The sequence below is a fragment of the Aricia agestis genome, chromosome Z, assembly GCF_905147365.1.
Source record: "Aricia agestis chromosome Z, ilAriAges1.1, whole genome shotgun sequence".
Classification (NCBI taxonomy): Eukaryota; Metazoa; Arthropoda; class Insecta; order Lepidoptera; family Lycaenidae; genus Aricia; species Aricia agestis.
In genome coordinates, this window is record NC_056428.1 from 34872615 (window position 1) to 35134764 (window position 262150).

Sequence of the window (262150 nt, forward strand, 5' to 3'; positions counted from 1 at the left end):
CCTTAATAGTATGTCAGTAGCTTAACACTCATAAACTATTGCTAAGTAGTCCGAATTCAAGTCATATATTTTGAGCGTTCTGCAAGCTTTTACCAAGTCCAAAGTTATTTACATAATATAAAATATTATGTTCAGTTAAACACTTTGCTATTCCGGATTTCGATGAAACGAGAGTATTTTGCACCGCTTTTTAATAGTACCTACAAACGTTAGCTTGTACCGATATTTTATGCTTGACTAACCATTTAGTAATCTGTGCCTAAACCTTAAGCTTACGAGTATTCAAGTGAAATTCAACGTATTCGTATTGTATGCAATCAAGCCATGATTGTATGTTGTAAGAGAAAGTGGGAAGTGGTTAAACTAATGACTAGTTTTTTTTTTTTTTTTTTATTATAAAATAAGGGGACAAACGAGCAAACGGGTCACCTGATGGAAAGCAACTTCCGTCGCCCATGGACACTCGCAGCATCAGAAGAGCTGCAAGTGCGTTGCCGGCCTTTTAAGAGGGAATAGGGTAATAGGGGAGGGTAGGGAAGGGAAGGGAATAGGGTAGGGGTTAGGGGATTGGGCCTCCAGTAAACTCACTCACTCGGCGAAACACAGCGCAAGCGCTGTTTCACGCCGGTTTTCTGTGAGAACGTGGTATTTATCCGGTCAAGCCGGCCCATTCGTGCTGAAGCATGGCTCTCCCACGTATAATTCTTATTCTTCATTAGTGCCCTTTTTGAAATTCGACATAACCTCAACCAATTCCGTACTCAATTTTTATTTGTTTGAAGTCGATACCAGCCCAGAACTGATCAAATACTTGACATAAAACTTGGCCGGTACCGACTTCAAAAGAATAAAAATTGAGTACGGAATTGGTTGAGGTTAAGTCGAATTTCGGAAAAGGCACTAATGAAGAACAAGAATTATTTCTTACTTTTTAGATCATATTTTTAAGAATACTGTTTTTACCTTGGAAGTCGGTTTCAATTTTTTGTTAAAAAATAATAATTTTACTCTTTTTAGTTATCTACAAGATAAGGAGAGATATCTAAAAGATACGCATAAAGATGCGTAAATAACCATTACGAATGTTACTTATTCCCATTAAGAGGATTCCACACCGCCGTTTTTCCATACAAACGCTGTCCCCTGTTTCCTCCCTGGATAATGCCGGTAGAGTTATGATTTTTTTCCCGAATATCTATGGTCACTATTAGCATGTCCCTATGTTTTCTTTTTTTTCATAATTTAATTATTAAAAAAGATAAGAACGTCCAAAAACCCAAAAAAATGGCCAGATTTTCCTCTGCGTTCAAACACCCAGAAAACAAAACTGGCTACAATATACAAAAAAAATAAAACATAGGAACACAGCTCAAGCCTTGCTTTAATTCTTAATGAAAAAATTACATAAATCGGTTAAGTTTTGGAGAAGGAATCAGCGGACAACGAATCGAAGTTTTACTGTTCTTTTATTACAACTTTTGTCGTGTTGTCTCTATCGCGCTCTGCGGTGGGAGACTTGAGATTGGTGAGACAGCAATACATTTTCAAATACCTATTTTCAATTTCTCTCGCCCCTGGTGTATCCTCTTAAGTTACTGTATGCGAAACTGTGGTAAACGCTTGCAGTTATCTAAGCGATGCTGCAATTTCCAAACTTTTACCTTTAAAATATGTTCAGGAGTTCTGTTCAGTGGCTTCGGATCAAGAGATACCTTCGTATGAAATTTCAGTTATTTTTTACTCTGCTTAAGTTACTAGAAACAATATCTTTAGCACCATTTGTGTTTTAATAAATTTCAAGGATTCACCTTGATTGCTCATAGATCCCATTATCAGATCACCACTTTCGTAATGTTTATATGATGTTTATATTTTGGAAATCGGTCCACAAACAGCGAAATAATCATTAAATCATCTGCTTCGATGCAAAATATCATGAAAAGTACAAATAAATGTGACTTAATGTGATGATGCATGGCATAATTATAGTTGTGATGATGATGATTATTCAAATTGATATATTGGCTTATGCTTTCAGTTGTTTAAACAACGCCAAAATCCCAGAATCTGTATCTATAAGGATTCAAATGTTCTTTTGGGTACCTTCGGAACCAGGGTATAACCTGGTGCGAAATCTTAATTTTTGGTAGCATATGCCTCGAATACTTCAGAAAAAAACTAAAATCACTTTATAAATTATGTTTCCATACAAATTTCAAGGAGTCCCCTCAATTTCTCATAGATTCCATCATCAGATCACCACTTTTGTGAACATGGTACCAAATTCGAGTTAAACCCTACATAACACAAATACAATTTTGAAAATCGGACTACAAACGGCTGAGTAATCGTTGAACATACATAAAAAAAAGGTACATACAGCCGAACGTATTACCTCCTCCTTTTTGGAAGTAGGTCAAAAAACAGACGGACGAGAGTCAATAAATTCTTTGAAGGCGGTTCGGACTGCTACATCACTTGAATTTTTTTCCTTGTAGGATGTTATCCAAATTCCGAAAAAAAATGGTGATCTGTTCGAGCAAGGTCCGGGGAGTACGGTGGATGTCACACACATTCCAATTGCAGCTCCTCCAGTTTTGCGGCCGTCTATTGTGCAGTGTGTGGTCTAGCGTTGTCCTAAAGTAGGGTTGTTGAGGAAGTGATTATGAGGAAGAGGAACAGGAATAGTCACGCGCAAATTTAGAGGATGCGGATGAGGAAGCGGAAGAGGAAGTACGTCCATATAGTACAGCGTTTCCCATGTGGGCGATTACGCCCCCTTGTGGGCGCTGAAGGTCTAAAGGGGGGCAGCGTGGGACTCAGAAAAAATGGCGGCGTTTTGTAGAGGCTGGGGGGGCTAATATTATTACCGACAAATTTGTGGCAAAAGCCCCTTAATTTAAATTAGGAAAAGAAAGTAGGTGAAACAATGGGGGCACTAAAACATATTTTGTTCTAAAAGTGGGCAGTGGACAAAAAAGTCTAGGAACCCCTGATATAGCACTACACTTCGGTCTCATTTCGATTTTCGATAAAAGAAATCAAATTATTAGATTATTCGTACTGCGTGCGTAGCTGCGTAGTGCGTACACGCGTAAACAAAACAACGCTTGTTATATTATGTCAATAAAATTAAAACAAACAAGCAAGGAACAGCGCGGGTGGCGAGAGGGTAGGTCTCGTTCGCCCGTTCGGTCCGGCGCGGCATCGCGCTCTGGCGTGTGCGTTGCCATGATTGGATACGCGACGCGCATGCGCAGTGAAATTCCTCATAAATTTTGAGGAAGCGATAGCGGAAGAGGATTTTTGTATTTTTATTTATGAGGATGCGGTAACGGTTGAGGAACCCAAATTATTGCGGAACTTCCTCATTATGAGGAAGAGGAAGAGGAATCCTCAACAACCCTATCCTAAAGCAGCAGTGGCTTAGAGCGATTGTCAGCCTTGATTGTTTAGCAGCTAGTTCTTCCATTATAGTATGCAGTTGCTGACAATAGATACCTATCTGCCGTAACCGTTTGGTCAGATTTTAGAAAGCTGTAGTGAACGACACCGGCACTAGTCCACCAAACACTCACAAGTAACTTTTTTTGAGTCAATTTTCGCTTAGGGCAGGATTTGGCTGTTTCTCCAGGGGACAGCCATTGCGACGACCGCTTATCGTAAAGGATCCATTTTTCATCACAAGTAATGATCCGATTTAAAATCCCTTCATTATTGTGTCGATTGAGCAATGTAACGCAGCAGTCGACGCGTGTTTTCTGGTTTGCTTCACTCAATTCATTAGGTACCCACCTTTCAATTTTTTTATCTTCCCAATTTTGCTTCAAATGGATTAAAGCAGTTTTATCTGAAGTGGTTTGCGATGGATCCGCTTCTACAATAGACTTTAATTCTTCATTATTCATTTTGGTCTCGGGTCGTCCACGGGGCTTGTTCTAAGGTCGAAATTTCCAGAACGAAAACGTTGGAACCAAAACCGTACCGTGTTTTCTTTTGCGACACCAGCGCCATATGCATTGTAAATTCTTCGAGCTGTTTCTGCAGCACTCGTGCCACGATAGAACTCATATTCGTAAATAAAGCGATATTTCAATTTTTCCATTGTGCGATATGAACGACTTCAAAGAAAAAATAATCAAGAAAAAACAAATGCATGACTATTTTGGAAACTCAAATATGTATCAAATAAATGAACATAATATAAATTTGAATTTGGAATTGTTAACCAAAGAGGAGATAATATTTGAGATCAAAGTGGCCTGTACATTGTACAACAAACCCCCAATTTCATATTATGTAGGACCTAATACTAGACTAGTAGTGCTTCTTCTGCGAGTGTCCATTGGCGACGACATTAATTTGTTTTCCATCAGATTACCTGTTTCCGCGCTTGCCCCCTAATGTTATTAAAAAAGCCACGATTTTGGAATGCTAGTTCCTCTAAACGCCAGCAGAACATAATATTAAGTCTATGGGTTCTACTGCCTAAGAAAGTTTGGGTATTTTTCTTCCAACTGCTTAATTTTGCGGAGACTTCAACCACTCAATTTTTAAGCCAGTTTAAATACATTGATTCTAAAAAGCATAGTATTTTTTTTCATCCCCCCTAACAGTGTCAGGACTCGTTGTTTTCATTTTTTATAATTTTTTGTTTTCTGTTTTCTTATAAATGCATAGTTTATTAAAGTAAACACTATAAGGTAACCTATTTATTTTAATTTTATCATCAATTTACGAGTATTATTATTTATTGAAGCCCGTACATATTAAAAATAACAATGAAAAAAATTATTATAACTAATATTATGTAACATCTGCCTTTACTCTCTTTATTTAGTTCGCTCTTTATAATAAACTAGCTATTACTAGCTAACTAACTATTATTATATATTATTTAAATATTATTAATAATAATAACTCGTAACATTATATTTTACACATCTATCATGCTTCTATTTGTTGAGAAAATCGATTTTAGCTTATTCTTGAATGCTTTAGGAATGGTAAATAAATTTGATGCAATAAGAATTAAAGAGGTAAGATGACAGATGTTACATAAAATGATCATTATGGCTGCCATACACGCTATAACGGTCTATCGGAGAGGTCCACATTGCAGGTATGCCTGCTCAGGTAGACCGGATTGTCTACCCTTCTGGGTAGAAACGTCGTAAAAGCCAAATGGCCATTTTACAGTACGGCCAAAAAACAAAAATCGTAATTTTGTTTCACGCATATTTTTTATTCTTTGAAGTTATAATAAACCACTATAGCTCATTAAGCTTAGATTTTCGGGTAGTTTATTAAATAGAAACTCTTGCCTGTGCAGTTTTTTGGACCTGCGACGGCGCCCGGCGCAAAATCGAAAATCAATTCTTTCAACTTTCAAGTGACACCTACGCAGGCATAACTGCACAGGTGACCTCTCCGGTAGACCGTAGCGTGTATGGCTTACATAAGTCAATTGTTTTTGTTCAACCGAAGTCTGCATACTTTACAAATTTAAATAAACGAGTTGCATCATATTATATTATTTATATTATGTAAGATAAAGAAACATATTAAGTATTTTATTTTAAATTTTTCGTTAAACATCTCATTTCTACTCTAAAGTCTAATTCTCCCAGTATGCATTGAGTCTAAGCACTCTACTTACTTAATTATTACAGAAAAAATAATAATGAAACAGAAATGGCTTACAGATATTTCCTGGTAATTAAAAATTAACTTTATTACGATATGATATTTATGAAAATATGTTAATTTGGCACGACTGGGCCAGACCGAGCAGAGAAATGCCACGGCGCGACGGCCCAAAAAACTGGCGTGAAATATTAATTATTATTGTGTTACGCCAAGCATGAAAAGATAATATGAGAAATTATACGTGTCACTTCATCAGGTGATCCATTTACTTCTTTCCTGGTTCATTTCATATTATAAAAAACTAAGTGGGTTAATTTTAAAAGTCAATAGGATCGACAGGACGCTGGCTGGTATTACCGCTTCTCTTATCGCCGTTTCTATTCAATTACTATTAATTCTGCGATTTTAATACTAGACATACGAGTATATAACTTATTAAATATTCCACCTACTTAAATTTTAACATTGTAGAATAAAAATAGATAAAATATTTATTTATTCCTATAAAGACTTCATTTGGGGTTTATAATTTTTGCTTCGTGAAATGTAAAGGATATGAATTTCGGATTATTGGTCAATTTTTGAAACAGGTCCCTCATTAAATATGATCTGTATAATATTTTTATATAAATTTTTAATAGATAATAGCCGGTTTACATTACTCCAATCGAGTGCTGGATTGCAAATGGAATAAATATAGAAACGAGGACAGCAAAATGTACTAGAAAGCACGTAATTACATTCCAGTAGCAATCCAGCGTTACATTGGATTACTGGACTGAAATAATGTAAGACTGCCATAATAATTTCATCGAATACAGTGTCATTTTTACCGACCTTAAATAAATTGTTATATATATATAGAGCTTTGCTCGAAGTAAATACTGATAGTTAAAGAACGCCACGCTGCACTGTACCCTAATTCATGCAACTACAGTCTAATTTCTGTCCGAATCATTATCAATCAGTAAAATAGTATTCTCACATACGTTAAACAAATGCGAAATGCGATTTTTGGAGTATGACGGTTTTTGTTATATTTTGTTTCATGCTATCGGGACTGCTACGGAACTACATTTACGTTAGATACGAAATACAAAAAATAGGGTACATGGCGAAAGCGACACCTAAAATTTGTGAAAAATCTCTCCTCTTGATATTCACCGACAATCTCGCAGATATTCGTTGATTTCGAACCTGCTACCTAACCCTGCGGTTTGGCCCCACGAAGTAAGTTATAGAAAAGTTTCAAAAATGTGTATTTACAAAGATAAAAAAATAAGGTAAACTCATAAACGTAACGTTGTATTTCAACCAGAAAGCTCTACGTTTCGGGACTCTAATGTTTTTTACGCCTCTGTCCATAAGAAAACGAAGATTCTCGAAAACTATTAGCAAATTGGTTTCGTTGTAGTGATACTGTCACTACCTATGATAGGCATAATAAATGTTATAATATAAAATTACATAACTTAGAGTTGATTTTATGCCATATTGTGGCATAAAATCAACTCTAAGTTATGCGAGTTTCGTTCCCCGGGTAGGTACATATTTATGAGTAAAATATAAAGATAATTTGTGTTCAACGAGTGCTTTTAAAGCGCCTATAATATTTTAATTGCAAGTTATTTACATGCTCCACTTAAAGTAGATATCGGAATCACTACTAAATAATTGTAATTAATTAATAACATGAAACAGTTTTTAGCTTCAGCAAGCACCTAAACGTAATCAACTAGTGTTTAAAACTAAATTTTATGAAAGCTCAAACACAACGGCAATTATTTTCTTTTTAAGAAATGTAACTGTATCTTATATTTATTAGTACTACCAATCTTCCTACGCTACGGAAAAAAACCTTCCGTTTTAAATATTTCAATCCCGGGGTAAGCGAGTTCTTGTTTATATTTCGTTCCATAAAGAGCTACTGAATATAACTGCTTTGTCTTTTCTTTGTTGCATTACACCTTAAAACATTTACCTACTAATAAATGTATTAACATAACTTATAAGTTATGCGATCTGGAGTTTTCCAGCGTATCGGACAAAGATACGTCCTCTACGCTGGAAAACTCACAGTAAGTATGCTATAATAAACATCGATAATGACACTGAGGATATAGACACCAAGTAAAGCTTAAAAGTTTTTAAATGCTTGGCAAGACTTTGTATCTGGATACCTATTTTACCTACGTATGATCAATTTCAATTTTAGCACGCCTCTACAAATAGTGGTATAGAAAATATTCGTTTTTAACATCCATAACGGTAGTTTAGTGATATAAATTCCACACTGTAAATGGTTAAATACTCGAACTTCCAAGAATTATTATATCACTTATAATTAAGCTAAGTATTACGCTCTGGCGTAAACAGACGCAACGCATTTCCTTGAGCAATTGACACCTTTTTAAATAGTAAGAGAATCAATAGTAATTTTCGAATTCGAAACATTCGTATATAAGGGCTTGTCCGCACTGCGAATATTAACCGCGTGGTTTTTTCCGGTATCCGCACAGCTGATGATTAATATGGATGAATTCGCAATAATAAATATCTCGCGGTAAAAATTCGCAGTACGGACAAGTTCTAAATATACATTATACACGCTTATACTTAGTATATTCTACACTTTTAAATGAAGAGCCGGATGCAATGTCTTCTTCTCAACAGATAATATAATAAAATGTTCCCAACTACTTGCAGCAGCAGAACAGCCACGCCCAACGTGGTCGGTCCTCGTCTCATTCGCGCCTATCCTCCCCACGGCTGGGCCCAGCCTGCTCGTCGTCATCGGCGTCCTTGTTTCTGTGCAGAACAATTACAATGAATATCTCGAACAAAAATGAAGCGAACGCGAGCGTACGAATAATCATTTACAGGAATTACAGGTACTATCGCTCCGGCGCAGTCACTTCTAAATACTTAACTCCCCTTTTAATTCGGATTACGGTTAAATATTTCAAAGCGGAATGCTTATATACGAAAATGAATGACACAGAATGGACAAAAGATTACGCGCAGCTTATGAAAAAAAAAACAAACAAATATATAGAGAAGACTGAAAGAAACAAAAATGACAGGAGATATTTTAAACGATACACGTTACGTTCTGTTTGGACTTTGGATCGCATTGATGATATTGTACAGTTCGGCGCGTGAAGGCATTAGTGAGTGTTGCTGACTAGTGGCACGCGCTACCGGGTAGGACATGACCCGTCGTGATGACTACTGTGAACTACGCCTTACTTCATAAACATAAAACGCCATCCCCTTCGCTGTCATCCATCTAGTTTAGAGTGCCAGCCCCCCGACTTGAAGAATGAGCTGATGAATATTTAACAAATAAATTATTGTGTCTTCGACTGTTATCTATTCTAAGTAATCATAACATAATACATTAAGTTCTGAATAAGGTAGTAAAATACTAAAAAATAACAGATAAATGAAAATTGAATGATTTATCAGTTTCTAAATAAAAAATGAATTTCTGTGTATTGAGAACATAGTTAATATTAGTTATAAAAATTGCTGGTAACGAGGAGTTAATGAAAAATACCTGCTGCTCATTAGTTTCGTCTTCTTCTCGCTCTTTTCTGAACCTGCTTTGGGGCTGGGTGATATATCGATCTGCGAAAGATAAAAAGTGTACTTTCTTCTGCTAAAGAAATCGACGAATGAATAGGTACGGGTTTTTATGAAGCACTAAATATACTATCTGAGAAATTGATACATAGGCAGGTATATTTTGTTCAGATTACGTCAAGCCCAGCTCCGACAAATCGCGAACAACAGTGACTTGACATAATCCGGCCAAATACCGTAGGCCACCATCTGCTTGATGGTACAATGTCTTTTTACTATCCACTACTTTCAAAATGTATGAAAATACTAGGTGTTATATAGAAAACGAATATTGCATGAGGAACCCAAAACATGAGCTGTGCAAAAACACTAACATAAACAATGGAAACTAAAATCGACAGCTCTCTTCCTAATTAGCTGTTGTTATGATTCGTATTGTTTTATTTTTGTGTTTTCATATAGTAGGTATGAAGGCTCAGTTCTCACTGCATCACAAGGCGTCGCGACGTGTTTCTAATAAGTATAAGCCATTCAAATTCGGGACATGCAAACTAACACCGTGAGTGGCAAATCTGTCAATTCAATCTAATCTTGTAATAAAATAAAGTTCAGTTTTGAATAGCTCATTTAAAAATGCATATTATTATCATCACATCGTTACATTACGTTGCAATGTGTAATAACCCTTGGATTAACTTACTTTTTAATGTGACTTGAATATATATTTTTTTTAATGGCCCCTCACTTGGGACCTCTTGTTTCCCCTTCAAGAAGAAGGGACAATCATTTGCTGTTATTACATTTTTACATTTTTCATTATTTATTCTTATTTACTAACAGTTTTTTACTTACATCTTTAATCTACTTCTATTTCATCATTTACTTTCCTTTTAATACATTTTACATCAATTTCTGAACTTGTAATTTTTTCAATATCTACCTACTATATTTTACATTTTTATTCATTTCCATATTTTTATATACTTCTTTACAATTCTCCCTCCTTATATTGACTTGAATATTCAGGAAGTTTCTTTCATAATATGTTGAAACTTAAGGCGGATTGAGAGTAAGTACTATTTCAAGGTCTCGTTCCTACATGAATGAAGATTAATGTCTTTTTCTTTTTCACTTTGAATGCTAGAACTGGACCTCGATTCTACGATTTTAGGACAACGTTAAATCAGCTTCGTTTCCTGTTCGATCCAGTCTGTTTCCTCCACTAAATAGAATCTCATGTAATGCCAAACCAACGTATAAAACGTATATTTGACGTAAATGAGAATACTATTTTGCTGCTCAATAAAACGGTGAGAATCATACAACAAACGATGGTTGTCGCTTAAAATGTTGGAGTCGGGGTCCCGTTTTTACCTTCCCATGACTAGAAGAAGTGGAAGCGGTTTCCACCTGGACTTGTGACTGACTGTTGACGTGGCCCATCTTCGTCAACGGAGGGTTCTTGAACGAATACGAGAAGGCTAGTCCACGCTTTAATGACGCCCTAAAAAATTAACTTATTTATTTGAGATGTTAATTACGAACTGTGTATATCTGAATATATCAGAGTTCTACGTGAAGAGGCCCTAATTTCTAAATGCAATTTAGAAATTAGGGCCTCTTTTCAATAAAATCACCTTTATTGTATAAATTATAGCAAAAGTGGTCTTTTCAGCCTTTTGATTACCTCGTTGGACTAGGTGGTGGGTAGCTACTCCCTCTATGATCTGGTGTCAGATACTGGTGCTGCTGCGCCACGACCAGGCGATTCCGCTGCAGTAGTTCCTGGTGTGATTGGTACAGCTTCTCCGACGCGGACGCCACCGTTGGACTAAACATAAAATTATAATTAATAAAATCCATGGACGTTTCACACCACGTCAGTCCAGCCCCGTGTCTACCTTACCTGTGATACGAGTACCAGACAACGGAAATATATTTAATACTTTTATATTACAATTAATATATTTAAGATTTTTATTATATTTGGTACATATATTCAATACACATCCACGACCTCGGAACATTGAAAACGTTTTGTTCCTTCGGCGGGATTCGAACCCGCAAGCCACCAGACGCAAAGCCATTGAGCCACAGAGGTCGTTAATAAATAATTAGGATACGTGAATATAATATATAATATTAGCTACGAGTAAAAGCCGAGCTTTGTGTGGGCTCGCGTCGCCACACCTTGACTGACGATAATAATGAACACATCTACATTATACATATTTAAAAAAACCTTGACTGACTGTATCTTCAGTACATATAAGTAAAAATTACTATGTTAAAGCACAAATCACATCTACATATAAGTAAAAATTACTATGTTAAAGCACAAATCAATAGGCGTGATAGTTTTTCCGTAAAATGTACCACAAAATGTACAGGTGCCTTACGCCCGAAACTGATATCGATTTCGATTTTCGATTTCAACGGTTTTTTGACATTTTTAGACATATTTTAGATGGGAGTAAGGCACCAGGTTGTGAGATATACTAGAGCGCGCTTAGCTCGCCCTGACTATAAAAAAATAAAAGTTCATCTATAGGTGTTACTATTGATAACTATATAGTCCAGGTTCCCTAGAACAATGTTTTTGGATTACTCTCAAGCTACGAATAATAAAAAATAAGGAAACGTAACTCCCTAGTACATAAACACACAAAAACACAAAAATAGTTAAATACTTTAAGAGTAACATTGTCCTACATATAGAACAATCCATATTTAAGACCATCAAACCGAAATATTAAAACCTTTCTATCTCTGTTAGCTACCACTTACTAGATTTTTCGCAAAGGAAATTGTTGTTCGTCTTATCAAAATGAAGCTACGCACGAAAAATTTGCTTGATAATAATAAAAAAAATATTCTAGGGAACCGGTACTAATCAAAGAATTCTATTTAAACTTAAATAGAAGTCTTTGGTGCTAATAGTCTAAAGTCATCTGATGAAACTAGCGAGAACGGGGATGGAGATTTGTGTATAATCTATACAAATACCTAGATAGTATCAAATACTATCAGATATATTTAAGCTTATTCAGATGGCGGATTTACGTAATTTGGTCGAGTTACGTCAAGCACAGTCAACTTAATATTATGACCTGTATTCACAATAATTAGTGATAAGTGCAGGTTATTAAAGCAGATGATTAGTAATTAGGAAAGAAGACAGCGACTGATTAGTGCAAGTCCTTTATTTTCTCCTAAATACTAATCACCTGCACCAGACATCCGCACTAATCAAAGTGGATACAGGCCCTTATATCTAACATTCACTTGTCATAAACTTACCAAATAACGTGCAATGATTGTACCATCGAAGATTTGTTGGATTGCTTTAGAGGCAGTTAACGGATCTATGTCATTTTGTCGGATTATGTCAACATAATGTAATGCAACCACAACTAAACACGTATCCGTAAACTGCCTGTGAGATTTCCCTGGTTGTATATCGCACAGACTAAACATATTTCATAATAAATATATATACAAAAGACACAAGTTCATCTATAAATCCTTAACAAGCCTCAATCTAGATAGCGAAACGGAATTTCGTTGAGCTACGAATAATGAGCACTCGGTCCGCGGTTACGACTCGAGCATATTTAATCTTCGCACACAAGCTTTCCGTCTTATAGAGCAGAACTTAAACCGTCTCCGAGTCACATATTCAAACGACCCAAGATAAACGTTGTTAACTGGAATGTATCATAAGTTCAAAGTAAACACGCCCCAAGAACGTCAAACGAAATAGTATTTCTAATTTAAGCTACGCGCACAAGATGCCAGGCCGCATCGGGGCGGAGCGCAAAAAAAGCTAGAATCGAAAACTGAAGTGGGTAACTAACATTTTACAACATAAAAGTAATTCCTAATGTTTTCCCTTATAATTTCAACAAACCTTGTAACCAGGGTTGCCACCTTTATTTTTTTGCAAATAAAGTTTTAGGTGAGAAAAAAAAAACGGTACACAGTATAAAAATAAAGTACAATTCATAAAATTATCTGTATAACTAAAAATGAATTCTGTACTTTGTTACTTTCTTTAAAACTCGAGAGATAGGTGATACGAGGTTCATCGGGTCATCTAGTTTGAAATAAAGTATTTTTGCGAACTTTATTATTTTCGTAAAGTACTAAGTACAATTGCCTGAAAAATACAATACTTTATAATAAAGTACATGTGGCAACCCTACTTGTAACCTACCTACTTCATCATCTAGCTAATATAATATCTAGCAATACATAGAATCCGGTTTTAATTTATTTTTTAGTATTTATAACGCGCGCAAATTCTGGCTGTATACAAAATCTGTCATTGCACTGCGGCCCAATACGCTGCGTCACCAAAGTGCTAGCTCAGTCATGTCACAATGTGGGCGAAGCTTTGAAAGCGCGAATATGAATTTAATTTCTCAAGGTAACCTGAGGTTTTTTACACGGTAGCTGTTTCTGGCCTATGTGTTAATTAACGTTTAAGGGCTGATTTAAACCGCAACGCAACGCGTAGATGCATTTCTAAATTTGTATGGATTTGACAGATTTTAATTGCGTCAGACGTCTTGCGAATCTGTCAAATCCATACTAATTTAGAAATGAATCTACGCGTCGCGTTGCGGTCTGAATCAACCCTAAAGGTCGCGCGTGGCCTACGACTGTCATCGGCCGCGCGCGTCTTTCGCAGGCCTCGGAAGCCTTGCCATACATTTTCATACACTGACTATTGTCGCGAGCGGCCGACGACAGTCGTAGGCGATGCACGGAATTGTACCTTTAAACGCGATTTTTTTACCACATTTATCAACGATAACTTTCTTTTATCTACAATACATTATTTAACCTCAATACTAAAAAATCTACAGTATACAGAAATTGTATTCCGGGTGTCGAAACACAGACATAGAAAGCGATTTTTACAACGAACCAAATAAAGGTACACAACTACACAATCTCACTACTGCATTAATTGTATGTTCATTGTTCAGTATACACATTACACAGTGTATAATATTAATAGAGGCAGCACCAGCACACAAAAAAATTTATTCGCCGTTTGACAACGTTTCTGTCAATATTCTGATATGACGTGTATGACATGTAGGATTTTGGTCGGATTATTTACTGTATGTGTTAGTAGCGCCCTCTGCTCAAACCTTCCCTATAGCTTTGTCCACACTGTGCCTTTTCTGTTCGTCAAGGGCATGCGTTATAGCGCAATCGCCGCAACGGACAGACGGACAGCGAACGTGAGGCATATCCGCAACGCATGCCATCTGACCGTATCCAAAAAACAATAATCGGCGAGTCGGACTCGCGCACGAAGGGTTCCGTGCCGTAAACCGTTATACAGCAAAAATTGGCCAAAAATTGTGTTTTTTATATGGGAGCCCGCTTAAATTTTAATGTTATTTCAATATTATTATCTACGAATAATAAAAACTAAGGAATCTTAACTCCCATACTATTACCGTTTTAAATTTGGTTCCTTTTGATCTGTCATGTAACGTCAGCCTAGTACCGCTCAAGGTCACTTAATTATTGCAAATGTATTGAAAGTGTACCTAAGGTACACTTTTTTGACAAGTATTGTGGAGCATGTTTTTTGACGGAGTTACTTTTTCTCAGTTTTTATTATTCGTAGATTATTATTAATTATTAAAGTACATATATATTTTAGGCCTTTGTGAAAATTTCAAGTGTCTACCTATTGCCATTACACATGATATAATGGCACTTGAAATCGAACAAAAAAGGCCAACAAAATCACGTTTGTTGTACGGGAGCCCCCTTAAATATTAATTTGTAGTAGTAGTAGTTTTTCTAGCTATAGTGGTTCTTGAGTTACAGCCTGGCGACAGACAGACAGACGGACAGACAACGATGTCTTAGTAATAGGGTCACGTTTTTACCCTTTGGGTACGGAACCCTAAAAATGATAATAGGGAACATGCATGATTTTTTTATGACTAATTAGTCCTTTATATCTTTATAAAGGAGAATAAAACATAAATAGGCTTCAAAATATGCAAATTATTCTTTAAATTGAAATTTAAAACATTGATTAAATTTGTACCGTTCAAACGCCGGCATTTAGCGCGCCATGTTCATGACGTCAGATGTCATGTCCCGTGTTTGTTTCCTTTAGTGATATTTTAGTTATTTCGTACTTAGTCAAAAGTAAATTTTGCAATATAAGATCTGAAACAAACAAGTAGCTACTTACGTAACTACTCAACGTAAATTGTTAATGTTAATTGGAATATCTAATATATAAAATTCTCGTGTCACTCCAAAACGGCTAAACCGATTTTGATAAAATTTTGTATACTTTTACATTCGTTAGGCCTGAGAATAGGTTTTTATCCACTTTTTTAATTGATACTAGGAACAATTTAAGTATATGGCAAAATAACATTTACCGGGTCAGCTATTAAAATCGTAAAATCAAGATTTGATGCAAAATATTCTAACATCATAAATGCATCTATTTTCGGTAGATAGTCCGATTGTGCTTTGATAAAACCTAATATACTCATTTATAAAACCTAATATACTCATATAAATTCACTATAAATATAGATTCACTAGAAATCACCAGTTTTAAACTATTTTTCTTACAAATACTATAACCACAGTATGAATATCGACGCTGATATGTAACATCTGACGTCACATTTTGTTTCGACCAATGGTGGCGAGTTTAGTAAGTTTGAATTTCCCTCCATTAATTTTCATTTTTTAAACAACATTGTATGGGTTTAAATGATAACTAATTAAAAAAAAATAACCTTTTGATTATAATGTGACGTTGATAAAGATTACAGAAATATATATTTGAGATGATTTTTTTTGCATATTCCCTATTAGGGTTGATTCGAACCGCAACGCGACGCGTAGATGCATTTCTAAATTAGTATGGATTTGACAGATTCGCAAGACGTCTGACGCAATTGAAATCTGTCAAATCCATACAAATTTAAAAATGCATCTACGCGTCGCGTTGCGGTCTGAATCAACCCTTACTTTGCGTTAGTTGACGTATTCAATTATTGAATGCGCCAAAACGAAAGTTGAATAAAAGAAGATGACGAAAATTGAAGACGAAAGCGCATAGTGTGGACACTGGACATAGCTCATTAGGGCTATAATTAGTAGCGACTATAGTTTGTGCGTTTTATCATGATATGGGTGACACATTATAATTGACAATAGTAGGGAAGGTACCTAACAAAAATTAATTGATAGTTTAAAAATATCGAATCACTTCGTAAAGGAATTGCAATCGAAGTTATCGATTTCGTACTGACATTTCAGTGGTGCCGGCGATTTAAGATGGCCGCCCTTTTTTATCGATTTGATTTCGATTCAACAGAGTCAATCTCTATTGACATAAGTTCCGTTTCATGCATATGACATTTTTCAAATGTTTTCGTAACAAGAATTTTATACTCCTATTTCACAGTTAATATTTATAATTTTTATGAATAAGTTAGCATTTAGCATCTTTTCATTTTTATAATATTGAATGTACTGTCACTTCTTGGTGGAAATTCATCTTCAATTAAATAATTATACACTTTCCTTGCACTTATTCCACTTTAATTAATAAAGTGGAATTATTTAATTGACATTTCATTTTTATTCATTTACGATAATAGGAAACATTTGTTTTTGTAGATGGAATATAATTTATTACATTTTGATTTTTTTTTGTTTTCTTGTAAAAAAAACCCGTAGCAAGGAACATGAAAACTGTCACCCATATCATCTTAGAACGCACAAACTATAATGTGCTACGGTACGAGCTGGCGTAGCAAGTAGCTACGAAAATTGTGCTACGGCGTAGCCGCTACGGCGTAGCCGCTACGGCGTAGCCGCTACGGCGTAACTCGTAGCAGCTGTAGTAATCAAATCATGCACGAGTCACGACATTGTCAACCAAATACGTTTAGAATTTTGCTGGTGGTTATTAGTTATGCATAACTAGCTATTTGACCGAGCTTTGCTCGGTATTCGATAAAACACCAATAAAATGTCATTTTTTTAAAATGATTCCTAGCTAGGTCGATTTATCGCCCCCGAAACCCCCTATATACTTTGGAATCTCGGACTCGGCTTAAACGAGCAATTCTTGTATATATACAAGAATTGCTCGTTTAAAGATATAAAATATAATATTATTTTACGTAGTTTACATCCTCTTAGTCAACGTTTTTATTAATATTTATAGAAATTATAAATTATAATTTTTTATTCAATGTTCCTTATTATTTTTACTTGTTAATAATTATAATAGTGCTAAGTTCTTTTTCCTTAATCCGCTATACAATTTTACACTAAAATTCACATTTTATTGATAATTTTTTATACACCTTGCTATTTTATGAAATTTGCTAGCTTGTAACATGTTCGGACGATTTCTATAGAATTTTCCTTTTTACACGTATTTTATTAACCGACTTAAAAAAAGGAGGAGGTTTCTCAATTCGACCGTACATATGTTTTTATGTTTGTTCGTAGATAGCTTTGCCGTTCTTTCTTTGTCGGAAAGAGGATACTTCACAGGTGGTCCCAATATGATATGGAAATACTGTTTGAAGTCGGTTTGTTTGTAATAATAATTACTTTATACTTGTTTCTACGGTACAGTGATGTGATGAGCTACAGTACTACGTCACAATAGACAGAACGAACCAGTAAGCTAAAGTGTTCTCGAAATTTATATTCTTGAATTTTGACGTAATATTATATCATATGGGCCGCGTCGCGCGCCGTGTGGACTGGCTTTTAGGGTCAATTCAGACCGCAACGTGACGAGGCGAGGCGCGACGCGACGCGACCTAAATTTGTATGGATTTGACAGATGTCGTCAGCGTGAGACGTCTTGCGAATCTGCCAAATCCATACTAATTTAGAAATGCATCTACGCGTCGCGTTGCGGTCTGAATCAACCCTAAGGGTCAATTCAGACCTGACGCAATTGAAACCTGTCAAATCCATACAAATTTAGAAATGCATCTACGCGTCGCGTTGCGGTCTGAATTGACCCTAACTCTGCGTTGCTCAGCCGTTGGCATGCTTACAGCGGTACCCGCGGCGATTTACCGGTTTGTTTAAAGTCGGCCTACTGGTTCGTTATGTGTATTGTGGTACATGCGTCCGCTACGTGACACTACACTGCGGTGTAGTTATGTCTATTGTGCTGCGGTGTACCTCGCGCCGCGCTCGCTGCACGTCTCCCGTCCCCTCGGCACTACGCACAGCCATTGTGATCTAGCAAGTTTATAATAATCATCATTTTCGGTCAAGGAAGTAATATTTTGTGTTTTTTGAATTCAAAATAGGTGTATTCAACCTTAACGCTAAGTATACGTAATTCAACGATATGCGAGAAGTACGGCCGCGTACTATATGTATACACGACTATTTTAATATTTTTTATTACTTGTTACTCTCTTTATAACACTATTATTTATATATTGACATTGCTCATATTATTGCTGGACAACATAATAATTATTAATTAAGAAAGTGTTTTATTGTGTCTGTAATCATAGTGTTTGCCAGATGTGAACTCTACTTTTATTGTAAATATATATCTTCCATAAATGTTATCTTCTATCCAAACGACGAGACATACCGAGCGCGAGTTGCGAGGAATAAATAAGGATTTAGCGCTCTTACAAAATACATTTTTTTTTATAAATTTTATAAGAGTGCCAAAATTCTTAAAATTCCTCATTCGACTGCCCGCTCTTCAGCTCCCGATCCCTCAGAGCTCAGACACGCAGTATAGCACAGGTACACGTCACAATAGCTTCCAAGGGTCATAGTGACGTCTTCGCTACAATGACCTGCCTTCGGGACAAAATAAATAAATAAATAGCATATACATACCTGGATGTAGACCTGGGTGTTGAAGGTTCTATGGTGAGGTCTGGCAGGCTGTGCACCAGGGTGACCACGTTGTTCTGCGTCTGTACTTGAAGCGTCTTCTGGGACTCCGACGACTTGTCCGGACTCTTCGAAGCCTGAGACTGAACGATATCAATAAATTAATAAACGGTAAATACCCTATTATTTGCACAAGACTTCGGTTGCATTTACGTAATAATCTGTGGTGCATTCATACAGTATCCATTTTGAAACAAAAATCCATGAGATAGGCCTTTCGCTACAAATTATTATGTATTAAATGAGATATACAATTAGGTATTACACGAAATTTAAGACGTGCGTATACATATTTGTCTGGAAATAAAGAAACATTTTATAGTTTTAAGCTTGTGACTTAATACCACAAACTAATAACGGATAAGAGTACAATACAAATTGAGATATATCGGAAGCGGATCCTCGCTGATCGACAAAAAACATTTACGTCTGATTTTCTTTTATGTTATCGAAGAAAATGGTTTTCTCGGGAATATATTTTTATGTCTGGATCTCATTTTGTGTGCTGGTAAATAACACAATACATAATTTGATGAGGTTACGATAGCTATCGGGATATAATTATTATATTGATTCTTATTCTTGAATGATAAGACTCGAACTGTATGTACTTGGCTCATTTAAAAAGATCTGAGTTAAAGTAAACTTTGTCGGTTTGTTTTATAAATTAAGGCGCTCTTGAGATAGTTTGGGTAATTGCTAATTGCTTATCAATAGTTTTTATTGTTCGTAGCTTATCAAAATATCTTGTCATCTCCTTTATAAATAAAGATGTCAGTGGATGAAGCAAGTAACTAAAAATTTGAAAAGAGGCTTTAGGACCGGAAAAAATATTTAAAATCCAAAGAAAGTAGATAGGCTGATGACGAAGTAAATAAGTTACAAGGTTTGTTCAAATTATAAGGGAAAAAATAAGAACCTAATTGCTCTTATGTTATAAAATGTTAGTTATCAACTTCCTCCACTCACGTCTTCAATTAATATATAGGTTGCGAATCATAACCCTTCTTTTTGGCTTCGCTTTAGTCGGATTGAATACATCGTCTTACAACGTTGCAAAAATGAAAAAAAATCAAAATCAAAATTTTTATTTCTAAATATTGTAACAAAGTTAACACTTTTGGAATACTTGAGACATTTGTCTATAGCTTTGTCCACACTGTGCCTTTTTCCGTTCATCAAAGGCATGCGTTATACGCAGTCAACAGCGAACGTGAGGCATGCTCGCGACGCATGCCCTCTGACCGTATCCAAAACTTCAAAAATGACAACATTGGCGTTGCGTTGCGAAAGCTGATGACAAAAATTTAAGTGAAGTGTGGACCATAAAGTTAATATACCGCTAGGTATATAAACTTTATGGTGTGGACATAGCTAATGACTCAACTTCTCTGATAGTACTATCAGAGAAATGTATTCATGAGCAGGTAGATGACCTACGTGTTTTGGTTACTTTACGTCAAATTCAGTCGATTACAACAGCTAACATTAAGCCAAATGACGTAGATCCACCATCTGCTATGAATCAATTTCTAAGATACAACTGCATTCTCAATGTCTTAGCAGTTTATAATAGCAATCTACTACATGAGGCCTACCACCAATATAGAATTCTTTCCCTATCACCGGAACCGGCGTAAGAAACTCGCACGGGGCCACCTTTTACCAAAAAGATGGAAAATAATAATGATAGTTTAAACTAATTTGCACTAGCTATGTAAAAATGTGGTACATTTATATAGAAGCGACCTATGGTCTGTCAGTTTATTTTTCCCAAGGTGTGCTATCATTGAGAAAAACAGTTACCTTATAATAAGCCTTAGCACACAAACGTTCTTTAACAACTTTTGTAAATTAATTAATTGATTGATTAATTAATTTATTAATTGCTTGATTGCAATGTGAATTGAGTCAAATAAGTAAACTTACCACCTCCTGCTGCGTGGAGACGGCCGTGTCCGACTCACTCTCGCTGACGACGTTCACCGTGATCGACGTTACTGTGGACAAATCGGGCCCTTTAGCCAAGACGTTTTCTTTACCGCTTCTTTATAGAATCGCCGATCAAATCGTATAGAATTGACATAAGCGTTCGACAATATGAAGTTGACGGTAGACTCGTCTAATGTTAATTACATACATTTTGATGGGCAATTTGATGCGATGCGATAAAAAAAACGTCTTGGCTAGAGACTCAGACATTACGACGTGTTCAGACCGGAGATATTGTATACAGGGTATAAAAAAGCTAGATTTATATGAGTCCGCCCGAACGCGCGGTTTGGCGTCTACACAGTACACCGCGAGATTACAAGCAAATGTAAGTATGTAAATGACAGCGCGCCGCGCCGCTATTTAAATAAATCGTACATATTAAGACGCTCCCCCTACGGAGATGCCGTAATATACAGTTTTTAAAACCTTATTAACTCATAATTTGAAAGCTACAAAATTATAATAAAAAACTTGAGAGGTGTCAAGGGAAACCCGAATGGAACGAAGTTATTTCTCATGTTAAAAAAACCTATATACATATACACTCAACAAATTATTTAAAAAAACGCCATCTATTGACGCCCAGGAATACTAACAACGCGTCGCTGTTTATTTAAAAAAAACGCCATCTAGTTGACGAACAAAAATAGTTACTATCAACGCCCTCTGACCCAAACATGCCGGTACTAAAAAAATGTCGAGGTCAAATCAAGGTCAAATATCGTTCTGTCTAGCCTTCAGATTTACGCCGAACGCTTGATAAGGAACTTCGTTCCAAAAATATAGCAATAATCTTCAGTATATGAACTTGCCTTTCATAGTTATAATTTTCCTATTTTTGTTTTTTTATACTCATGATATCAGCTTCCAAAGTAATACCAATTTATTTGAATAAAGTTAAAACCGAATCTACTCATAAACGATTATTATTAAGTAGATCTAATCCAGTCTACTGCGCCCAGTGCGCGCCCAGTTTTCAGCATAACCTTAGTGATTTATTATCTGTACGGCAATAAACCTCCTGTCACGAGTGAATTTATCGGTGGATGTACGTACTGCCAGTAATTAATTTATACCCAAATTGTGTGCTGCAAATAAAATTATTAGATAGCAAATTATTTTTCAGTTTTTACAAAAGGGCCTGTTTCACCACTTTCTGATTTTCTGAGGCTTTTCACAACTTTTTTGACAGATTCTCCATACTTGATCTGTCAAGTTAATTGGTTGATAGCCTAGATTCGGCACTTATCTGGAAGTGGTGAAACAGCTCGATTTGGCGGCTACACCCCTATTATATTTGCTAGTGTATGTAGTGGCCAGAATGCTCGTTCATGCAGATGCATATGTCGCAGCCACCTGGTTTAAATAGCTGTTCAATCAAATAGCTAGCCCTTTGACTGAACAAAGCCATTCAATCACACGTCTAGCTTTTTAATTGAATATTCGCTGTACTACGGACGTTAAAACGACTCTGTTCAAAGCGTTCTGTCAGTCGTTTTATTCGGGTGGCCTGTGGCTGACATATCTGCGCCGAACCTACAGCGTCCTGCGCGTCCAATACAACAATATCTTCAGAATGCTGCTTGGGCTGCCATGGCGCTGCAGTGCGTCAAAAATGTTTGCTGAGTCTGGCGTTGACGGCTTTCACGCAGTGATGCGCAAAAAGGTAGCGTCGTCATTGCATAGACTTCGTAGCAGTGAAAACAGCATTCTGAAGGTCATTGCCTCTAAATTAGACTGTCCCATTCAAAAATACTGGATGGAGATAGGGATAGGCTTGATGTCGTAAATATTATACAGACTCTACTAACACTACTAACATATTTATATAAGATAATTGTTACTAACTATCTCTAACAAATCTATGGACAAATTAGTCTGAAATAAAGTTTTATTTATTTATTTATTTATTTATTTAAAGTCGCTCAAAACGTTCAACACTACAGCTGATTCAAAAGCCGCCGTTTGATTGAATTAGTTTAGAGCTCACCACTGCGGCGCTAGGTGCGTTTTTTTATGTATATGGCGTCAAAGTAACGGGTTATTTGTGGTTGTATTAATATATTTTTCGTAAATATACGTTACAAGTATTATTAAAGAGACAGAAATTATGGGGACATACGAGTGAATCAAAATTTAAATAAATATTAAAGGAGAAATTACGGAATTATGAAATGCATCACCAAGGTATTTATTGCAATTGTGTTCAATTACGCTATTTTAAAGTATCCTGTGATAAAAAGTATCCTATTTCCTTTCCTTTCTTGATATCTCTAAACCAAATTTCAGCAAAATTAGTTCAGCGGTTTGGGCGTGAAGAGGTAAAAAACAGACAAACACACTTTCGCATTTATATAATACTAAATGACGCCCGCAAATCCGTTGCGCCAAAATTAGTTTATCGCACGGGGACCGTACATTTTTCCGGAATGAAAAGTATCCTATGTCCTTTCTCAGGACTTAAAGTATCTCCATGCCAAATTTCAGCAAAATCGGTTCAGCGGTTTGGGCGTGAAGAGGTAACAGACAGACACACTTTCGCATTAATATAATATTAGTATGGATTAGTATGGACGATACCAGGAACTCCGTTGCGCATAAATTCGTTTACCGCGTGGGAACCGAACATTATATTTCGGGATAAAATGTACCCTATGTCCTTTCCTGGGACTCAAAGTATCTTCATACCAAATTTCAGCAAAATCAGTTCAGTGGTTTAGGCATGAGGAGGTAGCAGACAGACTCACATCGCAATTATAATATTAGTATAGTATGGATTATCCAAGTCCATACTAATATTATAAATGCGTAAGTGTGTTTGTCTGTCTGTCCGTCTGTCTGTCTGTCTGTCTATCTGTCTGTCTGTCTGTCTGTCTGTTACCTCTTCACGCCCAAACTGCTGAACCGATTTGGCTGAAATTTGGCATGGAGGTACTTTGAGTCCCGGGAAAGGACATAGGATACTTTTTGTCCCAGAAAAATTCACGGTCCCCGCGCGATAAACGAGTTTTGGCGCAACGGAGTTGCGGGCGTCATCAAGTACTACATAATGTGCACAACTCGGTTCGCTAATAGGTAAAGTCTTTGAGTCTTTAAAGACTAAAGTTAAATACATAACTTTATTAAAAATCAATTGATAAAGTTAAGGGCAACAATTTATGACTCTAATAAAACACTAAGTGGAGGTTATAAATAGTGCATCCACTGCGCCAATTAATTTAGCTGAAAATGAACAGAGCGCTTTAATCGAATCGGTTGGCTTTCAAAGCTTAATATAATTTTAGCTGAGAGTTGGCCCTCGGATATAAGCCTTATTGGACAGCCCCGGTTACGGTTGAAACTTCGCCTTGCTCTGTAAATACTTTGATTTATACGATTTCCTTATATAAACCGTTTATGATCTACAATAAAAATCGGCTAAGTGCGAGTTGGACTCGCGCACGAAGGGTTCCGTACCAATATAGACAGAATAGGCTAAAATTATGTTTTCGGTATGGGACCCACCCTTAAATATTTATTTTATTTTTTTATTTTATTATTTTAAAAGTTTACATTTATATATGAGGATTTTGTGAAAATTTCAAGCGCCTACCTCTTGCCATTGTTGATATTGAGCAAAAAATTACAAAAAAATCACGTTTGTTGTATGGGAGGCTCCCTAACATATTTAAATTATTTTGTTTTTAGTATTAGTTGTAATAGCGGCAACAGATATACACAATCTATGAAAATTTCAGAAGTCTAGCTACAGCGGTTCTTGGGATACAGCCTGGAGACAGGCAGACAGACGGACAGAAATTGAAGTGTTAGTAATAGGATCCCGTTTTTACCCTTTCGGTACGGGAGCACTTAAAATGAATTTCAGTTTTATTAGTCCCGCTAAAACTCGAAAACGGCTGTACCAATTTGCAAAAATTTAGTTTTGAATTATTTTGGAAGTCCAGGAAAGGTTTACATTATGGTGGGAAAATTTTGGTGTTATTAGTGATCAGAATCTGGTTTACTAATAAAGAGAGAGATTTTGCAATTATTTCTCTCAAATCAATTCAGTACTTAACCCTTTAACCGCCGAGCTTAAAATCAATTGTCGTGCCTCCAGCGCCGGCACCATATATCGAAAAATTTATACCTACAACAAATAGTGATGTGCAATACTTATCTATTTCGATGTGGATAATTTATTTCTTAATTTATAATTTATATAAAGTATAAACTGATATCTAGTATTTGAATCCATAATGTTGTTAGTAAATATACAACGCTGGCAAAAACATTAGATAAAAACAGCTTGAATAGTGAAGTGACATAATTCCCGATATTTGTTATTACACTTCAAATAATATTAATTTCATAGTTTCCACAGATTAAACAATTGAGTTGTTTAAATATATAACCTACTACAAATATAGATTTTCAATAGTAGATCGATATCCCATCCCCTTTACACGCATACAATTTCATCTAAATGTCGTAGCAGACAGACAGATAGGAAAGCGTTACTTTGTAATTTATTGTTACTTATTTCTAATTTAAGTATCCACTACAATCACATTTATCGATAGCATCATCATAAGCACAACACTAGTGGAAAATTCTAGAAGGCGGCACTCGCTTATGACGTCAGAAGCGGTCGTCTTTTTCCGACCGTGGCGCAGGGTGTGCTGACAACATTCGTTTCTAAACATGCAGGCTAGGGATGGAAATCGTCAGTTTAATCACTGAAATTTTTATACTATATTTATAATAAATTGAGTAAAACAAACACGTTTATTTGTTCAGTAACCATTGCTTTATTTGTTTTATAATAAACTAGATGATGCCCGCAACTTCGTTGCACCAAAACTCGTTTGTCGCGCAGAAACCGTACATTTTTTCGGAACAAAAAGTATCCTATGTCCTTTCCCGAGACTCTTAGTATCTCCATGCCAAATTTCAGCAAAATCGGTTCAGCGGTTTGGGCATGAAGAGGTAACAGATAGACAGACAGACAGACACACTTTCGCATTTATAATATTAGTATGGAAGTATGGATTAGGTAGTAAAAACAGAAATGTTTTAATTTATGTGGATTTTTGTATTAACTGTAAATCATTGCTTATGTCCCGTCCCTACTGTCGGATTTTTCCGACTCGGGCGTTAGACATCAATACACTTTTCTAAGAATATTTTCGGTAATTTATTTAACTTTAGACATTATTTTTAGGTCTTCTAATTAAGAAACTAAAATGTAATCAATTGTAAATGATTACTTCGTTAACTTTTTACCAAGTATTAACATTATTTTAATATTATACAGTGCTATCAAACAAAAAAGGCAGATTAACCGAGTAGTGGTACTGGTCGTAAATATCCGACCTTGGCGAAATGGGCACGAAAATATTTGTCGGATTATTCCGACCTTGGCGGCTAAAGGGTTAAATGAATAGCCAGAATTGTCAAACTGACGAATGTTAAATTAGTACGAATTACTATAACTACTATTTTGCATTTTATAAAAGAAATATAATATTATGTTATGATTCTCCGAAGAGACCCCGCAGATGTTACAGTTTTAATTCAAGGATCTCGATTCTCGTGGCAGTCGGTTGACATTATCACAGATTTCAATTGCGTCAGACGTCTTGCGAATCTGTCAAATCCATACTAATTTAGAAATGCATCTACGCGTCGCGTTGCGGTCTGAATCAACCCAGTCTCAAAGCAACAGCTGTCTATCAGGTGACACTTTATAACTTCGTCGATCAATGCAATGTTTAGCCTGCCAAGCGACTTTTCTAACGTATCAGACAACAACGTTTTTTTTTACTTCTTATTGCCTGTTAAGCAGTTGTAATGACAGATATATTGTGAATTATAATTGTGATTCAGCAATGTGTTACTTTATATATTGCGCTTGTAACCCTCCTGCGAGAGGTGGACGTTCGCATACCGCCGCCTAGACTGGCTACAAATAAACTCTATTAACCGTGTCAAGATTCCAGCCAAAGCACCTAAAGTCCTAAACAGTGTAGATCTTAGTAAAGTGGATACTTAGGCTACGTTTCCACTGGAGCTGAGCTAAGCTGCGTTGCCAGCAATGTGTTTATAAGAACACGCTTCCTTTGCCTGAAACATTCAGCGCAATGATTTTATTGATTCTTGTAAAACACATTCCTCGCAACGCAGCTTAGCTTAGCTCATCTCCGGTGGAAACGCAGCCTTACAACCCCGTAAGTTACGGGTGTAGTAATAGGTAAATGATTATAATCATTTACCTGTAAGTTACGGGTGTAGTACAGGTAAATGATTATATTCATTTACCTGTAAGTTACAGGTGTAGTACAGGTAAATGATTATAATCATTTACCTGTAAGTTAGTTGAAATTCCAGACAATATTTCTACGAACACATATATATTGTTCCTCCCACGCCGAATTCGATGGATGACCTATTTATCCCACTGGGCTCGTAACCCGTGGATGGATGGACCGACATGACCGCCAACAGATAGGGCTCACTTCCGACTTTCTACATACCCGTCCGCTGGATTATACTTTAAGACTATCAAATGAACAGAGTTTTTTAGGGTTCCGTACCCAAAGGGTAAAAACAGGACCCTATTACTGAGACTTCGATGTCTGTCCGTCTGTCTCCAGGCTGTAACTCAAGAACCGCTATAGCTAGAATTCTGAAATTTTCACAAATCGTGTATATCTGTTGCTGCTATAAGAACAAATACTAAAAACAAAATAAAATTAACATTCAAGGGGGGTTCCCATACAACAAACGTGATTTTTTGGCCTTTTTTGCTCTATATCAATAATGGCAACAGGTAGGTACTTGATTTTTACTCAAAGTCCTTAATTATATGTGTAATTTAATATTTTATAATAATATTAAAATAAAATAAAAAATTAAAAACCCCCATATAAAAACATAATTTTTGGCCTTATTTTGTTCTATAATGGTACGGAACCCTACGTTCGCGAGTCCGACTCGCACTTGGCCAATTATTTTAATAAATTTTTTGGGGGGAACAGACTTCTCAACAACATTTCTAAGAAAATTCTAAATATTTGGTGTTCCAAAGTATGGGCATCGAACCTACGAGTAGGAGTCTGAGTCGAGAGTGCTGTAAAGCTATTAAAAGTGTTAAAGTGCAAATAATACAATACAATACAAAATTATGAAGTCTAGTATCATTATTAGCGAAGATTCTATTCCGACTCCTTATAGCTAAGTATAACGCCGCTGTTTTAATGCTATTACAATACCTCTCGTAAGATCTTGAAATGTTATACAATACTCTCAGATAATATAATGAGCAGTTGTTGCGAGCGCAATAAAATATTATTTCTGATTTGTTTTCTTTAATGCTATTTATTTTTCCTTCGGAATGAATTCTAGGAAGGAGATGAAAACATCCTATGTGTCCGTTCAATAACTTCTATAATAATTTAGGACAAGTTAACTCTAATATATATTTATTAATTGTTTATTAAAAAAAGGAAACCTGCGGTACACGTATTAGAAAATTACAATATTTCCTACTACTATCTTCAGAAATTATTTAATTCGATCTATAATTAAATAAAATGTCACGAATGTCCGTTGTAGTAAGAAGAATACTTCGTCTCTCTCACTAATTAAATCGACTAATGACTTTCAGTTAAGAGAAAATACATTAACAAAATAATTGTTCTTAGTTTCTTTTCTATTTTTGTGTTTGTAGAATTCTAACAATAGCTTATTATGTATTTGCTGTTTCTTGATAATAAAAATAAGCGAAGATGAAATAATTCTTTATTTGGGTCGACGGGGAGACAAATAATCGGTGTCTCTAAATAACTAGAGCATAAGTTTTTTATACATCCGATCAGAACTCTTATATAATATTATATAATATATATAATATACCGTCTGAAGTAGACGTACAACTATTTCTTTGATATAATTCACGCGTTAAATCCGAATTCCATCATCTCACTTCTTTCTGTGATCGGGGACAGGTCATTTCACAAGTCAGACGTGTATTATGAATCTCAAAAACGGTCTCTACAGCATCGGCTTGGACCAGTGATCGGACAAGTATGTAAGAAATATATAATACGAATTCCAAAACATTAAAATTTCACAGCCAAATGAAATACAGGTCTAGAATATATATCCGTAATTTCGTGGGTTCATATCAGAAACCACTAAAACTATCCATCGATCATTTCTTCTACTGTGCTCCGCGATTATGGCTACAGATACTATATACGAAAAAAAAAAACTGATTAGGTAGGATTGTCTGACTCGTCTGACTGGAAAGACGATGCACATTGTGTCGAATGGGCATGAAAAAGTCAACCATAATATGACCTCTCACCGATAGTGCGTCATCCGTTCCACTGGGTTACAAGGAAGAAAGAAGTGTGTAGATTCTGCGCACCACGGAAAAGTAAAAAATTATGTTCCGTGCTGCGCACACATTTAGATACTATATAAAATTACTCCTGAGGGCTGATTCACGATTTACGTTCGACTCGGATTCGGAATTTTTATTACCCGCCTGTCAGGACGGGTTATGTTATTAGCGCGTGTCAATTGTATGTACTTTACTATGTAATATTATTTATTACCTTGCATCTCCAGAACCGCTAAATCTAATGGAGTGAGGTAAAAAAAAATCTACCAAGCATAATATCGAGTGGGGTATCTAAATAAAGGATTTTAAACACTGATTCTAAATATGTATAATATAACTTACAGTTTTAATATGAAATGGAACGATAAACTTAAAAAACAAAAAACATTGATAACTACTACAATTAAAAATCTACTGAAAATACTGAAACAAGATGATAATTCAATGATAAGGTATTAAAAAAAACAATGATTAGGTATTTAAAACCAGAAACATCAATTGAAACAGTACCAAACCTATAATGTACCTACGTATTACACTTATAATTTACAAATATCAGCACGGTAGTCTTTCAATTTTTTATTAGATTGATTGTGGAAATGATTAGATGACTAAAAACTAAAAAGTCGCCAATAAAGTAAAATATAAAATCAATAATCGGCCAAGTGCGAGTCAGACTCGCGTACGAAGGGTTCCGTATAGTTATATAGAAAAAAATTGTGTTTTTTGTATTAATTATTATTTCATTATTTATTTTATTTTAATTTTATTATTTAATATTAAAGTACACATATAATTATTGAGGATTTTGTGAAAATTTCAAGTGCCGGTATGTTGCCATTATGGATTACCAGCCAAAAAGACTAAAAAATAACGTTTGTTGTATGGGAGCCCCCCTTAAATATTAACTTTATTTTATTTTTAGTATTTGTTGTTATAGCGGCATCAGAAATTCATAATCTGTGAAAATTTCAGAAGTCTAGCTATAGCGGTTCTTGAGTTACAGCCTGGAGACAGACAGACGGACAGACAGACGGACAGACAGACGGATAAACAGACGGACAGACATTGAAGTCTCAGTAATAGGGTCCCGTTTTACCCTTTGGGTACAGAACCCTAAAAATCAAAAAACCCGACTGCAAAAGAATGTTAACAAAAGAGATCGAAACAAGACCTAATGCTGCCTGAGGCATCGAATCCATGTTTTAATTGATACGAACCTTGCTTGCGAGTTTCATGCCAAGAATCAAGATGAATAGAAGGCTACATAGAAAAATGTAGAAGAAGAAGATTATAAAATGCAGTCGGGGGAATATTTTATGAAATATCCGAATCCGAGTCGAATTGCGTGTCGTGATTAGTGAATCAGGGGGTTGGGTAGCTAGCCTGTTTTATTAGAGAAACAGGCTACGGTCCCCGGGATCGGTGTGGAAGTTTATACTCACTGTTTGTTGTGCCGTGTGGTGGTAATATGGTGTGTTCACAGGAAATCCCTGGCTTGTAGAGACGACTGGGACCAGCGTGCGGCTCGTCGTGCGAAGCCGCGCTAAATAACACGTATGATTAGGATTAGGAATAAAAAAATACTTCTTATATCTATCTGCTATCAAATTTACGTATCGACGAATCGACGTTATTTAGTCAGGTGATTTGAGACAATATTAGTCGTGACCTCAGAACGGGTCGTGACCATAAAGTTAATATACCTAGCGGAATAGAGAAACAAAGGCCTGAGCAAGAGAGATGCCACTATCAGTAACACTGCGACAGCAGCACTCTTTTTCGACGTCCAGTCGGCATGTGCCGCACGTTGACAATTTAATCTCATAGAAATCATGTTCAATCATGCTTGTGTAAGTGTATACGTACACATATTTTTACACGCAGATGAAACCAATTTCGGTTACGTTTGACAGCTCGAGATTGTTGCTCTATTCCGCTACGCATATTAACTTTATGGTCGTGACTCATGACTAAAGATCAAAATCAAAAGAGATCAAAATCAAAACGCTATTAAAAATGTAACGCTACTTAAAAAACCGTTCGATACTTTCAATTACTGTGATATTGGTGTAGCATTTGGCCGGTTGTGGTTACCTGGTGGACTGTTGGAAACTGGACAAGCGTGAGTTGCGAGAACTGGCTGTGGACGTCCGGTGTATGAGGTGTCGCAGACCAGCTCTACCCGGCTTCCCGCTACAACCTACATTGTAAAATCGGTCTTATAAAATCATGAAATTGATATTAAAATATTTATTTAATTTCCCAGTTTTCATAACATAATATCAGATATATAACACACTTGGGTATCGTTTGAAAATACTTATCCGGAAAATTGCAGACTTCTAAACGTCTCAAGTATATTGTGGGTTGTGATCAATTTTGATAAATAGTAAAGTATACGTATATAATTTGATATCTAATAATTTTGCTACCGAATTCAATCCTACTAATATTATAAAGGCGAAAGTTTGTTTGGATGTATAGATGTATAGATGTATGGATGTGTAGATGTGTGGATGTGCGGATGTGTGGATGTGTGGATGTATGGTTGTTTGTTACTCTTTCACGCAAAAACTACTGAACGGATTTTAATGAAACTTTACAATAATATAGCTTATACATCAGAATAACACATAGGCTACAATTTTAACCGACTTTCAAAATGGGGGAGGTGTTATGTTCGTTTTCTTATGTTCAACGATTACTCCGCCGTTTATTAACCGATTTTCAAATTTTTTCTTTTGGTATATAGGGTAATCATCCTAATTTGGTATTATATTCACTAAAGTGTTGATCTGATGAAGGATCCATAAGTGATCGAGGGAACTCCTCAAAATTTATAGGGAAACATGTGGTAACATCTGTTTCGTAAGAAGTATTCTAAGCAGATGCTACCAACAAGTAAGATTTTGCACCGAGGTGTACCTGGTATACCGTGGTTCGGAAGGTGCTGGGAGAACTCCTGATTCTTTATAGATACAAGTTTGGGAGTTTCGGCGTTGTTTTAAAAACGGAAAGCATATGCTACTATGCAAATTACATTCATCATCATCATCACTACCATAATCACGCTGTTATTGGTACTTTTCATTCATGTCTTTTAGATCGAGACTCGAGTTTGTCAAGCGATAATTTAAAAAAAATCTATACCTATAGATTGCTTGAACCTATAGATTTTAATGTTTGCTTGAACGCGTACTGTAGTTCCTGAGATTACTCAGGAACTACAGGTCCGATTTAAAAACTTATTTCAGTGTTAGATAGCTCATTTACTCACGCTAAGACTAATACGGCCGAAGAAACTCAGAAAATGTGGGAAAAACGGGGGAAATATTAGAAATTACGAACTACTGGAGCAATTTTTATGGCAATATTAAGCACAGATATAGAGTAGACCAAGTGAAGGTAGTAGGGACATAAGCTGTTTTTTATGGGAAAATGTACGGTTTCTGTAAAATTCCTAATTTACGCGGGCGAAGTCTGGAAGAAGGACATCTAGTCTACTGTAAGTTGGAACACACGGATGCTTTTCCACCGTCGCTGTGTATCGGGGAATTTGTTTTATAATAATATCAATAGTATAGCTTCATTTGCCTGACTTTCGTCAGATTTTCGCCAAGCGAGGTGGTAATTGGACTAATTGGTATGCTCGGTCAGGCCGAAGCCCACGCGATTAATTTCAGCTGTCGCATATATAGCGACGCGCTTAGAAAACTTCCATAGTGCGATGTGGCGGTAATCCGGTAGTTGACCGTATGTTCAAAATTTTAAAATAATTATTTAATTTTATAGATTTATTGATAAAAACTCTAAAACAATACAAATAACGAAAAAATAATTATTGATGTGTTTTATTTTACATTGAAAAAAATTGGATTTATTAACTGTAAGCAGTAAGTCACGTGATTGGAAACGCCAATCTGAAGCAGTGACGTCATCGTTCAGTGTCAAACAAAATTGACAGTCGTTAGGTTAAGAGCTTACTCACTTTTGCTCTGTCAACGCTTGTTTTGTTTCATGAACGATTGTTTCGTGAATCGTGATCACGTGACCATAATGCCGCGTTTTTGTGACATATTCTAAATTCAGTATTTAAAATAATTTTTAATTTTTAACACAACAACTGAAGCGCTTAAAACTATTTTTAAAAAGTTGTCAACTTTGATTTTGGTACCCTCAATATACCCTCAATAAATATTGAGGGTACCAAAATCAAAATCAATCAAAATTTTACGGAGTGAAAGATAAAACTAGATATAATAATCGTCATATAAATACACTTTGGAGAAAACGATGATTCTTACCTTCAAAAGAGTCTGTAGTGATGGACTGAGTGATGTCATATTCAGTGGAAGTACCAATACTCCTATGCAACATCACAGCGACCCGCTCCCTCGCTTCGGTCTCCGCGATGGAGTCTTCCGGAGTACCCTGCTCGTGTGGAAACTTACTCGGATGAGAATTATTACGCGCACCAAATAATTCACAACCTTTTAAACGGGACTTGCATTTTAAGGTGAAATCCCCAAATATTTATTTAATATTTAATAATTTACTGTGCACAAGAAAAACTTACAATATTACAATGTACACATAAGGCTACACAAAGGCCTAATCTCTTTCAGGATCTATGGATAGAGTTAGGAAATATTGTTTTTGTTTGATCAAGGTTTGAGTCCAAGATAGTGGAAAGTAGAAGAGAGCAATTTGAAAGGGCCTTGGCCTGTAGACAAGTGGCAAAGCGCTAACGCTAACGCTAGCGCTACAAAATGTATGCGATTTGACATGAGTCATCGCTTCGCTAGCGAATACTAATGTCAAATCCATACATTTTGTAGCGCTAGCGCTAGCGTTAGCGTTAGCGTTTTGCCACTTGTCTACAGGGGCTGTTCGGAAAAGACAGGTATTCGGTATAATTATTGTGAACTTTGTTCTTTAAGTAATTTGCATCAATCTACAGGGTTACCGAGGGTTAGGGCCAGTTTCACCACTTCCTGATAAGGTGCCGATAAGGTGCCGAAAAGGCTAATCACAACTTTTTTGACAGATTCTCCATACTTGATCAGTCAAGTTAATTGGTGGATAGCCTATTCGTCACTTATCAGGAAGTGGTGAAACAGGCCCTAAGAGTTGCTTTATACAGAGTAACCGTACCGTTATCGAAAAATTAACTTTAAACTGTTTACTACTTTCTGTCCAATTATAACTCGCCAGTCGTGCATACAAAAGCACTTATTAATTATTACAATATTAATTATGTGTTACATTATAATCAAGTAAACTATTTCGCATGCTGTACGAGTATAATGTGTGTTACTTAATATCGCTTACAGGACAAGCATCATCTATTCTAAATACCTATATAAAAATGTACACCTGATGTTAAAATTACTTCATACCTTATTATAATATATATTATTAGGTATGTGGTCTTCTTACGTTGGGTCATGAGTCATGACTCATGACCCATGACAGACTTAAGCAATTACATTAGGCCTATGATCGGGGTTAGTTGTGCGAGCTATATACAGCTAAGCATGGTTGCCCATCACACCTAACGTGAAGTGGGGCCTTTGAGAAAGTGTCACGAAAAAAATCGTAACATGTTTTTACCTCAATTTATAAGCTACAGGCTAGCTGCGTGGGTCACTCCCATTTTAGTGGCAAATCAGTCGTGACGCAGTTTTATTTTTGTTGTTTAGTGCAGAGTGAGTAAGAGTACACTTGCGGAAGTTCTATGAAGCAAACTACTGGGTAGATAGGCATGTGCAGTATCCGAGCCTTTAGCTTAGTTACCATCCCTAATTACGACGATTCAGTCCGAAAAATGGTTATTGACATACGCATCGCAGAACCTTACTAAGCGATGCTTATACTAAATAACATTTATTTTCATTTTGAAATTCTTTGACGTCATTTAAGTTAGGGCAACTTGGCTAACATCTCTAGACACTCAGTCAAATTGTCTTAGATAGTTCCGATGGCGAGGATAAGAATCAATAATGTATGATGTTTAACATAACATAACGTAAACGCCATGTCACATGACGTAAGTGACATGGCGCTTACGATGCCTTACGTGAAATACCATGCATTTTGATTCCTGACTTAGCCGTCGAAATTATCAAAAGCGATTTGACTATGTTCGCTAGTCTACTCTTTCTAGGTCTACACTAAATAAAAATAATGTAAATAAAGAAAAATAAATACCCTGCTGAAAATGCTGTAATCTGACGAATCCATTTCCATTTCGCTGAGGTCACGGTGAGGGTTCCTCGCGAACCAAACACTCAAATCATAAGACATTTTCGCCTCCCTTACTTTTAGTTCCCACGTCTAAAACAAGAGGCTCGTGAAATTTCTAGATGTTCATAAATAAATAAATAGCAATAACTTTGTATAAATATACATTACAAATACATATTATGCCAATTATATTAGTAAAAAAAAAAAAAAAATACGTGTGGCACTCGAGAACTGCCGCGGTAAAGCTATTAGCATAGCATTTTTTATGAACTAAGATAACGGGAATACAAATTAGTATTCGTGTACAGTCACGAGCGCGAGTTAATCTGTGACATAGCTGAAGTGCGCGAAATAATAATGTTTGTACTTACTCGAAGCGTTTGTAAGGGATTCGGGTCTTTGGCTGTCTCTGACAGGACGAAACTCGTGTAAGATGACCCCACGTCGTCCACTACGACGTACACTAGCCCGGACAGATCTTTATTAGTCTTGCTTATGTACTTTGGGAATTGTATCATACGATCGATCATATACTTAGGTCTACAAAATAAAATATAAAATAAAAATAATTCGCCTTGCACGTAATCCACGCACGAGAAACGGAAAAAATAATACCTTATTAATTTGTAGGGATAGTTTCCTTTCGTCATTTTCTTACAAACTAATAACATATCTGTCAATAAAAACACGTGAACTTCGATCTGCAAAAAAATAATATACTTAAGTGTCAAAAAAAAATATCTGGGGGCACGGTAGTGCCCCCGCCAAGGCGAGCCAATACATATTACAAAAATATATATTTCGCCAATTGTCCTGAATACCTGTAAATAAATTCGCAATGCATAAAATATATCTTGTGCATTTGCTACTAGATAATTATACGATAGACATAAAGACCAATTTTTTTTCATTTTAACTTGGAATATCATAAATATTTTTTTAATTAAAATATAAAACATATTATACACACAACACGCATTTTTGATTTTTAAATTAAATATTTTTTAAATTATTATTGATCTATATGTCTTTTTGAACAATAATATAAAAAAATAAAAACAAATTTTGGATGCATCCAATAGGAGATTTCCTAAATATAGCTCAGTTTTTTATTACATATTATTATGTTTTAAGTAAATGACTATAGTGTGTTTAAATAGTGATCCGATATTAATATATTTAGCTATGAAAAAATATTAAAAATTGAAAAGTTTTTTAATGTTACTTTCTTAAAATAAAAAAAGTGTTTTGACTACGAGTGTACGTGAGAATTGTAGCGAATGGTGGCTTGCCTCTTTAACGTTGTCCTTAAATCTCATGTCCCCCTGAAACACGACACATCGACTTTGGGATCCCACGCAGCCAACCATGGGGGATCTTAGATTCAGTTGCGAGAACATGCGAAAGTATCTATCCAAGTCCTCGTCCTTGAAATCCTAGAATAATTATGGTCATAATTGAATAAATAATGAGGTTTCAGTTAGCCCTTTTTTAACCGAATTATTGCCAGGTTTCTGAGGTGGATTTTTGGTAATTTATTTATTCAATAAAGCCCGGTGCTGATTTTCTGAAATATTTTTAATAGGTGTTTATTATTGACTAGCGTTTTAATTGGCTACCGTCGAAACGTTAACCGATCAACAACGCTATCGAAAAGATTATAACTCTTTGTTAAAAATCATTGTAACCGGGTATAAAACTTACGTTGGTCTCGTCAATTCACCTCATAAAACCAGACTATGTTTAAACACTACGAAAAAATGTTCGTCGGCACAGCTTAATAATGAAAAAAAACATCTTAGAAAATTAAAAAGTCTTCTCTAAATCTTTTTCACTTTTACGTGTAATTTTACATTTTACCTTAACGATCCATGGAGATTAGACTATGGTCGTTCGAACCGGACGGGTTTGGAATTCAAATCAGAGGGCAAAAATGTAAAGATTGTTAAATTTGTTTATAATATGTAGATTTTAGAATATTTTGGAAATCAAAAAATGAGTTTCGTGTATCCATTTTAATTCATAACTTCGAACGTTTACAAATTAAAGATTTTTTTTCAAACGGTGTATAAAAATCTGCTAAAACATCAGCTCAGTTTCGAAGTATCTCAAAGAAGCGCCCATGAATAGTGAACATGTCGCAGTCATCTGGTTCAATCTGCGATTCGATTGAATGACTAGCGCATTCATTAGCCGCGTTCTGACCAAGCGAGCAGCCTCGCGAGGCAGTTGCTCGGTCGGTCAGGACGTGCCTCGCCCGAGGGAAACACATGCGTTGCCTCGCCCGAGCGTGCCTCGGCTCATCGGCGAGCATCGACAAAAACCGACAATGCTTGGCCCGAGCCAAGCATTGTCGGTTTTTGTCGATGCTCAAAGGCGCCTCGGTACGTTTGCCGCGCTCAGTAGGCACATTCTGACCGACCGAGCAACTGCCTCGCGAGGCTGCCGCGCGAGGCTGCTCGCTTGGTCAGTACGCGGCTATTGAATGACACCATTCAATTGAATGACTCGGCCGAACGTCGATTAAACGAATAATCGACTTTTAGTCAAAACGTTAAACGTCACAGTCAACGACGTGACGAGTTGTTCTTTAGTCATTCAATTGAATGGTGTCATTCAATGAATGCGCTAGTCATTCAATCGAATCGCATATTAAACCAGATGACTGCGACACACACAACATAATATTATCTCATAAGTCGTAACACAAAATTATCAGTTGTATTCATATCTTTTACAATAAATTACAATATTCGTTTTCTTTATAATCCCTAAAATAATAAGGGAAGAACGAGACAAGAAATGATGATACATGAAATAAGATAAAATATACTTACTACTTCGTAACTTTCAATCGAATTTGCAACTTCCTCCAATTTCTCGAGCTCCTCGCGTTGACGCACCGAACGGTTCAAATCCAGTACGTAGTTCTTCGTAAATGTTTCCTGCGAAGTAAATTATAAGTTGAGAAAAGACAAATGAAGGGAGAGAAGCAATTACGTTTTATTTTGAAACATCAATGTCTCTCAACAGGTGTTGAGACGGCCACTGAACTCGGAAATCGGTGAAATGGTCCAGCGTTGATTTTACTTGGCTTCTCGAAGGCGGATGTTATATCTTTTATTTATTAATTTTATTATAATTACTTTTTGCATTTTTTTAGTTTTTAGTAAAATTATATTTGAAAAGTGATTACGGTAATGTTATTGTAATCTTACAACAAAGACAAGTTCTGGAAATATGATAGTTTTAGGAAAGGTCATGGTAGGCCCCTGCAAGCGTCATAAACTGTCGACTGCTGCCGACGCGTGCTGCCGACACGTGCCGTTCGTCTGTAAAAAGCCTTAATCTTTGTGCAGTCATAGTGCTCAATAGCTATGTCCACACTATGCGCTTTCATCTTCAATTTTCGTCATCTTCTTTCATTCAACTTTCGTTTTGGCGCACTCAATAATTGTATGCGTCAACGAACGCAACGCCAACATTGTAATTTTTTCTTCAGTTGCAGTGTCTGTCAGATTATTGTAACATTTTACGGGGTGGAATATGTGCGACTTATTTGGTCATAAGAAATTCCAGAAAAAAAGAACCAAGCGAAAGTTTTGGATATGGTCAGAGCGCTTCCGTTGCTGGCATGCCTCACGTGCGCCGTTGACTGCGCTATAATGCATGCCCTTGATGAACAAAACAAAAGCACGGTGTGGCCATATAGTCCGGTTAACGAATTACTCAAACGAGGGAATAGAGTGTGTGAGCGGGAACCTAAGCGATTTCTGCTGGAACTTATTCAGGGTAATTAGGGACAAAACATACTAAAAGTCCTGACGTCTAGGAGGTGAGTCCCGGAGGGAGGGGGTGGGGGGGTGGGGGGGTGACAAAAGGTCAATTTTTGGGTTTTCACCAATAACTAAAAAATTATGCGTTGTAGCAAAAAATATACTATGATGAAATTAAAGCTTATTAAATTCTCTTTAATTTAGATTCTATACATTTTTTCCAAATTCTCATCCGTTTTCGAACTACACGCTCAGGAAAAGTGAAAATTAAAAAAGGCTTTATTTTTAAATATTCCTTTCTATTTCTATTTGAATAATAGCTTTATCGCTTCTATGCTTCATTCGGTGAGGGAGAAGGCCTCACTCACTGAACCCTACATCCCTCATCCCCTTATCCAGGGGGTAGGATGTGATGAAGGGATTGGTCCCTACCAGACCAATCCCTTCATCACACCCCTTAAAGCGGCAACGCACCTGTAGCACCCCTGTTGCAGACGTCGCATAGGCAATATGGTAACCAGTTTCCATCAGGTAGTCCATACTCTTGTTTGCCAGCTTAGTTATATCAATAAAAAACACCATGAATCATCGGGAATGAGCTGATCCCTCGAGAGTGAGGGTGGAAAAATGAAGGCCTCTTGACGCCAGGAACAATATACGACTTTTTCATCTGAGGCTTTACTAAAAACAACATTTTGTTACTACAAACAGAATTAGAAATGAATACGTGTACATATTTAAAATAAAGCTTTTTTTTAATTTTCACTTTTCCTGAGCGTGTAGTTCTAAAACTGTATAAAATTTAAATTACTTATAGAGAATTTAATAAGCTGAATACTTTTTGCTATAACGCATCGTTTTTTAGTTATTGGCGAAAAAACAAAAATTAAGACCTTTGTCGCCCCCCCCCCCTCCAGCTCACCTCCTAGACGTCAGGACTTTTAGTATGTTTTGCCCCTAACCACCCTGAAAACTTTCCTGCAGAAATCGCTTAGGTTCCCTGCCGCTCACGCATTCTACAACTACTTTATTGACTGTGCTAATAGATAATGAAGATTTTTTCAAACTTTGCTATTGCTAAACAAAAGTTCAACATATAACCTCCTTCTTTTTGGAAGTTGGTTAAAAAGATTACCAAAATAAGCTCAGGTGTACGGCTTTGTGATTGCGTCACACTTGCGCGTCGATCTGTCTCTGTCAGTACTTGATTACTGTTTGTGGGTTAAGAAATCACTTTCGTGATAAGTGATAACAGATTCTATTAACAATCTATTTTATATAGGCAACATTTTGACTTTATTTTATCCTTCTACAATTCGATTACGAGGAAATAATCAAAGCTTTTACAATTTACGGTAAAAGATAAGTACTAGATAAGTAAAATAATAGTATTTCTATATATATATATATATATATATATATATATATATATATATATATTACACATAATAAAATATATAAATATATTACTATATATATTTTATAAATATATGAGGATATTTTTTTTTCTTTGTTTAAGTTTAGCACTTTAACATTATTTTCTGCCACCATATTTTGGTTGCTTGGAAGAAACCGCTGAAAGCGGTAAGGCCGCCTATTTGCTATGTTCCTTGCCTAATGTTATTTTTTATTGTTTATAATGCAAATAAAGAATTTATAAATAAATTATAAATAAATATTTCAATGTATGAATATATACTTAAATTCAGTGCAAGCGCAGCGAACATCAAATAATTTTCCATTCCATTACAAATGCTCCACGTATTTCAATCTAAAAATTGTTAATGTTATATTTTGTACACCAGCTATTTCAGCGGTGAATTTTTTCTTTACCCGGAGCTATTTGGATTAAATCTCAAATTGGAATCCGTATTCGTTTGACGGACTTAATTATTGTGTTATAATATTGATATCTACTTGATTTAGCTCTTATATTTCACGTGTATTAATATCGTTGGTTTAAGGTACATTAAGATAAATTAGTAGTTAGTTTGGTAGATTGACGTAGGAGGTGGTATCGTCGTGCCATAGTCTTGTTTTGAAATTATGTTTGCATGTTAATAAAAAATCAAATAGCACTTTTGTAAAATAATCTGGCATTTTAGACACAAACTTGAGACTAGAGTATGTACTCACCATAGCCAATAGCGAGGTACGTTCTGGCTCTGTGTCAGTGTGTGTGATGATTCTCCGCAGTATCAGGCTGTATTTAGTTAGGCGTTGCATGGGCTTCACCAAGAAGTCTGCTAGTTGAAGCCTGCAACGACAAGATGAGTCAACTATACACACTACTAAAATTTGAATAATGGAACCCAGGCTTATACTGTAAAGGTGAAGCCAAATGAGCGTAATTTTGTGAGTCGCGAGTCGCAGAATTTCTGCCGCGTAAATATCTTTTCATACAAATCATGACTCACAAAATTATGCTCGTGTGAATCAAATAGGACTTTTGTGTGAAACTGAATGCAGCAGAATTTCTGCCAGCCGAAATTCTGCGACTCACAACTCACAAATTACGCTCGTTTGGCTTCACCCTAAATAGCAAAGCGTATCTGTATGTTTTTTTTACCTTTTCACGCTTTTCGCTACAACTGCTGAATCTATGACGACGAATTTAGTAAGCCTCGAGAAAAGACATAATTCTTATAACAAAAAATATAATCGATCTAGATGTTTTAGATCTAGGGTAGATCGTAACTAAATTTTTTTGGTAAACTTAGATTTTGATGCAGAAAGTATAGTGATGCAAATATATTTTTTCTGGTGTAAAACCCGTAAATGTCTTGACCATTTTAGTACATGTTGATGGCAAAAAACTAAAACAACATTACCTGCCGCACTCAATGGAACATTAATTATTACATAAATGTTATAAATTCAAAACTTTGTCTTTAAGTTGTCTGTCAAACTCATAATTAAATTGAAGGTTAATCATAATAATTAAATGTGTCTGAGTGTGTCAGTTAGATTTATTTGGAGTCATTTTGTATAAATAGGATAGCGAGCTGTTAAATCTTTGGTGATCATTTTACATTAAGATGCTAGTATAATGTTGGTGATCATTTACTATTTTTGGTTATACAATGATTTATTTGGAGTCATTTTACATAAATAGGATAGCGAGATGTTAAATCTTTGGTTATCATTTACATTAAAATGGTGGTCTGTATTTTGGTGATCGTTTACTATTTTTGTCTGTGAAATGTTACTATTTCTGGTGATCAGTTAATTATAAGCCGTTAACTATTTCACTTATTAATCTAATTCTATCAAAATTTCTAAGTTACGAGCTTACACATCTAGACTTAGATACACATACGATTCCCGAAATTAACGAAATTAGACGCGACGAACTTGCGGGCTACAATGGTTATTCAATATTTATATTATATTGAGTCTCTTTGGAGCATAAATCAAAATCTTATCGGAAATATTTTATTCCCAGGGTGTCGGGAGAGAGTTATAAGAATTTAAGCGTGCGATTCATTTTTCATATCTAAATAGGTTTGAATACATTTTTTAGAACCTAGTTCGACTTGCTTCCTTTTTACGCATTAGTCAGGTTTTTGAGTCAGGGTAAAATTCATCATAGATTATCATGTTATCTTTTTTATGAATTTATGAAAGAGATACGCACGATATTTTGAACGATGCATGCACCGAACGGGTGCATGAGGGCCTGATAAGTGTGCTTTCGCAATACGTCCGTATTCCGATCCGAGTCGAGACTTCGAGTGTACGAATCGAATTCGGATCAGACGCGAAAGCGCTCCAATGCCTTGTTCACACCGAGTTGAGTGAAAAGTCAGTGGCGACTGGCGAGACAGTGCTCTCGGCCTATTTGATTGTCTCACCACTCTACTCGATAGTTGTAATCAAGCCCTAGACAGATGTGTCCTCACCGGTTGCAGAGCTTGTGCGAGTGACACCAGTTCAGATACATGGTGAACTCCGGGTCGGTGCTGATGCTGCGCAGGTACTCCACGGTCTTGCTCTGGTCTTTGACATACCGGTCGTACGGCGACAGGATCTCCCGGAACCTGCAGAACCCGGGGGCCATCAGCTCTGTGTTGAACCTGTGGGCAAAAAAAGCATCCCGTTTGAGCCAGTCTGTGTGATGACAAAAGAAATAACGTCATTATCGTTTTCGCCTCGACTCTGATGTTATATCGCAGATGACAGAACACAGATGAGTGTAGAATCAGGCACCGACCAAGCGGGCGCGGTCTAAGCGTGAAGATTTAGGTAACAAATAGACAACACCTTAGAATTTGCAATCCACGCTAATGTTAATAAATGCGAAAGTGTGTTTGTCTGTCTGTTACCTCTTCACGCCCAGACCGATGAACCGATTTTGCTGCAATTTTTTATGGAGATACTACGTGGAAAAAGTCCTGGTTCCCGCGTGATAAACGAATTATAGCGCAACGGAGTTGTGGGCATTATCTATACTTTGTGCGTTTTATGCACGCAAACCGCGTGACACATTATAATTGACAGTAGTAGGGAAGTTACCTAACAAAAATTAATCGATAATTTAAAAATATAGAATCACTTCGTAAAGGAATTGCAATCGAAATTATCGATTTCGTACTGACATTTCAGTGGTACCGGCGATTTAAGATGGCCTTTTTATCGATTTGATTTCGATTCAGCAGAGTCAATCTCTATTGACATAAGTTCCGTTTCATGCATCTGACATTTTTCAAATGTTTCCGTAACAATAATTTTATACTCCTATTTCACAGTTAATATTTATAATTTTATATTAATAAGTTAGCATTTAGCAACTTTTCATTTTTATTCATTTACAATTATAGGAAACATTTGTTTTGTAGATGGAATAGAATTTATTACATTTTGTTTTTTTTTGTTTTCTTGTAAAAAAAAACCCGTAGCAAGCAATATGAAAACTGTCACCCATATCATCTTAAAACGCACAAACTATAGTATCAGTATAAATCAAAGTGGTACTTTGGCAGTTAAACATATCCCGCTATTGGGCTCCTATTTTTTTTCTGTGCAAATACTTATGAACGATAATAATTATTAGAACTGTCTGTAATGCGAGGTACTTAAAGTATCAATAATTGGAAGTTGCACACTCCAGATCATTGAATAGTTACTTCGTTATTTTCTGAGTACCTATGGGGCTTAATATCACTTTTACTGCGAGTCTACCACACACGTCTGCACCCAACAACCCTTCCTATCCCATCCACATTTCATCCATCACATATTTTATCCCTTCAGACACGTTACCGAACCTTTTTTTTTCAATTTAACAGATCTCTTGAAACTTTTTCACTTCTAACTGGGAAAGTTTAGTTTGACGAATGGGTAGGTATGAATGTTTATAATGTTATCGCGTATGACTATTTCATTTTAAATAGTAGCTATGCATTCTTCAAAGGGTTCTAAAATGGGGTTGTAATGTTCTGCTGTGGTTTTATTTACAGCCGTACCATACATAATATGTTTAAATTCTGTCTTTATATTATGAATAGTACATTTCGATAATGTCAAATTCTATCAGAAGAAAAGCAATAAACAAAGAGAACAGAAGCAACTCGCCCGAACCACATTTTGCGCGAAAATTCGTTTATTGCGGGAATCGTACATTTTCCGGGATAAAAAGTAGCTCGACTTGGCGGGGGCACTGCCGTGCCCCCAGATTCTATGTGCTTTCCCGGGACACAAAGTACTCCATTCCAAATTTTTTTTTAATGAAATAACGGGCAAACAGGCAAACGGGGCACCTGATGGAAAGCAACTTCCGTCGCCCATAGAAACTCGCAGCATCAGGAGAGCTGCAGGTGCGTTGCCGGCCTTTAAAGAGGGAATAGGGTAATAGGGGAGGGTAGGGATAGGAAGGGAAGGGAATAGGGGAGGGAGGGAAGGGAATGGGATAGGGGATTGGGCCACCGGTAAACTCACTCACTCGGCGAAACACAGCACAAGCGCTGTTTCACGCTGGTTTTCTGTGAGAACGTGGTATTTCTCCGGTCGAGCCGGCCCATTCGTGCCGAAGCATGGCTCTCCCACGTATAAATCATGGCAATCCCCATGACAAAACCTTGTCATGAAGAGGCAACAGAGGCAACAGCCAGATATACATACACACTTTGGCATATTATGACGTTGAACTAAGACGGATCAATGATGAATTCGCAGTAAATCCTCCCGTGAAAACGAAATGAAGTTCGAATTTGAATAAGCCTCCTCTGTACCCTATCCGTAATACTATAAGAGTTAAAACGAGGCCAAAAAATACACTGAAAAATTTGCATGGCTTTGCTCTATCATAACGCTCTATTCTTTGCTTTCTGTCTTTATTTACTTCATACTTTTAGCCCATATTCAGGGGTATAATATAATAAGTAAGTCTATGTACCGATGCACTATCAATTGGCTTTAATGCTAAGTACTCACATACGGTTTTACTCGATCGAGCAATCAGGGTAAAACCAAGCTTGGGCTTTCGTCCACATAATATATTATACAGCATTAATCTATTCAGTAACGCGCCCCGTTCAGTATTCACCAAACTGTTCGAACCAAAAGATGTCTGTTCAACTAAGGAGCCGGTGGCCACATTAAGCAAGTCTTACAATTCAACACATTCTTGAGTAAAGCTCGACGGCTCGCATCGAGTAAGTTCGAAGGAAATTAGATCTAGTTAATTCCATCGAGCCGGCTCGATGCGAGCCTTCGAGCTGTAAATTTTGCGTAAATTACACAATAATGTTTATTCGATTTGGAGTAAAACTATCGAGTTATACCGATAGTGAGTACTGACCGATAGGATAATTACGTTATTCGTTCGGGTAATGTTGAGTCAAAGTTGATCTGGGCAAGTGATAATCTAACCACGTTGAGTAGGTCCACCATCTATCAATAAAATTCTATAAAGGTAATTACGGTTGTAATATAGAATGTTTGTAACAACAATATCCTCCAAAAACATAAATGTAAAAATGGAGAGCCAAGTTCCATACAAACATTATTCTTGTCTATGGACTTCGCCGTAAAAAGGATGGAGATGTATAAAATGAGTGTCAAGTTCTATGGAAAATTTAAATATGTATGTGTAGGAACCAAATAACATTATGAACAAATAATATAGTCTATTTCTTCTCTACATAGGGGACTCATATTATACACCTTAAAGTATTCCGTTATAATAGTTTTTATTATTCGTAGGTTATAACATTGTTTATACACCCTGTGAAGTTTATTATTATCATTAGCCTTTTTGCTGGTATTTTTGTCATAATATCAAAGTTGGAGTGTCTTGTTCTAGCTTGGTAATCAGCGTGTCCTGTGACACATAGGCCTCCTCCAGCCTTTTCCATTATTTTCTGTTCCTAGCCACTCTCATCCACGTTACTCCTGCTATCTTTGTTATGTCATTGGGCCACCGTCTAATTGGTCTTCCTCTTTTTCGCTTTCCGTCTCTGGGTTACCATTCTGATACTCTTTTTGTCCATTTTTCTATCCTCTCCCTTGTCATGTGTCCTGTCCATCGCCATTTCAGCTGTCCTATCTTCTTTATTAAGTCTTCTACTTTTGTTGTATGTGACATCGAAAATCACTAAAACATCGAAAAAGAGCAACATAAATTAGTTGCTGTTGCTCTTTTTCGATGTTTTAGTGTGACTCCTACCATACTCCTTTCCATTGACCTCTGACATGTTCTGAGTTTGAGGAGACGTTCTTGTGTCAATGCCCATGTTTGGCAGCCGTAGGTAAGGCATGGCAGAACACATGAGTTGAACACTTTTCTTTTGGCTTTCATTGGAAAGTGCTCGCTTTTGAGTACTTCCTTCAGGGACTGTAAAGTTTACGGTACTATAATACGAGCAATACACAATCTAGATGATTGCCAGTCGTGTTAGTTTTCCGTCCCACTGGGTTAGGAGAGTAAAGGAATGGAGAGTGCTCTTGTGTATTGCGCATATTGCGCACACACTTGGGCACTATTAAATTACTCCTGCGTAACTGGCCTGGTTTCACTGAAACCGGCCACCGTCACCGAATCCGATGTAAGTTTTTTTTTAATTAGCGCGTTTAAATAATCTCTTTAAAATAATTTACCGCCGTTTATTCCACATTTTCCTCCATTTCTTCGCTCCTATTAGACTAGCTATTCCTGAGATTAGCGCGTTCAAACAAACAAACAAACTCTTCCGCTTTACCAATATTAGTAATACACAACGCATATACTTACGGCTTAGCCTGTGCCACGGAATCCTTGATCATCGGCAGAAAAGCCGTCTGCCAGAAGGTCAAACTCGCATTGAGCACATCAGGCATGTTTGAAAAGAGTCGCTCTGTTTCCACGTTCAACATTTTGCCGCTGTCTTGAAGAGAATGCGCCGCCGCGATGAATACCTGAGTGCAAAAAAAGGTGTGATAAGGTTAGTAACACTAATTTCAGTTTCGTACAGTTCATATTGTTCATTTTATGTACGTGCCAGCCTGGGCGAGATTTCACCACAGATATAAAGGGGCGCCTCGACTTATCTATAGGCAAGTCGATACTTAGCAGACTTATAAAAAATAACACATAGCTGTTATGAGGTTGAAATGTACAGGGGGCGACTAACCCTAAAGTGTCAATTTTATAATTCATTTTTATACTTGAAAATAAGCTCTGTATTGTTTCATTTTCTAAAATTTGATACTACATTATATTTCCGAGAATTGGAACTGAGCAAAAACACGATATCTTAAAATTTTCTCGATTGAAAAAAATCACAAAGATGCATCTAATTTTCACGAATTTTTCATTTACTGCCATAACCGTGCATTGAACTAAGTTAATATTTTAACACATTGTATAAAATTCTATCATTGAGAGATCGACCTAGCGGATTTTTAAAATGTTGTATATTTATCGAGTTATTGAGAAAAAACTAATTTGGCGATGAATCCGTGTCGTCCTTTTTCACCTGGCATATGAAAGATGGCCGTGAGTGTGAAGAGAGAAGGACGATGTTTGATTTTTTGGGTTAGTTGCCCTCTTAACGGTTACGTCTCTATTTTATTCTGCAGAAAATCAGGCAGACTCTGACATTATCATCATCTCTATCTAAAACAATAAAATTCTCGTGTCACAGTGTTTGTGCGCGAACTCCTCCAAAAAGGGCTGAACCGATTTTAATGAAATTTTGTATGTACATTCGTAAGGCCTAAGAATAGGTTTTTATCTACTTTTAATATTGACTAGAGATGCCCAGCCCAATGGTCGAAATTCGACCCTAGTTTCAACGACATTAGGACTACTACATATGTTTTGTACAAAAATATTGACTTAATCATATTTTTTTCAACTCTTGTCTCTGGGACTCCGCTGATCTTAGACTGGCTGTATAAGCATTGTCTAATAGTATCTTAGAATCAATAAAAAAAACCATAATTGAAAACTAACCGGAGCGGACCGAACCGGAGAAATACCACGTTCTCACAGAAAACCGGCGTGAAACAGCGCTTGCGCTGTGTTTCGCCGAGTGAGTGAGTTTACCGGAGGCCCAATCCCCTACCCTACCCATCCCTACCCTCCCCTATCCCCTTCTCTTCCCTTCTCTACCCTCCCCTATTCCCTTACCTTCCTTACCCTCCCCTATTACCCTGTTTCCTCTTAAAATGCCGGCAACGCACTTGCAGCTCTTCTGATGCTGCGAGTGTCCATGGGCGACGGAAGCTGCTTTCCATCAGGTGACCCGTTTGCTCGTTTGCCCCATTATTTAATAAAAAAAAACTATAGCTGTGCAAAATTTCATTCACCTACGTTTTCCCATTTTTTGTCAAAAGGGATACAAAGTTTTTGTCTCACGTATTAATCTGGGGGCACGGCAGTGCCCCAGCCAAGCTTGTTAGCAAAGGCACGGCCGTACCACAATAGACATAACTACCATACTATTCTCGAAGCGGTTCGCGGCTATTTCACACCCCCTTTATCTTCGATGTTAACAAAGCTAGGGATTTAGAATTTCGGTCACTATGAGCAAGTATTAAAACTAGCTTAGCCTCCAAATTACAGGAAATTTCGAAAAATATTTTAATAGTTACGGATAGTCAAAGTTTTGTCACTCACTGACTGACAGATCATCAAAATTCTAAGGTACTTCTAGCAGACTTAGAACTTTGAAATTTGGTACCCGGATAGATCTTTATTCACAATGAAAGGAAAAATTATGAAAACGGCCAAGTGCGAGTCGGACTGGCGTACATAGGGTTCCGTACTGTTAATTTGTATGGGAGCCCACCGTAAATAATAAGTTTATTTAATTGTTATTGTTAATCAGTAAAGCTAAAGTATAGTTGAGTATTTTCTGAAATTTTCAAAAACCTTACTGTTACCATTATGGATATAGAGCAAAAAACGGGAAAAAATCGTGTTTGTTGTATGAGGCCCGCTATTAATAATTTATTTTATTTTAATTGGACTATTAGCTTTTATAACGACACCAGAGATACATATTTTGTGAAAATTGCAACTAATATAGCTATTTGAAATAAGGTGTGCTCCTTTCCTGCGAGGAACGTCGAGACGCGTACATCAGTGCTGCTATGTATTCAACGGTAATGCTAAAAATGACCACCTTCATGTATTAAAGATTAAGAGTCAATTATGTATGAATATAATAATCGAATCAGAACTCAGAATTATTTACGTTACGTTGTCCACCTATAGAACAAACGAAGCCTCAAAGAAAAATATAAAGGAGATAGGGAATGAGTGCTAAGCTAAGTACAGAAAAGTTATAACGTGACCTGAAAAGAAAAATAAACCTTCAAAAAAGAAATGATATCCCACCAAAAACATTTAAAAATGTAAAAGGAGCCAAGCATAATATTGCATAGCTTTAATACTTCTGTCGTAAAAAGTTTTCAGATCAATTCAAGCCAAGCCTTCAACTTATTTTGTAATTTAAATCAACATTCAGTAAATGTATCAATAGATTTCTTTATTTTATAATTATTATAAAGGCTTGGCAATGAGCACAAGAGAAACAAATTATTATAAAACTGCATAATATTTGGAGGATTTCAAGTATGAAATCGTGTAAGTATACACAGACGGCAAGCGTAAAGTGTTTTAGTATGTAACGACGCATGTAGCCGATGGTACCCAAAAAATCCAATTAGTCGCTGATTATTTCCCTAGAGCTTGGCAATGGCCAAGCCACTATAATAATTATAAAATAAAGAAATCTATTGATACAGTTACTGAATGTTGATTTAAATTACAAAATGAGTTGTAGGCTTGGCTTGAATGTGATCTGAAAACTTTTTACGACAGAAGTATTAAATCTATGCAATATTATGCTTGGCTCTTTTTACATTTTTAAATGTTTTGGTGGGATATATACATACTAGAAATAATTTATATGGCAAAGCAACGTTTGCCGGGTCAGCTAGTCTCTTTATATTATTCCAAACCTATGACCGATATAATACAGTCACAGCAGTTTTTATTAAACCTATTATCATATTCATACATTAATCTGCATAAAAATAGCTAGCACGATATTTCCATTTGCAGTAACTTTGTAGTTTCAGATTAACGACTGTTACAATATATCATTCCTCAACAACTGGCGCCTGTAACTGTTAGGCTCAACTCACACTGGGGATCACGTTTCTTGCCAAAGCATATTCATTATTCAACTCTATGTCTCTATTGTTATATATTATATATTTAAAAGTAGTTTCTGCTATAAAAATATGGAAGCGTCAATAAGCGAATCGAAAAGCGAGCTCTCAAATTTCCGTAGCAGAAATTATTTTGTTCTTAAATAATAGAACATTAAGTCTATGAATAGAACAATAGAGAGGAATATGCTGTTGGAATAAAACGTGATGCGTCGCGACGCTTCTCTCTGCCCCAGTGTGAGTTGAGCCAGGGTCAATTCAGACCGCAACGCGACCATAAAGTTAATTTACCTAGCGGAATAGAGCAACAATCTCAAGCTGTCAAACGAAACTAAAATTGGTTTCATCTGTGTGTAAAAATATGTGTACGTATACACTTACACTAGCATGATTGAACATGATTTCTATGAGATTAAATTGTCATCGTGCGGCACGTGCCGACTGGACGTCAAAAAAAGAGTGCAGCTGCTGTCTTGTATCACACGTCTCTTTTTACCACGCAGTGTTACTGATAGTGACATCTCGCTTGCTCAGGCCTTCGTTTCCCTATTCCGCTAGGTATATTAACATTATTAACTTTATGAACGCGACGAGGCGAGGCGAGGCGCGGCGCGGCATAAAGTATGGATTTGACAGATTTCAATTGCGTGAGACGTCTTGCGAATCTGTCAAATCCATATTAATTTAGAAATGCATCTACGCGTCGCGAAGTCTGCAACTGATTTGCCTTGAGCTACTGTACTAATTTAAGTTAGGGGTGCTCGTAGCATACTGTTTTTATTTCACAAAAAACTATCTGTTACGTTTTTGGTATTAGTTGGCTATGTTTAATTTATGTGCCTGGTTTTAATGCTGCCACGGACTTGTGGTAACTGGTAAATGTCTTATATTTTTTCTCTTTATTAAAGGCTTATACTATTTTTTCTCTGTTTTGTCCGAAATTTTATCGCTACGCAAGAACCGTACATTTTTCCGAAAAAAAAAAACTATTTTGTGTCATTTTTAGGTTTCCGTAGTCAACAAAGAACCGTTATAGTTTCGGTCTGTCCGTCCGTCTGTCTGTCTGTCTGTCTGCCTGTCCGCGGGTTTGCTCAGAGACTATAGGACCTTCAAAGCTGTAATTTGGCACGAATGCACATATTAATGCTGCCGACAAAATGGTACATAAAATTCTTAAAAATATATTTTTATTTTTTATGGTACCCTACACATGAAACGGGGATGAATTATTTTTTTCGCGTCCACCCCATCGTGTAGGGTGTCATTGAATAGGTTTTTTAAAAATATTATAAGTACTCGTATTCATAGATCATTTTCAGATTAAAGGATCCGTTTGTTAAATATTAGGTTTTAAAGTGGAAAAAATCGTTAGAGTGTCCCCCCCTTCTACCAGCTGGTTAGTTAAATGGTTGCTTCTGGAAATGTGAAAAAATTCACGGGCGTAGGAAATATGCTGAATTTAAAAAGAAAACTATCACGGCTAAGAAGAATTCATAAGTCGTAAGAGCAATAGTCGATCAAATAAAAAATATATATTCGGCGAAGTATAAAGGAACTTTTCGTTCATATTCATTTGAAAGTAACTGATATGATGTTGTTAGTTATAGTGTAAAACACGTTATAAATGTACATTCATTGACCATACAAACATTTAAAAAACTAGCGGTACTACGGAACCCTATATTGCGCGTGGCCCGACACGTGGTATATCCATACCAAATATCTAATCCGGTTTATCTATTTAAGAGGTAACGGACAGACTGACACACTTCGTATTTAAAAAAATATGTAAGGATTGCTAGTGGAACCTTATAAAAATAGTATTGAATAAATACTGTGAGATAGAGTGTATCGGTTCATCCTAGGAAGAAAATGAAAAGCGGGTCAGACGAAAACGGGTGTCTGCCAACTCAAAGTCAGCTGGTGGATTTATAACCTTATCCTCTTTAGACCTGTACTTACTATTTAAATGTTTACTATTGTACAGTTAATAATGCACTAGATTTATGTCTCTTGTGGCCTTACTCGAATACATTTCCGGCGCGTTCAGTTTCGCCACTACAATCGCAATCTATGTCAAAATCTTTAATAAATTAAAGAAAAATAATCATTAAATATCTATAAGTGCAGTCGTAAATATCAATTAACCAGTCTTTATTATTTACTAACTAAATAACTAGAACTTATAGGTTATGGATGAATAGTGTCCGAAATAAATGGTTATCATTATTATTATTATTCTTTTTGGAGTAAAAATAGTACGAGATAAACTAGCAATATTTGAAATTGAATTATTTTTGATTTAATTGAAATAATTTAGCCAAACACAAAATTTCATCAATATTTCAATAATTTATGTCGCCGATCCCGACGTCGAAACCGCAATCATATTAAAGAGCAGATTGGGAGTTTGGACTTCTAATAATATAAAGTGGATTATCATTTGCCAAATAAGATTGTAATTTATGATTCCCCCGTCAATATTTGTGTTTATCAGACAATACAGATTACAGGTAATAGCTATCAGTATGTGGGGACTGGGGTGGCTTAACTCCCTGGCGCCAGCCAGCCGCAAAATACATTACCTGAAGATTTGAGGGAAAACATGGCCCGGTCGCCCGGTCTACACAAGAATAAACAAAACTGCTTTAAGATTTTTGTTATTAAATTTACAAATGCTAACTCATTAGAAATTTCTCATTAGAAAGCATTCAAAAATTACATTTTAATGTTGTAAACTGGCCATTGTAGGCACTAGGTAATTGCATGTTTTCAACATGTGACACTTGTGACTTTAGGGGAGGAGGCCAGGCCCCCTCATTGTTTATTTACAAACCAACTAGCAACATACTAGTTATAGCCACGATTAAACTATCATGGTCTTAACCAGACCAGTCGCTTAGACCCTTTCGAAAAAAAACTGCTTTAAGATTTTTTGTTATTGAATTTACGAATGCTTGCTCATCATTATAAATTTCTTATTGGAAGGCATTCGAATTCAACAACAAAAATCTTACAGCAGTTTGGTTGTAAACAGGCCATTGTTGGCAATGACCTGATTACAACAAATGCTATAAGATTTATGTTTTGGTAAAAATTTTCGAAAAATACATAGGTTTGGAATAATGTAAACACTATAATTACTAGTATAGGATTTTACATTATTACAAACCTTTGATCTGATTCTGCGTTTTTTTGCAAAGTTGCATTCCAGTGTATTCTAGTGCCGGTTTCCATTATTCCAGAAGCAATATAGCCCTAGACATGATTGGAATACTGAAAATCCGCTATATTCGAAAATACTGGAAAGAAACTGATGGAAGCTTTCAATTAGTCACGGCGAGGATTTTGCAGCTGTTCCACGTAATGCGTATTGCGTGTACGTACTATGTTCACGTTCTGATGGATCGACAGTTTTGTTTGGTTCCCGTTTCTGTCCCAATTTCCTTTTGTTCATCAACAGCTTTATTGGCTATGAGTTTTAATTTTAGAATAGAATTATTAAATCCGCCTGGCGGTTACATTTTACTTCATAAACGTAATAAACAATGAGTGAAACAGTTGTTTTCCATGCTTTACTTTACTTACTAATATTAAATCCGCCTGGCGGTTACATTTTACTTCATAAACGTAATCGCAATGAGTGAAACAGTTGTTTTCCATGCTTTACTTTACTTACTAATATTATAATTTATACGTGGGAGAGCCATGCTTCGGCACGAATGGGCCGGCTCGACCGGAGAAATACCACGTTCTCACAGAAAACCGGCGTGAAACAGCGCTTGCGCTGTGTTTCGCCGAGTGAGTGAGTTTACCGGAGGCCCAATTCCCTTCCCTATCCTCCCCTATTCCCTTTCCCTTCCCATCCCTACCCTCCCCTATTACCCTATTCCCTCTTAAAAGGCCGGCAACGCACCTGCAGCTCTTCTGATGGTGCGAGTGTCCATGGGCGACGGAAGTTGCTTTCCATCAGGTGACCCGTTTGCTCGTTTGCCCCCTTATTTCATAAAAAAAAACAAGCTTCCCAAAATACGTCTCTAGTTAAAATTATATATAAAAATCAGATTACTTGGGGGGTTAAAAAAAGTTATTTTCAAGTATTGAAATGTCATTGGATCTGATAGATAAATTAACAATACCGTGATATTAACTATACGGCATACCCCAAAGAGGCTTACAGATAAACCACTGATATTTTAAAGGTAACAGGCTAATCGCTGCTGTTACATTTTAAAATTTCAAAAAATAAAGTTTCAGATTAAAAAAAAAGTTTTAGTCCTTAATGTCTAAACTCTTGTAGTAAATTAGCAATCTACTACAAGATTTTAGACAACAAGGACAAGTTAATTTAAAATTACATATGAAAGCAATTTTTTTCGTATTTTCTTTTTATAACTTTAAAATGGCTATTGTTCCTAAGCTTATACTATTTTTTTTCTCCATTTTACCTAATCTACAAAACCTAGTCTTCACGGCGCTCGAGTAACTACACGAATAGCACACTGGCCTCTCCTACTACAAAATACGCTTACCTATAGTCTATACCCGAAACTGTCAAGAAAATAACCATCGTTATAGTTTGTTTCAGCGCGGCAGCGTGTCAAGAGTTTGCGAAAGCTCGCAACTAAAAAATCTTTGTTCCAGTTTCGTTCATGAACAAAGCTTCCGGTAAGGTGCGGAAAGCTCAAAAGCTGATTAGAGTTATTAACTAACAATAGACCTGAATATTGTTTGTATACTAGGTCATGGTTTGTTATTTCCTAGTGTTCAGAATTATTATTCGGTTATTAAATACTTAACTGGGAAATACTTAAAAGGATTTTAGCCTGTTGCTCGTGATCTCGCGGTGTAGCGGCCAAACCGCTCGTTATCGCGGACCAGCTTTAATCGCATTCAGTGAGCTCATATCATGAGATAATAAATAAATTAAATTAAGAAATTTAAAAAAACCCCCACCAAACAACTTTAAAAAGTAATGAAATCATATAATATATTACTGACTTTAAGTTTAAATAATTCCTAAGTGTAAAGTGATATTTTAGTCCATAATTGTTGTCACGGTGTGTCGGGGGACCGCTAACAGTGTCTTTTGCATTTTGTATCGCCATGTCACTGATTGTCTCGATTCGGTTCGCTGTGAACTGACCCTTAAACTATAATGTTATGTGAAATCAAACATCTACATATTTAGCGGTCCCCCGACACACCTTGACAACAATTATTATGGACTAAAATATCACTTTACACTTAGGAATTATTTAAACTTAAAGTCAGTAAAATATTTCATTATTTTTAAAATGTTTGGCGGGGGTTTTTTTAAATTTCTAAATTTAATTTTTAACCCCCGACAAAAAGAGGGGTGTTATAAGTTTGACGTGTCTGTCTGTCGGTCTGTCTGTCTGTCTGTCTGTCTGTCTGTCTGTCTGTGGCATCGTAGCACCCAAACGGGTGGACCGATTTTGATCTAGTTTGTTTTTGTTTGAAAGCTGACTTAATTGAGAGTGTTCTTAGCTATAGTTCATCATCATCAGCCTGCTCCGTGCTGAAAAATCGCGGTTCATCTGGTTCGTGAAGGGCCGATTAGCAACTTGCAGTCGTTTGGGTGGTATTGCATTCTAGTTCATAAATGTCACGCATTTATGAATATTTACACAGTAATGGAAAGTTGACCTGGTGCTGCAGCATCACCTGGTAATCAATAGGATACCCAACTCCTCACCAACTTAGAGCAATGGTTTCGTGTTTGGGCTCATTTTAATTGCGACAACTAGTAAGACGTAGATAACCAGTAAATTTTTGCATGCTGCTGCTGCAGCATCACCTGGATTCTATAGGAGCCGAGCTCCATATGAACCCAAAGTGGAGGTTTCATGTTTGGACTCATATTGACGGCCTCATCCAAAAGGACATTCCTAGATGGTATTCATTGGGATATAATATTATGATCCTGTTCTATCAATAGAACATAATTATTCTGCACTATAGCCAACACAAGTTTAAAAAGCATGAAATAAAATTAAATTAAGAAATTAAAAAAAACCCCCGCCAAACAACTTTAAAAAGTAACGAAATAATATATTTTACTGACTTTAAGTTTAAATAATTCCTAAGTGTAAAGTGATATTTTAGTCCATAATTGTTGTCAAGGTGTGTCGGGGGACCGCTAATGTAGATGTTTGATTTCACAACATTATAGTTTAAGGATCAGTTTTCAGCGAACCAAATCGAGACAATCAGTGACATGGCGATACAAAATGCGAAAGACACTGTTGGCGGTCCCCCGACACACCGTGACAACAATTATGGACTAAAATATTACTTTACACTTAGGAATTATTTAAACTTAAAGTCAGTAATATATTATATGATTTCATTACTTTTTAAAGTTGTTTGGCGGGGGTTTTTTTTTTAATTTCTTAATTTAATTTTATTTCATGCTTTTTAAACTTGTGTTGGCTATAGTGCAGAATAATTATGTTCTATTGATGACACTTTGGGTTCATAATATGGAGCTCGGCTCCTATAGAATCCAGGTGATGCTGCAGCAGCAGCATGCAAAAATTTATTAGTTATCTACGTCTTACTAGTTGTCGCAATTAAAATGAGCCCAAACACGAAACCATTGCTCTAAGTTGGTGAGGAGTTGGGTATCCTATTGATTACCAAGGTGATGCTGCAGCACCAGGTCAACTTTCCATTAATGTGTCAATATTCATAAATGTCACGAACTAGAATGCAATAAAGCCCACCAAACGACTGCAAGTTGCTAATCGGCCCTTCACGAACCAGATGAACCGCGATTTTTCAGCACGGAGCAGGCTGGTGATGATGAACTATAGCTAAGAACACTCTCATTTAAGTCAGCTTCCAAACAAAAAAACTAGATCAAAATCGGTCCACTCGTTTGGATGCTACGATGCCACAGACAGACAGACAGACAGACAGACAGACAGACAGACCGACAGACAGACACGTCAAACTTATAACACCCCTCTTTTTTGTCGGGGGTTAATAAAACTTTATTTAATGACTGCCTTCTACAGAGATGTGAAGTGTAACTTTAATAAAAGTGTAACCTGATGAAGAGATCCATAAGTAATCGAGGGAACTTCTCACAATTTATATGGAAATATGTGATGATTTCGGTTTCGTGAGCAGTATTCTAAGCATATGCTACCAACAAGTAAGATTTAGCACCTACCTTGGGGTATATGGGCTTATAGATACAAGTTTGGGAGTTTCGACGTCTTCTTCATCATCACTACCATAAACCATTATAGAACCATGTATAGTTCCGTTTTGATCACTTAAACCGCGGGTAACACCGCGGGGCACAGCTAGTTTCTAAATAATTGTACATTAATGTAGTTAGCAACGTAATCATGGTGTAATTTTTTAAGCCAAATCGAAGAGGAAGTTTCAACTGTTTAAGTCAATAATGTAGCAAGACAGCGAGTTATGTCTTATATTCTAATTTGGGAACAAATTAATCTTGAGATAAAAGGATGTACATTGTACAATGTACTCGTAAGGGCATGAAAAAGGGATCAGCGAGTCACATTGGGTTTAATATACCTTATTAGGTAAAAGTATGGCTCGGGTCAAAATTAAACGAGCAAAGAGGTACTTGCGGCATTAATAGAACCTTATATTTTCAAGAAAATAATTATTAAACTTCACCCGCCCAACCTTTATATCTTAATTTAAGGAGCTTTAAGCGTATTTTATTATTATGTTGTATTGCCAATGATTACGATATAATGTAGATTATATCATATTATTAATACGCGAACGAAAAACTTTGTAACCCTTTTTACGAAAAATGGGGAAACGTAGGTGCATGAAATTTTGCACACTTATAGTTTATATAGTGAAGGAGTGCATCGAGCTAATATTATTTTGAAATTATGCTTTTATCATACATTTTTTTAACAAATAAAACATTACACACACTACAACACACACACTAAGGAGATGACAGATTTTCGAGTGACAAGCCTATACATACGAATTATACTCTTTTATATTTTATGGTTGAAGTCTGTTGACAACAAGTTGACAAATTGAAAATAGATTATAGCTTTTTTATTGAATCTTAGATACTATTAGACAATGCTTCCACGGCCAGTCTGAGATCAGCCGAGTCCCAGAGACAAGAGTTGAAAAAAATATATGATAAAGTCAATCTTTTTTACAAAATATAGACCGTAGTAGTCTTAATGTTGTTAAAACTAAGGTCGAATTTCGACCATTGGGCGATCTCTAGTTTTAATTAATGACGCCCGCTAATCTGTTGCGCCATATTCTTTTATCGCGCGGGAATCGTAAATTTTTTCTGAATAAAAAGTATCCTAGTCCTTTCCCGGGACTCAAAGTATTTCTATCTTTTAGCAAAATAAGTTCAGCGGTTTGGGCGTGAAGAGGTAACAGACAGACATACTTTCATATTGATAATATTAGTATGGATTTAGTTATAAAATTGAATTAACAAAACTATTTCGATCAACTGAAATAACATGAACTAATCCGTATAGTAAGTTTATCATGGCTTATTTCTGTGGGGAGGTGGGGCCCCCATCGTGCTACACATCACTGGTAGTGTTGTAGCGAGGCATGCGGTAATCAGCACTCTATCGCGTTGATGGACGTTTAAACGAGAGATAACTCGCCTCGCCTCGCCCTTGATAACTCTGCCTGCTTTGCCTTGGGGGAAAACGGCTTTACCGTTTTATTTTAGGCGTAAATGTTCTATTTTTAGTCGCAATGGACCAAGGTAGACGAAATCTTTTTAGTCAGCAAAAGGACAGACAGGGATTTGGCAGTCTATGAATTGCTTATTTATTTTTTGGAAAATTAACAACTTATTACGCTAAAAATACGATTTGCTTTAAAATACTTTGATAAGCCTAATAAAAATAATTGTATAACTAAAAGGAATATAGTTGTGATATTTTTATATTTAGTAAGAACTTAAGAAGGTATTGTATGCAGCCAATTATAGCATCATCGTTGCTTTAAGTTGTTGAACTTTCTTCTAATTTCACAATACATTTTATATGCGAGGTCTCTACGAAACGTTCTAAATTGTACCAGACTCTCCGTAAAAAAGTAAAAAAAAGTTTTTACGCTGATAAGCTTTAGAGTCTGCATGTCTCGTACAATTTGAATACACGTTTAAACGTACACGCGTCCTCATAAAAAGGAATCGCGTACCTTTATGTGTCCCTTCCTGTGAACCTGGCACAACAGAGCCCATTCTCCCCGCGACATCTTTTGTTAATGACGAGAACTATTAAAACATCATTCGCTTTTTAAACTGTTTAATGAGATATATACTCGTATTATATTACGGCAATGTTTTATGCGCTTTTTAAACTGTTTAGTAGGATATGATTACTGCAATGTTTTATTCGCTTTTTAAACTGTTTAATAGGATATTATGCACTGCCTATTTAACACTGCAATGTTTTCACGCTAGAGGCAGCACCACTCACTAGTATAGTCTGTATAGATATTTAAAAAAAAAGTTTTTTTTTCTACGTTTGACAACGTTTCTGACAATATTCAGATATGACGTGTGCAACATGTCGGATTTTAGTCGGATTATTAAGGCCCGGTACACTTGGGCGTTTTGAAGCGCGCGCTTTGCTAACGCGCGTTTCGAGAACCCCGGATTTATTGAAGCGTACACATGCAAGCGCGCGTTACTTTCGCGCTTGCATGTGTACGCTTCAATAGAAACGCGCGTTAGCAAAGCACGCGCTTCAAAACGCCGAATGTGTACCAGCTCTAAGTATATGTGCTAGCAGCGCCCTCTGCTCGGATATTTGTGTAATATTCTCTATTATTACAATTTCAATTCACTATCCTGCACGCTATTCCTTTGATAGGGTTTATAGATGTTAAGATTAATAAACTTAATGTAATGAAGATTTTGACTTAAATTATATTTTTATCACAACACAATACATTATTTTTGTCAAACTCTTAATTAAATTAAAGTCATTAAACGCGTGCGGCTGTGTGTCATAGCGTTTGCGATATCATAAGTCAAATTCTATCGCTATCGTCTTTTGTAGGGGGTTGTACCACGTACCCTTAGACTTAGGCTGCGTTTCCACCAGAGATGTGTTGCGAGGAATGTGTTTTTGAGAACCAATAGAATTGCTTCATTGATGTGAGCTTGCTATGACATCGCTCAGCGCAGCGATGCTATTGGATCTTAAAAACACATTCCTCGCAACACATATCTGGTGGGAACGCAGCCTTATGATGATGAATATGGAGAAATAATATATTACCGCTCCCTTATGGTGATTCGGATAATGTTCCATCACGACTCATGGCCGAGCTATTAAATTCATATTAAAACTTTTTCTCGAGCCACATTTAGTACGGGCTGGTCCCAGCGCGGCGGTTCGACTATGTTTCGCACTTACTATTAATAGTTGGGGAGAGGAAGAGGGGATTTCGGGACTAGCTCGAGCGTGTCAGATTAAGCTTGTATAGGCTTCCGACATGTGTCTAGTCATCATGGTATAGAAATCATATTTCTCACTTGGCGGGCTAATATTTTTTTTTAAATATTGAAATGTCACCGGATTTGTCAGATTAAGATAGGGGATATTAAGTATACCCCGAAGAAGCTTCCATATAAAGCACTGACGATTCAAAGGTTAGGTAAGCCTGTAGGGACATAAAAAAAATAAAGCTTCATATTTTCCTAACTAAGCTTCGCAGGTATTTTATTTTGCACTAAACTAAACGATGTAGTCCTTGTTGTCTAAAATATAATAATAACTGACCGAAATAAGCTATTTTCTGAATATATTTTCTTTTTCAAAACTTTAAAATGGCTGCAGTTTCTGAACCCACTGCTACAATAAAAAACGCTCTTATTATTTTTTTATCACTTTTACCTAATATAAAAAACCTACTAGGTCTCCGTGACGATCGAGTGACTACAAAATTAGCACCTTCCCCTCCCATACTATAATATAATATTAGACTATACGTTCATACTATATTTATACTGCATGACTGATGAAACATTTGCGATACATATGGAGTGTATTCGGTACTCGATTCTCATTATAATTATGTAATATAATTAGGCACTTAATTTTTTACCAAATTTCCCTTCAAATAAATGAATCATGGACCCTGAGTGAATTACGCGGCTATATTACCTACGCGGCAAGTAGGAATTCTATGCGGCCGGCGCGGCGCGGCGGCGCGGCGTGTGCAATCAATCAAGGACACACCGCGCGCGGTGTCCATGCGTTGGTAAAATAATTATATTTTAACTTTAAGCTACATTTACTCAGTAATCAATTGATATTATATTTTTTTTTTTCATCTAATATAATATCCAAATATCATGTCGTCGAGTATTGAAAATGTCTCACCAGTCATATTGTATGTAATATCAATGATATTATTATAATAGAAAAAATAATCGGCCAAGTGCAAGTCAGACTCGCGCACGGAGGGTTCCGTGCCATTATAGAGCAAAATTAGACCAGAAATTGTGTTTTTTTGTATGGGAGCCTTGATTTTTATTTTTTATTTTTGTGTTAAAATTAAATATTAAAGTACACAAATAACTAAGGACTTTGAAAAAATTCAAGTACCTACCTGTTGCCATTTTTGATATAGAGCAAAAAAGGCCAAAAAATCACGTTTGTTGTATGGGTTAAATATTAATTTTATTCTATTTTTAGTATTTATTGCTATAACGGCAACAGATATACAGAATCTGTGTAAATTTCAGAATTCTAGCTATAGCGGTTCTTGAGTTACAGCCTGGAGACAGTCGGACAGACAACGAAGTCTCAGTAATAGGGTCCCGTTCTTACCCTTTGGGTACGGGACCCTAAAAATAACTTGTGTGTGGTGGATTCGAGATACGTAACAGCTGTCGAATCAAAAATTCGTAAGACTGGCGTAGAAGAAGAAGTAACATCTCTCTAAAGAGTCTAAACTGCAGTCTAAACTGCACGCCGAAAATGTATTCCTGCTGCTCTATCATTTCCATTTCTACCGGCACTCCCAGAATGCAAAAAGCTGTATTTCAGCTTGAAGTGATTTTGGAAATATCTGATTACGTACATTGTTATTAACGTAGAGCTTGTCTAACTTAAAAAAAAATATATATATCCACAGCCGAATATATAACCTTCTCGTTTTTTGGAAGTCGGTTAAAAATGACGCGCTACTACTTAACTAGTAAATAAATGGAAAATTTTATACGTACAGGAGAGGGGCGCGTCATTTTAAGTAGGAAAACTTCTACCTAACCAGCCTCCGCTGACTTTTTGTCGGTGAATAGTTTAATCGAATGTTTAATCAGTATTAAAGATGTATAGAGGTGCGTACAACAAACAATTTAGTATCGGCTGATAATAATGTACTTAAGGCACAGAATATATATTAGTAGTACCAACTTAAGGTTGGCATTATATGCGTCCGCTCGAACGCGAAATCGGTATACACGTTTGCTAGTGATCTCGCGGCACAATAAAATCTCGGCGTGTTTTAGAGGCTGGTACCGCCGAGATTTTGTTGTGTGCCGTACGTGGCGACGCATTGATACTATGGCGCACACATACAAGCCGCGCGCGGTGCCTTCGTATGGAGATAACTTACTTCCTCTCCTTTACTATGCTCGCGGTGTAGCGGCCAAGCCGCTCGTTCGCGCGGCACATAAAATAAATCCAGCCTAGAATGAAATTTGGTCAATCTATCGGCCGACTAAGACTCTGTAGTCTGCGAAGTAAGTAGGTAAAAAAGCTTACCTCAACAACTGACATAAGATGTCTGATGTAGTCCGCCTCTGTGTTGATCAGCTCTTTAATCACAGACTGCTGCGCCTCCTCTTCGGGTGTTAGACCTGTTGTATGAAACACAATTTTGTTTTATCCATAATAATTAATAATATTATATAATATATTACGTAGTATTTTTTAGTGGTGTCAAAATTTTGCTAAATTAGTCGTTTAGTGTGTATTGTCATAACGCACAACTAGAAATCATTATTTATTTATTTAAATGCGAAAGTGTGTCTGCATTACCTCTTCACGCCCAAGCCACTGAACTGATTTTGATTAAATTTGAAATTGAGATACTTTTAGTCCTGGGAAAGGTCAAAAAAGCTTTTTATCCTGAAAAAATGTACGGTTCCAGCGCTATAAACTAATTTTGGTGCAACGGAGTTGCGGGCGTCTACTAGTCTTAAGTATAAGTATATAAAATTCTCGTGTCACAATGTTAGGCCGCGTACTCCTCCGAAACGGCTTTACTGATTTTAACCAAATTTTATATGCATATTCAGTGGGTCTGAGAATCGGCTACTGGGTACTTTTTATGCTTTGTTCAAACCTACGCGACCACGCGACTGCGAAGCGGGAGCGTCAATACAAAACACACATTTGACAACTTGACGCAACTTGACGCTCCCGCTTCGCAGTCGCGTGGTCGCGTAGGTTTGGCCTAAGCCTTATATTGATAAGTGCATTTGTTGAATAAATAATAGTAAATTACAACTCGAGACTGACGGCGACCATTGTTTGAGCGACGGGATAGCGATTGACGTTGCTTATTTAGTCACTTATAATACGGGCGAAATAGGTACTTTTTTTATGAAATAAGGGGGCAAACGAGCATTCGGGTCACCTGATGGAAAGCAACTTTCGTCGCTCATGGACACTAGCAGCATCAGAAGAGCTGCAGGTGCGTAATAGGGGAGGGTAAGGAAGGAAATAGGGGAGGGTAGGGAATAGGGAAGGGTAGGGAAAGAAACAGGAGAGGGTAGGGAAGGGAAAAGGGTAGGGGATTGGGCTTGACTTTTAAATATTATGGCAAAGCAACGTTTGCCGGGACAGCAAGTTTAATATAAAGTTATTTGGCTTGCCTCGTGGCTTGGATAATAGCTAGGTATCCAGAGTTGATCCTTGAACATCAATCCCTAATTACTGGAGTTAAAGCAACAAGTTAATACTGTCAATCAAGTGGTTAACCTCTTCTCAACTCTAACCACCATTAACGTAATCCTATTATTAGCAATGAATTTAATACTTATGTTTCAAACTTTTTCTTATTTTATATTACGTACAAAACACTGTTAATATTTCATAATCATGCATTTAAAACTTTGTCGTTTCTTGAAAATTGATTTTAGCCTGCCAGCTTTTCAGTAAGTCAACGGCATCTGCCTTCTTTTTCCCCGAACGGATGTATTCTATACAATTGTATCACTAGATTCGATCTCCCGGAAATCAAAACATTTACCATTACATTTTACATTTTGTAATCACGAAATATCTATTGATACCGAGATAATTAAATATATAAATCAGATTTAACGTAAATTATTATATATAAACTGAATATATTCTACAAGGAGTTTAGTAAGTTGAGTATGGGCGGATACAATGTTACACCTTGAAATATCACGTAGGTACTTAAGTACTTAGCTGCGCAATAAGGAAAATATACAATTGTGCAACAATTTGATCAAAATTAACTACTTGTAAATAAATTGAAAGAGCCAATCTAAGATCTCAAAAAGACTCTTTAAATTTTCCCTCTGCAAAAAAAAAAGAAAATCGGCGGGCAGATGCTATTTCCTCTTAATTAACCCTTTGCTTTGGCTCTATAAATAGAATGCTATAAAAGAAAAATTTTACCAGATTAAACATTTTTTTCAAACGGATTTCATTTCGAAATCCGTTTGAAAAAAATGTTTAATAAATTTTAAATTAGTCGAGTGAGCCACGAGAGTTGATGGGTTACGTAGGTAATAAAATATGGTTGGTATATTAAATAAAAAATGTATGCAGTTTTAAACCGTAGCTTAGATAAAAAATCTATACTGCTCCTAAAATATTTAAAATTTATTTTAGTACTACAGAAGTTAAAAATAAATTACGATTTTAATCAAAATAACCTTATAATGTAGGAAAGCTGAGAAAGCCATAAAAAGTCTATATTTAAAATCTACAACTTGGTACAAATAATATTAAAAACAAAATACACATAGGTACTTCGGTTTCAAACATTAATAAAAATGTACTATGGTCGGTTTTCTTTTCTTAATAACAGCCATTGTTTGTTACTTTGCACAATGCACATTTTATAGCCACGAAACTCAGTCTATTTTGGGAATATTAATATCAGTTAATATGTTAACATAAACCACCCAGGGGACTTTCTACGCGGAGTCAAGCAGTCAAAACTTAAACTTTGAAACTTTACCCACGCTTTATACATTTTAAAGCAAGAGCCAATCCGGCTCCCTCATACCTAATTATGCCTTTACATTTTAGCCCAGGTTTACTATATGCAAGCCACCTGCAGGCTTAAGTCTATACTTTATGAAATACAAACGTGTATGTAGTGGGGCTAATTCGTCCATGGTTTCCTATGATTGACGGTAATTGTGCCTGGTTTTCCAACATGGCCCAACGTGACGCGTGCTGGCTGCTAATGTAAGTAATAATAGTATTTTAAAAAGATAAAACCGAATTCACAATTGAACGTAATTAAGAATTAAAATTCCCTATCTCAAAAACTACTCACCCGATTTTGATGAAAATTACAGTTTTCTCTGAGTTGAACAATACCAAGTACATCAAAATAGAATCACTTAAATCGAACTTGTAGTTTAGAAGATATGCTAACACAAACATAAAAACATACATACATACACTTTTGGGTACATTCATTGTTCAGACGCTGATACTTATATTAACCTTCATTTTCATATAGAATGTTAATATATACCTATATTAACATTCTATATAAAAATGAAAGTTCTCGAAATACTACATACCTACATACGGTTCGAATTGACAACCTTCTTTTTTGAAGTCAGTTAAAATAGGTTATTTGAAGGTAAGTAATCAATTTGGTACCTACTCCAAAGTAACGTAACAGAAAGTTACGTTAAATATATCAATATTATATTTTTTTTAACAAAAGACATCCAAGTAGATGTTATAGTCATATATTTTAAATGTCTCGATTAACGTAAATATAATTAATTAAAATAAAAAGAGTTATCATTTTCCTCACAATAATAAAAAAACATCTATAAAACGATACATTTTTATTATTTTCGGTCAAAAAATTGCCAAATTGTATGTTAGGATTTTTCGTATCATTGTGCGCTTTTATAATTTTGGACGTGGCGAAAATATCGTGGACATCCGCTGTAAAACGATAACATAGGGAAGTAAAATGTATGGAAATATACAATGTGTCCCGACACCGGTGTCCGATTCTTTAATGCCATGATCTATGGCATATTTTATCGACAAATTGGCTCTCAAATTTTTTCTCTCTCACACGGTTGTAAGATGGCAGCCGTTTTAGTTTTTTTCGGGCTTTCACACTAATCTGACCAGCACTTCTCATGTAAATATCCTATGAAGATAAAAAATATCTCATTTCATAGCTTAATTTGTGGACTACGCTTACACATGCAATATGTTATAAATTTCGTGGAATTAAATATAGAAAAATCAAAAATTAAGAAAAAAAAACAGTATTTTTTAATTAGTGGCTTTTTGTGAAAAATCTAGCGCATCAAGCTGATTATTTTTTGTTTTACGCAGATAGAAGAGGTTTTCACCTTTAATAAATTTTTTACTTCAATGCTCTAAGTCAGATAGTTTAGAAGTTTTAACAATTTTCTTATGAAGTATAGGACAGATTAGTATGAAGCCCGTTGAATTTTTTTTTTCAATTTGGATAAAAAAAAAATTTTGAAAGGCAACTTGTCACTAAAGTATGCCATGAGTTCAATTATTTTTTCTCCAACTTTTGAAAAAAAAAATGTTTCTTTGAATTCATACTAATCTGACGTATACTTCATAAGAAAATCGTTGTAACTTCTAAACTATTTGACTTAGAGCATCTATTGCTTGTGCAAGCGTAGTCCATAAGTTTAGCTATCAAATGAGACCTTTTTTATCTTCATTGGATATTTACATGAGAAGTACTGGTCAGATTAGTGTGAAAGCCCGAGAAAAACTAAAATGACTGCCATTTTACAACCGTGAGAGAGAGAAAAAATTTGAGAGCCAATTTGTCGATAAAATATTCCACAGATCATGACATCAAAGGATCGGACACCGGTGTCGGGACACATTTTATGAAGACGCTTTTAAGTTTCCGTCGACAACAACTTTTTAACGTGCACGTTAGAGGACATCACGACGTCTACACTCTTCTGAACCGCACAAAACGTCCGCGTTACGTAAAATACAAAAGGGCATTTAACGTATCCACAACATTTTATCGTGGAAGTCGGCTTCCACGATAAGTGATAACGTGACGCCCAGAATTATAAAAGCGCACATTAATGTAAGTCGCACCCAATAATCTGCTGACATAATTTATCACCAAACTTACCAACTCCCGTCGCATCTACTTCTAATGTTCATGTTTCCCAACTGTTGTTAACTTAACTTTATCAACTACATTAGCTACAATAATATTATATAGATTCTGTAATCGATAGGGAAATTAATTTAAGGGAATCGTAATATTCCTTAAACATATTTAGTTAAATAAGTTTTAATACTAAAATATTAATATAACTCTCATGTTTTGTGATCTTTCTTTTCAAATTTATTCGGGAATTTTAATATGGCATTACAGCCTAGTCCTAGAAATAAATAGTTAATGGCTCGGGCCTACCATGTGCGATAAAGACGATGTGTTCCTGTACCGGCAGAGAGCATCAGTATAATATATTATGCATTAGTATCGTACAACTGCATAATATATTATATGATATACCTACTAATGATCCACTCCGGTTCCGCCCATGGTACATACATAACCTATAGCCAGGGCTCGGAACCGGTATTTTTTTAACCAGGTTAAAACGCTCTTTAACCAGGTTTTTGGATAAGTGTTCGTTCGGAGCGAAATAGAGATGCGAGCGGTATTGCTTCTGAAATTAACTTGGTTAATTTCTCGCGGAAAGTAACTAGTGCAGTGATATCTTCTATCCCTTTCTAGTGCACCATCTATAGCCAATAGACCATAACTTGTTTATGTGTGGATAATGGGTGATGGTCGTGGTGTGTGTGAGTGGGCGGGGCGAACATAACCGCGAACGGTTCTAACCGGTATTTTGAGCAGTGGGCAATTTCATTTTGCTTAGAACAAAACCAGAAATAATTTCGGTCCGATCAGAGCGGAATCGAAATGAAAACGCTCTTTTGGAAATGTATGGCGGTTCTAACTAAAAGTTCTAAAAGATTAACCAGGTTTCTGAGCCCTGCCTATAGCACTCGGGGATATCTTAGCTATACATTGGTAAAAAAGTTTTTGAAATCGATCCAGTAGTTTCTGAGATTATCGCGTTCAAACAAACAAACTCTTCAGCTTTATAATATTATAGTGTAGACTGTAGATGTTGAAAGTAAAATTGGTGCCTGAGCAACGGCACCCTTGAAAACCACTCTTGTGCCAACGCTGTACTTTTTTTTAAGAGTACTAGAAATTCATATACTAATTTCTAGTACTTCTTAAATAAAAGTCTCAGAACAGTTTACACTCTGCTCACTGAACGGTAAGTACAACAAAAACTGACAGTTCCAGGCGTCTACGGATAAAGTTTTAAGTTAAACCAACTTCAAACATTACCGTAAAATTATCGTCTCCGACTACGTCCTGCGTCACGCCGCGCGCCGAATTGCGTGTTCGTTATCGCCATTATTAAAACATTCTGTGTTCGGAGTGAACATTACTCCTTATTTCGTGAAATAAATCCAAGATAACATCTATTGTGTAACGAAATGTATGCTCTTGTCGATATACCGTACGTTATGATTTTAAAGAAGTATATCGAATGATATTAATAAAATATCTCTTATAATAGACAAATTTTGACGGTTATTTACAATTTTCCGTATTAATATTCCGTATTATATAATAATATTATAATATGGTCGCTGTTAAGCATTAGTGTCCTAACCCACAATTTTTTTTTGTTGCAGTCTTGTTCTATATCATCTAAAGAACATAACTGCAGTCATAACTCAACGCGTAAATTTTACTAATTAGTTTGTGGGCTAGCACACGAATACTTAACAGCGTCCAATTATAATATGTCAGGGTCTTTTTAAAAGCTAGGCGGTATGTTATAAAAATATAATCCATATCTTAACATCTATACATACATAAATTATAAATAAAATTGGAGTGTCTGTTTGTTATACTGAAAGAACCGTTTTTTTTACTATCTACATGCATATATGCATAATAATATTATAACGTACATGCACCAACACAACATTTTTAAATTTTTTGTCTGTATATCTGTCTGTTTGTTCTGGCTAATCTCTGAAATGGCTGGATCTTTAACTGACTTTCAAAAAGGAGGAAATATTTTACTTTTTTATATTTGTTCGCGGATAACTTCGCCGTTTGTATTATTAAATTAAAGTTATTTTTTACATTTTTTTTATTTTAATACCTTAAGTACGCTAAAACATTATATTATCACTCACGTTTTAGAACCAAAAAGTAAAACCATGTAGATTTTTGTAAAACCAATTATTATTACATCCTAGATTAATTAATTTCAGTAATTTCAGTCACAGTGTCGTGAGCCTATTTATAATATTTTTCAGGTTTTTTTTTTAAATAAAATCTTTCTTTCGATATTAGCAAACACGACAAAAAAGAATTAGCGAAATTGGTTTGGTTGTTCTCAAGATCAGCGCTTAGCGAAATTTGAAAGGTAATAGGGATGATGACAAGGTCAAAGATTAGCGAATTTTGTTAATAAAATAAAGAAATCACGGTAAAAAATAGGTGTTCCCAAAATTTCAGCTTGATAGATAGCATTTGTATTTTTTTTGTTATGCGCCTTCAAAGTTCGATATTCAAGTCGATTTTTTTTCCCTTAAATTTCTTAATATTTTTATACAATTCGATAACTTATGCAATTAAAAGCATATCTTGGTGAATTTTTAAGCTATCAGAGTCATTCTTTCAACGATGTTTCTATTTTTGAAGTGTTTTTCAATTACCGATAAGAAAAAAAATAGTCATCATGCCTATTCTACGACAATAATTATTTAGCAAAGGCTTTTTAGTAGCGGACTATTACTAGATAGAAGCTCGATTGAGCTGAGTTCCAATAGCTATGTCCACATTATGCAATTTCATCTTCAATTTTCGTCATCATCTTTTTATTCAACTTTCAAAAAAGGCACAGTGTGGACAAAGCTAAACACACCCACATATTTTGTTCAACCGCATAAATGGACGTAGGCGCTTTCAAAATAATTTCACTTATATACGTTTTAAAGTTTAGTACGAGTTCAGCCATGTAAATACTTAAATAACCAACACAATATTATAAATTATAATATCTCAAATGGAAAATGTTGTCGGGATTAACATCAAAAAGTTTAATTTAATTATTGTTTGTTAAAATGTTATTTAGTTAGTATTTAATGTGAGTTTCGAATACTCTGTATTTCCACTACAGTTTGTGGCCTGTGGCCAGCGTGAATATGATTTCAACTAAATCCCATTTGCATTCTAAAGGTAGCTTTCCGATCCTTACCACAAGCGTCTATCTTCTGTCTGTCTGTCTGCTACGATTTTGTTGAAATTTGGTATGGAGGTAATTTGAGTCCCGGGAAAAGCCATAGGATACTATTTATTCCGGTAAAATTTACGGTTTCCGCGCGCTAAACGAAATTGTGAGCAGACGAATATGCGGTCGACATGTTGTAATAAATTATTATAATATAATCTATCAGAAAAATATAATATCAGATATTGATAATCTTATCAACGAACAAAATTAATGCATTTCTACTAACGTGCACTCTTACCCAGCGATAATTAATTGTTCGCACAAATTAATCCCGAAAATTCCAAATATATCAAATCTGGATTAAATATGCTTCGTAATCGTAATTAATTTTGCGCTCAAACGATTTCCTGGGAGGATTTTCGGTAGTTCAATATATATAATCGGATCATAAACTTGGTCCACGAATTTGCATTACACTGTGCCTAATGTTCATATTGGGCATACGCGATATTATTTTTACTAGAGATCGCCCAATGGTCGAAATTCGACCTTAATTTCAACGACATACGGCACCTATATTTTGTAAAAAATATTGACTTTATACATATTTTTTTCAACTCAAGAGTTGAAAAAAATATGTATAAAGAGCTCAGCTGGGTCCCAGAGACTTGTCTCTGGGACCCAGCTGATCTCAGACTGGCCGTGTAAGCATTGTCTTCTATCTAAGGTAAGGTAAGGTATCTAAGATTCAATAAAAAAAAAACTATAATCCATTTTCAATTTGTCACCTTGTTGTCAATGTTATCAACAGACTTCAACCATAAGTAAAAGAGTTATAATTCGTATGTATAGGCTTGTCAATCAAAAATCTGTCATTTTACTAGTGTGTGTAATGTTTTATTTGTTAAAAAAATGTATGATAAAAGCATAATTTCAAAATAATATTAGCTCGGTGCACTCCTTCACCATATAAACTATAACTGTGCAAAATTTCATTGACCTACGTTTTCCCATTTTTCGTCAAAAGGGATACAAAGTTTTTGGCTCACGTATTAATATATAGATATAGATAGATGCTAATTCTTAATAACAAATTCGGACGATTTAATACTTAATCTCCGAGGCTATATACGACTTTATAATAAAATACCACCTTTCTAAATTGTATACTAACGCTAAGCAAAATTGTGGGTGCAGAAACTGCAGATGTTTAAAGTCGTGTTCGTCACTGTACGTAATACGGATTTCAAAGATGGGTAGATTTCGCCTAAAGGCAGATATTTTAAAATCCCTGTCACCAATTATTGGTGTCAATCAACAATTTAGCTGAGTACAAATGGAATCGGAAATTGTTTTTATTAATTTACCAAAATTGTACACCCTTCATTTCGAAAGTATCATGCCTTATCTGCATCTGGTGTGTCTCCTGAGGGCCCATTTAATTTGTATTAAAGTTTCAAAACAGACGCCTCAAAATTTAAGTCAGCTTAATTTTATCTCAGGAATGAGCTTACTAAATGTTGGCACTTTATTATTCCCTTAGTGCACTTCAAGTGTCATTAAGGGCTAATCTTCAAGTGTAATGGACTTTCAAATTATCAGAACAATGATCCACTTTTCAATAAACTTGGTTAATTAATTATTAAACTTAATTATTTTGGCAACATACAGCAACGATGGCTGTATTAACTTTTGCTAATCTTATATCTTTAAACGAGCAATTCTTGTATATAATATATAATTGGAATCTCGGAATCGGCTCCAACGATTTTCATGAAATTTAGTATATAGGGGTTTTCGGGGGCGATAAAGTGATCTAGCTAGGAATCATTTTTAGAAAATGACATTTTATTCGTGTTTTATCTATTACCGAATTACTAAATTAAAATGACAGTTAATTTTAATGCTTGTCTTGGTGTATATTTAGTATTCACGTTAAATAATTTCTAAACCTAAGGGCCTGTTTCACCACTTCCTGATAAGTGATGATAAGCTATCCACCAATTAACTTGACAGATCAAGCATGGAGAATCTGTCAAAAAAGTTGTGAATAGCCTATTCGGCACTTTATCAGAAAGTGGTGATACAGGCCCTTATAATAATATTATTGTCAGCATAACTATAATACATAATATTATAAAAATCGTCTAAGGGGCTAAGTATATTAATGGAATAATATTTGAACGCGTTAAAAGCCTGTTATGGACGTCATTAATTTATCTATACGTATCTTTCTTTGTCTGGACTTTGAATTGTGAACATTAGGAATCTCCAATAAAAGGGTACACGAACTTTCCTCAAGGCTCTCAAGTACTATTCCCATTCTTAATGGTATAGATTAGTTTAATTTATTATGTTCCAACGGAATCGAACGAAATCTAGGTCATTAGTCACCGTTACGATTTCAAAATTACTCTCTGAATACATTTTACAAGATTTTTTTGTATCTTTACACCACACCTGACTCCGAGCGAGTTTTCGTAGAACTTTTTTACAGACAACGGAAATACATTTTTAAGTATCTACATTTATAAATGCTAACGATGATTGACTAGTAGTATTTTAATTGGATCTAGGCATGGACGTATAAAAAAATCGGCCAAGTGCGAGTCGGACTCGCACACGAAGGGTTCCGTACCGATTTAGAGCAAAAATAGGCCGATTGCGTTTTTGTGTGGAAGCCACCCTTCATTTTTTATTTTATGTTATATATATATATATATATATATATATATATATATATATATATATATATATAACATAAAATAAAAAATGAAGGGTGGCTTCCATATATATATAAAATTGGAATCTCGGAATCGGCTCCAACGATTTTCATGAAATTTAGTATATAGGATAGGGGGTTTCGGGGGCGATAAATCGATCTAGCTAGGAATCATTTTTATTTGTCATTGTCATCGAATACCGAGCAAAGCTCGGTCAAATAGCTATAGTATATTTATACGTGAGACAAAAAATTTGTATCCCTTTTGACGAAAAATGGGGAAACATAGGTGAATGAAATTTTGCACAGTTATAGTTTATATGGTGAAGGAGTGCATCGAGCTAATATTATTTAAAAATTATGCTTTTATGATACTTTTTTTTAACAAATAAAACATTACACACACTACAACACACACACTTAGGCAAAATTACAGATTTTTGAGTGACACAAGCCTTAGATTTCTACATACGAATTTTACTCTTTTATTTATGGTTGATTGGTTGAAGTCTGTTGACAACAAGGTGACAAATTGAAAATGGATTATATTTTTTTATTGAATTTTAGATATCATTATTGATATCGAGCAATAATAGCCAAATAAATCACGTTTGTTGTATGGGAACCCCCCTTAAATGTTAATATTATTTTGTTTTCAGTATTTGTTGTTATGGCGGCAACAGATATAAACAATCTCAACTCTCTAGCTATTACCGTTCTTGAGTTACAGCCTAGTGACATACAGACGGTCAGACGGACAGACAACGAAGTCCTAATAATAGGGTCCCGTTTTTACCCTTTGCGTACGGAACCCTAAAAACTCTCTACCGGGGGTGGTAATACCATCATTATATTAGGCCACCCCCGACAGTCACATTAACTCTAATGTGAAAATCACTCAATTTCAGATAATTTAAACTTTTTAAAGAGAAAAACAATGCAGTATCAGGAGGCCACATAAGTGAAACAGGTACACTGTTTTGTGAATAAAGGACACAGCTCAGTCATTAACTGTATGATATTTATATGGCTCTATAATTGGCTACATAATGCGACTAGTATATAACGCTAAGGGAAGGCTCTCTATTTTGTGCAGTGTCATCCGATTGTGAGTAAAAGCCTTAATTAACGGATGTACGCACGAAATTGACTTGCAATTTTTGAAGCAGAAAGTCGGCCTAAATAAGGCCAGTGTGAAATGCAAATTTCCCGAGTCTAGCCCGATTTGTCGCTCGATATATCGCCGAAAATGTCTCGTAACTCGTTGGCTATGATGGACTAATGTAAGCTATTACGAACGAGTAGGATATATTTATATGATTGCCCATAATCGACTTTATTTTGTACTAATGATGACGATCATAATCATGGTTCAAATTTGATTTTGTCCAAGTCCAAGATGGAGAGGGGCTCTTAAGGTGGCGTGATTACATTTAGTTGAAAGTGGGTGTATTTCAGTCGTACCATGTGCGTACAAGCAATGGTTCTTGGTCACGGTTGGTATTATAGTACCCGTGGTTTCCAAAGCGGTTCCGAGGTTTACGCTAACGCTTGAACCTTACAAGAAATGCTCGCGCCCATCCAATTCCTTTCCAAGTGCGTTAATAAAATCCTCGCTGCTGCGGCTCCGTTCTGTCTGCGCCGACCCATGATAGCCGGCCGATAGTTTGACCAAATTGGAGTTTGAGTTCATTATCGGCCGATACAAATAGTAAATTCGCACCTGATTCTGATAAACCGTTCGCCTAAACTATCGACCGACTAAAAGTATGAAGAGACTGTTGAAAGTTTGCAGTCTGCGGGGGGTCTAAAAACTGCCCTAAAAAAACTAATGGTTCTTAGCCGGCAGGGCTTAGAATCGTTGCGGTGTAACGGATATTATTGGTATTTGTAATAAAATTAAAACTTTGAATTCCGTCTAAACTTTCTTAGTTAAAAAAAGGTAGTATGATTTCGGATACTCGTTGAAACGAGTCTCCTCTGGTTTCGAGTGGTTTGTTTTGTTTATTCACGAACATTAAAACTCCTATTTCCTTTCTCAGCTCTCTAAGTACCTGCATACCAAGTTTTATCAAAAACGGTTTACCGGTTTAAGCAAGAATAAGTAACAGAAAGACACGACTTCGCATTATAATATTAGGATGGGTGGATTTGGAAGTATGGAAGTATCATGGATATCTCTCTGGACTTTCTTTTTCTTGGCAGAACCCCTTTTAAGAAGTGAAATTTTTGACGGACACCCATAAAAAAGAATGTTTTGTCTTCTAATTAATTGTGTTCATGCTGGTGTTTGATGACATTTCTAAAAACAATTTATGTGTCGCTCACGGAACCCCAAGGTCTTTACGGAGCCCCAAAGCTTCGCGGAGCACACTTTGAGAATTGCTGCCGTGGACAAAAATTGTAATCGAGCCTTGGGATGTAATCGCTTATGGATCAAGAAGGTGCGGTTTCTTTTAGCGAATCTCTAAAAATAGAACCAATAAATTATGACCGAAGACGAATGCTCAAAGGCGAGGTATTTATTACTGTGATTAATAAGAACAGACGATTTATGAAAGTATCATTAATTTCGTGTAATATTCTAATGTTTTTAGGAAAGCAATTTTAATGATTTGTATCTGAGAATATATTTAGCATAACGACACCTGTATTTCCATTTGAACGCCTTTGATGCAAATATTATAGACGAAAAGGATTTAAAAGTGAAGCTAACGTATAAATTATTAATTATTAGTATTATTAATTGATACCTAATAATAATTAATTGATACCTAATAAATTGATACCTAAGATAACAATAATATTTTGTATAAGTGTGTGCATTTGCACGTTAGTACTTACCTACATTTGTATTTGAATATTACGTTTGAAATGTACCATCAGAGAAGTAGATTCATAGGCAGATAGCGGACCTGCATAATTTGGTCGCGTTATGTCAAACCTACATATAAAGCGGGCTCCACACTCGCGGCGTGAAAGCCCGCGAAGGCCGCGAACCGCGAGTGGAGGGTTTCGCGTATTCGCGTTCGTGCTTCGCTGGAGCCCGCATTACAGCTAACATCGAATTGACTTAATTCTACTAAATGACGTTGGTCTGACTCTGTGGACTGGCTATGAATCAATTTATTCGATGGTACATTTTAATTTTCTTGAGGTAATTAAACACCTCGTCCTGAGCCGGGTTACATAATTGTTGTAGTTAAACGCTATTTAAAAAGAGCACATTTTAGTACTTACCGTTCCAGTCAAATATGTCGTCGATGTAGGTGGGCGTCTCGGCCCACATAAGATAGGCGAAGACTTCATCCGACGCCGGCGACATCGCATAACCCTGCAGCTGTGGGATCCCATTTGCGCTGAAGTCCGCCAGCTGGTTCGCCAGCTCATAGTGCGCCTGCAACATTGACGAACAATTAATACCAGTACTGTGGAATGTTGCGTATTCGTCAGTCGCCACTATATACGTATGTGAGATATTTTTTTTTCCCACAATTTCAAATTATCCCACATTGTATATGTAGTGATTCGATTGAATGACTAGTGCATTCATTGAATGGCACCATTCAATTGAATGACTAAAGGACGCTCATGTTACGCTCCAAGACCAAACCGCTCAGTGAGCGTAAAAATACCTCAAGACGCGTTGTAGTCACAGTTGTGTTTATGATATTAGATACAAATCCTGGTAGTCAAGAGGCGGGGTAGAGTGACGCCAGTGGGGTTGTTTTTGATATTGCAGTATATAAGGCGGGTTGTCTGATGGAAGGGGCTCACTCTCTCTCTCTTGTCACTCTGCCTCCTGTCAATGTGAATTGGCTCTGAGTACTTCGAACAAAGATCGTTATAGGATAAGTATTTAATTGGTTTTACCAGTATCTCAGAGATTCCATAATATTTTATCATTTAACCAGTTGGCTAAGCGTCATCTAGCTGTAGTATTGAACGTTGCAGTCAAAAAGTCGGCTACACGACGTATAGCCGTGTGATTGAATAGCGTTGTTCAGTCAAAGGGCTAGCTGTTTAATTGAATGGTTTTTTTAAGCAGTCGACTGCGACATTAATATTGAGATTAATTCGTAAACCAACAAATCACAAGTAAAGGGCCTATCAGACAGAGAGCGGTCACGCGTTAAAGCGTTCTGCGTTCGCATTCTACGTTCGAGCGGTTAGTCACACGCCCCCGTCCACACAGGATAAATTCAAACCCATCAATTCAGGCCCCGGGGATGCGTAAACGCATTCCCCCAACGCAAAAAAAAAATCTAAACGCCCCGTGTCAGTATATTATTTATGTATCGTAATACAACACAAAGAGCGCACAACTGACCGCTTGAACGCTTAACCGCGTGACCGCTCTCTGTTTCTGTCTCCCTAAACCTAAGTAGACTAATCGGAATATTGTGTTAGAGCTACAAGCAAGCGCCCTCGGCTATAAGCGTTATAAAAAGATTAAAATCCCATTTACATTCTATCCGGAAGATTTTACACCTGTGGAATCTTATTAGAAACACGTTTTTTTTACTTTACAGGCTTTGGGGTTTAACTATAGTAATTTATTTTTAAACTACAAGAAGCTGTAATAGATAGGAGTAACTGTACTTTGCGAAAAAACTGCTCAATATAATATTGTAGTTAGATGAAATAGTAGTTAGATCCTGATTTTCCACTAACTGCATGCATTTAATTTTAACACATTGTCAATATACCACACAAAATATAATTTCTTTGTAATAAAATAATTAATTACGAGTGTAATTAACATTTAATAACGTTGAAAATGGAGATATTAATATACGAATTCAAATATATCCTTAATGAGTTGTTACCATACGTCATAATTGGTATTCGATACTCGGTCCAGTGGACTTACAAAGTAGGTATTGCATTAATAAAGGCTTTCTCAATCGGGGAAACGTCGCGTTGCATACGTAATAAAATATTCACGATCCTCGATATAACGACTCTATATTTTGTGACCAAATTCATTCATTTATTTTATAGATAGACTAGACGACGGCCGCGACTCCCTTGCGCCAAATTTCGTTTATCGCGCATAGTAGGAAGACCGTGGGAGCTCGACCTTCACTGATCTGATAACCAGATGAGAAGTATTTTTTATCAAATATAATTTATGAACAAATATGCCTATAATTACTTGCCTATCTAAAAAAAAGTGATCATGGCTATTTTTAATTAAATTAACTTTAATCGATTTTTTTCATCACTTTCATTCTTTTGATAACCAAATAAATTTTATTTCCCTATTAGTTTTTAACACACATAATATGCCTCAGCAGGCTTGCCTACTCATTTATGTGTAAGTATAGCTACCTGGCAAGCCGATGTGAACAGGTAAGTCAATATAAGTAAGGTGACTCCATCGTTCTGCTAACTTATCGAAAGTTATATCAAGTTTTAGATTATTTTATTACAAAATCAGTCATATAGACATACCTGCAAAAAATCATACTTAAAGTACTGTTGCCTAGCTAAAAAATAGCCATGAGCACTTTTAAATAGGCAAGTAATTATAGGCATTTTTGTCTATCTATATATATAAAACTCAAAGGTGACTGATTGACATGGTGATCTATCAACGCACAGCCTAAACCACGGGACCGATCGGGCTGAAATTTGGCATACAGGTAGATGTTATGACGTAGGTAATCCTTTAATGCCATAATCTATGACATATTTTATCGACAAATTGGCCCTCAAATTTTATCTCTCTTTCACGGTTGTAAAATGGCAGCCATTTTAGTTTTTCTCGGGCTTTCACACTAATCTGACCAGTACTTCTCATGTAAATATCCTATGAAGATAGAAAAAGGTCTCATTTGATAGTTAAGCTTGTGGACTACGCTTACACAGGCAATATGTTATAAATTTCGTGGAATTAAACATAGAAAAACCAAAGTTTAAGAAAAAAAAAATGTGTATTCTTTAATTAATGGCTTTTTGTGGAAAATCTAGCAGATTAAACTTGTTTTAAAAAGATAGAGGAGGTTTTTATCTTAAATAAATTCTTTACTTAAATGCTCTAAGTCAGATAGTTTAGAAGTTATAACGATTTTCCTATGAAGGAAGGTCAGACTAGTATGAAGCCAGAGAATTTTTTTTTTTTCTAAAGTTAGTTTTTTTTTTCAAATATTTGAAAGCCAATTTGTCACTAAAATATGCCATAAATCATGAGTTCGATTTTTTTTTCTCCAACTTCTGAAAAAAAATTCTCTGACCAATACTTCATAGGAAAATCGTTAAGTATAACTTCTAAACTATCTGACTTAACGGCGGTTCCCAATATTTGATCTATCTCTGGTTTGGCCCTACTAGAGATAGGAATAACTCACATTAGACATTAAAGACATATATATTATGTCAATTGTGAGCTATTCCTATCTCTAGTAGGACAAAACCAGAGATAGATCAAATATTGGGAACGGCCGTTAGAGCATTTAAGTAAAGATTTTATTTAAGATAAAAACCTCCTCTACCTTTTTAAAACAAAAAAAGAACCAGTTTAATGTGCTAGATTTTTCACAAAAAGCCATTAATTAAAAAAAGACAAAAAAATGTATGAAACTTTGGTTTTTCTATATTTCATTCCACGAAATTTATAACATATTGCCTGTGTAAGCGTAGTCCATAAGTTTAGCTATCAAATGACACCTTTTTTGTCTTCATAGGGTATTTACATGAGAAGTACTGGTCGTATTAGTGTGAAAGCCCGAGAAAAACTAAAATGGCTGCCATTTTACAACCGTGAGAGAGAGAAAAGATTTGAGGGCCAATTCGTCGATAAAATATGCCATAGATCATGACATTAATGGATCGGACACCGGTGTCGGGACACATTGTATAATAATACTTCTTAACGCGAGCGAAGCCGCGAGCAAAAGCTCGTCATTTATATTTGATAAAAAAATGTCTCATCTGGTTATCAGATCGGTGAAGGTCGATCTCCCACCGGCTCTTAGACCAGCAGTAACCATACATTTTTTCGTGATAAAAAGTTTCCTATGTCCTTTCCCAGTACTGATGTCTCGATACCCAGGAAAATCGGTTCAGGGTTTGGGCGTGAAGGGGTAACAAACAGACAAGACTATGACGTTTATAATATTAGTAAGTATTTAATCCGTCTACAATTATAGTCACAAGTCAAGTTCTCATAAAATCGGACATTCGGTATATCTTTCATAATATAATATTATGTATTGTTGCTCAGAACAAACATTTGCATGGAGTTATTGCTACTCATGCCCTACTTTTGTGAAATCAAGTTATTGAACAGCAATATGTGTAGCAATATGTAACTAGATTATCTTTCTTCAACATAGCAAGATCGTATAATACGACGACATTTTATATTAAATTAAATAATTATTATTCTGTCCATTGCTGAAAAGTGAAAACTACATTAATAGTAGAGGAGCCTAAGAGGGGATATCCCGACATGCTCGAGCGTGTAAGATTAAGCTTGACATAATATTGTGTCTAGAGTTATCATAGCATAGAAATCAGATTTTTAACGTGGTGGGTTAAAAAAAAGTTATTTTCGAATATTGAGAACTCATATCTGTCAGATCAAGATATGGGTCGTTTAGTATACCCGGCTAGAGGTGAAAACTCCGGAATGTTTCTGGATTTTAAGAAGTTTTCAAGAAGTTTGCTCGATAACTTCCTGAAAACTTCCAAATTTGGAAGTTTTGAAAACTGACATTTATCTTATAAAGACATTTGTGACGTTTATTTTTAAATGCAAACAACACTAAAATTATGTACTTTTATAAATATAAAAACGCTCTTATTATTTTTATCACTTTCACCTAATGTAAAAAACCTGCTAGGTCTCCATGACGCTCGAGTAACTACAGGAGTAGCACTCTCGGCTCCTATAAAATTAATAATAGTACTCTGGAGCGGACAGAGGGATCAAATCCAAATTAATTTGTATGAAACTTTTGACAGCTCTCCTACATTTGATATTTCATAACTAGCTAGCTAACTAGCTGTCTATACTCTAATAGGATGTCACGCTCACCCTTAAATATAAACTTCATTTTTGACTACATTTTGACCGACTTCCAGAAAGGAGGAGGTAATACGTTCGGCTGTATATTATCTTTTTTTTGTATGTTCAACGATTACTCAGCAGTTTGTGGTCCGATTTTCAAAATTCTTTTTGTGTTATATAGGATTTAAATCGAATTTAGTACCATGTTCACAAAAGTGGTGATCTGATGATGGGATCTATGAGGAATCGAGGGGACTCCTTGAAATTTGTATGGAAACATAATATTATAGTGATTTCGATTTATTCTGAAGTGTTCGGGGCATATGCTACCAAAAAGTAAGATTTCGCATCAGGTTATATCCTGGTTCCGAAGGTACCCAACAGAACTTTTGAATCCTTATAGATACAGGTTCGGGGATTTTGGCTTTGTTTAAACAACTAAAAGCAATTTTTTTTTATTAAATAAGGGGGCAAACGAGCAAACGGGTCACCTGATGGTAAGCAACTACCGTCGCCCATGGACACTCGCAACATCAGAAGAGCTGCAGGTGCGTTGCCGGCCTTTTAAGAGGGAATACGCTCTTTTCTTGATGGTTTGCAGGTCGTATCGGTCCGGAAATACTGCTGGTGACAGTTCATTCCAGAGTTTTACAGTGCGCGGCAGAAAGTTAGGTACGCGAAAAACGCACTGTGGAAGACTGCCACTCATCAAGGTGATGAGGATGGTATGTTTTTCGCGTGGGACGATAGCGAAAAGTTGCAGGTGGTATGATTCCGAACAATTCCTCAGAGCACTCCCCGTGATACAACCGATAGAGGATGCAGAGTGAAGCTACATCTCGGCGTAATTCCAGGGGGTCCAAGCTGTTTGAAACACTATGGCAGTCAACAATTCGAGCAGCCCTTCGTTGGATACGATCCAGAGGGAGCAGTTGGTATTTTGGCGCCCCTGCCCAGAGATGAGAACAATATTCCATATGAGGCCGAACCTGCGCCTTGTAGAGTTGTAGGCGTTGGTCCGGGCTGAAGTACTGTTTCGCTCTGTTAAGAACGCCAAGCTTCTTCGAGGCTAATTTGGCCTTACCCTCAAGATGATATCGGAACTGGAATTCGCTCGATATGTTGACGCCAGGTATCTCAATGCTAGGGGAGATGGTTAAAGATGTACCCTCGAAACGAGGATAAACGACAATTGGTGACTTTTTAGTGGTGAACGCGCAGACTTGTGTCTTGGTGTAAATATATCAATTTGATTAAATATCATCATCATGCCATGCATCATCACATTATGATACATTTATTGGTACTGTTCATGATATTTTGCATCGAAGCAGATGATTTTGATGATTATTTCGCTGTTTGTGGACTGATTTTCAAAAATCTTATGTTGTTGTGTACAACAACATAAGATTTTTTGAAAATAGATATAATCTAGAATCTTACCTCGATTGCTATACTTATAAATAGGATAGAATCTTGAATCTTACCTCGATTGCTCATAGATGATGGGATCTATGAGCAATCGAGGTAAATCCTTGAAATTTATTAAAACACAAATGGTGGTTAAGGTGTTGGTTCTAGTAACTTAAACATATGTTACAAATAAGTGAAATTTCATAAAAAGGTGTCTCTTGATCCGAAGGCACTGAACAGAACCTTTAAACCTGAACCTTTTGGAAATTGCAGCATCGCTAAGGTAACTGCAAGCATTTACCACAATTTCGCTTACAGTAACAGAATGTGAATAGTTAACATTCGTAGTGGTTATTTACGCATAAAGCCTTATCTTGTAGATAACTAAAAAGAGTAAAATTATTATTTTTTAACAAAAAAATTGTCATGTATCTTAGTTCTGGGCTGGTATCGACTTAAAACGAATGAAAATTGAGTACAGAATTAGTTGAGGTTAAGTCGAATTTCGAAATAGGCACTAATGAAGAATAAGAATTATTTCATACCTTTTAGATCATATTTTTAAGAATATTATTCTTTTTATTTTGGGATTCGGTTTAAAAATTTTGTTAAAAAATAATAATAACCAACTTAAAAAAAGAGAAAGCATCATGTTAGTATATTGTTTTTCTTTAATAAACCATTTTGCTCTTTCTATAAAGCGCCGAAAAAATTTATTACCTATAATTATAATAAGTTGACAAAATTTGTTCCAGAATTGGCTTATTTCGTGGCTTGGTGGAAATCTGATCACAGTTTGACGTATGATGATAAATGGATATACTGTCCTGAATAACTAAAAGCGTACCTGGGTAATTATTTTAACAAAATTCGGTTATCCTAAAATGACAAAAAATATTAAAATTATTTGATACTACCATTTGTAATACCGCTTCGACGCATGGAATCAATGAATATTTAAATATTTTGGCTGTTAATTTAGTGAATTTAGAGGATCCTATTTATTGTAATATTTGCATGCCATTAAAACGGCAAAACATGTACTGTTTTCGCAAACTTGTAACATCTTCTTATCATGTTTTGTGCAAATAAAGATATTGAATTGAATTGAATTGAATTGAATTGAATTGAATTGGAATTCTGAGAATGACATAATTTCAGAAAGAATTAATTATGTGCGTCCTTATGTGTGTCCAACATCTTGTTTTATATGGCGCAAGGCGTCTTAAACTAACACAAAAAATTAAAACTATTTCTTGTGATGTCATTGGCGCATCGAGTGGCATCGATATAATTTATTTATTTAATGTACCATCGAGGAAGTTGATTCCTATGCAATTGACAGACCAACGTTATTTGGTCGAATATGTCAATTCAATGTTAATTGTGATCTGTCAGCTGGGTTTGACGTAACGAAACCAAACTACTTAGGTCCCCGATTTGTATAGGAATCAACTTCTCTGATAGTACAATCGGCTACGTATGAAAAAAACTATTTATTATTCGTATATACGGTGAAAATAGCGCTGGCTTAAAAACTCTGCATTAAAATGATTCCCAGTATTTGAATTCCATACAGAATTTATGAACGATCTCCGGCGTTATCGAGTGGTCACCAGAATTAATTCTAATTTTCAGAAGTAGCAGCGGTTACAGAATACTGTGGCCCAGAACAAAAATTATATTATTTTACAATTAAGACCAATATTATTGTAGTGCATAATATTATATTTAATTATTTCAAAAATATTATATTTAATTATTTCAAATCGTTTGGTCAGCGCACTTACGCACAAGCGCACAATCGACTTGATTTAGAGATAGGTAAAGTAATTTTATTAAGTCACTCAGGAGTCAGGAACACACCAGCTTTCTATCGGTATTAAAATTTACTTCTTTTTAGGGTCCGTAGTCAACAAGACGCAAGACCCTTATAGTTTCGGTTTGTACTCTGTCCGTCCGTTTGTCCGTCGGTCCGCGGTTCTGCTCAGAGACTATAAGGCCTACAAAAGCCGTCGGCATGAATGCACATATTATTGATGCCGACAAAATGGTATATAAAATCTGTAAAAAAATTTTATAGGGTACCTCCTCTACACATCAAGCGGGGATGGTTTTTTTTTCGCGTCCACCCCACCGTGTGGGCTGTCGGTGGATACGTTTTTTTAAATATACGAGTATATATATCATTTTCCGATTTAGGGATCCATTTGTGTAATGTAATATGAAGTTTTGAAGTGGAAAAATCGTTAGAGACCAGTGTCCCCCCCCCCCTTCTACCACCTAAACCAGAAGCAACCTTCTGGAAATGTTATAAAAAATAAAGTTTAACGTAAGCTACATACAGAGTCTATTAGTAGTAGTACTATAATATAGTAGACCCTACATATGTAGGTGGCACCTGTACGTTAAAGTTCATTTTTTGCGAGTAGAGTTTCAAGTTTCAAGTATCTACAATCTACATTAAGCTCCAAATCTTTTGGGACTAAGGTTTTCAAGTTTCAAGTGACGTAGTGCTGCGTAATTTTTTGCGAGTAGAGTTTTCATGTTTCAAGTAACTTAGATGCCTGTAGCTCTACATTAAGCTCCAAAAAATCTTTTATGATTAAAGTTTTCAACTTTCATGTGACTAGATCTCTGTAGCTCTATTAAATTAAAAAAATGTGAGTAGTGTTTCTAGTTCCAAGCAACTAGGTGCTTGTAATTCTATGTTGAAGTTGTAATCTTTCGCCTTACTTAAATATATCTTATTAGTCGTGACCTACATAACATTCTTTGGGTAATATTGACCTTATAGCATGACCTTTGTATGGCATTTACATCAATAAGCAGACGTCACAGAGTCACTATAGTTTTATGAGGGTTATAACTTGTAAGAAAAACGGGTAACTAATCTTTATACGGTTGTTAAATTAACCGCAAATTTTTTTATCTTACAGTATCCATACTGTTTTATTTGATGCAGAACTACAACGTGGCAACGTTCTTCTCAAGAACAAAATAACTATAAGGCTGGCCGATTCGATTCGATTTCCTAATGTGGAATTGCGATAGGTAATTCCTTGCGACTAGCGCAAACAAAAATAAAGGGTAGAACTATAGAAGATCCTGTACCTTCTGATTGGAAATATTGATAAAATTATTCAAATTTTAAACGCTTTGAATACGTGACGTGACAAGGTACCAATACTACTAAACTTGAACATTATTTTACTAATACACACTAGGATGTAAAGAAACCAATTATAACATAGCCCATTTTGGCACTTTTTCACCCGCGTCCACAAAAACTCATGAAACTCGGTTATTAGTAACTAAATATCGTGACTTTATATGTAACCTTACCGGTACCTAGTTTCCACCGACACAAATATTCTCAGAATACACTAGATCAATCGACTAATGTCAATCACAAGGCATAATAATCATCGAACAGCTAAACTCAATTTCGGCCACTTTCCTAATAAATTATTATTGGGGCCAATAAGCTTCACTTCAGTTTGGTAACTAATTCAGACGCGTCAATATTCAATAACCGCACTCAACCGTGGCCTTAAGCTGAACCACCTAAACCCTCAGCGTCATTATTATTAATGACTAAATAATATACTCGTATCAACACTAATACAATATTTATCTGTTTTTATAAATTAACTTAAAATTAATTACATGATTATATAATATAATAATATTTTAATAAATATAAACATTATACTAGATAATATTATTATTATCTAGTATATTATAGTATATAAAATATAGGTATTCCTAATGTCGAATTTCGACCATTGGGCGGTCTCTAGTAAAAACAATTATGTGATGATAAATGAAACCAAATTTTTTTTGACAATATTACTTGGATTTATAGTTTTTAAAGTATTATTTTTTTTAAACTTTTATGGCGTGATCTTGTTAAGTATGTTTGTATAATATACTAGATATCCCGCGCGGCTTCGCCCGCGATAGTTAGGAATTTTACAGAAACCGTACATTTTCCCATAAAAAATAGCTATACGTAAATATTTTCTTCGTAGCTATACGTAAATTCACGTAAATATTGGCATAAAAATTGCTCCAGTAGTTCGTGAGATAAACCCTTTCTAATATTTCTCCCGTTTTTCCCACATTTTCCTGAGTTTCTTCGGTCGTATTAGGTTAGCGTTATAATATATAGCCTTATCCGATACCGACCTGTAGTTCCTGAGATTAGCGCGTTCAAGCAAACATACTTTTCAGGTTTATAATATTAAAGTATAGATTTTTTATTATTATCGCTTGAAAAATTCGAGTCTCGATCTAAAAGACTATGAAAAGTACCAATGACAGGGTCATAATCGGCTCATAATCATGGGACGATGCATGGTATAATATGGTAGTGATGATGATAATGATGAATGTAATTTTGAAATTTTGAAATTTGCATAGTAGCATAAATGCTTTCCGTTCTTAAAACAACGCCGAAACTCCCAAACTTGTATCTATAAAGAATCAGGAGTTGTCTCAGCACCTTCCGAACCACGGTATACCAGGTATACCTCGGTGCAAAATCTTACTTGTTGGTAGCATATGCTTAGAATACTTTTCACGAAACCGAAGTCACCACATGTTTTCCTATAAATTTTGTCTTTCAGTGCTGCTACTTGAAAGTAGCAGCACTGAAAGACCAAATTTTTTTGGTGAACTCTCTACAAGGAGTACACACCCTGAAGTATTATCACTTATTTTTGTTACACCCTGTATAAACTCTAAACCATTCGAAGACTGCTAAATCGACGGAAAGGTAAATAGATACCTAAGTCCCAGGAAAGGACATAAATGTTTATTGCGGAAATATATACACTTTTCTTGCAATGAACAAAGGGGTTTGGGTAATATTGGCGTCATTTTCAAATTTCGCGGCCACTCACCAAACCAGCATATTACGAAAGAACATATCAAGGGGAGTAAACTTTATTATGGGGGCATATAGCTAAACTATATCGGAGCCGAGATATTAGGTATTTTAAGTTCGTATTTTCTACTAAAAGTAAATTCAATCATTACATGAATACTCAGGAAAATAAAACAAAATGGCATTATTTATTAGCTTAAAGCCTTCCTCGATATATGGGCTATCCAACACAAAAATATTTTTTCAAATCGAATAAGTGGTTTCTGAGATTAGCACTTTCATACACACAAACACTTCAGCTTCATAATATTAGTATACAGGGTATAACAAAACTAAGTGATAATACTTTAGGGTGTGTACTGTGTATGAGTCTCGTGTATAGAGTTTAGTGTAAAAGTAGTAGCGCTGAAAGAGAATATATTTTTTCACACTTGTATGGGGAAACTCTTTACGCCAGCCTGCCTAGCATACGCCAACGAGATATCTCACTCTACATGTTTTCCCGATGTTTGATGGTTTGTCTCTTCATCTCTATTGACCCTAGTATGACAAACATTTTTTCTCCCGCAGATCTATCATCGAAATAACACTTTGACATTTTGAGACGAGTAGTTTTTAATTATCTCGAGAGTGAGATATCTCGTTGGCGTATGCTGGGCAGACAGGGCGCTTGCCCATGCAAATCACAAAAAAAATTTCTTTCAGCGCTGCTCTTTCACAGTGAACTCTATACAAGGGACACATAATATAATATACTCTAACTAAAGTTTTTTTCGTTTTTTTTATACAATAAGGGGGCAAATGAGCAAACGGGTCACCTGATGGAAAGCAACTACCGTCGCCCATGGACACTCGCAACATCAGAAGAGCTGCAGGTGCTTTGCTGGCCTTTTAAGAGGGAATACGCTCTCTTCTTGAAGGTTTACAGGTCATATAGGTCCGTAAAAATTGCTGGTGACAGTTCGTTCCAGAGTTTTACAGTACGCGGCAGAAAGTTACGCGAGAAACGCACCGTGGGAGACTGCCACTCATCAAGGTGATGAGGGTGGTATATTTTTCGCGATGGCGAAAAGTTGCAGGTGGTATGATTCCGAACAATTCCTCAGAGCACTCCCCGTGATACAACCGATAGAGGATGCAGAGTGAAGCTACATCTCGGCGTAATTCCAAGGGGTCCAAGCTGATTGAAACACTATGGCAGTCAACAATTCGAGCGGCCCTTCGTTGGATACGATCCAGAGGGAGCAGTTGGTATTTAGGCGCCCCTGCCCAGAGATGAGAACAATATTCCATATGAGGCCGAACCTGCGCCTTGTAAAGTTGTAGGCGTTGGTCCAGACTGAAGTACTGTCTCGCTCTGTTAAGAACACCAAGCTTCTTCGAGGCTAACTTGGCCTTATTCTCTAGATGATATCGGAACTGGACTTTGCTCGATAATCGATATGCTAACGCCAAGTATTTCAATGCTAGAGGAGATGGTTAAAGATGTGCCCTCAAAACGAGGATATACGATCATAGGCGACTTTTTAGCGGTGAATGCGCAGACTTGTGTCTTGGCGGGGTTGAATTGGACTAAGTTACGTCTGCCTCATTCAGAGACTTCAATGAATTCTCTATTTTAGATACAAGTTCGTTTCGACTCTCAATGACATTTATCCGAGAAATATTGGGGGAGCCGGTATATACAGCATCACCTGTACTATCATCTGCAAAGCAATGAATGCCGTTGGTCTTTAACATGTCATTGATATGCAGTATGAATAAGGTAGGCGATAGCACACAGCTCTGAGGGACACCAGCATCAACAGACTGAGTTTCCGAGCATTCGCCGTCAACTACGACCTTTATGCTTCTATCTGCTAAGAAACTTGTGACCCACTTGTATAATTTCTCGGGCAGCCTGTATGATGGAATTTTTGAAAGAAGCGCTTTATGCCAAACCCGATCAAAGGCCTTCGCAATGTCCAAACTAACAGCCAATGCTTCTCCCTTCGACTCAATTACCTGAGCCCAACGATGAGTTAGGTACGCCAAGAGATCACCATTATCACTTAGTTTTGTTACAACCCGTAGATATCTAAGACACAAGTACAATTCATTTCATCATTTATTTTTATTTTAGTTATTCGTACATTTTAGAAGAATGACTTAACCAACATACAACTACGCGCCGTCATTTAATGAGTTTTTTAACTATTTATTTTTCTTTTGCAAAAAAATGCAAATCCATTTTTCTCCAATTTCTTAAAGAGGGCCGTTTTGTTTTTTTATATTTTTTGTGTAAGTAAATAGTTAATATTCTATAAAACATTCCTTCAGCTCCACGTGTATGAGCCGGGAAGTATATTAAAAGCTAGACTAAAAATTCTGCCAAAAGGTGGCGTCCGGCGTCATAACTCATACTGAACTATGGCTAAAATTCGCTAAATAGTGGAAAAAATCGACATTATAATATAATGGGAACAATACCCTAGAGTCATTTTACCTACGGGCTACAACTCATTAATACACAAGAACAATAATTGTAATTGCCTAATATTGCATCCGGCACTTTGAAAACCACTGTTTAGTGAAATAATATAGTCTCAAGTCTGGCTACATTTTAGTCGGACGAGAGTTAAACCCAGTGTGAAAATATGTAGGTATGAAAAATTATTCATATATTTGACGCGGACGAAGTCGTGGGCAATAGCTAGTGCGAAATATATAACCACCAGATTAATATACCCTTTCTATACCTGTTTGTTAAGGATAGCTCCATAAAGTAACGTTAATTACTTTTGATTTTGTAAACATAAGGCGCAAAAATAAATATACTGAAATAATCGTAGCTCAGCTCCGATATTACTTAGAACAATTTTTATTACTAATATATGTTTCTCTAATGTAGTGCTACAAAATGGTATTGGTTTAATCCCTGGCCGCTGGAAAAAAAATGACGCCACAGGTCCATACAAAGTTACTCAATGCCCTTTTCCCGCTAATTTGCAGGCAACAAGTTATAGTATCTTTTGATTCTTGGGACCTCGTGCGCTATTTACACTTTTTATTTTATGATTTACGAAGTTTTTTTTATAATAATATTTATGAACATCGCGGCAAGCGACCGCGACTAACAAAAATTTAAATAAAATGTCACTTTATGACATAGTGCTCCCAAAGTGATAAATGCGCATAGAAATTTTCGTAATTTTTCGGCAACGATCGTATTTCCCGAGCGTCGGAAGACGTCGCTGCAAGCGCTGTTTTAAACTTAACTTTAAGTAAAACAACGCTTTGCAGCGACGTAGAGGCGTATAGCCTAGGTTATAAAGTGGCACTTCGTTTGAATTTTTGTCGGTCGCGGTCGCTTGCAACAAAGATCGAAAAGCCTCCTTTATGTGTAACATAAGCAGTAAATAAGTTGAACGGTGTTTCACCGGGTACGGGTAATTGCAAGAGGGGCTTAGGTAACACATGCCAAACATTTATTACCACATTACGTCTTATATTGTGTAGCATTTTATCGGAAAATCGCAGTAATATTGTGTTTATGTGCTATAATAAAACTTAAACTAGATTTTTGGCTTTTGTTTGATAGAATATTAATTTTAAAAAAGTTCGGCGCCACGATCTTAATCAATTTGAATGTGTGTCTACAAAAAAGCCGCCAAGTGCGAGTGCGACTCTCGCACGAAGGGCCCGAACCATTTATTGACATTTTCAACTACTCAATAAATGTCATAACTATACCTCTGTCTTGGATGAGCCGCCATATTGGATGTAGTATGACATTACATTCGTTTCTGCAAAATTTCAGCTCAATCGGTTAAATATATCTACTACAAAATTGAGTTCCAAGATTTCACCCGAACATACATACGTCATACAGAGCAAGTTAAATAAAAGCTTTTAATAATAAAAATCCCGTTGTATTGGAGCCCCCCTTAAATATTAATTTTATTTTGTTTTTAGTATTTTTTGTTATAGCCGCAACAGAAGACAGTTCTCGAGATACGACATGGAGACAGACAGATAGATGGACAGGCGAAGAGACATCGAAGTCTCAGTAATAGGGTTCCCGTTTTTACCCTTTGGGTATGGAACACTAAAAAGATAATCGCTTGTTCAAAACACCTTAAAAACTGGACTGGATAGATGCTTCGAAAATCAGACTACAACAAACAAAACAACGTAATTATTAATCGAATAATAAATAAGCCACAATACTATTCAACCTTGAGATTGAGAATTCAATTGTTGAGCATAAGCAGGAGCCAATTGTTCGAGGTTTAAATCAAAGGTTAATTGCGGTTTGAATAAGGCTTCCTAATGGAGCCAATATTTTATTACCTACCAACAAAGTTTATTGTTAAATATCGCCTTCAAGAAAAAAAAACTTTCCTTTGAAGTATGAAGCCACTGCCGCATGTAAAGTATAGTAGAGGCTTGTTTCTAAGGTTCGATTTAATAATATTATGCGTCCCCGAAAACTAGTGGTTTTGGCTTTGGCCACTACACCACGAAACCACTAGAAGTTGTATGTAAATGACAGCACCACCGCGCCGCTATTTAGATAATTGCTAGCCGTCCCGTTTCTTTGTCATATAAAGTATTTCGGCCGTATTATTTTATTGAAGTGACTAAATAAGTATGTCACCATGGCATTGTCCATTGCTATCCCGTCGCACAAACAATGGTCGCCGTCAGTCTCGAGTTGTTTATAATTTACTATTATTTATTCAACAATTAATGCACTTATCAATATAAAAGTACCCAGTAGCACAGAATATATATTAGTAGTACCAACCAGTAGCCGATTCTCAGACCCACTGAATATGCATATAAAATTTGGTAAAAATAAGTAAAGCCGTTACGGAGGATTACACTATCTAACATTGTGACACGAGAATTTTATATATTAGAAGAGATTACACTATAATAAATCTAGATCTCGCGGTCCAAAACGGACGCATTATATATGAATCTAGCCTAAAACGCTCGATAAAATTCTAGACTTGTATGTAAAGGTCAATTTAGACCACAACGCCACGCGTACATACAGAGCCCTGCGGGGCTAAAATGGTCACATATACCAATTCCTCTTAATCAATTCAGCAAATGAATTGTCAAAACTGACAAACTGACAAATGTCAAATCAGTACAAAAATACAGAAATGAATTGCAAGCAGAGTTGCATTTTGCAATTTTAGAAAAATTAATCATAATATTATGATTCATATCATAATTCTTCAAAGCGACCATTTTAGCCCCGCTGAGCTTTTGACGCAGCCTTGCTATTTTTTTAACACTTTTTATTTATTGCTCCCCACGTTGTTTACCTCAGTTTTAATATCGAAAAAAACAGAAAATGCTTTAGTATTTAGGGTTTGATACCCAAAGGATAAAAACGGGACCAGCTATTATTGTGTCTGTCTCCAGGCTATATTTCAAGAACGGTGACAGCTAGAGAGTTGAATTTTTTACAGTTTATGTATGTATTTCTGTAATTGCCGCTATAACAACAAATTCTAAAAAGAACCAAATATTTACGGGGGGGCTTTTATACAAAAAAACTCAATTTTTTGGCTATCTTAGCTTTGTAATGGTACGGCATCCTTCATGCGCGAGTCCGACCCGAACATGGCCGATTTTTTTCTACACATTTTTAGTATCAAAATAACGTCGGGAATCGGATTCGGTGCAATGATAGATACACTACGTAAGTACTAGCGAGCGTTACCGACCAGCCATAAAACCGCGGTCCTCGGCCGTCGATCATCCGTTTTAGGGTTGATTCAGACCGAAACGTGACGCGTAGATGCATTTCTAAATTTGTATGGATTTGACAGATTTCAATTACGTCAGACGTCTTGCGAATCTGTCAAATCCATACTAATTTAGAAATGCATCTACGCTTCGCGTTGCGGTCTGAATCAACCGTTAGGCATTAGACTTTGAGGTGGTCTGGCAGTGAGAAGCAAATGTCATAGTGTCCGGCAGTGGAAAACGAGATTCCTACAGCTATCCCGACAGAAATAAGATAAAAAAGAGCTTTATACTTTATCGATGGTTATTGGTTAGCTATCCCTATTCCCTTCAGAACTGCAACTCCCAAGGCAACCGCAACCGAACCTCCAAAGTTGCTGGTAGTTCTTACCTCTATAAAGTCACATACAGGTAAACTTTCAGCTTTTCTAAAATTACGAAAGTTTGGCTGTTGCTGGCTCTTGGGTTAAAAAAAAAAACAATATTAAAGTGAAAAATTATTTACTTAAAGGTTGAGGTTTATTTCGCGGAATACTGCTAAAAATAATAACAAACTAAATTTTGAAAAATTATTGGCCAATCACCACTACGACGAATGGTACAATTTCTTACGAAGTCATGAATAATGCACGCTCTAATGACGCCGAGCTTCCTGAATTTAAGCTACATTCTACTTTATACTTTCGCCCAAGACAGTTTACAAATTACTGACTTACACTGAAAGACGTCCACGCTAAAAGTAAGGTATTATTCAGAAAAGTGTTGCCTGAAGGTGGACACAATATAAATTACAACACACTATGCGGTTCATGGAATTCCTTCTTATTAAGTTTCAACAATATTATTAGGGTCTTATAGTTTCGGAGTAAATTGGCTGTGACATACGGACGGACGGAGTCCGACGGACAGAAATGACGAATCTATCCGACAATGATGCTAATTCGGTTTTTATAAAACTACAAATTATACTTTGTAGTTATAGTTAAAAATGATTTGTAGTTGTAATAAAGTTACAACAATAGGGAACATAAAAATATAATATTTATGAAAAGTTTGCTAATAATTATAATTAATATTTTATACCATATTGTTTTTTTACAAAAATTACGAATTAAAAGTTACTTGAAACGGAACGGATTTCAAAACACCAATCAGCATTCAGTGACGTCACACATGCTATCCCCGCGTTCCATTTAGCGATAAAAACGATCAAAATGCCTCCATTTTGGGCGTTTTGATCGTTTTTATGTTAAAAAGGATCAAAACTACCAAAATGGAAAAAAAAATTTAACGCTAAATGGAACGCGGGGCATGACAACTTTTTGAGAGGTATAGGTCAGTTAAAGCTGGCTGGCATACAGCGTGATGTTACAAGTCAGTCACGTGTGATCGGCGTGCGCCCAGCGCACAGTGTTTTACAAATCACCAAAATCGGACATGACTAAGTTAATGCAATGAGTCGATGGCGTCTTATATTTCAAATGCAAGAGTAGAACTCCCGTGTGCGCATTTTACTTCGTTTTTGAGAAAATCAATTTTTAAAATAGTCATTTTTTGACTCCCTGAAAACGAAGTTATTTTATTTAAATTAATTACGAGGGTTTGTAAACTTGCTATCCAGTTTATTAGATTGATCATTAAGAGACACAAATTTTGTACTTTATTTCATTCCTACAATTCAAGTAGTTCCTGAGATTTTAATGTTTTCAAATATTTAGACTTTATTTTTTTTCTGCTTTCCTATATGATTTCCGCACCTTCTTATTTTTTGTGAATCGCGTCTCATACCAGAGATTTACGAATTTCTAAAAATTTTTCGCGCCTTAAAAAATTTAAGAGCAAAGTTTCATCAAAAATTCTTTATTTTTTATAATTAGTCAAATAATAAAACATAAAATATTTCGTAACTAGACGAAAAATTACAATTTTTGGATAAAAGATAGATACGGCAATGCGTGAGAAATTAGAAAAAGATACGACACAGGTTTTTTAACGCTCCAGTTTGATTTGAATGAGTTACGACATTTCTGTCGCCTAAAATACAACATTCCCAAGGATACGACAATTTCGCTGCGGGAAATGTTGTGTACTTTTATAGATACGACAATTTATTTTATACTTATTTCATAGGTATGAAAAAGTTATTACATTTTAAACACATAATTTTAATCTTAAACCTATACTTACAACCAACGAATATACATGAGTTATGTGTACAGAGATAAGTAACGCCATTTCATCTCCCTCCCGCCCCTCTATGATACCTTCGCCGGCGCTCCCTATACGCCGTTCTTAACACCTTTTAGTTGATGCGCGAGCGTCGATTTGAGAAAACGAGTTTGTTGCTGTATTCTTAACACTATTGTATCAATGCACGTTTATTCGTGTCATAAATGAAGCTTAATCAAGTGTAGTGAAAGCAGAGTGGGCCTTTTTTTGATGGGCAGGGCAACCCATCATGGGTCCCCGGGTTGGGCATGTGCCTCAGTTAAGCTGAAGCACCCCGGGGGTATGTTGGATTATTACCCACTAAAACCACCTGCGGTTTGTCTTCAGCCGTATACGGAGGGATGTCCTGGATATGTCTAGCACAGGACTCCCTCCACGACCGGACTTCCTCCAAAATAAGGGAATGCTTTGGAAAACTGAAGCATTCCCCTCGGCGCCGGGACTAGCTAAGCCGGTCAGGTTCCCGTCCTGACCCGGAGCCCCGGATTAGACAGAAGTTTGGAGGTTCACGTAACGACGCCTCCGTACTCCCATCCTACGCCAGCGGAGCGGAACGGAAAATGGATCATCCTCTCGCACGCAAGGACGGTTTCGCAGAAAGGGACCACCGCCTGCCAGGCCTCATTGCTCTCGAGCATGCAGCGAACCATGCTCGAGAGCGAGAGGTCTCGCCCAAGCACCGCCAAAAATCATGGTGCTGCACGGCCCAACAAACGCACACCTCGAGGGTGTATTGGGCCGTGTCCTCCGCAGCACCGCACTCATGGCAGGCTGGCATTGGCTCTTTCCTGGCGACATTACACAAGTACGCACCGAAACATCCGTGTCCAGTGAGTATCTGTGCAAGGCGGAAGGTGAGGAGTTTTCTCTTGCGGCGCCGCAAGAACTGGATGCAGAGCCTGAGCAGTACGTTAACCATATTGGGCCTGCGCCAGGCCCTCACCCCACCTCCTCAACAGCCACTGCTATCCTAGCTTTCGGACCCACCGGAGCTCCTCCCAATGTAGGTCTTCGCCCCGTGACCTCTCTGAAACGAGGAGGTGCAACTCGGTAGAGACCGTCGCAACAAGCTCCCACGCCGGGTTTTCCACCAGGGCAGTGGTTGCCACCCAGGACCCTCACCGCAAAGACCCGCTGCGCTCTTCGCAGCTGGGCCTCTCATATATTGTTACGAGCGGTGAGGGAATCTGCCCAAATTGGGGCACCGTACAGGGCTATACTCCGACAGACTCCGGAGTATAGCCGCTTGCAGGCTTTGCTGGGCCCTCCTATATTAGGCAGAGGCCGGGCCAGCGCTGACGCCGCCCTCACGACCTTCGGTCCCAACTGTTGGAAATGTGGGCCGAAGGTCCACCTCCCGTCTAGGATGAGTCTAAGACATTTAAGCGTCGGAATCATCCTGACCTCCATCTCTCCGGTAAGGAGTCGTGCTCCGGGTGGGGGACCTCTCCTCTCGGGTCCGCGAAAGAGTAGGGTTTCGGGCTTGCTTAGGCGTACCCGAAGCCCAAGCCACTCTATGCGGCTGACAATGAGGGATGCTCCCACCTCAGCCAGCCGCGCAGCCACCTCGAAGGTCTTCTCTCGGAATAAGACATAGGTGTGGTCGCAGTAACAGACGAGCACCATGCCCGAGAGAAGAGCACGCCGCAGGACCCAGTCGAAGCAAGAAACATCCAGACGCGAACCTTGTGGGACACCGCACTCAACCTTCCTCCTCTCTAAGGACCCCAATCCGTCCTCGTAGAAAGCAGAGTGGGCCGGCTTATATTGTGTTGAAAAAGTGTACTCCAGAGTTGGTTCCGGTATTAACACGTCCTTTTCGTTTCTCCTACACTTCTGGCATTGTCCCGGCTTCTTGCAAGACAGGTTTGGTGTACCCGATCCCCAAAATAGGTGACCGCTCATATCCTCCCAACTCGTTATAACCTCCGTCTTCTCGCAGATTATGGAATCCATTATCAATAGCCAGCTCTTTCGATACTTGGGTGGCTTGGGATTACTAAGCGACAAACAGTACGGGTTCCGGAAGGGTCGCTCGGCTGGTGATCTCTTGGCGTACCTAACTCATCGTTGGGCTCAGGTGATTGAGTCGAAGGGCAGGCATTGGCTGTTAGTTTGGACATTACAAAGGCCTTTGATTGGGTTTGGCAAAAAGCGCTGCTATCAAAGCTTCCATAATATAGGCTCCCCGAGAATTTATGCAAATGGGTCACAATTTTCTTAGCAGATCAATGACATGTTACAGATCAACGGCATTTATTGCAAATGATAGTACAGTTGATTTCCTATATACCAGCTCACCCCTTATTTTTCTAAATGTCATTGAGAGTCGAAACGAACTTATGTCTGAAATAGAGAGTTCACAGGAGAAAGTCTCTAAATAGGATCGACGTTACTTATTCCAATTCAACCCCGCCAAGATAAAAGTTTACGCGTTCACCACTAGAAAGTCACCAATAGTCATATATCTCCTCGTTTTCAAGGTACCTCTTTAAAAATCTCCCCCAGCATTGAAATACTTGGCGTAAACATATCGAGCGAAGTCCAGTTCCGGTGTCATCTAGAGGGTAAAGCCAAGTTAGCCTCGAAAAAGCTTGGTGTTTTTAACAGAGCGAGACGGTATTCCAGTCCGGGCTAACGTCTACAACTTTACAAGGCGCAGGTTCGGCCTTATATGGAATACTCTTCTCATCTCTGAACAGGGGCGCCAAATACCAACTACTCCCTTTGGATCGTATCCAACGAAGAGCCGCTAGAATTATTGACTGCCATAGTATTTCAAACAGGCCTGACCCGTTGGAATTACGCCGAGGTGTAGATGTGTCGCAGCCGACTGGTTTAAATAGCCGTTCAATCAAACAGCTAGCCCTTTGACTGAACAACGCCATTCAATCACACGGCTATACGTCGTTTAGCCGACTTGTTGACTACAACGTTCAACACTACAGCTAGACGACGCTTACCCAACTGGTTTAATGGCAAATGAACTACGGCGACCATTAGCTTAATATGTAATTTGGGAGAATAGGAAATTTTTTTGTATTTTATTGAAAGATTATTCGCGGATTATGTTTAAGGGGTGATCAAAAGTTTAATTCAATAAGTAAAAATAAAAAATTCTGAGGCGTGTTTTGTGACGGTCGCCGGCTGCTGCCGCAGCACAGTAACAGTTCTAACCTATCCTACTTTTGGACTTTCTGGATTGTGTTTGTTTTTGTTTTGGCGGGGGGCTGCGCCCCCCGAACCCCCGTTTTTTTTTGCCGACGGTCGCCGGCTGCTGCCGCAGCACGTTCGCTACGCTCGCTTGGCTCCCTCTGCGTTGTGGTCTAAGTTCTAACCTAACCTAACCAACTTTTGGACTTTCTGGATTGTGTTTGTTTTTGTTTTGACGGGGGGCTGTGCCCCCCGAACCACCCTTTCGGCGGTGGGGGGGCTGCGTCCATCCATTTCATATTCCCGTATTTTCTCCTCGAATATTTGTTGAAATTTTGATTCACTCGTATGTGCCTCCACAATTTTTGTCTCTTTAATAACACTTGTAACTTTTATTAACTACTTTATTTCCAAAAAAACAACCACAAACACCAACAAACGCCTGCTAGTTGACGCCATATTGTAAATAAAACGCACCTAGCGCCGCAGCGGTGCGCGCTGAACTACTTCAATTAGACGGCGGCTTTTGAATCAGCTGTAGTGTTGAACGTTTTGAGCGACTAAAATATTCAATATAAAAGCTAGACGTGTGATTGAATGGCGTTGTTCAGTCAAAGGACTAGCTGTTTGATTGAACGGCTATTTAAGCCAGTCGGCTGCGACAGATGCACTCTCATTTCTCTATTGGCTGTCTCCCTATCACAAGGAGTGCTCCTGCAACTTTTCGCCATCATTCTTCACGGTGGAAGACTGTCACTTATCACCTCAATGAGTGGCAGTTTTCCACCGTGCGTTTTTCACGTAATTTTCTGCTGCACACATGTAAAATTCCCTGTTTATTTTCTTATATTATAAACAAATAACAAAAAATAATAGTATTATTTCTTATAATATGTTATAATGACATTCTTTTAAAACAAACATTTCATTCACTTTAAGATACAGCATTCCATTTTAACAACGTCTGTCGCCGATTTTGCACTTAAACCAAAACGTAAACAAGATACGGCGAAATGAAATGTTACTTTTGAGATACGACAGATCCGTCGCTCAAAGAAAATTGCTTTTTTAAGTTGTCTATACATTTCCTCTCAAAGATACAACATTTCTGCTGCATAAAATAGAAAAATATTTTGTCGTAACTTGTTAAAAATCAATGAAATATCAACTTTAGAACAATTTGAACAAACTCATCGTATAGGCCTTAGATTAATATAAATACGTTCCAATTTTTAACGTTCTATGTTGATAAATATATAAGTTATTAATTTTTTTAAAAGTTTTTTGGCTCTACTGTAAAGTTGGGTTTTTCGAGATACGCCACTTCTGCTTTCACCCGTCGATATAGTGCATAAGATGTGTGAGTACTGTGAACGACGTGCCAGCTTTAGTTAACTGACCTATGCGATCAGGCAGGGCCATTGTCAATAATTGTCAAACAGTAGTGACGTCATACAGACTATAAATTCCAGTGTTTTATTTTTTTTTATATACTTACTTGTGGTCTATTCTACTTGGAGTACTTTAAAATAAACACAAAAATAAAAATATGGCATCTTCCCTATTATAACATAAGCCTTCTTATTGGTTATTTGCCCCATTTGGCAAAGTTTTAAACGTATGTAAAATACAGTACTATAAGGGTGGGTTGCACCAACTTACTTTAACTATAACTATAACTTTAACTATAACTACAATGCAAAATGTCAAATCTGTGGTTAACGTCAAAAATGGACGCCATATATTTTAACCATAGCCATAGAGCTCGACAAGGCTTTAAATGAACGTGGCGAAAAATGAAACTAACGCTGTCATCATACAAAAACGCCATTTTTGACAGTTATTTACCAGCAGTGCGGAGAGCCCCCGCCCACGTTCATTTAAGGCCTTGTTGGACCAGCCACTGACATCTGTCAAATTCTGTGGCCAAAGTCAAGGTTAAAGTTAAGTTAGCTTTAACTATTACCATAACTTTGATCATAACTGTAACTATACCCACGCCTCTGGTGCAACCAACCCTTAATATACATAATATAATATGTTATTGGTACCAACCGATCCACCCATGAATTTCAGTAATGACTTTTCAGCTAGGTAGGCACCACTAATTACTATAAATTGAAGTTAATAATTATTTTGCTCAAAGCGAACTCTTTAATTGCTCAAACAACATAATATTTCACGTTAATAGCCGAGCGAATTAATTATTTCGATGCTATCTGTCTTGTAATATGAAAATAATCAACGGGTTTACAAAGTAACAAGTAAAAACACGCTACAACTGTAAAAAGTTACTACTTCTTTATTAATAACGTTGTAAGATATATTACAAAGTTTGTTCGTTGAATTCTTTTTTGGTACTTAATTATTAAGTCCAACTTTATGAAAATTGGCAGTTTCGAATAAATAATTTGATAGCCATTGTAGACCTGGATCCCAGAAAGATAAGACATAACTTACTTTCTGATGGATGAAACCATAGGTTCTTAGTAGTGCCTCGTGTACTTAGAATACCTGCGAATTTGTGTAGCTCTACGTGTGACACCTGGTCAGGTACCAGGTACCAAAGTGGACTAAAAATTAGTCTTACTTTACTTATTATGTTATACATATAAGACACTTTTTACTTTTCAGTGACCAAAACTTTTATCAAGCGCTTTAAAAATAACCGTTGCAAATTTTTTTTGAAGGCGTATTTTTATTTTATAAATTAATGAAATACCTTAGAAAACAATCTTGCAAGAATTTATTTTCTACTAGCCGTTGCCCGCGACTTCGTCCACGTCAGCATAGTATAATAACAAAGATTGATAATAATTTTCCCCTTTCATGGTTCCTTACCCAAAGGGTAAAAACAGGACCCGATCACTAAGATATTTCGGCCAGTTCGTCTGTCTGCCTGTCCATTTATTAATTACTGATAATGCGCGCAACTTTATTGCGCAAAAAAAAAACTGGGATAAAATGCATTCTATGTCCTTTCCTGAGGCTCAAAGTTAGCAACAAAGTTATTTTTAAAGCGCTTGATAAAAGTTTTGGTCACTGAAAAGTGTCTTACACTACATGATTCTAGTTCAGAATAATATTCTACAAATTATATTTAAATATAAAACACTAGCTGTTGCCCGCGACTCCGTCCGCGTGGACTTCAGCTTATAGCGTGCGGTAGTTCCCGTCATAGAGTAACTTATAATATTATATAGTAGGTACCGCGCGGCGCGCCTTGACGACGCCCAATTATTCGCAACGTGCAGCAGAAATCGTAATATTTTAATTTCGCCATAACATTAAAACCAAACGTCCAATTTTAATCATTCACAGACCAAATATTATCTACACTAACTGTACTTAGTAATGAAATAATTTATTTTGATAAGAATTAATGCCACGAGTAAAATAAAGGCATTTAAATGTAGTCCAAAATATTTCAAATATTTTTAATAAAAAATGGTTATTGTGCCTCACTCAACATAGATAGGTATAGTGTGTCGCGGACTTTTTTGTAGATATTTAAAAGATCTACAATTACTTTGAACATTTTATGGTTCTATCTTTTATAGTTTCGGCAGCGTCCGCAAAATAAGTAACATTTCTGGTTCCCAAATATCTTACGGAACCCTATTTTAGCCTATGTTCAGCAGAATTAATGTAGGATTCCAATGGTAAAAGAATCTTTCAAATCGGTCCAGTAGCTTCGGAGCCTATTCAAGACAAACAAACAATCAAATCTTTCCTCTATATAATAGTAATGTAGACTAGATGATGGCCGGAACTTCGTTGCGCCAAAATTAGTTTATCGCGCGGGAACCGTACATTTTTTTCGGGATAAAAAGTATCCTATGTCCTTTCCCAGGACTCAAAGTATCTCTGTACCAAATTTCGGCTCAATCGGTTCAGCCGTTTAGGCGTGAAGAAGTAAGAGACAGACAGATAGACAGACAGACATACTTTGGCATTTATAATATTAGTATGGATAACATTCACTTCACATTGAAGTTTTGTGACTTGATTCGCCGTATGAACATTGAGCAGTATTGAGTTTCATTTAAAGTTAACACGTTGAAAAATTATTGTGAATTTCCACCTTGAAAATAATTCCGACCAGCAACGCCCAGCTAATTCAGTTCCACTCCTAATAACTTTATGGTCGTCGTAAAAAAGATATAAACTTGGTGTGGAGTTAAGAAAGTAATTATTTATACTGCCTGGAAAAATGACGCCGTGTCGAGGGATCAATTCAATTTTTTCAGCGATTGTCTAGATACTAAAATCAAAACACTGAGATTTTTAGTTAGTCGCCAGTTCACGCAAAAAATACGGCCATGTCCCAATTGCATGAACCAACCGTCTTCTATCAAATCCCTATGGCTGGACAATTTATTTTATTAGGACAAAACCTTTTGGTACATTAACATAACAAGTTTGAGCTAACTTGTACCTTTCAATAATATTATTTCTAAGAAAGTAGTTTTATTAGCATAGTCGATTCTTTTTTCCAGCTTGTCAACTAAATACTTGATGTTCAGGTACATACAGGATCCATTTTCATCTAAATCGTGACACACAAACACTCCTTAAGGCTAGGTTATTCCAAATTCACGTTTCTAGAATGAGTAATTTTTAAAGAAAGCGTCATTAAAAAAAGCTGAAAAATATATACACAATATATAGATACATCTTTTAACTAGTGACTTTTATGGATAGAAACACAATACAGATAATTTTACTCGATAAAAAAATTCCTAAACAACCTCGATTTTAAAAACATTTTGAGTTTTATAGGACTTACAGGGACTCAATCAAAAATAATTTGTATAGTTCGATTACTATTAAAATTTTACAGGGAAATGTACGGATACATCATGTTTAGTTATACTATTTTTATCTAAGTTTTTTCTCCTATTTCGCCCTATCATGGACGCGGCGAGCGTCGTAACCGCCACTGTACAAGGCGCGCTGATATGAATGTTATTTTAATGTCATTTACGTCGATATTCGCACTGACAGACATCGACCTACTAATTTAGGAATAACCTCCCCTTAAACATTTCCACAACGGCTGCAATTATCCTAATAAAAAAACTGCCGATTCATATAAAAGTACCTTAATATAAAGCAGTACCTAGATGTTTCAATCACCAAGCATTAGCAATCAAGACACAAATAATTTTACATCACAAAATAACAGCCGGGCTAAAATGGTCACATTTAGCAATTCCTCTCAACCAATTCAGCAAATGAATTGTCAAAACCGTCAAACTGACAAATGTCAAATCGAGTTGCATTTTGAGATTTTAGAAAAATGAATCATATTATGATTCATATCATGATTCTTCAAAGCGACCTTTTTAGCCCCGCTGTACTTACTACAATTCTTACATAATTCGGCGATTCAACAAATCAAACTAGCTAAGCGTGTAAATTCGGAAGGCGTACTAAATTATTATTTACGAAGGAAAAAGGGTAATAAAGCTCGAAGGAAGGATGTTGCGGTCGGTTCGGCGGAGTTAACGAGAAACGCGGACGTCGGGATACATCTCACGTTAATCTTAATAATCCCCCGTAATTCCAAATATAACAAGAACAAACGTTTCAGTATGGGATCTCACACGGGGCTTGTTATTAGATCGACTTATGAATTGCATCAAATGCAAAATTCATACTAATTTTGCGCGAAACTGTGTCTCTCTGTGCGTGCATATTTCACGCATAAGCAGCTTTACCGCGATTAGTAAAATGCGAAAAATTATCAGATAGAGTTTCCATCCCGGAAAAATTTACGGTTCCCGCGCGATTATTCAGGTGACGAATATAAAAAAAATGCGGGTAAAATATTATTGTAGTTTATGATACTTTACCCCGTTGATACAGTGCAACAAATTTCTTCTAACATTTAATATAGGTAAATTTCTCGCGGAATATTTTGTGATATTGTTGTGCTCGTTCGAACAGGGGATAGGCGACAAAGTGTGACCCTACTTGACGGACTCAACTGTCAACAAGGGAATTTTCATCCCACGTTGCCACATTTTGTCTTGGCGGTAAGTAGTTGAATATGCCTTCCATAGCCGATTCGGTATTGAACCTTTGCGATATTTCGTTGCGTATTTTTGTACCCACTCAAATTCAACTCACAAGTGTTTGTGCTGTAAAGTGTTTGATATGTTATTATGAATATACCTCATTATATTTTTCTAAACGTTATTGCTAGTAAGTATACAACTTTTTAGCAAAACAATATTCTATTGCGTTGTTAAGTGATTCATAAAATATTCTAAACATCTTAAAAAGTTGAGTTTCATTTTTTATACAAAAAAAACTCGTGGGTCGTGTCACTGAAAGTTACGTTGATGATAAATTTTATACGAGTGAGCGTGAGGAGCTACTGAAGTATAAAACGTAAAGGTACCGAGTTATAATTACGAGTAATAACATATTATGGAACTTTTGAATAAAACGTCTAATACTTCCTAAAACTACTAAGTATGCGTACCTACAATAATATTGTATAGTGTAAAATGTAAATGATTTGTGCTAAATTAATAGGAGGCTAGATTTGCAGAGGCTATTGCAGAGGCTATCCGCTATATTTATCTTGGATAAGTTATAACTGTGCTATGTTTGTGTTTCACTAAAATATATCCGCCCACTGACGACTGATATCGAGACTAAAACAAAAGAAAATTAAATCAATTAAGTAAAAAATACATGCGACAACAAAAAGTTTATAGCTTTTTTGCATATTTTATCTACGTTCATGCATATGTTACGTTATGCATGCGCTACACCATACATATGATACGTCATGCATATACGACACTTATGGACTTACAGGATCCACCTTGGACCCTCTCGGAGAGTGGGAGCCAGGCATCGCTGGGCTTTCGCTTCGAGCTCGCTCACGCCGTAAGGACTTAATTTTGGATGCTTTACTATACGGCAGGGTGAGAAGTAAGCTCCTGAGGAGCTTTTACGTCGGTTCAGACCTGTGTGGAAAATAATTTGTTAGGAGGTGTTACAAAAAATCATACATCGAAATAATATTAAGTAAAACCTTGTACTAGTCAAATGCTTATAAATTACAATCAACGCGACGCTCAAATTATAAGCATACTTTGTTTTATCAGTAGGAAAAAACATAATATCGTAACTAGTGCTATGTACTATGTAGACAGTAGACACGCAGAGGCAAGGCCGAGATTAGTCTCGTCGCGGCGCCGCCACCGTGGAACGTCATGACACCGCCACCGTGACACGGCACGACGCCCCGCCGCAGCACGGTGCCGCGAACGGCACGGCGCCAACATCATGGCGTGACACGGTGACGGCGCCGGGCGCTGCTCCTCGTTTGATGGGGACGCGGCCTGAACAATGAGAATAACTCCCCACAACTCCCACGCGGATGAAGTCGCTGGCAAAAGCTAGTCATAATTTATTATATACAAGTTATTTATTTCCTAAGAAAACATAATTACAAATACTTATTATATTTAATTAATGATAAGTACATTAAATAATCAGCCAAGTGCGAGTCGGACTCGCGCACGAAGGGTTCCGTACCGTTATAGAGCAAAAATAGGCCAAACATTTTTGGCCAATTTTTGGAGCCCCCTTCAAATTTTAATTTTATTTGAATATTATAATTAAATATTGTTAAAGTACCCACTACACATAATATAATAAAGGACTTGGTGAAAAATTCAAGTGCCTACCTGTTTTCATTATTGATATAGAGCAAAAAGGCCGAAAAAATCACGTTTGTTGTATGGGAGCACCCCTTAAATATTTATTTTATTTCGTCACATACTTGAAATACAGCCTGGAGACGGACAGACGGACAGACATCGAAGTCTCAGTAATAGGGTCCCGTTTTTACCCTTTGGGTACGGAACTCTAAAAAAGTTACTATAACGAGATTGAAGGAAAAACATTCAAAAAATAACTCGTGATATTTTTCATCATTATGCAAATATACAATATTATGAAAGAGCCCAAGGGTGACGTCACTTTACTACCAAAGGGCCGAGCCTTGGGCTATGAACCCAATACCCTGAAAGGGTGCAACTGTGTATCGATTGCGTTTATGAACCGCTAATATTGAATCTAATGGACGTTCCACATTTCAGCAACATCGTTTCAACTGTCGCCGGAGGAATTTAATTAATTTTAACAATTAACAAACAGATTTTGATACACGGGATTTTAATGTTAATTAAAATTTACTGTTTTAGTTAATATTTAAAAATCAGCAACCATTATGATGATTTCTAAGATTTGAAACCATTTTCCATAAGCTATAATTATAATATAATATAGTACTTATTATATTATATATAATATAGTTCTAAATAGAGTGTATTAGACTTTTATTGAATAGGGGAGTAATTCCATTAAAAGTATTCTGAAATTATCCCATTTCAGGACATACTCGTGAGAAAAGCCCTACTTTGACAATAATAATTACTGTGGACCGACTTTTCCGAAGTATATTTTACTATTTAAATACTTCTATAACTAGGGGCCATACATAAAGTATGTCACATCTAAAGGAAGGGGGAGGGGGACGGGGGGGGAGGACATGGTGTGATAAGGGGGGAGTAGTCTTATTTTTTGTGTCATCACATTTTGATTTTTAGATGTAAAATTGTAAATTTGTGACGTTATACTAGGGAGACTCACAAATGTGACCACTTGTAACAAAGGGGGGGGGGGGTATAATAATCATGAAAATCGTGTGACGTACTTTATTAATGGTCCCCTACTGCAAAGTAAGCAAATAAATAGTTAACACAAAATATTCAAAGAATGGAACGCAACGCTGAGAGAGGCTTACTTTAATATTAACGTTTTTCCCTTTTCTGTCGACTTGGGCAGAGCTTGTTGTGGCCTAAATGAATAAAAGGTATTTCAGACCTCAAGTGCTCATACCACTTTCTAAAACCTACGTTTTATAAAATTTTCAGCGTTCCTCGTCCATACAAATGTTTTTTTTATTTGCTTACATCTGCTTAAATTGTTTTCAGTTTGCATTGTTTTATATAACTTTGGTACGGAACTTATATTGTTATCTTTCCATTAAATTTGATTAACGCTAGAACATTTAAACATTCAGTGAGATGTATTAAACATTAATAAAATTTTATCCAGATTGAATGGTTTTCATTCTATCGCGTATCGTTGCCAATAAAGCGCGCTTAATGAAATGAGATCTCAATAAATTAAAATCAAAAAACTTTTTGAAAAAAAGGTTTTATTTAAACATTCTACTACGAAGCAAATAAATTTCTCCTTAAACTTTTTAACTATAAAGTTATAACCTCATCTTGCATGAAAATAAAAGCTTGTCGCGCGATTTGTAAGTAAACTGTTACCAATTAAACTGAGCAAATTGATATTAGGGATAATTTTTATTACTCAATAAAATTACATACTGACAGATTGTTAAACCTCGCGACAAGCTTTTATTATCTTGCAAATTATATCGTATCATGTCGTGTGACGTGTCATGTCTGTAGTGTATTGATAATTAAAGATGGACGCGTCTACTAGGGAGGTAGTTGGAAATAGTTGGAGTGGTCGCCCGACTACAGCGACGATCACTTCTCCATCAGCAGCCGCCAGAGTAGTAGTGTTCAGTTATACAGTAATTTCCTCACCCAGCCATTGTACATACTGTACAGTGGGGTGGAGCGAAAAATGTTTTTTTTTTTTTTATATATATTCGTTTCGGCATACCTATAAAAAGTTGCTGATACTGTTCACAAATATACGTACAAAATTTTATTTAGATCATAATAAATTTAGAGGTGCCCCCAACGTCATGAACTTTAGAGAAATTCGAAAAACTTTGTCAAAAACCACCAACTTCTAATATTGCCAAATTAACGCTGAATTATATTACGTGTATTCCGTTATGTTCGTAACTGTTTAAGCTTGAATATTGCTCAGATTGATGGGGAGATTGAGGCAGGAGAGGTGATTTCATTGCACTTTTCGATCGTTGTCTGAACGCCATAAAGTGCGCGCTAATATTGTAATTCTGCTTGTGAGAAACAGTGATTTTAAGCACTACCCACAAGAAAATAAACTCCTGTAAGTAATATTTTGAAATTCCTGTTTACTTATTGTTGATAAAATACAATTTTCGATATAATTTATACCTAGTATTTATCTTTATTACAGTCATAATATGTCGTCAAAACACGAAAAGAGACATGTTATCCCGTATTTGGTTTATCGGAGAAGTTACCAGTTTCTCAACTACCAACTCATATTATTTCTGTTATAAAAATTACATAATCATTAATTAATATGAACCAAAGCTGGACAAAACAACAAAAGAGCCGACAGTTCATAATGTATCCCAAAGACTGGCTACGGAAATTTTACGTATCTGGCGAAAAGCGTCGCTTCCCAAAAAAGAAGCATATTAGGTATTTACTTGATTAAAGAACTGCAAGAAAAATGATGATAGGCCGTTTAGATATAAATGCGACGAAAAATATGAAGAAAATAAAAATATAAGACAAAGAATGACTTCGTAACAAAGAGATAGGATCCTAACCAGACGTCTTTTTCTCGTTCTTTGCATGATGACTTAACAACCGAAAGAACGAGTTCCAGCGATTGTAGCTTCTTCTTATAGCTTCTACAAGCTAATGAATCGCCAAAATAAGAAGCTGCTCAGCCACACCAGAAAAAGAAATTCAATTTTCCATCATTAGCTCTCGTATGCGATTGTACCTGAGTCTCTGACAGAGCAGCTGCTATTATAGCTTTATCTGTGTTAAAAGATGTTTATTGTTGGTATTATTATATCAAAGGATTCTAGTGCTGTCATTGATCGTTAAAAATGCGATGAGAAATAATGAAAAACAGATCAGCACACACGATGCAGATCGCAAATATAAAAGTACTTATACGCAGAATTTATTTTGGTGGCAGAAAAGGTGGCTGTGATGGTACAGTTGTGAATATACTTTTCAAAGGAGATGTTACTCATTGTATGGAAAAAGTAATTAACAAACTATTATAGTAGTTTTTTGTTTGAAATGCCTAAATGTGAAATAAAAAAACAATTTAATACCAAACAATCCCCTTTTTTCTGATGATTATTCCTTGATAATATATCATAAATATTTAAATTTTCTCGATAAAAACATTGATACCACTAACCAGAGCCTGTAGTCAAGACCTTTTCTTTATCGATTCTTTATAGAATCGTCGATCAAAATGTATAGAATTGACATTAGACGAGTCGAACGTCAACGTCATATTCGCGAATTTTTAAGTCAATTCCATACATTTTGATCGGCGATTCTATAGAAAAGCGATAAAGAAAAGGTCTTGGCTAAGACATCAGGCATTTAATTAACGTATTACAATGTAGTTTTTTTACAAGGAACAGCAAATATAGAAAAATACTATTTGTCAAAACTAAACCAATGTTTTCAAAAAATTCGTATTTTTCGAATTTTCAATTGGGTTGGGGCACCTCATAACATCAAGACAAGTAAACTATATTTTGTATACAGAATTTTCTCATCAAAGAGCAACTTTCTATTGCTATGTCATTAAAAAAAAAAATCTTCATACATTATCGCTCCACCCTACTGTACAGTGTACACCAAATACACCGGCACACTCGCCGCAGCTGTAGTTGACGACAGCACAATGTCATTACACAACATAACATGTCATGACATGACAGGACACAACATGACATGACACGACACGACATGACATGACACGACATGACATGACACGACATGACACGACACGAGATGACATGACATGACACGACATGACACGACATGACATGACACGACATGACACAACACGACACAACACGACACGACACGACTTGACTTGACTTCCAATGAGCTCTTTCATTTCATACCCAAATCCCATATTGCAGAAGTTCATTGAAAATAACTATTCCCCTATCTTGGATGAGCCGCCATATTGGATTTAGAGTGATGTCACATACCATATCGTGCATTGTCATCCAAACTAAAAGTGTATAGAAAATTTCAGCTCAATCGGTTAAGTATATGATCTACTTCAAAATTTAGTTCCAAAATTCCTCCCGAACTAACATACCTACTTACATAGGTACATACGGAGCAAGTTAAATAAAAGCTTTTAAAATACATGAAACGCATTTTGGCGACTCGCTGCATTAATATTGTATTTTTGTAGATACTATTAAAACTAGCTGGAAAGTATAATTAAATATTAGACTATAATAATAACATTAACGTACTCAATAAGGTACGTCTATCATGAATGGAAAATATTGTTCGTGCCGCGATTGGAAATTACATCCGAGCAGCGCAGGCTCTTTGGAAATTTATGGACGATGGAAGCTGCAGCCGCTACTGAAGCTTACAGAAGCTTTTGTAAGCTTTCTGAGCTGGATGGTTGAAAGGACGAGGTACTCAATTAATTAAATTAGGGTTACCTTGAGGTTTTCAGACTTACACTTGAATGATAAGTTCATTTTTGAAGGTATTTTAAAAAAATATTGTTACATACACGCCCTTACTAAAATCGTCTCTGTAAAAACTATAGTTAAATAATTTTTTTCAATAAATGTATTTACTTAATTAAATATTATATCAATTAAATGAACTACATATTAATTACTAAATTTTTAGAATATAGCTGATATATATACAATGTGTCCCAACACCATTTTCGTGGAATAAAAAGTTTATGTTATTTTGTGTATTTTTTATAAAAAAATGCAATAATATATTTTTTACTTTTTGTGAAAAATCTTGCGTATTAGAGGAGGTTTTTAGGTTGAATAAATAGACTAGACTTCTTTGCTCTCAATCAGATAGTTTAAAAGTTATAACGATTTGCTTATGACCTTCGAAACACCATTTTTCATAAAAAAGTCATAATTCCATCATATAACATAATATAAAGGAATCAGTTTGTTATGCAGCTAGATTTTTCAGAAAAAGAAATTAAAAAAATATATATCTCAAAAAAACCTGAAGGACTTCTTTTTCGGGTACAGACAACAGAAATATATTTAATACTTTTATACTATACTTACATAATATATTTAAGATTTTTATATGATATACATATTTAATACATGTCCATGACCCAGGAACTTTGAAAAACTTAATGTTCCGTAGGCGGTATTCGAACCCGCGACCTTGCACTCATACAATGGTATACTTATTACCTAAGTGCAAGTTTGGACGTGAATGCGATAGCAAAATATGCAAGCGAGGAGATCGGAAGGTAGTTAAGGGTGGGGATGTAAGCGTGGGAGTAAGTGGGCTACCCAGTATCCACCCATTAATATCCCTTCCAGGTGAAGGTAGGAGGGAAAATCAGTGTGGGGGCCAGGGAGACAGAGAGGGGATGCAAGCGCAATTGCTGGTGTAAATGTAGGTGCATGTTGGACTGGGGAGGGGGGAATTTTCCCACCCCCCTGGTGGGGAAAGGGGTGAAAAGGTGTTTATGGCAGTATGAGTTACACAGGTAGGTGCGGGCGTAGAAGTTAGTAGCGTAGGCGAAATTTGTGGATAGCATGAAAGTTTTTAATAATACTCGTAATAATAATAAAAATCTTTATTGAAAGCCAAACACATTTCCTTATTCTATTAGCCCGCCTGCGTAGCGGTTTCTCAGCGGGTAAGTATGGTTAGTGGTAGGTATGAAATCTGGTGCAAGTGAAAATAAGCTACCTTTAGCACATAAAGATGAACGCTAAGCTTTATTGACTAACAATGTTTATATTTTATACTATCGCAGATAGAGTAATATACGTTTAAATCACTTTCATAAGTTTAAATTTTTTTAAGTAAGTATTTAAAAAATATATATTTTTATTGCTATTTCAATAGGCTATAAAAAACTGTTCAAAATGTTATTGTATATTCGCGTTGAACATTAAAATTATGATATAGTCAAATTTAAAATTTCCCTAGTACTTATTTAAAAAAAATGTAAGTATTTTTATGTACTGCTCAAAACTTTTCATCATTTTATTGAATATTGGCGTTGAATATTTAAATAATAATATAATAAAGTTATTTTTAATTCCCACTTTAAAAAATTGTACTATACAACTATTTCTTAAAGAAAACTTACCTTAGAATCCAGCGGCACCGGTCACCATACCGAACCGACCGAATAAAAGTTAACAAATTCTCAAAATTACATTAATTTTTAAAATAAATATACTCCAAAAGTTCCAAAGTTCAAATTATAACAAATTAAATCAATGACGCTGAAAAATTACAGTCAAACTAATCGTAACGGGAAGGAAAGTAAGCGGGAAAGCCTTCCGCTTGAAGCGAGCCCGAGCGAAGCCTTCAGTTCACTGACGGTGAGGGATGTTTCGCCCCCCCTTATATACCCCTGGAGTAATTAGTGCGCAGAGTTACCTGCGCAGCCAACCTCCATCTCTCACCCGCCTCTTTTATATTTGCATCTCATCTTCCGTCTCACTCGTAAATATTTTTGATCATACAAAGAAAAATATTATCTTACCTTAGAGAGAAGTATTTTATGTGTTTTAGATAATATTTCATGATCTGGTTTTCATCCATAACGGTGATTTTAAAGATAAATCTCGGAGAACATTTTATCGCACACTGTAGTTTGCCGCCGCCGTCGGAAAAGTATTGGCCTAGCCGCGCTGCGAATTCAAAAGTAATGTCATGATAGGTCAACTTAAAAAAAAATGGATGCAAAACTATTTTGTTGCCAAGTGTATATTTTATATTAAACTAAAATTTGGAAAAACGTTTTCGAGATCTAGAGACTAATATTTTATTTATTTAATGATTATTTTTAAAATAAAGCTTTAATAAAGTTTATTTTATTTTATAAATTTTAGGCAGTGCAATTTTTAGCAGTTAAATGGTGAGTGGGTTAAAAAACTTTTTTGTAATTTAGCGATAAATAATTAGTTGTCATTTGATGGTGGAATAACGTATATCTTATATATAAAATTCCCGTATCACATTGTTTGTAGTAGTCACCGTACTCCTCCGAAACGGCTTTACTGATGTTTACCAAATTTTACATGCATAATGCATATTCAGTGGGTCTGAGAATCGGCTACTGGGTAGCTACTTTTTATATTGTTAAGTGCATTTGTTGAATAAATAATAGTAAATTATCACAACTCGAGACTGACAGCGACCATTGTTTGTGCGACGGGATAGCGATGGACGTTGCCATGGTGACATACTTATTTAGTCACTTAAATAGAATAATACGTGCGAAATATCAAGTTTTAAAGTGGAAAAAATCGTGAGAGTCCAGTGTCCCCCCTTCCACTAGTTAAAATTGTTTTAGCTCAGGTTTCAGGCTCAGGTTTAGCTGTTTAGCTCAGGTTGCTTCTGGAATTGTGGAAAAATTCGTAGGAGATGTTATGCTGTTATTACCCTATTACCTCTTAAAAGGCCGGCAACGCACCTGCAGCTCTTCTGATGCTGCGAATGTCCATGGGCGACGGAAGTTGCTTTCCATCAGGTGACCCGTTTGCTCGTTTGCCCCATTATTTCATTAAAAAAAATACTAATACTATATTCATGCGAAAGTATGTCTGTCTATCTGTCTGTTACCTCTGCACCTCCAAACCGCTGAACCGATTTTGCTGAAATTTAGTATGGATATACTTTGAGTTCCGGGAAAGGACATAGGATACTTTTTGTCTCGGAAAAATGTACGGTTCCCACACAATAAACTTTAATGATTTGAGCGTGAACTATTCAATCGATTTTGATGAAATTTGGTAAGGAGATACTTTGAGTCTTGGGAAATGACAAGGAATACTTTTCTTCCCGGAAAAATATACGGTTTCCCACACAATCAACATTTTTGATTTGCACGTAAACTCTTCAATCGATTTTGATGAAATTTGGTATACAGATACATTTAGTCCCGAGGAAGGACATAAAATAGTTTTTATCCTGGAATAATGTACGGTTCCCACGCAATAAACTTTTATGATTTGCACGTTAGTTATATTCATTTGATTGTAATAAAATTTTACATGCAAATTACCTTAAGACGGCGACTAACTCCAAAAATCGAACATCGTCCTTCTCTCTTCATACTCACGCCCGTCTTTCATATGCCAGGTGAAAAAGAACGACGCTGATTCATCGCCAAATTAGTTTTTTCTCAATAACTCGATAAATATACAAAATTTTAAAAATCCGCTAGGTCGATCTCTCAATAATAGAATTTTATACAATGTGTTAAAATATTAACTTAGTTCAATGCACGGTTATGGCAATAAATGAAAAATTCGATGCATCTTTGTGATTTTTTCTATCGAGAAAATTTTAAGATATCGTGTTTTTGCTCAGATCGAATTCTCACAAATATAATGTAGTATCTTATTTTAGAAAATGAAACAATTCGGGGCGTATTTTCAAGTACAAAAATGAATTATAAAATCGACACTTTAGGGTTAGTCGCCCCTTTAAGTTTCAAGAAATGACACTACGATAGTTTTTATCCTGGAAAGATGTACGATCGCTTTAGCGATTTTGGTGAAGTTTTTTGTGCAGATACCTTGACACCCGACAAAGGGCGTGCAAAAGTGTTCCAGGAAAAATGTACGGTTCCCGAGCAACAAACTTTTTTGATTTGAGCTTAAACCGCTTTAGGGATTTTGATTGAATTGGGTACGCAGACAAAATTGAGTCCCAGGAAAGGATAAAGGATAGTTTTTATTCCTGAAAAATATGCGGTTTCCGCGCTATAAACTGTCATGGTTTGGGTATAAACCGCTTTAGCGATTTGAATGTAGTTTCTACTATCCGTAAGTCCTGTTTGTCTAGCTATCGGTCTATTTACCTGTTTGACCGTTAAAATTGACCCGTTGCATTGTAGGCCCGTCAGTAAGTTCTTCAATCTGTGTCCATCGTCTCTGTATAGCTTTGTCCACACTGTGCCTTTTTCTGTTCGTCAAGGGCATGCGTTATAGCGCAGTCAACAGCGAACGTGAGGCATGCCCGCGACGCATGCCCTCTGGCCGTATCCAAAAAACAAAAATTACAATGTTTGCGTTGCGTTAGTTGACGTATTCAATTATTGAATGCGCCAAAACGAAAGTTGAATGAAAGAAGATGACGAAAATTGAAGACGAAAGCGCTTAGTGTGGACATAGCTAGTGCGACATAAATGGCCTATGTAAGTATGTGCTCCTACATACTTTGATTTATCGCCAAACGTCACCAAAATCGTAAAGATGGATGAATACATTTTCAGACGTTTGTTTCGAAGTCTCTTTAACTAACGACGAAGATAAAGTGTATAATTCTACTAGCCATTTGACCGAGCTTCGCTCGGTATTCGATAATACACGAATAAAATGACATTTTCTGGAAATGATTTCTAGCTAGATCGATTTATCGATTATATTAAAAACGGATTTTTAATCGGTTAGTCCTGCTATAACGTGAGAACGGCTGAACGGATTGGGCTAATTTTAGTCTTATTTAATATTTGTAGAAGGTTTGTAAGGTTAGATTAGAAATATTGATTTACTTTCCTCCTAAAATCCTTAAAATAATAAAAGCTAAGTTTGAAAATACATATATATTTTTTTCTACTTCCCAAAACTTTGAGATCGATCCGGCGGCAGAAGATGCTATCTGATTGCCACTGTTTTTCTCCTTACAATAGTGCCCCCCCTCCCCCCCTACACTGAACAGTCACAATATAATAACTGCAAAATAAATTAAAAAATAGGCCAAGTACGAGTCGGACTCGCACTCGAATGGTTCCGTACCGATACAGAGTAAAAATAGGCCAAAAAAGTGTGGAGAGCCCCCCCTAAATATTTATTTTATTTTAATTTTGTTATAAATATAAGAGAACATAATATATAAAATTATAAACAAAAAAACTTAAAAAAAAAGCTTTTATTTAAATAGTCTAAACATAAGAAAATAAGATTCTCCTTAAAATTTTTAACTATTAAGTTATAATCCTCAATATATTACACAATTTGCATGATAATAGAAGCTTGTCGCGCGATTTGTAAATAAACTAGTACCAATTTATATATAACTACATAACTGAGTAAATTAATATTATATTTTTATTTTAATAAATTTATCAAGTACTGATAGATTGTTAGGTCTCGCTTTTATTATCATGCAAATTGTATAATATATTGAGGATTATAACTTAATAGTTAACATTTTTAAGGAGAATCTTATTTTCTTATTTTTAGACTAAGTATTTAAAAAAAAGCTTTTTTTTAAAAAGTTTTTTGTTTATAATTTATTTTTGGTTTTTTAGTTATCTCTGGCTAGATTTCTGCATGACTAAAAAGTAAAATTTCATTTTAAAAAAGTGACCGGATTCAACCGGGCATTTTATGAAACCCAGCTGTCAGTCACGTCAATTCACGTCACGTCACGTAAAGTCACGACACGTAACGTCATGTCACGTGACGTCATGTAAAGTCACGACACGACACGTAACGTCACATCACGTCACGTCACGACACTTCACGTCACGTCACGACAAGACACGACATGTCACGCACGTAGGGTTGCCAGGTCGCTAAACCATAAAGCCGGACAAAGCAGTCAGCTTAGCCGGACATATTGGTAAAAAAGTCGGAAACTTTCAGTGTGTAACCTAAATTCTCTATAAAGGCTAAAGCAATACGTTTGGCAGCGCGTGTACATATTTTCAGTTTTATTTAAACCATTTAATATCTAATAGATTCAACATCTTATTAAATGTGAAACCGTCTAAAATTAGTAGCATTTTCATATAAAATTATAGATTCAGAGCTCTACAAAGCCGGACTCACTCTAATTTTGGCCGGACACGCAACCAAAAAGCCTGACTCTGTCCGGCTTTATCCGGACGCCTGGCAACCCTACACGCACGACACGACATGACTTTAATATTATTTTTCAATTTACTCTCAATGAGCCTTTTTATTTGATACCTATATTGCGGCAGTGCATTAAAAATAACTATTCCCGTATCTTGGATGAGCCGCCATATTGGATGACGTTACATTCGTTTTCGAGTTACTCTCAAAAAGCCCTTTTATTTAATATCCATATTGTAGGACTGCATAGAAAATATTTATTTATTTATTTATTCTCTTTATGTACAAAATTAAGACATATTTATAAAAGTGACAATATAACATTGGCGTACTTATCTCTTTAAGAGATCTCTTCCAGCAAACCATAAACAGAAGTGGATATAAAATGGTGTGAAAACAGGGTAATGTACACTAAAGACACAACATTTAAACTAGTACAATTTAAAGACATAATACTAAAACTTAAATAAACATACATAAACAATAGTTACATACAATATAAATGAATGTAATTTTAACTTAGTTAAAATTAGCTTTTACTAATTAATAGTTAAAATTAACTTAGTTAGAATAATTATTTCGCCATCTTGGATGGTCGGCCATATTGGATTTAGCGTGATGTCACATATTATATCGTGCATGGTCATCCAAACTAAACGCGTATGCAAAATTTCAGCTCAATCGGTTAAATATATCTACCTTAAAATTAAGTTCCAAAATTCCACCGTAACATACATACTTACATACAAAGCAAGTTAAATAAACGCTTTTAAAATGAGAATTTTGTGAAAATGTCCAGTGACTACGTCTTGTTTTCATTATTGATATCGAGCAACTAAGGCCAAAAAATCACGTTTGTTTTATGGGAAAATAATAAAATATTAATATTGTTTTATTTTTAGTATAGTTGTTATAGCAGCAACAGATATAAACAATCTGTGAAAATTTCAGGAGCTATAGAGTATAGCGGTTCTTGAGATACAGCCCAGAGACAGACAGACACGCGGACAGACTGACGGACAAACAACGAACTCTTAGCAATAGGGTCCCATTTTTTCCCTTTGGGTACGGAGCCCTTATATTATTATGTTATAACAATGGAAATATGGGCAACCGATTAAAAGAAGTAAACGTTCCAAAAACTTTGTGACGCAAATGCGAGGTCTTAGTGGAAAAAGTACACGTGTACAGTTTATTTAAATTTATTTATCTTTGTTAAGACCCTTATTCCAAAGACATACAGATCACTCTCCTATAAACTTTGTGGTAATAACAACAGAATGAGAATAAACAGAAATCTCTACCCTTAATTCTAATAATTCCTCCAATTTCTATTCATTCCTTTCAGATAACATCTAATTATTTCATACGATATGAGCTTGGCATGTATGTCAAAACATATTAGCTTTATTTGGGTTGTTTTGATCTAGTTTACCTCCATTAAGTTTTGTTAAGAAACACGTGTAGGATAATTTACCACTTAAAGTCTGAAAAACATAATTATAAGGGTTTTATGTGAATTTATAGTTAAGAATAACACACATTTTTGAAATATAAGCAACAAATTCAAAATAATTTCTACTGAAACCATAATCAGTATTTTATGATCATCTTTCTGGTAATAATTTTTACTCGATAGCAAAATGAATAAAGTGATTATAATATTAAAAATCACCTTTAACTCTTCACTTCGATTTATTAACTTTTGATTAAAATTAAATTATGTGCACTGTACCAAGGCAAAGGGAGGACCACTTAATCAGTAATCAGTAATCATTTAAACTCGTTTACACCCGTAATCTCACCTATCGGAGCAATTTCTATCCGCTCGATAAGAATAGTGTTTCTAATTATTGCCTGGGACACTATCGCAACGGAAGTGACAGAAATTACGGTCAAACAGTTGAATACTATACGACCTACAAACCTTCAAGAAGAGAGCGTATTCCCTCTTAAAAGGCCGACAACAAGCTCTTCTTATGTTGCGTATGTCCATGGGCGACGGTAGTTGCATTCCATCAGGTGACCCGTTTGCTCGTTTGCTCCCTTATTTTTTAAGGGAGCAAACGAGCAAACGGCAAACCATGGCAACGTCCATCGCTATTCCGTCGCACAACCAATGGTCACCGTCAGTCTCAAGTTGTTATAATTTGCTATTATTTATTCAACAAATGTACTTATCAATATAAGAAGTAGATGTTGTCCGATTCTCAAACCCTAGCCGATATGCTCGCTAAGATTCACGAAAATCGGTCGAGCCGTTTCAGAGGAGTCCAATTACGCACACCGTGACACGAGAATTTTAAATATAAGATAACACTGAGCGGGTGTACATTATACTGATCCAGTGCTCCAATTCAGCGCTGGATTGCTAATGGACTAATGTGAACTGGCACCGGAATGCATTCCAGTTCATTCCATGTGTGCATTCCCGGATTGGAAGAATGTAAGCCGGCCATTATTGATAGATAAACTTTATCCTACTAATATTATAAAGGCGAAAGTTTGTTTGGATGTATAGATGTATGGATGTGTGGATGTAAGGATGTTTGTTACTCTTTCACGCAAAAACTACTGAACGGATTTTAATGAAACTTTACAATATTATAGCTTATACATCAGAATAACACATAGGCTACAATTTTAACTGACTTTCAAAATGGGGGAGGTGTTATGTTCGTTTTCTTATGTTCAACGATTACTCCGCCGTTTGTTAACCGATTTTCAAAATTTTTCTTTTGGTATATAGGGTATCATCCCAATTTGGTATTATATTCACAAAAATGGTGATCTGCTGAAGGATCCATAAGTAATCGAGGGAACTCCTCAAAATTTATAGGGAAACATGTGGTGACTTCGGTTTCGTGAAAAGTATTCTAAGCATATGCTGCCAACGAGTAAGATTTTGCACCGAGGTATACCTGGTATACCGTGGTTCGGAAGGTGCTGAGAGAACTCCTGATTCTTTATAGATACAAGTTTGGGAGTTTCGGCGTTGTTTTAAGAACGGAAAGCATATGCTACTATGCAAATTACATTCATCATCATCATCACTACCATATTATACCATGCAACGCCCCATGATTATGAGCCTGTTATTGGTACTTTTCATAGTCTTTTATTTAGATCGAGACTCGAGTTTGTCAAGCGATAATTTTAAAAAATCTATACTTATAATATTATAAACCTGAGTATGTTTGCTTGAACGCGCTTATCTCAGGAACTACAGATCCGATTTAAAAACGTATTTCTAATTTCAGTGTTACATAGCTCATTTATCGAGTAAGGCTAAGGCTATAATATTATTATCACGCTACGACTAATACGACCGAAGAAACTCAGGAAAATGTGGGTAAAACGGGGGAAATATTAGAAAGGGTTTATCTCACGAACTACTGGAGCAATTTTTATGGCAATATTTGGCACATAATATGTACATATAATATATAGAGTAGACCACGTGAAGAGAGTATAGCTATTTTTCATGGGAAAATGTACGGTTTCTGTAAAATTCCTAATTTACGCGGGCGAAGCCCCGCGGGACATCTAGTCATTTATAATATTAGAGCCTAGAGGACTGCAGTGGTCTATATCTATACTAATTTTTTTTTAAATACGATATTGTGTCTGTCTGTTACCTCTCCAGGCCCAAGCCGCTAAATTCATTTTGCTGTGTATAGAGATACTTTGAGTCCCAGAAAAAGGAATAGGATACTTATCACCGCGAATTATGGCGCAACGGAGTTGCGGACGTCATCTGATGTTTGTTAATTACTTTTGTACATAATATTGCTATGTATATGTATGTTACGCTCAAAGATTGAAATCGCTCATTAGGGGAAATAATAGCGCACATCGCGTTATGGTCACAGTGAAACAGACACAACGCGAAATTCGTGCTATGGTCCTAATAAAAACGGCCACGACGCGTTGTGTCAATCACAGAACGTTTTGGGGCAATGATGTTGTGGGTGTCATCTAGTATAATATTATGATAACAAAGACGTTTTAAAAATGTTTATAAGGACCTCTACCAAAATGTTCTAGGCTCACTGTCGGAAAGTAATGTGCGTTGTTATCAAATACTAATATTCCATAAGCGTCATGGCTTTTCATCATGGCACAACGCGTCGAGAGCGAATAAGCATGTCAGCCACTACATGAATTTCGCTGTTTCGTCGTTCTGTGATTGCCACAACTCGTCGTGGCCGTTTTTAGAGCCACAACACGAATTTCGCGTTGTGGCTATTTTACTGTGACCACAACGGCAACGCGATGTGAGCTATTTTTCCGCTCAATGAGCGTTTTCGGTCTCCGAGCGCAACATAATATAAAAACCTGCAGAATATTATCATGTTTTACTGAAATTTCAAGCTACACATCATCCTGAACACATGGAAGCAATCAAACGATAATGCAGCGTATTGGGGCAAGATTTGGCAGTATTGTTCGCGTGCGGCACGCAATGCCTACATAACCGAACTACGACGTGACGTCACTGAATCGGCTTTTGTGGCCAGGTGAAAATCAACACATTCTATGTGAGCACATAACTCATCACTCGCTTATAAAATGAAATAGGAATAGTGCAATGTTTTCACGCTAGAGGCAACACTCTTTTCTGCTAATTTCATTTTCAGATGCTTCGTTTCTTATTCGATCCGTTTCCTACCTAACTTCTGTTAAGCAGATTCTGGCTATAAGTTTATTTTATATTTTATAAAATATTTATCCATGGAGATACTTTTTTAGATCTATCACAATCACCAGTTTCTCATAATATTTACCTATGCCTTCTATTTATAGGATAATCTATTATCACATTTTCGTATGAAAATAGAATTTGACCAACCTCATATACAAAGTGTCCCCCGACACCGGTGTCCGATACTTTAATGTCATGATCTATGGCATATTTTATCGACAAATTGGCTCTCAAATTTTTTCTCTCTATCACGGTTGTAAAATGGCAGCCATTTTAGTTTTTCTCGGGCGTTCACAATAATCTGACCAGTACTTCTCATGTAAATATCCTTTGAAGACAAAAAGGTGTCATTTGATAGCTAAACTTGTGGACTACGCTTACACAGGCAATACGTTATAAATTTCGTGGAATCAAACATAGAAAAACCAAAGTTTAAGAAAAAAAATTGTGCATTTTTTAATGAATGGCTTTTTGTGTAAAATCTAGCACATTAAACTGGTTATTTTTTATTTAAAAAAAATAGAGGAGGTTTTCATCTTAAATAAAGTCTTTACTTCAATGCTCTAAGTCAGATAGTTTAGATTTTCTTATGAAGGTCAGATTAGTATGGAGACAGAGGAAATTTATTTTTTTCAAAAGTTAGAGAAAAAAAACATTTGAAAGCCACTTTGTTACTTAAATATGCCATAAATCATAAATCATAAAAAAATCTCTGACTTCATACTACTCTGACCTATACTTCATAGGAAAATCGTTATAACTTCTAAACTATCTGACTGAGCATAGAAATAAGGAATTTATGTAAGATGAAAACCTCTTATATCTTAAAAAAAAAACAGTTTAATGCGCTAGATTTTTCACAAAATGCCATTAATTAAAAAATACACAATTTTTTTTCTTAAACTCTGGTTTTTCTATGTTTAATTCCACGAAAGTTATAACGTATTGCCTGTGTAAGCGTAGTCCACAAGTTTAGCTATCAAATGACACCTTTTTTGTCTTCAAAGGATATTTACATGAGAAGTACTGGTCAGATTAGTGTGAACGCCCGAGAAAAACTAAAATGGCTGCCATTTTACAACCGTGATAGAGAGAAAAAATTTGAGAGCCAATTTGTCGATAAAATATGCCACAGATCATGACATTAAAGTATCGGACACCGGTGTCGGGACACATTGTATATATTTTAACTTAATCATGTACTTGGGAAAAGGGCACAGAATGAAATATGATTGTGTAACGTGCAGCATAAAGCAATTATGCACATACACAATTCTGTTGTGTGTGTGCATCATTGGAATAATTATTGTTTATTGCATATCATCAAATATATCAATAAATTAATTACTAGATAACGCTCCCCTCACCGTTTCACCAAAAATCGTTTACCGCGCGGGAACAGTACATTTTTCCGGGAAGAAAAGTGTCTCATGTAATTTCCCGGCACTCAAAATATCTCCATAGCAAATTCCAACAAACTCGGTTCAGATATTCGAGCGTCAAAACGTAACAGATAGACAGACAGACACACTTTCACATTTATTATATTATTATTATGGATAATAATCTATATTATAACCTCAATATTGCTAAATAGTAAATACTGCTTAAGCTGAGGTCAATATTCACTTATCATAATATCTTCGAAGTTTAAAAACTAAAAACATAATACGTAACATCTCGAAAAACTTATATTTATATAAGTTTTTCTTAAGGGCGTCAAAAGTAGCTGCAAACGGTTCGTGTAATATTACACACGGTGCTGCTCGCTCTGTTATGCCGGAACTTGGCTTGACACGCTACCGCGTGTCTAGATTGAAATGGAGTGCTCTTTGGAATTAAAATCAGGTATATTAAAATTTGCTGCAGTGAATAGAATATTACAAACCAATCTAAATTTCTGGCGTACCAACTATTATGTAGTATTAATAATAATTTTATATTAAAATCTGTATCACAATATCATGTCCGTCTGGCCTTGTGATTACTGCTTTAGGTACCCGAGGACTTTTGTTAAAAGAGTTTATACTTGACCTACATTTAGGATTTTTAATCCATACTAATATTTTAAAATATTAAAAATGCGAAAATGTGTTTGTCTGTCAGCCTGTCTGTTACCTCTTCCCGCCCAAACCGTTGAACCAATTTTGCTGGGTATGGAGATTCTTTGAGTCCCGGGAAAGGACATAGAATACTTTTTATCCTGAAAATATGTACGGTTCCCGCGTGATAAATGAATTTTGGCGCAAAAGAGTAACGGGCGTCATCTAGTTCAGAATAATTAACGACGAATCCAAGATGCAAGAATTCCACAGACTCTTTGTTCTGGTAGTAATTGAAATCAAACTCGTTCCGTTTTGGGCACCACATGCTCATTACTCAACCACTCAGCCACAATCGTCGTCGATGTAAATTGTATGGAGACACTTCAAATTTTACCACGTTCATAAAATATATTTTCATACAAGCTAAGCCCGGGCAGTAACTTGACCTTTCTGAAAAATCATACATCGATTGTATGGCCTCTATTCATACAATCTCATCTCGAAAAATCCTTTCACGTATTAATAAAAGTAGTGAATATACTCGAATATTATCAGTAAGAGGAATTATAGTTTTGCCTGAAGTAGGGACATTTAAGGGCATCACAGACCTGTTATTGCTCATCGGCTTGAAGCCGCCGGTCCCGAATTTTAATAAGTGCGTCGACCGTAATCGCGCACATCTGAATGGCGACGCTACGAAGTAGAAAAAAAAAAATAGTAATTTTTCACCTTATAGTTTTCAATGTGTTTTAATACGACCGCACTCAGAGTGTTTATGATTTTATTACTGTGATTTAATGAAGATTTTGACATAAACGTCATCAATTTTCTGAGAAACTCATCATTAAATTAAAATTACTAGAGATCGCTCAATGGTCGAAATTCGACATTAAATTTAATTATCTTCTTCTTTTGGCTCCCCGAGTATTGACAATTTCAGATTAAGTAAAAAAAATCGGCCAAGTGCGAGTTGGACCCGCGCACGAAGGGTTCCGTACTACAATAGAGCAAGAATAGGCTGAAAATTGTGTTTTTTGTATGGGAGCCCCCTTTAATTAATTCATTTATATAAATTTTATTGAGTATCTGTCGAATATTTCGAGTGCCTATGTATTGCCTTTATTGATTTCGAGAAAAAAATAGCAAAAAAATAAAGTATGTTGTATAGGAGCCCCCTTAAATATTTAATTTAGTTTGTTTTTAGTATAATTGTTATAGCAGCAACAGATATACACAATCTGTGAAAATTTCAGAAATCTAGCTATAGCGGTTCTTGAGTTACAGCCTGAAGACCTACAGACAGACAGACAGACAGACGGACAGACGGACAGACATCGAAGTCTTAGTAAAAGGGTCCCGTTTTTACCCCTTGGGTACGGAACCCTAAAAACAACAATCCATTTTTAATTTGACAATAGGGTTCAACCATAAACAAAGAAGTAAGTATACTTCGTGTCTAAAGGCTTGTCAGTCAAAACATGGTAGTGTGCGCATTGTAGTATGTGTAATGTTTTATTTATTAATGTATGATGCAAGCATAATCTTAAAAGAATATTAGCTCGATGCACTCCTTTTCCATATGAACTACAACTGTGCGAAATTTCATGCTTCTACGTTTCCCCATTTTTCGTAAAAAGGGTTACAAAGTTTTTCGCTCGCGTATTAATACTTATAAATAATATATAAAGATGTAATAATATTAGATGTCTCTGAGTTCAACCATAAGAGAAATAAAGGTTTAAAATTCGTCATATTAACACCACGACTAACCGCACAGCTCTATCGGGATTCGGGCCCCATCACGTGGAAACTGTACTTTTTGGTTTCTTTTTTACACTTTTTCGAAACGTAAACTAGGTAAGTATATATCCTTTCCGGTTCCTCAAAGTATCTAGAACCCCCTTTAAAGTTGGTTTAGCCATTTATGCTCGAAGAGGTAATATACAGACAGACTCGCTTTTATTTTTCATCGCATTTATTCCGTAATGTTATGAAGTATGTTATTGGAGCGCCTGTGATCGCAATAAGGAAATATTTTTAAGAATTCTCTTGAAGCAAGTATTGTCTGTGAATTTTCTTTAATCGTATAAAGCAATAACAGATTAGTTGGCGGAGAATACTAGAGATTAAATGGTACGAAGCGGCCGTTATTGGAAAACTTTTCTTAAGGTACCATCCCGAATCCCGATCAACGTGGCATGTGACCGCGACCGACAAAAAATCAAATAAATACCACTTTATGACACAGGCAATAGGTTTCCGTTTACTCCACGCCATTACAAAGCAGCGGTGGCATGGACTGTTAGAGCAATGTCTGTAGAAAACGAAACCTATAGCCCATGTCATAATAGTACGGGAGCCGTAGAACAATTTTTTTTATTACTATCAAGCTTATTTTTTCAAAATGAAGCTACTCACAAAAAATTTGGTTGATAGTAATAAAAAAAAATGTTCTTGAGCTCTCGTACTATAAAGTGGCATTCGATTTAAATCTTTTTCGGCCGCGGTCGCTTGCGAGAAAGATCGGAATGTCACCTTTTTTACTCCTAAAACAATAATGCTCTTTCTGTTGAGGACTTAGTTCGAACATTCCTCATCACTACTATACTGACCAGACGATTAACGATTTTCTTTATCACTGTACTTTTAAGTATCAATGATTGTTAATTCGTTTGAAACTGGATTATTTAAGTAATTTTATATGCAAGTTAAACGATGTTGTTTAAAGTTTCCTTTAATTCCACAAAAACAATCGTATCTCTATTTTCTATAACACATTTTGAATGTTAATGAAAAACGTATTAGTGGATAAAGTGGATAACTAAGATTTTACTGGGGCAATTACTATTTTTTCCTTATAATTTGGACAAACCTTGTAAGTTACCTATAACGTGCTCGGTGAAACATGGCGGTAGCGGTCATTGACTCCCCGTCAAAAGCTTGTCATTTTCTATATAAACCGCGATTGACAATGAAGTGTCAGATGTTGTCAATCGCGGCTTTGTATAGAAAATGACAAGTTTTTGACAAGGAGTCAATGACCGCTACCGCCATGTTTCACCGAGTACAGTATAGTTCATATTATTCTGGCTATACATAAAATCCGCTTTTTTGATTTCAAATCATTTTTCCGGCCCTAAAGTCTCAATTTGTACAAAAAAACTAACAAATTGTTATTTACCGACTTTATCCACTCAAATCATAAATTTTAATATCACACAATCCGAGCGTTACGAGTGCATCAGAAATGTAGTTTGGGAATGTAACGGATATTCAGCTGTAAAGCACATAAAAGTATTCGACGAATTTTCGTTCACGGTTCGCTCGCCGGGGCGACGGAGAGTAATCGGGGGAGCTTTCAATACATACATTTCACCCAGCACCGATATACCTAGATTGATTCGCCTATAAACTTTGCACATTCTACCGGGAATAATAAAATAATGGTATCACACTTATAAAATGCGATTTTTGTATGTTACCACTTAAACTACAGAAAGGATTTCATCTTTGGCATGGTAGGATATAGTATTCTACAGGGTGTAACAAAACAACTTGATAATATAGGGTGTGTACGAGTCACCTGTATATTAGAGTTAATTGTAAAACTTTTTTACAGCCTGTATAGACATTCTACCTCATACAATTTATTTACTAGTCAAGCGATAATTTATTTTGTAGAAAGATAAGGAAATGAAGAGGTTTGCAGTTGAAATCAAACTTAATTTCCCTGTAGAGGCGAAGCTGTAGCACCTCTACGCATTTTCGTAGACCCGCTACGGCCTACGAGTTAGCGCTCTTACAAACAAACGGCTCTTGTCGACGGCACGCGTCGACTGCCGTCTACTGCCTTCGACAAATATCGACGGCTGCCGTTGACGTGTGCCGTTGACGTGTGCCGTCGACGCGTGCCGTTCGTCTGTAAGAAGCCTAGAGCGCTTACAGACGAACGGCACTGCCTTAAGGTGCCCATACACGGTACAATTTGTCGTTTCGATCGATCGTCAAGAAAATCGTCCAATCGATCTTTTGAACGTAAAATCGTTTGCGATATTGCTACACACGTACAATTTGTCGTTCGATTGTAACATCGAGGAGATAAATCGTTACGATAATTGTCTCGTGTATGGCCACCTTTACGGTGCGCAGCTTGAGCATTAATACTTCTCGAGCCGAAAAATACAGTGAAAATAAAATTATAACCCAAGCTTGGAGTACATTATGCCAAATTCATTAATGGCCGGTTTACAATATTCCAATCCAGTGATTGAAACCAGATAACGTAAGCGAGCACTGGAATGCACTGAATTGCATTCCATACCTGCTAGTAATAACAATTTCGACGAATTTGACTTAATAAAGGCGTTGGATTATTTTTAATTTCACATAGGCATTTTTCAGCTTGAAAAGAACAAAATTAATATAGCACCCATTGCTATATTAAATTTTGTTCTTTTTAAGCTGAAAAATACCTAAATAATGTAATTCGTAACGGATAATGGAACCTGTCGTTTTATTACAATACCAATATTTATTTAATAAAAACAATTAGACTATATATATTGCTCGTTTAAAGATATAAGATTAGAGATACTCACACAGGAGGCGGTGATTGCGTCAGAATGGTGGTGGTGGTGGTGGGAATATCGTGGACGTCCGAGGTAAAACGATAACATAGAGAAGTAAAATGTTTGAAAATATAATATGCAGACGCTTTTAAATTTACGACTATTCTGAACCGCACAAAACATCCGCGGTGCGTAAAAGGGCATTTAACGCTCCCAACATTTTATTGTGGAAGTCGGCGTCCGCGATAACGTGATGTCCGAAATTAAAAAAGCGCACAATTGCTCCTGTGTGACTAGGGAATGCAATCCCGCAGGATAATTTCAATCCCGGTATTTGCGGGACTGAACCATCACAATCCCGCTGGATCCCGGTATTTGCGGGATCCCGCAGGGTGGACTTAAACTTTTAAAATAAATCGTTATAATGACTTTACTTGATAAAACTCCTTTTATTCTTAGAAACATAAATAAAACAAACATTGTCGGACACTTTTTAACCGACTTTCAAAAAGGAGGAGGAGGTTATACGTTCGTCTGTTTATATTTTTTTTTTGTATGTTCAACCATAACTTCGCCGATCTTCATGATTATTTTGTTGTTGTACAGGGTTGAATCCAAGGTTGGTACCATGTTCACAAAAATGGTAACCTGATGATGGGGTCCATGAGGAATCGAAGGGACTCCTTGAAATTTGTATGGAAACATATAGTGATTTTGATTTTTTATGAAGTGTTTCAGGCATATACTACCAAAAAGTAGGATTTTGCACCAGGATGTACCCTGGTTCCGAAGGTACCCAACAGAACTTTTGAATCCTTATAGATACAAGTTCGAGGATTTTGGCTTTATTTATACTACTCCAAGCAAAAGCTAATGAATTCCACATTATTTCTGCTGAACACAGGCTAAATTTTATTTTGGAAAAAATTGGGTTTCGTAAGATATTTGGGTTTTTCGGACGCTAGGTGTAAAATCAACCAGAAAAGTTACTTATTTTGCGGATGCTGCCGAAACTATAAAAGATAGAACCATAAAATGTTCTAAGTAATTGTAGATCTTACAAATATCTACAAAAAAGTCTGCGACACACTATACTTATCTATGTCGAGTAAGGCACAATAACCATTTTTTTATTTACAAATCTTGAATTATTTTTGGACTACATTTAAACGCTTTTTTTTTACTTATGCTATTAATCCTTATGAAAATAAATTATTTCATCACTAAGTACAGTTTATGTACATAACATTTGGTCTTTGAATGATTAAAATTTGACGTTTATTTTTGAAATTATGGCGAAATTAAAATATAACGACAGTGGGCGTCAGTCGTCACCAACGGGGGTGCGCGTGCGGGAGGAAGACAATCTGTGCAGTGTGCACTCTATGCATCCCTTCGGATAATGACTGCGTCCGCGTCGTCGATGTCAGTGTTGGAGTCTGTGAATTGACCTGGGAATTATTTTGCTGACCGAGTCTTTTCTAGGTAGGCTTTTTGCAGCCGTAACCGACATCCACCCGGGCGGAGCCGCGGGCGACCGCTAGTAATAATATGTACAACTCTTAAGACAACAAGCTATAAGTAATATAGCCTTGTGGTCACATAGGTAATTAAAAAGGGTAAAATTATTATTTTTTAACAAAAAATTAAAATCGACTTCCAAGGTAAAAAAAAAAGTAATATTCTTAAAAATAATTTAAAAATAATCAAATAATTCTTATTCGTTATTATAGTGTCGTCTTCAGACTTCGCCACCACCAGCGATTTTGAGGCCGTTTTTTTTACAGTCGCGTTATAATCTGTAAACATCAGAACTAGTATTGTTATGATGGCGCATGACTGTTTCTGGCTAAAAAAAAAACAATGTTCAAAGTATGTCGACGGAGCCAAGGGGCTCCTATTTCTGGGTGTCTACGTTCCAACCTAACCTAACCTACTTTTGGATTTTCCGGATTGTGTTAGTTTTTGTTTTGGCGGGCTTTGCTTAGCGGGGCTGCCCCTCCTCCCCCCGTCCCAAATACAACCCCTTTTGACCACCCCTTTTTATTCAGTCACGGATACCGAAGCGGTGGGACGGGGGGCGCATTCCGCCATAAAGGGGGCTCGGGGGGCTCAGCCCCCCGCCAAAACAAAAACATACACAATCCAGAAAGTCTAAAAGTATGTTAGGTTAGGTTGGAACGTAGACCACAACACCCAGAAATAGGAGCCCCGCGTAGCGGGGCTCCGTCGACATACTACGAAATTTTTTTTTTTTTGACTCCGGGGCTCCGTCAACTTTCTTTTGCGAGAAATAGTCATGCGCCATCATAACAATACTAGTTCTGGTGTTTACAGATTATAACGCGACTGTAAAAAAAAAACGCCCTCAAAATCGCTGGTGGCGCGATACGGAATATTTACCCCTCAACTATTTCTGTACTCAATCTTCATGCTTTTGAAGTCGGTACCAGCTTACCTTAGCGTAAGTACTATGTCAAGGATCTCAGAACTTTTCCGGGCTGGTAGCGACTTCAAAAGTACGAAGATTGAGTACAGAAATAGTTGAGGTTTAGGCGAAGTCTGAAGACGGCACTATAATAACGACTAAGAATTATTTGATTCTTTTTAGATTATTTTTAAGAATATTACTTTTTTTTTACCTTGGAAGTCGGTTTTAATTTTTTGTTAAAAAATAATAATTTTACAAGGGTTTATTAATACTTTAGACCTTAGATATAAAAATATTTAATAATAAATAACTAAACTATTTTTGAAAATGGCTACGTAAAAAAATTGATAAAAAAAACTAAAAAACACTTTTAAACCAACTTATATAATTATAAAAGTATGTTAAAAATGTTAAAGTATTAATAATTGTGTCGTCTGCCAAACGGCTTCTGATATTCAACACAAGGTAGCCAGTAGCTTAAAAAGTTTGCTCAGCTTCCACGCTGGTTGGTACAATTGTCATTTAAAGTGAATTATAAGTGAATTGATGGTAAATTGCTTAGTGGGCTGCTAGTAGCTACTAGTCAGTTCACGCAGTCCCGCGCGCAGCGTTACACATAGGAATTACGCTTTTTGTAATCCCGCCAGTCCCGCGGGATCCCGCTAAATTTGTCCCGAGAAATGCATGCGGGATCCCGGTATTCGGGATCCCGGTATCCCCGTATTGCATTCCCTATGTGTGACTGACCGAATGCGAACGCAGAACGCTTGAACGCGTGACTGCTCTCCGTCTGACAGTTCCCTTAGTAATAAAATATTATGGTGCCTTCTCACGGCGCGTATTATCGCAAGCCGCGCCGCGCCCGCTCGAGCCACGCGCCGTGTGAAGGGGTGGCTCGGGCTGGCTCGAGCAGGCGCGTTTAATATCACGCGGCAGCTCGAGCCACGCGCCCTAAGGAAGTGGTGGCGTGGTTGCGTTCTCACGGCGCGTGCTACCACGAGCCGTGCCGTGCCCGCTCGAGCCACGCGCCGTGTGAAGGGGTGGCGCGGCGCGACTCGTGCAGGCGCGTCCCGATCCGATTAAAGTCGGTAACTTCAAAGACGCGGCTTGAGCAAACAGGCGAGCACGAGCCACCCCTTCTCACGGCGCGTGATATCACAAGCCGCGCCACGCCGACAAAAATTCAAGTAAAATGAAACTTTAGTAACACGATAATAGATATCATTTTGCTCTAAGTCACTTCGTTAAACTGTAAGAAAATTTCATCTAAGTTAATCACCTATAATAAAAATCTTCGTGCTAGCTATAGCACGATGTAGCCGCCAAGCAGCGCCATCTGTTATCAAAATAAATGAATTAAACTTAATATAATAAAATTAGCGGCATAGATTGAAATGCAACCTAGTTGCCTAGTGAATAAAGTTGCATTTCATTAAAATTTACTTATTTAACGTAGTGACTTAGAGCAAAATGATATCTATTATCGTGTTAATAAAGTTTAATTTTACTTGAATGTTTGTCAGCGTGGCGCGGCTTGTGATATAACGCGCCGTGAGAAGGGGTGGCTCGTGCTCGCTTGTAATAGCTGGCTCGGCGCGGCGCGTTTAATAATTTTCAATATTTCATTTGAGTGTTTCCGTTTCACTCATTTAATAATTTTCAATATTTCATTTGAGTGTTTCCGTTTCGTTACGTTTAATTATTTCAATTAGCTATATTTTATTACAACTGCATAATTTGATCATGTTTACCTGTATTCCATATATTTTGTAGACCTATAATAATTATAGGCAAACTGTATGTCATTAAAATTTAATTATCACAAATATTTAAACCGAAGCCAATTCTCAGTAACACTTATATTTCATGTTTATTACGTGATAATTATGTAGTAAGTAATTTTGAGGATTATTATCAGGTTTAAATATATATACTAATATTATTATAAATGCGAAAATTGCCTTTTCACGTCAAACCGCTAAACTGATTCTGCTGAAGTATACAGTACTTTGAGACTCGGGAAAAGACATGGGATACGTCTTGTTATTCATACTAGAGATCGCCCAATGGTCGAAATTCGACCTTAGTTTCAACGACATTAGGACTACTACCTATATTTTGTAAAACAATATTGACTTTATCATATTTTTTTCAACTCTTGTCTCTGGGACTCAGCTGATCTCAGACTGGCCGTGTAAGCATTGCCTTACGGCCATTCCCAATATTTGATCTATCTCTGGTTTTGCCTTACTAGAGATAGGAATAGCTCACATTAGACATTAGAGACATATATTTTATGTCAATTGTGAGCTATTCCTATCTCTAGTTGGGCAAAACTAGAGATAGATCAAATATTAGGAACGGCCTTTATACTATCTAAGATTCAATAAAAAAAAATACTATAATCCTTTTCAATTTGTCAACTTGTTGTCAACAGACTTCAACCATAAATAAAAGAGTATAATTCGTATGTATAGGCTTGTCACTCAAAAATCTGTCATTTTTTCCTAGTATGTGTGTTGTAGGTAGTAATGGGTAATTTTCCGAAAAATTTCAAAGCTCGGAAATTTTTCCATTTATTTTTCAGAAAAATTGGAAAAATAATGGAAAAATATTTTTTTATTGACATTATTAGCTTAAATGAAATAGAAAAAATTAAATGGAATATCAAGTATGGTTCATATTAACTTGAAATTCAAAGGCTTGAATGACCACAAAGAACTTTGTATATATGTGAATGACTTTAGGTGTTGTTTAAAAAAAACAATTTATTTTTTTAGCCATATCTCCTTTATTTTTTATTTTTTACGAAAATGGTAAGGACCAAAGCTATCACAAATTTGATATTCTACAACTTTAGTCCTTATAATTTTCATTGTAAAATCAGTATTTACGGAAATAACTGCAGAAAACAAGTCAATGTATAATTTCGCCTGTATCTCAATAATTAAAATCAAATTTAGCGCAAATAATTGAAGAAACAAAGTTGTAGATCATAGATTATTAAACCTACGATCCTTATGATTTTTTCTACGCCTATGGTAAATGTACCGGGAGTCCGGGACTCAAGCAACTGGGTAAAACCTGATATTTCTGATCATGAATTAGAACCTATAATAATAATAATAATAAATTATTATTATTATTAAAAAACTGGCCAAGTGCGAGACGGACTCGCTCACGAAGGGTTCCGTACCATTATAAAGCAAAGATAGGCAAAAATTTGTGATTTTTGTATGGGAGCTAACAAAATCACCCTAAATATTTATTTTATTTTAATTTTATTATTAAATGCAGTGAAATATTTTATGAATATTTCAAATGTTTTAGTGCAGCTTTTTGCATATACTTAGAGGAAGCCAATAAAATCGTGTTTGTTAAATGGAAGCCCCATCAAAATATATTAAATTTATTTTGTTAGGAAAAATTTGGGAAAGGGAAATAAAATACATAATATATTACAAAAATTCCAACTATCTATCCCTGTTCTTGAGATACAGCCTGGAGACAGACAGACGGACAGACAGATGAACAGACAGTGAAGTCTTAAGAGGATACCATAGCAGCTAGAGAAATGAAAAAAAAGTACGTGTAATATCTATAGCTGTCTCCCTTACCTCAAGCCTATACCGCAGAACGCGATAGAGACAACTGCAGAAAATCCAGAAAATCAACGATTCGTTGTCCCCTGATTCCTTCTCCAAAACTTAACCGATTTAAGTACTTTTTTCATTAAAGATTAAAAAAAGGCTTGAGCTGTGTTCCTATGTTTTGTTTTTTTTGTATAATCTATCCAAATCTGTTTTCTGGACGTTTGAACACAGTGGAAAATCTGGCCATTTTTTTGGGTTTTTGAACGTTCATATCTTATTTAATAATTAAATTATGAAAAAAAGGAAAACATAGGGACATTGTATTAGTGGCCGTAGATATTCAGGAAAAAAATTATAACCCTACTAGCATTATCCAGGGAGGAAACAGGGGACAGCGTTTGTATGGGAAAAATGGCGGTGTGGAATCCTCTTAATAATAGGGTGGGTGCCTTATACAACAAACTAGATTTTTTGGCATTTTTCCTCTATATCAATAATGACTACACGTAGGCACTTGAAATATTTACAAAATATATTTAATGGTATCAGTACTTTAAAAAAGCGGCCAAGTGCGAGTTGGACTCGCCCATGAAGGGTTCCGCAGCAGTAATAAGTTATAATTTATTTTTATTTTTCAGTTGATTTAATGAAAATTAATTTAAGGTTTACCATTTATGACGTATAAAAAAAACTACTTGCTAGATCTCGTTCAAATCAATTTTCGTTGGTAGTTTTTATAGCAATGTACATCATATATTATTTTTATTTTTTAGACTTATCATGACTACTACTTTAGAAGTTAGAGGAGGGGCGACACAAATTTTTCCACTTTGGAAGAGTCTCTCTCGCAAACTATTCAGGTTAGAAAAACATTATAGAAGAAACTTCAATATGATTTTTAAAGACCTATCCATAGATATCCCACACGTAGAGGTTAGATGAAAAAAATTTTTTTATTGGTTTAAGGTTTATCATTTATGACGTATAAAAAAAGTACTTGCTAGATCTCGTTCAAACCAATTTTTGTTGGTAGTTTTTATAGTAATGTACATCATATATTATTTTTAGACTTCATGCCCGTACTTTAAAAGTTAGAGGTGGGGGGGGCACATTTTACCACTTTGGAAGAGTCTCTCTCGCAAACTATTCAGGTTAGAAAAAAATGACATGAGAAACTCATATGATTTTTGAAGACCTGAAGGCCTCCGGCCGCCACCAATCTTTGTCACCCGGGGTAAGTGCGCCCTCTCGCCGCCCCCCCCCCCCCCCCCCTAGATCCGGGCCTGCCACAGATACCCCACACGTATAGGTTAGATGAAAAAAAAATTTCAGTTGTACCTCCCCCAAAATTTTTATCTTTGTATCAAAATCTTAATGCGGTTTACATACTTACCAATTTTCAATAGTATACCTCTTATAGTTTCGGAGGAAAGTGGCTGTGACATACGGACGGACGGACAGACAGTCAGACAGACAGACAGACAGACATGACGAATCTATAAGGGTTCCGTTTTTTGCCATTTGGCTAAGGAACCCTAAAATTGATAATAAAAGTAAAATAAAATTGAATATTTAAGGGTCCAATATAAAAATACATTTTTTTGCCTAATTTTGCTCATAAACGATACGGAACCCTCCGTGCGCGAGTCCGACTCGTACTGGCCAATAATTTACTTTTTGGGTACGGAACCCTAAAATGATTTCTTGTAAATTACGCAAGGACAAATTCTGGACAAATCCTTTAAAAATTCATATGTTTAAAAATATTAACTTTATCGTAAAAAGTCATAGAACCTTTTTTATTGGTATTTCAATAAAGAATATAAAAAAAATTGTTCGGTTGAAAAATAACAATTCCTTGCAATTGTTTAAACAATGTTTGTTTAAACAATATGGCACCGGGTTGCGCCCTGGCAACATGCATTTATATCATCAGGAGGGCAATTTGAAGAGTATCGCATAAAAAAATTGAGGTGGAATAGTTTTCGGTACTCATGCGCCGACTCGTCCTAGTCTAATGGGAGTTACGATTCCTTAGTTTTTATTATTCGTAGCCTATGAAATAAATTGTTTAATGTCAAATAAGTAGGAACAGTTACGTCAAAGCTGCATAAAAGTAATAAAATCCGTTTGGAGTTTTTAATTTAGTTCTCGTACTATCTTCAACTGTTGCGAGATTTTAATTTAAACTTTTAGTTTTTTACTTAAAAAGATTGTGTCGTGACCGGCCTCGATTAACAAAGGACGTAACACAGTGCAGTAAAATCCATCTAAGTTTAAATAGTATTGAATCTATCAGTTTAAACTCTTCTGTGACTAGCTCAAAACGGGGGTCGCGGGTTCGAATCCTGCCGACGACAGAATAAAAAGTTTTCAATGTTCCATGGTCTTGGATGTGAATTTAATATACATATATGAATGATACGAGTATAATAAAAATATTTTATGTTGATGTGTAAAAGTATTAAAATACTAGCTGTGCCCCGCGGTGTTACCCGCGATTTATTAAATATCAATAGTTATTGGTAATTAGAGACAAAATGAATTGAGTTTGATCATCGGAAACATAAATTTTTGATAACTGAGAGATGGATGTTGATTATCCTGTCATATGCTATTGTTTTTATCCGACTTCTAAAACTAAGGAGATATAATAGATGATATATATTTTATGTTCAGATGTGATTTTTTTATGATTTACGATTAACTTTGCTGTTTGTGATACGATTTCCAACTTTTCGCAGTGTAAAGGACTGTGAGACGGAGGACGGGACGGACGGAGGGCACGAGGGCACATCTATACTAATATTATAAAGCTGAAGAGTTTGTTTGTTTGTTTGTTTGAACGCGCTAATCTCATTAAGTACTGATCCAATTTAAAAAAAACCTTAACCATTTATCCAGGAAGGCTGTAGTAGAGTGTATCAGGAGTTTCCAATCTTTTTGAGGCTGCAGCGCAGTTACATGTAGAAGACGGGACGAAAGCCTATTGATCAAATGACACTCAAAATCTGTATATTTAGTTAGTCTGGCGACCTCCTCTATTCCGGAAGTCGGCTAAAAATGTTAACCATTTGTTAGTCCAGGATATCAGCTAACAGCTTGTAAATTTTTTTTCTGCCATTAAACGTTTATTCTGCCACCATTAAATGTTGTTCAATCGTCCTATCAGGTCACCTAAGTCCAAAAAGTTTTCACTTCAAAATTTATTTAATATCACATTAATTTGATTTCGTGTAAATTCTCATACTTATAATATTATACTTACTGCTTCTTTAAGTCTTAATAACATTTACACTTTATAAACTGTGACCCAGTATAAAAAATATAATCATCAGTTGATTTGGCCGCTCTTTTATTTACCTCCTTTGATCATAATTTTTGATAATAATTATGACTTTATGATATTATGACTAAATCGTTAATCGAAACTTTATTAACTTATAATGTAACTCAATATTTACTATCGGCTAATGTAATCCTATCGGTTTGAATGATTAAACACTACAAATAATATTAATGGTTAGAAGTTCCGCGCGGCTTCGCCCGCGTAATTTAGGAATGTCATTTTTCCGCAAAAAACGAAACCTATGTCTTTTCACCTGGTGTATTCTTTATATGTGCCAAATAACATAAAAATTTCCTTTCCTATAGAGGAAAAATAGAAAGCAAAATAGAAGCGAAGAAATAGTTCTTCGCTTCTATTAGTCTTAGCGTGATAAAATATAGCCTATAGCCTTTCTCAACAAATGGGCTATCTAACAATGAAAATTTTTTTTCAAATCTGACCAGTAGTTCCTAAGATTAGTGCGTTCAAACAAACAAGCAAACAAACTAACTAACAAACTCTTCCGCTTTATAATATTAAATTATTAATATAGATTTTCCAAACGGATGCAATTTTTTATACTATTTACATGCTCAACCCCATATTATCGCAAATTTTAACTCATCATTTTCATTAATTAAACCGGTACTGGAGATGAGTGATCTCTTTAAATGTGAAACATGAAAAAGTTATGTTTTGAATTTTTACACTAGACTAGAGATCGCCCAATGGTCGAAATTCGATCTTAGTTTCAACGACACTACTGTCTACTATCTATATTTTGTAAAAAAATATTAACTTTATCATATTTTTTACAACTCTTGTCTCAGCTGATCTCAGACTGGCCGTGTAAGCATTGTCTAATAGTATCTAAGATTTAATAGAAAAAAAACTATAATCCATTTTCAATTGGTCACCTTGTTGTCAACAGACTTCAACCATAAATAATTGTCATTCAAAAATCTGTCATTTTTCCTAGTGTGTGTGTTGTAGTGTGTGTAATGTTTTATTTGTTAAAAAATGTATGATAAAAGCATAATTTCAAAATAATATTAGCTCGATGCCACCATATAAACTATAACTGTGCAAAATTTCATTCACCTACGTTTCCTCATTTTTCGTCAAAAGGGATACAAAGTTTTTGGCTCACGTATTAATATATTTTTACACTAGATGTAAATGTACCATCGAGAAAATTGATTCCTAGGCAGTTAACCATAATTTTTATAACTAGCGGAATATAGAAACCTCAGAACAGGAAAATAAGATCAGAGAAACAATCCCGAGCTGTCAAACGAAACCAAAATTGAATTACATCTGTGTGTACAAATCTGTTTACGTGTGCGTGAAAATGATGTTCCTACATACATTTTTCTTGGAGCTCAAATTGTCATCGTGCCGATAAGTACAGACTGAATGTCAACATGACAACACACAGATGAAGAAAAAAAACGGCCAAGTGCGTGTCGCGCAATATAGGGTTCCGTAGTATTTTATATAACTAAACTAACGTAACTTTATGCAGTTAAGAGTGGGCTCTAATTTCTAATAAGTATTACGATCCCGGAAGACGATTGGCTTAAATGAAATTGAGATTTGGCTTAAATGAAATTGAGATTTATTTAATCATTGTATCTTTATCTGATATTTGCCTGAGGAAAACACGATTCACTTATTTTGACTGGAGATAGTTATATTTTTCGAAATTATGAATCTTTCTGGGCTTTTCAACAAATATCTGTTAAACTTATTGAGTTACTATCATTAATTAACTTGCACTATTACAATCACACACTTTATAAAATAATGGCTAAAGGAAATATTATAATTGTATTTAATTTTTAAGTAATCATCAAAAACATTTTTGGGACTTACGACCTTTACTTTCGTGCTATAATGCGGGAACCGTTGTTACGCGATATTGTTCACTATTAGCTGAGTGCAAATCCGTGGCACGATTCATGGAATCATAATATTATCACAATTGGAGGATAGCGGGGTGTGTAGGCGGGGCTATCGTTCTTTGATATTTCTGACCTCGGGCTCTTTTAACGGACCTACGTCATGTGGTCGGCCTATGTCAATTCAATGTTAGCTATGATCGGTCGGATGGGTTTGACTTAACGCGACCAAATTAATTATCGACCGACCAAATCTGTTGTGGCTTCAGTTGTATTAAAACTCCGTTAGCTACTTCCCTGAACAACTTTTTCTGATAATCTGCGTGCTGGCAGGCCGCGGGCGGTGGGTGTGGGCGTGGTGGGATCGAAAAAAAAATGAAAAAAGTAGGTTTAGCGACTTTAATTTTTTTCTAAACAGTTGCTCTGTACTTCCTGTGCACCCAAAAAAAAATTAAATTTATCGGGTGGTGGGAAGGGGTTGCCAGCGTTGGTTAAAAGTAGGAAAACTATTATTATTTTCATGTGGGTTCTGCAGCTGTGTTGGCTTTTTTTCTGACACGAGATTAGTTATCCCAAAATAAAATAGCCAAAAAAAGCGAAACAAAAAGTTTCAAAGTGCCTGAGTCATGGATGTACATATTAAATATTATGTGTATCATATGCTAATCATATATATATAATAAAAATCATAAATATATGACTCCAGTACTTGAAATAATGATGGGCACGGTTTTCACGGTATTTACTTTCCATTGCGACTTCAATTCTATAGTGAGATCAGCATGGGCGTATCGAGGGGGGGGGGCAGGGGGGGCAGCTGCCCCCCCCTGGATCATGTTGCCCCTACTAAGTATATTATCTAGTACTTTCATCTATAAATTAAAAATAATGAAACGAATTTTTGCCATTTGTTTGCAATACAATATTTTTACAACTAAAAATTATTAATTTTTTAATTCTTTATTAACACCTAGCTTACAAAAAATCTGATTTGCCCCCCCCTGGCCCAGAATCTGCGTAATTTGCCCTCCCCCTGGCCCAGAACCTGGGTTCGCCCATGGAGATCAGTGTACTTTGTAACTTTGTTTGTGTGTGTGGTTGTTAGGTTACTTATGTGTTGTTATGTACGGTCTTGTCAGTCAATATCGTCCGGTCCCAGTATTATTATTATTATAGATGTTTTTCCTGGAAACCGTTCGCCATTTATAATAATATTATATCATCGTTAATCGCATAAAGACAACTCACCTCAGAACTGAGCATCAGCCCCTCACAAATAATTACATGTCACTCATATACCATTTCCGATAGCTTATCTCATTTCACATAATATATGATCAATATTACGATCTGTTAGTTACTTAAACAAAGATAATAATATTATACAGTGGCAACTTGGATTAGTTTGAACAAGAGGGACATCCTTCCTTTATCGTACTGGGCACTGGCTAACTATGCCAATAGAATTCGCTAAGCCAATAATGATAAAGTCATGTTTTAACAGCGACTTAAGCGGGGAATTCACTACCGGGCTGCCCGCGGGCCGCCCGGTCTGGCACAAGTCTGCCGCTTGCCCCTATTGAACACACACAGAACAGTCAAGTCAGTCGAATAGATAGAGGGCTGTAGCTCAGTCGTGGACTCATGGACTCGAATTTTTTTTTAACAGATGATAGATCAGCATCGGCATTGATTTCTTTGGATTTTTTAATAAGTTCGCTGTACATAGATCGTTGTTCATGTAATCCTTGCTTTTAACTTTTCAAGGATGCGACCGGTAAATGGAAATAAACGTATGTCAAAATTGTTTTTGTTGGTTTTTCTTAAGTTTAGTTTTTGTATTTTTTACAATAATATGTTTTAAAATAATATTTTAAGTGCACTCTAGTCGCTCTCCAAGGCGCAAATGACGACGGGCCGCCCGTTGCGACCATTCATGTACAGTCTTGCCCGTGCCCGCGCGGGAAAAATGCGATCTCGCGGGCAGGCTGCGGGCAGGCTGCGGGCACGGGCCGGCGGGCATGTCTGTGCCCGTACCTAGGAATTGACGAGCAGACATGCGACAGACCTGCCCGTGACGGGCGGCCTGGTAATCAATTCCCCGCTTTAGCTTTTTACACAGGCAATTTACCTACCTTATCTTATTGACTTCACTGTCAACAGCGCATTTCTTGTTCGCTTTCGGATCTTTTCCGCGAGCGACCGCGACCGACAAAAAGTCAAACAAAATGCCACTTTATGACAAAGGTTTCATTTTACTACGCCACTAGCTTTTACGCCACTGCCAGGGCAGCGTGGGTCGCCACACAAATGTCAGTAGAAAATGATACCTTTAGTGTATGTCATAGAGTAGCATTTTATTTTAATTTTTATCGATCGCGGTCGCTCGCGGCTAAGATCCGAAAGCCACTTTAAGATCACCTTAGTTGCAACGCAAAATTAGTCTTAAAGTCACTTACCTCATTATTTTCGGGTATGGGGTTCCTAGTTCTCATGGATTCCTGAAACCGCGAGGGCAAGACTGGATCTTCCCCTGACACCGCTCGTTGGTACGAGAGCCTTCGGCCTTTGGAGTCCACCTTCTTCTTGTAGGAGTCGTTTTCTGGAACCCTCGAGAAGTCCTGATAGGATTGACAGCTCTGCATCTCCTCTTTCTTCTCCGACAGATCTTGCAAACGACGAAAGTAGTTTGTTAGCCCTTCGCTCGCGACCCACGTTACTCTGCAACGATTGTATTAGTTAATACTTATACTCAATTCAATTCGATGCACTTTTAAAAGGCCCATTATGAACTGGACTTTATTTACTACGCAGTGTGTGTCGGACATTAAATGATGAGATTCGCCCCTTGCTAAGTCCAGCAGCGCTGTCCCAAATTTGAAAGTACGATCAACGCTTCGCGATGTTGTTAAGGCCACCCCACGAGCAAACGACCTTGACCATACATTTGACGCGTTGCCGAGACCGCACAAAAATGATATTTTTTTACTTAATTCAGTTCAAAATTGGTCTAAAAAAAATAAAACGGGAAATATAATGTAGTAAATGAAATTGTCTATCTATTGTCGTGTGTTTCAAATAAAAGTAATTTGTAAATACTAGGGAGACACTGAATGTATGCTTGAATTTTAATAAATAGGTATTACTTTGGAAGCTGATATCATGAGTATAATAAACAAAAATAGGAAATTAATAACGGGGAAAGGAATGTTGATATACCTATAGTGAAGATTATTGCTGTATTTTTATTATAACTTTGTAGCTTTCAAATTATGATTTAATAAGGCTCTAAATAGGGTAAATTACGGCATCTCCGTAGGGGGAGCGCCTTAAGTACTAGGTACTCTTTTTCTCGGCGTTATGGCTTCTTCTCGACGTTGTCGTAAAGTAGTTAAAGTACTATTATTATTCCCGACATTTCGGCTTATAGCTACTTTTCATCCGTCCACCAATGACAACTTTGGTAAGTATCCGAATCGTCGGTACGGGACGATTAACGTCATACAGAAGTAACAATTCAGCAGGTCTTAATATGCAGAAACCTCATATTTCGAGCTACCATACTTTCTTTTTGTCAGGAAACAGTCCTTACGCATTTATAAAATGCAAAAGTCTGTCTGTCTGTAAGGGCTTTGCGCTTTAACGGCTAAACCGATTTAGATTAAATTTGGTATAGATATACTTTTAGGGTAGGCAACATACGTTGCCGCTCGATAAACAAAGAGCACATCGGAGTTGCAGTCGTCGTCTAGTACTTTAATAATTTTGTCAAGGTGTATTGTATTTGTCAATATGTATGTATGTCTATAGCAGGTATATCAAGTACTAGTATCTAGATACAGCTACCCAAACTACACAGATCTACCCCATCAATCACGAGAGCATTCGCGGGAACTACAACTTTAATATCCGAAAAAGCTTTTGAATGGATGACGGATTTAACGAACATTCCTCCAACACCTAGTCCATTACACGCGTGATCGATCTATCCATTTCCGCCGAATTATCATTTCGTATTATTCTCCTACCGGTCGTACTCATAAAAATTAACTATCGTTAACTTTAATTTATTGAATTGTCGATTTCAATTTATACCTAAGCTAAGGGAGATCGCAGACGACAGCCTTTTTGTGCGATCGAGTCTGCGGCGCCCATACAGTCGGCATGGCGCGGCCGATGCCGACTCTATGGGCGCCGCAGACTCCATCGCACAAAAATTCTGTCATCTGCGATCTTCCTAAGCTTCGCAGTCGCGGTGGCGATCATATCATTATCATCATGTAACAACGTAGAGAAATGATATTATAATCGTAAAACAAGAGATTGGGATTCGAAACTTTTTATCTGATTACGTAAATATATAATTTGACTATCAGGCACTAATTAACGTGAAATTAGATCAAAATCAAATGTATTTAAATTTATCATTCATGTAAGTTCATCAGTTTGAATCGTAGTAAAGTTTCAGGCTCCGTTGGATATAAAAATCTAAGGAAACAAAGTAGCCAGCAATGTCTTGAATAAACAAACTAAAACACAATGACATTAGACTCAGAACTTGCTTTCAAAGTAACCGACCTCGTAAATCAGTGTATAAACACAATGCTGGCTGCAAACACAAACTCGGTCGCGACCGTATAGGTGTAAAGGTGTACACAAAGTATATGCAGGTTGTTCTACATAACTTTGTGATTGCCAATATAAGGGGTCACCAGTGAGGGGTCACCTCATAGGCGGGTCAGGGTCACCTCGAACTTCGTCGTTGGGGTGTCTCGACCTTGCATTGTAAAGATTTAATCGCACTATAAGCGTATAACTAGATCGCTAGTGGAGCTATACGGTCAATTTGTCGCGCTAAATGTTACGGTAATGGCACAGTATAGCAATATTAGTAGGGATATGTCATATTGCTATACTGTGGTAATGGTTCCAAATTTAAATGTTCGCAATAAATACTCGTATTTCACGCCCAATGATGGACAAAATATTATATTATACTAGCTGTGGCAAATGTTGTTTTGCCATATAATTAATGTTCTAAATAATTTTTGGTATGAAAAATAGATGTTGGATTTTTAATTCGATTCTTAGACCTACTCAATATGCTCACAAATTTTCAAGAGAATCGGTCAAGCCGTTTCGGAGGAGTAAGGGAACGAAGATTGTGACACGAGAATTTTATATATAAGATTGTCCACATCAATTATTATATTACATACTGTAGACCGTTGTGCAATAGGATTATTTTACTGCAATTTCACGCTAGAGCCAGCACCAACCAGACAGTGAACAAAACTTTTGTTCGACATTTAACAACGTTTCTATCAATATTCTGATAATACGAGTATGACGTTTGCAACTTGTTGGATTTTGGTCGGATTATCTGGATACTGTATATCCTAGTAGCATCTTCTGCTCCGACATTTGCATAATATTCGCTATTGACGATAATGATTATCCTTCACATCACAAGGTAATTAGGCAAACTCTCATGGAAATGACATCAGTTCATGATGTATAGGTCTACCAGAATCTGATGGCTAAAAGTGAGAAAATAAATTGACTCTAGCAATACCGGGATAATTGAAATAAAACATTTTGATCCTTTTTTTATTTTAGCAGCTGATTCTGTGTGTTAAACATAAAAATATTAAAATTAATCCAATGATCAAGGATAGTTTTTGAAAATCTACTGCCAAAAATTGCCATCAGATTCTGGTAGAATTGTAGTTTAATTTGATTCGAAGCACGAGATAGTCAGATACAACGCGTCGCCATTTCTACATTAAAAATGAGTGTGTGCTATATTATAATAGTTTATAGAATCAGACGTTACCGTGCGGAAGTCCATAGCTTAAAATTTAGTATAATATTATTTTAGGAATACTTCGCCAAATAAACCTCAACCTGTGTGTGTGTGCTAACTGCTATGTACTAATGATCAAAATTAGGCACTGAAATGATGAGTAGAGGATTAACATCGTTATGTGGTTTCAATACGCTGACACGCCAAAATTGTACGTCTAGCGTTCTAATTGAAGTGAATAGTTTACAGTATATATTACTGTTATATATGATATAACAGTAATATTTACTGTAAACTATTATAATATATGTTTCATGTTGCCATATCGTAGCGCCAAAAATAGTTTACGTTCTAGTAGTCCGGATAATAACTATCATATTATTATGCCTATTCCCGGAACACCGAACATTTTATATTCGAAGTATTTTACTACAGAGGTATCTTAAACAAATTGGCTGAGCAGTTTAAGCGTGAAAAAGGCCACAGATAGACAAGCAAATTCATATAGAAGAGTTTCGACAATTTTGATATTAGGTATGGATTAGGCGTGCACGAATGGATGTTCGAAAATTTCCGTGATGAGCTAATAGGCGCTTCTCAGTGCATTAATCCCATGGCGTAATACATTTCCCCTCCTCAATTAGAAAAATCCTCCCTGCTGGAAAAGCTTAAATTAAGAAGTCGATCATCATCGAAACTTAACGGAATAATATAAATTGTATAAGAGCCGAGCTGCAACACTGCGTTGTGCCGTCGCATCGCAAAAAACTACATCGCTTTTTAAAGGTCGTTTTTGCGATGCGACGGCGCTACGCAGTGTTGTGGCCAGGGCCCGTACCACGAAACGGTTTTGAGACTCAAACAATCGGACGAGAATGCTGCGTCTACTCTAACAAACGTGAAATGACGTTGTTAGAGCAGGACGCGGCATTCTCGCCCGATTGTTTGAGTCTCAAAACCGTTTCGTGGTAGGCCTACTGGCCCTTACCTGTTAGATCGAGAAGCCCTCTTCCTTTGCTGCGCGGTCGGCGAGTCCAGCCCCGAGTTCATGGATATCGCCCGAGACTTCAGCATGTGCTCTCTCAGGAACGATTCGTTTAAACCTGCAAACATAGCTTTTTTAGTCACTTCATCTATAATAGATAAGAGACAAATAAAAGAAGCCTAATAAAAACCGCAATTTTTACTACGGTGTAAAGTAGTTTTGGTAGTCTATATCGGTACAGTAGTTTTGAAACATAGATATTCGATGCAAACAAAGGAGTCTTTCCTTGAAATAATAATATTAGTATTAATTAATAATAAAGATGAAAATAATATGTAACGTAAGAAGTTAAAAATTTAAACATAGTTGAGTTGTTGAGACATTCAATATTAAAATCAACTTCATTTTAATGAAGAGTTTGACAGATAATGTAATGGGGCTTATGTCCATTAAATCTTCATTTATTGCAGGTAGTTTTTATTATTCTTTGATTACAGATAAGTATATTCGTCTCTGAGTGCGGCATTATAGGTATCTCATTTGTTTAATGGGTGGGAGGTTAATTTATTCATTCCACGTCCACTTTGTTAAGTAAAGTTTGGAACAACGGAAAAGCCTTTCCTTTATGATTTCAGTGCACCAACGGAAACTAAACTTAAAACGCTACAACCAATGAAAGGGCGCTTGCACATTGCGCTCGATAAATTTCGCAAATATGCGAAATAATAAAAAAAATGCTGACAGACAAACATTAATTCAATGTTTATCTGTCAGCATTTTTTTTTTTTATTATTTCGCATATTTGCGAAATTTATCGAGCTCGGTATCGGCACAGTATAGCAATATGACATATCCCTACTAATATTGCTATACTGTGCTATCGGTTTGTGAAAGAACTCACAAACTTAATGTATGAGTTATGGTTGTGTAATGTGCAACACAACACCGCAATGTTATATTACCTCGACAGAAAACACAGAACACACACAGTGTAGCGTCCGACAACGCTAGTCGCTATACGCATCAAAGTGGGCATGTGCATTAGGGTTGCTGAGGATTCCTCTTCCGCTTCCTCATAATGAGGAAGTTCCGCGATATTTTGGGTTCCTCATCCGTTACCGCATCCTCATAAATAAAAATAAAAAAATCCTCTTCCGCTATCGCTTCCTCAAAATTTAAGAGGAATTTATGAGGAATTTCACTGCGCATGCGCGTCGCGTATCCAATCATGGCAATGCACACGCCAGAGCCAGACAATTGTATTATTTACTCATCTTTTTTTTGTGTACGTGTGTTGTGTATGTTTTTTTTTTATTGCTGAAGGCAGGTCATCTATTGTGACTCCTTCGCATTAGAGTACCGTCCCCAACCCAATGCTGCTCATAAATTGAACGATGTGGTTATGGTTGGTGCCACGAATTTCCTCTGTGGATGAGTATTCGTAGCGACCAAGGTGCCTGTTCCTGCTCTGTAGTAGAGCAGGACAATCAAGGAGAAGGTGTATAGGTGTCTCATCCTCCTCCTCGCAGAATCTGCAAGTCGTTAAGCTACTAACACCTATTCTGTTAAGGTGCTTATTGAGCTTGCAGTGCCCAGTTAGGCTTCTGGTAAGGATTCTTAATTGATTCCTACCCATGGTGAGCACTGTTTTTGACAGTTTCTTGTTAAAGCCAGCAATTAGTGCCTTGGAGTGTTCAAGGCCTGGGACTCAACCCATTGCTTTCTGCTTAGTTCGCGAACCCATTCCTCGAGCACTTGCTTTGTAGTACTGGGAGATATTCCGCAGACCGGTTCTGGGCCATATATGAGACTCTCGGCCCCAAGCCTAGTCGGTTTCGTTGCCGGGGACGTTACTGTATTGTCCCTCCCTAGCATGTTCAACGTCTCAATGCATTCCAGAACCAATTTCGATGAAACTTCTGCAGCAGTCAGTGCTTTAAGTGCAGCTTGACTATCAGAGAAGATAAAAAATATTTTTGTTAACTAGTGCCATCTCTAGGCTTTCTAGTAAGCAACCGATGATTGCGAAGACCTCAGCCTGAAACATGGACGCAAACTCCCCCAAACTGGCATGTTTGCCTCTTGGTGGCTTGCCCCCGTAGAATCCGGCTCCCGCACGGTTCTTTCCTTGATCCATCCGTGAACCAAACTATATCGCTAGGGCGAATTAATTAGGATATTTCCTTTCTAGTCCTCCCTGGCAGGTATAAGAACCTGATATTGCTTCGAAAAGCTATGCACCTTGATCATGGCGTCTGATTGCATGTCCATGATGGGTGATTCACGAAGAGACTGTTCCAGCTGTCTAAATGGGGTGGATGCCTAATTTTTTCCTGCCCGCCGTCCTGGCCCTGGCCTTTCTAGCTTCCATCTAAACAAGCAGAGGAAGCGGAGTTAGGTTGATCAGGCCCTCGAGGGAAGCGGTGGGTATTGACGAAAGCGCACCCGTGATTATTAGGCATGCCAGTCTCTGGACGCTGTTCAGATTTTTGCGACAGTTTACTTGTTCAGCCTTTTTTTGACACACTACGCAGCCATAATATGCGGTAATCGGTCTCACTACGGCTGTATAAAGCCATTGTATATGTTACTGAACTCCTCCTTAATTGCTGGACCAATTTTGATGATTATTTATTGTGTGTGTGAGAATGGTTCAGATTCTATGAATTTTTTTTGGTCCTCTGGAAAATGCTATTTTAATTAATTTTTGTGTAATGTATGTACCTAGTTATGTACAGACAGAACAAAGACTTTTGGGTTGGGTCCGCTAGTATTTATAATTTCCTATCATCCTCTTCCTCATCCGCTTCCTCTTCCGCATCCTCTTCCTCATCCGCATCCTCTAAATTTGCGCGTGAAAATTCCTCTTCCTCCTCCTCTTCCTCATAATCACTTCCTCAACAACCCTAATGTGCATAAAAATATAATAATACTAGCTGTCCCGGTGAACTTCGTGTCACTTTAAAACCTTCCCTGGACTTCGACGAATATTTTAAGACTAAAATCAGCCCAATCCGTCCAGGCGTTTTCGACTTTTAGCGCGACTAACACATTTGAAAATCCATTTTTAACCCCCGACAAAAAAGAGGGGTGTTATAAGTTTGACATGTCTGTCTGTCTGTCTGTCTGTTTGTCTGTCTGTTTGTCTGTGTGTGTATCTGTCCGTGGCATCGTAGCATCCAAACGGGTGGACCGATTTTGATCTAGTTTTTTTTGTTTGAAAGCTGACATGATCGAGAGTGTTCTTAGCTATAATTCATCATCATCACCCTGCTCAGTGCTGGACAATCAGGGTTTATCTGGTTCATGAAAGGCTGTTAGCAACTTGTAGTCGTTTTAATGGGTTTTATATTTCATTCTAGTTCGTGACATTTGTGAATATACAATATACGTATACACATAATAATGGAAAGTTGACCTAATGCTGCAGCATCACCTGGTAATCAATAGGATATCCAACTCCTCGCCAACTAAGAGCAGAGGTTTCGTGTTTGGGCTCATTTTAATTGCGACAACCAGTAAGAAGTAGATAAAGTATAAACAGTAAATATTTACATGCTGCTGCTGCAGCATCACCTGGATTCTATAGGAACCGAGCTTCGTATGAACCCAAAGTGGAGTTTTCATGTTTGGGCTCATATTAACGGCCTCATCGAAAAGGACATTGAGAGCTGGTAATCATGAGAATACTGTTGATAGGAATTATTCTGCACTATAAGTTATAACTAACACAAGTTTAAAAAGTATGAAATAAAATTAAATTAAGAAATTAAAAAAAAACCCCGCCAAAACAACTTTAAAACGTAATGAAATAATATTTATTGCCTTTAATTTCACATAACAAGTTTAAGGATCAATTCACAGCAATCTGAATCGAGATAGGTAACCGGCGACTTGGCGGTTGTAGGTTGTAGTTTACTTGGCGGTTCCCCGACACACCGTATATATATATATATATATATATATATATATATATATATATATATATATATATATAGCTCTGTAGCTCTTCTGATGTTGCGAGTGTCCATGGGCGACGGTAGTTGCTTTGTTGTGACCCGTTTGCTCGTTTGCCCCCTTATTTCATAAAAAAAATATTACTTAATATTACTTAAAATATTACTTAATATATATATATATATATATATATATATATATTAAGTAATATTTTAAGTAATATTAAGTAATATTTTTTTTATGAAATAAGGGGGCAAACGAGCAAACGGGTCACAACAAAGCAACTACCGTCGCCCATGGACACTCGCAACATCAGAAGAGCTACAGGTGCGTTGCCGGCCTTTTAAGAGGGAATACGATCTCTTCTTGAAAGTTTGCAGGTCGTGTAGGTCCGGAAGTATTTCCGGACCTATACGACCTGCAAACCTTCAGCTGGTGATAGTTCGTTTCAGAGTTTTGCAGACCGCGGCAGAATATGACACAATATTATATTATTATGCAAAATAAAGTAATATACAGGGGGTAACAAAAAAGGTGATACTAATTTAGGATGTGCACGAGTTTCATGTATAGAGTTCACTGTGAAAATGTCAGATCTAAAAGATCACATTTTTTGTGATTTGTAGCGCCCTAGCGTGAGTTTGCCTATACAAAAGTAAAATAAAAATTACTCTTTTAGTGCCTCTACTTCCACAGTGAACTCTTTACAAGGGACACATAAATACCATAAAGTATGATCACTTAGTTTTGTTACACCCTGTTTAAAACGTTGGAACGACGCTTCTGTGGTTACGTGCGGGAACGCATCGGAGCAATATGACTTCGCTCTTAGTTCATTGTGATACAAAACGAATGATTAAAGTTTGTTAAATAGTTTAATTTTAAATCCAGGTAAATAACAAAAAAAAAACTATGCAACGCAGTAACTATACAGTACATTTTTACTCAATACATACCTAATTTTGTACTTAGTACTAAAGTTATTATAACCGCTATGTTACAAGATAAATGAATTGTCAGTAATAGCTACTACTCGTTTTATATTTATTCTGCCAGCGATTACATAAAACCCTTATTGATTTTTGCTACGGAAATAATACTGGTGTTTCTCGTAGATTTTCCTGATTTATGACATCTTACGTTTCTAATACATTACGTTTATTCTTACACTTCTATTCTATTTAATATTCTACAGGTCCTTATAAATTCCCGAAACTCGTGCGCGTTGCATACATTCTTCGTTGAAAAACTTGAAGTACTATACAAGTACGTACGAGGGCCTTACAAAAACTTTTTCAGTGGGATTGCAAACATCGATATACAGGTCCGAAAGAACTGTCGAGTGAAAGTTCAAATAGAATGCTGCCGCAGGGGCACTTTTATTGAACTTTATCCGGAGGATGAAAATAGACTGGTAATAGATATATATCAACAGAGCAGTCAGATTTTACTGAGAGATCAAATAAATCATGATCTTTTAATCATAACGTTTTGTGCTGTTAAAAGTTAAAAAAAATATCCCTGCATTGTTGACTACTGTCCATTGACAAACGTGTACTGTCTATACTGATGTCAGCGAGGAACTACGCTCGCTGTATATTTCGGGCTTTAAAGAAGCACCTGTTTGCTTAGATTGGTCGCTTTCCTTTGAAGACTGGTCAAAGAAACATATTATTATTATTATTGATAATGATTGAAGACACACTGCTCATACTGATTGGTCCATCATACCATTTCAGCTAAGGTAACTTTAACTTTGAGGCACTTAAAATAACTATTAATAATGAAATACTAGCCTAAAATGAATTTAATACTTTCAAATTAATTTCAGATTCTAAAAAATAATTTCACCGACCGGCAATGATGAAAAATTGAAACACATCATACTTTTATTCACAGAAATTTAATCTAAAAGTAATATGGGCAGCATAATGGAAGTTCATTATTTTTTGTGAGCTTTTGGCGGTGGCTTTGGTCATCGAGTTACAGCATTTAATCACACGCTCCCTGTAACACTCTGATTGCTGTAACTCCGAATTCAATGCGAAATGTATGTGTATTGTGTATGTCATCCATACATCTATACTTTATACTTTATCTATACTTAATATTATAATTAGGAAGAGTTACTGGTCCGATTTGAAAAATTATTTCAGTGTTAGATAGCCCATTTATTGAGGAAGGCTATTATAGGCTATATTTTTTCACGCTAAGACTTATAGGAGAATGTGGAAAAACGGGGGAAATTATTTTAAAGGGCTTATCTCGCAAACTACTGGAGCAATTTTTATGTTATTTGGCACAGATAAGAAGTAGACCACGTGAAGGATCATACGCTATCGATTTTAATCATTTTTTCAGTGGCTAAATATTTTATACCCGTGCGACGCCGGGGCGGGTCGCTAGTTTTAATTATAAAACCTTCATTTAGATAATATAATATGTACTATGGCCTAGGATCCCACTATAGAAGGACTTTCACCGAGCTGGTTAATGGATGAAAAGTATTTTATATATTTTAATTACTTATGTCAATAAAATTATTTCAAGTCGGTTGCATAAAAAAATTCAGTCCAAAATAAAAAGTACCAAAAAAACATTTTTTTTACATTTCTCTGGTTTCGTTAATATACAAATTCCATACCAATCGAAAGTATGAAGCCCGTTAAGCATTGACCAGACCGGTACTAGTATCGATTTGCCTACCCAAGAGTTGTGACGGAAAAATAATCGGCCAAGTGCGAGTCGGATCCACGCACTTGGGAGCCCCCCCTAATTTTTATTTTCATTTCAATGTCATTATTCAATATTAAAGTACGCAATATATAATTAAGAATATTGTGAAAAATTCAAGTACCTACCTGTTGCCGTTATTGATATCGAGCAAAAAAATGCACGTTTGTTGTATGGGAGCCCTCCTTAAATATTTTATTTATCTTGTTTTTAATATTTGTTGTTACAGCGGCAACAGATATACAAAATCTGTGAAACTTTCAGAAGTCTAGCTATAGCGTTTCTTGAGTTACAGCCTGGAGACACACAGACGGACGGACAGACGGACAGATATCGAAGTCTTAGTAATAGGGTCCCGTTTTTACCCTTTGGGTACGCAACCCTAAAATTATTATTTATTACTATCAAGCTAATTTTTCGTGGGTAGCTTCATTTTGATGAGACGAGCAACAATTTCCTTTCCGAAAATTCTCGAAAGTGGTAGCTAATTTAAGATTCAATAAAAAAACTAAATCTATTTTCAATTTGACAACAGTGCGAAGCCGGGGCGTGTCGCTAGTATTATGTAAAAGGAAAAGTCATTTGAAATGCTATCCTGGTATTAGTAAAGAACTGAGCCAAAATTTTCATTGACTTCAACAATAAAAGTCTTCATAATTTTGTTGTATTAAGAGCTCACCTGACTCTAAAAATCAAACATCGTCCTTCTCTCTTCACACTCACGCCCGTCTTTCATATGCCAGGTGAAAAAGGACGGCGCGGAATCATTGCCGAGTTAGTTTTACTTGAATAAAAAAACGAACTATAACGATTATGAAAAAAGTGTTTTGAGCAAATTTAGGTTTTATCAATACCTTTTTAGATATTAAAAAATATTAAAGAAAAGACAGCAAACTTCGAAGATCCAAGCAAAAATGTGTCTAAAACAAGGTTTTTTGTAAAAAAGAAACTATCGAGCATTTTTTGACTAATCGTGTTTTCGTCTTGAGCATTTAATCTTTATGAACTGAAGTTACTTGTGTCAAAAAATCAGTTTTCTAGACCTTACAGATTTTGAGATCTAGGTTAAAGTATGTAGTCAAGTTAGGGTCATATCGGCTCTTAAAATCGATTTCCTGTTTCAAAATTTCATGTATTTTACGTTATATTCGAGGTGGGAGCTCCAGCCTCCGTTTTACCGATATACCACATAATTCGGTTATCACCTCACTAATACTCGCCTAAAGCCAATCCAACCAAAATAACATTTTGCCTCCACATTTTGGTAGGTACCTATAAAATGTATGGTATTTACTACGTTATAATATTATAAACACCATGCATACGAAATAATATGCGAAATAATATTTTGATTTTTGTTACTATCAAAGATTTATTTATTATAAACACGCCTTAGCTACCCATTTTAGCAAACTCTTAGCAAAGTCTGAGCTATACGTTTAAACCTATTATGATAAATTAATATCAGCTTTCTGTCATCTTTAACGTTCTTTGTTTTCATATTCGGATGAAATTCGAGGCGTGTATACCAATTACCAGTACTTAGGCTGGATTTATATGCGTCCGCTCGAATGAGCACAACACACAAGCAAATGAATGTACAGTACTCCCAAATTAATAATGCGCATGGAAATCTTCGCTAATTGTCGTAATTAACCCGAATCTATAAAACATGCATTTTGCACCTTGTTCAAAGGAAATAGAAGTAAATATCATATAGCCGGTGGCTATTCGCTGTCGCTAACTCACCGGGAAGCCATCGCGGCGTTACCATGGTAACTTCCAAGCAACGTCAGTCGCCTCTACGTCGGTGCAAAGCGCTGTTTTTCTTAAAGTAAAGTTTAAAACAGCGCTTGCAGCGACGTCTTCCGAAGCTCGGGAAATACTATTGTTTTACGAAAAATTACTAAAATTTATATGCGCATTATCACTTTGGGAGCACTACGATTTATTTAAAAGGCGGCGCCACGCGCTGAAATTTACATGTAGCGGCCAAACCACGCGTTCGCGCCGCTGCATATAAATCCAGCCTTAATGCAATCAAAAGAGACACCGTCTTCCGTCCTCTGTTTTCATTATTACTCACCTCATAATTTTAGCGTTTGTTTAAAAAAAAAACGATCTAAAAGCTAAATGTACTATCCTTGTGCTGGTGATATTTTACTATAACGGTAATTGTGTTTTAGCCGTGTTTCAGAGGTATAAGAATATTATAAATATTATGTGTAAGATGTTAACGTAAGGTTTCAAAATTTCTACAATAATGCTAACGTTTCGTATATAAATAACATACACATACACTCACGCACAAGAAGTTATACAATGTGTCCCAGCACCAGTGTCCGATCCTTTAATGTTATGATGTATGGCATATTTTATATTATTATACAAATTGTCTCAATTTTTTCTCTAACTTTTGAGAAAAAAACTGTCTCTCATACTAATCTGACCAATACTTCGAAAATCGTTATAACTTCTAAACTATCTAACATATTTGCAAAACTAATAAGAACATAGAAGTGAATGAAAACCTCTTCTATCTTTTATAGATAATAAATAACCAGTTGAATGCGCTAGATTTTTCACAAAAAGCCTTTAATTAAAAAATACACATTTTTCCCCTATACTTTGGTTTATCGACGTTTTATTTCACGAAATTCATAACACAAGTTTAACTTTCAAATTAGACCTTTTTTTTCTTCATAGGATATTTACACGAGAAGTATTTGTCAGATTAGTGTGAAAGCCCGAGAAAAACTTAAATGGCTGCCATTTTACAACCGTGAGAGAGAAAAGATTTGAGAGTCAATTTGTCGATAAAATATGCCTTACATCATAAAAATTAAAGGGTCGGACACCGGTGTCGGGACACATTGTATAAGTAATATGCCGATTTTACCGTAAGTATATTATATGTCACCTTGTATTGATATAAATCTTATCTTATATCTTTAAACGAGCAATTCTTATGTATAAATATAATATAATTGGAATCTCGGAATCGGCTCCAACTATTTTCATGAAATTTTGTATAAGGGGTTTCGGGGGCGATAAATTGATCTAGCTAGGAATCATTTTTTAGAAAATATATTTTTATTCGTGTTTTATCGATAATCGATAAACTAAAAAATATGACTCTTCCTGACATCTATTGGCGAATAATAATACTATTTTGTGAGCAACTAATTGCTTTAACGACACAACAACAGCTAAAGCTATTCCAGCAGATGGCGTTGTTAAGTAACACGAAGTCAATGAGTGTTTGCTATACCGACTACCGAGCAAAGCTCGATCATCCAGGTACTAATATAATAATATCCCACTTACTATGTACGCTGCTCAAGTCATTATCCTCGAGTTCCTCAGTGGAAGCACCGAGTGCGTTGAGGACAGGTTGGCTGCCCCCTCCTGATAGATTCTGTTCATTTCTCCTCGAGTATCTGCCACTTTGACAGACTGACAGACTGGACACACTACGCGCTATTGGTGCCTTTACCGCCAAACTGTACCTGTTTCTATCCTGAAAGAAAAAGGTTATTAAAAACATCAGTTTTAGAAGATTAGGTGTAAGTATGTCATTTTTTGTCTTATGTTAAGTACTCACACACGGTTTCGATAGTTCGATAGTTTTACTCCAAATCGAGTAATAATTACTGTGTGCACCGCAAAACTCACAGCTCGAAGGCTCGCATCGAGCCGGCTCGATGGAATTAAATACATAATAATAAATCGATTTTGAGTAAAGCTATCGAGCAATGCCGAATGTGTGGACGAAACCCCGAGCCGCAGGTTTTGCTCGACGTGATTGCTCGATCGAGCAAAACCGTATGTCAGTACTTAGTATTATGATAGGTACGAGCACACTATTGGCGGTACAGGGGGGCGGGCCGTATCTCCCTAAAAACAGGTTGTAACAAAACAAAGTAATAAAGAGCTTACTGTAAAAGTAGCAGTGCTGAAAGAGTTACTTTTGACTTCTTAGTTTCTATAAAAAATGCTACAAGTTACAACGTCATGAATTTGGCCACACAATTGTTGAAATAATAATTTAGACAGTGGTACTATGGGATAACTAAACACCCTAAACTCTAAAGTATTATTGTTTTGTTACACCCTGTAATCTGTATATATTATGAATGTATGTCTCGACTCTTGGCATATACGGTTCACCCAGCTGCCCACTATTATGGACTATGGTATTGTATGGTATTTTTATGCATCCAGCAAATGAAACAGCATCCCTAAATACTGGAGCTATTACTATAATTTAATACAAACTGGCCTACTGTTTTAAATTCTGAGACTTCAGCCACTTTTGTTTGTAATTTGTAGCTGCTTGTCTCCTTTACTGCGCAAAAAAATTGGACTCCGGAATCCGGATCAAAATATATTAACGTGAGCAAGGAATGTTTTCGTGTCGGAGGAAATATTTTACAAAAATGTCAGATACAGGCAGGTACCTACTTACATAGTGGAATGCGGTAGTGAAACAATAAAGTTGTTATCATTTAAGTATCTAATGATTGCTAATGTAATCCAAGCAGACATGAGTGGAAGAAGCAGGTAAGTTTAACAATTATTAAAATGTTGCCGTTTTTAACCGACTTCCAAAAAGGAGGAGGTTCGGCTGTGGACATATTTTTTTAAAAGCTTTTATTTAACTTGCTCTGTATGTATGTAAGTATTTATGTTACGGTGGAATTTTGGAACTCAATTTTAAAGTAGATGTATTTAACCGATTGAGCTGAAATTTTGCATACGCATTTAGTTTGGATGACCATGCACGAGATGGTATTTGACATGACTCTAAATCCAATATGGCCGACCATCCAAGGTGGCGAAATAATTATTTTCTATGCAGTGGATAAAAAAAAGCCCTTATATGGATATTAAATATAAGGGCTTTTTGAGAGTAACTTGAAAACGAATGTAATTTCATTCTACATCCAACATGGCGGCTCATCCAAGATAGAGGAATAGTTATTTTTAATGCACTTCTGCAATATGGGCATCTTTTTAAGGAGAAATTTACTTTCTTCTTTATTAGACTATTTAAATAAAACCTTTTTTTCAAAAAGTTTTTTGTTTACATTTTTTTATTACTTATTATTATTTTTGTATGTTCAACGATTACTCCACCGTTTGTGAACCGATTTTCAAATTTTTTGTTTTGTTGTATTAGGTTTCACTCCAATTTGACCCCATGTTCACAAAAAGTGTGACCTGATGATGGGATCCATAAGTAATGAGGGAACTCCTCAAAATATGGAAACATATGGTGATTTTGGTTTTATGAGAAGTATCCCAAGCATATGCTACCAAAAAGTAAGATTTTGCACCAAGATAAGCTATAGTTCCGAAGATACTAAGATAACGCCGGATTCCTTATAGATACAAGTTTGGGGGTTGGGTCGCTATTTTAAGAACTGAAAAGATGCTCTGTGACTTTCGTTCTATAGCACTTACGCATGGAAACATCAGCTGAACATTAAAAAATATGCTTAAACTACTTTAAACTACTGTTTAACTTAGTTTCAACATTCATTAGGTACAAGATTTAAATAATATTAAGTTAGGTTAAAAGATGGTGATGTTCAAACGTACATCACCATCTTTTAACAGAAGTTGGAACTTAACTTAATACAATTTAAATGTTGTACCTAATGAATGTTGAAACTAAGTTAAACAGTAGTTTAAAGTAGTTTAAGCAAATCTTTTTAATGTGCAGCTAATGTTTCCATGCGTAAGTGCTATAATAGAACGAAAGTCCTTCCACAGAACATCCTCTAGAGATAAGTGTTTGAACATTTCATTTTCAGCGTTGCTTCAGTGAACTCAGAATTCAGATAATGAGTTTTCATATTATGAAGATGTATCCTGGATCCAAAGTCACTAAGCAGAAAGCCACTTTACAGATAGCCTTATCTAAAAATAATAATTTCACAACAAACAGAGTGAGATTATAATTTTTAACAAAAAATTAAAACCGACTGCCAAGTGAAAACAATAACATTACTTATTCTTAAATGAACTAAAAAGTATTAAATAATTCTTACACTTTAGTAGAGAGGCACTACTAAAGAGTAAGAATTATTTGTAAGTAATGTTATTGTTTTCAGAATTTTCCTAAGTCTCAACTATCTTAATATATATATATTTCTTGTGTGCGTGTGTATGTGACTGAACTCCTCCTAAACGACTGGACCAATTTTGATGAAATTTTTTGTGTGTGTTCGTGGAGATTCGAGAATGGTTTAGATTTACAGTTTGGTCTACTGGAAAATGTTTTTTCAATTAATTTCTTATTTATAAGGAGTTGTTGATTTTGGAATGTTTTACATTAGATCCGGCGGACGGCGCTATCATCACATTCAATATTATTCTATTTCAATTTTAGTTTGTCCTGACAGATGGTGCTATGATTAATTTGAAAAAAATTTTGTTATTCAATTCATGTGCTGATTAAAATATTAAATAAATAACACATAGGCTACAATTTTAACCGACTTTCAAAATGGGGGAGGTGTTATGTCCGTTTTCTTATATTCAACGATTACTCCGCCGTTTGTTAACCGATTTTCAAAATTTTTCTTTTGGTATATAGGGTATCATCCCAATTTGGTATTATATTCAGAAAAGTGGTGATCTGATGAAGGATCCATAAGTAATCGAGGGAACTCCTCAAAACTTATAGGGAAACATATGGTGACTTCGGTTTCGTGAGAAGTATTCTAAGCATATGCTACCAACAAGTAAGATTTTGCACCGAGATATACCTGGTATACCGTGGTTCGGAAGGTGCTGAGAGAATTCCTGATTCTTTATAGATACAAGTTTGGGAGTTTCAGCGTTGTTTTAAGAACAGAAAGCATATGCTACTATGCAAATTACATTCATCATCATCATCATCATCATCATCACTACCATATTATACCATTTCATAGTCTTTTAGATCGAGACTCGAGTTTGTCAAGCGATAATTAAAAAAAATCTATATCTACCTAATATTATAAACCTGAAGAGTATGTTTGCTTGAACGCGTCAATCTCAGAAACTACAGGTCCGATTTAAAAACTTATCTCAGTGTTAGATAGATCATTTATCGAGTAAGACTCATCATTTATCGAGAAGGTTATATTATATTATTACTCTAAGACTAATACGACAGAAGAAACTCAGGAAAATGTGGGAAAAACGGGGGAAATATTTTTTATGGGAAAATGTACCTACGGATTCTGTAAAATTTCTAATTTACGCGGGCGAAGCCGCGCGGGACATCTAGTTTCTGTATATAATTTTCATAATTTTAAATACTTTTTAGTTCAATTAATAATAAGAAATGTTATTGTTTTCACTTGGGAGACGGCTTTAATTTTTTGTTAATTGCATAAAAATGGAGGCTTTAGGGCCGGGAAAATTAGGTATTTGAAATAAAAAAATGTGGATTTTATGTGTAGCTGGATATAAGCCAGATGATAAAGTAGGTAGGTTACAAGGTTTATTTAAATAATAATAAATCATAAGAAAAAAAATTAAAATTGTCCGGCTTATAGTATTAAAGATGTTAGTTATCTGGTTCTTTCACTGACGTCTTTAATTATGGTGGTACCGGTGGTAGGCAACGTAGTTTCTTCGTTCGACTTTCAAAAAGTGTATCATGATACGCATTTTGAATAAAAATATATTTTTTTATTTTTTTATTTTATGACTACCTACTCATAAACAATCGCGAAAATATAGTTTTTATTTTAAAGAAACATGCAATATGCAAAAATAAAAAATATGCCCACTTGTGCCATGCCGGGTTTCTGCTAATTGTTTGTCAAAATATCATTTCTTCTTTTTCAAAAAATAAATACAGGCCAAAATCATAATCCTCCTTTTTGCTTCGCCGTAGTCGGGTAAAAAGTAAGAGAGATAACTTCAAGCGCGAGTCACAAATTACTAAATAGTTAATATGCGCAAGTGCGAAACGAGACTTTGTGATTTAACTGTCAATAATAATATATGTACATATAAATTCGCCATGTTTGATGCACAGACATTTCTCCAAAAACTAATAATTCTTAACGAACAATTTACATAACAATTATAATAATAACGCAACACCTGATGCAGTTACGTCGTAGATAAAGTTTATATCGGAAACTCATTATTTTATCGATCATGTTATGCAAATAGTTCATTATTTGCAGCAGAACCTGTTAAACGTCAAATTACTCAGTCAATAACAGGAGCCCTTTTCGAGCGACGTTGGAATTTCGGCTCATTCCCCTTGACGATAAGGAGCGAAGTCTGCTAAACGACCGGTCATGTCGTTAATATTATTTTGGAAAGTTTATTTCCTGTACCCTTAAATATTAATAGTTTTAGTGGAAACTTAGTGGCTATAACTGAGTACCATATTTTAAATTATGTCTTTTATGTATCTCTAAATTACTCTAAAATATAGGTAAGTATACATGAAAGTTCAAAGGCTTAAATACAAAAATTCTAGCCAATATAATCTGCGAACGACTACAGTCATAATATTATAGAGTTTATTACTTTGTTATACTCATAATTATTTTTTAACCTGAAAACTGTAATATTATCATAATAACTACTTTTAATGTAACGTATACGTGAGTTTTAGGTATCTCTTTATCTATTGTCTATGCTCTTATCTTCTTAGATACATTGAGGTATTTTATATCCACCTTAGGTTTCCACACGACACACTAATTGACAAGTCTCTATTGTCTACTCGGATTCTAAAAAGGTTTCAGATCCGTCCCGACGTACGTGATATATCCAGTAGCCAAATCCCCTTTGTTATTTCAATAGCGACCATAATAATAAACGAAAATTAAGACGTGACTCACTAAACATGTTGTTGTTTTTGTCTAATAATTTGGAATATCAATTTGACAGAATCAGCGATATTCATAAGGAATATGTAAAACATCATTTATCAATATTCAATAGGGTTGCAAAGGTTAAATGTTATATAGAAATTTTTAATAACGTTTAACATTGCTCTGTTAATTGTTACTTATTATAGTTACGTGAATATAATAATAATATTTAAGATATATTATCTTAGGGACTTACCTCGCGGCTTAGCGACTCTGCTCGAAAGTTTTCGTCACTATTTGCACTCTTAAGTTGATTTTCATTGAGACATTGTAGGGACCCCGTTTTGGGAGAACTCTGTAGTTGGCTGGTACGTTTCTTGAACATTTCAGTAGTATTCCTTAAAAACGTATCCATCTTCTTTCTAAAGAACGACGGTTTTCTCTCGAGCGGCTTCTTCCCTATGTAGCTCAAGTTTAATTCCGATTGGGACAAACCTTCGCTTCGGGATAGAATAGATTGATCTAGTGATAGCTTCCTCATCCTTCCTAAATCGGGCCTCACAAAATTAGTGGATTTCAGTCCAATATTTTCATTCACCGATTCTTTCTCAATGCTTTCTTCACTTTTAACTACACTATCACTTACGTTATCTTGTTTATGTAATGTTTCATTTTCCACTAAAATTTCTATACTATTATTATCTCTATTAAGAACCTCGGCTTCAACTGGTTTTTCACTTTCTCGTCTTTCTTCTTCTGAATTGATTTCCATATTAGTATTGCAAGTAACGACATTAGGGTTGGTAGCGCTCGCCAACTCATAAGAATCCTCAATCTTCGAATCCGTTTCTTTGGAAGAACCTTGTTCGAAATCACTAGTATTCGGTACCTCCTCACTTCTACCTCCATTTTTGGGAGGATCCTCGTCTGCTGCGGTATCCATTTTGTATTACAAAATCTTATATATTACATCTAATAGCTTATCGCAAAATTAGAAAATACTCGACTAATTCCCTATTATTTTACGTGTCACTATTTTACACACAACACTCCACTGTAGATAACATCTTATTATTAGTATTATATAGGTCACAATTCACTGAACCGCTTCTCATGGTCACTCATTATCAGGTGCGATGTGTTATTTCACCTGTGTAAATGCTTGCGGTAAAGGAATGAAGATAACACTATCGACTGAACGAATGTCAACTGTTCGGCACAGATAATAAATATTATGATAGAGCTCATCAACGCTCATGTTGGTTAACTGGACTATCGCCGCGCCGTTTCGCAAGCAAACAATGGCAGAACGAATGTTTGTATAGGATTACGTCGCCTTAAAGATTTAAATACTCATTATTGCTTACTGTTTTGCTGCTTTATTGCAATTACATTTTTATGTAATCCTGTTTATTTACTTGATAATTATAAATTATTATCAAAAAACGTGTGATGTGGCCAAGTGATTCAGCGCGTTAGGTCGCTGCGCAAGCTGGGCATCGCGGATTCAAATCTCGCCGAAAAAAGTTTGTTATTCTGGGTTCCTTCGTCACGCATTAATTGTAAACGTGTGTCTAGTACCTGTAATACAAATTATTTGGTTAAGAGGGCGACTAACCCAAAAAATCAAACATCGTCCTTCCCTCTTCACACTCACGCCCGTCTTTCATATGCCAGGTGAAAAAGGACGACGCGGATTCATCGCCAAATTAGTTTTTTCTCAATAACTCGATAAATATACAACATTTTGAAAATCCGCTAGGTCGATCTCTCAATGATAGAATTTTATACAATGTGTTAAAATATTAACTTAGTTCAATGCACGGTTATGGCAATAAATGAAAAATTCGTGAAAATTAGATGCATCTTTGTGATTTTTTTCTATCGGGAAAATTTTAAGATATAGTGTTTTCTGTCTAAGATCGAATTCTCGGAAATATAATGTAGTATCTAATTTTAGAAAATGAAACAATTCGGGGCTTATTTTCAAGTATAAAATTGAATTATAAAATCGTCACTTTAGGGTTAGTCGCCCTCTTAATTACACAGGGTTTGATGTGTGTGCGCGTATATCGTCCATTGAGACGTTGTATTTATTTAATTGACGTTGTATGTATCGTCCATAATTTGATATTTTTCTTTTGAATATGTTTAAAAACTATTTACTCAAATTCAACAGAGGCATAGAGGGTTGTCAGTTACCGATTAGCTTGATGACAAACGGACGGAAAGTTTGTTACACTAATGGCATTGGAAATTTCCGTGAAAAATTGTAGAGTAGCATAGCGATAAGGATTTTACTAGCTAATAGCTCGGGCATTTTAACTCATTAATATATACCTTTTATAATTTTACATTTATAGCCCAAACCGACGTATGCCGAAAGTATTTCTGATGCAGCGAAATTGATGGTAGAGTTCCCTAAAACTATAACGAATCGATAGCCACGTGCTTTTACCAACTATTGATTAAATTAAATTTACAAATCCCATTTGTTAAATTTATAACAAAATGATAACGAAATTAAAGAATTAAGTAATAATAAAATAAAATAACATTAATAAAATAACCTACACTGTTTCCCAACGAAAAAAAACTGCAAAACAGCCAAGTCAGGCTGTTTTGCAGTTTTCCTGTTTGAACCTACTAAATGGGCCATTCGGGTAATTTATTCTTTTCGTCGTAATGGTTTAAAATGGGGGATGAATTTAGGAAGAATGGGTATGGGGGACAGCCGGCGGTGTCAACACGGAACAGGCGTGACGCGGACCAAAGCCTATACTCGCCTAGTGCCTACGCACATCGATCGAACTCTACATGCAGAATTTTAATATAAATAGGACCATCTACGTCCATGACGTCACACGTCAGGGGAAATTATGACTGCCATTGCTTTCCCTGCCTGCTAAGCATACGCCAACGAGATATCTCACTCTACATGTTTTCTCGATGTTTGATGGCTTAAGTCCCTTCATGTCTATTGACCCTAGCATGACAAACATTTTTTCTCGCGTAGATCTATCATGTAAATAACACATTTTTATAGAGTTTTGTCGAGATAATGTCGAGATTTTGACATTATGAGACGAGTAGTTCTTAATTATCTCGAGAGTGAGATATCTCGTTGGCGTATGCTAGGCAGGCAAGTATGTGGAAAGCTTCTCCGGGTAAAGGGATAGCTTCCTAAAACCCTATACCCTGAGTGCTGTGACGTAAATCAGCTAGTGCGGATAAACATATTATTTTTGGAAAATTAAGAACTAATCTAACGAATAAGTGGACGGAACGTCTTAAGTTTATGACCTAAAAAGTATGAGGAACAAAGTGCAAAAGAAATATAAAATAATATTATATAAGTAATATTAAAAAACGGTATGAAAGTGGCTAGAAAAGTAGCGAGTATAAAATGCGCTACACTGCAGCAGCCTACAATTGAATTGAGAAGCCTTTTAACTCTTTGACCACCGCGTCGGCCACTATTGCTGCAAAAATTCAATAATTATTAAAAGCTTTTATTTAACTTGCTCTGTATGTATGTAAGTATGTATGTTCGGGTGAAATCTTGGAACTCAATTTTGGAGTAGATATATTTAACCGATCGAGCTGAAATTTTGCAGGCACGATTAGTTTGGATGACAATACATGATATTGTATGTGACATCGCTCTAAATCCAATATGGCCGACCATACAAGATGGCGAAATAGTTATTTTCTATGCAGTTCTACAATATGGATATATATTTTTTTTATGAAATAAGGGGGCAAACGAGCAAACGGGTCAGCTGATGGAAAGCAACTTCCGTCGCCCATGGACACTCGCAGTATCAGTAGAGCTACAAGTGCGTTGCCGGCCTTTTAAGAGGGAATAGGGTAATAGGGGAGGGTAGGAAAGGGAATAGGGGATAGTAGGGAAGGGAATAGGGTAGGGGATTGGGCCTCCGGTAAACTCTTAATATTTTATTAAATGAAAGGGCTCATTGAGAGTAACTTGGAAACGAATGTAATGTCATTCTACATCCAATATGGCGTCTCATTCTAGGTAGGGGGATATAGTTATTTTTAATGCACTTCTGCAATATGGGTATCAAATGAAAGGGCTCATTGAGAGTAACTCGGAAACGAATGTAATGTAGGATTCTACATCCAATATGGCGGCTCATCTAAGATGGAGGAATTAATAGTTATTTTTAAAGCACTTCTGCAATATGGGTATCAAAGAAAAAGGCTTATTGAGAGTAAATTGAAAAGTCATGTCGTGTCCTGTCGTGCCGTGTCGTGTCGTATCGTGTTGTATCGTAACATGACGTGACGTGACGTGACGTGACTTGCCGTGTCGTGTCGTGTCGTGGCGTGTCGTATCGTATCGTGCCGTGCCGTGCCGTGCCGTGCCGTGCCGTGCCGTGCCGTGCCGTGCCGTGCCGTGCCGTGCCGTGCCGTGCCGTGCCGTGCCGTGCCGTGCCGTGCCGTGCCGTGCCGTGCCGTGCCGTGCCGTGCCGTGCCGTGCCGTGCCGTGCCGTGCCGTGCCGTGCCGTACCGTGCCGTGCCGTGCCGTGCCGTGCCGTGCCGTGCCGTGCCGTGCCGTGCCGTGCCGTGCCGTGCCGTGCCGTGCCGTGCCGTGCCGTGCCGTGCCGTGCCGTGTCGTGTCGTGTCGTGTCGTGTCGTGCCGTGCCGTGCCGTGCCGTGCCGTGCCGTGCCGTGCCGTGTCGTGTCGTGTCTTGTTATGTCAAGTCAAAACCAGGCGGGCATTAGAAAATGCCTGGATGAATCCGGTCATTTTTGTTAAGTGATATTTAATTTTTTAGTCGCAAAATTAAGTACGATTTCTTAAAGACTTAAATTAAGTTAATCACATTTTAACAAATTCTTGAAACAAAACAAACTACAATCAAGCAGACTTAAGAAATCTAGTCAGAGATTTAACTAAAAAACAAAACATAAATTATTAGCAAAAAAGTTTTTTAAAAAAAGCTTTTATTTCAATAGTCTAAAAAGAAGAAAATAAAATTCTTAAAAATTCTAACTATTAAGTTATAACCTGAATATATTATACAATTTGCATTATAATAAAAGCTTGTCGCGTGATTTGTAAATAATAAACTAGTACCGTAAGTGCCAATTTAACTGAGTAAACTGATATTATATTTTTTAAGTAATTAAATATTGATTTGTTAAGTCTCGCGACAAGCTTTTATTATAATGCAAATTGTATAATATATTCAGGTTATAACTTAATAGTTAGAATTTTTAAGGGGTTTATTTTCTTCTTTTTAGACTATTGAAATAAAATTTTTTTTTCAAAAAGTTTTTTGCTTATAATTTATTTTATGTAATCTATTTACTGCATACCACATTTCTGCTATTAAAATATGACCCTTTTAACTGGGAGACTGCTTATCTACGCTTCTCTTAAACTATCCACAGTACATAGTTCTACTTATTAGTTTCACCTTAAATGATAATATTTATAATCTTTAAAACGTACACGCCTTCGTTAAAATGGTATTCTTGTTGGAGAATCGCAAGCCGTTGCTCGCCACACAGGCGTTATTTTACATCAATATTTCGAGAGACCTTTGTCTACCTCTGATTCTGAAACATATTAGGTACATACCCTTAGCTATTCACAGAACAACATAGTCATATTTTTCTAGTATCATAAAATATGTTTATGAGCCACGTTCTAAATATGGTCTTATCCGTCTTAGTCACCGATATTAGTTGTTCTAGCTGATAACATAAATTAATGTCGTACTCGTATACTATCGTAACGAAAATAAATCGGTCAAGAGTCTCTCTACAAAAAAGTACATAATCCTTCTAATAAATAGATCATACAGCGTATGCAGTAATCCCTACTAATAATGTAAATGTGTCTGTCTGTCGCTCTTTTACCTATTCAAGCCGAAACCGCTGAATCGATTATGAAATTTGGTTAGTACATACTTTTTGTCCCGGAAAAGTATACTTATTCCTATAAGTATAGGAATAAGTATACTTTTAGGATAATTTTTATGCCGGATAAAACCGATAAGTGAACGGTTCCCGCGTGATAAATGAGTTCTGGTGCAAGGGGGTGGCGGACACCAACTAGTAATTATTATAATATAATAATATGCCCTTTATCCAGCCACTTTGCAAAAACATTAATAAAAATTGTATTAGAGTACTATAGTACGGAAATCCGCTGCGTCCCGACACAGTGTGCGATACTCGCATCCGCTTCCATACAAATTGTATGGAGGCGGATTTTTGCGATAAGCCCCGGCACGCTGAGCCCCGGCACGGCCCGTCTCAGTGTGCTCACGAGTGTTGCTTCGTAAATGAAAACTATACAAGGTGTAACAAAACTAAGTGATAGTACTTTAGGGTGTGTATGTGTCCCTTGTATAGAGTTTACTGTGAAAGTAGCAGCCCTGTATTGGGACGCAGCGGATTCCGGAAATCCGCTGCGTCCCGACACAGTGTGCGATACGCGCATCCGCATCCATACAAATTGTATGGAGGCGGATTTTTGCGATGAGCCCCGGCACGCTGAGCCCCGGCACGGCCCGTCTCAGTGTGCTCACTCCTTAAAAATACTTTTAAATTTGTATTTACGTTGTAAATGTTTAATGCACAGGCACGAAAATACTTGGCAGTCAATATAAAATGTATTTGTAAGGCTTATGCTGGGAAACCATATAGCATTTCAGTGTTTGTATTTCCACTTTTTATTTTATTTTAATATGTTTCGCCGTGTTTCAAAGATTGGATTTGCTGATTGGATATTATTATAATAGCCCGAGAGCCAGTGACAGTAATACTTTCGTCATTTCATAAAAACTGAAAGTTTTCCTGTATAATATTATATGACCCCAATTATAGAGGTAAGAACAACCTGACAGAATATACGTGGGAGAGCCATGCTTCGGCACAAATGGGCCGGCTCGACCGGAGAAATACCACGTTCTCACAAAAAACCGGCGTGAAACAGCGCTTGCGCTGTGTTTCGCCGAGTGAGTGAGTTTACCGGAGGCCCAATCCCCTACCCCATTCCCTTCCCTACCCTCCCCTACCCTCTTCTGATGCTGCGAGTGTCCATGGGCGACGGAAGTTGCTTTCCATCAGGTGACACGTTTGCTCGTTTGCCCCCTTATTTCATAAAAAAAATGAAATTTCGTTTCGGTCGCGGTTAGGTACACCTTCAGATTACACCGTGAAACAATTAGTAAATGTAAGAATATTATGTAGCATTTACCCAAAGAATTCTATTTAAACTGAAGAAGGTTTTGCATCCTAATTTGAATTTGAAATTGTCTTCTGTAAAATTATAACTTTTTAATGATAACAAAATCAACCAGATACTTACAAATGGTATAGTCCAAGAGATTTTATGACAAGTTCATCTATATCTATACATCTATACATATAAATAAAATTGGATTGTCTGTTTGTAATATTGAAAGAACCGTTTTTTACTAAATATGCATAATATGAATCTATAAACGATACAAACATCAAAACAATTTTTTTTACAATTTTTGCCTGTATGTGTGTCTGTTTGTTCCGGCTAATCTCTGAAAGGGCTGGAGCGATTTTGACGGGACTTTTTTTGGTAGATAGCTGATGTAGTAAGGAATAACTTAGGCTACTTTTTAACCGACTTTCGAAAAGGAGGTGGATATATTTCACTTTTTTTATAAAGGAACCTTAAAAAGGGGATTTTTTCTCTTTTTTATTATCTTTGTTATCATATTTTGCTGAGGCGGACGAAGTCGCGGACAACAGCTAGTACATACTATAATGCGAAAAGACTTTTTCCCCAACCTCAATCGAATAAGTAACAAATAAAGCTACATAAATGTTGCATAAAGATACTGCGCTAATCTGCGTACTTACAGGTCCTGCAATTTATACATATCCATTATCCATACTAATATTATAATTAACCCGCATTTTCCGGCATAACAGGATAAAAAGTCTCCTATATGTGTATGGTTTAGGCCTGAAGAAGTAACAGATCCGGAGGCCCAATCCCCTACGCTTTTCCCTTCCCTACCCTCTCCTACTTCCTTCCCTACCCTCCCCTATTGCCGGCCGGCAACGCACCTGCAGCTCTTCTGATGCTGCGAGTGTCCATGGGCGACGGAAGTTGCTTTCCATCAGGTGCGGGTCACTTTGCTCGTTTGCCCCCTTATTTCATAAAAAAAAGATAGACAGAAAACACTTTCTCATATTTTATAATAGTACTAGACGTTACGTGCGACTTCGCCCGCGTAAATTAGATATTTCACAGACAAATTAGTCCACAAAAGATAGCCTGATGATCCTTCAAGTGGTCCACTTCTTATCTGTGCCAAATAACAGAAACATTGCTCCAGTAGTTCGTGAGATAAGCCCTTTCAAATAATTTCCTCCCGTTTTTTCCACATTTTCCTTTATTTCTTCGCTCCTATTTGTCTTAGCGTGATAAAATATAGCCTGTAGCTTTCCTCGACAAATGGGCTATCTAACACTGAAAGAATTTTTCAAATCGGACTAGTAGTTCCTAATATTGGCGCGTTCAAACAAACAAAAAAACTCTTCCGCTTTATTATAATTATTTATTAGTATAGATATAGATGAATTATTGAGGTCAGTAAAACCACATTGCTAATTTTCACAATAAGGTTTATTGAAATTTGAAATGTGGTTTTTGTTATTAACCGTTTTAAATTAACGTCAATTTTCAGGCAGTGAGATCGTCGATACAACGTGCAACAAAACTAATATATTATTGTAGGGTATGTAGACCTGTCACTTGGAGTTCACTGTGAAAGCAGCTGAGCGCTGAAAGGTCAATTTTGTTTATTATTATTAGTATGGGCAGGCCGCCCCAGCGTCATGCATTTATCCATACAATAATAAAAAAGTTACGCTTTCAGCGCTGCTACTTTCACAGCGAACTCTATATATAGGGGATCTTTAAACACCCTAAAGTATTATCACTTATTTTTGTTACACACTGTATAAGTATGGCGCCATGGTCGTCCGACCTGGCTCTCTTAGGCATTTTCAAATATTTAAGAAAATGTTAATAGCGTGTAATATTCTAGCTCTGAAAAGAACTAATAGTTGGTACTACTAATATACTATATTCTGTGCTAATAGATCTAAACTCTCGCACGCGCACCACTGCACCGCCTTGATGACGCCCACCTCGCAACGGGTCGTGCAGTAACAATCGTAATACATAATATTTAGCATAAGCGCTGAAAGACCAAATTTTTTTACAAAAGTGAAAAAAAATTGGTATTTCAGCGCTGCTACTTTCACAGCGAACTCTCTACAAGAAACACGTACACACCCTAAAGTATTATCACTTATTTTTGTTACACCGTGTATATCAGTCACTTCAATAAAATAATATGGGCAAAACAACGTTTGCTGGGACAGCTAGTTATCAATATTATTTTGAAGATCCTTCAGGTTCCGATCAACGCGCCAATCGACCGTGACCAACGAAAATTCAAATACAAGGAACACATACACACCCTAAAGTATTATCATTTATCACTTAGTTTTGTTATATCCTGTAGATTTTATTTGGCTCTACGCCACTGCAAAATGAGCTGCGGCATGGGCTGCTAGACCAAAGTTTGTAGAAAATAAAAACTGGATTGACTGATTGTAATGATGCATTATATAAGGGGTAAATAGGTGCTATTCACTGTAAGAAAATAATATACTCGTTCGCGACCTTTCCATAACTTTCAAATACCAAAAAGAAACGTGTAAAGTTGTTTACTTTAAAAGTCTCAGCTATTGACAGCGACATGAATAGTGAGTGCGAACAATGTATATACCAAAGAATTTAATACCTAAGGATATGGCAGCACGTGTTTATTATTATTTAATAATTTTCGTCAAAGGAAATAAGAATCTTAAAACTGTACTGTACCTACATAATATGTCTTGTTGTATAATATGTCTTGACTTTTCAATACCTAGCCAAAATTCAATTTGTCGAATTAACACACAAATTAACATAAAATTTTTACAAAAACAAAATAATAAACTATCAAAATGGCCGAAACCATTTTTTATTTACCGACTTCCAAAAAGGAAGAGGTTATACGTTCGGCTGTGAATATTTTTTATGTATGTTCAACAATAAAACAACTCCGCCGTTTGTGAACCGATTTTCAAACTTTTTCTTTTGTTGTATATTATGGTTTTGTTCCGAGTTAGGACCATGTTCACAAAAGTGGTGGTCTGATAATTGAAACCATGAGGAATCGAGGGGACTCCTTGAAATTTAAATGGGAACATATTATGTAACCAATAACCATTTTTTATGTGATGTATTTTGATCATATTATGCTACCAAAGAGTAAGATTTTGCATCATTGTATACCACGGTTCCGAAGGTGCTGAATAGATTATAGAACTCCAGATTCCATATAGCTGATACATGTTTGGGAGTTTCGGCGTTGTTTAAAGAACCAAAAGCATTTATGCTATTATGCTGATTACATTAATCTTTATCATCATCACACACCATGCATCATCACATAATGACTCTATTATTGGTACTTTTCACACTCTTATAGATCGAGACTGATGTTTTTGATCATTATTCTGTTGTTTGTCTATCGATTTTAATATTATTATTGGAACGAAGTTCCTTTTCCCGCGTTCGGCGTAAATCTGAAGGCTAGACAGAACGAAATAAGACCTTGATTTGACCTGGACACTTTTTATTAGCATGATAGGGGCAGATGGCGTTGATAGTAAATATTAACTAGATGGCTTTTTTTTAAATAAACAGCGACGCGTTGTTAGTATTTCTGGGCGTCAATAGATGACGCTTTTTAAATATTTTTTTTGAGTGTATACTTATGTATACAGGTTTTTTGAACATAAATGAATAATTTCGTTCTATTCGGGTGTCCCTTGACACCTCTCAAGTTTTTTTTTTGTTATTTTAAAGTATAATACTTTATACTATAAGTTATGAGTAGTTATCCATACTAATATTATAAATGCGAAAGTATCTCTGTCTGTCTGTCTGTCTGTCTTGCTTTCACGCCAAAACTACTGAACCGATTGCAATGAAATTTTGTACACAGTTATTCTAGAGTCTGAGAAAGGACATAGGCTACATTTTGATGTGGGAAAATATCTTATTTCCATGAAAATATCGATGAAAATGAATTCGCATTGCGCGTGGCCAGCGCTCATCCCGGGGGTCCTGGGTTCGAGTCCCGCAGGCGGAACAAAAAGTTTTCAATGTTCCTGGGTCTTGGATGTGTATTAAAATAAAATTTCAAAAATCTTAAACATATTTTATGTATAATATTATAAAAAATCCAGAAATATATCGATGGAATGAACATTTTAGTTCTAATACGATTCAACAGATGGCGTTTTATTTTTTACTTTATTGTAACATAGAACTAATCATACTTATTAGTTAGTATGTTTTTGTTTATAGTTTTTAATACGTTAGAATATTATGTTTAATAATATTATCACTTGGTATAATAATAATCAATCTATCTTATCTTATGTAGAACTCCTACTGCATTTCTAATCCATACTATCCATACTAATATTATAAATGCGAAAGTATCTCTGTCTGTCTGTCTGTCTGTCTTGCTTTCACGCCAAAACTACTGAACCGATTGCAATGAAATTTTGTATTCAGTTATTCTAGAGTCTGAGAAAGGACATAGGCTACATTTTGATGTGGGAAAATATCTTATTTCCATGAAAATATCGATGAAAATGAATTCGCATTGCGCGTGCCCAGCGCTCATCCCGGGGGTCCTGGGTTCGAGTCCCGCAGGCGGAACAAAAAGTTTTCAATGTTCCTGGGTCTTGAATGTGTATTAAAATAAAATTTCAAAAATCTTAAACATATTTTATGTATAATATTATAAAATCCATACTTATATTATAAATGCGAAAGTATCTCTGTCTGTCTGTCTTGCTTTCACGCCAAAACTACTGAACCGATTGCAATGAAATTTTGTATACAGTTATTCTAGAGTCTGAGAAAGGACATAGGCTACATTTTGATGTGGGAAAATATCTTATTTCCATGAAAATATCGATGAAAATGAATTCGCATTGCGCGTGCCCAGCGCTCATCCCGGGGGTCCTGGGTTCGAGTCCCGCAGGCGGAACAAAAAGTTTTCAATGTTCCTGGGTCTTGGATGTGTATTAAAATAAAATTTCAAATATCTTAAACATATTTTACGATTCAACAGATGGCGTTTTATTTTTTACTTTATTGTAACACTAGCTGTTGCCCGCGACTTTTTTTTTTTTATAAATATAACATAAGATGTCATGTGTTCACCTAAAGTCGTAGATAAAAACACCACAACTGTATAAAAAAACCTTAAGGATAACTAAAAAGAGTAAAATTATTATTTTTAAACAAAAAATTTAAACCAACTTCCATGGTGAGTATAAACAATAATATTATGTATTCCTTAATGAACTAAAAAGTATTAAGTAAATAATTATATTAATTCTGTACTCAGTATTTCTGTTCTCACTCTTCATAATTATGAAGTCGGTACTGTACCAGTCTTATAATTTTATGTTGCAGTTATATTCTGTCATAGAACTGGCGATTAGGTTAGCTAGTACCGACTTCAAAATAATAAAGATTGAGAACAGAAACACTGAGTACAGAATAAGAACTATTTAATACTTTTTAGTTAATTTAAGAATACTTTTTTTTGTTAGCCTATAGTGTATACTATCCCACTGCTGGGCAAAGACCCCAGGGTCTTCCACTTGTCTCGGCTGGTACGCCTCCAGCTCATCGCGCCATCTTTTCCTAGGCCGGCCACGGTTGCGTCTTCCATCTTTAGGTACCCTGAATAATACAATATATTATACAACTTAAAATCCGTGTATAAAGCAAACCTCGTCAATCGTTATGCCATGTCTGTACCTTTACAGGTCTACGGCTTATACTGTCTATTGTAAACTAATACGGACATAATGTAAGTATTAAGTACCTATCCGCCCGAGGTCAACCATGATACAAAAGGTTTTGATACAGTCCTTTCATCGTTGTTATTGAGAAATGAATCAATATGGACTTATGTTTTGCTCGAAACTTTCCTACAATTATTAATGTTTTGATAAACTGTACATTACGCCTACTCGTGTATGGTTTTAACAACAAGTAAAATCCTAATAATATTTTATATTATAAAGATGAAAATTTGTTTACTACGGTGCTCGGTATTGTTTTCTGTAAGTATATTAAATACATTTTACTGAATTAAGGCCCTGTATTCCCAAAAACGGACGATTTTCAAGATTTAAAAATGACAGTAGACACAAAAATATAGTAATTTAAATTCTGAAAAAAATATATGTGTTAGTTAAGGATCTAACACAGTGGAATTTATATTCCATTACACAATATCATGAACTTCACTCGATGGAAAAAAATCCCAAACTTACCTCTTCTTTTAACGAATTTTCCATACTATGTCCAAATTATTTGGAATTTTCAGATAATTTTTGCACTGAATTAAAGACAAAGAATATATCTAGGGCGATTCGTTCTTTTGACTCGATTTAATTGATGTATAAAAAAACGATGATCAAAAAACTACAAAATAGCAGGCGCAAAGTGTGTGACTGAAATCGTACCAGCCGAACCTTTGCGCCTCCTTTATATATATAATTATATAAAGCAGGCGCAAAGGTTCTTATTATTAAGAATAATACGTACAATAGTGTGATTACTGATTATATACTTAGGTACAATGTGTCCCGACAGCAAAGAAGTTTAGGAATATTATATTCTAGGTAAATATACCTCCTCTATTATAGTATTTATTGTTATAGCGGCAATAAATACCTGTGAAAGTTTCAGAAGTCAGTAATAGGGTCCCACTTTTACCCTTTTGGGTACGGAACCCTGAATTGATTTATCGCCGACTAATTTTCATACCTAAATCGATTTGCATTGTGCGCTGCTTGTGAATGGATTTTTTTTTTAAAACGGTAACCGGATAAAAGATCTTTCCTTGGACTCACCCGGCACCCGGCACCCGGGTGTTAATGTTACTTAAAAAAATATGAAAGACAAAGCTGATTGTCTGAAAATATACAGACTGAGAAAGATTTATAGCTATAAACTTACAACTTCAATTTAATGAAGGCAAAATCATTATAAGTTTACGTAGTTTACAACTAACTAATTAATATTCGTTTCTTAGTGCGGTAGTGTAAACCCCTTTATGCCCCTCTTAAATAATACAGGATTTTTCAAAAATTCACCAAAAGCGGCCAAAATACGGGATCAAAATATATTACTTTTGCCCGGGCGAAGCCGCCGGTAAAAGCGGTAAATTATAGGCATTTTTGGTATAAGTCTAACGGTAGTAATAATTTAACCGAATCGGATCTTAACAGGGTTTAGTTACCTACCTGAAACTGAAAATAAATTAGTATTATACTTTCTTTATACGGAACTGTTACCTTGCCTATTGGCTTGCCATTGCGCGGCAGCCGGTCATTTTTCGCAATAAAAACTTTTCAATCTCCTTTCCAAGGACACAAACAATCTTAGTCCAAATTCATTCTTCCATACTAATATTATAAATGCGAAAGTGTGTCTGTCTGTTTGTGTGTCTGTCTGTCTGTTACCTCGCCCTGTTAATGCCCAAACCGCTGAACCGATTTTTTCTGAAATGTGGTATAGAGATATTTTGAGTACCTACCTGCACAGATTACGTATTAGTACAAGTACCGGGAAAGAACATAGGATATTTTTTATTCCGGGCTTAGCTGCGTGCGTCATCAAGTTTCATCTGAATATGTCCAGCAGAGCATTGTAAGCTGTAAAGCACTCGAGATTCGTATTCTTAATTAAATATTTAACGTAAGGCGTAGCAAGTCTGAGTTGTTCAAACTGAGTACTCGCCTGTCTATCTATATATTACTAGCTGTTGCCCGCGACTTCGTCCGCGTGGACTTTAGTTTATAGCTGTTCTTCCCGTACATCGATTGAGTCGTCTACGCGCAAATCAGAAAAGTATAAGTATTGTGTGGGAACCACACATTTTTCCGGGACAAAAAACATTCCTTGTCCCAGATTCAAATTAGTATGTCCAATCTCCATGCCAAATTTCATCAAAATAGATTAAATAGTTTAGGCGAGAATCATAAAAGTTTATTGTGCGGGAATCGTATATTTTCCGAGATAAAAAGTATCCCTTGTCCAAGTATCCCTTGTCCTTTCCCGAGACTGAAAGTATTGCCATATTGCCATACCGAATTTCATCAAAATAGATTGAATAGTTTAGGCGATAATCATAAAAGTTTATTGTGCGGGAACCGTACATTTTCCGGGACAAAATTAGTATTCCTTGTCTTTTCCCGAGACTCAAAGTATCTCCATACCAAATTCCATCAAAATAGATTGAATAGTTTACGCGCAAATCATAAAATTATGTTGTGCAGTAGCTGTACATTTTTCCGGGACAAAATGTATCCTATGTTCTTTTTTGGGACTCAAAGTATCTTTATACCAAATTTCAGCAAAATGGGTCCAGCCGTTTACGCGTGATGTCGTGACCACGCGAAATATAATGTTCCGCGCAGCTTCGCCCGCGTAAATTAGATACTTCACAGACAAATTAGTCCACAAAAAATAGCCTATAATCCTTCACGTGGTCTACTTCTTATCTGTGCCAAATAACAGAAAAATTGCTCCAGTAGTTCGTGAGATAAGCCCTTTCAAATAATTTTCCCCGTTTTTTCCACATTTTTTTCTATTTCTTCGCTGCTATTAGTCTTAGTGTGATAAAATATAGCCTTTCTCTAAAAATGAGCTATCTAACATTGAAAGAATTTTTCAAATCGGACCAGTAGTTTCTGAGATTAGCCCGTTCAAAAATAAGCCCTTTCAAATAATTTCCCTCATTTTTTCCACATTTTCCACTATTTCTTCGTTACCATTAGTCTTAGCGTGATAAAATATAGCCTATAGCCTTTCTAGATAAATGGTCTATCTAACACTGAAAGAGTTTTTCAAATCGGACCAGTAGCTCCTGAGATTAGCGCGTTCAAATATGCCATTTCAAATAATTTCTCTCGTTTTTTCCACACTTTCCTCTATTTCTTCGCTCCTTTTAGTCCTAGCACAATAAAATTTAGCCTATAGCCTTTCTCGATAAATGCACTATTTAACACTGAAAGAATTTTTCAAATCGGACCTGTAGTTCCTGAGATTAGCGCTTTTAAATATGCCCTTCCAAATAATTTCCCCCCGTTTTTTCCACATTTTCCTCTATTTCTTCGCTCCTATTAGTATCAGCATGATAAAATATAGCCTATAGCCTTCCTCGATAAATGGGCTAGCTAACACTGAAAGAATTTTTCAAATCGGACCAGTAGTTCCTGAGATTAGCGCGTTCAAACAAACAAACAAACTAACTAACAAACTCTTCCGCTTTATAATATTAGTATAGATTAATACGCGAGCGAAAAACTCCGGAGCCCTAAGTTGATTTTAGGTATAGTCCTCAAAAAAGTCACAACATTAATAGAGTCGCCACTTGTTTCCGTTGTGGCCTCCTATGGCCACACTGTGTCCAGTCAACTCCAGTCACTATAAAAGATTTTGATACTTTATATTAAATCTAAATACAATTCAAAAAACACGTCGTAAATATTATGATTTATATATATATATATATATATATATATATATATATATATATATATATATATATATATATATATATATATATATATAATGTAGTTAAGAAAATTTGAAATAATTATGATACATAATTATAGTGTGTGTTTAATTTACGACATAACAAGAAACAATCTAATCTATGTAAAGTATTATAATCTTTGTATATGTCATAGTCTGTCTCTGTCAACGTGTCTCAATCAAACATATAACGTAATAATTATAATATTATATTATGCTGCATCAAAGTGTTAAAGGAGTTAAGCACATACACGAGAATTTTATATACATCTAAGATACATAATTACGCAAAGCACCTAAGTCAAAGTATCAATCATTGTTAGGCGCGTTAAGTATATGATAGATTTCTTTGACAGTTCAATGTTTACGTAAACATAAGGTTTATGTAAAATTTTTGTTTTGTTATACCACATAATACTTACTCAGGCTACTTAAAATTATTGCATTATACTGTTACGGTACATGGTATACGGACACGTGGTCTATCTAGCGACAAACCAGCGAAGCTTACCGAGAGAGCACAGGCAACATAAATCCCCTACTCAATACTAGATGGCATCAGGTGCGCAAGTACATACTCGAACCTTCTAGAAAGGTCCAATGTTTGTTTACATGTTTACCGTTTATTTGTTAGCGTGTTTACGTGTTTTAATTTAGACCTTATGACTGAGTTCATAAGGTCTAAATTAAATTAAACTTACTGCACTTATCGTAAGGACGGCAGTTTTATTGTGGTACATGCCCGAGCCTCCTAGAAAGTTCCCACGGTTGTTTACTTGTTTACGTGAATCAGGAAATTTCTGGAATTCGTCTCGCCATATAAAAAGAGCCGCAGGCAGGCCCGGCAAGTCAGTTCAATCTGAGCGATCTTCGAGGCGACAACAAGTGATCAATAGTGAGTGAACCAGTGAAACCTGCGACTTGGCTACGACCTAGGACAGTGATAGTGCTTAGTGATTGGACCTAGTGATTAGTGTTTGGACTTAGTGCTAAGTGTTGTGACCTAGTGTTTAGTGCAGTGTGAATAAAGTCTTCAAGAGAGTCACCAGGTCTTTCTCTCCAAATCCTCGAACCCTAGCACGTAACAACTGGTGTCAGAAGTGGGATTTGGAGATGCCATTGACTCCGAGAGAGGACTTCAAGGGGAGTGTCAGGACAAGGGCGCAGCGAGCTGCTGCCATTGACTCCGAGAGAGGAGTTGCGGAGGCCACACCCACTGGGGGCCAAGCTCCGCCCACTGAGGGACAGGCCCCACCCACTGGCCCCACCCACCAGGCTCCGCCCACTGACCACGCCCACCAGGCTCCACCTACTTTGGGTGAAGCCCCGCTCACTGGCTCCGCCCACCGGGACCCGCCCACTGGCCACGCCCCCCAGGCTTCGCCCACTTTGGACATGGCCACGCCCACTGCCTCCGCCCACCAGGCCACGCCCACTCAGGCCACGCCCAGTCAGGCCACGCCCACTCAGGCCACGCCCACTGGCCCCGCCCACTGGGCCCCACCTGCTCAGGCTCCGTCGACCAGCTCCATCCATCTTGCCACGCCCGTTGTTTCTACGGCCCCTCAAATGGCTCCTCAATTGGAAAGTATAATTGAGTTAATTCAGGCTTTGCAAGATTCTCAAAGGGCAATGATGGAGGCACAAGACCGCAAGCTCGGCGCTTTGCAGGAGTCACAAGACCGCAAGCTCGGCGCTTTGCAGGAGTCTCAAGAGCAACAAAAGGACCTCCAAGAGAAAGCGCTGACTGTCAGTGACACGGTGACTAAGCTTCGTAAAGATGTCGACGTAATGGACGAACGCGTTACCGGGTTAGGAGTGGATGTGGAAAATGTGAAAACCGGCCTCACTGAACTACAGAAGAAAGTAGTGCGCCTGGAAACCACAGGAGTCGCGGCGTCTAGTGGAGCTTCCGTAGTGGTACAAGGACCAAGAGTTAAAGTGCCACCATACGACGGTACTACTTCCTGGAACGCTTATCGTCAGCAATTCCAGACGGTTGCTTCTGCCAACGGATGGACTGACGAACAATGCCTGACCGCTCAGAGGGCAAGCCTTGTCAGTCCTGGAAGCGCATACAGGAAATGGGTTCAAAGACCTGATGGAGGCCCTTGAATCCAGATACGGGGAGCGACACCTGGAGCACGTGTTCCGTGCTCAACTTCGTGACAGAGTCCAACGCTCAGGAGAGGGACTGCAACAATGGGCGTTGGAAATTGAAAAACTGGTCAAGAAGGCACACCCAGGAGCCGATTCCAAGATGGTTGACTCGAACATTGTTCAAGCCTTTGTCGACAGAATCAGGGACCTGGAAGTCAGAGCTGCGGTGAGGCTACGTCACCACACCTCGCTTAAGGAAGCATTGGCGCATGCTTTGGAGGTCGAGGCTGTTCGGCGTGACATACGGCAGACCTATAAGATCCGCGAGGTCTCTGAAGAAGTCAAGGAGGTTAAGGCTCCTACAAAGAGAAGTTCTGGAGCCATGTGCTACAAGTGCGGCGAGAGGGGCCATCTTCAGCTCAACTGCCCACAGAAGGAGATTAAGGCCCCTACGAAGAGAAGTTCTGGAGCCATGTGCTACAAGTGCGGCGAGAGGGGCCATATTCAGCTCAACTGCCCGCAGAAGAAGAACCCAGAAGGCCAAGTAGCTCGATGGATTGAACAACTCCAGGAGTATGACTTCAAGACGGAACACCGCAGCGGAAAGGCACATGGGAATACCGACGCACTTTCGCGAAGGCCGTGTTCGGAAGACTGCAAACATTGTGTTAAGCAGGAATCTAATGAAGTAACATTAAAGTTAACGAAAACAAGTCCTTTGGGCCCATGGGAGAATGATGCTATGAGGGAGGCTCAAGAAACAGATGACGACCTTCGGCACATCATCACATGGAAGAAACGGGGTGATGAAAAACCAATCTGGAGTGAGGTTGCACCCACTGGCGCTGCCACTAAGGCGTGCTGGGCGCAATGGGACAGTCTGATACTTCAAAACGGAATACTCTACCGGAAATGGGAGAAGACCAACGGCAGAGAGTTCCATCTTCAGATAGTTGTCCCAAGAACGAGAGTACCGGATGTTCTCCGTGAAATGCATGATGGCGTATCAGGAGGTCATCTAGGAGTAAAGAGGACGTTAACAAAAGTGCGAGAACGATTCTACTGGTTGCATTGCCGAGATGATGTGCAGGAGTGGTGCCGCAAATGTACTACTTGCGCTGCAGTAAAGGGACCACAGACCAGGAGCCGTGGGAACCTGCGGTTGTATAACGTTGGCGCACCGTGGGAACGAATTGCAGTTGACGTAGCTGGGCCATTTCCCGCGACGGAATCGGGGAACAAGTATTTTATGGTCGTCATGGATTACTTCACCAAATGGCCCGAAGTGTTCGCCATACCAAACCAAGAAGCTACAACAGTCGCTTCTAAGTTAGTCGAAGAAGTTATATCTCGGTTTGGTGTGCCTCTGGAAATCCATTCTGATCAGGGCAGGAATTTCGAATCGCAGTTCTTCCAGGAAGTGTGCAGAATTTTGGGAATGCATAAGACGAGGACCACAGCGTACCATCCACAGTCTGATGGAATGGTTGAGAGATTTAACCAGACCCTTGAGAGGCATTTGGCGAAATTGGTAGATGACAAACAAAAGGATTGGGACAAGTACATACCACTCTTCCTTCTGTCGTACCGTACCGCCGAGCATGAGAGCATAAAAGCTACCCCGGCGTATGTCAATTACGGTAGAGAACTACGAGTACCAGTAGACCTTTTGACAGGAGGATCACCGGAAGAACCAAAGACCGTACCAGATTATGTCTGCGATTTAAGGGAAAAGATGCGCTATATACACGCATTGGTTCGGGAAAATGGGTTACAGTCAAGTGAGAACATGAAGATCAGATACGACCGGAAATCGAATACAAGCGGCTTCGAAGAAGGGTCACTGGTGTGGCTGCATAACCCAACTCGCCGAAAAGGCAAATCTCCAAAGTTGCAGACCAAGTGGGACGGCCCATACAAAGTGGTTACCCGATTGAATAATGTGACTTACAGGATTCAAAAGCAAAAGAGGGACATTCAAAGTGGTACACATAGACCGTCTGGCGCGTTACCATGGCAGTAACAATGATGCTCGGGACGAGTATCTCTAAGAGGGGAGTAGTGATACGGTACATGGTATACGGACACGTGGTCTATCTAGCGACAAACCAGCGAAGCTTACCGAGAGAGCACAGGCAACATAAATCCCCTACTCAATACTAGATGGCATCAGGTGCGCAAGTACATACTCGAACCTTCTAGAAAGGTCCAATGTTTGTTTACATGTTTACCGTTTATTTGTTAGCGTGTTTACGTGTTTTAATTTAGACCTTATGACTGAGTCCATAAGGTCTAAATTAAATTAAACTTACTGCACTTATCGTAAGGACGGCAGTTTTATTGTGGTACATGCCCGAGCCTCCTAGAAAGTTCCCACGGTTGTTTACTTGTTTACGTGAATCAGGAAATTTCTGGAATTCGTCTCGCCATATAAAAGGAGCCGCAGGCAGGCCCGGCAAGTCAGTTCAATCTGAGCGATCTTCGAGGCGACAACAAGTGATCAATAGTGAGTGAACCAGTGAAACCTGCGACTTGGCTACGACCTAGGACAGTGATAGTGCTTAGTAATTGGACCTAGTGATTAGTGTTTGGACTTAGTGCTAAGTGTTGTGACCTAGTGTTTAGTGCAGTGTGAATAAAGTCTTCAAGAGAGTCACCAGGTCTTTCTCTCCAAATCCTCGAACCCTAGCACGTAACAATACAATAAAATTAACAAACAAAATTTATAAAACAAACGCTTAAGTACCTGCTACTATGGCGATTGAGCGACCAGAATCGGAAATGTGGACGCGAGAATTTCAATGATATTTTCGCGTTTTACTATTTTTCTTCAATGAAAATCTTCAAATTTTCAGCACTATGACACGTCTTTCACTTAAATTATTAATATTAATCACAGTAAAATATAGTTTTCACATTGTAAAACTAAATTTAAGCAAATTGAAAATCTTTGTATTGTAAATTTTATGTCATAGAGTATTGATACAACAAAGGGACAAATGTCAAAAGACATGTCAAAGACATGTCAAAGAAAATTTCATTCACCTACGTTTCCCCATTTTTCGTCAAAAGGGATACCTACAAAGTTTTTGGCTCACGTATTAATATATAGAAAAGATAATTTAAGAGTAACCTTGTCCTACAAATAAAACAATCCATATTTTAGGACCATCAAGTCAAAGTATGAAATCCTTACTATCTCTGTTAGCTACCACTTTCGAGATTTTTCGAAAATAAAAATGTTGTTCGTCTTATCAAAATGTAGCTACTCACAAAAAATTAGCTTGTTAATAATCACAAAAAATTTGTTCTAGGGCTCCCTGACCATAAACTGTATCACTGTGCAAAATTTCAATCACCTACGTTTCCGCATTTTTCGTCAAAAGGGATCCAAAGTTTTTCGCTTACATAGATTAAGGTTGAATTTCGACCATTGCGCGATCACTAGTATTAATAATAAAACAAAACATATTATATTATTAAATATTCTATTTTCTTGGCTATTAGTTATTACACTACACGACAAAAACAATAAAAAATATGACTATTAGAAAAAACAGGATACTTACTTGATATTAAAAGTATTTTGACAAACGCCACGAAACAAATCTTTAAATTATAAAAAAAGGAAACGAGCATAAGCGTCAAAAATCAATTTAACCTACCACTGACGCGGAAAACATTTATTTTAAGAAATTGTCCGCCAGGAAACCGGGTCTCAATATAAGGGTCTGTTAAAAAATATCTCGTAAGTTATGTTGAGTGGCCGCAGCCACTTGAGTTGAGGTTAAGCAGATTTCGGTATTCAGTATTGTAGCCTGTAGGTCATGTCCTTTGTTATATCGAAAACCTCTTACGATGCCTTGTTATCGTGAATTTTGAATACAACTTTATCGTCCTATACATTTTTAGGTAAATGTTATTCGAAGCTAATAATATGATTAAAGGTATAACATAAATTATAAGCAAAAAACTTTTTGAAAAAAAGCTTTTATTTAAATACTTTAAAAAGAAGAAAATAAATTTACCCTTCAAAATTCTAACTATTAAGTTATAACCACAATATATTATACAATTTGCATTATAATAAAAGCTTGTCGCGTGATTTGTTAATAATTGTAGTACCTAAGTGCCAATTTAACTGAGTAAACTGATATTATATTTTTTATTTTATTAAAGTAATTAATTATTGACAGATTGTTAAGTCTCGCGACAAGCTTTTATTATAATGCAAATTATATAATATATTGTGGTTGTAACTTAATAGTTAGAATTTTGAAGGGTAAATTTATTTTCTTCTTTTTAATTATTTAAATAAAAGCTTTTTTTTTAAAAGTTTTTTGCTTATAATTGATTTTTTGTTTTTTAGTTAAATCTCTGACTAGATTTCTTAAGTCTGCTTGATTGTAGTTTGTTTTGTTTCAAGAATTTGTTAAAATCTGATTAACTTCATTTAAGTCTTTAAGAAATCGTACTTACTTTATTTTACGACTAAAAATTAAATATCACTAAACAAAAATGACCGGATTCAACCAGGCATTTTCTAATGCCCGACTGGTTTTGACTTGATATAACAAGACACGATACGACACGACACGACACGACACGATACGACACGACACGGCACGATAGGACACTACATGACTTTTTAATTTACTCTCAATAAGACTTTTTGTTTGATACCCATATTGCAGAAGTTCTTCAAAAATAACTATATTCCCCTATCTTAAATGAGCTGCCATATTGGATGTAGAATGATATTACATTCGTTTCCGAGTTACTCTCAATAAGCCCTTTCATTTGATACCCATATTGCAGAACTCAGAAGTGCATTAAAAATAACTATATCCCTACCTACCTTGAATAAGACGCCATATTGGATGTAGAATGACATTACATTCGTTTCCAAGTTACTCTCACTGAGCCCTTTCATTTGATACCCATATTGCAGAAGTGCATTAAAAATAACTATACCTCTATCTTGGATGAGCCGCCATATTGGATGTAGTATGACATTACATTCGTTTCCGAGTTACTCTCAATAAGCCCTTTCATTTGATACCCATATTGCAGAACTCAGAAGTGCATTAAAAATAACTATATCCCTACCTACCTTGAATAAGACGCCATATTGGATGTAGAATGACATTACATTCGTTTCCAAGTTACTCTCACTGAGCCCTTTCATTTGATACCCATATTGCAGAAGTGCATTAAAAATAACTATACCTCTATCTTGGATGAGCCGCCATATTGGATGTAGTATGACATTACATTCGTTTTCGAGTTACTCTCAAAAAGCCCTTTCATTTAATATCCATATTGTAGAACTGCATAAAAAATAACTATTTCGCCATCTTGGATGGTCAGCCATATTGGATTTAGAGTGATTTCACATACAATTTCATGTATTGTCATTCAAACTAAACGTGCCCGCAAAATTTCAGCTCGATCGGTTAAATATATCTACTCCAAAATTGAGTTCCAAGATTTCACCCGAACATACATACTTACATACATACAGAGCAAGTTAAATAAAAGCTTTTAAAAATATGTGATCGCAAAAGTGCTCACAAGCATTATTAAATATTTATCTTAATTGCAAAAGAGAACAGCAGCAGACCTAAAAAGGTCACAAAATGCAATTCCTCTCAAATCAATTCAGAAAATGAATTGTCAAAACTGTCAAACTAATGAATGTCAAATTAGCTAGTATGAATTGAATGTGAATTACTAGAGTTATGAATAGCACACAAAGTGACAATTTTGCGATTTAAAAAATGTATCATATTAATCAGGGATGTTGCGGATCCCGATTTTTTCACTAATGCAGATGCGGATGTTTCGGATTCTGTATAAATAATATAGTGCGTACTCTTACTTGTATAAATGAAGAATAATTAAAACAATGAAAAAGTCATCACTACCACGTCAGGGTCACCAATGTCACAACTCACATGGTTGTATATGGATACAATATAAGTACATACAACAATGATACAACACCATAATTATATCATCAGTCATCACGTTATGTCCTTATTTATTTGGTACATTACATAGCGATTTTAATAAAAAATATATACTTAATGTTGTTTCAAAATAAATATTTCAAGTAAGTACCACAAAATTGAACTTAAGTAACAAATTCAACCTTAACTCCAGAGCGTAAGGCACAAATTTGACATTAAATAATTTTATAAATAATGTAAAATTTGAAAACCCTGGTAAGTGGTACCCCTCTTAGGGCCGCGCTACACCGGAATGGCAGCGCTGAAAGTGCTCGCCTCGCCGCTGCCATTCCGGTGTAGCGCGGCCCTTAATTAATCAAAATACCCAAAAACAGCTGTGCAGTGTGCACATAATCTATACTAATATTATAAATGCGAAAGTATCTCTGTCTGCCTGTCTGTCTGTCTGTCTCGCTTTCACGCCAAAACTACTGAACTGATTGCAATGAAATTTTGTACATAGTTATTCTAGAGTCTGAGAAAGGACATAGGCTACATTTTGATGTGGGAAAATATCTTATTTCCATGAAAATATCGATGAAAATTAATTCGCATTGCGCGTGGCCAGCGCTCATCCCGGGGGTCCTGGGTTCGAGTCCCGCAGGCGGAACAAAAAGTTTTCAATGTTCCTGGGTCTTGGATGTGTATTAAAATAATATTTCAAAAATTTTAAATATATTTTATGTATAATATTATAAAAAATCCAGAAATATATCGATGCAATGAACATTTTAGTTCTAATACGATTCAACAGATGGCGTTTTATTTTTTACTTCATTGTAACATAGAACTAATCATACGAGTACTTATAATTAGTTATTATGTTTTTGTTTATAGTTTTTAATACGTTAAAATAATATGTTTAATAATATTATCACTTGGTATAATAATAATCAATCTATCTTATCTTATAGAACTCCTACTGCATTTCTAATATAATATATTAGAAATGCATGCATTATGAATGAATGAATGAATGAATATACTTTATTGCGCACATCACAGTTACAAACACACACATAAAATAAAGAACATATAAAATGAAGAGTTGACAACCGAAGGCGCTCTAAAATAAAGGAGTTCGAGTGTACCGTGTTGGCCTGTATTCCATCCAGAAAATATATCAATTCAATCAACATTTTAATTCTAATATATGAAAAGAGATGGCGTTTTATTTTTTACTTCATTATTGTAACAGAACTAATCATACCTACTTTATTATATATTGTTTTTATTTATAACTAGCTGTTGCCTGCGACTTCGTCCGCGTGGACTTTAGTTTATAGCGCGCGGTGTCAACAAAATTTGTGTCAAATTTAAAAACTTTTTAAAACCCCGGTAACTGGTACCCCTCTTAGGGCCGCGCTACACCGGAATGGCAGCGCTGAAAGTGCTCGCCTCGCCGCTGCCATTCCGGTGTAGCGCGGCCCTTAATTAATCAAAATACCCAAAAACAGCTGTGCAGTGTGCACATAATCTATACTAATATTATAAATGCGAAAGTATCTCTGTCTGTCTGTCTGTCTGTCAGTCTCGCTTTCACGCCAAACGCCAAAACTACCGAACTGATTGTAATGAAATTTTGTATACAGATAGTCTTAAGCCTGAGAAAGGACATAGGCTACTTTTTTACCGAAAAAAAGGGTTGTAAGGGGGTGAAAATGCATAAATTTGTTCAAATTAAGTTAGTTCCAACAATTCATAATAGATGGCGTGCGTCTTCTACATCGCGCTGACGCTTGCTCAAAAGTCTTTCTATAAGAGGTGGTATCATCTTCCATCTAAGTTTCGATTTTTTTCGATTGTTGATCTATTCTACGGTAGGTATTAAATAACTCAGTACTTTATCTGTGCAGTGACGTAACCTTAAACCTATCAATGATAAATAGTTTATGGGTAAAGTTGTGTAATTGGGGGGCTAAATAAGCTTTAAAATTTGGCATAAAATATAAAGTTTAATATAAAAAAATGAAATACTTATTGTGTGCACACTGGACAGCTGTATTGATTTAAGGGGTACCAGGGTTTTTTTATAAAAGCATTTGACACCAATTTTGTTGACATCGCGCGCTATAAACTGAAGTCCACGCGGACGAAGTCGCGGGCAACAGCTAGTATTAAATATACGCGATGGTTTGCTAGGTAACTAAAAAGAGTGAAATTATTATTTTTAACAAAAAATTAAAACCGACTTCTAAGGTAAAAACAATAATAACATCCTTAAAATATGAACTAAAAAGTATTAAATAATTTTTCTTATCTAATAGTGCCTTTTTCCGAATTCGGCTAAACCTCAACTATTTCTGTACTCAATCTTCATAATTTTGAAGTCGGTGCCAGTTCCAAAAGTTTCAAATATTCTGTCAGAGGACTGAAGATTCAGCTATCTGGTATATATGTTACGCTCAAAGACCGAAAACGCTGTTGCGCGTGTGCGCGTCTAAAGTCGGTCCTGCACCTGATCTCTCGCCAGCGCTCCATTGGGTTATGAGAGTAAAGAATAGTACTCTTGTGTATTGCGCACACACTTGGGCACTATAAAATTACTCCTGCGTAACTGGCCTGGTTTCGTTGAAACCAGAGTGCTCTTGTGTATTGCGCACACACTTAAGCACTATAAAATTACTCCTGCTTAACTGACCTGGTTTCATTGAAACCAGAGTGATCTTGTGTATTGCGCACACACTTGGGCACTATAAAATAACTCATGCGTACCTGGCCTGATTTCATTGAAACCAAAGTGCTCTTGTGTATTGCGCACACACTTGGGCACTATAAAATTACTCCTGCTTAACTGGCCTGGCTTCATTTAAACCAGAGTGCTTTTGTGTATTGCGCACACACTTGGGCACCATAAAACCACTCCTGCGTAACGTGCTCTTGTGTATTGCTCACGCACTTGGGCACTATAAAATTACCCCTGCGTAACTGGCCTAGTTTCATTGAAACCAGAGTGCTCTTGTGTATTGCGCACACACTTGGGCGCTATAAAATTACTCCTGCGTAACACGGCCTGGTTTCAGAACGCGTCGTGGCCGTTTTCATTAGGGCCACAACACGAATTCGCGTCGTGGCTGTTTTAAATGCTCAGAACGCGTCATGGTTTTACTCGATTACCACAACGCGTTGTGGTCGAATAGCGCGTCAGCCACGACACGAATTTCGCTTTGTGGTATTTCTGTGATTACCAGAACGCGTCGTGGCCGTTTTCACTAGGGCCACGACACGAAATTCGCGTCGTGGCCGTTTCACTATTACCACAACGCGTTGTGAGCCATTTTTTCGCTCACTGAACGTTTTCGGTCTTTGAGCGTAACATATATAATATGCACGGCCACGCGCATGCGTGGACGTGCACGGATTTATTTCTTTGACTACGTGGGTCAACGTTTCCACTGCCTATGTACACGCTTCCGTGTATCCCGCAAAGACTTCTATTTAAACTGATGTAGACATGCCATACGCACCAAATGTTCCGCCGTTCCAATAGAGCTAATTCACACCATTGCAGTCAGTCTTCACTGGCACGCTGTACGCGACGGTCGTATGCGAGTGTGTACGGTTAGGAAAGAAATTTTTAAAACAAACTTAGTTTTATTTTCAGATACTAAATGTAATCAAAGGGCAAAATGCTATCTTGTGTTGTAGGATTTTGTAAAAAATTCACAAATAAATCTTCAGGGATTACCTTTTACAGCTGTAACTATCATAATTGTTCACAATAGATGAATAATTTTTACCTGACTACAGCAAAGCAAGAAGTAAGAGTTAAGTATGTGTCTCTATCTCTCTCTCATGCTATGTATGTATGTATGTATGTATATATTACTGTTAATTTGCGTAAGCCAGTTAGAGTGCAGATTAACGCGGTATTCTGCAGATTATCTGGGTAAGTCAGTTAAAGTGCAAAAAATTGATTATATTCTTACATTACTAGATAATCTGCAGAATATCTAGGTAATCTGAAGACTACTGACCATGGATACGGTAAATTGCATAAAACAGGTTCTTGTTTGAATAAATGATATTATTTAGTTGTAGGTATAGGGATTATTGAATTTAATTTTTAGGACCTTAACAAAGGAATAAAATATTAAAATTTAAGTAACTAAAGTATTACTGCACTGATAAAATGTAACAGATCAAATCAAATAGAAAAAAAAACAATAATAAACAGTCTAATGTTAGCCATACACGCAACGGTCTACCGGAGAGGTCTACCTGCGCAGGTATGCCTGCTCAAGTAAATCGGAATGTGTGTGGGAATAGACCTGTGCAGTTGCTTGGACCTGCGCATTCGACCGGCGCGGCGCAAAATCGAGAATCAATTCTTTCGAATACCTGCAGGTGACCCCTTTCGGTAGACCGTAGCAAGTGTGGTAGCCATAAGGTTAACATGCTTAAGTCAAAATTTTTTAGGACATAGACGAAGGAAGAGTTCACAAAAGGGTGGTTTGATGATGGGAATCATGAGGAAATAAAAAAAATATCAACTAGCCAATTCCATACATTAAAACTAAGTTTTCTCGATATAATATTATATCGATTTTCGATAAATTATCGTGCTTATAAAAAGCACGATAATTGGGTTCCAGTAATAAAGCTTATAGGTACAAGACCACTTTTAACCGCAGAGAAACGTTTTTTTTTAATGAAATAAGGGGGCAAACGAGCAAACGGGTCACCTGATGGAAAGCAACTTCCGTCGCCCATGGACACTCGCAGCATCAGAAGAGCTGCAGGTGCGTTGCCGGCCTTTTAAGAGGGAATAGGGTAATAAGGGAGGGTAGGTAAGTGAAGGGAATAGGGGAGGGTAGGGAAGGGAATATGGTAGGGGATTGGGCCTCCGGTAAACTCACTCACTCGGCGAAACACAGCGCAAGCGCTGGTTCACGCCGGTTTTCTGTGAGAACGTGGTATTTCTCCGGTCGATCCGGCCCATTCGTGCCGAAGCATGGCTCTCCCACGTATATGTTTTATTCCTATGGATAAGGAAGTTTGTGGAAACAGCTAGTTAGAAATATTTTCGAAAGAAACAACTTAGATTCAAACAAAAATAGTTAGTGGATTAGTAATACTTTGATGTCAACGTAAGTATTTTTCTACATTATTGCTTAAAAAAATGCGAGAACTTGAAAGTCAAAAAAAATATACAGGGTGCAATTAAACCTTCCTGCCAAATTTTTTCATTCATTATTATAATAATAATATGATATTCTACCTCCTTTAATTTAATTTAATATTATTATGCAAAATGTTTAGAAATTACATCAAAAGTGACACACCGAATTTATTAATCAAAAAGGCAATAACAAGTTTAATTAAATACCTCAGTCATCGATTTAGAACGATTCACATCACATCCATTGCTCAAAATATTGTAATAATTATTTAAATACAGGTTACTTCTTTGTGTCTGGCACGTCAAACTCGCTGACTTGGGAGTCCACCAATTGCTGGCTCCTGAGCTTGATCATCGCGTGGCTCGGCACGTTTGGGTCCTCCATCTCAAACTCTATGAGACCTGTATAGAGACATATTATCATAATATTATTAATACGTGAGCGAAAAACTTTGTAACCCTTTTTATGTAAAATGGGGAAACGTAGGTGCATGAAATTTCGCACAGTTATAGTTTATAAAGAGTGCATCGAGCTAATATTATTTTAAAATTATGCTTTTATCATAAATTTTTTTAACAAATAAAACATTACACACACTACAACACACACACTAGAAACAAGCCTATACGTATATACATAATACATCTTATATATAAAATTCTCGTGTCACAATGTTAGTCACCGTACTCCTCCGAAACGGCTTTATTGATTTTAACCAAATTTTATATGCATATTCAGTGGGTCTGAGAATCTGATACTGGGTACTTATTATGTCGGCTGTACACTCTCGCCGAGACACAGCGAGGCGGCCCGAGTGCGAGAGTGTAAATGGGTGCGCTCGCCTCGTCTCGCCTGTCTCGGACCCTCTCGGTCCGGTGTCGGTATTTTGCGCCCGAGACAAAGGGTCTCGCGACTAAAGCGAGCGCATTACTGTACACTCCCGCGTTTTTCACTACTAGCACAGAATAGATAATAGTACAAGTCTACTAGTCGCGCCGCTAGACAGTGCAGAACAGAAAAATAACAATAATAAACGTCATTAACAGTCATTATCTGTGAGAAATAAAATTAAATATGATTATAGATCTTTGGATTACAATGATATCTTTCGATGCATGTATCGACCACCATGCATCGAAAGATATCATTCATCGACCATCGTAGATACGTTTTATTGTGTAAATATTTGGTAATCACTAATTATTTATAATAGCTCATAGCACAGAGAGCTACGGCAGCTGCAAGAGAAGTGTTTTCGTCCATCTCATAGAGAAAAATAATGGTCCATCTTCTCTGAGTTCATAACTGCGACTGAACTAAGCGAGAATGTACATGATCGCACTCGGGCAAGGGGCTCTCGCACGAGACTCTCGCCCGAAAGCTCTCGGCGAGAGTGTACAGCCGACATAATATTGATAAGTGCATATTTTTGTTGAATAAATAATAGTAAATTATTACAACACGAGACTGACGGCGACCATTGTTTGTGGGACGGTATAGCGATGGACGTTGTCATGGTAACATACTTATTTAGTCACTTCAATAAAATAATATGGGTGAAATACTTGATTTATATTATGGCAAAGCAACGTTTGCCGGGACAGCTAGTATTAATAATATGTTGAAGTCTGTTGTCAAATTTAAAATAGATTGAGTTTTTTTTATTGAATCTCAAATACTGTTAGACAATTATTACACGGCCAGTCTGTCATCATTTGACTTTATTAGTCTGTCGCCAGACCTGACTGTCGCAGGAATTACATAATAATATTATGTCTAAAAAATAATAAAGTAAATTTTTTGACAATAGAATAATAGTGGGGTAAGAGGGATGCGGGGGGAAGAGAAACTGTAACAAGAAAACTATAACGCCGAGGTCTATGGTCAGTACGTCGATAAAACAGTAAAGCTTAGGCCAAACCAACGCGACCAAGCGACTGCGAAGCGGGAGCGTCAAGTTGTCAAATGTGTGTTTTCTAACTAGACTTCTTTTTTAAACCATTTGACAACTTGACGCTCCCGCTTCGCAGTCGCTTGGTCGCGTAGGTTTGGCCTAAGCTTTAGGTATAGTTCATAATAATAATATCTAAGAAAGATAGATGAAGCTACGACACGGCAACTACGCGAGTAAAAGAGAGAAAAAAAATCAGTTGTCAAACTAAAAAAACCAACACTATAGCGGCGTTCCTTGTTTGTGTTATTAAAATATTAAAAACATCAGTTTTGCGGTTGATTGCTATGGAAAGTGTAAAATTTGTTACGTTTAATCTTTATTTTCTATGTATTGTAGGTATTGTTTGTAGTGTGTGTTTTTAGTGGTTTTTCGATGTCAATAAAAACATAGCTCTCAAAATGGCAAGCTGGGAAAGAGGAACGGCTATACCAGGTTAAGAGAAACGTATGTCCCTCTTTCTCGGTTTCAGGGGTTAACAAACATTTTTAGAATCCGCTAAAATACCGGCTGACTTTTAATACTGGCCAAGATTTGTAGGATGAATCTACCCTATGACTATGAACAACTTTTTCTATGGGACCAACTTTCGTACCCGAAATAAAAAGTCAGCTGTTCCATACAAAAGTATCCATTAGCTGTGACCAAAATGTATGAAATAGTAGACTCTTTCTTTCGAGTTCTTTCGAGTACTGGCCACTGGCCAAGATTTGTAGGATGAATCTACCCTATGACTATGAACAACTTATTCTATGGGACCAACTTTCGTACCCGATATAAAAAGTCAGCTGTTCCATACAAAAGTATCCATTAGATGTGACCAAAATGTATGAAATAGTAGACTTTTTCTTTCGAGTACGAAAGTTGGTCCCATACAAAAGGTTAAGGTTTATCCTACAGGTTTTTTCCAAGTAATATTATAAAATATGCGAAAGTCTGTCTTTCTATATGTTTGTCTGTTGCATTTTCACGCCTAAAACCAATCTCAAGAAATTTGGAAGGTAGGTAGCTTGACACCCGGGGCTAGGGGCATAGGCTTCATTTTAACCGATCTAACCGGGACACTAAAGGCGGTTCATGTTTTGAAAAATTGTGCAACGCGTGATATAACCAAAACGCGGTCGAAGTCGCGGGCGGAAAGGTATTTTTTAATACATTCATAATAGTTTAGCACCTCTGACCCTACCTATATGTTCCTGTTACCCCAAATTTCGTTTTTGTAATATTAAATATGTATGGGCAATGTAATAATAATATTATATCCATACTTACTAATATTATAAAATATGCGAAAGTGTGCCTGTCTGTCTGTTACCTCTTAACGCCCAAACCGCTGAACCGTTTTTAATTAAATTTCGTACAGAGATACTTTGAGATAGGATACTTTTTATCCTGGAAAAATGTATAGTAAAAATGTATGTAGCGCTTTAGGCTCTGGTTAAACATGCATATTATATTATTATTTCATTGCGAAAGGTGTAGCTGGTTATTTATTTAGTACCTATAGCATGGGCGTACCCAGGTTCTGGGCCAGGGAGGGGCAAATTACCCAGGTTCTTGGCCAGGGAGGGGCAAATTACGCAGATTCTCGGCCAGGGGGGGGGGCAAATCAGATTTAGTAATTTTTAGTTGTATTTCAAACAAATGCCAAGAATTCGTTATTTTTATAGATGAAAGTACTAGATAATAATAATAATAATAATAATAGCTCCTACACCGGTTTCGGTGACGGTGGCCGGTTTCATTGAAACCAGGCCAGCTACGCAGGAGTAATTTTATAGTGCCCAAGTGTGTGCGCAGTACACAAGAGCACTCTCTATTCCTTTACTCTCATAACCCAGTGGGACGGAAGACCGACACGACCGGCGAGAGATCAGGCGCAGGACCGACTTTTTACATGCCCATCCGACGCATGGATCATCTTACTTGTCAGACAATCAGGTGATCAGCCTGCATTGTCCTAACCAAACTTGGAAATAACATGTTTCCAACGCGGGAATCGAACCCACGACCTCCGAATCAAGAGCCGCGCTCTATACCACTAGACCACGGAGGCGTTATAGATAATATACTTAGTAGGGACGTCAACATGATCCAGGGGGGGCAGCTGCCCCCCCCCCTGCCCCCCCCCCCTCGGTACGCCCATGACCTATAGTATAATATTAGTTTTACGAAATTTCTGAGAAGACATAATATTTAAGCGCAAATGTCTACCAAAAACGGTTGTGAGAAAACCTAAGAAAGTAATAGATTTAAATAAAATATAGATTTAGTGGTAATTTAGACTTCACTATAAGTGAGAGTAGTTTACCAACCTATTTCCTACCCAATAGAAGTGCAATAATTTTAGTAATAAGTATACATTCATAATTGTATCACGCACTGAGTAAAGTCAGTTGTAAGTCTGTGATCAAATGTAAGCAGTATTGGCAATTGCTATAATTGCCAATACTGCTTATTGTATACAATACTGCTAATTGCAATGCCAATACAGTATTGAATCTGTCATAGACGATAGCGAGGGGAGCGATTGAATCCGGCTATGTCTATATTGCTGCACTAAGGGCTCACACACACAACCGCGATGCTTTTTTTTTTAAATAAAATAAGGGGGCAAACGAGCAAAAGGGTCACCTGATGGGAAGCAACTACCGTCGCCCATGGACACTCGGAACATCAAAAGAGCTGCAGGTGCGTTGCCGGCCTTTTAAGAGGGAATACGCTCTTTTCTTGAAGGTTTGCAGGTCGTATAGGTCCGGAAATACTGCTGGTGAAAGTTCGTTCCAGAGTTTTACAGTGCGTGTGCAGAAAGTTACGCGAGAAACGCAGGGTGGAAGAGTGCCACTTATCAAGGTGATGAGGATGGTATATATTTTGGGGAAAAGTTGCAGGTGGTATGATTCCGAACAATTCCTCAGAGCACTCCAAGGGGTCGAAGCTGTTTGAAACGCTATGGCAGTCAACAATTCGAGCGGCCCTTCGTTGGATACAATTCAGAGGGAGCAGTTGGTATTTTGGCGCTCCTGCCCAGAGATGAGAACAACATTGCATATGAGGCCGAACCTGCGCCTTGTAAAATTGTACAAGGTGTATCAAAATTAAGTGATAATAATTTTGGGTGTGTATGAGTCCCCTGTATGGATTTCATTGTGAAAGTAGAAGCGCTGAAAGAGCAACTATTTTTAAACTTTTGTATGCGAAAACCTACGAATAATAAAAACTAAGGAATCGTAACTCCCATACTATTACCGTTGGTTCCTTTTGATCTGTCATGTAACGTGAGCCTAGTACCGCTCAAGGTCACCTAAATATTACAAATGTATTGAAATGTGTACCTAAGGTACACTTTTTTGACAAGTATTGTGGAGCATGTTTTTTGACGAAGTTACTTTTCCTTAGTTTTTATTATTCGTAGGCGAAAACTCCTCGCGCTGGGGCGCTTGCCCATACAAAACAAAAAAAAAGTAGCCTTTCAGCGCTGCTAATTTCACCGCGAATTCTCTACGAGGAACACGTACTACACAGTTCACACCCTAAAGTATTATCACCTGGTTTTGTTTCACCCTGTAGGCATATGTCGCAGTCATATTCTGCTTGAATCTGCTATTTGATTTAATGACTTGGGAATTCATTTAATTAACAGTTAAAGACTTCACAAGTTGGCTTTAATCATTTTAAAAGGGAGTTTCCTATTTCCTTTCCGGTTTCCCGGTATCAAGTCTCAAATTATCACCATACCAAAATTTTAGAACAATCAGTTCTGCGGTTTAGGCATGAACAGATAACAGACAGACAGGCAGACAGACACACTTTAGCATTCATAATATTAATTTGGATGATCTCAAATTCTATTCCGATTGCGTCCTCCGTATGAGCCCTAAGCCCAGCCTGACCTATAAGATAATCCGTTTACGATCAAAGAAGCGTTGTGACCACTGCAGTATCATCGTAATAAATCCAGTAATTGAAGACCGCAGACCAAACCTACACCGGCTAGACCAAATTCTGTTTCTAGTTGCCCAAGTTATTAATTACTTAGTACGAAAGCTGCAGAGTTTCAGAAATTCAATTTGTGTAATAAGGCTGGTTGCTTTGAGTATTTCTAAGAAACTCTTGAATGTGCTTTTACGATTGATAATTTAATTGAAATCGACATTATCGTAATAATAATAATAATATCTATGGACGCTTTACAATTCACACCACGTCAGTCTGGCCCCGTGCTATTACTCGTAGTACCTGAAGGACTTGTGTTACGGGTACCAGACAACGGAAATATATTACACATATACTTAAGATTTTTATTATATCGTACATATATTTAATACACATCCAAGATCCAGAAGAACAAAACTTTTTGTTCCGTCGGCGGGATTCGAACCCGCGACCCTCGACTTGCGCTACCGACGCGCTACCAACTGAGCCACAGAGGTCGTAATATCGTTATAACATGACGGCTGGCTGACTGGTACATTTGCCTCGATGGAAACTAATTCCTTTTATTTACATCGGTTAAGACTTAAGCGGTTAAAGCGTAAAAAAAGTCACAGACAGAGTAACATACGTATTCATAATGTTAGTACATAATATTATATTAATACCAGCTTCTGCAACGACGTCTTCCTTGAAATTGTCCTTCATGTACTTGGAAAGGGTATTATGGTAGAATAGATTGGCGTTCGCTCTAGTCGTATCAGTCATCTCTATCTTAGACGCCGCTTGCACCAGCACATTTAGTTTCTGACGAGCAACCGACAGTAATTTGTCCACTGAAAAAAAGAAAATGTTGTGTCCATGATGCGAGTTTAAAACTTTGGACCCAAAAATTCGTTAAAAAATTCTTGATTTGAAAACAGTTGTGCTAAGTACGTTGTGTCCGTTTATAAAATATGGCGCATACTACGAGACAAGTCACAAAATTACATATACTTTTTACATTTAAAATTAGCGCTTCTAGAGATCAAACAAAGATTAATCTATATTCTATAAAGTTCAATAATATACGTCTTTAATATTTGAATAAAACAACATAAAACATTATTTTCATCAAAAGGGCTAACCTTAAATGAATAAATTAGTCCAACCTTTAACTAACTAAAAAGTGTTTCAACTTTCATCTAAGGGAAGGTTTTGACAACTTACAATCTGCCTCCACTTCAGGTACTTTTTGCGTGAAACTGTCTGGCAAATCCAGAGCTTGTTTAAAAGAGGGTGGTGGTCCTTGTTTTTTTTGAACATTTGGAGTACCTAACAACACAACAATAATTGTTAATTAATATTCATCTTACATCTGAGTAATATATAAAATTTTCGTGTCACGGTGTGCGTAATTGGCTAATTAAACTCCTCTGAAACGGCTCGACCGATTTTCGTGAATCTTAGCGAGCATATCGGCTAGGGTTGACCGCTGAGAATCGGACAACATCTACTTTTTACCCGACTGTCAGGAGGGTTATGATTTTAGCGCGTATCTTGTATGTTTGTGAATTGTGATATTTTTTATTACCTCGTATCTTCAGAACCGCTAAGTGGATTTTTGAGGTATCGCTAGATTTGTCTTAATATCCCAAGTGTTCTTAAATAGGTGACATTAAAAAAAACAAAATGGCGGATTTTAGACGGCATGATGTGAGTCATGTGAGATAAAAAAATAAAAATTCTACTAAGCATATCGAGTGTGGTATCAAAATGAAGGATTTTAAACACTGATTCTAAATATGTATATAACTTGCAGTTTTAATATTAAATAGAACGATAAATAAGTAATAAAAAAAACCTTAGATTGATTGTCGAAATGATTAGATGACTACAAACTAAAAAGTCGCCAATAAAATAAATGAATTCAAAAATTAAAAAAAAAACCCGACTGCAAAACAATTTTAACTAATTAAAAAAACCCCCGCCAACTTTAAAAAGTAATGAAAAAATATATTTTACTGACTTTAAGTTTAAATAATTCCTAAGTGTAATGTAATATTTTAGTCCATAATTGTTGTCACGGTGTGTCGGGGGACCGCCAACAGTGTCTTCTGCATTTCGTATCGCCATGTCACTGATTGTCTCGATTTGGTTTGCTGAAAACTGACCCTTAAACTATAATGTTATGTGAAATCAAACATCTACATTAGCGGTCCTCCGACACACCTTGACAACAATTATGGACTAAAATATCACTTTACACTTAGGAATTATTTAAACTTAAAGCCAGTAAAATATATTATTTCATTACTTTTTAAAGTTGTTTGGCGGGGATTTTTTTTTTAATTTATTAATTTTATTTTATTTCATGCTTTTTAAACTTGTCGACGGGTGCAAAGTAAAAAAAGTCATCTGCAATTTTGAGTTTTTCGTTTTTTTGTAGAAACTAGCTTAAAATATCATGTTCTACAACATAACAAAAACAAAAATTCAAATATCACCTTATTTCTGGTACTTTTGTCACGTAAAAGAAGACATCTACTCCTGTTTTGTGAAATTGCACGACGTAGATGCGGATAACTACCGCTGATCGTCTATACGCGGGACGCGCGGGGTTAATGTTATGCGGCATAAGCGGCTATCTGCCATATAGCTTTTTCTACGTTGCGATTGTGATTTAGATGTCTCAATTTACTTTTGTAAATTAGTATTGTTTGTTATGTTTATGAGTACCTTTCTATGTTAATTCTTATTGTTATTATATTAATTGACTTCTAATTTCTTTCTGTTATTTTTTACTGTTGTTTCATGTTCAGAAAGTCCAAAACAACTTTTTAAAGAAGTTGAAAGTTTCCAGAACATAAACGATAGATTTATCGAGCAAAATACTGTGTTGCCCGATGAAGAATTATTGAACTTCTATAGAAAACCTTGATGTATCAGCGATGAATACAAATGAATATAAGTTAACTTCGTAAGATAAGTCCCCATGATTTGAATACTCTGGGCCAGTCACACCAGTTCACTCTCAGTCTAAAATATAAAATGATTTTGAAAATTTGGATGTCGATCTAAGCAAATTATTAAATACGCCAACGCCCTCAGAATACAATTCATCACTTCAAGTCCGCCGCGTCCATTATCAGTATTAGATCAAAATATTATGTCTTTTTTATTAAACAGATAGTTTGATCTCATATAATCTATGACCTGCTTGAGTTTATTAACTCATATATCGAGCCATCGAGTATATTATCCCTCTCAAACTGTGAATCTTCTAAAGACAACACCATTGATACTTCTTCGACAGTGGAGGCATCAAGTGAATATTCTACGCCTTCCTCGTTAAACGGTAGAAAAAGACGTCAGTTCAGTATTGATCTAAAGAAAAGGCGATTGAGAAATAAAGACACGTGTATTGACACATGACGTAAATTACGACAAAATTTAGGTAAACAAAATATGCAAAACATCATATTCCGGCATTTGCAAGTTTAACTGTAGCGCAAAAATATCTCGCGAAGTTTTCCTTTTAACTTATCTTTGACCGGTTTTAGGATCTCTGTGATCATGAAAAGCAATTGAGAAATAGTTGAAATAAAATTTCATTTTGTGTTCTGAAGAATCGTATACATCCCTCCGATGGTGTAAAACGTCCGGCGATGCTTATGATGTTATAATGAACACATCATGATCACAATTCACAAGTGCCAAGTACAAAGACTTACTCGTAATAAGCCTCTGCCTAAATTATAATAATTTACAATATAGTTCCTGTACTGATAATGATACTGAATACTTTTTAAATTAGTTTTAAAGTAATTAAAAATTAAAAAAATAAATAAATTTATCCAAACTAATATTAAAATGGGAAAGTATGTTTGTTTATTAATTTATTTATTTGTTTGTTTGTCCTTCCTTCACGCTCTAACTAAGAAACTAATCGTATTGTTTTTTGGCATAAACTTATTTGAAAAGATGAAACCGCCTATGTTACTAGGCTACTTTTGGTCTTGGAATAACATCATGTTTCTAAGGGAGCTTACAGGAATATTTGCATTTTACGCGATTTTCAAATTCCACGCGAGCGAAGCCGCGAGCAAAAGCTAGTATTTCATATTTTAACTTCCTTCTAAATCGTGCACCTTGCACCGAATCGACAACGTAGAAAAATATATCTACGCAATTATGTTCTGAACTTAATGTTTTTAACGTGTAAAACGGGCATTAACTACATATTTTAATAATATTAAGTGTTACACTTTACGTAGGTACTGATAATCGCACTAGTAATCGGTAAAAATACTTTAATAAATATAATTTTTAATTCCCACGTAGAAACGACCAAGTGGTAGTTAACTCAGTTGTCATATTTTCAAGCGCAATGTAGATGCAGACAACTACAATATCTCGTAAATTAAACATAAATAGAAGAAATTAAATATACATGTAGATTAATTTATAAATAATGAAACAACGATGAAAATTTCAATAAATTTGATTGGAAATTGACAAAATGGGAGCATTTTTTCCTATTATGCGCTCTCCTGAAAAGTAGCTGTTTTGTAGATGACTCTTTTTACTTTGCACCCGTCGTTGTGTTGGTTATAGTGCAGAATAATTCCTATCAACAGGATCATATTATATCCCAATGAATACCATCTAGGAATGTCCTTTTGGATGAGGTCGTCAATATGAGTCCAAACATGAAACCTCCACTTAGCTCCATATGGACTCGGCTCCTATAGAATCCAGGTGATGCTGCAGCAGCAGCATGCAAAAATTTATTGATTATCTACGTCTTACTAGTTGTCGCAATTAAAATGCTCTAAGTTGGTGAGGAGTTGGGTATCCTATTGATTACCAGGTGATGCTGCAGCACCAGGTCAACTTTCCATTAATGTGTAAATATTCATAAACGTCACGAAGTAGAATGCAATAAAGCCCACCAAACGACTGCAAGTTGCTAATCGGCCCTTCACGAACCAGATGAACCGCGATTTTTCAGCACGGAGCAGGCTGATCATGATGAACTATAGCTAAGAACATTCTCAATTAAGTCAGCTTTCAAACAAAAAAAACTAGATCAAAATTGGTCCACCCGTTTGGATGCTACGATGCCACAGACAGACAGACAGACAGACAGACCGACAGACAGACACGTCAAACTTATAACACCCCTCTTTTTTGTCGGGGGTTAAAAAGACCGAAACAAAACCTAATTCTGCCGGAGGCGCCTAATCCATGTTTTAATTGATACAACTCTTGCTTACGAGTTTCTGAATGCCAAGATGAATAGAAGGCTACATAGAAAAATGTAGAAGAACAAAGTGGATTATAAAATGCAGTCGGAAGTACCTATATTTTATGATTTATGAAATGTTAAACTTGGTCACAGAATATATATTAGGTGTGACATGCCTCGAGCCATCGAGCTATAATATGTTATAATATCATATTATATGACACGATCGTCTAAGGGCCAATTTATACTAGTGCAGAGTCGAAGCGCATCGAAGCGAATTATTAAAACTGAACATTACAAATTCAACCTTAACACCAAAGCGTTAACGCACTTTATTACTTCTGAGAATTTAAAACAGCGCGCGCATCCGCGCGAATTCGCGTGAATGCGCCCGACCAACGCTGATTGGCCTCGCAGAAGCAATGTATGCGTTATGCTCTGGAGTTAAGGTTCAATTTTCTGTGTTCAGTTTTCAGGAATTCGCTTCGCTTCGACTTTGCGCTATTATAAATTAACCCTTAGTAAAGTGCCTTAAAGCCAGTCCACACGGCGCGTTGCGTCAGTGTTGCGTCGACGCAGCGCTGCGTCCATTAGTTGCTAAGCGTTGAATAGCTATGTCCACACAGTGCGCTTTCATCTTCAATTTTCGTCATCAACTTTCATATTGGCGCATTCAATAATTGAATGCGTCAAGGAACGTAACGCCAATATTGTCATTTTTTAAGTTTTGGATACGGTCAGAACTCAGAAGTCAAGAGGGCATGCGTCTCGGCCGCGGGCATGCCTCACGTTCGCTGTTGACTGCACTATAACGCATGCCCTTGACGAACAGAAAAAGGCACAGTGTGGACTAAGCTGTTGAGTCTTATTTTTAAAAGGTTAAGTAAATAAAATGATTACATTTCAAATATTAAAAGCGGTTTAATAGTGAAGAGCTAACAGATAGAAAGTTAATATTACTTATATTTTAATTAAAAATATGTACTTATATAATGATTAATGTTTATAAGACAAATAAAATAAGGTATAATGGTCTCACCGACACTAGAGAGCAGGTGATTAATCTGTTGTAAGGAGGTTTTCATTTCTATAATAAGCTGTCCCCTTTCATCGAGGGATTTGATCAGATTTTTCTCTTCCCGCTCCTCAGTAATTAGTTGTTCCCGAAGCTTCTTTTTGTCTTGTATGTATCTGAAAGGGAATTCAGTAGTTCAGATAACTCAGACAGGGAACTAAATTGATAAAGTGTGTCAAGACACAAGTGTGAATGGGACTAACTTGAATCTTGAACAAAGATCATTTTGTCAGTACAGATTCGCTAGTAGAAATTCATAAAAAATTGGTTACAGGTGACTAACTGACTATTGATTAATTTTAAATTTTAATCTAAATGTTGTCAAATGCCAGCAATTTTAACGTCATGTACAGGCACAGAATATACTAATAATAATGCGAATAATGGCTTATGATCGTGCGGTGTATTGTATAAAAGCGGTGTAGCGGCCAACCGCTCAATTGCGCGGACGCATATAATATAGAATGCGCCTAAAGTCTAAAATACGTTGGTAAAGTAAAAAGATACTTCGGTATAATGGAGTATAATTAATAGTTACGCTTATAAAATTAAAAAAAATATATTCCACGAAAAGCAAAACAAGGCGTATTTTTAATCAATCGTCGTAGGTCACATTATTACGTAGTATATAATTACATTCTCTTTGGTAGGTCAAATAATTTTATGACAGTAACTGGAGCCATGTTCGAGCGGTCTGTATGAGAGTTAGACCCAATTTCACCAAACCTCTATCCTAACAAGGCATTACTTAACGGACCTTGGAAAATTAAACAGACTGTTAAAATATTACTTATGTCCCACAGTAAAAATTTAACAGCGGATTAGTAAATGCAATGTCAAGTGAACAACGAGTGAATAACATTCAATTCGTTCGTTCTTGTTATAAGGCGACGAAATTGCAATGTACAAGTTTAATACGACATGTTGGCTGCAATGTGTCATTTTCACCTTATTCGTATAATACGTCACTAGCTATTTGACCGAGCTTTGCTCGGTATTCGATAAAACACGAATAAAATGACATTTTCTAAAAATGATTTCTAGCTAGATCGATTTATCGCCCCCGAAACCCCCTATATACTAAATTTCATGAAAATCGTTGGAGCCGATTCCGAGATTCCAATTAAGTATATATATATATACATATATACAAGAATTACTCGTTTAAAGATGTAAGATCTGGTAGATAATGCGGCCAAATTAAAATATCACTGATCGCATACATTTCTTACACTACAACAGTTCTTTTTAATTTACCAGGTTAATAATTATTATGATCCGTCAAAGCTGAAAACATGAATCATGATACAAACTTTTATTTACTTATTTCGGTTTGGTAATTTTGATACAAGTCAGTATATTTGCAATGTCAAGGAAAATCCGAGGGCTGAATTTTTGACAAAATGAAAATAAATAATTATGCATAACATAAAAAATAATAAATAATATGTAAGGATGTGGCGAAACATGGCGGAAACACTCAAAAGTCAAAACAGATTCTTTTATTGATATTGGATATTGTCTTTGAAAGTTGTTGTTTTGACTATTATAACGGCCTGTTATATATTTAACGGACCTCCCCAGCAGGAATTAAAATTTAACACCGTGTTAGGCGATTTGACATGACATTAGCGTATGGTGGAACGCTCGATAGCTCTAACAGGCCGTTAACTAATTTAACAAGCCATTATTTATTTAACATTGCTTGATGAAACTGGGTCTTAGGCTGGTTGAATTATATGCGGCGGCGCAAAGGCGCGGTTTGTCGTCTACACCGCGAAATTATAAGAAAATGACAGCTCGACCGCACTGCTATTTAAATAAATCCATAAGAATTATAATCTCGCAGTGTAGCCGCGAAACCGCGCGTTCGGGCTAGCGCATATTAATCAAGCCTAATAGTTCTATAATGCACTTCAATACACGTTTGCTATATACGGTATAATACATGGGCTGTATGTAGATTAAAGCTTAAGTAATTAAGCATCAGTGGTCGCTTTGCTGTCGACTGTCGTTTGACATGTAAGTTCAATAGACGTCAGTCAACCGTCACCGATACATCCTCTGGCTAATGACGTAGTGGGGCGAGCATTTAGCACCATCCTTTGTTTGTGAGACTTGTAGTGTTAGCACGGCGACCAGCGGAAATGCGAAAGTATGGACAAACTGTGGAAATAAACCTAAGGTGCCGTTCCGATCTTTTTTCGTTCCGAAAAATTCAATTAAAATGCCACTTTATGACACACTATAGTATATGTCATAATGTAGGATATTATTTGAATTTTTAGAACTACAGTCTGTCATAAAGTGGCTTTTTAATTGAATTATTCGGAACTAAAAAAGATCGGAACGGCACCTTAAGTTTATCTCCACAGTTTGTGACTATAGTCTGTCATAAAGTGGCATTTTAATTGAATTTTTCGGAACGAAAAAAGATCGGAACGGCACCTTAGGTTTATTTCCACAGTTTGTCCATACTTTCGCATTTCCGCTGGTCGCCGTGCTAACACTATTGGAGTGCACATCCTGTGTGAAACGCGTACAGCCGCCATTGCCAGCGGTAGTGCATCATCATTATCATTGCTAAACGTACAGTGATACGAGATAACTATATGTAAGTATAGGGTTATTAGATAGCCCATTTATCGAAAAAGGCTATAGGCTATATTTTATCACGCTAACGCGGAGCGAAGAAATAGAGGAAAATGTGGAAAAAAACGCGGGAAATTATTTGAAAGGGCTTATCTCACGAACTACTGGAGCAATTTTTTTGTTATTTGGCACAGATAAGAAGTAGACTTGGAGGCTACTTTTTGTGGACTAATTTGTCTGTGAAATATCTAATTTACGCGGGCGAAGCTGCGCGGAACGTTATATTTCGCGTGGTCACGACATCACGCGTAAACGGCTGGACCCATTTTGCTGAAATTTGGTAAAGATACTTTGAGTTCCGAAAAAGAACATAGGATACATTTTTTTCCTGGAAAAATGTTCGGTTACTGCACAATATACTTTTATGATTTGCGCGTAAAGTTTGGCAGCTGACTGTCAACTTCATAATTGAGTGTCATGTTCTAAAATACCAATAAAATACTAACAATTTCTGTCAGATTTTAGAACATGACACACTGACACTAATTTTTAACTTTGCGCATGCGCAATGTGCATTGAAAAACGAAACGAACACGACTTTTAAGTCTCGGAAAAGGACAGGGAATACTAATTTTGTCCCGGTAAATATACGGTTTCCGCACAATAAACTTTTATGATTATCGCCTAAACTATTCAATCTATTTTGATGAAATTTGGTATGGCAATACTTTCAGTATCGGGAAAGGACAAGGGATACTTTTTATCCCGGAAAATATACGGTTCCCGCATATTTTCCGGGATAAAAAATAACTTTTATGATTCTCGCCTAAACTATTTAATCTATTTTGATGAAATTTGGCATGGAGATTGGACATACTAATTTGAATCTGGGACAAGGAATGTTTTTTGTCCCAGAAAAATTGCGGTTCCCACACAATATACTTTTTTGATTTCCGCGTAAACGACTCTATCGATGTACGGGAACAATAATTGTCAATTACTATAAACTAAAGACCACGCGGACGAAGTCGCGGGCAACAGCTAGTTATTTAATACTTTTTAGTTCATATTATAAAGATGTTATTATTGTTTTTACCTTGGAAGTCGGTTTTAATTTTTTTTTTTTAAATAATAATTGCGCCTTGTATGGAGCAATTTTTCTGTTATTTGGCACAGATAAGAAGTTGACCACGTGAAGGTGGGAATGCCGCGCGGAACGTCTAGTTATATTACAATATAATATGTACATAATACTCCTGTTGCGAATGACGGGCGTTCATAGGCTGTCTCTTTTAATTTTTACTAAAAATACGCAAAATTAAACTGTATTTTTATTACGTTTGATATAATAAGTTATTATATTATTATATACAAATTAATAAGCATGGAGAGATCGTCGCATTTTTTTTTCGGAAGTCGGGATTTTATTACAAATTACCTATCTGAGGGACCATAGGGTAATATCATCTAATCTAATCTTTGATTAAATCCTTTGACAGCATATATTTTTCTTATACTTATTCATACTGTCCCTATTAATTTATTGGCAGAGGTCTCATATTAAAGGAAAAATATTGCTCGTTTGTAAAGAGCCCTGCCGAGATCCCGAGTGAATTTTTTGATGACATTTACAGGTAGACTGGTTTTTAATTTAGTCAGGAAAATTACATCTCTGGGCATTTCGTCTAACTTTCCACCTATGTCTGTGAGTAATTTTACTGATTTGGAGTACTTAATATTCTCTTGTAATTCTCTCAGAGTTTTCCAACTTTTTCATAGTGCACTCTTTAGATCTAATCTAAATAAAACAGTAGTATATGATAATAAATAAATTTTATTACATTGTGATAATATTATGACATAGGTCATAGACAAACAGAACTTCATAGATTTGACGGGACGACGACGTCCGTCGTAACTCGTAGCCTAGTAAATGAATGCTCAAAAAGGGAGTGTGCTTGGAAAAGTCGAAAGCAGAAATTCTGACTACGGAACTTTGTTTGAAATAGTCCTAACTATTCCAAACAAAGTTCCGTAGTCAGAATTTCTACATATACTAAAAGCCCTGACCCCTCCGAGGTGAGCCGGAGGGGATAGGGGGAAATAAGGACCGTTTTTTGGTTTTTTGCCTAATTTTCGAAAACGGTGCTTCGTACAAAATTTTATTGTACTACATAAGAAAAGCTAATAAAATTCTCTACAACTTTGTCCATTACACTTTGTATCTACCTCCAAATAAGTTTTTCTTATTATTAAAATGAGTGATTCTAATGAAGAAATTCGATACATTTTAAAATTGTAAAAATGCATCCCAAGCCGCGAAAAAAATTTGTGATGTAATGGACCTAATGCAGTACCTCTGAAAGTAGCGCAAATTTGGTGTTAGCGTTTTCTATCCGGAAATTTTGATATCAAAGATGCACGTCGCTCTGGTTGCCCTGTTACGGACAAAACGGATGGCATTTTTGAAAAAGTGGAGCAAGACCGGAATATTAGTAGTTACGATATAGCTGAATAACCAACTTATATTTTGGTACGTTTGTTTAAATATAAGCAATAATTGTAATTTGGCCCCCTCACATTGGTTTTCCATTACATTTAAGAGTGTTTCATGACGTAGAAGACGTAACCACCACGGAGAAAGCGGTAGTAGGAATGACTTTTGACGCCAGAGAGACACTACAATATCCAGCACTAGCTCTGAAACTCACGAAGACGCCGTAAATACTAATTATGACGACTCATATATACAAATATTATGGTTCCTGAAAACGCGGACGTACCGTGTATGTTCAGCGACACAATCTATTCCAATGACAGAGCTGGAGAGCCATGGGTACAATATCAAAATTTTGACTTAAGGGCTATGTAGCCTGTGGACTGTGGAGGCTCCGAAGGTGACTACATACACATTTGTGATTTTTGCCGTTAAGTTTCACTTGTGCAATACATTTAAGGATCCAATGACCATCACTTGATCTCAAAATACCAATCAATGTGATTAATTAAGTACAATTAAAACTTTCGATTATCCTGCACGAAATTTATTTATTCCCTAAGTAAGAAATGTTTAAATAAATGAATAAGAAATCCCATAATGTATTTTTAGGGTTCCGTACCCAAAGGGTGAAAACGGGACCTGTGAGAGTTCGATGTCTGTCTGTACGTCTGTCTATCCGTCTGTCTGTCCGTCTGTCTGTCACCAGGCTGTATCTCAAGAACCGCTATAGCTAGAGTTCTGAAATTTTCACAGATTGTGTATATCTGTTGCCACTATAGCAACAAATACTAAAAACAAAATAAAATTAATATTGAAAGGGGGCTCTCATAGCTCCCATACAACAAACGTGATTTTTCTGGCCTTTTTTGCTCGATATCAATAATGGCAACAGGTAGGCACTTGCTATTTTCACAAAGGCCTTAATTATATGTCTACTTCAATATTTAAGAATAATATTGAAATAAAATAAAAAAATAAGAGGGGCTCCCATACAAAAACACAATTTTAGGTCTATGTTTGCTCTATAACGGATAGACGGAACGGATATAGTACGGAACCCTTCGTGCGCGAGTCCGACTTGCACTTGGCCGATTTTTTAGGTTTCTGACTCCTATATTTTTTAAATAATGCTTGATAAACATGTGGGGGGCCACATTACCACCCTTTTCTATATGTATTATAATACTATTAAATGTTAAACAGTGACAATTTTTCAGCACCAAAACCTTCTTTACTTTATACATTTTCCGATTTTACGAGTACTAGTCCGGTCCCCTAGAACATTTTTTTTAGTTACTATCTAGCTAATTTTTCGTAAATGGCTTCATTTTGATAAGACGAACAACAATTTCCTCTGCGAAAACTATCTAACAGAGATAGAAAGGATTTAATATTTCGATTTGATCCTTAAATAATATGGATTGTTCTATTTGTAGGACAATGTTAGTTGTTACTCTTAAATTATATAGCTACTAGCTGGGCCCCGCGGTGTTACCCGCGGTTTAAGTGATATATTATAATAAAAAACTATGAAAAGTATCAAGAATATTAATATTATCTAAAGCCTTTGTGAAAATTTCAAGTGCCTACATGTTGCCATTATTGATATCGAGCAAAAAGGGCCAAAAAATCACGTTTGTTGTATGGGAGCCCCCCTTAAATATTAATATTAATATTTTTAGTATTTTTTATAATAGCGGCAACAGATATACACAGTCTGTAAAAATTTCAGAAGTCTAGCTATAGCGGTTCTTGAGATACAGCCTGGCGACATACAGACAGACAGACAGACGGACAGGAGGACAGACAACGAAATAGTTGTTACTAATAGGGTCCCGTTCTGGGTACGGAACAGTCAAAACGAACATAACACCTCCTCCATTTTGAAAGTTGGTTAAAATTGTAGCCTATGTGTTATTCTAATGTATAACTTATAAGCTATATTATAATTGTAAGGTTTCATTAAAATCTGTTCAGTAGTTTTTGCGTGAAAGAGTAACAAACATCCATACATACATCCATACACACATCCATACATACATAAACTTTCGCCTTTATATTAGTAGGATTAACTTATCAATATGCAAAAAATCTGCTGGTTAGGGTTCCGTGTAAGGGTTCTGTAATCAACAAGACGTCATCGTTGACTTAGTATGAAGCAAAACGAGCGTAATTTGTGAGTTGTGGGTCGCATAATTTCAGCTGGCAGAATTTCTGCTACATTCAGTTTCATACAAAAGTCCTGTTTGATTCACACGACCGTAATTTTGTGAGTAATGATTTGTATGAAAAGATATTTACGCGGCAGAAATTCTGCCACTCACGTCTCACAAAATTAAGCTCGTTTGACTTCACCCTTAAAGACTCGGAATTATCTGCTCAACTTCACTTTGGATCTAACAATTTTTCGTGAAAACTTATTAAGTCAACATGTTTGTATAAATTACTTATAACAAGGTCATTATCGATACACGTGTCGCATAAATTTCGAGGAGTTCACCTCATGGATCCCATTAGAAAGGCTGCCATTCACATAAGGTGGCGAGTAGTGCGGCAGCCTAAACCTATTTACCATAGTAACCATTAGGGCTTCAATCCAGATTCTTGGAAATCCTTTTTTTAAATAAGCAGGGGGCAAACGAGCAACCGGGTCACCTGATGGTAAGCAACTATACTGTCGCCCATGGACACTCGCAACATTAGAAAACTGCAAGTACGTTGCCGGCCTTTGAAGGTATGCAGGTCGTATTGAAAATACTGCTAGTGGTAGTTTATTTCTGAGTTTTACAGTGCGCAGCAGAAAGTTACGCAAAAACGCACGATGGACGACTGCCACTCATCAAAGTGATGAGGATGGTATATTTTTCGCGTGGAGCGATGGCGAAAAGTTGCAGGAGGTATCATTACGAACAATTTCTTAGAGCACTCCCCGTGATACAACCGATAGTGGATGTAGAGTGAAGCCACTTGTGATTTAGTTTATTCTTTAAATATATATATTTTGGTATACTTAGTCTTTTTTAGGGTTTCGTACCTAAAGGGTAAAAAAGGTTTGTCTGTCTCCAGGCTGTAACTCAAGAACTGCTATAGCTAGACTTCTGAAATCTTCTGATTGTGTATATCTGTTGCCGCTATAGCTACAAATACTAAAAACAAAAGAAAATTAAGATTCAAAGAGGGCTCCTACACAAAAAAAAAACACAATTTTTCCCCTACTTTCGCTCCATAACGGTACGGAACCCTTCCTTCGTGCGCGAGTCTGACTTGGCCGATTTTTTTTCTCTATTTAATTGTACATTACTGTCTATAAACATCGCTTTCACGAGAAAGGTCACAAAAACAAAGGAAGTAACTAGTTAATTCGAAGTAGATACCACACTGTGTATCTCAGATTTATTTTTTCAAATTATCGGTTTCGGTTATGGTTTTGAAATAAAATAATTGCATATTTTCAATATACTATTTATGGTCTACTTTGCTGTACTTACATACATTATTTTAATCGACTATGGGTATTTTTTGGGCAAAGTCTCTTTGCTTTACAAAAAATATGTACAGTCTGAATAAGTAAAATTAAGTACCTAATCTTAGTTATACATTTAGGTAAACAAAAATATTAATAACAGAAGTTACAAAATATACAATCCTAGTAAAAATATCGATAGTACTAAAAATGACAATGTCATGCCAACGTGCATAGGTTACCGTTCTTTAGGGCCTCCTTACAAATTTTTATATGAGACCTCGCCAAGGCACGCTATGCTTCTGCTTCCAATTGCATTTTATGCAGTACTATTGCAGTCATGCAGTAATCAGTATTCAGTGACAGTGACAAACGTATGGAGACTAAATACCTAAAACGAGGACGCAGCCGGCCTGAATGTCGAACACTCCGAACCCCCTCGAATATTCAGATGTCAATGATACCCCCCTAAGCCGAAACAATACACCATAATACCGAAACTCAATTGGGCATTACGTACTGCAAAACAATATCTGCAATTTACGCAAGCAATCATCGCTATGCACTATCGATTTCTAGAATTTTACATTTTATGAAAAGGAAACCGGGCATTTCTGTTTGTAATGACTAATGAGTTCTACGAAAAGCTGCCGCCGGCAGATGTTGGTTCACTTGCTGTTTATTTCGTTATATTAATGTCGCAGCCGACTGGTTTAAATAGCCGTTCAATCAAACAGCTAGCCCTTTGACTGAACAACGCCATTCAATCACACGTCTAGCTTTTATATTGAATACTAGATGTCCCGCGCGGCTTCGCCCGCGTAAATTAGGAATTTTACGGAAACCGTACATTTTCCCATAAAAAATAGCTCTTATATCCCTACTCCCTTCACTTGGTCTACTCTATATCTGTGCCAAATATTGCCATAAAAATTGCTCCAGTAATTCATAATTTCTAATATTTCCCACGTATTTCCCACATTTTCCTGAGTTTCTCCGGTCGCACTAGTCTTAGCGTGAAAATATAATATAATATAGCCTATTGTCTTACTCGATAAATTAGCGCTCTATCCAACACTGAAATAAGTTTCTAAATCGGACCAGTAGTTCCTGAGATAAGTGCGTTCAAGCAAACATACTCTAAACACTTCAGGTTTATAATATTAACCTTTAAGTACACGCGTTGTTTTAGGTAACGTTCCGTCACGCGTGGGGTCTAGAAGTACCCCAATATAAATATGCATATAAATTCAGATTTGTTAAATAATTTTTAAAACCCATTTTGTATTATAAGAAAAGATATTATTTTATTCATGAAAATCGGTTAACAAACGGCGGAGTAATCATTGAACATAAGAAAAGAACACAACACCTTCCCCATTTTGAAAGTCGGTTAAAATTGTAGCCTATATGTGTTATTCTGATGTATAAGCTATATTATTGTAAAGTTTCATTAAAATCCGTTCAGTAGTTTTTGCGTGAAAGAGTAACAAACATCCATACATCCACACATCCATACATCCAAACAAACTTTCGGATTTATAATATTAGTAGGAAGTAGGATTTTAGTCGCTCAAAACGTTCAAGACTACAGCTGATTCAAAAGCCGCCGTCTAATTGAAGTAGTTCAGCGCGCACCGCTGCGGCGCTAGGTGCGTTTTATTTACAATATGGCGTCAACTAGCAGGTGTTTGTTGGTGTTTGTGGTTGTTTTTCGGAAAGAAAGTAGTTAATAAAAGTTACAAGTGTTATTAAAGAGACAAAAGTTGTAGAGGCACATACGAGTGAATCAAAATTTCAACAAATATTCGAGGAGAAATTACGGGATTATGAAATGGATGGACGCAGCCCACCAAAAAGGGGGGTTCGGGGGGCACAGCCCCCCGTCAAAACAAAAACAAACACAATCCAGAAAGTCCAAAAGTTGGTTAGGTTAGGTTAGAACTTAGACCACAACACAGAGGGAGCCGAGCGAGCGTGCTGCGGCAGCAGCCGGCGACCGTCATCAAACAAAAGGGGGGCTCGGGGGTTGCCCGGTGCAGCCCCCCGCCAAAACAAAAACAAACACAATCCAAAAAGTCCAAAAGTAGGTTAGGTAAGAACTGTGACTGTGCTGCGGCAGCAGCCGGCGACCGTCACAAAACACGCCTCAGAATTTTTTATTTTTACATTTTGCATTAAACTTTTGGTCACCCCTTAAACTTAATCCGAGAATAATCTTTCAATAAAATACAAAAAGTTTTCCTATTCTCCCAAATTACATATTACGCTAATGGTCGCCCTAGTTAATTTGCCTTTAAACTACTTGGCTAAGCGTCGTCTAGCTGTAGTGTTGAACGTTGTAGTCAACAAGTCGGCTAATCGACGTATAGCCGTGTGACTGAATGGCGTAGTTCAGTCAAAGGGCTAGCTGTTTGATTGAACGGCTATTTAAACCAGTCGGCTGCGACATTAACGTAACAATTATATTATTATGAAATTTAGCTTACAGCATAGCTTAGTTATATTATGTATAATGTACCTACTATTAGATTCAAATAAACACCTATCTATATTCTATAGATGTTAAAAATATGTACCTCGTAGAAGTCGGACATACGTAACTCATGCTCTAAAATTTTAAAGTAACTTTAGCAATTCAAAAACGAACGTAAGTTTTCCAATTAAAGTTTGAAAGCTAAAACGAGATTAAATTTACTCTATCTACTTACTCAGACGTTTCGTTTCAGGTCGAAACCTTTATTCTTAAAAGCTGTAGAATGAATCTTGTAATTGTTCTACTTGCGGGGCAATTTAAATTATGCCATCGCGTCGTTTGCAGCCCTATTGTTGGCACGTCTTGGCAACTTAGATTTATGTTTGAAAATACTACGAATGCCAATAATGAGACTTTCTATAGTATGAACTTTTTAAATGCTAATAATAATAAAAAGTTAAAATGTATTTCAATTGCCCCATTATTACAAAAATAGCATGAGAGCGACCGCCATAATATTGACCATGAGTCATGACAGATTTACTTTGTAAAGAAATGAAATTTTATTTCGTCTAAAAGCCGCAGACAATACTATTCCGCCAGTTCGTTACTTACACAGAGGTGGATTTAACAGGTTTTACCCCACTATCTGGTATTTGATTGGCTTTCGGGCGACATCAGTTGTAAAAACAAAATGAACCCTCGCTTTGAAGCAACAAAATATATGTGCTGCTCAGTCAGTTCGGTCGGTAATTCGATGGTGTCAGCGGTGCGTTGATCTCTATTGCCTAGATGTGATGATCATTTAGTAAGCCAAATTTGTGCGGCTACTATCAGAGAAGTCGACAGTACTTATTAATTATATAAAGCAGACTAAAGGCTGCCATAATCCATTTTATTATACAAGGAGGCCAAAATGACCTGGCCGAACTCGAACTTGTGTGCATCCTGTGTGTGCACATGTCCGCTTAGATCAACCTGTGATCAGTCCGATCGAATCGATCGGCTCTTCTGTATTTAGGGACCCTTAAGTAATTTTCTCGTAAAGTTTCCGTTACGTTTTATTTCAATGCGTTCTTCGGTTCGGAGTGTACCTAACCAACTATCAAAATAATCAAAAATACATCCAGCCTAACACAAATCCACGATGGCTAACAAACGTTTGTAAAATGATAAACATCACGATTCGAGAGGGTAGTACAAATACCTGGCAACACTAGGGGCTATTTCATCCCGTGCATTCGCCAAACAAGTTTTTGTGTGCGTTCCGTTGGAATGAAATTGAATATTACTTTCAGTTGGTGAATGTAAAAAGATGTAATAATATTTACACGGTAGCAGGAACAAGATTTTTTTTACCGGATAACCTGTGTTGCCGCTTTCTACATACTTTTTAGGATTTTGTACCCAAAGGGTAAAAACGGGACCCTATTACTAAGACTTCGTTGTCTGTCCGTCTGTCTGTCTCCAGGCTGTATCTCAAGAACCGCTATTATAACCGACTTCTGAAATTTTCACAGATTGTGTATATCTGTTGGCGCTATAACAACAAATACATAAAATAAAATAAAATTCATATTTAATGCTGCCATACAAAAAACTTATTTTTTTTGGCCTTTTTTGCTCTACCTGAGATCGCCCAATGGTCGAAATTCGACCTTAGTTTCAACGACATTAGGACTACTACGTTTAATTTGTAAAAAAATATTGACTTTATCATATATTTTTTTTCAACTTTCGTCTCTGGGACTCAGCTGATCTCAGACTGGCCGTGTAAGCATTGTCTAATTGTATGATTCTCGCTGGAGAGGCAGCTGCATTTCCCTGAAGCTTGTGCTTCAATACCTAGTGAATTTTTCAGCGGTAGAAAAGCATAAACACTCACCTGGAAAGGTTTGGCCTGAAGGAAGATTCTCTTTAACTCGGGACGTCGCTAGTCGCCGCCCGGCAAAGGAAAACCCTTCGAAGACACCTTGGTGGGTGTAAAACTATCGCACCACAAATTATCTAAGATTTAATAAAAAAAACTATAATCCATTTTCAATTTGTCACCTTGTTGTCAATGTTGTCAACAGATTTCAACCATAAATAAAAGAGTATAATTCCTATGTATAGGCTTGTCACTCAAAAATCTGTCATTTATCCTAGTGTGTGTGTTGTAGTGTGTGTAATGTTTTATTTGTTAAAAAAAATGTATGATAAAAGCATAATTTCAAAATAATATTAGCTCGATGCACTCCTTCACCATATAAACTATAACTGTGCACAATTTCATTCATCTACGTTTCCCCATTTTTCGTCAAAAGGGATACAAAGTTTTTGGCTCACATTAATATATAGATAGATATCAATACTGACAAGTGACAACAGGTAAGCAGTTGAAATTTACACGGACTCCTCAATTATGTATGTAATTTAACAATTATTAATAAAATTAAATTAAAATTAAAATTAAGGGGGCTCCCATACAAAAAACACAATTTTTGCATATTTTTTCTTCACAACGGTACGGAACCCGACTCGCGCTTGGCCGATTATTGTATTATAATGGTGTTTTGCAATATTATGTCGACTCAAAGTAGGAAATAGGATTAATAACTACTAACCTAGGTAACTACTAACCCCCTTTTGTATAAAAATATTCATGCAATGAACCTATCTATCTAATCCAATTTAACTAATATTTTGGAAAAAAGATAAAGACAACAAATTATATAATACTTAACTAATTAATCTTCGTTTTAGTTATAACTTTTTTATTAGTGAGAGCATGGGCGTACCCGGGTAGGGGCAGGGGGGGCAGCTGCCCGTATACGTATATATGCCAATATACGTCAATTTTCCGGGCAAGTGGGAATTAAAAACATGTTACCTACTCTGCGCAAAATGAAGTGTTGGAACAAAATATTATATTTTCAGTCAGATTAATAAGTCAATTTTCATGATTTTTTTAATTTCAATATACCATAGCGACCATCTTCTCGAAACAGGTACGTTGCCCCCTCCTCCCCTCCTACCCCCTAGCTAAAATCCTGGGTACACCCATGAATGAGAGTGTAATAATTATATCGTCAGCAAGTGTTTATATAATATAGTCGATACACATACATTACTAAGCAATGATCGACAGGCTGAATAAACCACACTTTTAGTTGTTTTCATTCATTTTTGCAAAGCGGAAGACCAGTAGTTCCTGAGATAAGTGCGTTCAAGCAAACATACTCTAAACACTTCAGGTTTATAATATTAACCTTTAAGTACACGCGTTGTTTTAGGTAACGTTCCGTCACGCGTGGGGTCTAGAAGTACCCCAATATAAATATGCATATAAATTCAGATTTGTTAAATAATTTTTAAAACCCATTTTGTATTATAAGAAAAGATATTATTTTATTCATGAAAATCGGTTAACAAACGGCGGAGTAATCATTGAACATAAGAAAAGAACACAACACCTTCCCCATTTTGAAAGTCGGTTAAAATTGTAGCCTATATGTGTTATTCTGATGTATAAGCTATATTATTGTAAAGTTTCATTAAAATCCGTTCAGTAGTTTTTGCGTGAAAGAGTAACAAACATCCATACATCCACACATCCATACATCCAAACAAACTTTCGGATTTATAATATTAGTAGGAAGTAGGATTTTAGTCGCTCAAAACGTTCAAGACTACAGCTGATTCAAAAGCCGCCGTCTAATTGAAGTAGTTCAGCGCGCACCGCTGCGGCGCTAGGTGCGTTTTATTTACAATATGGCGTCAACTAGCAGGTGTTTGTTGGTGTTTGTGGTTGTTTTTCGGAAAGAAAGTAGTTAATAAAAGTTACAAGTGTTATTAAAGAGACAAAAGTTGTAGAGGCACATACGAGTGAATCAAAATTTCAACAAATATTCGAGGAGAAATTACGGGATTATGAAATGGATGGACGCAGCCCACCAAAAAGGGGGGTTCGGGGGGCACAGCCCCCCGTCAAAACAAAAACAAACACAATCCAGAAAGTCCAAAAGTTGGTTAGGTTAGGTTAGAACTTAGACCACAACACAGAGGGAGCCGAGCGAGCGTGCTGCGGCAGCAGCCGGCGACCGTCATCAAACAAAAGGGGGGCTCGGGGGTTGCCCGGTGCAGCCCCCCGCCAAAACAAAAACAAACACAATCCAAAAAGTCCAAAAGTAGGTTAGGTAAGAACTGTGACTGTGCTGCGGCAGCAGCCGGCGACCGTCACAAAACACGCCTCAGAATTTTTTATTTTTACATTTTGCATTAAACTTTTGGTCACCCCTTAAACTTAATCCGAGAATAATCTTTCAATAAAATACAAAAAGTTTTCCTATTCTCCCAAATTACATATTACGCTAATGGTCGCCCTAGTTAATTTGCCTTTAAACTACTTGGCTAAGCGTCGTCTAGCTGTAGTGTTGAACGTTGTAGTCAACAAGTCGGCTAATCGACGTATAGCCGTGTGACTGAATGGCGTAGTTCAGTCAAAGGGCTAGCTGTTTGATTGAACGGCTATTTAAACCAGTCGGCTGCGACATTAACGTAACAATTATATTATTATGAAATTTAGCTTACAGCATAGCTTAGTTATATTATGTATAATGTACCTACTATTAGATTCAAATAGCGACCATCTTCTCGAAACAGGTACGTTGCCCCCTCCTCCCCTCCTACCCCCTAGCTAAAATCCTGGGTACACCCATGAATGAGAGTGTAATAATTATATCGTCAGCAAGTGTTTATATAATATAGTCGATACACATACATTACTAAGCAATGATCGACAGGCTGAATAAACCACACTTTTAGTTGTTTTCATTCATTTTTGCAAAGCGGAAGACCAGCGTAAAACAAACCTTGCGTGAACCAATCACGCCGTATTCTAAAGATCCGGTTACAGTGGTTTCTGATTGCGCCTACATACAGTAGTTTCATAGATTTAAACATTTTTATTTTGCGAAACTTTGAACAACACAAAAATTTCACGTCCAGCGTGTCTGGTACACTTTTCCACAAAAATTGCCTGTACCTTTGTTTGAGCCTTTGTAGAGAGGTTACAGGTTTGACATGACCTGTACAAGCGTTTCTTGTTTCGAATTTGCTTTACCAACTAGATGTCGTCTACATCTCCGTTGCGCCTAATTATTTTATCGCGCAGGAACTCGGGTACATTTTTCGGGATAAAAAGTATCTTGTGTCCTTTCTCAGGACTCAAATTATCTTCATGCCAAATTTCAGCAAAATCGGTTCAGCGGTTTGGGCGTGAAGAAGTAACAGGCAGACGGACACACTTTCGCATTTATAATAATACTAGATGACGCCCGCAACTCTGTTGCGCCAAAATTAGTTTATCGCGTGGGAACCGTACATTTTTCCGGGACAAAAAGTATCCTATATCCTTTCCGATACTCAAAGTATCTCCATGTCAAATTTCAGTAAAATCGGTTCAGCGGTTGGAGCGTGAAGAGGTAACAGACAGACACACTTTCGCATTTATAATATTAGTATGGATTATAGTATAGATACAAAGGGTAGTTGCTCAAAAAATCAGACGTTAATTACAATTTACAACCTAAGTACTCTTATAACTTTTTGGAGTAAGTATGAATAATAATTAGATGTTTATTTTGTTATATATATACATATATATATATATATATATATATATATATATATATATATATATATATATATATATATATATATATATATATATATATATATATATATATATATATATATATATATATATATATATATATATATATATATATATATATATATATATATATATATATATATATATATATATATATATATATATATATATATATATATATATATATGTCGCAGCCAACTGGTTTAAATAGCCGTTCAATCAAACAGCTAGCCCTTTGGGCTTTGACGGAACAACGCTATTCAATCACACGTCTAGCGGCTATTTAAGCCAGTCGGCTGCGACATATATGTCGCATTCCACTGGTTAAAAAAGCCGTTCAATTAAACAGCTAGCCCTTTGACTGAACGACGCCATTCAATCACACGGCTATACGTCGTTTAGCCGACTTGTTGACTGCAACGTTCAACACTAAAGCTAGACGACGCGCGACGCTTAGCTAACTGGTTAAATGGCAAATTAACTAAGGTGACCATTAGTTTAGTGTTATTATTACACAAATGTAATGATATAATATAATAAATTATTAATAAAGAAAGAAAATAAGAATAAATTATTGTATTCTAACTCATTTTGAACAAAATTGCAATAAATACCTTGGTGATGCATTTTTTAATCCCGAAATTTCTCCTTGAATATATTTTGTTTAAATTTTGATTCACTCGTATGCTCTCCCATAATTTCTGTTACTTTAATAACACTTGTAACGTATAACGTATAATTACGAAAAATATCTTAATACAATCACAAAATACCGCCACGCCATATTGTAAACAAAACATACTCTTCAGGTTTATAATATTAAGTATAGATTGTTTTAAATTATCGCTTGACAAACTCGAGTCTTGATCTAAAAGGCTATGAAAAGTACCAATAACAGGGTCATAATAGGCTCATAATCATGGGACGATGCATGGTATAATATGGTAGTTATGATGATGATGATGATGAATGTAATTTACTTAGTAGCATAATATGCTTTCCGTTTTTAAAACAACACCGAAACTCCCAAACTTGTATCTATAAAGAATCAGGAGTTCTCTCAGCACCTTCCGAACCACGGTATACCAGCTGGTACCTTGGTGCAAAATCTTACTTGTTGGTAGCATATGCTTAGAATACTTCTCACGAAACCGAAGTCACCACATGTTTTCCTATATATTTTTGATGAGTTCCCTCGATTACTTATGGATCCTTCATCAGATCACCACTTTTGTAAATATAATACCTAATTGAGATGATGGCCTATATACCAAAACAAAAATTTTGAAAATCGGTTTACAAACGGCGGAGTAATCGTTGAACATAAAAAAACGAACATAACACCTCCCCCATTTTGAAAGTCGGTTAAAATTGTAGCCTATGTGTTATTCTGATGTAGAAGCTATATTATTGTAAAGTTTCATTAAAATCCGTTCAGTAGTTTTTACGTGAAAGAGTAACAAACATCCACACATCCATACATCCAAACAAACTTTCGTCTTTATAATATTAATATTAATAATAGTAGGAATTAATATTAGTATTAATAATAGTAGGAAGTAGGATTATTTAAATCCCATTAACTTCATTAATAATACGCAATGAATAAGTTAATACAATGTTTTGCATTAGCCGATTGATTTTTCCAATGTAGGTACCTATTAGACATGGAGAAAACATTAAGTATAGCATTTCCATAAACAAGCAAGGCGAATGATTTTTGTTTCAAAACAAAAAAAAACATTCACCTTGTCTGATGTCTCTAGTCAAACTAGATGACAAGTCCTTTCTTCAGTTATTAGGGTTCCGTACCCAAAGAGTAAAAACGGGACCATATTACTAACACTTCGTTATCTGTCCGTCTGCCCGTCTGTCTGTCTGTCTCCAGGCTGTAACTCAAGAACGGTACTTAATAGGTAGAAAGTTGAAATTTTCACAGGTTATATTATATAAAATTAATATTTATGGGGGGTTGTATAATGTATATCCCATACTGTGATCCCATACAATAAACGTAATTTTTTTGGCCTTTTTTCCTCTAAGTATATCAAAAATGGCAACCTACCTGTTGCCATTTTTGATATGAATATTATATGATATTTGAATTTTTCTCAAAGTTCTTAGTAGTGAAAATCAAAACTTTAATCCCATACACACAATTTTTGGCCTAATTTTGCTCTATAACGGTACGGAACCCTTCGTGTGCGACTCCGACTCCGGCCGATTATTATTCGTACAATTTTCGTGCCTTTTTAGGGTTCCATAACCAAATGGCAAAAAACGGAACACGAAATAGATTCGTCATGTCTGTCTGTCTGTCTGTCCGTCCGTATGTCACAGCCACTTTTCTAAACTATAAGAGCTTATTAAAACTTGGTTAGTAGATGTCGTCTAAGAACCGCATTAAGATCTTGATACAAAAATTGGAAAAAATGTTAAAAAATTTAATTATTTTTCATCTAACCTATGCGTGTGGGGTATCTATGGATAGGTCTTCAAAAACATTTTGAGGTTCTACTATAACTTTTTTCTAACCTGAATAGTTTGCGAAACAGACTCTTTCAAAGTGGTAAAATGTGTGTCCCCTCACGCCCCCCTCTAACTTCTAAAGTAGGGGCATGAAAAGTAAAAAAATAAATAAAATAATGATGTACATTAAAGACTAACTTACTTACTACTTACTTACTATTACCACAGAATAGATAATAGTACAAGTACTATTACTATAAAACCTAAAAATTACCAACGAAAATTGGTTTAAACGAGATCTAGCAAGTAGTATTTTTATACGTCATAAATGGTAAACCTTAATTTAACTTTCATTAAATCAAGTGAAATATAAATCGGCATAAAGCTATTATTGTTATAGTAGTACCTACTAGTTGCCGTAATTCGAAAAACGAACCGTATTCTTAATAAAATAAGGTCCAATTTAATATTGCACACAAATCCTAATTTCAAACTCGAGTGGCATAAAGTATTTTACAGCTTTTATTTTTTACGACTTTTCTCTCATTAAGAGGATACCACAGCAGCTAGAGAAATGAAAAAAAAGTACGTGTAATATCTATAGCTGTCTCCCTTACCTCAAGCCTATACCGCAGAACGCGATAGAGACAACTGCAGAAAATCCAGAAAATCAACGATTCGTTGTCCCCTGTTTCCTTCTCCAAAACTTAACCGATTTAAGTACTTTTTTCATTAAAGATTAAAAAAAGGCTTGAGCTGTGTTCCTATGTTTTGCTTTTTTTGTATAATCTATCCAAATCTGTTTTCTGGACGTTTGAACACAGTGGAAAATCTGGCCATTTTTTTGGGTTTTTGAACGTTCATATCTTATTTAATAATTAAATTATGAAAAAAAGGAAAACATAGGGACATTGTATTAGTGGCCGTAGATATTCGGGAAAAAAATTATAACTCTACTAGCATTATCCAGGGAGGAAACAGGGGACAGCGTTTGTATGGGAAAAATGGCGGTGTGGAATCCTCTTAAGTAGCAATGTGCTATAATTGGGTGTCCTTAAATCTCAATCAAGCAACTTAAAAAGAATTTCATCACTCTCATAATAATTCATACGGGATGTAACAAAACTAAACTAAAAACTAAGTAAACATGATCCTGTTAATAGGAATTATTCTGCATTATAACCAACACAAGTTTAAAAAGCATGAAATAAAATTAAATTAAGAAATTTAAAAAAAAACCCGCCAAACAACTTTAAAAAGTAATGACATAATAATATATTTTACTGACTTTAAGTTTAAATAATTCCTAAGAGTAAAGTGATATTTTAGTCCATAATTGTTGTCGGGGGACCGCTTATGTAGATGTTTGATTTCCCATAACATTATAGTTTAAGGGTCAGTTTTCAGCGAACCAAATCGAGACAATCAGTGACATGGCGATACAAAATGCAAAACACACTGTTCCTGTTGCGGTCCCCCGACACACCGTGACAACAATTATGGACTAAAATATCACTTTACACTTAGAAATTATTTAAACTTAAAGTCAGTAAAATATATTATTATGTCATTACTTTTTAAAGTTGTTTGGCGGGGGTTTATTTAAATTTCTTAATTTAATTGTATCAACTCCAGACGAAAACAGAGAGGTGTTATTTTTAACCGACTTCCAAAAAAGGGAGGACTGGAATTTTTTTTTGTGTTGTAGCGTCACCCACAATTAGCGCCATATTCCTGCATTGCCGTATCAAAGTTTTCTAAGTGCGTCGGTTTATTGTTTATACTTACTATATTTATACGACAACAGCTGAAATCAATCTCATGGGCTTCGACCTAAACGAATAATATATTACCTCGCTCGGTAGGAACTCGGAAGATAAATAATAGATATTATAATATTACAGTACTCCCAAATTAATAATGCGCATGAAAATCTTCGCTAATTATTGTCGTAATCACGGAAACACCCGAATCTATGAAACGTAAGAGCCCCAAACAATGCACTTGCATTGTTCAAAGGAAATAGAAGTAAATATTACATAACCGGTGGCTGCCCGCTGTCGCCGGTCCGTCAGCTACGAGTAACTCACCGGTATACTCGGGAAATACGACTGTTGTGGAAAAATTACGAAAATTTCTAAGCGCATCATCACTTTGGGAACCCTGTATAGTCATGTACAAAAACGTCAAAAGCACGGCCAATGGCCAGTTAAAACTTGTGTATGGCCTGGGCCTGTTTCATCACTTCCTGATAAGGCTATCCACCAATTAACTTGACAGATCAAGTATGGAGAATCTGTCAAAAAATTTGTGAATAGCATACCATCTAGGAGTGTCCTTTTGTATGAGGCCGTCAATATGAGTCAAAACATGAAACCTCCACTTTGGGTTCATATGGAGCTCGGCTTCTATAGAATCCAGGTATGTCAACTAGAATGCAAAATATAAAGCCCACCAAACGACTGCAAATTGCTAATCGGCCCTTCACGAACCAGATGAACCGCGATTTTCCAGCACAGAGCAGGCTGATGATGATGAACTATAGCTTAGAACACACTCGATTAAGTCAGCTTTCAAACAAAAAAAAACAGATCAAAATCGGTCCACCCGTTTGGATGCTACGATGCCACAGACAGACAGATTGACAGACAGACAGACAGACAGACAGACAGACAGACTGACAGACAGACAGACAGACCGACAGACAGACACGTCAAACTTATAACACCCCTCTTTTTTGTCGGGGGTTAAAAAGTAAAAGCGATACTCACTGCGCCGTCCGCTCCTGTCCAACGTTCTTCAAGCAGTCCAACATGAGCAACGCGTGTTGTCTATTCTCCAGTAGTGCGTCTCTCTTCTGACTGTTCAACCTCAGCTGTATAGTCAGTCTCTCCGCTTGGTGCTTCTGATCTTTGAGCCTGTGGAAAGAGACAATTGAATTTTGGACCAATTATTCCAATATGAGTTAAAGTCTAAGTAGCATCAAGGAAACCCTATATATCATCATGCCTTTTCATTAACAAAAACCGGCCAAGTGAGTATCAGGCCACGCGCAATATAGGGTTCCGTAGTACCGCTAGTTTTTGAAAATTTTTATATGGTCAATGAACGTATATTTATAACTACTAACAACATCATATCAGTTACTTTCAAAGGAATTTGAACGAAAAGTTCCTTTATACTTCGCCGAATACATTTTTTAGTTGATCGACTATTACTTACTCAATAACTTATAAAGTCTTCTTAGCCGTGATAGTTTTCCTTGTAAGTTCAGCATATTTCCTACTTTCGTGCATTTTTTCACATTTCCAGAAGCAACCGTTTAGCTGATAAAGGGACACTGTACTCTAACGATTTTTTCCACTTTAAAACTTAATATTTTACAAATGGATCCCTAAATCGGAAAATGATCTATGAATACTCATAATATTTAAAAAAAAAACTATCTAACGACACCCCACCCGATAGGGTGTGCGCAAATAAAAATCGTACACAACCCTAAAAAATAAAATTAAGAAATTTAAAAAACCCCCGCCAAACAATTTTAAAAAGTAATGAAATACTTAATATATTTACCTGTTTAATTTACCTGTTTAAATAATTCCTAATTGTAAAGTGATATTTTAGTCCATTATTGTTGTTACGGTGTGTCGGGGGACCGCCAATGGTGTCTTTTGCATTTTGTATCGTCATGTCACTGATTGTCTCGATTCGGTTCACTGTGAACTGACCCTTAAACTATAATGTTATGTGAAATCAAACATCTACATTAGCGGTCCCCCGACACACCTTGACAACAATTATGGACTAAGATATCACTTTACACTTAGGAATTATTTTAACTTAAAGTCAGTTAAAAAAATTATTTAAATTTAAAAAAGTAATGAAATAATATAATATTTCATTACTTTTTAAAGATGTTTGGCGGGGTTTTTTTTTAATTTCTTAATTTTATTTTATCGCATGCTTTTTAAATGTTGGTTATAGTGCAGAATAATTCCTATCAACAGGATCATAATATTATTATATCCCAATGAATACCATCTCAGAATGTCCTTTTGAATGAGGCCGTCAATATGAGTCCAAACATGAAACCTCCACTTTGGGTTCATATGGAGCTCGGTTCCTATAGAATCCAGGTGATGTTGCAGCAACAGCATGCAAAAATTTACTGTTTATCTACGTCTTACTAGTTGTCGCAATTAAAATGAGCCCAAACACGAAACCATTGCACTAAGTTGGTGATGAGTTCGGTATCCTATTGATTACCAGGTGATGCTGTAGCACCAGGTCAACTTTCATTAATATGTAAGTATTCATAAATGTCACGAACTAGAATGCAAAATATAAAGCCCACCAAACAACTGCAAGTTGCTAATATGCCCTTCACTAAACAGATGAACCGCGATTTTTCAGCACGGAGCAGGCTGATGATGATGAACTATAGCTAAGAACACTCTCGATTAAGTCAGCTTTCAAACAAAAAAAACTAGATCAAAATCGGTCCACCCGTTTGGATGCTACGATGCCACAGACAGACAGACAGACCGACAGACAGACACGTCAAACTTATACATATAACACCCCTCTTTTTTGTCGGGGGTTAAAAATGAAGACGTAAATGGATGGATTGATCTAATAATTTGAAAATTTTGGTTTTTTTGCATAAATAGTGGCTAGGGTAGGACTGGGAAAATTATTTTAAATAAAAACATGTTTATTTTAATTTTTATGTATCAACAAGTAGGTATAGTACGGGAGCCCTAGAACATTTTTTTTTTAATTACAATCAAGCTAATTTTTTGTGAGTAGTTTGGTTGTCCTAAAATATGGACTGTTTTATTTGTAGGACAATGTTACTCTTAAATTATATGACTATTAAGGAGTCCACACCGCCCTTTTTTCCATACAAACGTTGTCCCCTGTTTCCTCCCTGGATAATGCTAATAGAGTTATAATTTTTTTCCTGAATATCTACGGCCACTAATACAATGTCCCTATGTTATCCTTTTTTTCATAATTTAATTATTAAATAAGATATGAACGTTCAAAAACCCAAAAATATGGCCAAATTTTCTGCTGCGTGCAAACATCCAGAAAACAGATTTGGCTAGATTATACAAAAAAATAAAACATAGCAACACAGCTCAAGCCTTTCTTTATTCTTTGATGAAAAAAGTACTTAAATCGGTTAAATATTGGAGAAGGAATCAGGGGACAACGAATCGTTGATTTTCTGCACTTGTCTCTATCGCGTTCTGCGGTATAGGCTTGAGGTAAGGGAGACAGCTATACATATTACACGTACTTTTTTTTCATTTCTCTAGCCCCTGGTGTATTCTCAAAACGTAGCCCTAACAAGCTGATTTTTTGGATATTGATAGGTTAATAGTTATATAATTTAAGAGTAACATTGTCCTACAATTTACAAATATATTAGAATAATGCATATTTTAGGACCATCAAGTCAAAGTATGAAATCCTTTCTATTTCTGTTAGCTACAACTGTCAAAATTTTTCGCAAATAAAAATGTTGTTCGTCTTATCAAAATGAAGCTACTCACAAAAAATTATCTTGATAGTAATAAAAAAAAATGTTCTAGGGCTCCCGTACTAGTAAGTTACAATATATTTTGATCAAATTCTGAAGGAAAAGTTTTTTAAGTCACTTTTGCAAAATATGAGAATTTTAAGGAAAAAGTTTATATATTGTTCCGTTCGGCACGAGGCAAGGAAGCCAAACGAATGATTTTAGCGTTGTTTTGAATAGGTGCAAAAACTTAACAATATTTCTACGAAGCTCTATAATTCTTTTTAAAAACAATCCTTGTTCTAATAGCGGTCATTTACTGGCTGAAACAATGAACAAGTTTGTATTATATTTATTCTATAGTGTTACTAGCTGATCTGGCACGTTGTTTTGCCATATTATGCGGTATGGGAAATATTTTTGGTCATGGAGACGTTATTTGTGTCACGTCGACGCCATGTCGGGATCTTCTATATGTGCGATTTAGGATATTATGTTAAGTTTTGTATGTTACTACGTCATTTCAGGAATGAGAAATAGATTTTGGCCTTTTCTAATTAAGTACACAGGAAAATACAAAAATTTAAACATAATCGGTCCAGCCGTTTCAGAAAAGTTTGGGAACCATAAGCAGTGCAGCACGAGAATTTTGTGTAAGTATATTTTGGTATGAGCTTATTTTGTAATATTAAAAATGAATTGCAAAATGTGTTGGTAAGTGCATAACTCAACAACGCCTGGACCAATTTTACTAAATTTTTTTATGTTTGTCGATTTGATCCTTTTCGCTTTTTGCAACATCCTGCCAGATGGATAGTCACCTAGGTGTTCTTATGGCGTTTGAAGCGGCAACATTTGAGCCGCCATTGTTGTGCTGGGAAAACAGATCTAAAAGTGGTAGATTGGTCAATCAGCCTTTCTCCAAATTTGTTATCAAATAATGGACCTGGGTAGTATGGAGTCGAAGGACTGCGACAGCGTCGCCCGCTGCAGCCGTTTGCAGGTTCCCACCACCTCCTCCAACTCCCAGTGCACCGAGTGACTGCTACCAGTCTCCTCCTCCTCATATAGCTCGTCCAGGTTCGTCACCTCCTAACAACCAGAGGATTGTGAATCTAGCAACCTTGACTCAAGCCATGAGTGGCCATCGCTAAAAGCATTAGGACACCGACTTATCTAACTCAAGTACCGCTAAATATTAAAAACACTAAGTTTTTTTCGGTACACTCCACATGCGCCGTTCACTGCATGTGTACAAACTTATTTTTAAGGGTCACGTCACATTGCAACGTAATTAGTAATTACGTAACCATGCGAAAAAAAACGATGCAATTTTGAATAATCTTTTTTTAATTAAAAATAGGTTTAGTAGCTTAGTTACTTAAAGCTTATTATAATATATTTCAATAACTTACTAAGAGTTAAGTCGGTTACTTATTATGTTTAACGGGGTCTTGTGCAAAATAGTCACACTACTTACACAAAATTCATTAAATTAATGTGATTTACATGATTTACTGTTAGTTTACGAAGTACGAATAGCAGCGGTCTTTATAAAGGAGGAAATTTCGTAGCACTACTACGAGTTGAGTTTTAACTTCAACCGCCGAGGAAATGCTTAATGAAATGCGATTTCAATTAATTGAAATAATAAATACTATTAGAGCAAATGAAATATCGATTCGAAAATTACAAAATTGACAATATGATTAGTGATTACGCTTTCATTGAAAATATTACGATTTACGTCTTTGTTTATCCATATAAATACTGACGAATTCTGTGGCTCAGTGGTGAGCGCGTTGGTAGCTCAAGCCGTGGGTCGCGGGTTCGAATCCCGCCGACGGAACAAAAAGTTTTCAATGTTCCCGGGTCTGGATGTGTACTAAATATTATGTGTATGATATGATAAAAATCTTAAATATAATATGTATAGTATAAAAGTATTAAATATATTTCTGTTGTCTGGTACCTGTAACACAAGTCCTTTAGGTACTTAGCACGGGGCCAGACTGACGTGGTGTGAAGCGTCCATAGCTGATATTATAAAAAAAATACTATAAATGTGTAGGTGTGTTTGTCTATGAACTCTTCACGTTTGGGCGTACTGAGCCGATTTTGATAAAATTCGGTATAAAAAAATTTACAGTTCCCATGCGATAAACAATTAATTATGGCGCAACGGAGAATCACCGGCGTCATCTAGTTTCAATATAATATGTATTTTTGTTTCATAAATTTTAGAACCGACAAAACTTGTCCATATTCCTTTTGGAACTCAAAACATCATACCCATTAAAATTGTTAGAGAGGTATCAGCGTGAGCATGTAAGGGACAGACACACTATCTTATTTTGTATGGATTAAAAACTAAGAACTTCATTTTTGTAAGTCGGCTACATACCTCTTTCCGTATCAAATTGGGGAACGAATTTGTGAGGAAAGTGAGCTCGCGCCTCACAATCTTCAGCGTTCGCTCCCTTTCTTTCATATTAGCTTTTATCTCTTTCTCGAGCTTGTTGTAGTCGAACTTCCTATCGTCGAGGTACTCCATAGCCAGCTGACCCATCTCCGTAGCTCCCATCAGACACTTGCCCTGAGCACGGCAATCCTGCTTCAATGCTTCCAAAACTACCGTGAAGTAGATCGAGTCCTGAAAAAGTTAACGTTTTAAAAGAAAGCCAATTAATGTCACAGTAGAAGCATCCTAAAAAAGATTGTGGGATGCTTCTCCTGCTATTGCAAAAAATGAAGAATATATTTTTGCAGTATTATACATTTGGTCGCTTGTGTACTAACCCACAAAAGTGTTTATCGTTGAATTATGAATGCAGTCTTGTTCTAAAAGATCTAAAGAACATAATTGCATTCATAACGTAAGTAATTTTTTGTAGGATGGTACACAAATGCTTAACAGCGTCAATTTATAAAGTAAAAACCGCCTTTCTGTCAGTCCGAATCTCGACTTATCGCATCGTTATTAAAAAGTTGATTGTAATTTTGAAAAATTTGAATGCTATTGATATAATTTATAAATTATAATATTCATATCAGGAAACTTCAGTTAGGTTTATCATGTTATGTAATTGTCCTCAACCCTCGTTTATTATAGTTATTCATATTAACAAAGTATAAATTGTAATAGTCGATCCAACGATCATTCATTTTACAAATAAGTTACAAATGTATCGAAAATAACTTTGTATTGACCAACGCAAAAACTGAATAATTGCATAATCGAATGAAGCCACTCGGGCGCCAATCGGTCTGTAAGTCAGTGGAATATTTAATTTAGCTATCGACGAGTTCATGGAACGAATACCTGCCTCGTCAATAAGGGCCCCCGACAGTGGCGGATTATCCTAAATGCAAACTAGGCATGCGCGTACAAGGGCACGCCTGAAAATATACGATTACCGAGCTCAGAAATTAACAGTTTCTCCGGTTAGGGACTTTTAATATAATTTATATATTATATTAAAAGTCCCTAACCGGAGAAACTGTATATATAGTAAGTTCTTTTGAATAGGCATTGTAATTTCTTACCCTTTATAATTCTATGGTGTAATACCTCAAAGATACATAGGAAAAGATAGTAAGCAATCAGAATAAGAGTTGGCCAGTGAGCAAAAATCAAGCCAATCAGCGTTAAGAATGTGCAATGTTACTAAGGCAACTCGCGTTTTCCCAAAAAACCTAACTTTTTTTAGTAAAATTGAAAAATATAATCCGCATTATCTAATTATCCGTGTTTTTGCGAAATCCCTAGAATTTTCGCGATAATTCGCTTTATCAAATAATCCTACGACATATACAGTGTGTAACAAAAATAAGTGATAATACTTTAGGGTATGTACGTGTTCCTTGTAAAGAAGTCACTGTGAAAGTAGCAGCGCTGAAAGACGATTTTTTTTTTCACTTTTGTATGGGCAAGGGCCCGAACGTCACGAGTTTCCCCATACAAAAGTGAAAAAAATTTTTTGTCTTTCAGCGCTGCAACTTTCACAGTGAACTCTGTACAAGGAACACGTACACACCCCAAAGTATTATCACTTATTTTTGTTACACCCTGTATACGGGTTTCTGACGCCTACGTCGTAGCGTACGCAACGCTACGACGTAGGCGTCAGAAACCCGTATACGCAGTGGAGCGCGAGCGCTGCCGTTTCACGTTTGACGCATATCCGGCCACACGGGCGCTGCGACATCGCATCGTTATTACTAGACATCGAATTATATGCATTTGCATACTTGCATATGCGAATGCATATAATGGCACTTTTCAGGCGTTAGTGCATATTTTGGCAAATTTTCGTGGACAGTACATAGTTCAGTCGTTTTGTGCCCTCGTAGTCTCCAAAATAGCTATCATAATACACACCGATGTCAAGAAATAGAGGTACGATAGATAAAAAATCAAAATATATACTTAAAAAAATTTAATTTCTGTGGGCCCTATCTATGCTTACTATCTTCCGAGATTTTCGCAATTCACCCGACAGGTGCTATACAGGGTGCAATTAAACCTTCCTGCCAAAGCCTCGAGAGTTATCCTAAAATACACTACAATTAAAGGACACGACGCGTCGCCCGCGCGTGACGTGACCCCGTGCGCGCGCATCCCCCCGCGTTACCCCCTCTCATTCCCCCGCGCCACGAGTAACTGTTCTGCAATGATTTTAAATAGGATAAAATATCATTGAAAAAAAACGCCCAATTTTTTTTTGGTTAAATGGACTCTCCTAGTGGTTACCTAAGCCCTGGAAAAAATTTGGCAGGAAGGTTTAATTGCACCCTGTATATTAACATTTTTCTTTGGAATTGGCAACATTAGAAAAAAGTAAGCTTCCCCATGGAAGCTTACTTTTTTCTTTACCAACATTTTCCGATTAAAATCTTAGTGCCCATGCACTAAGATTTTAATCGGAAAATGTTGGTAGAAAATTATTTGTACTGTATAAGAAACGAAAAATCCTGGATTTGATGGAATGATGAATTTTAGCGCATTTGGCACTCTTAAAAAAACCTCATAAGTGGATTTTGATTGTGCATATTTTGTGCATATTTCGGCTATTTTTCGTGCATATTTGCATGCACTTTTCGGTCTAGTTATAACGAAGCAGTCTTAGCGTCAACACCCCCTCCCGATTCGTCTCCGGGGCTACTGTCCGTCATATGTGCGTTGCGACGAAGCAACGAGCCGTGTGGACCGGCTCTAATGTTCGGGCCACATTAACGTCAAACGCCGTTAGGCGGGTCCACACCAAGCGAGCCGCCGCGGCCGAGGCCCGCCTCGCGCGGCATGCGCCGTACGCTCGCTTGGTGTGGACGTTGTTCGCCCGAGGCGGGCGCACGCTCACGCTCGGGCGAGTACGCGCGCGGCCGAGCCGAGCGGTGTCGGTTTTTTGAAATGCTCAATGGTGCCTCGGTCGTTTGCCTCGCCCAGTGTGGACGTCACATGTTTTATTTTGTGCCGCGGTCAAAAATTAACGATCAGAGTCGACAACTAATAAGTTTATACGCCGCAAATGTATGGCTTTGGGATGCCAGGGATCCCAATTACTCTAACAGAGGGATGAGGGAAGATTCTTGAAGAAAAATCAGCCGCAAAATGAATATTCCTGTTAAGGATCTAAAAAAATGGAGTCTTTGTTAGGATGATACAGACGAGATTCTCCTATTTTTTATAGTTGTGTATAGCAAAATAAAAGCATAAGCTGCCACGGCTGTGCGTACGTGCGGTGCCATCGTTTCGCAATGGCTCGGGCTGTTCGAGCGAGGCAACCTTGCTGTGTACGCCCGTCCAACTCGCCCTCAGCGAGCATGCCTCGGCCGCGGCTGCTTAGCTTGCCGCGCGCGGCGGGCCTCGCCCGAGGCGGCTCGCTTGGTGTGGACCCGCCTAATTATCGCGTTGTTGGACGTTAGCCGTAGGTGTAGCCACAATTTAACGCGATAATTTTCAACGGCGTTTACAATGCCGTTTGGCGATAGCTCTAGTGGCGGTACATCAAAGAGATTAACGCGAGAATTAATGCGATGAAGCGGCCACACTACGTATCGTCACTGTGCGTTGAGAGCCCGACGGGATCACACGTGTTGGCTTCGACTTGTTTACATTTAAATCGCACGTTTTTTAATTTAAATACGTACTTTGGTTATGGAGTCTTCACTCCACTCTAGTTAAACGAGAAAGTAATTGCTTTTTTTTGAGATTTTGCAAACCAAACCATGTTTGTGGGATCTGAAACTCAAAAGTTACAAGAATCGTGGAATGCAAAGTGATGCTTGACGACGAATAATAGAATTATTACCTTTTGAAGAAATGAATTAACATTATAAAAATATAAAAGCGACTTCAAAATTGTACGTAATTTAGAATTAAATCGCCCTACCTCCAAAAGTACTGAACCAATTTTGATGCAACTTACACTATTCCCTAAGTTGAACAATATCTAGAACAACAAAGAAAGATTTACTGAAATCGCAATGGTAGTTCCAGAACATAAAAACATACATACATACATACTTACATACATAAATACCTACACTTTTGAATTATTTTGGCACATTTGTTCAGACGCTGATATACGAAAATTAGGCAGTTCTGGAATATTACCTACATAGGCGACGAATTGATAACCTCCTTTTTTTGTCGATTAAGTAAAATCAACGCCGTTTTCAACGCCGTTGGGCATTAAACGTTGACCGTTCAAGTGTAGCCACCCACTTTAACGCGTTAAAATTATCGCAATAATTGTCGCGTTGTTGGGCATTGACGTTAAACGTTAGTGTGGCCCGAACATATAGCTGGGCTGGACCTTGCGTGGGCTGAATCAATAGTGCTCACCAGCCCTCGGCCCTCGGAGGTCCAAACCCTACGGCCGCAACGCAACGGCAAACTACTCCAACGGGAATAATTTCAATTTCACACTCATCTAACGCTTAAATTGGATTATTGTAAAATCGGAATTACACGCACTCCGTAACCCAAAAGTAAGTTATTTATTCCAGATATTTTACTGCTTAATTAGTAAAAAATCGTAGGTGTGAAACACAATATATTTTTTCACATTTATTGTTTTGACTCCTATTTAAAACATTTTTATCTCGATACCAATTACGACATTTTGTTTAGATTTAATTAGGAGAATCCTTTTAAGATGTATTTTTAGACTTCGACCTTTAATTAAGGTTTTTAAAGGAATACTTATATAACAGTTGATTAATTACTGTCGCCTTTCAGGGAACGAAGATAATAATTGTGTTTTATTTACTGGATGAAAGACGGTAAACATCACAAAATACTTGTTTAGTTACAACGTGCCTACCGTGTATTGCCACGTGCAAGGAAATTGATTCCTATTTCCTAGGCCAGGGGTCATTAGTTTCCCTCGGGGTCCATATTAGGAAATGAAATTACCTTCACGGCCCACAAAAATAAAAAATATTTATTAAGTAAATATAGGTATTTATACCTATACATCAATGAGAAAAGACACAATTTTTATTGCTTGTTTGGAGTAAAATTTGTGTTTAAAGCTATAGACATTTTAAGACCCAATTTCACCAACGTCTGTAAACGTTAACAGCCTGTTCAAATGTCATGTCTTCTCTTTCTTTCATATGGAAAACGAAAAAGGTAACAGGGCCCCCGTAAGGGCTACTGGCGCCTGTGTGCAAAAAAAAAAAAAGATTTTGGCACCCCTTTAGGCAAATTTTTTGGAACCTTGGTTTTGGCGCCCCTAAAGATGGAAATTTGGCGCCCCTAGAGGATGGCGCCCGTGTGCATTGCACACATTGCACATATCGTCGTATCCTACGAATAAGGGCGCTGTTGCAAAAACGCTACTTTACAGGAGAAGCCTTTTTTATCCAGCCAATTATATATTAAGAGCCAGCGATAGACAGATTTTTGTCATTTTATAAAAGCTGAAAGTTTTCCTGTATGAACAAACAGCAACTATAGAATTTCGATCGCGTTTAGGAGGTATCCAGTTTTGAAGGTCTACCTAGCCTTCGATACAATGTAAAGCGCTTTTTTTTCTTACTTCTTTCGGAAATGTATGAATCTCATCTCAGACACCCTTAATTATTCCCTAAAATACTTTAAGGTGGTATGGCAGTGGGAAGTAACTGGCATAAGTTGTCTGGCAATAGGGAGCAACTGTCATAAGGGTCCGTCAGTGGGAGACGAAATTCGAGAGAGAGAGTGGGAGAGAGGAAAAAAAAATTACCTTAAATTTTATCGAAGGTGCGGTAAACTTTCAAAACTGGATACCTCCTAAAGTGTCCGCGACCGAAGCTCTATAATAGTTGGTTGCCGTTCTTACCTCTATATGAGTTACTAGCTTTTGCCCCCTGCTTCGATCGCATGAAATTCAAAAATCGCGTAAAACATGAGTATTTTAGGAACATTATGTTTTTGCAAAGCCAAAAGTAGCCTTTGTTACTCTTCATTCTTTCGACTTAGTATGTACTAAAAATCATGTCGATTAGTTGCTTCGCTAGGGCGTGAAGGAAGGACAAACAAACATACTTTCCCATTTATACTTTAAGTTTAAATGGGAAAGTACGAGTATAGCATAATTATTAGAGGTAAGAGAAAACTCTGGCTGTTTCTGGCTCTTGGTTTAGCTTATGAGTAGTTGCAATATGACGGAGCGGTGCCTATTCTACTTCAACATCAGCAGAGTAGACAGAATTATAGAGTATGCCGACTTAGAACTGATGTTGAAATTTTTAAATTTGACGTATTATGACGAAAATCGTCGCTAGGGTTGTTAACTTGTTACCTACGAATTCAAAACTACGACATATTCGATGGACGTGTTCCTCTTTGGTCGTATTGTTGTTTGTGTTTTGGCACATGCGATTAAAATTGTCAGAATCCAATTTTGAAATCATTATTTTAAATATTTAAAAATAAATTATATCAGCCAGCGCGAGGCACATTCCGTTCATAATCCTAGTGAAACCCGACGAATTTGACAGATATTGAAACCTGTCCGTTTCTTTGCAGTCGAACTACTGGTGGTTATGTCTATTGTGACATCAGCTTAGCATGATAACGCTAATATTGTGTATTCTAAATCAAATTCTTTTATGAGACGATATACGACATCCCTCGTGTTCTTTTGCAAGAGTGTGATGACCGATGATACATCATCAGCACAGCTAAAGAGATGTACTCAAAATTTTGGGTACGTTCAGTTACTCACAGTTCATCCAATAAACCAAAAAAAATCAATAGTAACAAAAAAAAGTTTCGTTACACTCACTCTCGATACACCAAAAGCTCTTTTCTTAAATTTTTAATAAAAAAGAACTTTTTTTTTCAATTCTTTCAGGCACAGGGGACTGTTTTCGTTTTCTAGAACCTAAAAATATTAAAAAAAAAAACTCAAATTGTATTGTGGAATATTATTTTATATTTAAATATTCTTGTAGCACACTACCTTTAACTATTTTTCTATACGGCGGAAAAAGCCACAAAGTTCACTGCGGCTTTTTAACAAAATTAAAACAAAACATTATAAGCTTTCAATTATATACTTTTCGAAATGGTTAGTATATAAAAGGCAAATTCATGTAATAATTTTTCCAATATTAACTGTTCAACTAAAGAAAAATTAAAGAAATAAATTTCGTACATAGAAAAAGGCAACAAAAGCCATTAGGGCAAACGATTTACTAATACTAATGCTAAGAGACGATTCCGTGGAAAAAGGCCACAGACGCAATAGTGTCTTTTTTCTAGGTTTTTTTTTTTTTTACGGTTAACACAAAGTAATTTAAACAAAAAAAAGTGCAATGGCGCATACGTGAGTTCGCGAAGTAAGGGCGTGGTGGCGCGAGCGCCTCGTCCCCGCCCCGCGCGTCCTTTCACGCGCTCCAAGAAAACGGTCACTGAAGCCTTTGTTGCTTTTTTTGCCGGGGAATTTAAGAGCTAGCAAATGTGGCATTTTGTAAAATTTAATTTACTGGTTATTAAAATTAACTTTTTACTATTTTTTACACTGAAGGTTATAGATAATGAGCTGCTGATTTCGATTTTGCAATAAAAATAAAAAGCCATAGTGACCAGGGCGCCCTTATTCGTAGGATACGACGATATGGTAGCGGCGGCCCTGAGAGACTAATTCAAGCATTACCTTTAACAGTTGTTGGTGAAATTTGGCCTAAATCCTGGAGAGTTCATCACTAATTCGAGACCGAAATTTATTTTTCACCTTAGTTTATTTTCGGAAATGCTTGGTCCGCACATAATGGGCGGTCCGGATGCGTCCGCCATTTAGAACCCTGTCTTAGGCAGTTGCCAGTTGATAGACCAACGTCAATTGGTCGGTCATGTCAATTCAATGTGACTATTCACTATTGTCTATTATGAATTGCGATCTGTCGGCTGGGTTTGACTTAACGCGACCAAACTACGTAGGTCCCTCTCTGCCTAGGAATCAATTCCCTGATAATACCTACGAGTACTTAATAGATTATAGTGATTATACTATGGAAGAGTAGGTACCTAACTAAATTAAGAATTTTTCTGTATATATATATAAATAACTGGGAGCCATATTTTATTATTCGAACGGTCAAATGTAAAATAATAATAAATATTAATGAAAATGTTTATTGAGATACCAAATTAATAATTATTTTCCTTAATAATTCTAATAGGCCTCCAAACTAACTGAACGCTCAGCAAACGCAAGGAAGCCGATACTTTATAAGCTTTATATCTACCAAAACGCAATGAAAACGCGCATCAGAAACGCGCGTCAACAGTGCGCAAAAAGTACGTCGTGTGGAAAGGCCCTTATATGTCGCAAACATCTGATTTAGGCTGCCTTTCCACCAGAGCTGAGCGGAGCTGTGAACTTTGGAGGAATGTGTTTTTGAAAACCAATAGAATCGCTTCATTGACATGACTTTGCCATGGCCCATGACATCGCTCAGCGCGGTGATGCTATTGGTTCTCAAAAACACATTTATCGCAGCACAGCTCCGCTCAGCTCTGGCCTCTGGTGGAAACGCAGCCTTAATCTGCAATTCGATTGAATGACTAGCGCATTCATTGAATGACACCATTTAATTGAATGACTACTTAAGAGGGCGACAAGCCCCAAAAATCAAACATCGTCCTTCTCTCTTCACACTCACGCCCGTCTTTCATATACCAGGTGAAAAAGAACGACGCGGATTCATCGCCAAATTAGTTTTTTCTCAATAACTCGATAAATATACAACATTTTAAAAATCCGCTAGGTCGATCTCTCAATTGAATTGTGTTAAAACTTAAAATATTAACTTAGTTCAATGCACGATTATGGCAATAAATGAAAAATTCGTGAAAATTAGATGCATCTTTATGATTTTTTCTATCGAGAAAATTTTAAGATATCGTGTTTTTGCTCAAATCGAATGCTCGGAAATATAATGTAGTATCTATTTTTAGAAAATGAAACAATCCGGGGCTTATTTTCAAGTATAAAAATGAATTATAAAATCGACACTTTAGGGTTAGTCGCCCCCTTAAGAACTACTCATCAAGACTCAAGATGATGATGTTTAACGACTTGACTTAAGGCTGGCCGCATACACACGTTTTTCGTAGTCAGACATCCGAATAAATTGAATCAGTAAAAAATAGTAACTGACGCACACGTTTACTTGTTTCCAAACGGAACAAATTTCGCTCGTACGTTTCGAGTGGATGCCAGTGCGTTCGCTATGAAGAATAATCGGCCAAGTGCAAACTGGACTCGCGCAAGAAGGGTTCCGTACCGATATAGAGCGAAAGTTGGAAAAAAGTGTTTTTTATATGAGAGAATTAAAAAAATATATATTATCATATTATATGTATTATATTAATACGCGAGCGAAAACCGTAAACGTAAGTAAATGAAATAATACAACAAACGTGATTTTTTTGGCTTTTTATAGGCTTGTCATTCAAAATGTTTTATTTGTTAAAAAAATGTAAGTATGATAAATGCATGATTTCAGAATAATATTAGCTCGATGCACTCCTTCACCATATAAACTAAAACTGTGCCAAAATTTATTTTGTTTTCAGTATTTCTTATTAAAGCGGCAACAGTACACAATCTGTGAAAATTTCAAAATTTATTTCAAATCTAGCTATAGCAGTTCTTGAGATACAGCCAGACTGACAGACGGACAGACAGACGAACAGCCAACGAAGTCTTAGTAATAGGGTCCCGTTTTTACCCTTTGGGTACGGAACCCTAAAAAAGTATGTAGTCCTTTAGGTAATAATTTTATAATATATATATATATATATATATATATAAATGGTATGTTATAATTTTATAGGTAGCCGTTGGCCGTCTACTAAAAGGTATATCCACACTGTCATATTATTTTATTAAAAATAACGTACTTAACATTAAATTAAAAGTGCCATCACCTCATCACCTATGGGCTATGCGAACTGTTTGACGCCATATTTGTTTTGGTGACTACAGCTAGCGCCGCAGTGGAAAAAAAATTAAATACTTACATTAAATTACCTGACTAATTTCATGTCCGCTCTCTTCAAAGGGCTATGTTACAAATCGCTATCTAGTTGGACGTTGAGTGACGACTGACGATTGTTCAAAACGTTTGACAGAGTCACTCAATTGAATGATGTCATTCAATGAATGCGCTTTATAGACTATAGTCATTCAATCGAAACGCAGATAAAACTAGATGACTGCGACAAAATATATACTGTATTATATTGCAATGGCTCCCACCATATTTTACCTTTTTCAGTATGTCCAGTATCTTCTTGTACATGACTTTAATGGCTAGAGCTGCATTCTTTTTGATGTTTGCTCGTTGCACGTAATTGGCGACGGCCTGTTCTTTCTTCTCTGCGGGTAGTTTTCCGCCCACCTCGAACAAAAGCCGGTCGCGCAACTCATCTGACTCCAACTACAACATCAAAAAGGAAGATACATTGTACTATCAGAGAAGTTGATACCTAGGCAGATGGGGGACCTAAGTATTTTGGTCGCGTTACGTCAAACTAGGGAATGCAATCCCGCTAGATAATTTCAATCCCGGTATTTGCGGGACTGAACCATATCCCGATCCCGATTTGCGGGACCCCGCAGAGTAGACTTAAACTTTCAAAATAAATGGTTATAATGACTTTAGTTGATAGACCCCGTTTTATTCTTAGAATTCAAATGAAACTAACTTTTTTGGGCACTTTTTTTACAAGGGTTTTTAAATACTTCAGACTTCAGATGTAAACAAAAAACAAATCATTTTTTGGAAATGGCCACGTAATAATAATAATAGTTAAAATAAACTAAAAACCATGCCTATTTCTTTTCATCTTTTATTAAAAATTTTTTTCGAAATATAGAGAAAATTGTACTAAAAGATTCCATTACATACATACAGCCCAAGCTTATAAAAGTTATATGTATTAATTTTGTCGCCTCCCAAACGGCTCCTGATATAATATTCGACACAAAGTAGGCAGCCAGCAGCTGAAAAAGTTCGCTCAGCTTCCAAGCTGGTTGGTACAATTATTATCATTTAAAATGAAATGTAGGTGAATTGACTGTAAATTGTTTAGTGGGCTGCCTGTAGCCAGTTCTCGCATCCCCTCGCGCAGTGTTACACGTATGAATCACGCTTCTTATAATCCCGCCAGTCCCGCGGGATCCCGCAAAATTTTTGAACGGGATTAGTCCCGCAAAATACATGCGGGATCCCGGTATTTCGGGATCCCGGTATCCCGGTATTGCATTCCCTACGTCAAACCCATCTGACCGATCACAGCCATAAAGTTAATATACCTAGCAGAATAGAGAAACAAAGGCCTGAGTAAGAGAGATGTCACTATCAGTAACAATGCGTGGTAAAAAGAGACGTGTAATACATGACAGCAGCACTCTTTTTTTGACGTCCTATCGGCACGTGCCGCACGTTGACAATTTAATCTCATAGAATTCATGTTCAATCAGGCTTGTGTAAGTGTATACGTATACATATTTTTCACACATAATATATGAAAACCAATTTCGGTTTCGTTCGACAGCTCGTGATTGTTGCTCTATTCCGCTAGGTATATTAACTTTATGATCACAGCTAACATTGAATTGTCATAAGCCACATGACATAGGTCCGTCAACTGCTTATGAGAATCAATTTCCCCGATGGTACAATGAAATGTACAATTTAGTGTTTAGTGTTTAGTGTTAGCTTTAGTTTATATGTTATGTACGTTAGTCTATAAGGTATAATATAATATAATATAATATAATATGGGCCAAGATGCCTGATTTAAATAAATAAATAAATAAAAATGAGACTAATATAAAGATAGATCTTCTGATTTTATTTAAAAAATGTACAGACGAACGGCACTTGTCGATGGCTGCCGTCGAAAAGTGCCGTTGATCAGTGCCGTTCGTTTGTACACTATTACAGAATACAGACCATTAAATAAACTATCATTCTTCTAGATTTGCTATCTTCAAAAATTCCTGACAGATTTTTAGATAAAGTAAACAATATGGCCCTAGACGATGTTGATGTTTGTATATTTTTATTAATTTAGAATTTCCTAGAGCATTCACAAACTTGCTATTGCAGATGTGAATTTAAATACCTACTTCGGCTAAAACTAGCTCTAGGTTTCAACGAAAACTCGCTAGATATAATTCCTCTCGAGGGGTGTTAAAGCGTTTTAAAGTAGGAGATTTAAAACCTTTAGAAGAATATTTCAAAACTAATTTTGTAGGACAAATACACGGTACATTTGGAATAAAATTAATCTTAACATACTTAGTATTATTGCTTATTTAGAGAAGCCGGTTAAGATTAATAACTTGTTAGAGATATTACAATAATAATAACATGTTTTGTGTCCTTCTAATTTATTTTCTCCTTTTGAAAGATTAATATTTCATATATAGTGATTATTATTGAACTGAAAGTAAATCAATAATAATAAAATTTTTCATTACATACCTGACTCAGTCTAAACTTTTCCATTTTTTTCTTTTTCAAATATCGAATTCTGTCCAATTGCTTTCGTTTATTGAAGTTTTCTTGATGAATGCTCTCTAACACTTTCTGAAACATTTTCACAAACAGAAAATTATTTAAAAGCGAAGACCCTTTCTTTGTTACTGCAACGTCAGCAGACCTTGTAAGGTTAAATAAAGGAAGGTTATAAAATACCTCTCGTCTTTCGAAGAAATTTTTCAAATGCATTCATTTCATTAAGTAGCTGTACATTACCCTCCGTAGGATGTGATAAAAGTCTTGTAAAAACGAGAGCTTAAAAGTATTTAATTACTTAATTCCATAACATGCTCTGTGCGAGTAATTTTTAGTAGGAAATCCATTATAGGTACATAAAAAGCAAAACTAAATATAATAAGGGAATTAAACGCTATAAGATCGTAAAAATAAACGAAAAGAGATATCGCATTGTTTGATGAAACCTTTGTAAATGGATAACATTTCTATCATTAGTTTAAAGGCTCGCGGAAATTGTTATATTCAGAGCATTAAGAGACAACAAATTATAAAATACGTGGCGTACTAGTGATCGTTATAAAGGATAGATCATGTTAGTTCCAAAAATATTTTTATGGATGTACCTGAGAAAAAATTAAATCCTATTTTTATAATAATATGCCTAAAATAACTTTAAAATATAAGCTAATCGAATAACGCTGGTCGAAGTTTAACAACCTACGAGGCTACACAGGAACATGAAAGTTGAAACAGTTTTGGTAAGTACTAATTAGTCCAAAACCCTCGTATTTTAGTATCACCGAAATAGAAACCTTTGGGAGCTTACTCTCGTAGTAATAAGGATTAAATTTGCCATTCCACGTACATCGGACACCGGTGCATTTAAACCTAACGTACCCTTTGTAAGCGACGAAGGGGATTTTACCGGAGTTGGTCCGCATAGCAAAAAGAATTAAAAATATATTGGTGATATTACTAGTCTTTGCTACATGAAAAATATTTTTTTTTTATGAAATAAGGGGGCAAACGTGCAAACGGGTCATCTGTTGGAAAGCAACTACCATCGCCCATGGACACTCGCAGCATCAGAAGAGCTGCAGGTGCGTTGCCGGCCTTTTAAGAGGGAATAGGATAGTAGGGGAGGGTAGGGATGGGAAGGGTAGGTAAGGAAGGGAATAGAGTAGGGGAATGGCTCTCCGGTAAACTCACTCACTCGGCGAAACACAGCGCAAGCGCTGTTTCACACCGGTTTTCTGTGAGAAGGTGGTATTTCTCCGGTCGAGCTGGCCCATTCGTGTCGAAGCATGGCTCTCCCACGTATATTATTTAACATTATCATGACAAAATCTTTATTTAATTAAAGTTTAATTATCATTAAATGTTTACCTATATAAAATCTGACGTTAGAGTATTATTAGTTTTAAATTTAAAACTGGTATCTATAGTAAAAGTTTAAACCAAACTAATCGATTACCTACTAAGCGGATAGATAGATTGGGCCGAAATTGGTGTTGTCGAGTTTAATTTTACATCAGGTAGATGCAACATGCAAGTTATTACGAACTCTGTGGCTCAGTGGTAGCTCAAGCCGGGGGTCGTGGGCTCGAATGGCCGACGCGACGGAACCAAAAAAAGTTTTGAATATTCCTGGCATCCTGGGTCATGGATGTGTATAATAATATTATATACTTAATAATAATCTTAAATATATAATACTTATGTGTAGTATAATACATAGTACCTGGATGACCGAGCTTTGCTCGGTATAACAAACACTCATTGCTTCGTGTTACTTAACAACGCCATCTGCTGGAATAGCTTTAGCTGTTGTTGTGTCGTTAAAGCCATTAGTTGCTCACAAAATAGTATTATTATTCGCCAATAGAAGTCAGGAAGAGTCATATTTTTCAGTTTATCGATTATCGATAAAACACGAATAAAAAGACATTTTCTAAAAATGATTCCTAGCTAGATCGATTTATCGCCCCCGAAACCCCCTATATAAGTACTAAATTTCATGAAAATCGTTGGAGCCGATTCCGACATTCCAATATCAAATAGTCAAAGAACGACGTGATAAATTGATAATATTATTAATATTATCCTATCGAAATATTAAATGACTAAATGTGAATTATGAAGTTTCAGCAAAATCCGTTCATTGTTTAGGCGCGAAGACGCGCGCAGAGTGACACGTTACTTTTGCATTTATAACACGTGATAATGAATAAAATAAGTAATAATATAATATGAATAATAATATATTATAATATATTATCTTATATCTTTAATCTTTAAAATAATATAAATCGATATTGTACGATGTACGATGTACATCGCACATTCCTAGGTCAGCATCATAATTATTAGTTTACCAATTTAGTAAATATTTCCATATATATCTATATATATCGGCTCCAACGATTTTCATGAAATCCGGGAATTGACAGTATGTTTAAAATTTTGAAATAATTATTAAATTTTATAGATTTATTGATAAAAACTCTAAAACAATACAAATAACGAAAAAATAATTATTTATTTATTTTATTTTGCATTGAAAAAAATTGGATTTTTTAACTGCAAGTCACGTGATTGGAAACACTAATCTGAAGCAGTGACGTCATCGTTCAGTGTCAAACAAAATTGACAGTTGTTAGGTTAAACACTTTAACTCACTTTTGCTCTGTCTACGCTTGTTTTGTTTCATGAACGATGACGTCACACATCACGTGACCATAATGCCGCGTTTTTGTGACATTTTGAATACTTACAGTATTTAAAATAATTTTTTACTCATTATAGGACATAATAATTAATAAAATATTAATTTACAGGTATTATTGTAAACAACTGAAGCGCTTAAAACTATTTTTAAAAAGTTGACAACTCCCGGATTTAGTATATAGGGGGTTTCGAGGGCGATAAATCGATCTAGCTAGGAATCATTTTAAGAAAACGTCATTTAATTCGTGTTTTATCGAATACCGAGCAAAGCTCGGTCAAATATCTAGTTCTTATAATATATTACGGCATCATGGATGAACGTATGAAAAAATCAATAAGCCTTACATCGGCCTGACTATTCATGTATGTGAGTTGCAGTCTCCTGTGCTCCTGGAAGGCGTTTCTCAGGAACTGTTTGTCTCCATATACGGCCACGGCGAGTTCACCACGCTTGTCTGTGATGTCCTTTCGCAGCTGACGAATGTCCCGAAAGTATCGCTTCTTCTGTCTCACCAAATCGCCTTCGTGGATTTTTCTATCTCTTTCTAGAGGTAAATGTGAAAGCATAAAGTTAATATACCTAACGGAATATAGGTAAGTATATAGGTTCCGTTAGGTATATTAACTTTATGTGTGAAAGTAAAGTCAGAAGAACTAATTTTTCAACATAAGATATAATGCTGCGACATGTCAAGTTTATCTACTCTACCAATAGAAGTGAATTTGATTGAGTTTTTTGTTCGAATAAGACTCCGAAGCTACTTGACTGATGTTAATAAAAGGTACAAATACTTAGAATACAGTAGAATATACTTTATTGTGCACATAGTTACAATAACAACACACACACAACAGAGACACATATAATGACGAGTACACAAAGGCGGTCTTGTTATTAAATAGCAATTTTTTCCAGACAACCTTTGGAAGTAAGGAAACAAAATAGTTGCTAGAGAAAGAGCGTTGTGCTTAAAGTATTTAAATAACATCTACATTGTTAGTACTAGACTACAAGGAAGAAAATAGGCTACTATAATAACTCCGGTCATGGGCGTACCGAGGTGTGGGTGTGGCAGGAGGGGGCAAGTGACCCCCCTGGATCATGTTGAAGTCCCTACTAAGTATATCATCTAGTACTTTTATCTATAAAAATTAAGAAAACGAATTTTTGGCATTTATTTGCAATACAATATTTTTACAACTAAAATTATTAATTTTTTAATCTTTATAAACACCTAGCTTATTAAAAATCTGATTCCCCCCCCCCCCCCTGGCCTAGAACCTGGGTAATTTGCCTCCCCGGGTACGCCCATGACTCCGGTGGAATTTCCTTTTGCACTTTTCATTACTTTCTCAGAACCCTCATTTATCAGTCTTGGACTCTTAGTTATCTAGAATTAACTTAAACATGGCTCTACAATCTACATAATATATTCACGGAATATATTATTATCATTCTTATCTTACCGTATAACTTGATGAGTCCCCTATATTGGTTGATTTTATCCTTAATCACCCAATTCTCATCTTGCATCCCATGGATACGCACTTTTGCAGCCGACAACATTGTGGTCCCTTATTTTCTGGATAGGATTAAAATTTGTCTAGAAAATGTGTAGAAATTACTATGAAACTAGACACATTTTGACATAATGATTTATATGACAATGTTAAAATTAATGTCTTTGGCGTCAATGCTCATTTCTATATTATCTATGGAGTTGAAAAAGTTTATACTATTAATATGATGCTATTTAGTATTTACCAAAGACCCTGTTTCTCATGTCAATGTATATTATACATGTATGTACCGATTATACCTATGCATAAAGAAAAATAAACAATATACCGGATGTGAATAGCTATAACCACAACGCCGAAATTCCTGCGCGTAAAGTTATACGCACTGGGAGGTTGACACCGGAAAGTTCTCGAGGACTCCGCGGAGGATACGCGTCTAATTTATATCTCGTTTTTAATTTGTGAGTTATTACTATGGAGTAAGAAATAAGTCATATATAATAAGTCACTGCTATTCCATTCCGCACCGGAACAAATTGAGCTTAATTATATACTAACAGGTTCGAAGTAAACACACACTAAAAACAATTATCATTTTGTGAAAATATATTTCTCAAAAATCTATACTTTGCTATCTGGATCTCCTGCAACCGTACACAATCCACGGTGCGTCTTGTCCGTACACTTTGTTCCCTGCGGGCAATTGCTACATGTGGTGCCGATTTCATAGATCGGGAACCCCTCAACGTTGCCAGCTGGCCCGTAATTACAGAATGTGTACGCCACTATCTTCGTCTCCTCAGGTTTTCTTGTCTCAGCGACGTCTATTGCACCTCTATATAAAAGAGACTTTCCGCTTCTACCCATTACAACTGCGCTAAATTCATCTAGCATAGTAGACTTTGCTGTTGTGTAGCATTTGGTTCCGCGTAGGGACTTCGACTTTTTTCTGGTGGTGTTACTCGGTGAGGACCTTCGAAGAGACTTAGGAAACCTGATACACGAATCCTCGTTCATGGTACAAAGAGACTGCGAGCAGCCGATTCGCCATGTCGATGCCCAGGTAGCCGCGGAGTACCAGTGGTTGTTGCAGCCCCGGGGCGACCCGCACTTGCTCAGCCTAAACAACCGTACATGTTCCGAGGGTAACGACCTGGAACCCGAGAACCAGGAGCCCACAGCATCAGCCAGTAGCTGAGCCTCCGTGACTCCGGACTCCACAGGCCGCACGTCCATATTCTGTAGCACGTTGAATCGAATCGTGTTCCTGCATTCGTCGTGCCGCTTCTGACACTGACTCGCCCAAGCCTCTGCCATGTCTTCGAGCTCGTGGTCCCAATACATCTTGCGCATGTTGGTCGCTTTGGGTTGTCCAGCTTCTAGGCCCATAGCTATGTTATCTCTATGTTTGTTGTGAAGCAGTAGGAGCTGATACCTCATCCAAGAGGTCAAACCTGCAGCAAAAAGTCTACTGCTCTGTCTATTCTTGGTGACACATAATGTGTGCTGATTCGGTAACGAACAGTCTGGATGTAAGCAGTAGTTGAAGACATCGGTTGTGTTATATTGAACACAATAGCAAAATCTAAAAATCAAAAGGCTCAAAATTATTTTCTTCAAAATCATTACTTCAATCTTCTGTCAAAGTTTTGTCAAAGTTGATAAAGTAGTAGAAACTCCAAAGAAACTCATAGAGAAAAATAGACATACTTCGGGTATGCTTCGGGTCATAAACCTACAATGCTAGTATATATTATAGGTCTATGCTTCGGGTTCCGCCATAGACTTAATATATAATGGTTACCCCATAAAGTTAATATACCTAGCGGAAACCCAGGTTACCCACTGACCTCCCATAAAGTTAATATACTTACGGCCGTTCCCAATATTTGATCTATCTCTGGTTTTGCCCTACTAGAGATAGGAATAGCTCACACTAGATATTAAAGACATATATTTTATGTCAATTCAATGTTAGCTGCGATCGGTTTTATGTCAAACCAGAGATAGATTGAATATTGGGAACGGCCGTTAGCGGAGGTACATATCTTTATGGGTTACCCCGGTTACCCATGGGTTCATCATGGGTTACCTACGACAGTATATAAATAAGTCTAAGGGGTTACCTATCCCGTATATGCATATTTCTCTATGCTTCGGGTAATTCTGCGTCAGTAGCATTATGTCTATGGTTAGTAGTAACGAATTTTTTTTTATAAGAATGTATTGCCATTGCTGTTCTTAAAATATTTTGTTTATCACAGCTAAATATAAATTGTATTTGGGCCGACGACAGGAAAATATATTTAATTCATTCAATTAAAGAGCTGATAGCCTGATAATAATGCGTAGCGACTAGCAACTAGCGGTTCCAGACTCGTAGGATCCGTCGTAGAAGCGTAGACCGCGGTAGGTCTACGGTCCTACACGTACGTTCTACGAGTCTACGAGAATTCAAACCATAGTTTTTTTAAATTAAGTTTTTATACTGTAAAGTATTAAAAACCTGTTATAGGAAACAAGTTGATATATTTTTGTATTTGTTGTTATTTTGGTAAGATCAACATTAAAAAAAAAACTTTAAATAAACACAAGTCAAAAAATATAGTAATCAAAGTCAACGAAGTATGTTTATTTTTCTCTATGAAGTCAACAATACTTGAACTTAACTTTATCCAAATACACTTTTTTGAATTCCTAAATATCTCAGGTTCAAATTTAAATTGAATAACATTGAATAATTCCAATAGATTCGGGTTAAAATGGGTTTTAACATCGTGCAAATGGTCTTAAGGAGTTTCACTCTAGTTTTAATGGTCATTGGATATTATTACGTCACAGAAGAACGTAATTTAACTTGTTTCAGCCAATTTTTCATGCTGGGAGCCTTCGGATCGTATGCCATTATAGTCCTAAGCATTTTGTTAGAGGCCGGCCTACAAGTGAAATCTCATATCTTACCTCAAGCCGCCTTTTTGATGCTGGGTATCATTCTGAACTTTGGTTGTGCGTCTATATCTTTCACAAAGTTTTTCTACGTATCGAAAACTCAATTTATGAATATTGGTATGGTGGCTGTATCGAGTTTTGTAATATTGCTTGTGGATTTCGCAATTTTACTTACAAGAAAATAAATATGCTATATATTATATAGTATGCCAGTTGAGCCCACCTCAACCGGTTTTTACACAATAAAAGATATTATACAAATTACCTATAGGTCCTACTCTCTTTACAACGGTCTGGCCTCTTCGTTCTGCAGAATCGCAGTAATAATATATATATTTTTTTATTATATAAGGGGGCAAACGAGCAAACGGGTCACCTGATGGTAAGCAACTACCGTCGCCCATGGACACTCGCAACATCAGAAGACCTGCAGGTGCGTTGCCGGCCTTTTAAGAGGGAATACGCTCTTTTCTTGAAGGTTTGCAGGTCGTATAGGTCCGGAAATACTGCTGGTGACAGTTAGTTCCAAAGTTTTACAGTGCGCGGCAGAAAGTTACGCGAAAAACGCACTGTGGAAGACTGCCACTCATCAAGGTGATGAGGATGGTATGTTTTTCGCGTGGGACGATGGCGAAAAGTTGCAGGTGGTATGATTCCGAACAATTTCTCAGAGCAATCCCTGTGATACAACCGATAGAGGATGCAGAGTGAAGCTACATCTCGGCGTAATTCCAAGGGGTCCAATCTGTTTGAAACACTATAATGGCAGTCAACAATTCGAGCGGCCTTTCGTTGGATACGATCCAAAGGGAGCAGTTGGTATTTTGGCGCCCCTGCCCAGAGATGAGAACAATATTCCATACCTCCGAACCTGCGCCTTGTAGAGTTGTAGCCGTTGGTCCGGACTGAAGTACTGTCTCGCTCTGTTAAGAACACCAAGCTTCTTCGAGGCTAATTTGGCCTAATTCGATTTCGAGGCTAAGATTACACCTACGGTACCTCAAATTTAGGACTTATACATCTTATAATAAAGAGGAAGTGCTAAAAGTTTACAGAGGAATGCTATGTATAAGTAATGTAGGCTCCTGGAATTACGACTTTTTATTAGTTATTAGTAATTATAATCTATACTAATATTATAATTGGGAAGAGTCTGTTTGTTTGTTTAAACGCGCTAATCTCAGGAACTGGTCCGATTTGAAAAATTATTTCAGTGTTAGATAGCCTATTTATCGAGGAAGGCTATAAGCTATATTTTATTGCACTAAGACTAATAGGAGTTATGAAATAGAGGAAAGTGTGGAAAAAACGGGAGAAATTATTTGAATTAGCGCGTTCAAATGAACGCGCTAATCTCAGAAACTACTGGTCCGATTTATAAAATTATTTCAATGTTGCTAATAATATATAATGCTAATTGTATATATCCGATCCGGTCCGATCTAAAAAAATGCTAATAATATATAGAATAAGGCGATATGCTATATTTTATTACGCTAAGACTAATGGGAGCGAAGAAATATAGAAAAATGTGGAAAAAATGGGACAAATTATTTGAAAGAGTTTATTTGAACGCGCTAATCTCAGGAACTAATGGTCCGATTTGAAAAATTCTTTCAGTGTTAGATAGCCCATTAATCGAGGAAGGCTACCTATAGGCTATATTTTATCACGTTAAAATTTATAGGAGCGAAGAAATAGAGGAAAATGTGGAAATAAACGGGGGAAATTATTTGAAAGGATTTATATTCTCACGAACTACTGAAGCAATTTTTTCCAGGGACTGAATAACCGGAAAATATAGGTAGAGAAATATTGCGGTATGACGTCATACCTTTAAATTACGGTAACCTTTAAATAACGGTACTGATATATATATCGGTATTGCAAAATTACGATATCGTTATTTTTTTAGATATCTAAATCTGTAAAATAAAGGTTTTCTTTCCACCCGGCTACGCCTCCCGCCGACATATCACGTCAGGGCTCGCAATAATAATTATTGTAATATTCATCCCGTCCATTTACAGTTCAACACACACCACGTGGCACGCGCACGTACGCGTACCTTACTCAAAATTTTTTGAGTTGCATTTATACTTTCTTAAAGGTTACAGTCAAGCAGGACGTTAATTTTAAAACAATACCTAATAATATAGTGTTGCCACTCCATTCAAGTGCAGGAAGAGTTTGAAATGAATATTAATTGTACCCTCGATTGTACAATATTTTGATATAATAGTTGCGAATTGGCAACGCCGCACCGGTGCGTAGGTACGTCGTCACCCAATGTCGTCACCTAGCATTATTTCGGTACCTACCGAAATAATATCGGTTGGGGTAGCAATAAAATAAAGAGATATATCGGTACCGTAAAAATAAAGTTATATTTCATTATTTTGCGGTACCGCAATGGTGAAGTTCAACCGTTTTGACTCAACCTTTAAATCAAAGCAATACCGTAATTTTATACCGGTATATTATTATACCCTTTATAACTGTACCGCTTTCAGTCCCTGCACCAGTGCACCGTACTCCTCCGAAACGGCTTTACTGATTTTAATCAAATTTTATATGCATACTTATTCAGTAGGTCTGAGAATCGGCTACTGGGTACTTTTTATATTGATAAGTGCATTTGTTGAATAAATAATAGTATTACAACTCGAGACTGACGGCGACCATTGTTTATGCGATTTTTTCTGTTATTTGGCACAGATAAGAAGTAGACCACGTGATGGATCATAGGCTATTTTTTGTGGACTGATTTGTCTGTGAAATATCTAATTTACGCGGGCGAAGCTGCGCGGAACGTTATATTTCGCGTGGTCACGACATCACTCGTAAACGGCTGGACCGATTTTGCTGAAATTTGGTATAAAGATACTTTGGAGTCCCGAAAAAGAACATTGGATACATTTTGTCCCGGAAAAATGTACGGTTACTGCACAATATACTTTTATGATTTGCGCGTAAACTATTCAATTTTTTTTTGATGGAATTTGTTATGGAGATACTTTGAGTCTCGGGAAAGGACAAGGACTACTAATTTTGTCCCGGAAAATGTACGGTTCCCGCACAATAAATTTTATGATTATCGCCTAAACTATTCAATCTGTTTTGATGAGATATGACAATACTTTCAGTCTCGGGAAACTAGGACAAGGGATACTTTTTATCCCGGAAAATATACGGTGCACAATAAACTTTTATCATTCTCGCCTCAACTATTTAATCTATTTTGATGAAATTTGGTATGGAGATTGGAGATACTAATTTGAATCTGGGACGAGGAATGTTTTTTGTCCCGAAAAAATGTGCGGTTCCCACACAATATACTTTTCTGATTTGCGCGTAAACGACTCAGTCATGTACGGGAACAATAATTACTATAAAGTATAAACTAAAGTCCACGCGGACGAAGTCGCGGGCAAGAGCTAGTTATTAATATTATAAGTATTTAAGTTACCTTTCCAACTTATCAGTCCAAAACTGACACCCTATATTACTAAGATTTCTGTCCGTCTGTCCGTATATGCGCTGACCCCTAGGGTGGGTCGCACCAACTTACTATAACAGCTATAACTGTAAGGCCCACTTGCGCCAAAACTTTGAGTTAAATAAATAACCCGGGGCTTACTAACTCAGAGTTAACATTTTTAATTTTTAACTCCTACTACATATTGCACCAGAAGAATTTAATTCAGAGTCAACTAACCCGGGCTTATGTCATATTCATTCATTCTTTTTACATCCACCCAAATATGATAGAGCGAATGCTGAATAATTTAAGTGTACTGCTCTCTTTCGCTCCATAGTACTTTCATTCTTTTGTCAGATTTGAAATGACACGTGGTTCTATGTCGCATTGTGCGTGCGTGTTGTGATATTTTGTGCAAATAAATTAAGTGGAAAATGATAAAAATTGGGTAGAAACACTTGTGTCCAATGTTTATCTAGTCTACCTATTTATGAAGGAGTTCACTAAAGACGCACTAATCCAATATTTATTATCATTAAACTTTGGTAGGAACTTACTTTTTATGCTCATTTGTATATTGCAATTATTTTCAATTTTATTTAATAAAAAGAAAACAGTTTCTTTTTCTAGGCGAAATCTTCGATGGAAATCTTTGTCTCTTTGTGAGTAAATACGGGACCCTAAACAGATCGGTCCGTTCTACAATTCTTCTGTAATACGAGTCCGAACTAATGTATTCGATAATTTCTTCATCATGATCAGATAACAACCACTGATCATTTATCATGGTTAAACACAAAATAAAACCGGTACCTATTACTAAACACAACAAACTACATAAGTCATAACCGAAAAATCTCAGTTTTGATATTACTAACCCAGAGTTAGTTGATTTAACCCTCCGACATCGGTGGGTTAAAAATTTTAAAAATTAACTCGAGGTTAACTCCTAACTCTTGGTGGTGCAAGATATGATGTCAATTTAAATTCGAAGTATAATTTAACTCAGAGTTAAGCGTGTTAACCCAGTCTGGCGCAAGTGGGCCTAAGTAACTTTAACTATAACTTAACTATAATTACAATGCAAAATGTTCAAATCTTTGGTTAAAGTCAATAAAGAACGCCATATTTAACGATAACTCGACTCTATGGTCGACAAGGCTTTAAATGAACGTGGCGAAAGAAGGAACTAACGCTGTCATCATACAAAAACGCCATTTTTGACAGTTTTCCTTTACCATCAGCGCCCCCGCCCACATTCATTTCAACCCTTGTCGGACCAGCTGTCATCTGTCAAATTCTGTGGTCAAAGTTAAGGTTTAAAGTTAAAAAGGCTCCAGCGTGGCTTGCACGGCGTTGCCCAGTCGATTCTTCGAAAGAAAGTAACGGCAGTTCCTTTCCCATGTCTACAAAATATCTTTTTCCCGAGCATGGCGCCACCCATCGACTCGAGTTTCAGTGGACAAAGCACTGACCTCCATTATACAAGTGAAGAGTACAGGGAAAGAATGATCAAAGTAATTTTTTATAAATTAGAAGATAAATGATTTCTTAACCTATAGGTATAAGTACTTAAGAAATGACACAATAATAATAATTTCTGTCTTAAAATCACTGCTAATACTAGTTTGGTTTCATTATTTACTAAAAAATAAAAATATTGTATATTTTTAATGTGATTTATTAATATTTTTCCAGTTCAGGGCCAAACCTAAATCATATAAATGTCACAGAGCATGAGAACGTCAACTGACGTTTGACTATTCGTTCCAAAACTTGTAAGAACGATCAAAGTCCTCGGACTCTGATCGTTTTTAACTTTTACCGCTTAGACTATGATCACTACTAATGACTTTAATTATATAACTTTTATGTAAAAAATTAAAACGTTATTTATCGCATATTTATCGTGACTTTGTACGTTTATATTCTTTTCATGCTTAGTGACAGGCCAGCTTAGCGTCTTACAAATTAGATGGCGTCATTAACCTCAAAGCAGTTTTAGGGTGACTTTGATTGTTCTTTCCCTGTGCTCTTCAAGTGTTTAATGGAGATCAGTGGGACAAAGACAAGAAACTCTTTTCATAGCAACCAATTATATAGCAACGGTAATCGTACCACAGATTCTAATATGTATTTTCAGATGTCAACTTGAAAAAGGCGGCAATTTAAAAAAATCGACTTGTAGAGACTAAATAAATAAGTCTATGACTTGTAGCAACCCTGTCTATAGCCGGAATTATAATTTTGATCATAGTTAAAGTATTATAGTATAGACGATGATATTGTTCATAAACAGATATGGACGTACCATACTATTTTCCAGCTTAAATCTCTTCCGAACAATTTTCAAATTCAAAATTGCAGACATTGACAAATTTGACAGATGAGTGAAACAAAAGATACGAAAAACCATTTACGTAAAAGAGACAGTTCTATTTTTAAACGTCGAATCGTATCGCTGCTTCTTTCTTCGTTTGAGCTATGACGAAAATTCGATTTTTTTCCAGATTGTTCGAAAAAATAATTGAAAATGTAAATAATCGAGGTATTTATTGCAATCAAGACATGTGGTAAGAGATTCCATGTGTTTTGTTTACTTTCGAGTCATAATAGGCATGATAACTATTTTTTTTTTAAATAGAAACATCGTTGAAAGAATGACTCTGATAGCTTAAAAATTCACCAAGATATGACAATTCAAATAGACCGGAGAAATACCACGTTCTCACAGAAAACCGACGTGAAACAGCGCTTATGCTGTGTTTCGCTGAGTGAGTGAGTTTACCGGAGGCCCAATCCCTGCCCAATCCTATTCCTACCCTATTCCCTTCCCTCAGGGCCGTAGCTAGGGGGGGGCATAGTGGGGCAATGCCCTACCTTAAAATCACAATGCCCTACCTTAAAAATACCAATAATCGGCCAAGTGCGAGTCGGACCCGCGCACGAAGGGTTATACCGCGCACGTACCGTTATAGAGCAAAAATAGTATGGGACCTACCTACCTACCTAACCCTTAAATTTTTTTTTTAACTTTTATTATTATTTATTAAATTACATATATTATTAAGGCCTTTGTGAAAATTTCAAGTGCCTACCTGTTGTCATCATTGATAGTTAAGCAAAAAATGTTAGAAAAATCACGTTTGTTGTATGGGAGCCCTCCTTAAATATTTAATTTATTTTGTTTTTAGTATTTGTTGTTATAGCGGCAACAGAAATACATAATCTGTGAAAATTTAATATCTCTAGCTATTACCGTTCTTGAGTTATACAGCCTGGAAACAGACGGACAGACGGACAGACATCGAAGTCTCAGTAATAGGGTCCCGTTTTTACCCTTTGGGTACGGAACCCTAAAAAGGAAGACCTAAAGGACTTGCATTACAGGTATTAGACAACAGAAATATACTTTATTCTTATATAAACTATACATTATATAGTTAAGATTTTTATTATACCTTTAAAAACTTATTGTTCCGTTGGCAGGATTCGAACCCGCGTCCCCCGGGTTAAGCTGCCACACGCCCAACCATTGGGCCACAGAATTCGTCGATAATAATTCTTTGTTCGGTGTATAGATGGCATTTGAATCACGATTACATGAAGCGATGCGTCCATTTAATTATAATCTTAATGAAAAAATAAGATGTAGTACTGCAGTGTGCGAGTCCACGTTTTCAACTTTAACTGCAATTAATAGGCCTCAAAGACTGTCAATGGGTCACGAAAGAATGGCTGGTATGGTATTTCTGGCTTTTGAAAAAAAAAGAACAAAAAAAGTTGATCTGAACGAAGTTCTTCGCATTTTTAATAATATGGCGAATCGTAGAATTCAGCTGTTTTAAATATTTTATGTTATTTTATTATTAATTATTATTTTAATAAGTTTGCAGAAACAATAATAATCTAAATATATTTTTAGTCGTATCTATTGACTCGTATCACCCAACCCAACAATTAATTATTATTTCCTCACTCTCACTCACACGTGGATCGCTACATCCAGAAGTTTAACCATATTGTTCGCTTGTTCTTCGTAATTGAGGATTTAATAATATGTAGTTCTTAGATATAGTGCTCATGCTTTGTCACAGAATTTTTTAAAGTATCTAAGAATAACTATTGAATGAATTGAATACATCATTGACCTAGAGATAATTCAAAACAACAAATACTAAAAACAAAATAAAATCAATATTTAAGGATTCGTGTTTTTTGGCCTTTTTTGCTGCATATTGATATTAATGGCAACAGTAGGCACTGGACATTTTTGCGAAATCACTTAATTAATTAATAATACAATTAAAATAACATTTATATTTAAAGGGGGCTCAATTACAAAAAACACAATTTTGGCCTATTTTTTATCTAACGGTACGAAACCCTTCGTGCACGAATCCGACTCGCACTTGACCGATTTTTTTTGCTTCCGCCCTACCTGTAACCGACGCTGCCCTACCTCAAATTTGACTCTAGCTACAGCCCTGCCTTCCCTACCGTCCCCTCTTCCCTTCCCTTCCCATCCCTACCCTCCCCTATTACCCTATTCCCTCTTAAAAGGCCGACAACGCACCTGCAGTTCTTCTGATGCTGCGAGTGTCCATGGGCGACGGAAGTTGCTTTCCATCAGGTGACCCGTTTGCTCGTTTGCCCCCTTATTTCATTAAAAAAAACATCCAATTTTTTTTAATTTGCCGCCATTTACTCGACACTGGCCATGGTTTTATAGCCGAAGTGCCATAATAAAAAAATTCAAGAAAGTAAAATATCATTGAGGTACTATAGACTGGAGAGAGCCTTATATCGGTGTATAAGCGTCAAAAGCGTGTAATGTTATGTCCTACTTACTAGGACATAACAAAGGAGTCGGTCGGCATATTTCATGTAATAAAAGTGTTAAAAAAGGTTTTTAGTGAACATTTAATGCTAGATATTGTTGAGTTTTGTGGTTCTGCTAAATAATAAACCATAAGAATGGCCAAAATATGCCTCAAACACGTGGATTTAACATTAAATACGTAAGTTTTGAACAACGTTTTTTGGGCTTTTCAATCGGTATTTTTGTTAGCTAAATAGATAATTTATAAGTTTATTAATCCCTTATTCGTGATATATAAGGCATTAGTGCTAAAAATGTCACACCAATTAATAATTTGGCTATAAAAATTGCATAGCTTTTTACGTGTGTTTACGGATTCTCATCACTTGAACTATAGTTAATCGATATCATGAACTAATTGACTTTCTTTCCTGTATCATAAAGTGCTTCGAAATAATCGACAAATAGAAATATTCAAGAAAATAAACACACACTACTTGTATGAAAATAAGCACAAAATGGCCACGTGATGACGGGCTAAGACTACATATTCTATAATCTATACTATAATACTTAATCTATGTAAAATATTGTACACAGATTAGTTAAATGTAGGTACGGTACCTAGTGCCGAACTCTACAGTTCGACAAGGCTTTATTTGAACGTGGCGAGAAAAAGAACTAAACGCTTCTATATAGAAAAACGTCATTTTTGACATGTGTTTGACAGTCCTTCTTTACCAGCAGCGCTCCCGTCAATGTCACCCACGTTCAAGTAAAGCCTTGTCGAACTAGTGACGTTGTGTTTTTATATTATTTACCTAAAATTGTGCTATTTCGGTTTTTAATGTGTAATGTTGGTAGAATATTAACCATTAAATAATCGATGTCGTGCACAAGTGTTAGCAAGTGATACAACTTCAGTCTTCAAGAAACGTGCCATTTTGTGTTTCCTCCAAAACTCCATCGAAAGTTTTGAGTAAAGGGTCTACCACTTTAGTCTACCACTTTACTAAAACAACTGACTTGACTCGTTGACTTTACCAGAGTAGACAGAATGA

General features: G+C 36.4%; 4 protein-coding genes and 1 long non-coding RNA gene across 5 annotated transcripts; all 5 read right to left on the reverse strand.

The window, feature by feature from the left end:
* Positions 1–7535: 7535 nt before the first annotated feature.
* LOC121739113 lies at positions 7536–36511 on the reverse strand. The gene is made up of 12 exons (XM_042131440.1): positions 36446–36511; positions 36202–36370; positions 35795–35920; positions 33889–34015; positions 31679–31784; positions 31027–31127; positions 21127–21197; positions 19141–19280; positions 10922–11065; positions 10609–10738; positions 9209–9279; positions 7536–8457 (listed from the first exon to the last, which is right to left on the reverse strand). The coding sequence occupies exons 1-12, from the start codon at positions 36499–36501 to the stop codon at positions 8394–8396; spliced, it is 1305 nt and encodes a 434-aa protein (XP_041987374.1). The 5' UTR covers positions 36502–36511; the 3' UTR covers positions 7536–8393.
* Positions 36512–36971: 460 nt separating this feature from the next.
* LOC121738754 lies at positions 36972–164889 on the reverse strand. The gene is made up of 12 exons (XM_042130989.1): positions 164002–164889; positions 158236–158428; positions 148222–148336; positions 143887–144148; positions 77799–77955; positions 64065–64159; positions 47837–48000; positions 43509–43682; positions 41743–41863; positions 38668–38775; positions 37123–37266; positions 36972–37013 (listed from the first exon to the last, which is right to left on the reverse strand). Exons 1-12 carry the CDS (start codon positions 164686–164688, stop codon positions 36972–36974), a joined length of 2262 nt encoding a protein of 753 aa, XP_041986923.1. The 5' UTR covers positions 164689–164889.
* On the reverse strand, positions 84647–103214 carry LOC121739114. The gene is made up of 3 exons (XR_006037397.1): positions 103123–103214; positions 102630–102635; positions 84647–84657 (listed from the first exon to the last, which is right to left on the reverse strand). It is a non-coding gene; the product is annotated as an uncharacterized LOC121739114 (long non-coding RNA).
* Positions 164890–193851: 28962 nt separating the features above from the next.
* On the reverse strand, positions 193852–249943 carry LOC121739282 (eukaryotic translation initiation factor 3 subunit A). The gene is made up of 11 exons (XM_042131649.1): positions 249784–249943; positions 248662–248861; positions 245575–245679; positions 243349–243519; positions 232982–233230; positions 231524–231669; positions 227819–227965; positions 205856–206007; positions 200796–200900; positions 200255–200422; positions 193852–194103 (listed from the first exon to the last, which is right to left on the reverse strand). The coding sequence occupies exons 1-11, from the start codon at positions 249881–249883 to the stop codon at positions 193982–193984; spliced, it is 1665 nt and encodes a 554-aa protein (XP_041987583.1). The 5' UTR covers positions 249884–249943; the 3' UTR covers positions 193852–193981.
* A 515-nt stretch (positions 249944–250458) lies between these two features.
* LOC121738755 (venom allergen 3 homolog) lies at positions 250459–251463 on the reverse strand. The gene has a single exon (XM_042130990.1). The coding sequence runs from the start codon at positions 251461–251463 to the stop codon at positions 250459–250461; it is 1005 nt and encodes a 334-aa protein (XP_041986924.1).
* Positions 251464–262150: the final 10687 nt, after the last annotated feature.

What these genes read in the sequence shown, in the direction of transcription:
- LOC121739113 (XM_042131440.1), bottom strand. Translation starts at nt 36,501, where the DNA reads ATGTTATTAGTTTGTAAGAAAATGACGAAAGGAAACTATCCCTACAAA. An exon ending in CACTACAGACTCTTTTGAAG is followed by an intron (nt 31,785 to 33,888) that starts GTAAGAATCATC and finishes TTTACAATGTAG; the next exon opens with GTTGTAGCGGGAAGCCGGGT. An exon ending in ACCACACGGCACAACAAACA is followed by an intron (nt 21,198 to 31,026) that starts GTGAGTATAAAC and finishes ATTTGTCCACAG; the next exon opens with TAACGTCGATCACGGTGAAC.
- LOC121738754 (XM_042130989.1), bottom strand. Translation starts at nt 164,688, where the DNA reads ATGGATACCGCAGCAGACGAGGATCCTCCCAAAAATGGAGGTAGAAGT. An exon ending in AGGGCTTCTCGATCTAACAG is followed by an intron (nt 144,149 to 148,221) that starts GTAAGGGCCAGT and finishes CAATCGTTGCAG; the next exon opens with AGTAACGTGGGTCGCGAGCG. An exon ending in TCCGTGGCACAGGCTAAGCC is followed by an intron (nt 43,683 to 47,836) that starts GTAAGTATATGC and finishes TTTTGCCCACAG; the next exon opens with GTTCAACACAGAGCTGATGG.
- LOC121739282 (XM_042131649.1), bottom strand. Translation starts at nt 249,883, where the DNA reads ATGTTGTCGGCTGCAAAAGTGCGTATCCATGGGATGCAAGATGAGAAT. An exon ending in TTCGACTCCATACTACCCAG is followed by an intron (nt 227,966 to 231,523) that starts GTCCATTATTTG and finishes CTCTTTCCACAG; the next exon opens with GCTCAAAGATCAGAAGCACC. An exon ending in AGACGTCGTTGCAGAAGCTG is followed by an intron (nt 194,104 to 200,254) that starts GTATTAATATAA and finishes GTCTCTATACAG; the next exon opens with GTCTCATAGAGTTTGAGATG.
- LOC121738755 (XM_042130990.1), bottom strand. Translation starts at nt 251,463, where the DNA reads ATGATTTTGAAGAAAATAATTTTGAGCCTTTTGATTTTTAGATTTTGC.